The sequence below is a fragment of the Pezoporus occidentalis genome, unplaced genomic scaffold (genome assembly GCF_034315485.1).
Source record: "Pezoporus occidentalis ecotype Australia unplaced genomic scaffold, CSIRO_AGI_Poc_V1 ctg12, whole genome shotgun sequence".
NCBI classification, from domain to species: Eukaryota; Metazoa; Chordata; class Aves; order Psittaciformes; family Psittacidae; genus Pezoporus; species Pezoporus occidentalis.
Window position 1 is genome coordinate 7520512 of NW_026912994.1, and position 288358 is coordinate 7808869.

At 42.0% G+C, this 288358-nt stretch overlaps 2 protein-coding genes, 2 long non-coding RNA genes and 1 other non-coding gene across 8 annotated transcripts; 4 read left to right on the forward strand and 1 right to left on the reverse strand.

Annotated features, from left to right (window-relative positions):
- The first annotated feature begins 8534 nt into the window (after nt 1-8534).
- CLASP1 (cytoplasmic linker associated protein 1) lies at nt 8535-185909 on the forward strand. 4 transcript variants are annotated; one of them, XM_062607121.1, is made up of 44 exons: nt 8535-8739; nt 20739-21213; nt 55358-55436; nt 55683-55786; nt 56270-56361; nt 56449-56524; nt 59268-59365; nt 60540-60607; nt 89392-89544; nt 90507-90580; nt 91336-91428; nt 92760-92905; nt 93656-93791; nt 94474-94544; nt 95489-95548; nt 96290-96367; nt 98816-98983; nt 99744-99793; nt 100953-101123; nt 102735-102758; nt 105555-105647; nt 111924-112031; nt 113568-113594; nt 115354-115521; nt 121402-121509; nt 125308-125370; nt 129173-129276; nt 131734-131757; nt 132671-132915; nt 136466-136529; nt 138117-138280; nt 139193-139271; nt 140216-140359; nt 148477-148572; nt 152402-152545; nt 153780-153886; nt 158858-158974; nt 162643-162793; nt 163810-164056; nt 164801-164994; nt 166634-166762; nt 176888-177094; nt 179818-179934; nt 181707-185909. In XM_062607121.1, the coding sequence occupies exons 2-44, from the start codon at nt 21019-21021 to the stop codon at nt 181791-181793; spliced, it is 4923 nt and encodes a 1640-aa protein (XP_062463105.1). In that variant the 5' UTR covers nt 8535-8739; nt 20739-21018; the 3' UTR covers nt 181794-185909. The 4 variants fall into 4 exon arrangements, with proteins under 4 accessions (XP_062463105.1, XP_062463106.1, XP_062463107.1 ...); XM_062607122.1 differs by lacking the exons at nt 102735-102758; nt 105555-105647; nt 121402-121509; ... (1 more) ...; nt 148477-148572; nt 158858-158974 and having other exon boundaries at nt 8549-8739; nt 164804-164994; XM_062607123.1 differs by lacking the exons at nt 102735-102758; nt 105555-105647; nt 113568-113594; ... (2 more) ...; nt 148477-148572; nt 158858-158974 and having other exon boundaries at nt 8549-8739; nt 164804-164994.
- On the reverse strand, nt 54108-54224 carry LOC134157809 (U4atac minor spliceosomal RNA). The gene has a single exon (XR_009962474.1). It is a non-coding gene; the product is annotated as a U4atac minor spliceosomal RNA (small nuclear RNA).
- A 7057-nt stretch (nt 185910-192966) lies between the features above and the next one.
- Nucleotides 192967-198932, forward strand: LOC134157779 (uncharacterized). The gene is made up of 2 exons (XR_009962458.1): nt 192967-197763; nt 198702-198932. It is a non-coding gene; the product is annotated as an uncharacterized LOC134157779 (long non-coding RNA).
- A 7554-nt stretch (nt 198933-206486) lies between these two features.
- Nucleotides 206487-238524, forward strand: TFCP2L1 (transcription factor CP2 like 1). Its single transcript, XM_062607119.1, has 15 exons — nt 206487-206696; nt 210954-211105; nt 225498-225574; nt 227160-227265; nt 227535-227641; nt 228232-228384; nt 229269-229379; nt 231112-231203; nt 232580-232628; nt 232725-232818; nt 233729-233819; nt 234506-234606; nt 235598-235740; nt 237831-237882; nt 238325-238524. Exons 1-15 carry the CDS (start codon nt 206635-206637, stop codon nt 238360-238362), a joined length of 1428 nt encoding a protein of 475 aa, XP_062463103.1. The 5' UTR covers nt 206487-206634; the 3' UTR covers nt 238363-238524.
- A 44877-nt stretch (nt 238525-283401) lies between these two features.
- LOC134157781 (uncharacterized) lies at nt 283402-287940 on the forward strand. Its single transcript, XR_009962459.1, has 3 exons — nt 283402-283477; nt 283552-283668; nt 287094-287940. It is a non-coding gene; the product is annotated as an uncharacterized LOC134157781 (long non-coding RNA).
- Nucleotides 287941-288358: the final 418 nt, after the last annotated feature.

Below are 288358 nucleotides of genomic sequence, written 5' to 3' on the forward strand. Positions count from 1 at the left end.
TTGGGTAGTAACTGACATGCAGCTTTGAAAAAACTTTTTTACTTTGACTTCATACAGCAGCAGGAGAGAAACAAAATGCATCTGCCCAGGGTGGGCAGTTTTCCTTCAAAATCCCTATTCCTAACTTTGTGTTGTGCCAATACAGATGGCTTTTCGGTCCAGATAAACTGGAACGTGGCTGCACTTCTGCCTGCGGCTGTATCTCCCGGGTGCAGCCTGACAGCAGGGGGCAGCACACTTCAGTTGTATGGAGAAACGCAGGACAAGGTCTCCTGGAAAATGACCTCCTGGATTTATACAGAAACTTGTCTAGTCCAGGCAGTGTGGAGTGACTGGCTGCACTGGTGTGACTAATGCATCTCTGAAGTGATTTAAGAGTATGAGAGAAACCTGAATATGTATCTTAATCAAATCTGCCTGTTTCTTTGGTGCTGCTACAAATATTCCTTTCAAGGCTGTTGAGTTAAAGCTGCTCTTAACAAAACCTGATTTATCTAGAGTAACTTACCTAGTGCAGTTCCAGGTTTGCTGAAACTTAAGCAGCTCCATTCCCATACTTTCCATTCCAGTCCTTTGTCTTGCATTTTGAACCTGGAGTTGCTTTCTTCCTACTCTGCTTCTGTCACTGCGTTACTCTGTCCACTGTTCTGCCCCTGCCTGGGAGCCTGTGTCTGCTTGCAGCTTTCTTCTGTGTTTGTGGCTACTTTTCATGCTGCTGGCTGTGCCTGGGCTATATTGTCCAGCTGCAAGAGCTGCCAGGGAGTTCCCTTCTATGGGTCCCTTGTAAAGGTTTGTGCCTTTACGCTGGCACCCTGCTTGCTGTTTGCTCTCCATATTCACATGGCAGTGCAAGACCTTGATGGGTCTTCCTTTAATTGAGATCAGCTTAGATGGCAAAGCAAGGAAGCACAATTCTGTGTTGCTTGAGTAAAGCACAGTAATATGCAGGCTACAGCAAGGAACTCTCAGCAGAAGGGAAGCTGTTCTTGGAGACAATTTCTGTTTTTAGGCTGCCTGTGTTATTAATATACTGCTTGTCCTGGGAGCTGTACATAAGCAGAAATTCAGACACCTGATACTTGCCAAACATACTTTCCGTAGCAAGTGGGCAGACGTGCTGTGTCATGAGTTCTTAGTCCTTGCACTGATTTTTATTTCTCAGCTCTCCAGTTGTTTTTTTCATTCATATGGGACAAACCCAAATCTCCTGGCCACTGTTTTTGGGGCAGGCTATGAGGTGTTTTTACTGGGACGCTAGGAGTGCTGGGGCTTTGATTTCAAGGCATGACTTGCGTTTCTGTAATAAGTGACTGGAACTGGTTCACTGCACACCTATGTATGTAGGACTGTTTTCGAGCTTCAGGCATGCCTAGGTGCCAGCACAGTGTGTTAATCTACACTCATTTATTCTGTTTTCTCTCTTTTGCAGAGAGAGCTTGCAATGGGAGCTGGGCTAAGGAGTGTACAGCATTTCCCAGCACATGAAGCACTGGCAGTAAAACAGGCAGGGGGAAGCAGAATTGGCTGCAAAATAGAGGGGGAAAAGGAATGATGAAGCAAATGCTCATCTCTAGAGAAAGACATCAGTGAATTTGCCAGTGTTTGACTGCTCAAAATTAAAGATGCAGTTGGATTGGGGTTTTTATTTGTTTTGCCTGTTAGATATGCTGTGGATGCCCAGGCTGCACAGTGCATCTGGAGTGTGCTGCAAACCATGGCACAAGTGCTAGTGCTTGCTCATGAGCCCTGAGTGGAGGAGAGTAGGCTGGGCAAGTGACACATGCTCTTGCCAGTAACAGGCCTGTTTGCTTGCATACCTGGCTTTTAAAATAGCTGCAGCCGTGAGGAGTGAGGCTAAAACTTGTTTGCAATTAGCTCATGGCTCAAGAGAGGATTTGTACATGGCTCTGAGGGGTGGCATCTTCTCCTCTCATAGTAAAGCACCAGTGAGGCTGGGGAGAGCTCTAGCAAACTCCTTCCTTCTGAATGCTGGAGTGCTGGGTGCTCACTTTGTGTGTGTTATGTAGCCAGCCAGGGTAGGGCTGCATTGTGTGAGGTGCTATGCACATCCCTGCGCTGGTCAGGGTGTTGCAGGTGGAAGCCAGGCAAGTGGGTAACGAGTATGGCAGATGTGATCTCCATTAGGTATTTTCCAGGAATACTCATGGGTCCTTCTCTTGGACCAGACTCCTTCATTGTCCAAGATGCTGCTCAAAACACATCCTGCTTTCCAGAGTTTACAGTCTGACCCACAGAGTCTTGAAACATGCCTCTCTGGGCAGCAGTAATCTGCACCACCTTGGCCAGAGATATGCAGGGGACCACCCCAGAACTGAGGCAGTAGGGAATGACATTCAGTGTGTCACCCTGCTGCCTGACACCACTAATCCAGGCACATCCCTCCCTGCCCAAGGCCAGCAGCTGTGAGAGCAAGCCAGGGAAATGGTTAACTGCATGAATGAGAATTGCTAAAGGGAAACATTTTCTCATGCAGGGTGCAGCAAGGCCTCTCATCACTTCTCCTACCCAGCTTTAATTAAGCATATTGTAAGGACAGAGATTCTGGCTGCCCTGGGAGGCTTGGACTGGTTACATACCTAAGTGTCTGTGGCCAGTGACTGTGTGTATCTCCTGTGCTGGGAAAGGATAAGCTACAGAGAAGCTCCTACGTTCTTGACTCTGATCAGGGATGCAAATGCTGGTTTATAATTGTCTTCAAATGTGGTGTTGAAGAGAAGAGACGGGATTCTGAGGACGAATGCTACAGTGCTGTGAGACAAGTGAGGTGGGTGTCTGCAGTGAACCGTGGGCACTGGGGTCCTCTCATTTCTGTGGCTAGGTGTTTGACCCTGCACTTGACCCATCACGTGGAGTCTAGGCCCTGGCACGGATCTGAAACTTGTTTAAAAGGGAAGAGAACAACAAGCAAAACTGTTTTTTAGGACAGTGATCCTGGAAAGCCCAGGGTTTTTTTCTGTTTTTCCAGTGCTGACCAAGATGAGAGCTTGGTGAGCAGGCACAGACCTGGAAATTGGGCTTCTTGCTCTGCAGTGCCACTGTGCACTGCTGCACTGTGCACGGTCCACAGCTCCACTGCTGCCAGTTTCCCGCAAGTGCTTGCACAAACCCCCAGGTTGCATGTATTTTGTTTTCTTTAAAACAAGCAGGGAAGTAGAGTTAATTCTGTCATGGTGGCTTCGCAAGGCTCGAAGTGTTGCTCCATTTTGAGAGTGCAGGCAGTACCTTGCTTGCTGGATGTACTCAGAGTCTCTGAATCCAGCATGCCTGACAGAAGGCAGTGATGTGCTGGGGAGCGAGCAGGGGTCTGTGCCAGCCATGCAGCAGCAGCACAGCTGCTTTGTCACCTGCAGCATTTTTAGTTTTGTTGGTGTGAGAGCTGGAGAAGATCCATTGTGACTTTAAGGTGCCGGGCTGCCTTTGCAGGTCTGCCTGTTGGAAGGGCTGTGTTCATCTGCCTGGAAGCCATAGGCAGAGGAAATGTAAGACAAATCCATCTGGCTTTTCCCTCAGGTATCCCATACAAAGTGGTTTATTAGCTGGGCAATGTTTAAAGTGTGTTCTATTGAATTGTATCCTGAAAACCAAGCCCCAGGGCTGGAGCTGCTGAGACTGCCAGAGCTTTCTGACCGGGCTGGCAGGAGCTATTCAAGTGTAAAGCATGACTTTCAGAGGCAGTATGGATTCTCCCGTGGCAAACCTTTCTGTTGGCATATTGTCAATGCAGCCCCATCAGATGAATCATAGCCAAAGATTTTTCTCCTGAGAACTACTAGCTCAGTCTTTTTTTCCCCATCAGTTCATAATTTTACAAGATGAAATACTGCTGTGTTAACACATAGTATAGGTTCTATTAGTCGGTTGTTAAGAATCATTTGGAGCTGGTGATTTGGACAGTTGGGTTTGAGTGGGCTGCGGTATATGTTTGCTGTCTTGCCATACAATGTTATCCCTTCAGTGCATTTTGTAAGAGCTTCCATTAATTTCCGTAGAAGTCTGCATTTGGGGTGAAGGGTGACCTAATCTTTAAAAGCATCTTAATCCACTTAGACACCCTTGCGAAGCTCAGCATTTTTTCCTTGTCAGGAGCAGACTGCGTTCCTAACCTTGATGTGTCACTTTCCAGTTGGCTTAATATTTGGGTGATAATAAAAAGGAAATGTTTTTGAAAGATTAAAAGAATTCATGCTGCTAAGGTATGTGCATGTGTGATGTGCAAATATAAAAAAAGATATGAGCATAATTTTAAGTGTTTGGGTGGTAGAAAAATGATAAAATAGTACCCTCAAGTGACTGTAGAGAACAAGCACAGGAAGAGGTAAATCCATTTGAAAGGGTGTAAATGGAGAATTATGAGGGAAGAGGAAATGGGGCTGAAATGTTGCTTAATGTAAACTTAAGTGCAAGACAAAAATAGGACTCCTGTTAGTTTGACCTGAAAATGTCTCTTCACAGGGGCCTGAGGGCAGCCAGGGAAAATGTGGTCTCTGATGTCAGTACAAGACCTAGTGTCTGTGCCTTGTTAAGATTAGAGATCTAGGCTTGGCTCAGGAAGGGTGGAAAGCTGTTGCCAGCAGCCTGTGTTTGTTTTTTTTGGGGGGGGGGGGGGGGGTGTTCAGCTCAAACTCTGGTCATGAAACAAAGTACACCACAATTAACACTAATTGGTACCTTCCTTGACGTTTTGGCTGGGTAGGGTGAACTCCCTGGAGGCAGTCACTCCAGGCCAGAGGAGGAGGCCCATGGGGATGTTGCATGGCTCACAGGACCTTCGTGACAATGGGAAATCTTGAACCCAGTTCACACTGCATGAGGACTACCTGCTTTGTATGTGGTGTTTCTCCCTGGGTGGCCAAATTTCTGCAAGGAGTGAACGCATGCAGACATGCCCATGTGCACACGCTGAGCCTTGAAGCCATTTGCTCACTGCCCTTCAATCAAAACCACCTGCTCTCGCATTTTGTTTTCTGTTTGGTGACTGAAGCGAAGCTTCATGTGCCTTCACATGAGAGCTAAGTGGGTCAGCAGGCTGCTTTGTTTGCCTAGCTCTCATGTGGAAAAAGCCCACCGCAAAATTCTGAGGCTTGGCAGGAAAGTGCCAATTAAAGATAGCAGTGCAGGAGCATATTGTCTGAGTTGAGAGTGCTTGAATCTAGGCCTGTGACAACTGTCATGTGCAAAGGAAAGAACGAAGAATTATCAAGTTCAAAGTTGAGCTGAAGTAGCTAGTGCTTTCCCTGTTTCAAGTATTTGTTCTTGCACAGGATGGACAAAGAGATTGTTCCCTGTTTCACAGGTAGGGTTAGTAAGGGGTAGAGGAGGTGAGTCCATGCCAGAGTGGGATCGATGGCTCTCAGAAGCTGGGTACTTGGGCTTCACCCATGCTGTGAACAGCCCATGCTGTTTGTCTTTGTGCCAGCAGCAGTCCAGCCTTCTCCTTAGCACTGCACAAGTCTGTTCAGGTGATGTGTGCAGGAGATCTAAGTGCCAGGAGATGCCAAAGGGAGCGACATCGAGTTGAGAGTTCTTCTCCGCCTTAGCCACACAAGTAGTCATAAAGGAAACACACCTTTCTAAATCTGCATGGTGGTGTGCTCAATTAACTTTAGGGAAGCAATTCAGGGACAGCCAGGCTATGATGCTGCTATCCCCTGCTGTCATGGGCAGCTACATCATCATCCTGTCATTCATATATGAATGCATTTCTCCTTGGTGCATTTGGCCCTCAGATTCCCAAGCAGATGTTGTGCAAAAGGGCCCTGAGGAAGGGAGAAGAGCAGGTCACTCAGGTAGGGTTGGTATTTTTGCTGAAAGAGAGCCTCTCTTCCTCCCAGTCCATCCTTTTGCTTTCCAGTAGTTTTGTTTTATTCATCTGTTTTTCTGAAAGACCAGGGTTGCTAAATGAAAGCAATCCTTTATTTAAAAAGGATTGCATCCTTTATTTAAATGCATCCCTTTATTTAAAAAAAAAAAAGCTTTCTGGCTTTACTTTGGCCTTTCTTGGAGCTTTTTGTGCCCTCACTGATACCTGTAAGCTGATCCCGTTTCCTCTTGCAAATGGACTGTGCTTTGTTTTGCACATGTATTGGTACACACCTCCAGACCTTTTCAACAAGCAGAGAACAGTGTGCTTTGCAGGTGGACTGATTAGAGAGATATGTGCTGCTTCACCAGGAACAGTATCCTCTCAGGAGATGGATGTTCCTATCTTTCTGCTGCACTAGTCTGTCTGTGTTGGAGATTGATGGGTGAGGCAGGTAAGTAAATGGAGATCTTTCAGAAGTGAGAGCGCAGTAAGAAGCACCTTTATTTAGGTACGTTATTTATAAGGGTATTGCCAAATGTTTGCTGTTATACCACTGGAGGTGAAGTCCTTGTCCAGCAGCCATGTGTGATGGTAGCAGCTCCTCTAGCAGTTACTGCTCTTTTCTTCATTTAGAGAGTCTTTTCTGCACCCTAAGACTTGGTTACAGGTAGCACAGTCATTACCTAACTATGACTTCAGAGAAGCTGGAATACCCATGCAGACTGCATTCCATACGGCAACTTTGATCTGGTTGCCCTTGGGGTACCTTGACCTGCCTTCAGTGGTGGGCTTCCACTGAGAACTGTCACAGGCAATGTATGCAGAGGTCTGCCATAGATGGTGTTAGAATTAATGCAGATTGATGTCCCTGTGAAAGCTGATGGACTTCACAGTATTACCAAGAGCCTCCTCTGAAATGTTGTGAGACTCTTAAAAATAAAATACCCATGAAAAGGCAGTGTTTTGTTAAAGAAAGCAGGATGAAGTAAGTGTGCAATATAGTGGGTGATACAGAGCAATACTATATGCACTAGCATTTAAGAAACCTAAAGGGCAAGGATCAGAAGAGTGCCTTCACTGCCTACTTTTAAGTACTTAAAACCAAAGACCACTGTATCTCTCAGTATTTCTGTATGAAGCTTTAGACTTCCAGTGACCCTCAAATCACCAGAAGTAAGAATCTGTGTAAAAAAACCCGCAATTATATCGGAAGGCAGTATTGAGAGATTTCCAAGGGCCTCTTTTTTGTAACACTGAAAAGAATGAATTCACGACAAATGTGTAATGCACAGTTACTGGCTTCTTACTAAAGCTAAATAATATCGCTTCTCCTAATTCAACTATTTGTTCCATTTTTATCTCTTTTTTTTTTTTCTCAAAACGGAATATGATGGTATTTTAGGTAGCACAGAGAGAACTATCTGGACTATCTGAGCAAACTTTTCCTGTAGTCCTGATGGATTCAGCTGAAGTGGGATAACTAGTTCTTTATTAATGCACTGATGATCCTACCTAGTCATCAGCTGCCGTTGAGAGACTGCAAAACAAGAGAGGGGTGAATGACTGGACTCCTGGTTGCAGAACTGCACAGCTTGGGAGGGAGAGCACTCCGCACAGGGGCTGTCCCTCCTTTTAGCTCACAGGGAAAAGAGTGTGGGGATGGGAAAACCAGATCCGGTGAAGCTGAGCTGTTGTGTCTCTGCTGTGGGCAGTACTTAGGCATTTAGGGGCCTCAAGAGGCCTCTGGGGCAAGAACCATGATAACTTCTAAAGCTGTTTTGTAATTGCCTGCTGTCAGTTTACACAGGTCTGCCATCCTTTTAAGCACTCATATCCCCAGCTTTCTCTTAACATCTGTGCAGCCTGTTCCACATTCTAGGTTCAACCTATGTGGATTCCTTCATGCAAAGGAGCAATTAGGTATTGCTCTGAAACTTGATGGTGGAAAAGAAATCAGCAAATTCAGTATTCTTTGGAGGAGGTTTGCCAAAGCCATTCCTATGCCAAAACCATGAGTCATGAAGAAGGGCATTATTATTTTGAGAAGGTATGACTGAAAATGAGCCAATTCTTTGCACATTCAGTCTTGCATATGAACAGTTTTGATGGCTTAGGCTATATACTTGTTGCAAACTGCAATGGTACACCACCTTATGAAGGTCAATGGCTTCCTGCAGCACAGAGGATGGATGTGGCTGGGGGTGTCTGAGGTGAAATGAAGGTTCCCTACAACCAACACAAGAAGCAGTCACAAGCCTAGGGAAGAAGATGGTCAACCAGGCCTTAGTAAAGAGCCTGTGCACAGGGAATTTGTTTTCTATTTTCACCTCAGTCACAGAGTTAGGAGCGCTACAACTATTCCACGTAGGAGAAAGATGCTTTTAAATGCTGCTTTTTAATCAAGTCTGCACGAAACAGTTTCCCTCAATAGGAAATCGTAAAAAGCAGGGGCTGCGCACTGACATGCAGCTCCAGGCTTCCTTCTACACGGCAACACTTGGCCCCAAAGGTCTCCCTGCCCCAGCCTCAGGAATTGCTCTCACAGCATTCAAGCTTCTCACACACTGCCCACAAGTGCTGTGCTTCCTGGAGCCTTCCGCTGAGGCTAATCCGGCAGGACTGGGGTTCGAGCCTCTCCTTGCCCTCTGTCCCTGCAGAAGCGTTAATCTCCCTTCCCTCAGGGAACCGCCGCCGGCCCCGTCAGCCCAACGGCTCCCGCCGAGCCGCCACCAGCGTCGCCTTGGCAACCGAGCCCGCCCGTAACGGCCGCGGAGGGCGTGCCGCGAAGGTACCGCCCCAGTGCATGCGCAGTGCGCCCGCTGACCTCACCGCCGCCGAGCTGTGGGGGCTTCCACCACCTACCATAGAGACCCGCGGGAGGCGCGTCCTCTCTAGCCTTCGGCTCACTCTCTATGGTCCTTTCGGAGGGGGGGGCCGGTGGGCGCATGCGTGTTGCGGGCCCAGGAGGCTGCTAGAGGCGCACGCCCCGCCGCCTCCCCGCGCCGCTACCGGCAGGTAACTCCTGGGGTCGCCCGGCGGTGTGGCTTGTTGGATGGGAGGGGGACATCCGGCAGCGTAACGGCAGCGGGAGGAGCCGGGGGGTGCGGGGTTGCCGGGGCCTAACGGCTGTTGTGGTGGCGCCCCTCGGTCTCTCGTCCCTTGGGGGCGGCCTGCCCTGGTTGCCTCCGGGTCAGCAGCGGAGCGGGCCTCTCGGCGGGTAGGGCTAGGGGCCGCCGAGCAGCAGCAGAGGCGGGGGAGCAATAGCACTGCGGGGCCAGCCCTGCGGTGGTGCTCGGCCCGCAGGGCAGAGGCCTCCGGCAAGGGTCTCCGCTAGCACAAACCATTGCTTAGGGAAGGGAGGCGGAGTGCAGCCGCCTTGCGCTCACTCGGCAGTGGGGGATTGTGGTAACGCCTGGAGGCTGCTGTATTTTTAAAACCATCTTGTGATTTGGGTGGATTCAGCTCTTGTATTTGGCTCTTTTGTGCACGTGTCGTGCTTTTCTTCTTTTATTTCTATCAAAATTTTGAATGCAAGTGAGATGAGGACTCGGAGTTTATGCCTGTACGGAGAGGTGGATTCATCATTGAACAGATACAGCGAAAATGCTTCAGAAAAGTGCTCAGTCTGAGTAAATAGAATGTAGTTACTTGTCATTGTGTTCATACGGACTTGTCTGGGCTATGATGAAGGTGTTTTCAATGCATATCTTCAGATATCTGTGAGGAAGGGAAAAGCTGCTTCCTTCCCCACCCCCTTGTAAGCCTGTTGAGAAAGGAGTGGTAAGCTGAGGCAGGGTGACAAGCTCAAAAGTGTATGAGGATCCTGTGATGGAGTAGAGCAGAGGTTTCCCAGATGTGAGGGTTGTTCTGACCAGTAGGTTTCCCTGTCTCTTGCAGATTTACTTTGTAAGTCAACGTTTAGCAAAGAAGCATGTGCTGAACCACTGTTGGTAGGGCAGAGAAGTGATCTCCATCCCAATGCTTGTGCAAGCATCTCAGACAAATCCGTTGGAGTCCATTTTGCTGCTGAGTAGTGCAGACCATTTCTCTGCATCTTTTGAGCAGTTGCATCTCTTTTGCGTGCTCCTCTTGATGCTGCCTAGGTGCTGTTGAAGACAAACCAAAGTATTGTCACTTGATACCTGATGACACAAATCAACTGTTTAGTTCAGTAGTTCTCAAATAAGATCTTGCAGGGGTATTGGAAGTGCAAGTGTGGGATCCTGTGTGGGATTCTGAACTGGATTTCAGTTTTGCAGCGGAATATATCTGAGAAGTTTCAACAGTGGCAAGCTTTTGTTAGAGCAAAGGACTACACCAAATGCAGGGTGGAACCACAGTACTACCGTATTTAGGGTTTTCCTTGTCATGGCAGCATAGCTCTCTGTGCGGAACAAGGCTTTATGCTGCAGTCCTAGGTTTGGCAAAGTTCAGTTTTTGCTTGTTTTCTCTGTTGAACCCTGTCAGCGTGACTGAAGCCTGGAAGTTGTGAGAAGGACAAGGTAATGACTAACTGTGTCACTATGGGTGATCCTCTCTCTATTTCATATTCACGTTTTCTACATTAAAAAAAAAATGCTGCCAGTGTAAGTGGATTTTTTTTTCACATTGATGCCAGCAACATTCTTGTGAAGTCCTTGAAATTGATTAGACAGCTTCAGAAGTTTGTTTAAAGAAGAAAAATGCTATGATGTTAAGCACTTTGGCCTTGCTTCGCTTGTCTGATAATGTACAGTGCTAAAAGTGAAACAGCAGCATGCTTGTGAGATGGAGATGTTTCTCTAGTTCATGTGACAATCCCTAGAGGGGCAGTTGCAGAGAGAGCCAGTGATCGAATGAGCTAGTTCTCCAGTCATCTTTCAAGTTCTGTAGGAATCTTAAATCTGAGATACAGCTTAAGTGTTAGGAAAAACCAGATATTTAAACAGAAAAATACTCAAACTGAGATGATTTATCTGTGTCTCATGTATGTTGGTCAGTCCTTCCCTAGCTATTGGGCAATTTGGTCATGGCTGTTGGTTGAGCTGACAGCAAAATTGGCCAGTTCTGTAGTGATTTACAACATGAGGAGCTGGATCTTGCCCTCAACAACCTCTGTGTTAGGGGCAGGTAATGCTGTGTTATGAGAAGTGTGAAAGACATTGGACATAATGGATCTATTCAGATGGATAAAGTGTTGACCTCCCTATTTCAACATACAAGCAGATTTTTGTGAGAATAATGTGGCTTTGAAGCTTGTGGACTGCCATTACAGGTCCCTTTCTGGCCTTGGATGACTTTGCATTGGGCTCATGTGTCACCCTGAGTCTCTCATTATCTCAGGCCTTGCCTAGATTAGGGCTGGAAATCTGGTTGGTGTGGCTCTGGAGGGGCTTGCTGATGTTGACTTTGCTGGAAGTTGTAATTGAAGCTTTCTCCTGGATTCTGACAGCACCAGCGCACCTTCCAACAGCGCTTGCCAGTGCATGTAAAATAATGCTGGCAAGTATAGAAAGGTCTCTCAGCTGAGTGAACAAAATAGAGTGATTTTATCCATTAACTTCTTCAGACTGTGACTTTAGTAAATTGTAAGCAGTCTAACTGTGAGGAAAGGGGTTTGCTTCCTTCCTTGATAAAGGGTTAATGTTTGTGGCAGTCCTTTGCAGAGCAGTCTTAGTTTTACCCCGCTGTTTAATGATATACACTTCATGCTGCTCTTTGCTCAGATTCTTAATTTTCATCAACCTGTGCAGCGTTGAAGTTTGTATTGGGTGTTTCTTGGAGCTCATTCAGCCCTTTGGGTATTTTCTACTGGACCAACTTGTTATCGGTCCTCAAAGTTGTTTGAAAGCCTGATGTGAGCTAGCTAAGAGCTTTGCACAGCAGCATACCAAAGAGCTAAACACGCAAGTTCCTTGGCATTCTGCACTGCACTAGTGTCTGGCTCTATCATAAATGTGAGTGATCACTTTCTCCTCTTGGCAGCACTAGCATTCTTGCATGCACACAAAAAAACCCAACTCGCACACAAAAAAACCCAACTCACCCCCAAAAAAACCCTAAACAACCAAAATCCAAACAACCTGGATGGTGTCGTTATAGGAGGGCAACAAATGGATTTTGTGGTCTGAGAGGCTGCAGGTGTTCCCCAGGAGATTTGGTCTCAATTCATGCTTGCTGTTTGAGTTCATCTGGTTTCCTGTTCTGTTGCTTAATCAAATCTGTGCATGTTTTGCTCTGCAAGAAGGGGAATGCCCATTCTGCATCCAGAAGCAGTTTGCCAAGTAGGAACAGCAACGTTAATTGTTAGGAAAGCATCATCATCATTATTGTATTGGAAGCGAGTGTGCAGATTTAAAAATCTCTAATTTGCTTCTCCCGCCAGCAAAAATAACAGGCTGAACAGTCTAAACAGGCCAGTCCCTGGTGTAGCATTTCCATGTTCCAGGTTTAAGCTGACACCCTCTCTTTAGACTTTGCTTGTGGATGCTTTAGATTCCCAGATAACTCAGAAAGTCAAGCTGAGCCAACGGTGATCTGCTGAGGCAAAGAGCTGATCAAAATTAAGTCAGATTCCGACTTATGTTTCAGAGAGATGCTGAGCAGGAGAAAAGAATCCCAGGTATGTCGCTCTGCCTGTAACATTACAGGTGATTTCTTAGCCCAGCAGTCTCTTAACTTTCAGTAGAGTTCAGCCCAATTCATTGTATTGTCAAACAAGCCCCCTTTCTGCTCTTTGTTGTCCAGTGCTTTCTCCACCACCGTTTTACAAGTCTCAAGTGTAGTGGTGGCTTTCTGCAATCTCTTGCTGCCTGTGTGGGGGCTTTTTTTGTTTGTTTTTGGCCATCTACTTATGTGCTGTTGCAAATGCCAAGGTGAATGGAGTCTGCTTATGCCTGAGCATAGAGGATAGCCCTCCTTCACCCACTGGAGCTGAACTAGTCCTAGGTGGGGGTTTCTGCTGGCACCAGTAAACAGTTGCATTCCTTGGCTAACAGTTTACATGTGTGCTGACAGTCCTGGAGAACAGGGGTAAAAGATCCTCATTTCATCATGCAGACAAGTTTGTGTTAAGAGTCATGAGGGAAGAGATGGACATTAGTTGGGAAGCCTGAAGAGAGACCAAGAAAATACCTCTTCCAAACCTATTGACTTGCAAACTGCTGCTGTTGCATCCCATAGCTAGTTTGTTACAGGCTCCTACCAGAGTTCCTGTCTGGTTCAGTTTCGGGCATCCGATTGGTTTTCAGATCAGCACCTTGACATGACTTGCCAGAAGTGTGTATGTCATTGTCTTAGAATTGGAGATGGTTTTGTCTGTGGTTATAGTATCTGCTAGCCTGCCCGAGGTCATTCTGTGAGTGAACTTACCTGAGGTGTAGACTGTATGGAGTGTTTTTTCCCATTCTTTACTTCTACACCATGCTCATTTTGTTAAGATTGTCAAAAATGGACATGTATGTTTTGAGAAAACAATGTAGCATGCAGAGGGAGGAGATCTTGCTGAAAGACAATTAGTTGGATACTCAGTATCCCTTGAGGGCTGGTACCTGAGGTATGATCTTGTGGATTATTTTTTTTTATTCCGGTCTGTCATTTTACTACCAGCGCTTGTCTCTTAAGTACTTCCTTCCAGGGTAGTTCTGGCTTGGACTTGCACACAAAAACTTAGCTACTTTCTCTGTGTCATTAGCCAGTTATACATCAGTAGGGGATAACAAGGTCCTGGAAGATTGGTTGAGTAAAGAATTTATATTAAACCCTCTGATCTCTTTAAAACTAGATTATCCTGATCTTGTGGTGGTATGGGGTTTTTTTCTTTCCCCAGGATGTTACCTTGCCTTCATTTCCCACTGCCACTGGAGACTTGCTTTGCAGTGGCTCTGGGAAAGGAACTGAATTTCTACCCTAGTCTTTGTTATAAATTAGAAGTTGTTGTTATTCTCACACCTTTTTTGACTGATGAAGGTTAAGAGGTGCTTACCATCTTCAGGAATGGCTAAGTTAGTGATCTTGGCCTAAGGGACTTCATCTATTGCAATACAAATAGAGATGACAAGATTCAGATGTGTGCTGTGAAGCCATTCATCCTGCTATCAATCTGGCAAGTGATGGGCCTCCCTGCTCTAATTCTCAGTAGTGTTCTACTTCCAAACCTCGCTAAGCATTACCCACATGAAGCTGCAGGTTAAAGTCTCTTCCTTTTCTTCCCACATTTTTCTGGATGATCCAGTGTTGCTGCTGAATTGTGCAGGAGAGTGGTTAGGATGTGACAATGGAGAGTTGTCCTGAACTCATAGGTGCAGTATGAAGGGGGCTGGACAACATCTCCATTCTTCTGGGATGGATCACCACAGCCTCCTGGGGAACCCTGTGCATCCTTGTCTCTGACAAATTGCAGAGTTGGAAGCCGGAGCGAGCCAGTGCTGTAAGGATTTGTTGGCCAGGGCCCCACAGGTGTCAGAGATGGAGTCTCTGCAGGCTCTAAGGTAAGGTTAGATCTCTAGAATGGGGGAAAGTGGGGATACAAACAAACACACAACTTAGGTACTATTTGTGGAATAAATCGTCTTGAGGATAGTTTTCTCTACCTCACCCCAGTCCAGTAGGCCTTAATAAATTACCCATATAGTGTGACAACTTGAAACCATAAACTGAGATGCCTACAAAGGGGATTCACAGAGTAGCTTCTAAGATGATAGGATTTTGAGCTGTCTCAGAGCTCAAACAGTTAAAAAGAAAAGAGACCTTGAAAGATCATTCTAGACTTGTCCTTGGTTTCAAACACTGTTAAAGCCAAACTAGTTTCAGAGAGGGGTTGTATTAGGAAAACAAAGGATGTTGAAGCTCATCTCATTTTCTGACCTGCTCTTGAAGGGTTACTACCTCTCTGCAAAGTGGTTCCATTAGAGTAGGGGTTGGGTTCACATTGAGGTGACCTGCAAGTTGTCTTAATTTGCTGCTGCTTTGTTACTGTGGAGATTTTTTGAAGACGGATGCTTTGCTAAAGTCAGTAGCTCTGTATGAGGGACTCAGTTACCGAGGCAGCAGTGTAAAACATTAGTGGAGCATAAGAATTCCTGTTATTTGAAGTTTATCTCTCATCTTACCCAGGGTAGAATATTGCAACGTTTACAGCTAGCGCCTGTCCTAAAAGGATTGTGTGTGGGCTAGAAGGCCTTAGTTAGCTTAAGTCCTGGAAATCTTTCAGCCGTCTTCATCCTAGAAGTCTGCCTCAGTTTTCCTGATGGGAGTGAAGTTGTGCCCTGGTGTAGGTTGGTTATATTTTAAACATCAGCTCCTTAATAGTTGATAAGTTAATAATCCAAGCAAGTCTGAAGAACAGCTAATATTTAGCAGAGTCCTAGCAAGCCTTCAGCCAGATGTAGTTCTCCTGTGGGGGAGCTGCCATCAGCAGTAGGGATTTCTATGAGCTCCTCCTTAGTGTGGCTGGTGCTGTGGGAGAAGGAAGAAACTCTCTGTTTAAGACCTAGCAACACTTCCAGCAAGGAAGCTGCATCTGCATGGGCAGTGGTTTGCTTATCAGCAAGGCTGTAGTGATGTGGTGGCTACTCTTAAAGACATTTAAAGTTGCTCTGTAGGGGATGTGGAAGGAGTCTGCATGAAGTGAAGTCATAGTTGCTTAGTATGCTGAGGTAAGCATGGTGCTCTCCCACCAATTAGAAAAGCATGAGTTGTCAGTCTGGAAATTTGAGATACCATCTTTGGATTAGGGGATGCTGAACTACAAGGCAACACTTAATTATTGATTTAAAATAATCGCAGTGATTGTGCAATATTCCCAGGTGCTAAAGAAACATTATTGCCTGCTTATGGAGACAGGTGAACTAAATGGAGAGCCCATCTGTCAGATTTTGGATGGGTTTTTCTTGCAAACTGCCTTGCCTCCTCAAAAAGGTTGCTTTCTCCTTCAAGTAGGACATGATGTTTTGCTTGCTACCTCATTCTCGTGGCGGGGGTGTGTGCGTGTTTGAACAACCAAGAATGCTTTGAGCTTGGAGACTCAGTACAGCTGCTTTATGCACTGCTACTTGCACATCTAGGGAAAAGTAGGCTTGATTGAGTGCTTAAGTAAGTGTCATACTTTGTAAAGGCCTGATACAGAAATCCCTTCTGGGCAGGGAAAAGCTGTACCAGTTGAAGCAAAAATAGATGAGAAGGAGTGGACAGAGGGCTGAGAGTTACCACCCTTCATGCAGAGTTGTAGTTTGACACTGCCTTGTGGATGAGATCTCCGGTCTTACAAGGATGTGTTTTCTAGGTGCTGTTCTAATTGCTCTGAGCTTCCTGGCCAAGGGGGCTTGGCTGGTGAGCTCAGTAGTTAAGTATTTACACTGCCCACCTTCCAGTAGTGGTGAACTACTGCAGGCTTGATCCCTGATAGTTTTTATTCTTGAAAAATTGCTCCATTTGGCTAGGGTGGAGATCTGAAGGAGGAGAGGAGCTGTGGAAAGTCAAGGTTCAAGGAAAAGTCTGTCTAATGTACCTTAAGGTACAAATTTTAAAGTGAATTTGTATGCAGTTAGGTTGTGAGACCTGTGGAGCAAGAGGCTTGTTGGTACAAATGTGTTATTTCTTCAACTGCTGGGCTACAGCTAACCATGTACAGAAAAAAAACCACCCCAAACCCAAAAGACACCAAAGTAGTGTTGTAGTGTTTACTGGTTAAGCTTACTGGCTGGAATTAGGTAAAGATAGCTTCAGGAAGATGACTAAAAAGGCCCGTTTGTTGAGTGGCACTGCCTCTTGCTTACAGCGATCATGAGTGGCAGTAATATTTTGACTGTCTGTTAAGCTTGTGTCTGGAGTTAGTTGTGTTAAAGCAGTTGACTGGGGAGGTTGTGGGTTGCACTGGTTTGTTGATAAATGAAGATGGCAGTGAAATGTGACAAAGATAACTCAACCCTATGACTAGAGCAGAAGAGAGTGGGGTGTAATTTTGGTAGTCGAATAGCCATGTTGGAAGACCTTCCAAATACAGACAAGTGCCCAGGAGAGTAGTATTGCATTCTTTCCATGCTTCAGGTTTCTTTCCTCGCTGCAAGAGGAGGAAGATTTAAAATTTCCTATAAGGTTATCCTGAGGTAAAGTCTTACTTGAGAATTGTAAATAATGCAGTTTGACTTAGTCTTGGGTCACTGAGGTTCTAAGCACAGAAAAAAAAAAAATCATTGCCGTATGTACTCAGTTTAATGTTGCCACAGCATCTCAGGTAACTAGTATTTCCTTATTACTATTTAGATTGACTTATTCTACTTGCTGAGCCAGTTGCTTTGCTTGAATGGTACCAGCTTTCTGTAGTGTTATGGTGGTAGTATCTGGGCTGAGTAACTTTGGGCTGTTCATTCTTTGTCTGCTTTCTCCTTTAAATTCTTCATTTTGAGCTCCAAGCTGGCATTAAACTTAAACCTCTCTGTGGCTTTCTGCTGGACAGCTCTTGATGGAAAACATGGGTGTTACTGGCAAAGGCTTTGTCTAACTGCATAGTTTTAATGGTTTATTAGTGGAAAAAGGAACTTTCTTTTTGTAGTGTCAGAGTTGGGGTGGTGGGGAGAATAGATTTTTCTCTTGGCTTATCTTGTCTACATGTTGATGTTATGTCAGATGTAGCCTGCCTGTCTCCCTGAGTGCATGCCATAAGCCTAGTAGGAGGATTGGAGAAACCCCGTTTTGGAGGCTGTCCTTGCAATCCTTATCAAAACTTGGAGAAGCTCCAAACTAGCTCCAAACCTGTGCCATTGAGTTGTTAGTTTTGACTTCTACATGACTGTGCTTCTGTGGGAAGAGGTTATACTCAAAATCTCCATCCTAAATTGTTTGTATCTTTTAACATTTGCTGCCCCAAAACTATGGCATTTAAATTCTGCAGGAACAGAAGTGGACTACTGGGGCTGAGACTGTGGCTTTGTGTTTTCCAAAGCTTGTTAAAGATGTGGGGAGCACCTGTGCAGTTGATCTCAAACTTGATGGGATGTAGCAGCCATATGCTTCATTGCCTGGGAGGTTCATTTTTTTTGTCAGCTTGGGTCTTGGTTTTCTCAGGTGGTGTTTTTTCCGATTCCTCCTGTGAGGAAGAGAGGGAGTTGTCAGACTTCCTAAAGTGTGGAAAAGCTTTTATTTTATTTTTTTTTTAGCTAAAAATGTGCAAGTTAACCACCTGTTAGCTGGTAGATGCAAGCCAGCTTGACCCTTTCCTCTTAGCTTGCTATTACTGTTTTCCCCAGGATGCAAAGATATTTCTGGCTCTTCTCCCCATGTGTGTTTGGTGCCATAATGTGTAGTGGATCTTCTTTAGACTATGACGTGAATCTGTTCTTCTACAATGCACCATAATTTTTATCCTATACCTATGTATGTTTTAAAAATAAGGAACTTAGGGAGAAATCTGTTTAAATTAGTTTGCTTAAAAGATTTTCTGTGCTTGTAGGCAGAGGCTTAAACTCTTAAATGAAAACCACATAGAAGGATTTGAAACTTTGAGTGTTCCTTTCTCATGGCAATATGGCCAATTAATGATTTCTTGAATGTGTTGGGACTTGCCTGTGCACTAAGTTAATGAAAAAAGGCAATTCTGTGGTAGCGAACAGTCAGTCACACCCTCATGTAATCTGAATTTTCAAGTTTAAGCAAGTTCTGCATTTCCATTTTGAAAGCAATTAGGGGACTTCACCATGTTCTATCCAGTTCAACAGAAGAGTCTGCTTTTGAACATGGGTGCAGCTTCTGGAGTCCGGAAGCAAACCATGCAGCTAACTTGAAAGGTTCCAGCTAGAACATGGGAGCTGCTAAGTATCATTTACCTGCCCCTTCCCCAGTAGCTCCCTGCTAGTGAGGGAGTCGGTGCCATGCAGCCCTACTGTGTGAGAACTCTTCTGTTAGATGCTTGGAAGACTCCTCCTGTGTGTAATACTGCCTCATATAATGAGTGGCTGCAGCAAGGAGCAAGACCAGTGTATGATAGAGGGCAGGAGCCGATATTCAAAGGTATGGACAGCAAGGCTCAGGAGAGCTGCTGCACTTTTACAACTGCTTGAAAGTGGTCCTGGAGTGTGGTTGACAATTTTAGAATTTAGTCAGATCACTCTTGAAGTGACTTGAATCAAAATGATGAGAGTTTGGTATGTTCTTTAGACAGTTCAGGTCGGGGTAGTTGTCACAAGCAGTAAGCTATCACTGCACTAAAAAGCCCTAGGTACTGTGTGTGCACTTGCAGCTAATGCTTTCTTGCTGCTCTGGGGGTGAGGTTTTGCTGTTGAGGAGGGAGTTTAGTCTACAGGCACAAACAATCCCTTCTGGGTGTTGGTAAGATTTGCTGGGCAGTTGACTGAGGTGAGTCCCTGGATGTACAGAACCAGTTTTGATTGCTGTCAGCCAGCAGGGATTTGAACTGGTTGCCTGGAACAGAGGGATACTCTTTGGTGACTCCTTCTGCCTTATGAATAAGCAGTGCAAGCAGCTGTGACTTGTCTGGAAGCACTTGTAGGGTAAAGGAAGCTTAAGACCACAGGCTTTTCAGCTGCATCTCGATGCTGTGCTTGGTGGTGGTAAGATGTTGCAGTTTTGAAGTCTGGCCAAGGAGGATGGAGGTGAGATTGATCTGAAATAATCTGCTGTGCAAGGTGTTCTTTCTTTTCCAGGCTTAGGGTTCTGGTGTGCATCTCATCTGCTATCAGACTGGCTTTGTTTTAAGACCTTTGTGAAGGCCTTATTTGCTCAAACAGAAGGTATTTAGATTTGCTGCCCCAGTCCTTCCAGTTAGTGAACTTGTGCCTCCAGCTTCCTTCCAGTTGTTTGTTGAACCAGGTGTCTGCTCCACAGCCTTTTCCCTTGCTCTGAGCTTGACCTGCTTTCCTTGTGCTGGTGGGAAAAATAGGGCACACTTCTAGCTTTGGGTATTATTGGACAGGAAACAAAGACACTGGATTTTTATTACCCCCTCCTAAAAGAGCTCACCTGTGATGAGGAAGTGCTTCAGGAAGCAGTATCATGATGCTGGGAGCCCTGGTCTGTGGGAGGGTGGAGGGCAGGCCTGGGGTCTGTTCTCTTGATACCTGGGGAGATTGGTTTGGCTGCAGATGGGCTCCTAATGAAGCCCTTGGACAAGATTTTTTTTTCTGTGCTTGAACATAACAAAGCCTCAGACACACAGCCTGTAGGTTGGTTTTATTTTTGTGTGGGTTTTTTGTTTTGTTTTTTATTTGTTTTGTTTTTTTTTCCCCTGTTTATCATGAAAGCCAACAGGTTGTTTTGGAGATGATGCTGTGCCTGAGTGGCAGCCAAGTTTGACCTGGCCTAGGTTCTCTGCACACCATGGGCACTATTATTTGAGCTGCATGTAGACTATACCAGTGCTGTTTCCTGGACGTGTGTGTGGTTGGGATATAACAATTCAGTCTGGAAACAACTTGAGCTGTTAGTTTTTGAAAACTGCTCATTTTACATTCCCGTAGCCTAGTGTTAGTGCTGTATCTTGCTGGCCAGCTGATGGCATTGATTGCTGAAGGCCAACAATCAAAACAGGATCCAGACCTCTTCCTGCTTTCACTGCTTAAAGTAGATGCATTTTCCTGGTGACCTGCTTCAGGATTTTGTCTCCACCATTGTGGGTAGATAGTGATGGTGGTAGTTGCAATAATATTGGTTAATAATCAGCTGTTACTGAAGCCCCAGATTTGTGGTCTGTCACTAAAGCTTCTAGGGAACTGATGGGTAACTGTTGTTGTAAAGAATAGACAGAGATTTTTGTCCTGACCTACCTTGTCTGAATCCTAAAAATAGAACAATGCTGCTCGTATGCAGCTTGTCACAGCTTCACAGCTGTATATGAATAACCTATTTTGTGACATGCTTTCGATCTTTTTTTTGCTCCAGTCTTAATTTAACCTATAATACTGTTCTTCTTCGTTTCTTTCAGAATGGACTGCTGAATTTGGAATTATTGCAGACTCAACAGTACAGCACAGCTCATTGTTTCGTCTATTACTAGTTATTTAAATTGGACTTTTAATATCCTGCCAGCTGCTGTTCACACACACATGGTGCATTGTTGCCATTCTCAGAATTGCATCTTTGAAACCCAGACCCTCAGTAACCTTCATCGAACAAAGAGGCGACCTCCTGCGTACATTCATAGAGGGATTTTTCGAACCTGCTGCCCTCTAGCTTTCTTGCTGGTGCTGTATTTGTGAGACACCATGGAGCCCACTATGGAGTACTGCTTAGCACAGGTGCTGCAGAAAGATGTTGGAAAGAGACTTCAGGTTGGCCAGGAATTGATAGATTACTTCTCAGATAAACAGAAGTCAGCTGATCTTGAACATGATCAGACTATGCTGGATAAAATGGTTGATGGACTGGCCACTTCTTGGGTCAATTCCAGCAATTATAAGGTAAGACTTGTCAAATGGAATGTTGTTGCAGTCAGAGCAGTGTAAAGTGCTGCCTGATCTAAGTGGAAGTTGCAGGGTAGACTTCCTAATATACTGTTCTTTAAGCTAATAATTATGCTGACTCAACCATTCTTGGCCCATTTCTTGGTAATTGATAGCCAATATGATATTGAGGACTCAAGGCAGTAAGAATTAAGTAAATGGGGTTTTAATAAGTGGGTTTACATGTGGTGGTTTTACGTTGGTATTCTGGTTTCTTTGTGTATCTTACTAGCTGATGGCATGCTTTGATTATCCCATAGTTAGCAATGTTGATGATTTCCTGCCTTATTAAGGAATTTAGTAAAACTGCAAAAAGCATTTATAAACAGCAGTATTTTTCACTGTCATTAAATCCTGCTGGGTTTAAAAGTGCTCTGGACTTCAACATCCTCAGATTAATTTAAACTCTTAACAGGAATTTTGATTGAGAGGTAGTTGTGAGTTTGCATTGTATTGGTCAGTGTGTTCTGCACAGCTGTATTTTCTCGTCATTTCTGTCAACAGACAGCTGTGGTAGAAGCTATTTGGCACATGGGAACAACAAAAACCCACAGAAAAAACCCCAGCAAACCGCCAAAGCCAATACAGTCTCAATAGAGGATCCATGTTCTTATTCCTCCTTTTCTTGCAGACTGGCACTCTTGCAAACTTCCATGATTCTCTGTGGAATGGTAACCCAAGCACAGCAAATTTGAAATTGTTAGGAAATGTGGTGTTTGCATGTATTTTATGATGTGGATTGCAGAGCTATGCAGCACTTTGTAATTTCAGTATCACACTTAGTTTGCAGAATTTCTTTCTGGATAACTTGTCTCTCTTCCTACCCTCTTTCCCAGTCTTTTACACACTTAGTATTCACTGTGGTATTCACTTCAGTAACAAACTGATGGCACTTCTGTACTGCAGTGGCTGTTCCAGAGCTCATGCTGCTGAGCTGGCTGTTCATTAATGTGAATGTTCTATAGATAGCGTTTGCTGTGTTTAATAGGTTCTGGTAAGCATAATGGAGACACAGCTTGGATGTCTGGAGGGTGTTTTCTCAGTGAATGAGTGTAATGGAGGATGTGAAATATTTGAGTAGGGCAAGCTGATTATCTGGAGGTTAGTGATGTGGTGAGGTCTGCTTACAGTATCTAGCCAAGGCTTAGTGCATCATCATATGCCAATCTCTTGCTTTTGTGTTAGTGCCTGCATCTGCATTATTGTTGGCTTTCTTATGGGATAGGGATTCCGGAGCTCAGCTCTGTCTGGTGTGAGGGAGAACAGGGTAGCTTGTGTTACCTGATCCAGTTCATGGATTAATTTAACAGCTTTGAGAGTGAAAGGCTGAGCATCACTGCCCTAGTATAGCCATTTGGAGAGCTAAACTACAGTTTTTTGGTCACAGTTGAAAAAGCCATTATATTTGCAGTCTGTTTCTCTGCTCACCTCGCTCCATTTGAGAAAGTGTCAGCCTAAAACAAAGCTTGAGATCATCTGCACAATGTGAAATTTCCTAACTCTACAGTCATAAAGTGTATGCTCTTGGAATTAGACTGGATTTAGATAAGAGACCCATTATCTTGGAACAGCATCAAGTTGATTCATGGCTCCTGCCTGTCTAGGGCTCTTCTAACTAAGCACTTATGCTTATATGTTATCACTGAAGAAGCATCAGCGAGAACCGAGGAGCAGTGATCTCTTGAGGCAATCCAGTTTAGTGTCTTATTAAAAGGAGCCTCAACTGATGATGAAATGACTCTGTCTTTACAGGGAGGGTTCAGGCTGTCTCCCTTACTGGCATACAAGTGTGAGCTATGTAAGTTGTGACCATCACTGACATTTTTAGGCTTTGGTGTTTTTTTTGTACAGTATTTCTTATTTTAACCTGACACTATTTTATGAAGTCTTTGACTTCATCCCTGGGAATGCAGGCTATTTTCTCTTTCAGCTGAAGAAACAAAAAAGCAATGATGGAGGGGGAAAGAAGTGCTTCTCTTTCCTTGTTGCTGTCCAAATCTGCAAAAACATAGTGTGTGAAACAGTGACACCTGATGTACTTCTCATAGCACTAGGCACTCCAAAACTCCTCTAAGAAGTGGTCTTGAGACCTGGTCGCTGATCTCTGCTTTGTAACAGGCAGCTGACTTAGGTGAAGAAGGCACGGAATGTTTTTCAAGTCAAGGAAGCATAAAGGTTGCTGTATGGAGCAAGGAACTGAGGTCCAGCGCAAGGCCATCTGCGTATCTGTGCTTGCAAGGACCAGGCTTGAACTGCACCCAATGGGCAGTGGTCTGGCCTGTGATTTCCCAGCAGTACTTGTAGGTGGGTGGAAGACAGAAGAATGCTGCAGAGAGAAAATTAATTTTCTGAGAGCTCTTGCTCCTCTCTGGAGCTCAGTTACTTGCCACATACAGCCTGTGTTTGCATGGGTACTAGGGGTTGTGGGATATACTAGCAAGGTTGGGCTGGGGAAGATATTGCAGGTTGCTGCAGACCAAATCCTGCCTCTTCCATTTCTTCATGTGCTTTGTTTGGTCTGTGCTGTTTCAGGATGGTGGTTCTGCTTGACTCCATTTCTTCCTCTGCTAAGCTTTGGCTTGCACTGAGCTGTCTCTTGAGACATGAAGCAAAACAATACAGCAATGTTAGGGGCTTCAGCATGTCCTCATGCTTGACAATCCTATAGCAAAGGGTCAGAGCTGAAATAGTCAGTAGTACTTAGTGAACAATCTCACTTTGAGGTGCTTGTGGCATTATTTTGAAATGTTAAGTATGCAGGATCTCCTGACTCATTGGTGATCAGTGCATCTTTTTAGGATGTGCCATTCATTAATTTTTCATTTTGAGGTATAGTATAAAGGAGTATGTCCAGGATCTCAAAGTAGTTTTCTACTAGCCTGGTGTTCCTAGAGGTGAACTGAGGATGTTTGGTAGTGGCCTCCTCTTGCCTGCTTCTCCACATCAAGTGAGTATTGTACTGTTGCACCCATCTAGCAGTGGGGATATGAGATATCTTGCACCTTTCTTTTCCCTGTGGTGTGGCCTGTGCTATTGGAGTTGAGGTTTTCACTGGAAATAACTGTTGGTATTGCTGGTTTGCTTTTGACTAGCAACACCCAAGGGTGAACTCAGAGATTTGGTAGTGACAGCCTTTGAGCAGGTCAGGGTCCATCAAATTGAAGAGATGTCCTACTTAAGACTTTCTTATAAATACCACAGTGATAGGAGAGACCAGTTTGAAGTGAAACCGAGTGGAATAAAACTTTTGGTGTGCTTTCCTGCACTTGGGCAAGTAGTGATTATTTTTGGTGCTGCACTATTCTCGCTCCACAGGCTGTGCTTGCCAAGGAGAATAGCTCACCCTTGTGTGGGATGATCCCTTTGCCCCAGTGCAGCTTGGTCTGTGTGAGGTGCTGTGCCCAGCAGCTTGCAGGACTGGGCTTTGCCTATCAAAGGGGAGTTAGGGATTGCAGTGGTTAACAGACCCAGGTGGCTGAGGATGCTTCCGCTTGTGAAGGCCTGGCTGAGCAAGTGATGCTGTGCTGGCAGACCCAGTCTGTCAGGGTGAGAGCTGTGCATGCAGGGTTGTGTCATGTGTACAGGACTTCAGATCAGACTTGTTTAGCTCATAGCTGATCTTGTTACTTAGAGGTTGCACTCTTTAAAATGCATTGTGAGGTATTGTGGAGAAATCTGTGTGGTGAAATATTGCAGGGAAATTTTATTTTCCCTGAGAGAACTCCTAATAGCGTTAGAGACAGCAGCCTTGCATTCTGAACTGTTTCTGAATATCAAGCATTACAAGAGCATGCTTGACTGAGCTGAAGAGAAGTAGAACTTACATGCATAAATTAGCTGGCTTTTTTAAACTGTGTATTGAATAATTTTTTTTGGCTTTGCTAATTGAGGGGTAGAACAGATGGTGCAGGCTTAGTTTAAAGTGACATCCATTAGAGTTACTTAAGCTGATGAATAGCTGTTCACTATAAGCACACATTTGTTCTCTATTCCATGTTTATTTTGGTTTAAATTTGGTAGATGAAAACCTGATTTAAGAAATAATTATGATGCATGGGTATGGGTTGATATGGTAATTGGGTAAGTGTGTTTCGACTATTTAATGCACCAGAGGGGGAAAAAAAAACCAAACAAAAAGACTTCATCTGAGGAAGAAGAGACTAACAAAAGGTTTCCAAGTAGCGTCCATTAGCTGGTGAGTTTTAGGATGCAGAGAATACGTGAGGATCAGTAATATGTACATTTAGCAGTTTCATCCCTGAAAACCTCTTTACCATGAAGCTGTAATTGCTAATAAAATTGAATTAAATTAGTTTTGATGCGCAGAAGATCTGAGAAATGAACTATGGAGGAAGAGTGATCTTGAGATCTGGACTTGAGTAGAGCCTATTGTTTGTATATGCCCTTATTGCAAACACCTTGGTAGAAACTGCTTCTGACAACTCCTTTTGTGGGAAGAGAAGCTATCTTAGGAAAGGCTAAAATCTCACTGGGTTTGAAACTGCATTTGCAGAGCATTCTCTGCCATTGATTTTCAGGCTTCTCTGCTGGCATGCTCCTTATTAATAGGTGGGTTTTCCTGCCTTCAGCTTAAGAAAGATCTGAGTTTTGGCTTCAGATATCCAGTTTCCTATAGACATTGATGTTAATTCCAAGTTCAGCTGATCTGTTGTTTTTTTTTCTCTGGCTGGTAGCTGAGCCTGCCTTTCCAATACTTAGTGCTCTGTGTGGTAGTTTGATCAGATTATGGTGCAGCTCTTATCTATTTGGTATCAGCAGTATGGGGAGTGTTACAGAAGATGCAAGGCAGAATAAGAGATTTGTAGCAGTTGGGCTAGATCAAACTTAGTACCAGCTTCAGTCCTTCATATTCAGGATAGGGAAAAAAAAAAGAATAAACTGCTGTAGCAAGTCAGCATTTAGAGTTTTCTTGTGGCTTTTTATTAACTCGTAGAAGGTAATAATGACTTCTTGTAGCAGGAAGGGTTGTCCTTTTCTGCCTGTGGTGGGTAGAAGTGTAGTGGAGTAGTAATATTTTCTAGTTGTTTTATATGCAATGTGGATGTGCTACTGGTTGTGTAAAGCAAACAAAGTTTGTAAGCCTGAGTGTACCGGACAACAGTATCTTTCAGTTGTTTACCAAGGTATTACAAAGTCAAATTTAAATAGTGAGAACCTACAGGATTCCAAGGGAGTGTGAAGAGCTGAGACCCCATGTTGAAATAAATAGGACAGAAGTTTGTTTCCTTAGTGGCACGCATGAAATCTTGTTTAACTTTGGTATCCTGTTTAGTGGCTGGTAGCGGATGGTGAAAGACAAGCAAAAAATGGGATATGTAATAAATGTATCTCTTGCATATCCTTCTGGCTTGTAGGGATTTGATGAGCCCCTGATTTCACTTTCTGACCCAATTTATATTACATCCCTTTAAGATTTTAGTGCTGTGCCTGGTTCAGGTTAGAAGTGTCATTTATGGATGATTACTATTATTATATTTTTTTTAAGAGCTATTTTGTCTTGTGTGCTTGATAGTGTGGCTGCCTCAGCATTGGCAAGGCCAAGCAGGCTTTTGTCTGAGGCTGAGAGTCTGGTCAGCACACAAGAGACTGAACCATTGTGGTTACTAAATTGGGAGGATAAAGCTATTTCTTTAATGCTGGTGTAGTGTTTCGGTTGCTGCACTACAGTGCTTGTCACTGAGGTTTATTTGGAGGTCTAGCACAGTTCACTAGCTCTTGGGAAACCTTGGGTTTATTGCTTGACTGCAGGCTGAAGGTTACAGCTGATGCACTGGTGGAAAAGGCAGATTATTTGGGATTTAATCCTGTGGGGATAAGGGTGTACTAATGCTATTGTACAGTGCCTTCTTGGGTCCTTCTGTGGCATGTGGTGTTCAGTTCTAGTTGCCTAACAGGAAGGAATTCAAGCTGGAACAGGTGCAGGGAAGGGCTAGTGTGGTGCTTAGGGGGTTGGAGAGCCTGCCTAAACAGAGGGAGACGAAAAGTTTGGCTTGTCTAGTTTACAGTATAAAGGCTGAGAAGGAATATGACTGCTGTCTATAAATACATCAGAGGGTTGCACGTCGGGGAGGGAGGAAAAATTATTACATTTAAAGGGCAAGGTTAGCACAAGAACAAATGGGTATAAACTGGCTGTGAGTAAATTTAGGCTGGATGTGAGATGAAAGTTGCCTGCAGCAAGAATATGGGAAAACTCTTGGAAAGGAATAGGTTTTAGGATAGATCTTGTGATGATTTTGTATATATGCACTATAGAACAATAGGACTATGCGCAGTGATAGGGAAAGTTCATTTCAGTCCTTTGTATGGTATAATCGGTAAGATACTGTGTCTGAAACTGCTCTTAACACTTTGAATAAACCCAAATATTTTAAAAGGTGTACTGGTTTTGATTCTCAGAAATCCTAAAGTGACTTACAGAGACTTTTCATGCTGTGCCTAAGGATCATGTGCTTATTTCCTCTGGAAGAGAATTAGCAGTCACTCATATGCTTGTGGGATCCAGCTCCCTTGTGTTTAGTAGGTGAGTAGTGGAGAATCCTTTTTTTTCCCTGATGTTGTGACTTCCACCTGAGGATCGTTGCTGAACTGGAGGTTAGTTGCAGTGGTTTACAGGCATCTTGATTTTTTGCTAGTCTCTAAATCACTTTCAACAAACAGGAGTCCTGTTGTCCTCTTGATGCCAGGACATACTAATCAGCCCCTGGGGTCCCCTCACCAACATAAGCCCATTAGCTTCTGAGCTCAAAGTGTGCACACTCTTTTATGTCATCTTTGTGGGATATTCCTTGAAGATTTTGAAAGCTTTTCTTATCTCACCTTTTGAACTTCAGTGTAAGAAATCACCCAGTGATGATCTCTCTGGCAGTGGGGTCTAGTTGCATCTGACTTTGGTTTTAATTAAGTCATTTTGTAAGCAGAGAAGTTTTATGAAGCCTCTTTAACTTTTTCTATGTAGATTTGCTGGTGCATAATGCTATGGTTTTCTTCATGCTGAAGTCTGTCTTTCAATGGAACCTCTTTTGCTTGATTACTGTATTTGTAAGAGTGTAATATCTTTGGGATTTCTATTTTTCTACTATGTTAGTTGGAGTTTGATAAAACTGGTTGAAGAATGCAGAAGGTGAGAGAATATATGAATGATAGACGAACAATTTAATGATCTCTTCAAAATATGGCTGAAAAATAGCTGATATATAATAAAGGGCCCAAGCCAACCTCTTCCCCGCCCCCTTCCAATTTTATTTTTTTGTTTAAATCTTCCAGTGTGTTCTTAGCATTAAGTACACCTATGTTAGCTTTCAGAGGACCAGCCCTCTAGACTGGGCAGTCCGATGCAGGGATGCTTTTTGTTTCAGATAGGTGAGTCTCTCAGCCCTCCTTTTGCAGCAGTTGCAAAAGGTGAGATTTCCTGTGTAGGATCAGCTCATTGGATCACAGGGTAATTCAGGTTGGGCTTATCTAGTACCATCCACCATATCATTGTTTACAGTCAGGGCTTTAAAACTTGATTCTCATTCATTTTCAAACAAACTTTATTAGCACATAAGTGATAAGTGTCCCAGTGTCAGAAGTGCCTATGTAAATCAACTCCTCTATAAATGCTTTTGGGATGCCAGTGATGACGAGCCACTCAAGACACCAGTGACAGTCTAGTGGAGGCTCATTCAGATTTGTCCTGTTGTTTGGCTCAGGGCTCCAAGTTTCTGATGGCTGGACTAGGCTATGTGTAAGTTTGTGTAAAGTTACCTCATGTATTTTTGTCCCATGTGTTGTCTGCTGTGTGGCCATATCATTAAATTCAGGAGGGAAGGCGTGGAGCGCAGTGAAGAGACATGTAGTCTCTGATTTTTCTCCAAGTGAATGTTACCTCCCACAAGTAGCTCATTACTTCTTTTCATAGATCATATCTTTTTTTTAACTAGGTACAACCTGCTATGTTCCTCATTTGGTATTGCTCTTGTGCCAGATATGAAACTTTAAAACAAAGCAACATTTGAGTATTCAAGAATCAGAGCAAAGAGTCCCAGTTATCGGAGTGTGAAAAGCAAGATAATTTTTTACACGGTGGCTGGGAGTTTAGCCAGAGGAAAGAATGTGTGGGATTGGGCCCTGTATTAAGTGTGAGAAAGAAGATGCTTATGCCTAGTGATGCTTCTTCATCTCCAGAAGGAGTTTTCTGGAGAGAAGCTTGTGGAAACAATGAAAAAATAGGTAGTATAGCCCCATCCTGCCAAGCCCTTCTTGTGGCTGGCTCTGCTCATATGGGTAGGAGGTGTGTACAAGTGTTTTTCTTTCATCTACCTGGCTAAAACTTCTCTTCCTGGCCTGCATGGGTGGCTTTCCTGGTAGTCTACTGTCCACTTCTTACCTCTGTCCTTTTAGGTCTTTGAAAGCTGTTTTATGTTGCTGGACTATGAATAAATTATATGAATAAGTAGGCTTGTGAAATACTCTACCAGCTGCAGTCCCCATCAAGACCTGAGCTTTCTTTTTGCCTTCAAAGAGTTCTGCTTCTTTCTTTGTGTTTCTCAGGTCTCATTCTCTCTGAGCAGTTTCATCTGTTTTCTTCTGGAATTTCCTGTTCTAGTAAGGTGGCTGGCAATTATGAAAAGCTTTTCGCAAGCAGGAGGACATGTGCAGAGAAAAGTGCAGTGGTTCTTGTTTGTGAAGATGCAACTAGAGGTGGTGTGATGGGAACTGGCACTACAGATGAAGGGAAAGTCAGGAGCTGACAGCTCAGGCCAAATGACAGTGCTTTGAAGGTGAAGAAATGAAAACTTTGATGGGCAGAACTGCTAGAGAGGGATGGGGATCTGAAAAGAAAGATCATCCTAGCCAATGTACTAGGGTAAACCAGTTTCCTCTACAGCAGTAGTGGTATAATTGGGTCAGAATGGGAAGATGGATAGGGGGAAGATACGTAATAGCACAAAGGTGAGCTACAGAGACCCACATGAGAACTTTCAGTTGTTTAGGACAAATGGGAAAGGCTGGATTTTAGGTCTGCATAAATACTGCAAGGTTAGAGACTTAATAAGTTTGGAAAGTATCCTTCAAGTTCCTAGGCAGAGCATTAGGTACTAACATGGTGTTTTCTTAGCTGTTCACCCTACAGTGTGCTATCACTGAGAAATCTGGGGCTGATGATAATTGATGGCTATCTTAGAAGCATCTTTCAAAGAGTTTTCTGGTGGCTATTTTTAGGAGGCAGTAGTGCATGGGAATTGTAGCAGAAGTGTGCTGTAGCTGGTTGAACGCTTAACAGCAAGAGTTGGTCACTTTTCTAGGTGGCAGCTCTGTTACAAAATGAAGTCATGTGGAAGGTGGTGTGAGGGTGGTTTTTTAACTTTTTGTTTGTCTGTGGAAAGCAGGTTTCATGATATAGTAGTGAAGTGATCTAAGTCATGCGGGTCTTGTGAGTTTTCCTAGTCCTTGCTAATAGAAAGGAGGGAAATGGGATGAAGGGAAGATTGATTTGCGAAAGAGACAAGGTCAATTGCTGGAATATGTACTAGATACTTTGTGTGGGTACTCCAGACTTTCATGTGTTAGGTGTTTTCTGGTTTTAACTAGAATTCAGATTTGTCGCAGTTGTTTAGCAGGAGTGTGGTTTATGATGGTCTCAAGATCGTTGGTCCAACATCAATATAATTCTGTTGGACTAGGCATGAAGGAGTGGCTGAGATGGTCCTGCTGGTTTCATGCTGCCAGCCAAAGCGGCTCATTTGGTGCATCTGCAGGCCTCAGACACTGCTGAGCAAAGGCTGCATTTTGAATGTACAAGATGTTTATGGGGAAAGCGTGGGGAGCTTTGTAAGTGGCTGTATCTCGGAGAACTAGCTGTGCAGATGGGGTAATGCTGGTGGTTCAAAAGGCCTGGATAAAGCCTGCTGGGGAATCTGAGCAGGTGTGCAGGCGCCAGGAGCTTGGAGAAGAGAGCTGCTGATGTGAGGAAAGATGGGGCTGTGTGGAATGACGAGAGTGGGATAGACTCCACTTTCCCTGTCAGAGGTATCCAGTGGTGACTGTCATGTGGCAATCAGAGAGGAACAGAGCAGGAGGACAGGTTCTGGTGTGCCTTTTTAAATTGGGGTGAGGTAAGCACAAAGAGAAGAGGCTGAGGGCAGGGGGTTGATGAGATGGTGTTCATCAGCGTGGGAGGTGAGCCAGGAAAAACTTCTGGGAGGCCAAGGAGATGACTTGAGCCTTTTTATCTTCTTATGCTTACTTCATGGCTATCAGCAGTTGTAGGTGCCTGGCATCTTCAAGCTGGGAGGGTGGAAATGAAATACATTGTTGGGGGTTGCTTTCTGGGGATGAGGAAGGCACTTTTGATAACTGAGAGCAGCAGTTCTGATAAGTGAATATACGCCAGAAAACAGCTCTGCAGCCAAGCTTGGCTGAGCAGCAACTAAAACAAAAATGCTCTAAAAGCTGCCTTTTTAGTCAGGAAAGGTGTGGTAGGGTTGGGACAATGGGAAATGTGGTACTTAATTAACAGCCAGATCCTGCTGCCATTAAAGTCAGACAAACTGACATTGACCTGTCTGCTGCAAAGTCCATGTGCACGCTGTTTGTACATTCCAGAAGCTTGAAAACTATTGCATGTAAGTCCTGGGGTGAGAGGATACTTTACTGGCAGATGGCAAAAATACTGTGGTGAATGCAAGGTTTGTATCTGTAACAAAAAAAAAAAAGTTGATCACAATTCTTTTATCTGATCTTCCTTTATTTGAAGATCTTAAATCAGATACAGCCCTAACACTGTTCCAGAAGAAATGCTTTATTCATAGAAAATAATTTGTTTCAGTGCAGGAGGATCTGGTCAGGATTTCATGAACTGTATTATATAGGATATCAGATTAACTGTCTTAATGAGCTCTTTCTGCATTAAGGGGAAAATTAGCTGTTATTGGTGCAAATAATGTAGGGTAAAGAGAACATGGTCTTTGCTGGCTGTGTTCTTGAAAATAATGTAGCTTGATGATAGATAATGCTGTTTCAAATAAACTTTTTCTTCGCTTGTTCTTGCTGTTTCTTTTGCCCTTCCCAGGCTAGTGGTGTGAGAAGCATGTTCCTTCTGCTTCTAGACAGTGCTTGTTTTGACATTCTGTATTGTGCTTTTGGTTGTTTTGGAGGAAATTTAGAGTCTCATTTGACTTGAATAGAATCATTATAGGTATAAATGTCTCTGAGGAGGGCAGCTGTGTAACCAACATGACAACCTGGATTGAGGTTTGGAATTAAGGCTTCAGTCACAAAGGGATGTCCTTGTGCAGAACATTATTTTCTTGGGTCAGTGCTGGGAGATCAGTCAGGGGATTGTGTTACGGTTTTTGAAAGTTTTACTGTTCTGTGGCAACTAGAAGAGCTGAGAATGAGATGTTAGGAAGAGGCCATCAGCAGGTACTTAGTTGTCCATGGACCTGCTGTAGGGTCCAGATTCTTTGAAGTGAGGGTTGAGGCTTGGCAGGGAGGTTGATAGGGATTGAGCTACGTAAAGCTGGGAAGGGTTCTTTGCCACAGGATAATCTCTCCCCGACAGGTTCAGTGTTTGTGGATGACACACTTAAGCTGCATATGAATATTGTTTTCATCTCTGTGCTTGTCTGTTTTGAATCTCTGCTGTTCAGTGCTCATTTTGGGAACAGTTGCATACCTGTGAGATGGATCTTATATTTTTTACTTTTATCTGGCATCAAAAGATTAAAATGAAACTTGAAAAGAAGCATATGCTCTTCATTTGACTTGCACAGCTAGCTTTTTTTTTCTTAATGCAGTGAGCTACAGTTTTCTGCTGAAAGCAGGTTTATCCACATGCACCAGGAGTCTGCTAGGGCAGAGTTAGGGGAGACAAAATGTTCTGTTCTACTGGAGCTATAGGTCTCCTATTTTTTATGTTCTTTTGTTAGAAATGAGCAGTAAGTGGTATGTCAGCGCTATGGACAGTTGAGCCTCCCACATTAGTGTTTATGTAGTTTTCTAGGCCTGGTGGATCTTTATCTGTGGTTGTGGCCCATGCCTTGTGTAGTGTTTGCTTTCATTAGGGGATTTATTTGTCTAGAATATTTGGGTTGGAAATTTACTGGGCTCCTTTAATGCAGATAATGCTATTTGATGCCCAGTATCTAAAGCTTTCACTAGAACTGATGTGTATAATACTTCCTGAAGTCTTGCTTATTAGGAGGAGCCCCCTCCTTCTCCCCTGATCTTGCAAGATCTGATTTAGAAATAGTGCATATTTTTCCCTACATGTACTATAAATAGTTGGTTTGGGGATTCACTGATGTTCTGATTGGCATAGTTAATGATCTGCATATCTTGAAAGTCTTTGATGTTAAATCAAAAGAAAATAAACTGATTTTGGAAGGATAAAATTAATGTAAATTATTCAATTCTGTAGTGCTTTTCATCCAAAAGTATCTGGAATCACTTTTCAGACCAATAAAATGGCTAAACCCATCATAAACCCATCAAGCATGCTGCTGTTACCTGCGTGAACAATAAACTTGGCACAAATGTGTTGCTGTCTGTCAAGGGAGTTAGATTGTTTTAAATATTGATGCTCTGTTCTTTAGTCAGCAGGCATTAAGGCAGAGGTTGTATTTAGTTTGTAGTTCACAGATAAAGGAGTAAGGCAGTCTTACAGGGAAAATTTGGCAATGGGCTAGTGAACTTTAGTTGTCTCTGTACTTTGAGCTAGTCCCTGGACTGCCAATGAGTCTGGAAGCTCAGCTCACAGCATATTGAACAGAGCTTCCAAAAGAGGAGTGGGAGAGTGGCTTTTCTCCCTGCCAACTCTGGCTGTGCTGAGGGTAGGCCCTGCTGAACTGCATCCTGCTGAGCTGCATCCCTGTTTCGGTTGTGCTGGTCCTGGTGGGCATGTGGAGCCGCGGGAACTTGGTTCCTGGCTGATGGTTTTACTCCCTTTACAAACTGGAGCTTGTTCTGATCCTTGCTGGTAGCTGAAGCAGTCCTTTGCACTCAGATACAGTGTTGTCCAAACTGTGTTAACAGGTCTCTTCTTTAACTAAAACCAACAAACCACCCAAAAAAGCAGAACAAAACCGAAGACAACCACCAAACAAGGCTAGACAGGAGGTAAGATGATGCCTCTCTCCTGCTTCCTTTGACTTGAGTTTATAAGTTTTTGTTACCACTCAGTATTTCTAGAGCTCCCGAAATCAGATCTTGTGGCACTTGGCTAGAAAGTTGTGCAGGGCACTTGCAGCATACCCTGCCTCCCTTATGCCCTCTGGAGAGGAAACTGCTGAAGGTATAAGAGGATTTGCCACAACAGTCTTACTGTCTCCTGATTCATGTGGAGAAGCTCTTCTTTCTTCTCCCCTACTTGCTTCACCAGCAGTTGCATAGGGTAGCTTGGCTACTGGGCCACATTGTTGCTCTGCCTGTAGTCTCTGCCCACCACAGTTCTGGTAGCCTGAAGCTTTCACTTACCAGGCTGATTTGGAGCTTCCTTGGCCAGGTGGGATGTGGCAGCACAGAAGCCTGGTGTACAGTACTGTCACCCCTCTGTGGAGGGAGAAGTACAGAACCAGTGTTAATAAAGCACTTGTACCAGACATGGTGGGAGGGAGCCCTCCTCTGTCTGTGTGACTGAAGCAGGCTGGCAGGCAAGGTGACTAGTGGAGAGGAAATCCCTGCTTATTTTTCACACTCTTCATTTTCTGCCTTATGTTTCTATGAAGCTGTAAGTGACTCCCAAAAGAATGAGGGCTGCTCTACACATTCCTTTTGAGAAGGATTCCCGTGTGGAAGAGAGGCTGGGTTGGTGGCTTGCTAGCCTTGCCCCTTTAGGTATAGGAACATGATTAAACTTCTGCAGGTGGATTTTGTGTGTGTCTGGAGATTACAAGTTAGAAACCATCTGTCTGGGTTGCTGAAGTGTGAGCAACTGAGTGGGAACTGGCTCTCTGCTGGTGTAAGGGTTTGTTGGAAAAGCAGATGCCCTTTCAGGGATGAGCTCCAGGGGAAAAGGTGTTTTCTGTCTTGCCCTGTATATGCAGGTGCTCTAGCTAATGCCACATGCAGATGCTTCTCCAGGTTAATGATGCTTTGTTCCCCCAGGTCTCAAGGAGGATGTTTAAAGAAGAGAGAAGTGTATTGGCAGGATTCAGTTGCTGGACCTGGTTTGTTTGCCCAGTTCCTAAAATCAACACAATGAATTCACTCAGGAGCCATAGGAAGGACTTAGTTGTTGCTGAGCTGGCAGCCCTAGCAGCCTTTGATTGCAGTTATGCCTCCAGTATTTTAGGTTCTTGGGAAATAAGTAGAGGGCAGAGTCTTGCCGTTTCCTCCTTCCCAAACATGTTGCATAGTCCAAGTTTGAGAGAAGAAAACTTCTCTTGCAAATCCCTATTAGCCAGCTATTACTGCTCCCAGTGTGGCCTGTGAAGGAACCATGTGGATTTTCTTTCATGTGAATAAGAAGAGAGCGATAGTAAGGAGTGGTTAATTGATTAATACTGGAGAGCCTGCCATTGACTCTCAGCTTGCAGCAAACCCCTCTCCCTCCTTTGGTTGCTGAGGCTATAAAGCAGGTGATAACAAAATCCAGGTGTGTAAACCACAGGTCTGCACCACAACCAAGCATTTCAGTGTAGGCAGTCAGAATAGCAGTCCAGTATATTTGCCGAGTGGCTCATGAGATGAAGTTGTAGATACCTTGCGGGCATGAGCAGACTTTTTTTTTTCTATTTTCATTTATTTTTTTATTATAAATATACATATTATATATTTTAATATAAAACATAACTGTTTTGTTATTATAATTAATTTTATCTTTTATATTATTTATTTTATTATTGTTTGCTTTTTATTATTTATTTTTATTTATTATATATTATAATAATAATAAAAGCATGTCCTGCTTATGGTATTTGCAGGAAAAAAGGTGATGTAGTACTTGCCTGTAGGGGGTTGTGATCTGTGTTGAAACATGCAAGAGGAGAGACTGTTCCAGCAGCAATGCGGAGCGGTCCACTTGGAAGTTTCTTGCACATTTTGTTCATCTGTGTTCAGGGGAAAGTTCTGAAGAAAATCTGTTGGAATGTTCAGGCACTGCATGTGATTTCTTAGGAAGCCTTAACTGTGAGCTAGACTGCACTTTTTCCCCCAATGGTTTTAAGATGAATAGGCATTGTAACAATGTGATATTAGTGTGTGTGTGTGTGTGTGTATATATATATGCTGAAGTGTATGACTAGTGTATTACTAGTGTGGTAATTAACATCTTTTGGTGCTCTCTGCCTTTATGGTATTCAGACTATCCATACAAGAAGAAACTCCCAGTGGTAAGTTCTGAAATCAGGTTTCTCTTTCCAGGTGGCTTGGGCAGTTTACTATCCTCACTTGTATGAGGAGCAGTGAGTCTGGTTGAAGGTCTGAGAGCACAGGTTGTGGACAGCTTGAGTCAGCAGAGATACAAGGCTCCTACGTCATGCGGGAGCTGGGTTGTTGCGGACTTGGCAGCTGGCAGCTCTGCCACTGAGTGCCTCCAAGTGTATAATGTCTTTTCCATCTCCTGAGTCTCGTTGAGGATACTGGTTGTGTAAGTCCGCTGTGGTGATTTGAAATTAGAGGCTGATGTCAAAATCTCTAGCTGGGGAGAATGTCTTAAGATCACTGTGTTTCTTGCTCTCTTCAGAGCCAGCAGCTAAAGATGATGTGAGGTCAATGCTAGAAAACATTCACATCTTAGGGTTTCATGTGGCGGTGGATTCTAACTACATAGAGGCAAGACACTTCCCATATTGTAAAATTGGGGAAATAGTGCAAATTCCTTTTTTGACACACTTTCATACAATTCCGTTTAAACTTATCCCAAATGAGCTAAAGCACTACAAGCCTAAAATGAACATTACATTGATTTGAGTGGCCTGGAGACTTTTTTTACAGGGTTTAGCTCACTTAGTGTTGCATAAGTGGGTTCAATTTAATTGCAAAAGGGCTGGTTTGTGTGTTATTTTGGCTTTAGTGGCAGGTCTTGCTGTGGCAAACCAGCACAACTGAGTCACAGTGAGATGGAAACCAGGACAGAGCATACTGAATATGTTAACATTGATTCCCTGTAGTGTGGTGCCCAGCATGCGTGGTCTGCGAAGTCAGATGTATGGGTGATTAGAAAGCTGTTCTGAATGGCCAAAAGCTTATTAAGACTATTGTTTGCTATTGAATAATGAATGTCACAAGTATGCAGAGTTTTATTGGGTCTTGGAGCAGCTCAGCATGATAGAATCCGAGTGCCTCCTTACATCCTTCTTGCAGCAAGGAGGAAGCTCTTACATGTCCTCTGTGAACGAGTGCTTCTCTTGTTTGTACTTTTCAAGTCTGGACCCAAAAGTTTTGTCAAGAAGAAAAAATTATTTGTGTTTAAGGCTGGTGTCATTGGTGTAGAGCTAGTTAAGGAACCTGCAGGGAAAGAAAGGATGGATATGGTTTGGATTTCAGACGCAGAAGGGAGCGTCTAAAGGTTCATTTTAGCATTTATATAATTCGTGGTTGTACATGAATTGTGAGTTTAGCCAGTGTTAAAAGGTTTTGTTAATCAGGGCGTCAACCTTACCCTGGGAGTGACTTGTATTTGCTGGTGTAATTTATGTCTACAGTGGATTGCTAGTAAGAGTCCATTGTCACTTTGCCTTCTGTTGTTCATAAAGGATGTTTACCAACTAGTATCATAACTTACTTTGCTGATACTGTATTTCTAGTGGAAAGGAGGAAATTTTGAGGCTTTATAAGTACCATAATGTAAGGGACTTCAGGAAGTAGTCAAACCCAGTTTCTTGTTCACAGGACACAACAAAAGGTACCCAGATGTGTTGTCAGACATTTACCAACCTATGCTTAAAATACATCCTTTGAAGACTTTACAGCCTTCTGAATTAGTCTGTTTGGTACCCCCATGCTCTTCATGCTTAATTTCCTTTCTAGCTAATCTACGAGGATTTATCTTTATCCCTTCTCCTGGAGGATATGGGAAAAGTTGATCACCACCCTCATTCAGGTCTGTGCTAGCAAAATCTCCAATGTAGTTTCCACTACAACTGTTTACCTGTCTGCCAGATGAGGCTGGTGCTTTGTGCTTTGTTCGGCAGTGTATTGGCAAAGCTTTTTGCCAAGGCTTCCTATAATTGCTACATCTGGTGTGGTTCCGCATTAAGGGCACACTGCTCTTTTCATCCCAGGAAGGTGACAAGTAATTGAAGGGTAAAGAAGAACAAAACCTCACTGACCTGTAGATAGATCTGCTGAAAGGCAGAGGCATTGTTTATGCCTCCCTTTGGCTGAGGGATCATGTACCCTTGGAGGTGTAACATCCTCATTATTTAACAAAGTTCTCGTAAAGGAATCTTAAGCCATTTTACATTATCTGCTCTGATTTCCAGCTCCACTTCTGAAGCTGTGTCATTAACAAGGAGGAGGTGGGGGGAGATGTGGGATGAAGCTTTGAAGGCATTGTCGTGGGCAGAGGTACTTTTTGTAATCTCTAGAAAGGCACAGCATGTGGCAGGGAAAAGAGCGCACTGGCAGATGGGGTGAGTGCAGCTACTGTCATACCAAGGAGACAGTGTTGTGAAGCTTTCATGCTGTGGCAGACAAGTGGGTCACAATGTTGATTTATCACCCTGGGTAGGAACTTCTGCTGTGATCAAGAATGTGATGATATGAATTAAAGGCATTTCTGGAGAAGGGACCAATAGGAAATGGTAGATTTGATCTGTGCGCACAGAGCGTTTTGCCCTTGGAGACAGAGGGTTCAAGTCAGTTTCTTCTTGGTGAACAATGTGTGAACAGCCTGGAAAGCAATGGTGGGGAAGAGAAATGGTCTTGGAGGCTTGTTCTCTTGGCTGCAGCAGAAGTGTTCTGGACAAGTCAGCTGAGGTGTCGTTTCCTTTGGTGGCCCCTGTGCTTGTGAAATGTTGTAGTCATTCAAGATTCATGTCAGAAGTGACTAGTGTTAAAGGGGCATTGGTTTTGTGCTGTGTCTGTTCAGCAGTTATAGTCTTTCCTAACCATGCCTTGTTGGAGCTACCTTTTTGGTATTCCTCATTAGCTTTGCAGCCTGAGGAAGAGTGCACCTTGCATGTGCACTGAGGCATGTGCACTTCATGCTGAAACATTGGGAGAGGCCACATGAATACAGTGAGAGCTTTAAAGGAGCAAGTGATGGCTTTTGGGCCTGCCTCGAAAGAAGTTCCTGAACTGCAATTACTTGAGCAGAAAACTGTTTTGACTTGTGCTCATCTGCTTTATCTTGGTGGGGAAGGAGAGCTACAACATATCTGTCAGCTCCCTCCTGAGCATGGTACATGCTTGGGTTGCTTTTTGCTTAGCCGGGTTATGGAGACACCCGTGTCCAAGGAGTAAGGCCTGTGTTGGTTTGAAATTAAAATTCTCCAGCCATGGTCTGTCAGTTAAATGCCACCAGGCTTTTCTGTGGGACCTTTATCACATAAACCTGCTTTTCCTTAGACTTAACTAAAACACAGAAATCTGAAGGTGTGGGGGAAACTGTTATGGTAGGACTCCAGTGGGAGGTACAAGTATTGGAGCCACTGGACTGACCTTCAGGCTTTTACTGGGTGGGCACAGTGGTGAAATCAGCTCACTCAAGACTATTTAGGCAGGACATGTTTTGTAGCAAAAATGAGTCAGTGGTTATGTTGTAACAGTTTCTTTCTATCAAGTTTGTGTCATCTAGGTCATCCCATAGGGTTCCATTAAGATCTCTTCTGATGATGCTGTTTGACCCCTCCTATGCTTAGACCAGTTTGCCCACCTCTTGGCTCAGACTGTGGGAGCTCTGGGTATAGGTGGTTCAGACCCGCACCTCCCATGTGCGGGATGAAGACCTGACCAGAGGCTTGGGAGGTCTGTCTTGTGGTGTCCAGGGTCAACTGAGAGGGCACTGTTTTCTCTCTGTAAAGTCAGAAACAAAAGTTCTGCAACTCCTTGCAGAGACAGTGTAGGCTGGAAGGGTGCCATTTGCCTGTGTGCTGCTTTACACAGGTGGAAGGAATGATGAAATCAGTGCTGGTGTGGATTAGTGCTATAACCCTTCTCAAAGCCTCCTAAGAAGGGATTTTGGACTAAGTTCTGAGGAGCAGGGAGCGAGATTGCTTTCTATGGGTATTTTGCCTGGGACTTTCTGTTTCTTGCTGGGGACAAATGATAAAAGGGAGGTGTTGATGCAGCCATATCCTAACTTGTAGTCCTGATTATCTAGTGATCAAGGAGAATTTTGTGGAAAATTAATGCAACTGAATTCATCTGTCTTGCAAAATAAGGTTCCCGCTATCTTCGATTATTTAATGAGTCACTTAAACCATCAAAGCATATGTAAGGTTAGCAAATAATTGAGCAACTTTTAAAGAGCATATACTCTACCTAGTAGATTGAAATGGCTCGGAAGCTAGAAATCTGTTTCTGGAATTATTTTTCCCCTACCTAATACAATTTAGGTGATCTTAAATGTCTGAATTACGTCATCCAAAGGTAATCATTGTGCAGTGACTGCTCATTTGCCTGCTCTGTTTCTGGAGAGATTGTGACAGCTGGCTTTGCATTCTGTGTTTTTGCTGGCCTGGTGAGTGAGAATCTAGCCCATAGCAGCAAATCTGAATTCCTTACCCTGGTTGATTTTAAAAAACAAGATACATTAAAAAAAAAAACCCACAAAACAAAACCCCACAAAAACCACAGTGTAGGGCCTGCACATCTCTTGCTTTTTCTTTCTTTAAAGAGTTAATGAAGAATCTGTGTTTTGCTTCCATGTTGCTTTAAGTTTGTGGCATCTTGATGTATGAATTTGAAGACAAGGAGCAGAATGTGTATGTGTACTCTCAAAAAATTTCAAGTCCTTTGAAGGAGGGAGGAGAAATATCTTTAAATGGTGATGTGAGCATATGAATAGCTTTTTTTTTCCTGCATGTACAGGCTGAACTTTGCTTGTAACTGGATTGCATGCTGGCACAATCCCAGCACTGCAGGCAGATGTATATGAAGCAGCCAAATAATACTTCTTTCCAACTACAGACAGCGCTGCTAGACCTCAGTGTGACAAGTTTATGATAGTAATAATGCTCTGTAGTTCCAGATGAACATATGAAAAGTCTTGAAAAAGACTAGTTTATTTTACCTGTCCTGCTAGGGTGCAGGAAAGTGCTATTAACCTACAGGAGAAAAAAGAGGAAGGGCAAGAAGAGATGTAACTATAGCTGCATCCCTTTCCTAATTGGTGGTATTCATTTTGTGAAACATTTAGCAGCTGTTCTGCTTGTCTGTTCTTACAAAGGCCATACTGAATAAAAAGCAGCCACTTGATCTCTAACCTGCACAACAGGTGATGTTATCCTTGGGCATCACCATATCTTAACTCCTTTCTTTAAATGATGTTTTCTAGTCTGATAGTTACTATCTGTGAAACTAAATCTCCAGTTCTTCTGAAGTAGTCTATGTGCCATAGACAGCAAGAGACATGCCAGCAGCAGTCTCTCTTTCCTGGACAAAGTTGTTATTGACACAGACTGCTAGAGAGAGGAATAGTAATTGGAGCCTACCACTGTGTGCGCCTTTGAACTTTTTACTTTTATCAGATGATGTCAAGTTAAACAAAACCTCCTAGATAAAGAAATCAAAGCCCAATGCCATTTCTTTCTGAGAAGAGTGCCAGTTCCTGCTATAGCTGCCAATATTGAAACTTAAAATTTGTGCTGATCTTGCTGCCTAATCCATGTCATGGATCCTTCATACCTGCATGAGACCCTGTGGAAGTCCAAGATTGTCATGGGTCAGAGCATGTAGCTGGAGTCTTTGGGGACTACAGATTGTTGCCCGATTTATACTACTGTACCTAGAGAAGGATTAAAAACATAAAATCAGTTTTGCTGTTAAAGTCCTCCAGCAAGCTCATTAAATCAACTAAAGAATTGACAGGCCTGCTTCAAACTAGGATGCGTAGAACTGTTTTGGAATTTAATGAATGAACTCAATGACAGCTCAAGACCTATTATATTAAGAATCAAGTAAACCAAAATGCTTTGTGGAGATGTAACCAATCTGATCTAATTTCGAGCATTCAGGTGGACTTGGTGTTGAACTAGCTGGCCTTTGGAGACTTCTTCTAACCCTGTTTTACTGATAAGCCGTATTCTTATGCTAAAGATTAAAGAGCTGTTGTGTCATTTAACTTGTGTGGAATGTGCAGTAGGGCTAGATGGGATGGGAGGAAACAGTCTGGCGTCCTTTTCATGTCGAATTAATGATGGCACACTGTCATGTCCAGCTTTTTGTCTTGTCTTGTTTAAGAATTCACAACAGGTTTTGGTTCTGGGAGTTCCCCTTCTGTGTAAAAGATGTTGCTTTATTTAAGACAAAAACTAGTACTAATGAACCACTTCAGTTTGAAATAGGTGCCTTAAAGTCAAGGCACAACTTTTGAAGTTACAGGAGCAGGAAAGCTTGCTTAATTTCCAGCCTATATGAATAAAAAGAAGAGATGGTGTTGAGTGAAGAGGTTTCAAAGATGTGAAGGGGACATTTTTAGAGGCCTCTGGGTGCCGCATATTTCAGTTTAAGCTGGCACTTAATGTGCGCTTTAGAGAACTCCACCAAGCCTCCCTCCCTTACAGTGTAGTCTCTTGGAGACAAAAATAATACCTGCCTGTGGTAACAAGGGACACATGAGTCTCTTGAGTTTCTTCCTTGGCAAATTATAACTATTTCTATGTTTCTTTAACAAAACCTGTTAATTTTAAGGAGAAGGAACAATTTTCTGCAATGTTGGGATGAAAAAAACCCCTCCCTCACCCTAAAGCATGGCACATCATCTTTTACTGAGCTATATTCTTTTTTTAATAAAAGTATGCTGTGCTATTAACTGCTTGCATAAATGCATAGTATATTCTGTTCAGCAGAAAGCTAGGAGGCTGTTCTTGTTAGCAAGTGTGCAGTGAGAACAGACATCTGGAAAAATACAGAATTACAAACCAAGGCATCTGATCTTCTAAAATCACAGTCAAAACGTTGATTTAAACAGTTGATTCAGCTTGCCCTCTGTGCTGAAAATAATGATGGGAGTTGTAAAGGGAAGAAAAATGTAAGCAAAAACATTATGAAAGGTGAGTAGAGCCTGTCTAGGAGGTACCTGCTTCATCTGGCTGCACTTTCCCAGGGTGTCAGCTGTTTGTACCTTGTGCTGAATAGAGTGGCTTCTTGCATTACATGTATAGCTTCTGTACCTCTGATGTATTTCAGCTTCTTAAGAGTTCTGTTTGAGGATAACTAATCCAAGAGTTAATCATTTAGTTGAACATGTAATTAATTCCTTTCTTGTATTAATCCACAAGAATTTGTGGAATCCTCTAATGTGAGGGATGCTTGTTTTGTGTAGCTGTGGCACTACAGCATTGATAGGAGCTATTTGCCTGACTTACTTAAATGTGTTTCTAGAGCTGGAAATAGAAGCCATACTGGATGTGGTTTGTCCCTATAATTTTCCAATTGGTTTTCCACTTGTGCTGTCAGCTGCTCAGATGGCTTGTTTCCTTCCCTTAAGAAAATGCTGACTCCTTCAAGCCATACAAGATGACAGATTCGCTTCTCTTCCCTTGAGGTGTTTCTGGATTGGTTTTGTTGCTTTCTTGTTTTTTTGCTCTTTGTTTTTTTTTTTTTTTTTTTTTTCCCTGTCAAGTGTCTCACCAGTTTCACAGCTCTGGAGACTGGAATTCTTCAGCCACAGGAGCAGACATGGCTTAGGTACTAATTGAGCTGACTCTTACCAGTGTCAGCCCACCCTTGTACCTCAAGCTGGATCTTGAATCACCTATTGCTAGGTTGTTCATCTAGGTCTACCTATGGCTGGGCTTCCACAGGTACCAATTGCATGAGGGTTTTTGTCACAGTGGGTTTCCAAGAGGACTACAATAGCCAGTATAACGCATTCCAGGCAGATCTTGTTGAACAGCTGTCTTGTGATGATCAGTCATCCATTTCAGACCTGGCATATCAGGCAAGTAGGGTGATGTGAAGTGTTGTGTATGGAATTGGGTTTTCCAGGCAGCTAATTAAAAAAGCCGCAAATCCACAGCTGAACTGCAGCACAAGTGCTTAACGCTTGGTGCGTGTCATGTTCTACTTCAGAGCACTTCTGCAGACATCCGCAACCTCTAAATGTCAAGGCAAGAAACCTACCCTTGCTTGTGTGTGGATGGATACCCTGGGTACTTGTGAGTAGGTAGCTTGCCTCAGATTGCAAAACCTTTTTGTGTGTCTGACCGCATGCCATGCATCAGTGTGGCCCAAGGGTGTGGCCTAATTTAGATTCATTGTGCTTCACTATGCTGTCATATAACTGAGTATCTGTTGGAAACAACTAAAAAGGCGTCTGTTTTCATTCTGAGGGAGGAAAACAGATGTTTTATTGTCTTGTGAGAGCTTTGTAGAGTGATGTTCAGCTGTTGCTCCAGATCTCAGCGATGACAGCCAGAAGGGTAAGGAACAGACATATAGGTCACATAGAATTGAGGAGAGGAACATATTTAGTAAGAAGAATTCTTATCTCCTGTGTGTTAAGTGGCTTGTGGGGTTTAGTTCTGGAGTGTGTGGAAAGCATTACCCTCAAGTTAGCATTAGCTTTTAAATGGGCAGGGACAGAGTCTCTTTTCTATGTTGATTATTTTTTCCTAGGCCAGACAGATCAAATTCTTGGAAGATAGCTACGTGCTCTATTAAAGATGATGCCCAAGTTGATCAAGAACTGTGCGAAGAGCTGAGTGTTAAGAGAGCCATAGTTGCGAGAGGCTTTCATGGGCTACACACTGGCTGGAGCACAGAGCTGGTTGGATCTGCTGTGCCAGAAGCTGTGTACAGAGAGCTGTGGGGTGCTAGGCCTAGGCCAGTTGTGGCACTTCTCAGTCAAATGCCCTTGTCCCCTTGCAGGATGACAGTTGCTCATGCAGAGAGTGACAGCTGACCAGTCTGCCATGGGCACTAGTGCCTATCTGCTGATCTGAGGTCTGATTCTATCTGCAAGGCACACTTGGGAGAGCTGGTCAAGACTGGGACTGTCCCATTCCATGTTCTAGTGGCACTTCGTTTTCTGGGATCCTGGTTTCAGCTGGAGTTGCTGGTGTAGCACTCATAATAAACCTGTGGAAGCCTTCTTCTTAAGTTGTTTGACATGCATTGAAAAACAGCATTTAACTGAACTTTGGGAGAACTAAGAGGAGTGAAAAAAGAAGAAACTGATATATTCAACAGCTTAAACCAGCAGCTGTCTTCACTGACCTGTCTTGACAGTACTGAACAGGAAGTTATGAGAAGCGTCACATTTAATGTTTGGGCTGTGCTAGACCTTGTGGCTGCTGTAGTTTTTGGGTTAGGTCTAGCTCAGCTGCACCCCTTATTGGTGTAGGAAAGACTGAGACTTATTTTAACCTGTGCCTTTAAGGGTCATCCTCTAGGCTTTCCTGAATGTGTCAGAAAGGTGTTTGAAATGCAGTCTCCTTTCCAAGGCTTCTATGTCCTGTGAAGGATATACTGCTGAAGATTTCCCTTAAGGGTAGTGCTTGCTAATACCACATGGGTCACTGCAGCTTCACCAGCCCTAAGGGGATGGGAGCAGGTGTAGGTCCAGCAGAGAAGGGCGGCATCTATTGAGAGATCCTCTATTCTTGGAAATGATGTTGCTTGGTCCCAGAGGCTGGTATCTGCTTCTTGGCACATTTAGCTCTTTCCTTCATATATCAGGGTCCTGCTTGGTTCTGAAATCTCTTGAAACCTTAAATTTTTGTTTTGTCACACAGGGTTTTGAAAAAATATCCTCCTGTGATGCTAGTCACTGGAAGAGCTGTCCTTGAATTCTGAACAGCACTTGTTGGGCCTGTCATGCTTAAAACTTGTCTGAAGATCTGCAGCACGTGCTGCAGGAATACACTTCTTTTTTTGTTTTGGTGTTTTCTTAATAGACAGCTTTGCTTGATTCTCTTGTTCCTGAGCTGCTGTGCTTGCTGCTGGGACAGCCAGCTGTGCTAGCCTCATGCTGTAAGTTGTGTCTGTCTGCCCTGAGAGGTGATTTTTCTCTGGCTGCAAATTTTTATTGCCTTATGGTTGCAGGTGAGAACAAAAGCCTCTTGCTTTCACTTTGTGGTTAACCCTAGTCTGACTTTCATCTTCCAGCTGCCCTTTCCAGCACAGTACTTGGTGCTGTTTTTTCTGAATTGGCAAAACATTTGAGTTTTTCTCTTCAGAGCTATAAAACCAGTTGGTCATTTACTTGGTTGTTAGAGCACTACAGTACTAGCAGCACTTTGCAGCAGTTCTTAGCAATGGAAAGTGAAGAAAGAGCTCTTCAGGAAGAAACTGAGGGGGAATTCCAGGTATGGATTTTGTAATTATTGAAGCTGGAATTTAGGCAGGATTGTAAAAGCCACTGCCTGTAAGTTGAGACTGTTAGAAGATTTCCATGTGGCTAGTTGGTCAGAGATAAAACTTTTAGTCTCCTCTGTATGAAAACATGTCAGTGGGGTAAAGCAGTAGCTTTGTAAGAACAGGATTCTTGCTGAAGTGATGCATTCCTCTGTGGAGGAAGCATTCCCTCCTGCCAGCTATGGCCCCCTTCTCTACCTAGCACCCATCTCTTCATTTATTTGGGCTATTGAATTTCTTCATGCAGCTTACAAAGGCAACTTGAGCCTTTCTTCTTTTCTCAGTTCTTCATTGTTACGGGTTGTCTGGAAACTTTTCATGGGTATAGGAGTGCATGTTGGATGCTGAGCAGGCAGCTTGACTGTGCAGGGCTGGAAGCTGCTGCAAAAGCTTCAGATCTTAGGGTGTTTCCAGAGTTTTGTGAAGGCTGTGGCTACTGAAAATGCTGTTGCACTCTTTAATTGTATGTGTTCTTGTCTTCCCAAACAAGGAAATAAAAAAAGATTCATTAGCTGTCATCTAGCAAGAGATGCCAGCATGTAGTAACTACCCTCTACCCTACTCATCTTCATTTGACTTCTCACTGCAGTGGCTGCTTGGCTTCCCTGAGAGATCCCAGCTTTTTTGCATGTTATCAGCAGCTGGTGAGTCTTGTCTGTGTCTGCACCTATTTGGAGCCCCCCTCATGAGGCTGTCATCGCTGCTTTGCAGGATTGCTGTTCCTCATAAAAGCTCATATTGAATGGTGTAATCTGGAAGTGCAGATGCTCAGAAGCGTGGGATCTAGTGGTCAAGGTGGGTAGCTGGATAGTTGAGCACCCTCAAAATTTTCACTACTCTTGAGACCTAAGGGAGCAGAGAGGACTGCTGGTGATAATCTGCTAGGTTGTGTTTGCCTTGTTTTTTCCAGATGCTGTCTAAACCCTCAGAAACACCTCTGTTTCAATTTTAAAATGTGCTGAGCGCTTTCTATTCCTGTAGGTGTTAGTGATGGAGTCAGGGTCAGTGCTTCTGTGCTAGGAGCTTTGAGGTGCTCCAGCTAACAAGTTTCTGCCTTAAGGCAGATTACTAGTGTGATTTCTTGCTTTCTTTGTGCACTGTAGTAGACTTTTGCCTCTAATGGAGGAAGAAGATGCCTTCATTAGGTAAACCAGTCTGGTCTGTTAATAAGGCACATTGCTATACTAGCAACTTACTAGTTGCCATAATAAAGGTGTTCAGTTTTCTCATGAAAAACAAAGGGTGTTGCAATGGCTTTTTTCCTTTCCCTCACATACTCTTCTTGTGTTTCACATCTTACAGGCTCATTGTAAGATGCTTCATTTTGGCTTGAGCTTGGGGGATGCAGCTTGTCACCAAAGCTACAAGCTCGTTCAAGGTTGTGGTGGGCCTGATCCCCAGCTGATGCATGCAGGCATGATCTCATTGCTGCTCACAGCTCCAGCCATTTTTCCTTATTGGCAGAGGACCTGGCTCTAAGTGCTCAGCTGGGGGCAATGGAAAGGTACAGAATAGTGGCAGTGTTTGTGACTAAGATACTTAACTGCTTTGTGGTGAGAAACCAAAAGCAATAGCAGTTGGGAGTGCAGGTGTTTTTGTTTTGATGTCGTTTCACATGAAGGCAGTAAGCATTTAGTACTGCCATGTAGATATCCATACCTGTAGGGTGCTGCAAAAACAGGACTACCTTTCTGAAACCATATTTGCTGCTGCTGGATTTCAGCACTGTTTGGGTAATTGTGACAGGAAACTGTGGTTTAAATATGGACTCTACCTTCAACTGCAGAGTCTCCTGATGTGTTACCATGACACATGACACAACTGAGCATGGACTGCAGTTTGTGTCAGTAGTGATTTACCTGCTCTGCTGTCTCAAGCTTTGATTTGCTCAGGATAGAAAAGCCACCTGTGCTCCACAGCAGTGACTCTGCAACTTTTGATTCCTTCTGTGTCCTTTGGACAGAGCCTAGTGGTCTTGTGATTGTTATATGTAGCCACTCAAGGACCAGTCCAGAATCCTTGCAAAAGAGGATGGGTTTGTTGTTGTTTGGAACTCACTTCCTCAGTTCCACTGAGGGGAGGTGGGAAAGGGAGCAATATGCCCGGAGCTGACTTGCTCCAGCTTTTTCACCTAGGACATGCTTGCCAGCTCTCCTGGAAGCAGTTGTCCACATTTCAGAATGATCACGTTCTTTTAAGCGTTCCTTTGTTCTTCTCTGGAATTTGAAGTGACAGCTTCTTGCTCTGTGGTGCATTTCCTTGAGTTGCTTTGAATTTGCATGTATTCTCCCAGTTCTAGCTCTCACATCAGGAGAAAAGATACCCTTGTGTCCTAACAGTAGTTGTAAAGATATATCTCTTTAGTGATAATTCCTGACAACTTTTTCTTAATGCCTCCCAATATTGCCTTGCTCCTTCTGGGATTTATTTCACTCTATTTCAGCTATGTGTTGTTTATAGTGTTTTGCTCACCTGTTCCCAGGTCTGTAACCGAAGGAGAACTTTCAATAACCAGGTGTTTGGGTCATTTTACTAGTGCTAGTGCTTCCATCGGGTGTTTTGGTTCAGCTTTTCACATCAGACCACCAGTAAGGCCTGGTAGGCTGTCACATGGGCTTTACTGTCCTTTGTCACTGTCTCACAGTGCTGCAGCGTTGTAGGGTAGGTGAGTTGGCGTCAAATACACTGGACCCTGGAGTTTTGGGTGAGCAGTGGTCCTTTATTCATAGGTGCTGCTTCTTGATATTTACAAGCAGTGGTTTAAAAGTGCTGAGATGTGCTCTGAGCTCTGTGTTACGTTGGAGCAGTGTGGGGGATTAAGGGCATGGGCTGATCACGCTTCTCCTAGCCTCAGAAGACCTGTGAGAAGTTGTGTTACTTCTTGTGTTATACAAGTGAGACGTTTGCCAGAGACTCAGATGGTTGGGATTGTAGTGTGGCAACTCTGCAATAGTACGGGTGGCTGTCATCATAGTAAGGAAGGGGGGAGACTTGGCTGACCTGTATCTGTCAGTACAGAGTGGCGTTGGCACAGAGGTGCAGAGAAGATAAACTTGCAGGATGATGTTGCACAGAGGACCGAGGGGAAACCACAAGAATTGAGAACCTGGGTGGAAGTTCACAGGGCAGTCAGTTCCCCCTGGATTTTCCTTTGAGATGGTGGCAGAGCAGAGACAGCATGAGCAACCTGGGCTTTGCTGCCTCTAGAGAAGGCTGTTGTCATGGGCCACCTTCATGGGCTGGTGTACAGAAGGGGATGGATTCACAGTGGGGAAGGAAAGAGCAAGGTATCTCTGGATGTACTACCAGGAGAAAAGGTCTTCAAGCATGAGGTAGGAGAGGCCAGGAAAAGGGACATAGGGATGAAAGTTTTTGTGTGGTTTAAATCCTGTCAGGTGTGTAAGTGTGCTGCTAGTCTAATTTGCTGAACAGTTGCATGATGTACTGTAAGGAGCCTCTCAGTGCTGATACTCTCCAGTGTACAGGATCTGGCCTTCCTGCCAGGAAAGGACAAGAGTGCCAAGACATGTTCCTGAGCCACTATGTTCTCAGCCATAGATCCTGTCTGTGTTTGATCCAATACTCCTGTGTGTAATTGCCTGATCTGGGCAGAATAACTCTGAGCTGTATAGGAGGACAGGAAAACCCTGTAAAAGGTTTCTGCAGCTCTTTTCCTCATTCTTCTAAATCTAAACCAGATGTCTGGTGTCTCATCAGTATCTTAAAACAGAAGAAAAGTTGCTGTAAGATTGCTTTGCTCAGAAATTTAAATTCCCACATTAGTTAAATTTTCTAAATTTCAGAGACTTAGAAATCTGTCTCTGTAGATGATGAGAGGGCATTTTTCCTCCAGGAAGCCACTCTTAAGAGACTGCGGTCCATGGGAAAACTTGCATATCCAAACCAAGCCGCATGGTTGAGGCATTGTTGTATTGAATGACAAATGAACAGCCCAGCATCCCAAACTGGTTGTGGATTTTGAAGGTGGTGTCTGTGACAGTGTATGGTATCTCATGGATCTGAAGAATGAGCCCAGGAATAACTATTTCAAACCTTCCCCTTGTTCAGCTCTTTGACCACAGCTTGTAGCCATACCAGTAAAACCAGCTGTGCTAGTGTTGCTGTCTTCCTGTTCACTAGTGTTGGGTTTGCAAATTGCGTTGTACAGCTCAGACACACATATGAGTTATACTGGGATCGCTGGGCTGGGGTGATGTGCTCATGTTGCCAGTATCGATGTAATCTTGCCTTGGAACATGAAATGTTAACTGCTGCAATGGCAGAAGGAGATGGACTCCTCCAGTGTGGTTATGCTGATGTACAGATGGAATACAGCAGATGGAATACTCTGCCAGCTGTGCTGACCCAAAACATGCCCCTGACTTCAAAACTAAATTTGTAAATGTCAGTTAACTTTGGCTTTTGTTTGGTCTTGGGTGTCCAGTTGTGGTGGATGTTTGAGGTTCTGAGGAATTAGAAATGCTCCCTGTCTGACTGGTCAGCTCTAGTCATCAGGCAGTGGTGGGGCATTAATCCTTGCCTTGGGCTTCATGGTGTGTAATCTGATGGGTTCTCCTTTTTCACAAATATAGTAAGTTATTTAAAGTATGCAAGTGTTTATCCATGTCTTTGTTTATGAATCCAAAAGATTATCTAAGCAAGTGTTCAAAAATATCTGGTTGGATTATCTTTTTTTTTCTCATTGAGAATGAGAAGCCTGTCATCCACCTCTCCCCCTTCCTCCCAGAAACCCCTGACAGACTCCAAAGTGAAATAGCCAAGCTGTGTGTCACCAGTGTTGGAGATGAGAAAATTGAGCACGTAAGCAAGTGGAGTAAAACTATATTTCTGGCATTCCCCTTCAGGTCCCAGCTGCCAGGTGTGGAAGCCAGCAGCCAGGGATGTGCTGCTCAGCCCATCGCTGATTCCCTGCAAGAGATGTGGGATATAGGTACAACAACCACCACTTCTCTGCCTCATGTGGCATGGTGCAGAGAGTGCAGTCACCTCTTCCCCACTGCAGGCTGGAGCAGCCATGCTGGTGCAGGCTGTCCAGGGAGCTTGAGGCTGTGGTTCACTCTGGGCACCTTGTACTGGATCAGCTGGTGTGAGATCCTGCAGCTGTCTTCTCACCCTTCTATGGGAGTGCATTTAGGTGTGTCTTGTTTTACACTGTGTTGGATGTGTTTGTCTGCTGTGCTGGGTGAGCATTTAGTGTTAGAGCAGATGATGGTAGGCTATCTGCTCTCTGATACGTGGTGCTGCCTGCAGGCCTTTCAACACCACCCAGGTATTAAAAAGGATGGATGCTTTGAGTTCTTTGAAATAAGTTTTTGATGACCTCTTAACCTTTCCCAGTATAGAAAATAATTATGTTGCATCTTGGGAAGTAACAGCCGCCTTTACTGTGAATAATGGTGCTTTGAGACCTGGTAGTTGGAGGGAGGTAGGAGGTGGTCATGCTGACAGTACTGAAAGTACTCTGAGACATTACAAAGTAGCAGCAGATGCCAATTGAGCTGAATCTGGATGGCGCAAATTGCTCTATTGGCTGTCTTGGGAAACCTCAGGAGTCAAATAAGCTAAGCAGCAGAGCTGCAGACCTGGAACCCTCATGCTGTTGTTTTTCTGCAGTGGGTTTGGGAGGACTGAGGTCTCAATTTCTTGAGCCTGTATAAAGTGGGGGGCTGAAAGCAGCAACTGCTAACCTGGTATTTTCTCAGCTGAGGGCTGGAGGCCTCTGTGCTACTAGAGATACTGGTGAGTTGTAGTCCTGCCTTGACTGGAGCAAGACCTGTGCTGATGTAAAGGCTTGGAATAGCTCCATAGTTACTGGCACTGCAGTGTTGCCTGAGATTTTGGATGCAGAGCTGCCCTTCCTGTGTCTTAGTGTGGAGCAGTGCCTGTGGTTGGCTTCCTGGGGAGGGCTGTGCTGTGAGATCACAGCAGTGGGTGGCTGCTCACAGGGCCCATCGCTGCTCTGGCCCTGTGTGACAGCATCCCTACTCCTGAGGTTCCTCCTGGTCATTGGTGTGTGGTAGTTCAGGCAGAGCTTGAGGAACTGCCTCAATGATAAACTGAGGTGGGCTCTGCAGTGCAGTGAGTCCAATGCAACAAGGGCTGGAATTCAATTGCCAGTCATGCCCTGGGTTTTCTGTTATCTAATGGATCTGTTGGATCTGTCAGTCCAGACAGGTTTTCAACCTCCAGCAGTTAGAGGCAGGTGGGCACACTGGGGTTGATAATGAATCCATTATGGTAGGGAATAATACCTGGTCAACCCCAGTGGTTGCTTCCTCAGTAGCTGTCCAAGCACACTATAGTCACTGTGTTAATTAGCTCTCCATTTCTATGAGCACAAAAGCCGTAAGTCTTGGGAGGCTTAGCTCATGCTCCCGGTCTGATCCTGCAGGGATAGCTGGCTATGTTTACACTGTGCTTGTGTTTCCTTCATGTTTCACCGATGAGTTCCCCTTGCTCTTTCTGGTTTGCAGGCAGTTTGGAGAAGAGATACCCTTCTCCAGGGATCAGATTTATCCCCGGGGCACACGTCCAGAATTGCAAGCAGCAGACTTAAGTCTTTGTGCAGGGTGCTGGTGTGGTGGGACCCTGGTCTGACAGCCATGAGTAATGACTGGCATTCTGAGTCCCAGTGGCTTTCCTTAGAAGCATCTCTCGGCTGATGAGAGGCATTCCCTTGCCTGGGCTGTGCTGCCATACCCTAGCCGGTAGGAGCTGAGCGGGTAGTGACTGGGCTTTAGGCACCTGATGAGCATTCGATAAGGGTAGACTAAATCTGTTTGTGCAAGGTGAACGTGGAAATGTGACATAGCTTATAACAGCATGAGGAAAACTCTCCCCTGGCATATACAGGTAGATTCTAGATTTTGATAGCATTCTACTAATGATGCTGAATTACAAAAAAAAGGAAAAAAATCACATGGTTGAAGGATCTGTCTGATGGGAGAAAACTGTGGGATCTGTGTGTAGAGGGTGAAGGGATATGTTAGGGGCTCGTGTTTGAGAAGTTTCTTTTCAGTGCACTGGAGTAGGCTGTTCCTTTTGCACTGTTCAGAGCTCCCTTGCTGAATTTGGAGCGAATCTCTGAGGCGACCTGAAGCTTGGGTTAGAGATGCACGGGGGGCAGCAGCCATGTAGCTCCAGCCGGGGGGAGAAAAGCTTGGGGGGGGGGGGGGGGGGCGAAGGAGGAGAAAGAAAAGCACAGGGAACACCGCCGCTTGCAGCCGAGCCCTACTGCGTGGGTAGAGCGCAGCTGAGGCAAACCACCAACCCGCGCCACGAGAGACCGCGACTCGCTGCAGCGAGAGCCGTAGAAGCGGCGGTTGTAGTGAACGCGCCGGGCACAAGCCGCGGTGCGAGGTTCCAAAAATTGCGCCACGCACGGGGCGGGCGCTATTGTGTTGCTCAAGGCGTTAGCAGTGCTGCCCTCGCCATCCGCTCATTGGGCAGCCACGCAACCCCCAGATAAGGACGGTTAAGCGGCAGCCCCGGCGCGCCTCCCTGCAGAGGAAAGCTGACCGCGCCCCAGGTCAGGGCGAGGGGCGGCGCGCCGCCAGACTCGCTCCCCCGCCGCCCGGCCCTGGGCAGCGATCCTCTCGTTGTGGCACGGAGAGCGGCGCTGCCAACGCGCCTCCGGCCCCGGTGAAAGCCGTTTTGTCGGCTGTGGGGCGCTACCCAGAGTGCTCAGCGCCACCCGGGTGATATTTGCATAAGGGGCTGGCCAGCCATGCCGGGCTGAGGCGAAGCGCGTCCCCTGCCGGCTGCCCGGCAGTGCCGGGCGTATGAATGGAAGGTACAGGACCCGCAGGGAGCGGGGCTGCGCTGTGCAGCCCTGGCAGCGCTGCCGCAGGAGTCTGGGCGGCCGTTGCATTTCTGTGGATTACAAACTTCTGTGCTTCACTCTAAAGACTTATAGATGGCTCATACCAGAACTATCGCAGTCTGCAGGGTCTTGCCAAGTATTTAGTATATAGGTGACACAGTACATTTAGTATGCGATGTATTTTTTTTTTTCTGTAGCTATTAAATTGTGCTGATCAGAGTGTTTTTTTCTGATCTGCAACCTGTCCTGACGCTTTTTTCACACAAGGTGCTTTTTCCTTGGCTTCAGTTGGGTCATGAAAGTGTTAGGTTTAATTTCTGCAAGTCAGTAATTAACCAGCTGTTAGTGCACATCATTTTCTAATTATAATTACAATAAGTACAATAGTTACAATTAGCTAGAAATGTTGGCTACAGCAAGTATTGAAATCGTTATGCATATTTTATGTGTCTGTTGCGCATATGTATGAATTTAGCATTGAGTGGCAATTACAGTTGTTGGCTTTGTCAAGTTCTTGGTGGTGAATTTTGGCTAGTATATGTCACAGGGAACAATGATTTGGGGACTTTTCTGTTTGCAAGACACTTGTTTGTCTGTCAGAAGCCATGAAAAGAAGAGCTGTGTGTACCTGTACAATGCTGGTATCTGAGCAGTGCTGGTAGCATGGATGGGAAGGGGCCCTACTCCCAGGGGAGCATGTGCCAGCACTCCCGTCTCTTGGGTGTGTTGACTGAGGCCAGGGGCAAAGTGCTGTACGCTATAACACCACCTGTCCTGTGCTTGCAGGTGGTTCTTCTGGGGATTGACATAATTTCTGCATTAGTATCCCGCTTGCAAGATCGCTTCAAGGCCCAAATTGGCACAGGTAAGGGCTCTGTGTGTGCATGGGGAGGGGGGATGTCACCATTGCTCTTTTGGGATCTGCTGTGGCTGCTGTATACAAAAGTGGCTTTCTCTCCACAAGAGCACTTGGGAGGCTCTTGGTGGTTTCAGGCTCTGCTGAAGGGTGGGAGGGCTGGTCTCTCCATCCAGGTGGAGAGAGAGCAGAGGGGCTGTGCCACTGTGAGTTTTCTTTGGAGGGATTTGGATGTTCATGTTTTTCTTTCCTCAGTGCTGCCAAGTTTACTTGATAGGCTGGGAGACTCTAAAGACTCAGTGAGGGAGCAGGATCAGACCTTGCTGCTGAAAATCATGGAACAAGCTGCTAACCCTCAGGTATGCTTGATAGCCTTTTGCAGTGAGTGAGTGACTGGCTGCTTAAAACGGAGAACTTTTCTGTCAGAGGGTTTCCTCCTGTGGCTCTGTCTGAAGTGGCTTCATCTCCCTACACCTTGTTTTGAGATATTTGCATCTCTTGGGAATGCTGTTGCATGTCAGGATACACATGGGAATGTCAGTGGATTTCCCAAGGATGAGATGAGTGGATGTCAGAGTAGTAGTTCTGGGTCTTTGGAAGGTACTTGCTTTCAGTAACTAAAAGTACTGTTTTAACTAGTGGGGAATTACGGTGAAGTCAGCACAGAACAGAGAATGACAGATCTAAAACTGTCTTCCAAGTTCTTGTCCTGTTCTGCTTGGATGGGTGTAAAGCTTATGTTTAAGCTCCAGAGGTGTCATGGTATATATCTGCTGGAAGAAAGAATCTGTCTTTCCCGCCTCCTTCCCTTCCTGTCTCACCTCATTTTGGGTCTTCCACAGTACGTGTGGGACAGGATGCTAGGAGGATTCAAACACAAGAATTTCCGGACAAGAGAAGGGATTTGCCTCTGCCTTATTGCAACGCTCAATGCGTAAGTCGGAACTTCCTGCAAACCTGTATTATGTACGCAAGCCTGGTCTGTGATTCACACCAGTGCTCTCTTGTTCTTTATTCCCAGATCTGGAGCTCAGAGTTTAACACTGAGTAAGATAGTGCCACATATATGTAACTTACTTGGAGATCCAAACAGCCAGGTAAGCCTTTGGTGTGAGTCATATCTAAAGGTTGTGCTGATTGCCTTGTTGGTAAGCAGAGCTCTGTGTTCTGCCTGGTAAATTAGCTAATTGTGCTGCTGGTGGTGAGCTCTGAACAATGCTGTTCATGAAGAGCCCTTTTTGAAGAGCCCTTTCTGAAGTGAAGTGTTGCCTAAACCAGCACAGAGTTCAAAAGAACAACATGAATCTGTACATGATATAAACAGAGCAGGAAACCTTTGTGGGAAGGGAACTGCTGTGATTTACAGTCTGAATGCAGGTGAGGCTGCAGGAAACCCTCTGGGCTTAGTGCAGCATCCTTCATCTTCAGAGATGAACCAGTCTGGGCAGGGAGGGCAGATAAGACCAGTTGGACAGCCTGGCTAGGTGTACTGCCAGAAGTTGTACAGGAAGATTCTGAATAAGGGGTGGAAGGAAAGCAAGATTTACTGGAATCCTAAATCAGCAATGCAAGCTAAAGGAAAATACATGTTGGAAGGTGTCTGTCACTTCTGTATGCTTTTTGTCCTGCCCTGGACAGGACCTGACCTGAAACTAGATTCAAGTGTTAGTGAGAAGGTGGGGAAAAGGAGGGAAAGCAGGGTATAAACTTGTCGTACAGTGTATATTAGCAGGTTTTTTTTCCTGTTACCTTCCCAGCATGGGTGACATGTGATCCAGGTCTGGTGTGTTTAGCTGGAAAGAAGCATGGGGTGGCCAACTGGAGAATGGGTTTGCATTGTTCAGGGAGTTAGCTGTAGTCCCATGGCTGTTGGGGCCTCCCTTTGATGAAGAGGAGGACTGAATGTGAAGCAGCCTTCCTTTGCTGGTTGTGCCAATGCAGGAGGATAAACCTGTTACCACAAGAAGTTTCTGAGAAACTTTGATGTTCAGGGTCTTTTGTAGTTTTGAGTTGTGACTGAGCAAGCTCTTATTCTTCAAGGTGGTGGGGGGGTACTTGTGGCACAGACACACACCTTGGTCCTGCCGTTGGTGAGCTAGTAAATGAATCAGAAAGTTGGTGAGGGCACTGACACGTTTTGCTTCTGCGGTGCCTCTTCTATGTGCCTGACATAGCTCATTATCCCAGTATCCAGCTGCAGGGGGAAATGGGGCTGATCTCTTGGACCTTCTCCTGGGTTTGGTTCCTCATCCCCAGAAAACCCATGCCTGAACTGATCAGACAAATGGCTGTCAAAGTGTCTCCTGGTTGAGCAGCACCTGTCCTGGGCTCCCCTAGGGCTGCTTCTGTGCTGCTGGTGCCTTCTGTGGCTGGGGAACCTGGTGCTAGGTCAATGCTGCCCTCTCTTGGTGAGAAATGATGGAAAACCACATATCCGGGTGAAACGCAGTTTTCCCTTTTGTTGTGGACATGGAAGCTGTTCTGTTGCTGCTCTTTTCAGAAAGAGTAGTTGTTTTCTACTAGCATCTGGTATGACAACAGTATTTAAACTATGATTGGTTAATGCTCAATTTTATTTTTTGAGTGAAACTTTGTTATTGCTGTTGTCGACTAAACCCAGTGTGATAGTAGTGGCTCCCTGCCTTACCCAGTGTGGGGTTTACCCAGTCCTGAAACTGTACCTCTGATTAACTTTATACACAGTCCTTCCAGATCATGCAGCCATGCCTCTGCTGCTGATGTGTGGGCATGGGCCCCAGGGCAGGGGGACTCACTTCAGGTGTGTGAGATGTCACTCACACACTGTTACTTCTCCCTGATTGTTGGAGGCAGAGCAAGGCTGGGTTAGGGTCTGTATACCCAGAAACTGGGGGACATCAGAGAGTCTTTATTGAGTTGTGCCCAGAAGTCCTGCCTGGTTGCATATGGGGCTGGTGGGCAAAAAGAAGAGAGGCAAGACTATCAAGTTAAGGGCTGGTATGAGTGAAGGCAGGGGTTTGGGAACTGGCAGTGACCTGCTGAATGGCAAGGCTGTGGAGCACAGCGGGGTGAGATGAGCGCAAGTCAAGGGTTTTGTTTTTTTTTGTCTAGGAAACAGGGCACCTATGTGTATATCTACCTGCCCTTTGACTCTTGCCTGTAGGCGATTCTAGCTTTTGCCCACGAAATATCCTGTGTCTAGTCCTGATGTGTGCTGGTGCTTTGGTAATGCCAGGCCATCTTCTAAGAAGCAGAAATGCATGGCTTTGTAGGTATTTCTGTAGGCAAAGCAGATACCTTCTCTGCCTGATGGAGAAAGCGGGTTCAGTCTGAAAGGTGACACTTTAATCACATTGTGGCTCTTCTGTTGGGTGATGTGCTCAGCGATTTCTTGCAAATCAGTTTAGAAAACATGCAAAATTCATGGTGATTGATTACGCCTCCCTTCGTATTTTGTTAACACAGAAACATACATTTATAAAGTGGCATTAAAAATTGGTTTCTTTTATAACATACTAGCAATATAAGGTCTATTTGTATGTGTGTCCTTGCTTTTTTGATCTAGTAAATACATCTGTTGAATACGACGTGTGGAGTATTGGCAGAGGCAGGCGAGCTCCCTGTGTGTATCCCTGTGTATGAAACTTTTCATCTTATGTCTTGACTGCCATTTCATTTAAATTAGACCTCTTGATACTGCTAATATCTGAAATGCAGGGATGGAAGCTCCTTCCTGAACACTGTGCTAATGGCTATATTGGCAACTGTTGTTGAGAAATATGCAAATTTCTTCCTCCAAGGTAGGACAAGGATTTATCTAAATTACGGAGATGGTTGATTTCTCTCATGTCTCGCATTCAGGTTCGAGATGCAGCAATAAACAGCCTTGTGGAAATATACAGACATGTTGGTGAACGTGTAAGGGCTGATCTCAGTAAAAAAGGATTACCCCAGTCTCGGTAAGCTGTAATATCCTTATGTCTTCACTATTTTGGGGCTGCTTTTTATTCCCTTCCTTCTTTTAAAAGGCTTCAGGAGCTGCATGACTGAACCTTTTCCTGGGATCAGGGTTGTTTTGTATGTGTTTTTTTTATATCATACACTCAGGTTTCCCTTAATGTAGGTCCTTACCTTTGGCCACGGATGCCACAGCATCTTTGGAAAACCAGTAACATAACAGATGTGTAGTTAACTGATTTAAGATTTAATGTGATGATTTTTTCTGGATGTTCTGCGTGTGTAGAGGGGACTCTTCAGAGTAGCCTGCATTTATGTAATTTAGAAGACGGAAAACCAATACAGTCAATATCATCAGTTCCAAGGCTTTATTAAAAATCAAAACAAACCAAAACCCAAAAAACCTGTCTCTTCAAAACCCCCAACAGACCGCACCAAACAAAAAAAACACCCTAATTCCCCCACCCCAAAACCCAAGCCCTGTTCCTCTGTGTCTGCCACTTCAGGTGCAGTAAGAAGTTGCTCCGTGTTTTGCAAAAACCTCCAGTGCACAGGGTGGAGTGTGGTTAGACCTGAGGATGGAGAAGATGGCAGTGTGTCAATGCACAGAGGGAGGAGGCAAGAGGTTATTTCAGAGGCGGGGTGTACGCGAGGGTAGCCAGTACTGTTGCCTTTGTTCTCCAGTGAAAATACCTGCTGCCACAATGTGGCTGAAAGCAATAAATTCTCTGGGAAGGATTAATGAGATGTGATAAGGATCTTCTGCTCCACCAGGCCTGTGACACAAATGAGAGAAGCATCAGGGCCAAAGATAAATGTTGGGTGAAGTTGTTTTTTTAGGAGTGGGTTTTGTGGTATTTCTGCAAATATTTAAGATAGGTGAAGTAATAATGAACTGGAAATACATCTAGAATTAGACATGTTATGTCTTCAGTATTATAGTATTTCCATTTGTATCTTACACCTCTGTAGATTCAGTTGTTTCTCAGTTTCTCTTATCTGCTGTTGCATGCTGTGATACTTTTATTTTTCAAGTAACTTTCTTCTACAGTGACATTTTGGACAGTGCTCCCAATGACCTGAGTTAAGCAAAATTTGTCCTATAGCATCTTAAATGAAGAGATTCCTAAAGATTAAATTCATCTTTCATTGTGTATTTCTTTACCTTTCCAACAGGTTGAATGTAATTTTTACAAAATTCGATGAGGTCCAAAAATCTGGAAACATGATCCAGAGTTCAAGTGGTGAGTAGGAGTATTCGCATTTTCTTGTTTTAAGCAGTTTTCAGTTGGTGAGGCGTTCAAATGGATGTGGGCACGGAACAATCATTCTGTTAAGGGAGAAAAGTATGGGTGATCAGAAATATATACATAGGTTTTGCAACACATAAAATTGATGTTCAGTTAACCTGCTCTGTCTTCATAGTAGTATTGGAAGGAGAATGCTCCTTGTCTGAGGCTAGTAGCTTGCTGATTTAAAAAACAAGTGTTTATTACTGCTTTTCTTAAAGATAAGCTTATGAGCTAGAAAGTATTTTTAATTAAGTATCACTCATTTTTTAGTAATAGAGTTTTGAGAGAACTCTTGGTGAGGGAATTAATTTTTCTGCCAACAGCTGGGTAGAGCAGAGATGAAGAACATGGGTTCAGTGCTGTGGGTTCCTATCAAGCCCCCACACTCCGCAAGGCCAAGAGCAGGAGAGGCGATGTCCCCAGTCTTTCCCACCATGCACTCAGAAACCAAGAGAACAGAGGTGTCTCTGCTCTTTCAAATGAGAAAAAATACCTTTTTCACTTCTAGGCACCATTCTTCTTGCCAAATCAATTTTTAAAATACAGTGAACTTTATTCTTGCAGGACCTAATAAAATTGACTTATTTGAAAAGTCTGAAGTTGTATTTTGGATTATTCAGAAATGTGGTGTGGTATTCTCTTGTATGTTTGGGAAGACGAAGACTTAGTGCAGGTTCCTCTGTGGTGGAATGGGTTAAAATTATGCTTTTGCATAATGTATTGGTACATGAGGCTTACAGTGGCAAAAAGGTGCAGTTGAGAAACAAATGTCCTTGTACTTTTTTTTTTTTAAGGGGTGGGGGGGATAAATATTTAATCCCTTAGCAAACATCTTAAGACTTATAACCTCCAGGTGTTCGTTCTGAAATCCTAACTCTAACTGAAACAAGCTTAGTGCTGATCCAGCTTCTCTGCTTTCTATTTGGCTAGGCTAAGGTAGAACTTTTGCTTTGGTAGTAGTGGAACAGAATGGGCTTTCAAAACTAGGAAGTTAATTTGATGCATCACTCCGCTATGTAGATTGTGTGGTCTGGATTTTGAGGAGGCAGACATGTACTCTCTGGTGAGAAGTATTGCTACATGGCCTTTTTTAACCATAGTCGCTTTGGTGGGATGATGACTGTGGGTGGGATTTCTGTTGGGTTTATTCTTTTGGCGGAGAGGGAAGGATTTTTGGAGCTTAATGTACCTCTAGCCAAATTTAAGCTAAGTTTACGGAGGGTTTTTTCCTAGCCTGAATGAAAGTGATCTTGGTAGAAAATGATGTATGTCACAGTGGATTAGAAGAGTATTTAGTCTGAAATATGTGGGGTACATGTAAGAATACACATGAAGAGGAAGAAACTAGAGTTAGTTTATTTTGCGGTGTAAGTTTTAGCTATGCAATCATTTTAGCATTCACACATCCCTGAACAGTACCAGAAACATCACTTGTGAATCCTTGGTTTTTGAGAAGTGGCTCTGGTCTCCAGTCTGAACATTCTAGTGCATGGTGTGATGTAATTCAAGGCTGCTGGCACCATGAAAAACATCAAAAGAAGCAAGATGGGACAATTGGGATGACTTGTTCTGGGTAGGCAATTCTTACTACCATCTCTTTCCAGGAAAGCAAGCCATCTGTTTTAAAATTGCCAAAGAAGGATTCCATAGAAACTTTAAAAAAAAATTTTTAAATACATGCAAGGAAAGCATCTATGCACATTAGATCTTCTAGTTTTATTAGAATTATTTTTTCTTGTAATACCCCTTCCTCTGTCACTGTTTTGGTGAATTTGAAGACTTAATGTTCTTGCAGGTACAATGCCTGAGACCTTACACACACTATCTCATGTCCTTGACTCCATCAACAGGCTTTTTATGCTTCTTGACACAAGTACTCCTGTGTTCCCCAGTCTGCTTAGTATGATCTGCTGATGTTTCACTGTCCTTGCTTGCACTGTGTCTGGATGCAGTCCTTAGAGTGTGTGTGTGTTAGCATTTCTCCTCTGTTGAATATCCTGTGTGGACACAGACCAAAAGTAGCCTGGGGGAAAGGGAGTTGGGGGGAAGTGGAGGAGTATTAAAGGGTCAAAGAGAGCAAGGTGTGGAAAGGTTAGGGTATCCCATTGTTCTGCCAGAAACATTTAATCTTCCCTAACAATAAAAAAAAAAAAGTGTAGTTGCATGAGTTATTTTTAAAGTAGCTCTGATTTGTGAAGCTAATGAGAACATAATTTATTAATATCACTTTTTGTGTGTGTGAGGGGAGGGTTCAGTTCCTTGTAGTCCTATAGGCTGGTTTGTTGCTTCTTCCTTGCCTGCCAAGCACAGCACAAATAACAGCATACATGCTCACCGTATCTACTGTGTCGACAGCTCTGTGCAACTTTCAGCTTATCTTTTTGAGGTTGTGTAAGCCAGTGGAGGACGCTTATCTTCACTCATAGTCACAAGTTTATTATGGCCTAAAAGCAAGCCAAATTTGTCAGGTTATTTGTGTCCCTGACACTTCCTGGAGCTTTTGAACAAAGGTGGCACTTTCAGCTGTTGTCAGAGTCATCAGGAAAGATGATGGTAAATATTGCTCATCCAGATGATCTGCCTTTCTTGGGAAACAGCTGTCTCAGTTTTATTAATCCTCTGGGTCTGGCAGAGTCCAGCATTGATTATGGGGGCGTCTGTCTCTGACTGTACTGCTGCCCCTTTTAAATTATAACACTACTGGCCAAACATAGCACTTCAACCTTACGTGTAACCTAATGTATAACCTTTGTGTTACACTGCCTGGATCAGGTGACTTCAGGCCATGTGGTGCAGTTGTGCCTTGTCTTAAAAAGCTCGCGTTTGTACCTCTCTGTAGCTGCCATGTACTAAGTCCACCTCTGTGCAGGCTGCGTGAGGGTCCCAGAGGTTTTGGGAGGCAGACTGACAAATGTTTATGCAGACTTCAGTCTGTAAGCCCTTGTCAGTATAAAATGGTGCTGTGGAAGGAGGAGAGTTAGTTCGCTTGCATTGGGTTTTCTGTCCTGGGCTGCTGCCTGTACCAGCAGCAGAACAGACCTGGCTGAAAAGTAACATGCTTCACCCTTTGGGGAAGGGCTTCTTGTTGCTCAGAGCTAATGCATGCCTCTGAAATAAAGGTTAACTGAAGTTATATCATGACTTCCCAGCACACTAGCAAAGATCAACTCTAACTCTTTTTAAATGTGATCTTATGGGTGAATATGGTGAATCTCTACTTCTCTGGTGGGTAGCTCAGGTGGGTAACTAAGAGCAAGCTGTTGGCTGAAGTGTCACTTGGAACCTAGTGCTGGCCCAGGAACACTGGAATTGTGCTGTTTACAACAAGACTTGAAAGTGGTTGTCGGACCTGATTTACTGCAGAACATAGCTGAACTCGGCAGGTGGGAAAGTAACTGGCTTCTTAAATGGTGAAATGTGGCAAAAGAACTGGTCAAAGACGAATGATGACTAAAACTGGTCTCTTAGCACCGAGGCTGCTGTTTGGGATAACAGTTTCCTCTACCAGCTCACTGAGGATTCAAGTAAAAGTAAGCAATTGCAGCAGCATTATTTGGGTATCAGGAGTAATTCGGAGATCAGCGAGTATGCTGCAAGTTGTTCATCATTTCTTAACTAATGGTTTGCAAGTCACAAACAAATGGAAATCTTAGTCTGCTAGAAAAGGTGTTTCAAATAACAGGGCATTTTCTGATCCCATAAATCCAATGGATCAACGCTAAGCAGAATGTGATTTTTAAGTCTATGAAAATAATGAATGTGGTTTATATTAACTTTCTGTACCATGGTCCTTTAGTGCTGCTTTGAGTTTATCTTGAATTGCTTGATTTTTTTATTTTTTTTTTTGGCTAGGCTTTGTTTTTATCAGTCAGTAATGCAGGAATCAAATACGTAGTTGGGTGTGGGGGAGGTTTGCAGAGTAGTCTGAGGTGTTTCATTAAGTTGTAGGGAGGTTTTGACACGCCTGAACTATGCTGCTTGTTGCTAGGCTACCACCAGCCTTACAGCTAGAATTGAAGTTAAAATCCGTGTTGGATTTCTCGATGATTCTCAGTGCATCTCTGTTTTGTTATTTGTCATATAATTAGCTTCTTGAAGCAAAAATTATAGTTTTTACTCCTTTGGGCTTTCAGCAAGCTAATTATTTTTGTGTAACTGCTTTTGCTAATTATGCAGATGCCTTATTCTGGGACAAATATATTTTCATCATGCCAGAGCCAATAATTGCCAGCTAGTCAGCTGCTGTATTTGTGTGGCATTGTGCAATGATCCTTAGTTGGATGTGATACAGGGAGAGGCTATTTGACATAAACAGAGACTACAAGAAATTCATGCTGTATGGGTTTCCTTGGTGTTATGTCTGGAAGACCTGACCATAAAGTGTACAGTTTTTTCATGTATCTGAACTGTCTTGATCGGACCTGGATTTCAGAACAGATTAAGAATGAAGTAAGCAAACTACTGAGAGATACAGGCTGATAGGAAATCATGACTCAGACCAAAGCTATTAGTAATCAAAGTATTTCAGTGTTGTGGGTACTTTTTTATGCTCATGATCATTGCAGTATCATAATATGACATTCCTTGATGTAAACCCCCATTTTTTACATAAGTCACAATTTGGGGGAAATGATTCTACATTGGTGCGTGCAGGATTACTGTGGTGGTGAGCCAGTATGGTGGTACCTGTGAGTAGAGAGGGGATTGAACTTCCTCGTCTATGTTGAATTTTGACTTTACTTGGGAGAGCAAGATTTAGGGATAGTGGAGGTGGCAGTGGTCTTGGGCTGCAATGAAATCAAAGCAGATCTTAAAGCCAGAAGTCTGGAGCTGAGATCTCCCTCACAGATACTTGCACTGAGTAAGGCGAGGAGAGGATGCAATTTCAGTAGTTGCCTATGTAAGTTCTAAGAGTAAGCAAGTTAATCAAAACAATGCTAAAATAGCAGGTGTGATAATTCTAGTTACTGAAAACCTATGAAGGAGCAGTGTTATTCTCGAGTAGAACTACTTCTGTATTTGAAATATTATTTGAGGTAAATGTGCTATTTGCTGTATGAATTCTCTTTATGAAGTTGAAAACTTGAGGCAATTAGATGGAAACCAGAACTATTCTGGATTCCTGTGTTTTGCTGGTAATAAAGCTGAGTCACTGAACACTATTTTGATATTTATTATAAGGAGGACAAATCACCCACATTTTCGAAGCAATTCCATGCATCTGTGGGTGTGGTATTGCTTGTTTGTCAACACGCATCCAAGCAGCAGAATTACAGACTGGAAGGAGGGGTGGCTGTCTGTGTTAAGACAGATTGATTTAGAAGCAGCGGACATAACTCCTTGTGCAATTCAATTTCTGTTATGGCTTGTTCTGTATGAATACTCTTTTAGAGTGGAAATAAAAAATTAAATGGAAAATTAATTTCATTGACTCAGTGTTCCTATGGCATGAAAAAAAGCAAGGAAATACTTTCACTTGCACAGGGGCAGAGAGAGCAGTAATGGCCGAGTGATATTTGAATGAGTGCTATTAGCTCATAGCACAGCCTTGTGGAAGGTATAAATGGACAAGATGAGCTCTGTGCCCTTTGTATTACACAACTTTGTAAATTAAATAAGCACGTTATTGCCTCCTGGGTTTTAGACTCTCAAATTCAGAAGGGAGGGATGCGAGCAAGTGGGCATAGGAGGATGCATGGGGCTCAGCTGAAAGCAGGCTTTTATTTTGGAGGAGAGGTGGCAATCGCTGCCTGCTAGGTCACACTGAGTGAGGGTGGAGAGTTTGCTGGTGGCAAAGTTGCTGAGAGATGTACTGTAGGGCTGCTCCTGGAGCACAGAGCTGTTCCCCAGCATCTCACTGGCACTGCAGATAATGACTACAGGGAAAGGTAGGTGCTAATGAATGTGCCACGGGGGGATGGATGGGTTTATTTGTTAGTGTCTGAATATGTGCCTGTCAAATTTTCTTTTTAATGGTGTGAAGAGATTGAAACAATCTTGCAGTAATAGTGGAACTTTAAAAAATAGCTGTAAGCATCTGTAGCCTGGCGTCATCGAACCCAGTTTAAGCTTTCATAAAATATGATAAATGATCTCTTTGGCAGGGCAAAGAAAAAGGATGTGCGTATATATACGGGAACAGAACAGGTTGTGAGAGGTGAAGGACAGGTATTTTCAGATGCCCTTCCTGGTCTGTGATGTTTTTGAGTGATCCCTGAGGCTTTCATTTCTTAACTGTTCCCTTTTGCAGCATCAACTGGGAAGATTATTTAAATTGGTTATAAGTACTTTTGAATTAGTATTGAATCATAGTTCCAAGAATGTGCCAAATGGAGACATTGCTGGCTTTTCTGCATTTTTTTGTTTCAACTGCATTTCTGTAACGCATATGGTATCTGCAGAAGTCGGAGGGGGCTGGAGGGGACTAGGTGAAATAGAAAGGCAGAGGAACTCCGTGTCTATTTACCTGTGGAGAGCTAATTTACAGCATGAATGCATGTATTGCATTTATTTTTGGTACATCAGAAGCCTGTGCTTTTCTTCTTAGCATTTGGAGGAAGTAATTTCTGTTAGGCATCTTTGCAAAAGCCATATCTTTTTTCTTCCCTCTCTTCTCTCTGTTCAGTGTACCTGTTGTCCTGTTGAAATCCTTATTACACTGTGGATGTAGCAGACTAAATTTAGGAAGTGTGAGATTTTTGGTATGAGTTGTACAGACTTTGGTTTTGTATTTTTTTTTTTTTTTTTTTATCTTGTCTGTCTCAAAGTGCAAGTTAATTTGCAGCTTTTTTTTTTTTTGGTAATGGAATAGACAGTGGAAATTACCTGGGCAAATTGGATGCTGTGGAGCTGATACAATGTGCCATGTTTATGGGCAGTTCTTCATTTTAGGGGCTTGGGTCCTTTTGGAATATTATGGTTTCACAAGGGCATTTATTACACATAATTTCAGACCAGGCAGGGGATGTGTGTGTGGTATTACTTGTGAACAGCAAGTAAATGCCTCCCAACTCCAGGAGCAAACCACCAAAATCTATCTAGGTTGGTTCTCCTTTTCATCGTGTACTGCATCACCTGTCAATGGACAGTGTCACCTTCTACAGCTGAGATAGCCTTTCACTCTGCCTGCTCCTTTCCCAGTCAAAAGAGTAGTTCTTAAATTATTTTTCCAGAGTTGGAATTGTATTGGATAATTAATGCACTTAACTGCTTTTTAAAGAAAACAAGCACATATTTGTTGTTAATGAAGCATGATGATTTCATCATGCTGTGAACTTCTCAGCTTTGAAAGATTGGCTGGTGGAATGAAGAGCCTGGAGCCATAGTCCAGCTAGTCTTATCTGCTGGGAAATGTCTGACCTCCAGGTCACCATTGGTTGTCTGAATTGTGGTACTAGCAAATGTCAGAAGAAAAGTGTGTACGTTGTTAGTGCTATTGCGTCTTCTGGATTGAATCTGAAGTATCTTGATCCAAAGATTCCCTTGCAATGAAGCAGTATACCAGAGTTACTTTGGTTATTTGTGTATCATCACTTCCCTAACCCCTGATGGTTTTTTATGAACACAGAAATGCTGTTTTGGCAAAGCTTTAGTGTAACCAAGCGAACCACTCTTACCGCTGCATTTCATGATATTTCCAACAGACATGCATGAAATGTAGGCTAGAGGAGTGGCAGCTAAATGGTGAGATGGTGCTGTTTAGTGTGGACCTCATGAGCAAAAGATCAACATGCACAATTCCATTAACACTACTGGAGGTTAAATGCATAAATAGCCTGTATTTCTGGAGATAAGCGTCTTTATGCAGGGCCTGTTCTCTTCCTCTTTGGTAAAAGTACCGTGTGAATCTGAGGGACCTCAATGGTTATCTTAGAGAACATGTTGCAAGGATGAATCTGGAGTGCAGTGTCCATAAAAAAAAATTTGGAATGAATCAGAAAAGATCCTACACCCTTCCCATGCAGACTGCAGTAATGTCTGGTAAAGCTGTGGAGGTGATCACATTTCAGTAATGCATAGTAGCGTTGCTATTTCTCTATTGTAGTTTTGTCCTCCAGTTTCTTGTGTGTCTTTTGGTGTCAGGTTGTTTTCACCTGTAGAATAAAGCCTCAGAGCTGTAGTGGTGGTTGTCTTTATCTCGACCAGTTTCCTCGTATCTTCTGTGCTTCTTTGCCCAGCTGGCTCTCCATTGTAGATCTTCTGTTAGAAAGACTTCAGGGGTCAAGGCTGGAGCAATCTTAACTCCGACAACTTCACAGGAAAGGACTAACTCTAAATCTCATGGTTTTGATGTTAGCTTTGTCATTCATTATACACAGCATCTTCCAGGGGCAGATTTGTCAGTAAGATGGTCATATGCATGTATATGCACCACGTATCAATCATTCTGAATGCAGCAGTGATTTTTAAGTCAGTTGTTTTAATTCAGTTCTCTGAGAGACAGGAGTACAAATTACTCAAATATCCTAAAGGAAGGCTTGCACTCTAAGGACAGCCTGTTGTATATAAAGTATTCCATGCTTATATATTCTGCAGATTTGTGAAGCTTATTTGACATTTGTTCATGTATGTCACACACTCAGGCTTCAGCACTTGTGGAAGCCCAGTGAAGTATGTCAGCACAAGTGAAGGTGTCACATGCTTTCTGCTGCTGTGGAAAGAATTACAAAAGTGTGCTTGACATAAGAGACTTTGCCTGAGGCTTGCAAATAGCTCAGGCTCCACAAAAAGTGGTGAAGGGGTGGCGGGCAACTTCCTTCTCCCTTTTTGTATGTTGGCTGGGTGCTGGGTTCTTGAGACTAGTCTCCTGATACCTCTTCTAAGTGAATGCTCTGGCCTATTTCTATATAGAATCACTGTCCCAGTTAGAATTAAATTGCTGTCTTTAATCAGCAGCCTCAGCAAAGGCTCAAGACTGCTGGGGGGGGGGGGGGGGGGGGGGGAAATTAAATTTCTTGCACCTCTTGTGGAGCACTTTGAACTGCTGTGCTGCTGCTCATTTATTCAATGAGATCTGTTTTCAGGTTGAGCATGTAACAAGTGGACTGAGTTTAGCTGCTGTAATTAGCAGCCTCTGAGGACAGCAGTCCCTCTAAGGGAATGGGTGAACTACAAGATAAGCTTCTATGGGCAATAAAAGTACATGAAATGTGTTTCTCCTGCTGGTGACAAAGAGCATCCCTGCCCTTGCAGAACAGGGTGTGTATAGTGTTAACCACAGTAGCTGCAGCTTCTATAAGCCTGAGATTTTATTCAGGTATCTAGACTGAAGAGCACCTGGGTGGTTTCTAGAGAACCTAAGAGCAAATGCTTGCAGGCTTGAAGGCCTTCTCAAACATAGTCACTTTTCATATTGAAATCATTGTCCTTAGGCTGGATGAGATTAGGCTACCAAGTCCACTTATGAGAAAGACATACTAATACAGATGGTGTATGCAGTTTTAACATACAATGATAGAACAATAACTGCAGTTACAGCCATATGAGTTGAGGGCATGAAAAGGACCTTTCTTCTAAACACAGGAGTGGATAAATGCTGATTTGTTACTCCATTGGGAAGTACAGTTAATGCATTGTCTGTACTTTCCCTCATCTGGCATTACATTGCCCTCCTCCTTCATTATGTTTGGCTGAAGTATTTTGTTGGTATCTCAAATATAGTGATGTGAAATAGAACAAAACCAAGCTATACTAAATGCATCCTATTTTTGTAGTATTAACAGAGCAAACACTGTATGACTGGGTTTCCTCTGCCTGCTGAAGGAATTAATTCTGCCCTGCTGCTCTGTCAAAGGAATCCTTTTGTTGCATTGTGCAAAGCAGTCTGAGTCTCTTTCTTGTTTATTCCCCTGAAGCCCAAAACTGCAGACAGCCCTTGAATAATCCTGGCTTGGTCTACACCCTATGTGTAGCCTGCATGGAGCTCACTGCAGCCAAATCTTCACAAAGAAAACTGCGAATGGCCGCTTTTTTGCAATTGGCCTTGAGACAAGCCAGGTGAATTTTAGTACAAACAATGAATGCACTATAGAAGAAGAGGTAAATACCTTCATTCACTTTACAGTGTCACTTTTCTCAAGAATGGCAAAATCTGTAGCAACTATACCTCCAGACCTGCTCCTTTTCCTGTGGCAGACCTGTCCTGCCTTCCTGCAGAGCTTGTCAGGGCACTACAGAAGTCCTTTAGATGCTTGACATGGAAGTTTCTGGTACTAGATGCAAATACTAATGTCCAGTGAATATGAAGCATATCTGGACTTCAGTCATTGGAGACCAGGATGCATTGTGGCTTGATCAGAGAGTAGGAAACATAGGAAAAGAGTAGATAGGAAAGATAGGAAAGAGAAAGATAGGGAAAGATAGGAAAGCGTAGGAAAGCAGAGGTAGGAAAGATAAATTGACGACTTTTTTTTTTTTTTTAAATTCCAAATCTGCTCCCTTTGTTGGACTCTTTTTCTAATGATTTCACAGGAAATGAACAGGACCCTTTGTTAACTGCTGGCTGACTATGTTTTAATAGCCTTGTATGGCTGTTGTAGTTATGACTGCTCCTAGTCTTTCAGAGGGAAGAGGGAAATAAAAGGCTTATATATGAAACAGTATTGGTACTGCTTCTTGCAGTGTTTTCTGTACGCAATTGTGCTGCTTCCACCCAATGTAATGGGACTGTTCCCTTTGGGTGGGGGGTGGCTAGAAGAAAGGTGCGTACATCTTTAAGAAATCATACATGTCTTCCACGTACGTATCTCCTGAGTAATGGGACTCCTGTATAGTGGAGCTCCTAATGAGAGCTGACATTTCTAATTAGGCCTGCTTTGTGAAGAATAGGTCTAACTTTGTTCTCGATCATTTATATTTTTCCCACTGATGCCCCTAGCTCTTACTTCGGAGCAGGAGGGAGCCGGGGCAGTCCTGGAGCCAGCCATGGAGGGACAAGGATGGGCATGCTTCTTTGCTGCTGCAGCTCTGCCAGTGCACTTCAGCTTTGATATACACTCCTGCTGTTTGAGCTCTCTTCTGAGCAGGAGCTGAATCTGCAGAGACTTCTAATCACATAGAGCTTCTGTGATGTGGAGAGACAGTCGCGCTCCTTTTCACTGGAGACTTAAATAAGATCTGATCCCAAGCTTCCACAGGCAAAATGTTTATGCACCAGCACACTGAAACTTATTCTCCTCCCCATCCCCCTTAAGAAGCTACATATTTGTCTCAGTGTTTTCCTCGGATGTGTGTGTGTGAGATATGCTGGATCTTGGCTTACTCCAGTGGACTTTCTTCAAGGATCCAAGTCTGGGCTGGGTCTTGTGTATGCCTATTGTGATCCTTGCTTACTACTCCCCTCCATGTTGTTCCTTGAAGCCTATATATTATCATGGGCTCGAAAACAGTCTTGTCCCTGTTTTTGTCCAAACTATTTCTCATTTACAGCAGGATAGTATAAGCAGCTTTGTGTACTCTGTTGCCTGAGAGACGTGGTAGGGTACTGGAGCACTAGAGGTTTTGTAACGCAGGTGAACTGTGTGAGGTACTGTGGAGTCACTTGAGATAAACATGAAGCCTTTATTTTGTCTAGCTAGTCAACATTAAAAGTAGGATTAAAAGCTTAGTATTTTGGTTGCAACTCTTTTTTTGGTAAAGATGATTGCTTGACAGCTGTGGGGAGCAATGTCTTTTGTATAAACCAGGCAGGACGCTCCATCAGCTACAGCGGGACATTCCCTTCTGGGCCTCCAGTATGCTTGTGAGGAAACGGTTTGGTCCTTTCCACCGGCTTCCTCCCAGTAAGGCTGGATCACAGAGCTGTCCAAGCCAGTACAATTTATGTGCCTTACAAAATAAAATGCTCTATACTGCCAGTTTGAGCAATGTTTGATTGTGCTCTGCAACCTTGACCAGTGATGACCCTACTAGCTGTTTTTGGAAGCAGGTGATTCCTGCTGTCATGTGACATGGAACCGATTTCTATAAAACAACATACAGTACAAACACCAGTAGAAGCCTGTGATGAGTAGTCTTTTAATTTTTGGGGTAGAGTCTTGACTATTCTGTACCTGTGATGTATAAACTGCTAATTCTAGAAAACCTCAGAATTGGAAATAAGACCTTTTGCAGCAAAAGATTTTCAGTTTGTTTTATGTGAGTTCAAGTAGTTAATGTACTACAGGGACTGACGGGGTGACCGTATGCTCTCTTCTTCCGTGAACTGGCAGTTTTTTCACTTTGAGGATGACAAGTGAAACACTGGAACAGGTTGCCCAGAGGATCTCCATCCATGGAGACTTTTAAAGCGTGTCTGGATGAGGCCCTGAGCAATACAGCTTTGTTAGCCCTGCTTTCCGAAAGAGGTTGGATCACTTGATGACCAGACCTACCTTCCAAACTAAATTATTCTGTGATTTTGTTTTTTTCCTGTGATAGGAGACAGTAGTTAGCTAAGATCTCCAAATTAACAAAATGTTTTTTGTGTATTTCTTTGTTTTCCCTTATGACTTCTATAGCTGTACATGTTAGTAAACTAAAGACAAAGATTGTCATTTGGGATGGTGCATTTGTCTGTCACTGAACACGTCATCAAAAGTGATAACAGGGCTAAAGGCAGAAGAAAATGTGACCTCAGATAGCAACACAACCTGGTGTTGGCATGATACAGCTGCAAGCCACAACAGAAGCACCTCTGTTAGTGGCAGCGTGTACACCCTCTGCTGATTTGATGTTATGCTAGAATCTGAGAATACTTTATTCTAGTTTTATTGGTCTGTCATAAGTGTGACTGTCAAGTTACATAAGGGCATAGTTAGTGAAGAATGAATATGCAGATTGTTCTGATTTTAATAGTAAGACTTAAAGCTTGATATTTAAATGTGGATATATTCTAATTGTTTCTCCGAGGAGCAGCTTGCTACAAATCAGTAGGTGAGACTATTTTGTTCCATTTCATCTTCATGCCGTTCTTCAAAATAGTCTTTTTAGAAGCCTTCTGAGACTTTGCATGTAATGGTAAGCTTTATTTTGCTGGCTGAGCTCTGTGTTCCAGTTTCCCATATAGAAAAAGTTAATGTTTCCTTTAGCTTATGATGCTTGAATGTTTATGGTGGGTTTTGGTTTTTTTTTTGTGTTTTTTTTTTGTGGCATAGTAAAGGTTTTGACCTCTTTCGTCATGGTATTTGCAAAAGAAAGCTAAGTAAGCTTGTTTAAATGTAATCTAGGTGACTAAGACCCACCCCATCCAAAAAATCTACCCATGTTCCAGGCAGTAATAATCAATGGTTCTTTCTGTCAGTGGGAGGGGGTTTCCAGATGCTAGCAGGAATTAGTAGGGTTCTGGTTGTAATGTTTAAAAAACAAACACAGAACTACTACAAAACAAAGAGGGAATGGAAGTTTTATGGCCCATCTCCTCTGTTCTGCTTTCCAGTCAAGGCTTCATCAATTCAGTCTGCAGGTTGTGAAGTGGGTGGATTAGTAAAGACCCATGAAACTTTGCATGGGAAAGAAGGCAAGGCAAACAGTTCAAAATGACACAAACTGGGGGATTGACTTCTTATGAATGCCAGTATGTAAAAGTGGCATTGAAACTCATATTTCCCAGTAAAAATAACTGATCTTACTTGCTTTCAATCTCTGGAGCAAAGCTGAAAGAAAATCTGTAGTTGTCTGTCATGTGCTGTGCTTCATGTGTGCCAGTTCCTCTGCTAATTCTTCTTTAAGTGAAGGCAAGCACAGATGGTTGTTGAAGAGAATGAGATGATTTGGCAGCATGCTGATGTGTTTGCAGGAGTGAGACTTGGACAGGCTTGAAGCTGCTTTGTTGTCATTGCTTTTAGTTCAAAATTTTTATTTAGAAAGTTGAAATTCTTCAGTCTTGTCCCTTTTTTTAGTTTATGGTAGGATTCATTTATGGAGGCTTTTTTTCATTCGAGTAAGGTGCTTGTTTGCATTTCAGTCATTTATTGTTAAGAATCCATCCTTCTTGTGAAGTGTGGAGTATAAACAAGAATGGGACATGCATGGAGAAGTTTAAATGTAGGACATGCCTTAATTCCATAAAAGACTTAACAATTCCTCTCTCCATGATGACATGAGATAAAGGTTTCCTCATGCCTTCATAGACCTGTTCCTTTAAACTAAATAATGTCAAGAGGGGGCCCTCACCAGAGGGGCACTGTGAGTGTAATTTCATCTTTTTAGCTCAGCTGAGTTAGCTTAGCTGGGCTGTAAGACCCCAGGTGCTGGTTAATATGCAGGTTAATGGTCAAATCTTGCTTCCTCGGCCTGCTTGTGGCTCTTAAGCATGGATTCAGTATTTGGCAACATCTAGGGAACTGGTGGGCTGTGCACAGTATGTGGTGAACCAGGATGCTGGTCACTGATTGCTTCAGGCTGCTGCAACATTACAAGCAGTAAATACCCCTTGTATAACTGAGACATTCAGTTCCAGTCTGGACAAAATAATTATTGCTACTGGAAATAAAGCACCCTGTATGGAGGCGGTTCAGCTGACTCAAGTGACCTAAGTTGGTTGATTTGTGATGAACCAGGCTGATCCTGCTCTTGTGTTCTGGGAGGTCCCAAAACTTTTTCTCTGAATGGGCTGATGGCTGGTAAAGAGGTGGCCAAATATGAAGGATAATTATCTTTAGACAGAAATATTTTACTTCTGGGGTACCTGCAAGTATACGAGACTTCAGTGCTCATGCTTGTGAAAGGAACCAAGCAGTCCAGCAAGAACCCTCAGGCTGTAACTGGTACTTACCTTCTTCAGAAATCCCAAAGGTTTATCTACACAGTGAGCTTTGAATTTGGGTTTAGGGGTTTGATAAGACATTATTTTCCTACAAATTTTATTCCTGTTTCTCCTGGGTTTTGACTGCTTCTGTATGCAGGGTGCTGCTAACTGGTGTTGCTGGGTGTGGGGATCTGCATAGGTGATGCTGCAAAAAATTGGCACTTGAAAAATTTTTCCTGTGTTGGGTAAACTCTGTTTCAGGCAAGTAGAAAAATCCATGTAAGTTTTAAAGTTTATGAGCTTAAACTTTAGGGTGAATTGTATATTCTAGAACTGAAATAAAATAGGAACCGTTCATCTTAACATGTATGATTTTCTTTACTGTTTGACGCAGTGTTTAACAAAGCAGAAGTACAGTGGTGTAACGGAGTCTGTGGTTCTCTCTGGAAACTTGTGCTTGCAGCATGAAAAGAGGCAGCTTGTTTGTTTCTAGGAGCTGTCATTATATTACTATGCTTTACAACTTGCAATTTAGGAATAAAGTGTAAATGTCGTGTATGAAAGGAAGTAGCAGTCTATAGGGTAGACAGACCAGTGCAAGGGGGAAGAAGCTGCTTTCTAATTTGTCCATTTAAATTATCAATACAGTGATATTTCAGGGTCACAGATGTATAAAATGGCTGTGCCAGCCAGACTTGCCATAGGCAGAGGAGAGACTTTGAGTTGTTTAGAAAATGATTCCTTATGTTAAGGGAGTGTTGTTTTCTTTTTATTTTTGATTTGTTGACTCCTTTCAAGTTGTGCATAGAGGCAAGTGTGCCAGTGTGAAACCAGACATCTTTATAGACGGAAATTAGTTGTGGCTAACCTGTGAGAGTGGGATGGAAGTTTTCTTTGCATTTGCATCGATTTGAGATTCGTTGTGGTTGTTCAGATCTGTGGTGCTTAGTTTCATAAATGACAACATTTGCTGTTGATGTTGCCTGAGTTAATGATTTCTGTGTCTCTTCTGAATGAGGAAGGGTGGTAGGACAGCAGCAGTGCTCATCACCTTGTCTGAATCTTGTTCTACATCAGCTACTCTTAAGTTGGCAGAACGACCTGTTAGAAGATGTGACTGCTAAGGAAAGATTTTGATTTTTTCCCGATCCCAGGAGTGTGAAAATGGCTAAGGCAGGCTTTCTCTGCAATTTCTGCATGGCAACCTCTTTGTATTTTGATGTCTCCAATTACATTTAGGTCGGTATTTGTTTTGTGAAGTCTGTGGTGGCTATATCCAGAGTAAGACGTTTAACTGGGTTGTGATTGATGTTTGTATTCTTTGTGGTAAATGTGAATGATTCTGCTTGGCTTAACTGTCTTTAGGGCTAAGTTAAATTATATTACCTTGCATTTGCTGTAGCGTAAAAGCAGCATGGGGGCTGTTACTGTGACTCAGCTGGTGTCTTAGAACTTGTTAAGCAGCAGTAATTTGATCGAGAGTCTGAGTCCTGAGGCAAATTCATTTTTTACTTGACAGACTTTGCCCTTGAACCCGAGGAGATCTTTTGCCTGCCTGTAAATGTTTATTCACAGCTTCACCACCTATTACCAAGTTCTGAACTTCGATTTAAACCAAGTGAATAAGCTTAAAATTAGCCTACCCTTAGCCCTTTTGTTTAGCTCTTTTTGCAGGTAAGGTGGTCTTGGGGTTAGAGTCAAGAGGTGTAGGAGATATATTAGAGGGACTGCTAGAATTCAGAACAGATGAGTAGAGATTTTACTGGTCTGTCACACTGCACTTTTCCACTTCTGATTTCCTCAGTGATCCTGGCTGATCTTTTGAGTAAGTAGCTTTATGTGAGGAGACTGATTTATTTAATCATTCTTTCATGGATGTAACAGCTGTGGAAGGCTTTTACTGTGCACACAATATATGGGAGGAAGACAAGATGGTTACTGAAAAATGACCAGTCATGGCATCAGAGTCAGTAGCTGAGTCCCATTAGGGACCAGCTTTTAGTCATGGCAGAAAATTTTGAATGGCTGGGTGGCAGCCTTAGTTTTACCCATGTGCAGACCTGAAGATGGTTGGAAAAGGATGCTGAGCCGCAGGGAGAAAGTGAATAGCACCACTGATGAAAGCCAAATAAGAATGGGTTAGGCAGGATTATTTTAAACAGACTTACTAGAACACAAGTACTTACATTCCTTTAACTGTCCTTTCTCTTTTAAGAGAAAGGGAGAAATACCTTTGTGCTTTTATTTATATTGTAAGCTCATAGGGAAAGATGTATTTTTTTTTTCTTTGTAGCACATTAGAGTCCCTGCTTTGCTTGTTCAGGGTTTAACATTGCCTCTGATACATATGAATGTCATATTTAGTAATCTAAAGTCATTAATGACAAAAGGAGTGAAAGTTTCAGCAGTGTCTTGACTCTGCCTTTGTATCCCTCCTCCCTGAACATGGCTGCTGTATTTGCTGTAACTAGTAATGGTGTTTGTTTATGAAGAAGGAATGTGGATGAAGTTGCTCAGATCTGTTGTTTTGAAGGAGTTGTGTATGTAGGGTGGAAACAAGCTTTGGGAAAACAGAAGTCGTGCTGACTGTTAATATTTTATAAGCTGTGGCACATTTTGGGCTTTGGAGCCTTTGAGCATTTTGGAGCCTTGAGGCAATGGTTTGCCTAAAATGCAGCTTTTCAGTAGGCAAAGAAGGTCCGAGAGGTGTGTCTCAGGAATTGGAGCTTTTCGTTTGTAGATCTGGAATTCAGACTGTGCTTTTATTTGAAGCCATATTAAATATGAACTAGATTCTTTTAGATTGTTATCCAGCCACATGGAAATCATACACTGTACCAAAGTGTCAGTTGAGCAGGCTTAGCGTATTAAACCCTCTCCATTCTAATTTGAAACTGCATTGAAGGGAAGCTGAGATACTAGTATCTACAAATAATTGGGTCAAGTCCTGTATGCTCCTGCATTCACCTCCATTCTCAATGTAGAGAGGTGGAGGCAGAATTTAGCCTAGTGTGATAGTGATTAAATAAAGGAAATCTTATACTCTGATACATCTTCTGGCATCTGCCCTGATTCTGAATTTTCTGCGTGACCTGGAGTCAGCCACTTCATGCGTATTTTGCCTGTTTCCTCTGTGTCAACAAAAGAGCCCCAAACTAATCTATCTCGGTCATACACAAAGAAAGCTGTGCATAGTGTTATTTGAAGTAATCGTTACTGAAAACCCATTTTAAAAGTTAGCGAGCAAGCATTTTTTTCACTAAAACATCTCTTGCTGCTCTGAGGTTGTGTCGTTAGAGTCAAAACTTTCCATAAGCTGTTACCTACTTCTGTTTTTCTGTTACCTACTTCTGGGGTGGGTTGGTTTGGTTTTTGTTTTGTTTTGTTGTTTTTTTTTTTTTGTTTCTTTTTCCTTGTGTTTTTTATTTATTTGAAGCAAAAGCAAACAGTTTCAAAGTGACCACTGAAGTCACTGATCTTGAGTGTGATTTCAGTGCTTCTTCTACAGTGAGCTTGGGAAATGTAAAATGCTAGCTCTTCAGTTACTGGGATTTTATCCCTATTGTCTCAAAAGAGAATAAACAAAGTGTTTTTGATTATCGGCAAATCATTGCTTCTTTCTGCTCATATCTACCAAAATGAGTGTGATGTGGGAATAGATATTTCTCACCAACTCTAATGGGTTGCTGATCTAAGCTCTGGTTATAGTTGACTATGCTTACATAGACATTATGAAAGCTGGCACTGTCTGCTGACTTTGTCATTGGCGTAATGTTGCAGAATTATGGTTTGTAAGATCCTGTGTGCACTCAGCTTATCAAAGCTAGGCTCTGCTTGCTCACATAGAGTTGAATTGAGGAGGTGGTGGGGCAGACTCCTCTGAGTGCTTGTTTACTTAGGAGTGGGCAGAAACTTTAGCTTTTTTAGTACATCAAGAGAGTGCAAATGCACCCAGTCACTACTGCAAAAATACTGCAGAGCAAAAGTCAGCATCAAGTATCCCTTTTCCTTGCTAACAGCTGCAGTGGTTGCTCTGGAGAGCATAGATCCAACTCTTTAACCTTGTAGCAGTTGTCCCAGGAGTTCCTGAAATTATTGCCTGGCATGTTTTCTGTCAGAAGTGTCTCAAACCACTTTCTGGTAACCATATGTAGAGCGTGGCCGTGGTCATAAAATTGAACTTTGAATTATTTTTAAATAAACATAATTTGTCTGTACACTTTGCTTGTATGTGTGCCTTCACTGTCTGTAGCAATATGCATCTTTTTGAAGATGAAGCATTTATTTATGGTGCAAATTCCTGGTCGTCGTACTGTTCATACTTGTGGTAGTAGCTTATAATCTTTCTCAAGATGCACGTAGGCTGTGGAGTCACTGCCCATTGCTCCCTAGTTTCCCTTTCATGATTGTTCTTTTGTCTCAGCCACCTGCAGTTTTAGACACTGTTATCTCATGGTTATTGCCCCATGGAATGTTTCACAGTATTTCAAATAGTTATCTAATTAAAGTAAATTAAGCATCAGGCCAGGCATTCTGGGTGGGAGTCATTGATGCGTAGTGTATGTAACACCAGACAGTTTTTGCAGCGGTAGTACCTGTGTTCTTGTATTTGCTTTTAACCAGGCAGTTGAACGCCTTTGGACAGAAGCCCTGGCTCCTATTTTCTGTGGCTGTATAGGAGACATAGGCTGACACCCTTGTTTTTTCCTTCAGTATTCAGGAATAACTGCATATGTTGTGTTTCTTGGCTTGGAGGGGGATGCTTGGGTTACTGAATCTGGATTCAGTTTAGGATTTCAAAGCGTCTCATAGGAGGGTTATCCTCTGGCAAACGCAAAACACTGGGCAACATGTTGCCCCTATTATGATTGTAAATACACCTAAATGAAGGTTTCAGACAGGCCTGGTGCTACAGCTTCCCTAGATCCCTCCAAACACATCTTACTAGCTTAACTTCACCGACCCAGCTTCCCCGAGATCTGTCCTGAAAGGAAACAAGGCTGCAGTTTGGCATTTTTATCTCCTTGTAGGTACTTACAGGGAGCTTTCTGATGCAGGAGTTATCTGCAGTAGCAGGCTTTGCACTGGGAAGGATGTTTTGTGGTGTCTGGAAGTGGGATCTCCTGTAGCATTTCTGCCCTGTAAATGAGCTGTGTGCAACTTGAAGCAGTAAATGCTTTTGGTTGTTTTGTAACAATGCTTTCTCCTAAAAATGTCAGGATGCTCTTTCCTTCCTCATACAGCTCTGCATGCTAGCTGTCCATGCGTTATACCTTGGTGTATTTACATGAGTAGGAAATGAGCTGCCCTTCAGGATGCAGTAAGTGATAGCAATATAGAATGCAATTTCCTGTTGCTGACAGCAGTGTGTGTTAGGGCAGTCAGCATCTAAGTGAGCTACACTTGTGATAATTACCTGAGTAGGCAGAGGGATTTGTCCAGGGAATGCCAGCTGGGAGTGTAGGCTGGAGAAGTCTCTTCCTATGATGTCATGGCAACAGATGGTGCTAATAGCTGGAAACCTAAACCTGGTCTGTGGGGCTGGAGGTACCTGTTCCATCTGCACACAGCGCTCCTGTCTTTTGCGTGTAAAAAGCATCCGTCCATTTAAGGGCTGCAGATTCCTAATGTGCCTGTTAATTCACTTTATATGGGAGATGTGCAGTCCAGAAAAGACAAAACTTCACCTATCAATTCTGCAGGTATCTTGCTTCTTCATGCGGGTTTTGGCAAATAAACCCCAAGACGCTGCCAGCAGGTGTCTCCCTGGGAGCTCAGTTTAGCACTGTCTTGAGTAGCACGTTCCCTGTAGCATTGCTGGGTACCAGCCCTGTGAAATACAGGGAACTCAATTTCAGGTGTGGTTGTGAGCTTCAAGCAACCTGTCAAGGATAGCTGAATTAAAACATCTTTTTCTAATACATTGTGATGTGATTTTTATTTTTTTCCCTGGGGCATTTTGCAGATGCCGTTTTTTGATAGTGCATAAACCAGTTTTGAAGCTAATATTTGGAAGATAAGAAAATATTTTGGACACTACTTGCTACCTTAGTAGAATGGAGAAAAAAATGAGGCAGAAAAAAGCTGTGTATTTAGGAATGGAGCTGAATCCAGATTCTGCCAATGCCCCGAAATCTTCACACCCGTTTTGCCATTTGAATTTCTGACAGGGCAGGGCTCATTGCAAATGCAGAGGGTCCAGGCTGCTGCCGTAAGTTTTCCAGCGAGTGCAGAGATCTGGCTAGAACTGTGGAGGTAAGGACAGGGAGGGAAAAGGTTCATTACTTGCTCTTCATCCTGATGCATTCCTGCCACGTGTGTGTGTGGAGAGGGTGCCTGAGGGAGCTCCTCGTGCTTCTGCAGAATTGAGTTTTGCTGTCTTGTGAGCAAAGGCAGAAGAATTAGCTTTCTTCTGTATAACTATTTGCCTCAGTAATTAAACTTTAGTAAGGCTAAGGAGAGACATTGGCACTGTGCAGTACACAGGATTAATATTAAAATGGAAACCAGTGTGCTTTACCTGCTGTTCAGGAATGAAGGAATTTCTTGCAGCTATACCAGTCCTGCAATAAGGCCGCTAATTCTGTAGTTCTGGGAAAGAGTATTTTCTGACTCTAAAAGATCCCGCTGGTCCACCCTGTATAAATAGCCTTTCTCATTGATAGGTGTATCTCTAGGGCTCGGGGTATATGACCCACTTTGTGTTTTTATCTGTGAAGATTATGATAATGAGAGCACTGTGAGGAGGGAATAGTGTCTGTGCTTGGGGCTGCTGCTGGCATGCTTCACACAGTGCAATTCAAAGGGTGTTTTCAGGGGCCCAGAACAAAAGAGGGACAGCACCCCCAGCCAGCAGGGAAAGCTGTGGCACTGAAACACAGAAATAACACCCTGTTGTAGAGTGTTTAATAAACTCTGAAATAGTTGGTGTGTTTGTGGAAGGCTGCATTGGGAGATAATTGCATGGATAGCCTGGCTATGAATGGAGAGCAGGTGCCCTGCAAGGCCTAATAACGAACCTCTGGGTGACTGGACGGTAAGTGTGGGGTAGGGAAAAGGTGGTTTTGCTCTTTAAATTGCAACCTTAAGTATGTGGGCTTTTTCTGAGGTGTGCATTGTGGATTTCCTGATGATCTTGAGGTCTGGGGAAAGCTGTATGGCTGGCTGGAAAGGGCACTGTGGGAATATTGTGTTTCCAAGGATGACCTTGAGGACAAAAGATCCTTATCTCTTACTTATTTATTTCCCCCCGCATGTCTGTGTCTATCTCATTTTTTACTTATTTTTTTAATCAGGATGAGGTTAAGGCTCTGTCTGTGCAGTTCCTAGTACGTAGGGGTTGATTCTTGTTTAGGTGCCTATATGAGCTGTTCTAAAGTAATTAATGAAACTAAGAAATCCTGGATACTTTTATGGTTGGATACTTTTATGGATTTATCTCAGCTTTTGGTGCTTTTGTGAATTCTTTTTGCTTTTTGAGCTGTAGCTCTGCAAGTTGGTGTCATAGCAATAGGAGACAATGAAATAACTATTTCATTTCACAAAGCTTGTAGGAATGTGAAGCCTTTGTATTGCCTCTTTTCTAAATCTACTTAAAGCTAATGGAAACTTTCATATTGCTAGAAACTGTCTGAACAACAGCTTCACTAACTGAAAATTTTCCGTTTCCAGGTGTGTCAATTTCATGAATAGAAGTTTCTGAAAAGCAATTTGCTCAGTTCCAAATAGTACTAATGCATGTACATGCATGCTGTGGCTTGTTAATATGATGGCATTAATATTGCCAACCTTATAGTTTTAAAATCATGTTTTGAAGCAAACAGGCTAATAAATATTGAATCCTTTTTGTCTCTTGTTTACAAGTCTTTAAGGTTCTTGTTCTCAAGCTTTCCCAAAGTCATTGTGGATCAATTTTAATTGGAGCCACCTGATTCCAGGGTTGAAAATTATAATACCCCTCAGAAAAGTAACTTCAATCAGTCAGTAGTTGTATGATTCCAGATTAGTCTTCTACAGAAAGATTTTGTCTGACTTACTAGGCCGGTCCTTGGGAGCAGATTTTGAATGTTGCTAAGGCCATTGCTTATTCTCTCAGGTGAAAGTTGGAATTTACTTTCTGTATATAAATTGTGTCTGCCTAGTTTGGTGTTAGTTCTGATCAGGTCTGGGTGTACCTCCATTTCCTCAGTTAACTTTATCATACTGCAATTGGTTTAATAAATACAGGATTCCTCACTAACAGAAACATGCTTTGTTTATTTATTGCTACTGTTGGTTTTCTGCTTACAGAGGGCTGGCAGGCAGCAGTACTCTGAAATTGCTGTAGCTTCATTAGCTCATAGACAGAATGAGGCAGCAGCCAGGATGAAGTAAAGGAAGGAAAATTGAAACATTTTGGATTAAAGAAAAGCATGTGGATATTGAAAAGATTATTAAAGGAAACATTTGCCCAGTTACCTGGGGTGATATTCTTGGCTTGGGTCTCTTAAGTACCACCTTACCTGTGGCTGATGGCAGCTGTATTGCTTATTGTATTTATTATGGTCATAAGTATATTGCCTAGATTTACACAGTAGAAACCTTACTCAGAACTCCTATGCACAATTACACGTGTTCTGGTTCAAACAGGGCTATATATGTGAGACAGGAGGAAAAAGCTGAGGTAATGGTGGTATACATATCCTTGCAGCCACAATCATTGCTGTGGTTGGCTCAGTCTGGTGAGCTCTTGCTGGGATCCCTACTGTGGTCAGGTTTTTGGGGATCCACTTCAAAGCCGGTTTTGAGGAATGATGATGTAGTTCATCAAATAGTGCCTGGAGGCAGCAGGAGGTGTGGGCCGGGACTGGTGGCTGTGTCAGTCTGGGAGAACTGGACCTTAAGGTGGCACTGGGGGGCTGACCAGGGTCACTGAGCCCAAGTAGATGGCATTTTAAAGGCTCAAAACACTGTGCCTGGTGTAGAGGGTGGGAGAGGAGAGGCTGCAGATGGGGCCAGGTGGGAGCAGCTGGGAAACTGTGGGAGATGATTGAGCAAGAAACCCTAATGACATGCTGTGTACTACTTCTTGTGGCTGTGACTCCTTTGGTTTTAAACATGTAATCCTGCAGAGGAGTATATATATGCCCCTTTAGTGGGTTCATAACCTTATTTTCCTGGAGAAACCTACACAATACCTGTTAGGTAGGCAGCCTTGCAGCTAAGCCGTGCGTGGGTTAGGTGTGTGCTAATGGAAAGAAACACATAACCTCAGCTGAAGCGGACTTGCTTGGAGGCTGCTGGGACACCCACAGAGAGGAGTGAACTGTGCCTTGTCTCCTTGGGACAGCTGGAGAGGGGGATGCCAGATGCTGGCCCTGGGGAAAGGCATAAGGTGAATTGTCATGGGGGTGTCTGTCTCCAGAACATTGATCAATGCATATGGAGTCATGCCTGGCATAAAGGACTAAGCAGTAATGTACCCTGTTTACTTTGGCATTGGTGGGTTTGCCAGTGTGTGTTCTCGGCTTTTACAGCAGCTCTCGGATCTTCAGGGAGTTTGGCTTTGACCACCTAGTAGGGGTTAAGCATGGGGCTTCAACAGGGTGAAATGTATGTTAGCTTTAGCAGTTGTGTGTCTACTCCTGGTGCAGGGCACCATGTGGTCGGTGGGAAGGCATGTTCCTCTGATGCCATCCACCTTTTACACCCAAAAGGGAGATACTCCTGAAAGAGATGTAGCTGATACTTGCAAGTATTCATCTTGCATACTTCGGCTGCACTGACACTTAGAGGTGGGACATGTGGACGCAGCAGGACCAGAGCAAGTTTAGTACCTTACAGAGTTGGACCTGAAGACCGTAGTGCAGGGCATCTTCATTAGGGACAAGCAGGATCATAACTTTTTTTTCCCAGTCTGTAGTCACTACTGACTATTTGTTTTCTCTAAAGCTTACAGACAAATAGCTAAAAGATACGAATCTGACGTCAATTTTTTTTAAAAGCCAGAAAGCATCTCCTTTCATTGGACAGGAAATACGAGATCCGGTTACTTTGCTTTAAAAGGTCCCAGGCTGACAGTTCAGGCAGGGGAAATGCTGGCCCATGTTCACTGTGGTTCCTGAACAGCAGTATGGTCTCTTTTCCCTGTTTTACACCTTGCCCAGACCTGAAGGGGTTACGTTTTAAAATGAATAATGACTAAATTTATTCGTCATGGACAAATGATGACAGCTGTTGAGATGCTCCTGTTATCGCTTCCCAGGGGTAAAGTCAGGCTGGTTCCTAGTGCAAGCCAGCTCAGCCAGGCAGACTGAGCTCGTCTTCATCCGGGATTATTTGTCCCAGGTTCCTTTCACTAGTGGGAAATTACTTCCTAGAAGTGAATTGAAGTTTCCTGGGCTGACATGGGTGTTGATGAGAATCCTGCAGAGCTACTGTTGGAGAGAGAGGGCTGAAGCCATAGCTGTTTAAATCCACGTGTGAAGGCAGCATGCTTAATGAATACGAGGGGCAGAGATTGATTATGTTCTGGACTGAAAGCTGCAGCGCTCTGTGAAGCACTGTTACATCTGGGCACGCTATGGAAAATATGAAGGAATGTTGAGGAAGCTTATTTGCAGAAGGATATGTACTTGTAAGCAATTTTATTTTCTTCTAAAATAATGTAAAGAAATTGAGAAATGTAAAGCAAATAGTGTTCTCTGTTTCTCTGAGACAGCAGAGCAGTGAGCAGACAAAGGCCTCTTTTATAAGGGCATGTCTCTGACAGAGAGTACGGTATAGCCCTTATAAATGAGCACTGGGGGGGGGATGTCTTGGGATGGGAGAACATCTGGTAATTTAATGTTAGAACGTGGCACTGATTTTGCATCACTGCACCTCTGATGAAGTTGAGAGTTACACCCATGATGAATTTACCACCTCGTGATTTGCAGAAAAAATATGATCCTAGTTCAAATTATTATCGTGAACAGGAGACAATGAATGGGGAGAAAAAAAGTCTTTTTAATGATAATGTGTAGTAGCTTGCTTTTCTCTTATTTTCTGTACTCCCATGTTCAGGTTTCTTTCTGTTCTTTGTTTCTCTTTCTGTCCTGCACACGTGCTGCTGGAAGACTTGGTGTGCAGTTCTGAATGTGGCGCTGTCATTCTGCACTGCTCAGATGAGAAAATGCTGCTTGGTTATTGAAGGGGTATTCTGATTTGATAAATATGTAATGCTTAGTTTGTGGACTTAATGAACAGGAACATGTGATTGTAATTCAAACATACACAGAACTGTGGGCTGGCTGGGTTTTTTTTGAGTGGTGTTTGGTGGGTTTTTTTTCTCATTCTAATGCTTAAAAAAGCTTGTTTTAAATGAAAAGTTTAATTAGTAAAATGCTACAGAGGTGTGATCCTTTTAATACCTGTTTTTATAATTTTTAAAATCTATGAAATAGCAAACCACACCCTCTTCTTTCAGAGGGGTGAGGCTTTAAAAATGCAAATACCAAGAGGAAGCAAATTGACTAAGACTAGATAGCTTGAAAAGCAGCTGATGGAGACTTTAATTACCAGATGAAAGTAGTTTTGAAGTAGAAAAGCATCTTTGTTTTGAATATGATTGACCTTCTCTTGACTGGTAAAATATATATATGTGACAATCATTTGCTTAGTATCTGTATAGGAGCTTTTGAAATAAATGCGGTTGGGGCAAATTTTACCAAGAAGTTTTTGTATTCAAAGTCTGTGCAAGTCTTTCTGCATCACTTCCTAGAGGCTTCAAAGGTTGTATGTTTTAAAGTTTATATTGATCTGCCATGACCTTCTATGCAATTCTCGCCAAATAATATTTTGAAGTAATTGTTGTTTGAACTAAACTCTATCTTTGAGGGGATCAACAACAACAAAAAGCAAACAAATCAGTCTTACTTGTAAAGAACTGGCAGTGGTAGGAGTTGCGGGGTAACATACCTCCTAGCCTTGCAGACAGTCAGTCCTGTGATTATTGCAAAAAATGAAGGGGAGAAGGGGAGGAAAAAACTAAGGTAATTCAGAATTTAATTTGTTTTTAAGCTCCAGTTCGTGGCCTTGTTGTATATTTTTCTATTAGGTGAGAAACAATATTAATAAATCACACTAGAAAACGGTAATAAATCTTGAGTTGCTGCATTAACACAGAATATAATCAAGCAACTTGTAAAGAATCTGGTCAGGCTAAACAGCCTCCTGCAGTGAATTTTCATTTAATTGAATTACAAATGTATTTCCCAATCCTTTAATCATTCTCATGAACTCTTTTCGAATTATTTTTGAATTACATGTGTCAGAACAGGACCAGCGTCAGTAGGGAGGTTGCATGTTCTCCGTGGCTGACCTAGGTCTACTACAGCACTGTGTTAAAGAGAGCCCACTCCTAATTGTGGCTTATGTTCTCAGCTGTGTGACCTTAAATTCTTTGATGTTAAAGTTCATATGTTCACTTTTGTCCTGTTCACTTTTGAACAGTCCCAAATCACCTGTTATTATAATATCCCTTTCCTTGTGATGTTACTTTTATCTTTTTTTCCTAGCCCTTTCCCATATTCTAAGATTTCCTGAACATTAAAATTAAGGGGAGAGAGATCCTTGTCCTCCTTTCTTAAAGTGTTGTATGCTGCTGTCTACACACCATTTCTGTGCTGTGATTGGATTGTTGGCATTATGTGCAGGGGTGCACATTAGAAATGTGGTGTTCAGGTTTTTAGATGTTGTGATGGTTTTCCTGTGTCCAGCTGCTAATAAGCCAATACCACTTTAGGCAAGGAAAACTCCTTAAGACTATTGGGCTGAGGGCAACACAGGCTTTGCTTGCTGTTCTTTTGCCTTCCCTAGGATATGTCTATACTGTTACCAGTTTATTTCTTCCTTTTGGAAAACTTGACCTGTATTGAAAATCATTAATTAGTGTCTAACTAGGAGCCTTTATTTGTTACTAGATGTTCCCAGGTGCTGCTTTCCTGAATAGGGATGGGTTAAAGCACCTGGTTTGAGTTTTTACCAAGAGAAATTTTGCAAAGGAAATGTTCCTGAACTGGTGGAGAGTGGGTGCATACGTTGGACTGTTGGGGAGGGATGGACATGAAGCAGGTCTCAAATCTTGAATGAACATTAGTGTGGAGAAGCTAAGTGATGGGGACTGAGGTGGCTTTCTGGCCTCAATAAATGCGCACCATCTATACCATCTGTCCAAACACATTGTCACCTTTCAACCTAGGGCTGGTTTCTAAAGTGGATTAGCTAATCTGTGTAAAACTGCAATATAAGCACTCCTTTGGAATTGATGTGACCTTCACTAAGAATCAAAGTGACTGTAATTCATTTTAAGATAATTTACGTTCATGTTTAGAGCTAGAGGCCACAGTTCACTTTGGATGTACACAGAAGGTTCAGTAAGTTTTAATACACCTTGTATTTGTTTTTATGAATTTGAGGTAACTTTATTTACGTGTAAAGAATCTCTGATGATCATTTAAAAGAATAGAGTGGATTTATAGCTCTGGATATGTTCTGTGATAAATGGTCTGTAGTTTATCAAAAGCATGGGTGTTGCCATGCATTTTTTGTGGGTTATCCTGTATTTTCAGTATGGTGCAGGCTGTTATCAGGGTGTGACAGGGCAGCCTGTGCTGTCTGATTCCTCCAAACATTGATCTTGGATTTTGGCTTTGATCATGGTCTTGGTTTTGCTACAGCCCATGGCAAAATAGCTCTCAGACATAAACATCAGAGATACAGACTGTACACACCCCAAGTATTATCTGCGGCTTGCATCTTTCTGCTGTGGATTTGAATTTTATTCTTTTTATCTAATGTACTCATTAAAAAAGCTTATACAGTGGCTTCAGTAGCAAGGATTGGGTTCAGTGGCCTGGGGTCATTTATGAATAACCATTTCTAGTGTCAGAGCAGATCTGAACATGCAGCGGGTTTGCTGTTGCATGGGCATGTTTTTTGGGATGCCTCTTTGCTTCATCAAATTTACAGCTGAGTGTGCGTTTTTTGGCAGATAAAATTTTCGATGATGAAGACTCCATGGATGGGAACAGACCTTCCTCAGCTAGCTCCTCTACATCTTCAAAGGCCCCTGCAAACTCACGCAGAGTTGGGATGGGGACTACCCGCAGACTTGGGTCTGCAGCTCTGGGCTCCAAGTCCTCAAGTAAGCTGATAGCATATATAAATTGACCTGTATATGAAGTATTTATAGTGCTCATGCTTGAGCTTATGCAGGGACTTCCAGACTGGCCCCCAGGATCCAGTAACAAATTCTTCTCTGTGAAATCATCATGTATGTTGTCTGCATGCTATGGTTGAATTTTGGTAAGATGAATCTCCAAGCAGTCTCCACATCCCTATAATGTGCTTTTCATTCCTGTAAAGTTGGACCTGTGCAGTAGGGCACTGAGGGCTATGAGTAAATCACGTTGATGTTGCCGTGTGTAGATTTTTGCCTTTGTAGCTGCACTCTTCAGCTGAACTGAGGCTGTTTATGATTGCATGCTAAACTTCAGCCCATGCAATCTAAAATTAGTCTTTCTAGTCTAATCTAAAATTGGCTTTCTTCTAAGACCTTTGGGCATTGCTCATAATGAAGGTGCAGAAAGAAAACTGAGCGGTAATTCTGAATGTCAGCAATAATTCCATATGTGTTTATAATTCTACATGTGACCTAGAGAAATGGGGAAAGTTCTCTGTATCAGGTAGTCTCCAATCTGATTAATATTCCAGAGACTGTTTATCTTCCTTATCATTTGTCTGTTTGTGCACCTGTCAGATCTGCACCTTCATCTATTATAGATAAGATTAAATTCTTTAAAATAAAATCTTCTGTATAATTAAAGTAAATATTCCCTTTTATCTTTCATGCTGTGTCCCCTGTTGAGTGACTACTGTAATGACTTCCCTAATGTGCCCTCTGTGCCTAGGACTTGAAGGATGCTGTGATTGTCTAGTGTGTGCCTGGCATTGAATTTCCCTGTCTCTGCTTTCATTACATCTGCAGCACTCTGAGGCCTGCATGGATAATGAACTTTCTCGTTAATAAGTGCCTTGATAGCTGATGGTTTCTTAATTGATTCTATTGTTAAAAAGATAGAAAAAGCATTTTCATTTGTATGTCAGCAGCCAAAGAGGGAGCAGGTGCTGTGGATGAAGAAGACTTTATTAAAGCATTTGAAGATGTCCCAACAGTTCAGGTAAGTAGAATTACATGTTAAAACACACAGTACTAAAAAGCTGAAGATATATACAGGTTCTAGTCTTAATCATTGACAAATTGTGCTTCATTGTGATGTTGGCAAATCTTCTTTAAGGGGAAGGCAAGTTAGAAGTTGGAGGGAGGTAAGCTTTAAATGGTGGTATCTGCCAGTAGTTTGTGTGAAACCCTCAGAAGTGGGAATGGGAGTGGAAAGGTTGTGATAAGAGGTATGACAGAAGTACATATGGGGCTGGAAGTGGGTGTGTGCTGCACAGTGCAGGCTGGTCAAACAAAAACTTAAGTCAACAGAAGCCTCTCTACGTTTCATCTGTACCATCTGGGAACTGAAGGCAATAAAGGTGACCTGTGTTTCCAGGATTGCTGCTGTTGTGAGCGTGACAACTGAAGGCAATGGATTTAGCAGAGCCATGTCACGTATCTCCTCTCTTTCACCAGAACTTTATTTATGGGGGACAGCTGAACAGCACATGTATCCACTCGTGATCTTCTGTAGGTCTTTACTAACACAGCCACTAGTAGCTGCAGGAATGCTGTTTAAAATTGTGGAAATATGGTGAAATAATAAAATACGATCCTTTAATCATCTTGTCATTTAGTAATTTTTGATTGCAAGGTTAGCACATGATACTTAAGCAGGGAGGCACAAAAGGCCTAAGAACGTAGTTGTGAAGTGATCTGATTTTTTTGGAGTGAATCTTGCATTATGGTGCTACTCTGTATTTAAATTTGCAGATTTATTCCAGCCGTGATCTTGAGGAATCCATAAACAAAATAAGAGAGATACTATCAGATGATAAGCATGACTGGGAACAGAGAGTTTCTGCAGTAAGTAGTGAACTTCATGTGTGAACTCTATTAATATAAGATTTTTCTGCACTGAGCTTAATTCTGTGAAGAGGGTACTGGGAAAACCAGAGTATGTCTAGAACATAGTTTAAGTGGTGAACATCTGTTAATGTTACCCCACGCTTGGGGTAAATGTTTCCTTATGAGACTGGATTTAAACCTTATATATATGAAGGAAAATGCTGTTTTGGTATATGAGAATCTGTTGAGATAGGATCAGGTTGAAGTGGAAGTCAGACAGCAAATCCAAATGTAGAACTATAAATTTGCTATGTCAGAATGTCAGAAGTTATATTTAGACTATCTTTAAACTTCCTGATGAGGCAGAAAATCACTTTGCTTATAGAGAGATAATTTATACTTTTGCAAAAGAAGGTGTAAAATAATTCAGAAAGAATTTACACACTTAAGTTTTGAATAAATAAATATGACTGTGGGAAATGTGGAAGTGGAAAATCAGATCTGTTGTATGCATGCCAAGACTGTGTTTTATTTACTGAGGTGAGCTCTGTTGTCATGATATATATAGATGCGTGATCTTGTCTACACCAAAAACTTTCATCACTGGTGTAACAACTTTGACATGTCTGTCAAATTCTGTATTACGGATCTGAGTGGCAAATTGTGCTGATTCAGCTTACTTCAGGTTGTTTTATTTTGTCTTTTTTTTTTTTTTTGTTCTTTGTAACAGTGAGCTTAAATGGAGGCACTGTACAGATGCATCAACATACATGAGGGCCTGTGAAGGTGTCCAGAAGAATGTGTATAGGATGATATGGTGGTCCCTGTAATATTACTAGAAAATTTCCCATTTTGATGGGGTCAGGGTTCCACTTCTAATACAATCAGATAATAAATTTAATGAAGTCAGTGAGCATCTTCTAGATATGTCAGTATTACTCAAATCTGAATATGAACCATGCCCTTTAAGTCTAGTAATCTTTTTAATACAATAGTCAACTGTAAGAGGACCTAAGCTTTAGAAGCTGCTGTAAATAGTTGGTTTCTAAGGGAAGTAGAGGAGAACCTTTAAGATATATTTTGGCTTAAAAAGTAATGGTTGGGTTATTAACTATCAGTTTGAGCAGCTATATACGACAGTTATGGATTTCTGTAATAGCTGGTTGTTTACATTATCATACTTTGTACCTTAACCTATGAGTTGAATATAAGATCTGAAATAATAGAATTGCTTGGACTTTAAAAACAATTGTACAAGGATCCTGGAAACCAAGTATCAGCCCTGAACATAACTGATCTTGTATTTATTGCTCATTAAAAGTCACTGCTTTCTTTTATGGTGCTAACAGTTGAAAAAGATACGCTCCTTACTTTTGGCTGGAGCTGCAGAATATGATAACTTCTTCCAACACTTAAGACTTCTGGACGGAGCATTTAAATTATCTGCTAAAGACCTGCGGTCTCAAGTAGTACGAGAGGCTTGTATCACGTTGGGGTGAGTTTACTTTCTAAATACACTTGAACTGTGATGTATCAAAAAGGAACAGGCACTGGTTAAAACACATTTAGGATGTAACGTGGGGAGCTAGTCTACATGGTTATAGGTAGAACATGCTTTTGCTACAGCTGTTTAATACCGCATCCATGTAGGCCACTAATTGTAGTTCTGTCAAACTTTGTTCCTGAGTTTTAAATGATGCTGAGTTGAAGCATGCTGAAAGAATGAGCAAGCCAGGCGTTCATGCACTGAGTAGGGAAGGACTGAACAATAAGGTTGAAAATGCCTGTTTTGTTCTGTCTTGGGCTGAGCTGCTTAGGTTTGATAGTTTATCCTTTGTGAAATGCTTCAAGAAGAAGGGTGCCACAGTGTTTTTTACAGTTTTTTTTTTTAAATTTATGTATCCTTAAGCAAAATAGGCAGATTCAGAGGAACTGTAATATAAACAAGTTGAGAAAAATACATTCTTTCAGCATGATCCCATTTGATAATAAACTTTTAGCCGTGCTAGTTACATTATTTTATGCTGAACTTACTGTTTCTCAGAGTTCAGATGGGTATAGTATAGACATTTGAAGGGAAAGTGAAGAAACTTTTTTTTCAGACGTGGTGTGTTCTCCCCTTCAGAGTTGGAGAGGAGATGACCGTTATGAAGACTGAGATGTCAGATGTGCTTATGTCAGATTTCTGTAGAACTCACTTAATCCTCAGCATGACTTACCAGCATGACTTCATTCTGTTTTTCAGACATTTATCATCAGTTTTGGGAAACAAGTTTGACCATGGGGCAGAAGCCATCATGCCAACAATTTTTAATCTAATTCCGAATAGTGCCAAAGTCATGGCCACTTCTGGTGTTGTAGCAGTTAGATTAATCATTCGAGTAAGTATACATCAAAAAAGAACAATGTTATTTCCAAATACTGTGGAGTTTGAGGAAATATGAATGTTGATGCAATAAAAATTAGAATAAGTGCCTAATCTACTTATCTGCTTGTGCTGGGTTTGGCTGTCTCAGATGTCATGCAGCTTTGTGTAGATGATGATAGTTAAACCCTGCCATAATAGTATGAAGAATATTTCTTTGCAGAGTATGATATTTGCATCCCCCTAAGAGCTGAGCAAACTTTTTTCTTTGAATGGGCTTTAAACCTGCCTTGCAGGACACACTCATCCTCTTAATTATGCTCTAAAACTCCTCACAGACACTGCATGTTTCCTGAAACCATTAGGTCACAGAAGTAACTTCTGTTTAATGATTCATTGGGGAAGCTGTAGATAGCCTGATAGCTTTCAAGTTGTCACCACTGACAGTTTAGATCCTACTGTGTGACTTCAGCTCCTTGATTCACTGCAGCCTGTCATCATACAAAAAAATAAAATATTGAAGGTATTTGACAAATAATCAAAATATCTTCCTGTATCTTAAGTGTTCCTTTACTTAGCAGTTCCTTTTTTAAGAATTGAACAGTATCTGCATGCTGGGTCAGGTCACTGAAAGAGATAGATTTTTGTTCCATGGAACTGTTGTGTAAAGTTTTTTCCCTGGTTGCTTTTTGTTCTAGCATACACACATCCCTCGATTAATACCCATCATAACCAGTAATTGTACCTCCAAGTCTGTTGCAGTTAGAAGGTAAGCCTTAAGTTTGAATTTACTTTTGTTTTACTGGTAAATAGGTTCACATGTACTTTCTGGTAACATTTATGTATTTGTTTTTATTCATGAAAAGGGTTGATATGCACACCTGAAGCATACATCTCGCTCTCCCCCATGAATTGGGATCAAATTCAAAGTCAGCTGTCTTGTATAAGTCTCAGTACTGCAGAGAAGTCATTTTTCCACAGATATTTTTATTTTTTTAATTTAAACTGAACTTTGTCATTATAACGTTGTATTATTTTGGCTTTTTTATAGACATGTCCCTGTTCTCTATTACTAGCAGTTACAGTTAAATGTTTTCTTTGAGCCAGTCAGTAGAAGTAGTGTTCTGTGATGGCATCATCTGAATTTGAACTGGATGTGTTAATGGTCTCCTCTGCACTTAAAATCTGAGTGTATTTCAGTCCACTCCCTCACTGTGAGACTCTTGCCCAGTCCATGTAGATTAGCTAGTTCTCTTCCACTTAGCCAAAAAATGCTTTGTGATTGCTGAATTTGGTCACAAACCTTGAAGAAATAACAGTGGACTTCTGCTTTTGTTTCCTGAAATGAGGAAGGGAGATTAAATATGAAAAGATCTGTCTCCACATGAAGCTAAATGTGAAGTTTCTGTGTGAAGTCTTAACAGGGACGAAGCATAGAAAGCATGAATATTTTGGGCCTGTATCCCATTTAATGAAAAAAGAGGTTTTCTGGATTGTGTTCTATGAATCCCTCTATCCAGAGTTGAGCTGACTCCAGTTACTATTTCAGACTCTATTGGTGGCATTTGATGTTTGTTATCAGGGTCATTACCAAATTCTAATGTCCTAAAAAACTTCGTAACAAAAAACAGCTGTTGTTCAAAGGCAGGCATGGCAGTCAGTGTGTCTCTGTTAACTCTGAGAGCTCAGCATTTCTTCTCTTTCTTCTCTCAGGCGCTGTTTTGAATTTTTAGATTTGCTGTTGCAGGAGTGGCAAACACACTCCCTAGAAAGGTAAGCTCTGAAAACAAATGGGTTAATGATTTCTTGCATATGTCTGGGGGTTAATTCTGGAGAAAGGATAATCTAGGAGGTGAGATTATATCAGGTAGGTTTTGTAGAGATTTTTTGCCACAAAAAAGCATGTACATATGTGCACACACAGTATTTGTTCTGGCAGTCAGAGTTCAATGAGTCTATCTCCTATGCCAGCTTTGTAAAACCTGGCTGAGTGAATCTCTCAACTCAACAGATTATTTTTTTTATGTGTGTGGTTTTTTTGTTTGTTTGTTTGGTTTGTTTTGGTTTTTTTTTTTGTTGTTTTTTTTTTCGCCTTTCACCCTAAAGTGAGATGATGAAGTGAAGGCTACAGCACATCTGTTGGGAGGTTCTGAGGCTCCTACAGTACTTCAGACTAATGAAAAATTAAAGTAATTGGGGGAAAAGAGACTGGGACACAATTTCCTTAGCCCTAGAATGCACAAGACTATTGAATGTTTAAAAGAGTGGTTTTGCACCCAGGCAGTTTCTGTGGCTAACTAAAGACTGACCTCTGAAGAATGCTGCTTGAGTTTTCCTAGTCAGCAGTGTGGGTGAGAGAAAACTGGTTTGTAAGACCAAGTAAATAAACAAAGGCTCCAAAGGAAATGGGTAGATGTGATGAACTGCTGTTCACAACCAAGGCAAAATCAAATTACTCATTTGTTTATATGGTGCATCTTTTTGTACTGCTGGATAATGTTTTCCTTATTTCAGACACATATCAGTGTTAGCTGAAACAATAAAGAAGGGAATTCATGATGCAGACTCTGAAGCCAGGATAGAGGCAAGAAAGTAAGTGGATGCTGTTGTTGGTGTCTTGTCTTCCTCCCCTTCTTTGCCCCTGTTGTGTTGTCAGTGTTATTGCATGTTGGAGATTGAAGTCCAGACAAGTTAGATTCTCTCCTGGCAGTTGATGCCAACTTTGCCTTGGCTTCAGTGGGAGTGTGTACTTCAATGAGACTGCGTACTTCAGCAGGAGTTGTCATATGAGGTTGATCACATGGAGCTGTGTTATATATGTATTGCATCTTCTAATAATGTTTCACTGGTTTCACTTTGTTCTTGTAATGTTTTATTGCCATTTTATGTCTGAGCGTGTAACTAAGAGTCTAGAATAGAGAACTTGTAACCTTATCTGTCTTTTTGACATTTGAGCTGCTTGCAGTTAACTGAGATTGCTCCTGTTTAGTACAAAAATATTATTATTTCTGATATTTTTTCTCTTTTTGACCTGTGTGCAAGACCTAGGATGAAGTGATGCTTGGCACAAGTATAAACTGGAAGAGGAGTGGTTGGAGAGTAGCCCTGCAAAAAGGAATCTGGGGGTGCTGGTTGACAGTCCAGTGCTGATTGCAGTGTGCCCTGGCAATCAAGAGGGCAAACTGCATCCTTGGGTATATTAAACACAGCATAACCAGCCAGTCAAGAGACGCAATTATCCATCTGTATTCAGCATTGGTGTGGCTTTATCTTTAATACTATGTGCAGTTCTGGGCCCCACAATTGAAGAAGGATGTGGAAGTCCTTGAATTGTGTCCAGAGGAGGGCAACAAGGCTGGTGAAAAGGCTGGAAGCAGTGTCCTGTGAGGAGCAGCTAAGGACTTTTGGCTTCTCTAGTTTGGAGAAAAGGAGGCTCTCTACAGCTTCCTGAGGATGAAAGGTGGAAGAGGGAGGTGCTGATCTTGACTCTAGTATCCAGTGGTAGGATGAGAGGGAATAGTTCAAAGCTGTGCCGGGGAGCTTTTACACTGGATATTTTGAAGCATTTCTTTAACAAGCTTAAACCCTGGAGCAAGCTTCATGGAGAGGCGGTTGATGCCCCAGGCCTGTCAGTGTGTAAGAGCCATTTGGATGCCCTTAACAGCATGCTTTAACTTTTGGTCAGTCCTGAGTTGGTCAGGCAGCTGAACTAGATGATTGTTCTAGGTCACTTCCAGCTGAAATATTCTATTCTATTGTTATTTGCTACTCTTGAAATTAGAGCCCTTGTCCTAGTACATTCCTAACTGGTATCTTAAATTAAGGAAATATTTTATTACACTGCAATAATAATATCTCTTAAATTTCCATTATGTGATTGCGCTTATATTAGTATGCTGATATACTAGGATCATGCTCTCCTGGACAGAAAGCTACAGAAATTTTTTTTCTTAAGAAAGAGAATGCTGTGAAACATTAAATCAATGAACAAGAGATTTTATCAATCTAAACGCTGTATTATAAGCAGAGGTGTTTCACAGCAGGACTGTTTAAAACCCTTTTGAAAGATAATGTGTCCATCACTGAAAAATACAGTAGGCACTGAGACTTCACAGCAGGTGACTAGTTAAGCTGAACAGACCACTAGGGGAATGGCATGAGACTTCAGAAAACTTGCTTATTTCTCTCTTCACATGTTTCTTAATTAGCAGTGTGGGTGATTGTAAGACAGAAATTTGTTGCCTTCTAGTGATATCAGAATGCATGTGATTCGTGAGGCACTGAGGACAATTCTTGATTCATTTAACAGTCTTACTCTTAAACTGCCCATTAATTGCCCCCTGAAAAGTGCTGAGAGTCTTCGTCTCCTTTATGATGAGAATGAATGGTGTTTAACCATGAGCCAGGAGTTTTGGACCAGAGAAGAATTCTTCCCTCATTTTAAAATGCTCTTTTATTTTCAGCATGACACTGATTGGAAGTCTATAGGAACATCTCTTTCCTTTTCCTTGTTGTTTTTTCCCAAAAAGGCACTCAATAGCCTCAACTCAGTACAGATTTGTCTCTGCAAAATTGTGGGAGAGCTGTTTGTTAAACTTAAGGAAGCAAACAACACCCACTGGTGTTTTCCTGAATCAGGCCCATGTATGTGTGTTCCACTTTTGGCATGTTTTTGAAGTAGCTATTGAGCATCCATCCCAAACTAGTATTAGTCTAGTAGGTCTACCATCTCACATGTATGATAGCCGAAGGGATGAGAGTTGCTTCTGTAATAAAGGTTTATTGGGTACTTGTGTTTTTACAACACACCTAATGGTGCATTCCTCTCTTCCTGTTTTCATGTGGTTTGTCTTCTGTGTGCCTGTTAGAATGGGTCAAAGAAAGTGATACTAAGTGTGTCGTAGGGGCGGTAGATGGTTAAAATGACTAGTATAAGGAGCCAATAATGGCAGTAGTGAAAAGGGTTCTGACTCTGCCCGTGTTCTGCTGCCCCCTAAAACATGACAGGGAAATACTCACTGTATTGTGCCTTGTTTCCAGGTGTTATTGGGGTTTCCACAGTCACTTCAGCCGAGAGGCAGAGCATTTGTATCACACCTTGGAGTCTTCCTACCAGAAGGCTCTGCAGTCACATTTGAAGAACTCTGACAGCATCGTGTCCTTGCCACAGTCAGATCGCTCTTCCTCCAGCTCCCAGGAGAGTCTCAAGTAAGTCTTTTGGTGTTATTACCTCTGAATTTAAACAACTATGGATAGCTCCATTGAATTGGAGGGAGCTATCACATTGCTATGTCTCATCTGGTTATCATTTGGCCTCAACACTTGTTACTCCAGATTTTTATTTTTTTTTTCTTTTAGCTAACATTGCATTAAAATCAAAAGCCAGCAAAACCTATTATTGGCTTAAAAAAATAATAAATCAGTATATTGATTCTGTAAATAATTCCAGGTGCACTTAAAACAATGCTTGGATTAAAAATTTGTGTTTAGCATCAATCCTTGAGGTGTAAATCTGCCTCTTTCCACATAAGAGAGAGAGAAAAAAAATAAGACTTAAACTAAACTAGAGTTGTAACTGCAATTCTGTGTAATGCTTCTATTGAATGTATGTATTTTAGCTCGCCTTAGAGATACAGTCAACTTGGGACTCCAATGTCTGCAATTTAAGTATAAGACCTATATGAAAAACATCTATCACTTATTGATGTAACTTTTAAAATATACAGACAGTGTTCTTAAAATCTTCTCTTAGTCAAATAATGTGCATACTAATTCTGTTCTTAGTGCTTTTGTAAATAATTTCATGGTGGTATCATATTTACTCTTAAACAATAAATTTTGTTAGTCTATTCCAGTATATAAATAACTTCCTATCAGCTCAGTGTGTTTACTGAGTAAATAAATAACACAGTTACTGATGACTGTGAAATACTGGTTTTGTTTTAATAAATATTTATTTATCTTCTAGCCGTCCTTTGTCTGCCAAAAGAAGTCCTACTGGAAGTACTACATCCAGAGGTGAGAACAGGAGCTGAAAACCATGTTCAGTGTTGCTGATGAAATGTGATGAATTAGAATGAGAATTTCAGACACTATGATGTGCAAAGAGCAACTTTGATCACTGCTTACTTCTCAAAATGGCAACTAAGTATGTGAAATTTTTAATTAATTTTGGGTTGTACACCACATTCTGTGCATCAGCTGCTGATATAATGCTTTTGAAAGTTAGGATAACCGTTTTTGCTTGCACCTGAAAGGAAGGCTAAAAAGCCTTGGAAACTGCAGCCAAGATACGTTTAGCTGTGCAATAAACCACCGCTGATGCTAAAACATACATAGTCTAATAATCTGTTCAGCTTTTCAATGTACTGTCATTTATTCTCTGTGCTTTCAGCGTTTTCTGGAGGCATCATCTGCACACAAGTCCTACAGTGTTAAATTCAGTCTTTTCGCTAATCTGTTCTTATTGTTGGATGGAATATTTCTGTGCAGCTTTCCTGTTCTAAGTAAATACATACAATAAGTAATAAATTTTAATACAAAATATAATAGACAAAACTTTCTTGGTAAAAGATAACCTGCCTTCTACACCAGACTAAGATCGGGTTCTGGCTGGCTTGTGTATGCAGTACACTCTGAGACCTTTGATTCAAGGAGTTATTGTTGTGTTACCTACTTGATTGTGCATACAAATGCATGTTTGCTTACAGCTGAATAATCAAGCTTCATGCTTAAGAAGGTAAGCATCTGCAAATGATGGGAACAGCAGTCCTCAGGAGAAGATGAGGTGTTGGAAAGGAAATTAGTAGGACCTGGACTGAAGGACTTGCAGGTCTGTTTTGGCCAGCAACTCCCAAGCTGGTGATGGGTACTGTCACTGAACTTTCACATCTAGGTTCTGTTAGAAATTTCTTTATTACTGGCCTGGCAGCCTTTTTGATCTCAGCATTTAGGCTAGTGGCTGATAAAGTTCTTAGAGGTAGCATCAGGTTAGCATTGAAATATCTTTGCAGGCAGTGTGGGGAGGCCTACATTGCCCTGATAAAGCATTCTTAGGTATTTCAGTACCAGCAGGGAACATTAAAAATGGTACATTAAACTGCTTGCCAGGCTCTTTGAAGCACACAGATAAAAAAATTAATCTTCTTTATTCTGGATCTCCCACTCCCATCTGCAGCATCTACAGTAAGTACAAAATCTGTGTCAACACCAGGATCTCTGCAGCGATCCCGCAGTGACGTCGATGTGAATGCAGCAGCTAGTGCCAAGTCAAAAGTGACGTCTTCTGGATCATCCACCCCCTTCAGTTCTGCTGCAGCCTTGCCCCCAGGCTCATACGCATCACTAGGTAAATCTACGTGTTCTACTCTTGCAGTTAGCTTTCTTTGCTAGTAGAAAGTGCCTCATAGTTTTATTTGAATATTGAACTCTTAACTAGAAGAACGTATCCCTGAGATAGTTACCAGCTCTGTAGGATCAGTGTGTGATCTCTTGCCCTTTGGGATTAAGGAAAAAATTTGCAACAGAACTGACTTGAAGCAACTTCTTAGGTTTTGAATTGTATAATAGTCTGTGTCTCATCCTTCCTTCCTTCTCATTTCTTCTGGGGAAAAGCAGATCTTACTATGATTCTGAGACGTTGAGGACTGCTCAGTTCCTTTTGACATGTCCCTCTGTCTCTTTTCCTTATCTTCCTTCCCTCCTTTCCTGAACCTGGTTTTCTATTAACTGTTTTATCTTTTGAATAGTACATCTTAGTTGAGTTTGACTGCTTTCTATTTTACAAAAGAGAGATGTAAAAACAAAGAAGAAGTCATCTGCCTTCTAATTTCATTATGCAGGGTATCTGTTTCTTATGCTGACTCTTTCTGGCCTATAGCCACATGTCACATTATTCTGTCAGAGCATTGCATATCACTTTCAGGTGCCTCAGGGTTTCTTACAACAAATTTTGCGTTTGATCTTTCTCTCTTTGAGATGCCATTGAAGGAAGCATGGAGGAGGAAATGCAAGGCGGTGATAGACACCATACTTGCAGAGCTTCAACTTGGTTATGATCAGCTCAACAGAGCTGTTTTCATTGATTTACTTTTACAAGAGGGAGAAAAATCAGAAATCGGTGATCTTGATTTAAGCTGTGTAGATTGTCTTCACTGAGTTGAGAAGTGTCTTCTCCTTAATGTAGGGCATTTGATCTTTAGTCTGATAAAATATGCTTGATGAATTACATAGGGGTGGTTTCTATAGATTCCTTTTGTGGACAGGTTTCTTTCATATCTAAAATGTTTTACCTTGGCTTAAATATGTTGGTTGCATTTGGTTCAGCAGTTGAATTCTTATTCTGACTTAAATTATTCATTCTTGGTTCAAGATTTAGATACATTGCAGTAAAAATGTAATACAGAACATGAAGTTGATCAATAATAGCATGCTTTTGAGCTTACAGATGCAACTTTTTCAGTCAGTGCTGTGTACTGGCTCCAGTGGCAAAACTGCTTTTGAACAATCTTACGAAGAAGAATGGAAAAGGGTGGGAAGTATATACTAATGTTGGCTTGGTCCTTGAAGCTGGGGACTGAATACAGCATTAGTCTTGGTCTTAAAAGAGACTGTAGGAGAAAAGCAGCATTATTTTTAACTGAAGCAAATATGGTACTTCTGAGGAGCCTGCTTTCTCTTTGAGCTAGTAGGGACGCTTTTCACTTGTGTGTACCCATGAGAGAAGTGGAGAGGCAAACAACGAAAATGAAGTTTGGCAAAGACTAATTACTGCAGGAGGGAAAACCTGGAAGCATCTTCTTCAGAAACATCAAGCTGCTCAAACTTCTCTCATTTCTTTGTGTTATCTTTTTTTTTTTCATATTTCTGTAGCTAATACATAGTGCCCACTTCTGTTGATGTTACTAATTTTCCTTATTAACCCTTTCCTTGTTTTTTTTTTTTCTAAATTTGCCTAAAGATGGTACTACCACTAAAACTGAGGGTAAGCAGTCTCTCTGTGTAACTGAGGTGTGTCCAAAGTTGTACCACCCTACCTGGTCTCTGTTCTCAAAGTGTTATCTGGTTCTCATCCATGTTCACTGGTGACCTGCATGAAGTGTTGCATGGTTGTCCTGCTCATTTTGATGCCATGGGGTATTCTTCACTTTCTCTTTGAGCTCCTCCCTGGTAACAGGCACCAGTCTGCTTTTGTGACTTGGCTTTTGATAACAAAGTTGTATGTGGGTTTTTGTATTTAAAGGACTGCTTTTGGTTGAAGGTGACCTGTGCACAGATTAAAAAAGAAAACAAAACACACAAAAAAACAACCAACCCAACCCAGGGCTTGTGTTTTCTTGCTCCGTGATGTGTAAAGGGTTGCTGTGTTTTTCCATCCAAAGCTCAGGTCACAACTGCCAAATGCTTTCGGGAAGAGACTGGGCAGTGAGAAAATTGAATGACATGATCACATGGCAGAAAAATGAGGACAGTAAACAATGATCTCTAAGGAGGGAATATTTAGTCAACCTCTTTAAACGTGAGCTCTTTTTGTTGTCAGCTGAGTGAGATGGCTTACATCTAAGACAGTTAGAGGAAAGGCTTTTTTTTTTTCCAAGAACGCGGAGCCTGCTAGTTTGCGTGGGCTCCCAGTCTGTTTTTCTGGCTCATTTGTCAAAGCTTGTTCTTTATTTCTTATTTCTCAAGTGAAAAAGATCACTGGGAAATCAGTTTTTCTGAGGTAGGCAGGAGTTGAAAACAAGACTGTCTCCTAGATAGAATGAACCTCCCCATACTTCCAAACCCATTTTTTTCCTGATGCAAGTCTCTTTTCAAGGGATCTATTACTGTCTTGTGGGACTATGCTTGTATCCTTGATGGCTGCTTGTATTTGGATGTGGTGAGCTGAGAAGGGCCACTGTGTGCTTTTGTGATATGTGTTTTTTCATTACTATTATTGAGGCGTTGATTTATTATCTAGAGGGTAAGGTCTCTACCATTTTTGGAACTGATACATAGTGTTGAGAGATGCACTGGCTTTGCATCATGGACAAGTGTTTGTGTTTTGTGATGTCAGTGATAAGGAATATGAAGTTGGCCTAAACACCTGTATTTCTAAATCAGTAGTTTATTAGATGAAAGTTCCAAATTGTTGCAATACTGAGCTTTTTTTTATTCATTGCTGACCCTTCTTTATTTTCTTCCTTTCTTCCCAGTTCTCAAACCTTTCTATTTTTGACCTAACTTTGAAATGTTAATCTGTTGAAATTTAATTGACGTTTAATGTTAATTTATGAAATACCTTATGCATTTCGATCCTCTCCTAGGATAATAATATCTGTGGAGGCTTCTTAAAACAGTTGTCCTCTGGGATACATTTATTTTTAGTAAATGCTTCATTGTCATAATGCAGAAAGGTGAGAATTTTTATTTGATTTGGGGGTTTGTTTTGTTTTTTCAGTTCAGCTACATTGGAAGCAGATTAGATTTGGTAAAAATCTGTAAAAATCTACTTGGACTTCATAAAGGCTTTTGACATTGTCTGTTTCTCATAAAGTCTTCATAGGCAAGCTCAGGAAGTGCAGGCTGGATGAGTAGATGGCAAGACGAGTCTTAGTAGATGGCAGCCCAGGTCTTAGGGTTATGATCAGTGGCACAGAGTCTAGTGGGAGACTGTAGCTAGTGGTGTCCCCTGAGGGTCAGTACTGGGTCCAGTATTAGAATCATAGAATAGTTTGGGTTGGACAGGACCTTAAGATCATCTAGTTCCAAACCCCCTGCCATGGGTTTTGTTTAACTTATTCTTGGATTAAGGGATAGAGAGTACCCTCAGCAAGTTTGCTGACGCTACAAAACTGGGAGGAGCAGATGGTACCCCAGAGTGCTGCCCTGTCATTCAGAAGGATCTAGACAGGCTGGAGAGATGGGCAGAGAGGAACCTGTTGAAATTCAACAGACAAGTGCAGGGTTCTGCACCTGTGGAGGAGTCACCCCTTGCATCAGTACAGGCTGAGGGCTGATCTGCTGGAAGGTAGCTCTGCATAGAGGGACCTGGGGATCCTGGGTGTCTGGTGGACAGCAAGTTGTCCATGAGCTAGCAGTGTGCCCCCGTGGCCAAGAAGGCCAATAGGCTGCATTAGGAAGAGTGTGGCCAGCAAGTCAAGGAGTCTCTACTCAGCCTTGGTGAGGCCTCACCTGGAATACTGTGTCCAGTTCCAGGCTCCCCAGTACAATGGAGACATGGAGCTCATAAAACAAGTCAGGGAAGGGCTACTAGAATGACTCGGGGTCTGGTGCATCTCTCTTAGGAGCAAATGCTGAGGGAGCTGGGCCTGTTTGGCAAAGAGAAGGCTCAGGGGGAATCTGATCAATGTATGTAAGTATCTGAAAGGTAGGTGTCAAGAGGATGGGACCAGGCTCCTCTTGGTGGTGCCAGGTGATAGGGTAGGAGGAAACAGGCATAAACTAAAGCACAGGAAGTTCTGCCTGAACATGAGGAAGAACTTTACTGTGAGGGTGACTGAGAATTGGAATAGATTGTCCACAGAAGTTGTGGAGTCTCCTGCTCTGGAGATATTCAGGAGCCATTTGGACACAATCCGGAATAATGTGCTCAAGGAGACCCTGCTTGAACAGGGAGGTTGGACTAGATGACCTCCAGTGGTCCCTTCCAGCCTCAACTATTCTGTGAACTGAAACACAAGTCACTTGAAGGCAAAGATTGTGAGACGAATTTTCAGAAATGGAATTCTCCATCCCCTTAGTGTGAAGTACCAGATCTCATCTCTTCTTTTTCCTGTAGGATTTTCTATTTTTTGGAAGACTGAAGATCAGGGAGAGTTACAACAACATGGCACACCACAGCTAGAGCATGTGAAGGATGAGTTTAATCACTGGATGAAACTCTTCATCTTTGTTTTCCTTTGAGACAGTTGTGGGAAAAACAGCTTTTGTTCAAGATTCAGTGTGTCCTACAGATGAGAGCTGAGAAAGGTCTTCTGCCAAGTGTCTCATCTTGCAGAGTTTGTCAGTTACAAGGAAGGCAAAACTTCTTTCTTGATATAAATGTAAAAAATAAGAGGGCAGGGGAAGAGAAAAAACATCCCCTTGCTCTGGAAATACCTGCGTGAGCAAGAGACGCTGTTGGAACATAAACCAGAAAACCAGAAATTCCATCCACATTTGTGTCCCTGTATTTTTATTTTTATGTTTTTTCAGGTCACCAGTAAGTCATTTGAGAGCAAATCCCTGTGGGTTTTTGTCTGGTTCAGCCTGATGTTAAATCTGCAGTCTGGTTCCCATCATGGCTTTTTGTAGCTACAGTGTAAAAGTTCTGCACCTTCCCCTCATCCGGGAGCCAGCATTGTGTGAACTTGGCAGTTCCCATCTGCTTTGCCCTCAGTTCTCCTCAGTGTTTTGTTTTTGAGCCAGGCTTCTACAACCAGGAGCAAAGTAGAGTGGGTTATGCCAGTGGCCAGAATTCAAGAGCTGAGTATCAGTCCTTTGATTTTTAAGCAGCGTCATCCCAATTGACATAATGCTGTTGAAATGAGTTTCCTTCTGTGAATCTGTATATCTCTTAAATCTGTGTGGGTCTTCTGCTGTCTCTCTGCTGTGAGGCTGTATCTTCATATAATGCACCATTATGTCTTGATTGTCCAGATGTATGGGAATCCCTTGAACTTCATTAAGAGCTTTGCAGGTAGAAAGCTTGTAAGTTCCAAATCTTCATAGTCTAGTCAAGACTTCACAGCTAGTACTATGCAGGTAGCAGCTGTGCTATGTTTTTTATGCCTGATTAAAAGGAAACCTTAGAAAAGCTTCTGCTTGTTTTATCATGAAATGGCTTTTCAAGGAATATTTTTGAAAGGTGCATAATGCTGATTTTCATTACATAATAATGGTCCAGAGCCTTTCTGTTATCTGGTTACCTTTTCTCAAAGTGGGTATAAAGACAAGCCTTTCCTAAGAGGGAAATGCTGGTCTGTCATGAAACTGGCAAGTTTAAACCAAAATCAGCAGTTTTCAGAGTCAGTGGCACAATTTTTTTTGATCATTTTTATTATTTATCAGAAAGGAAATAAAATCTGGTTTATTATAGTTTTCAGATAACTTCAGCTCAAAAAGATGATCTGCTCAGTTGGGCATCTTGAGCACCTTACCAAAGGCTTGGGAGTAACACAGATTGTAAGAAATTCCTGTTTTCTTTTCTGCCTTAAAGCTCTCCCTTGCCCTTAAGGGGCAAGGCTGGATTCAAAGGTATGACTGAATGTTGTACCTCAAATGGAAACGCTCAAGTAGAGGGCTTCTTTGTTCCCTTGGTCCATCCTTTTGAAAGTACTGACTTGATTTGCCTGTGCATGTTGGTGTAAGGCAAGGTGGTGGCACTGTTCCCTCATCCCTCTGCTTTGGAGGGAGTTCTCATGCAAAACCCAGAAACGGCATACCCTGATGGTTTCCAGTGAGGGTTGACTGCTTCTCAGAGGAAATTATGGTGCAGAGTCAGGTGTTATGCTAGTATGATGTTGGACACATGCTAAATAAGCATAGAAACTACTCCAGTACTGGAATAGTTTCTATTTATTCTTAAAGCATGTTTTTCATTGATGTGTGTGTATGTGTGTGTGTGTGTGTGTGTCAGATGTCCATGTGTCATTTAGCAGTGACACAGCTGGGGGGGGTCCTAGAGACTCTTAACAATGTTTTTCTCTAAGTGGGGGAAATAATCCAGTGCTGAGTAACCTAAATGCGTTAACCTGGTCCATAGTGAGACCATTACTGTCCCAGTGGTTATATATATAACTTGTATGGTTATATATATCACTGTTTACCGCATGGAATGAGTTATACTGAGTTGTGGAGCTGTTATATACAATTTTTAGACTATATGAAAACAATTTTCTTCAGTGTGATATACAGGCTGTGTCTCATAAAGCCAATGTCTGTTCTGGGCACTGGGGATGAAGACACTGCAGTACCCACCCAGGGTTGCTCAGAACAGTGCTGCCAGATGAAGCCTCTTGTAACATGGAAACATTAACATACCACTCTTCCTTCACTTTTTCCTTTTTTTTTAAAAAAGAAGACCAAAACAACCTTCCTAGGCTTAGGCAGATGTTAGACATTTCAAGGTTGACTCTGATCCATTGATTGTTGTGAAAATGTAAATTAAAGTAACTTTAAAAAATAAAACCAAAACCTCCTAAACCCACCCTCCACAAATGGTTTCTTAACACGAAGCATGGAGCCTTTCAAGATATTCCATGTACCAACAGTGATGTGTCACATGTTGAATTTAGATCAGTGGCTTTTTTTATGGAAATACTTTTGTGTTTTTTGGGGACAGTTGGGACGGTCTTTGTCTGTTCTTTTGCTGCTGTTGTCAGGATGCAGTAATCCTTTTAAAAGCAGCAGAAAAATAATGGTTATGAAATATGAATTGTTACATGTGCAGTTTGAGCTAGATATAGAAATAAACCCACTTGAAAGCAAAGAAGTTTTGATGTTTCCTTGATTTTAACAACAACAGAAACTCTCAGTAATTTATTTGGTATGTTATTTCCAATCCTGATTGCAACTAGTTTTTCTGTCTGAGGTAAAATGATAAAGACACACAAGTAGTCCTGTGTGCAAATAACTCTTGGATGTGAATGCAGTCTTGTTTGCAGGTGAAATTCTTCAGGGAATATACTAGAGACACTTTATTATATAGATGAACTTCTATATATACATGCTGTACTTGGCATAATATATATTAAAATACTGATATTTTTCAAGCCAGACAAATCCTGATTCGTCTTGCATTATGATAAAGCAAATAGGTTTTGGATATCATACTAATCTGAAAGTTGTGTATGTGAAGCTAAGTTTACGTGTAGAATCATAGAATAGTTAGGGTTGGAAGGGACCTTAAGATCATCTAGTTCCAACCCCCCTTATATAGGCAGGGACACCTCACACTAAACCATGCCACCTAAGACTCTGTCCAACCTGGCCTTGAACACTGCCAGGGATGGAGCATTCACAGCTTCCTTGGGCAGCCCATTTCAGTGCCTCACCACTAGTAACACCCGAGATTGCTCTAAAGATTTTCTATCTCATACAGATTTGCCTAAAGCAATTTTGAATTCCAGCTGGATATTTTTTTTGTTTTACAGCTAGAAACTCTTATTTGGGTGGGGAAAGCTCGGCATCTTAACTTTTTTTTTGCTTGAAGAGTAGGTTCAAGTGACTTACTTTGAACTATTTGTTTGCTGCAAGTAAGATTAATTACCTGTATGAAGAAATAAATAGCTTATAAAGTTCAGAAAATAAAACTTTGGAAAATGCATTAACAATTCATGCTTCAAGGAATCCATACAACTGATGGTACTTTTTTGCTTGTAACTGTGTTAAAACTTTGACCTTGAATTTGTACTTTATCCCATAGACTAAAAAATAAAGTACTCTTGGGGTGAGCTGTTCCTGTGCAATTGCAGGATTTGTACAATTATGTCATTCTTGCATCATGAATTTCTGGTTTCTGCTGTTCCTGTTACTTGCGTGATGCATGTCCAGTGCAGTGTGAGTTCAAACCCTTGTCAGCCTTTTTCGAAGGATGAGAAAACCAGTATCAGTGTTGGGACTCTGTTTGTCCTGTGCAAGAGCAACTTTTTGTCTCGTACTGTTCTCTCTTAACACCTATTAGGCCCAAATCAGTGTGTGAATCTACCAGTCCAAAAGAAAGCAGAATTTTGTTCCTGGGTATTCATTTATTCGGAAGCTGCTGAAGTTGGTAGGGGTCTGTCCGCTAACTCTCAGGGGTTTTGAAATAAGGCTGAGCTCTCTGTTTCTAATCCTGCTGATATTCATGTTAATTAAGTTTGACCCTTTAGTTCAGTGTTCTTTCTTAAAGTCCCCTGAATTGATATTAGAAGTTAATCTTGGCTTCTGTTCATATTTCTTTGGGCTTTGTATTTTCTAGGGTGAAGGAGTCACTTATTGCATATTGTTCCGGTTGTAGATGCAGAAAAACGAGAAAGTTTTGAGGATCTTGTGGCCTGTGCAGGGGAGGAGGAGACATTATCAGCCCCTTCTCACCCATTCTTGGCCCGTACTCTTGTCTTCTAATACTGTCAGTTACTGTGTGTAATGTTAAATTTCAGCTTGATTTACCACTGGGACTTTCTGCAATGCCAAGGCTTCCTGTTGACATTCTGGAGGGATGTAAGTTAATTCCATTACTGGTTCCTAAGACTGGTCAGGTTTAACTTCCTAACTTACTGTTTTGTACTCCTGCCACCAGAGATACCCTCTTGGTGTGGGAAACAAAAGGAAGCCTCGAGGCTTCTGACAAGAGCATGAGGTCCTTCTGCCTCCTTCCCTATGTATGCCTGCTTTGAACCCTATGGTAGGGCTTGCGGTATAAGACTTGCGGCAAGACGCCCAGTGCCTCCAGTCATCTGTGTATAGCTGTACATGTGCCAGACCTGAGAGGGAAGGGAATGAGCCAGCAGAGAGCCCTAGAGTTATGTCTGGTTATCTGTCAGGCAGACTGTAAGAGGCAAGTAATGTCATAGAGCAGAGGAGATCTACAGCCTTACTGGTGGTAAGACCATCTTAGCAGCCAGTTTCATGACTGTTATTCCTGTGTGGACATGCTCAGAGCTTGTTTAGTTGAGCCAGCCATTAAAAAATGGTTTGTCTGTGTTTTCCCAGTTTGACATTAATGATTTCTGCCATACCTTGTTTGCAAACATTGTTTGAATGTGGATATCTGCATCTTACATACTGAGTTACTTTAAAATTAGATGCTGATGGAGAGGTTTGAAGTCTGCTAGGCTTTTTTCCCTGCAAACAAGTTTAAGCTTTCTTCTCAAAGTTAAACATCTCTTTGTCACTTTGTGTCTTATCAAAAACTTGCAGACCATGTTATGAATATTTTGAGAGCTCGGAGAAGAACAGAGCTCTTAATCTGTTCAGCCTGGGCTGCTTGCCATTGTCTTGTCCTGCATGTGTACCTTATGTGAAATAATTATTTTTTGGGGGGTTGGGGGGAGTATATATCTTCGTATTTCTCTGTATGCTTATGGTAGAGACAGAGGGCAGGAGATGAATATCTGTAACCAGTGGGCGCAGTTGTCTAGACTCTTCTCTTACCTGTTGTGTTTTTTTTCCTTTTATTATTGTGCCTGAAACTTGAAGTCATTCTCTGAATGCAGGATAGCACTGGCATGAGTCCTGAGAAACAGCTTCAGATTTGGCTGAGAACTAAGCTGTTGAAAAGTACTGGAGGCTTTCTTTGTGTTGCTCTTAATTATCATTTCTTTCCCATTAACTAGAGACAGATAATAGAAGCTTAGCACTGGATAGAACATTTTGTAGGAAACAGCCCTGCCCCAGGAAGGGGATGAACTGATGACCCTGTAAGCTTTTCTAGCTCAAATTTCTGTGGCTTTTTTTATGAGGAAAGGACAGAAAAAGGACCAAGAACACTTTGAGGCTTTATATCCGTTCTCTGCTTAAATAAAGAGGAGACACACAGAATCATTTTTCCACAATGTTGATTGTGTTAAATGGGACTCTCTGTTACACGTAAAGTTACACTGATCTTGGGATAAATACGAGGGATCTGTAAACAGCAGGGAGAATTCAGTGAGCCTGAAATAAAAGCGTAGTCAGCCTGCACTGACAGACTCTCACGGGAGCACATGTCAGCCTGTGCATGTAGAGCAGGATACAGAGCATCAAACTGCTAATTGGAAATGCCAGCAATGGAATTTGTGGGGGCATCTGTCACACCTGTCTCTGCAAGAGTGATCACCTTGCGAGAAAGTAATAATTTGATATAGGAAGCAGCATTTAGGAGGCTGAAATTTTTGTTGCCGATCCTTTGTAAAGAAGCTACTATAGAACAGAAGCAAAGGGTATAGAGAGGTAATGTTTTTTAATTAAACTGGCTGATAGCATTACAGAAAGCAAAGAAGTCTTTGGAGTCATGGACCATAACTCTTTCCACGCCCTCCCTTGTGTCTCAGCCAGTCTAATAAAAGATGTCACCTCTCCCTGTAAAATTCTTTTGTACTCTTGTTAATTGTGTGTATAGCAACCCTGCAAGCATAGGGCAGCACATTAGACACAGCTGCTGCCTTTGGATGAAACCTGTTAACCCTTTGTCTTTGCATTCCTCCAGGTCGGATTCGTACAAGGAGACAGAGCTCTGGCAGTGCCACAAGCGTCACCTCAATGCCTGCTGATACCCGAGGCCGCAGCCGGGCTAAAGTAGTTTCCCAGTCCCAGCGTAAGGAGTGTTTTATTTCTGGGGGAGCAGAACAAATAATTATTAATATATTGAATTATAGTAGCATCAGCTGTTGATGGGGCTCAATTCTGCTAATGACATTTGAACATGTGACAAAATGAATCCCTACTCAGTTTGTGCTCTTGCTGACAAATAGGGCCCCAAATAGTGCTTAGTTGCTGCCTTTTTTTTTTTTTTTTCCATGTGTTTTACCACCAGAATTTCATGTTGCTGTGATGCGTAGGATTAAACTTGCACTGGGTCCCACTGAGACACCCTCTGTGTCTGACTGCTGTCCTGGGTTCTTGCCCTGCCGAGCTTCTCCTGCTTATGTGACTGTATTGCTGTACGTGTAACATGTGAGCTGTCTAAAGTTAATGGGATTTGGCATCAATTTGAAATAGGACATCACCTATTATGAGTAGATACAGGAGAGGTCGTTCTGCTCTCTGATGCACATGACATCTGTGCTCTCTGGCTTCCTGGCAGAGGCTTGGTTTTCCCTTAGGGGCCATACATAGGGTGCTGCTGCTTATTTGCCATGTGTATCTAAGAAGAAGTTTGTCACTTGAGATTTAAAAGGAATTGGGGAGAGGGAGAAAGCCACTCATGTTTTGAGGACCTTCAAGCTTGTGGGTAAGAGGAGATGAGGTTTGTAGAAAGACCTATTTGTTCTGAGGACTTGTCTTGCTTTGTACCCTTATTTAAAAGCCCTTTTCTGTTCATTCTCTCATTGCTTTGCTCTGTCATGCTGGAGGGATGGTAAAGCAGTTTATAGCCTTGTGTTAGGCTGGGAGAGCTGAAGAAGGAAGTAGTGTATTCAGGATGGGGCCAAATGGAAATCTTTACATTGAAGTCATAAAGGAATTGTGGCTTTGGTATACTCATAAAGGAATTTAGGCTTTGGAACCTAAAACTGATCTAAAGCCAGAAATGACCTTTTTTCCTGAAATTAGCTTGGTGAAAAGTGATCAAACCAAATGAGACAAGTCTCAGAAGTATTTAAAGAATAGTTGAGTATCCAAAGGTTTCGAAGACTATGGGCTTAATTGCTCTTACAGAATGACTTCTGAAGATTTAGGATGGTCATATCTGAACCAGCTGCCTTAGTCTTGCTTGCTGAATCCTCTTTCCAGCCTAGCCGAATGAGATGTGATCTCTATCCTTAAGCTAGACATTGCTTGAAATAATTTATGAATTCAAATATGCTACGGACACAGGACCAAATTCTCCTTGCCCACACAGTGGATAACCCTGTTGCAATTCTGCAGACTGGGCAGGTGTGTAAATTAGAGCAGAACTTGGGTCTCGGTGTGTTGGTTAACATTTAGCTAAGAAAAGTTGATCAACCTTGGGAAATTCTTAGTTGCATCTGCACATTAACTCACTGAATTCTGCAGAGGCTTTAGGAGTGACATGTTTGTAAATAAATCTGTCTGTATTGTGTGTAGCATAAATGGCATGCTGAACACTGTATTGTCTTGCTGTCTTTTAATCCACTTTTTGCCTGTCCTTTGGTCTGCCCTCATAATCAAGGATCCAGATCAGCTAATCCTGCTGGTGGTAAGAAACATTTTCCCTTTCTTGCTTTCTCACTTTATTTCCTTCACATTTTTTAACTGCTAAGCTTTTAGCTTGTTTCCCTCACTCTCTCCTAACAATGAGACTTAAAAAGCACTTTCTTAAAGTGATAAATCCAAATGCGTATGGCAAGTGATTTTTGCTTTCTTTTAGTAATCAAACATGGCAAGCATACATTTAGCATATTGAAGCTGGCTCACTGCTGCAGCTGAAACCCTAGGTACTGTGTTTTCTTCCAGATACTTCAGTGCAACCCTGCTGACCTTCTGGTACAAACCTGTTGAGTGAGATTGCTCAGCATAACTGAGAAGAGTTTTGGCTTTAGGTTGTGGATGCTTTGTGTGAGACTGGCATCTGTCACAAATATTCTCACTCTAGGGGAGGGATATGGGAGCAAAGCCCGCACCACATACAGTACTGAAATATGTGATTTGATTGACCTAGAATGGCTTTGGCCAAGAAATTAGAAGGGGCAAGTAAGTAAAAATAATGCATATGTTATGGTGTTGTCCATGAGATCAGTAGAATTGCATATCTTCTTAAATTAAGACAGAAGAACAATATTTAACTCTTGCTGGGTGTAATAGTATCTGGAACTGAAATTTTTTTAACATGTGTAGATACTTTTTATGAAAAACCCAACATGAATATTGGGTCAGAATGTAAATGTTCAAATGTTTTTTCCCAAAAGTGTTCTTGCAACCTTTTCAAATACACTTCTTCTGGCTGTTTTAGCAAGCAAATCAAATATCAGGAATAGTAGTATCAGCAGCAAATTTTCAGTGATGTGTATATACATCAAGAAGAAAAGAGATTCTTGAATCTATTACTTGCAGTTCTTTATGACTAACTTTAAGCTGCCGTTACTTCCTTTTTTAACAACTTGTCAAATGAAAATCCACAGGTAAAAAAAAAAAAAAAGAGTACTCTTCAGCTCATTGAGTTAGACAGCAAGACTGTTTCAGATAGAAATACTTACTGCATCTGGAATGTAAAAACATAAATAAAAATCTTAGTAGATTGTCTTGCAGACAGTGTGGCTTAGAAGAAATGTGAACTTGCTGTGGACTGTTCAAACAGACAAGGAAAAATAAAACAGACCAACTACTCAACTTGCTAAACATTTTCTCCAGCTGAAAAATAACTAAATAGCTTAGGTTTGACCAGTCAGACCTGAGTAAGCCAGCATCTCCACAAATGTGATGTGCTCATGTGGTTTACCCCTTATTGTGCTGTTCTGCTTCTGTTGTAAGAAAGTAATGCCACCACTGCAGTGTAGCATGAAGGTGCCTGAGCTACACTGCAGCAAATTATTACCTGTGCTAGAAGCCAGCATGCTGCAGTACAGCTCTCCACATGGGCTAATTTGTGTTGCTTCCCAAGGAGGTGAAGCAGACTGTGAATTCCATGTTGCAAGGCTGTTTCTGGCAGCTCCGCAAGCTTGCCCAAAGTCAGCTGGGGTATTCATACATTGCAGTGTCTGCTTTGGTCTTGAACCCACATGGGCATCATGGTTCATATAGGCAGGGTTGCTGATGCTAGTGTTTATTGTCCATGAGCTTTCCTCAGTCTTCTTTGAAAGCCCATGGGGAGCACTCACATTAGTTCTCTGAGTGATTTGGATCAAATTCTTAGAGCCGATTGTGTTCCAATTTTGCTGTCATGATATTTAATCTTGAGGGAGTTTTTTATGGTTTTTGTTTGGTTGTTGTTTTTTAACTTATTTGTGGTTCTCTTCTAGCTGGTAGCCGGTCCAGTTCCCCGGGTAAGCTCTTAGGAAGCGCCTATGGTGGCCTGAGTGGTGGAACATCCAGAGTCCAGCCAGTGCCATCATCTTCAGAGAAGCGCAGCAAGATCCCTCGGAGCCAGGGATGCAGTCGAGAGACGAGTCCCAGCAGAATAGGACTAGGTAAGAATAGCCACTGCAGTGGCGTACTGGCAGGCGTTCTTGAAGGAGGAACTTTCCTCTTGACTAGGAAACTGTTTATGTGTTACTGTTATTCTTCTGAGTTTTTCAGCTGGCAAGTTAATGTCATTGTGGTTTGTAGGAGAGTAATTTTAATTTTCCAGGTTGAGCTGTAGTTTCAAAGTAAGCCTAAAGATGTCATAAGATGTCTTCTGTTTGAAGCTCAACATGAGTGATGTTATTAGATCAGGCAGTAAAAACAGTTGTCATGAATAACCATTGCAGCAAAAATACCTCATTTGACATCAACAGCTTAGTCTTAAAATGAATTAAGCAGTCTTTACAGTCAGTTGGAATGAAGGGCAAAAAGCACCTTCTTGGATTATTTTAGAAATTTTGCAGCTTAAATTCCTTGCTTCTGTCATCCTTAATATTTGGAGCCACTGTTAGATGGCATTTTAGACTTATGCTTTAATTGCTCTGCTCCCAATATTCTTGTTTCAGTGACTGTTATGTAAATATTCTATAATAGTTTTTATTTTCAAATTTATCAGCAGACTCTTTTTAAGTCAGGTGAGTAAGTAAGCATCATTATATATAAACTTTTGTGTATCTGAATGAGGTGAAAAGGTGTTCAGTGTGCTGTCTGAAGAATAAGTAAATACTGGTTTCATTTTTAAATGGAGTTTGAAGCTGATGTAGAAAAACAACACTTTAATACTGTTACTAAATTATTTTATAACTCCAAAGAATTCACTAGTAGGTTGAAATTGATTGAAATTATAGCCCTACTGTTGGGGGCTATAAATTTTTAACTATTAAATTTTTAACTGTTGCCTTGGAAGTTGTATTTTACATTTAAGCTACCTTTCTATTTAGAATATGTTTTCAGTAGAGAAGTATCTTATTAATACTCCGAGTACATTGAAATGAATTTAAAGCACCTGAGTGCGTATGTGGTTATGATTCATTGAAATAGTTGCATGTTCATTGTGATTTATTTTTTCCAAATTCAGTGTTCTTCTCATTTCTGATCTATTTTATTGGCCTCTGTATTAACACATCGTGCTTTTCTGTTCATTGCCTTTAAAATGTAAAGTGCCTCCCAGATATTAGAGGTAATTGTCCTGCTATCACGCTGCAGAAGAGAATTGATTTTTTTTTTTTTAGGGGGAAACAAAAAATGATGCATAGTACCATCACACATGCTTAAACTGATCATCACATTATGTAGTCTGATTTGGATCAGTCTTGAGCATATAAAGGGAAATTGCTATGTGTAAAATCCTCACTCTTGGGTTGCCTGCTTTCAGGTATATTATGGGAGCCTTGTATTCTTTTGAAAGCGTGATTTGTATCTCACTGCTCTGCTGTGCTCCCTGTGAACAGTCAGTGCCTTGTTCTTTGGGAGCAGGAGAGAGCTTTGAGAGATCAATCAGCTGTGTGTCTTCATGCACCCCCCTCCCTGGGGTTGATGGCCACAGCATGTTCTTTTGGGCAGTTATGGGAACAGGAGAGTCTGACACTTGTGTTGCCTTTACTACTCAGTTGCAGAAATTCTGCCTCTTTTGGATCTTGAAAATGGTAATATTGGCTTGGATGGAGGATAGCTTTTGAGCTGTCGTCTTTATACCATTATTCATTTGTATTTATAGTATAGTAGCTAACAGTATTTTATGCTTCCTTATTGTGTTGCTTCAGTCCCTATCTTTCCTTGGCATATTTTTCATTTTTCCATTTGTTCATTTCATTAAAGAGACTCCCACTCACCTTGGTCTTAAATATACGATAGACTTTTTCAGAGTCTGATGTGCTTGAGTGCAGCCAGTGTTGAACCATTGCACAGATCAGGCAGTTAGAAGTGGGTAATTCCTGGATCCTGCTCATTACTCATCCATTGATACGTAGTTTTTGTAGGGGTGACTGGGAGTTGCAGCTTGACCAATGCTGTGTGTGAAGATTAAGCACACAGAATGTGGGTCCCTGTGTGCAGTTGGGCTTTATACAGGAACCATCTACTGGAGTTTCTCAGGCCCTTCTGAGGCAGTAACAACCTAATAGAGCCTCTGCATGTGGATGCTCTTTAGATTTCCATGATGACCACAGATATCCATGAAATGTGTTCCTTCTGTATTCTGGAAACCTTGAAGTAGTACATTGTTTTCCAAGAGGCAGCACAGTGAGGCGTGTTTAGTATGCTGAGGTCCTGCGTGGTCACCTATGGGGCCCTGTTCTGTGATGCTTTAAGGTTGCCTTTGCTGTCTGCTCAGTGGAGATTTACTGGCAGCAATAATCTCTTGGGGAAGGAAGAGTATAGTCCACTTAATCTCGAGCTTTTTTACTTTGGACCCCTTAAAGGATACCACCTCAAAAAAAGTAATATCCAATTCCCATGGATTGAAAGTTTATCTGCCTGAAGGTTTGTTTTGTTTTTTTTTTTTTTTTGATGCTCAGCAGATTATGTGGCACAGTTGAATCTGAAAGGAGTGAGAGATTTGAAATTGTCATTCTCCAGAGAGTGAACCAGGCACAGCTGGCTCTCAATCTCATGCAGTAGCACTCCTCCTGTTGTGGTTATGCTGTGTGTGTTTATTGGAAAGCTGAAGGGAGTTCTTGACTTACTTCTACTGGGTGTACACCACTGCAGAGCTTTCCTTTGGTTGTTTTAGCAGCTTTTACAGGGTCTTTAAAATGCTTGCATTGATGTAAAGGAAGCATCTGCTGATTTTTTTAGTCTTCACTTAAGAATCATTAAAAATCACACCCTAATGAAATACAGGTTTCTTCCAAGGGGTAGATGGGTAAACAGGGGCACTATTGAGTTCTGCTGCTGGGATTTCCATCTGTTGGGTTCCACTGGTGTAAGGCAGCCTAATAGTGTGTTTTAGTAATGGTGTGAACAGTATCCAATTGCTTTTGATGTTCTGGATGAAATTGGTAAAACTTAGATGTACAGGACACATCTAGAAAGCTGGGATTTTATTGAAAACAAGTCACTCATGTCCTTTTCTAGGCTCTCGGTCCAGAGCTGGCTGTGGGCACACCGCTTTCATCCTGCCTACTCCTTTTAACCAATTTTGCTATTCATTTACTTGATTTCTGTCCAACTTCTGGGAGCTGGGAATTTGGAAATTGAGACTCATGTCTGTCTTTTCCACCTTTGCTGCATGTACTGCAGGCACAGGCTGGGACAGTATGAGATGCTTGTCTAAATGACAATGCTGCTGGCCCTTACTGTTGGCAGTATCTAAAGGAAATACTCTGAGCGGCTGATACCCCAGCTTCCTAACATAACATAACACTAAAAGTGATGCAGGTGCCTGGGAGTCTACAATAGATTTATCATTCAGTACTTTTCAATCCATTCTTTTTTACTTGCTTCTGTGTTTGTAACATGTAAATCTTTAGTTTGACCATTATTCATGAAGTATCTGCTGTTTGGGTTTAGGCGCTCTGCTTGTGCAGTCAGTATTGTGCTTCATCTGTGGTATGCTCTCATGCAGTTAAAGTGCATTTTCTTCACACTTCATGCTGCTGCTGTTAGCTGTTATGGAGGGAGAATGTGCTATGTGCGTTCATTAATTTTATTTTTGTTTTAACCATTTGCATCTCTCCCTGTCTAAAGAGCCATTGCTGGTTTTAGTAGGGTTGTATTATAGACAGATCTTCTTTACTTAAGAGAAATGACTGCTTGTGTAAACCTGATGTGAAGGCTGCCATTATTTACATACAAGCATGAGACCCAAGAATGAGAAGTTTGCTTCTAGAGAGTCCTCAATTTCAAGCAAGTATGTGTGTGGAAGACTTGAGGGTGTTGCTTTCACCTGCAGTTCATCTGTCAGCTTTTTTGCTTGTACTTCCAAGGTGGGATTATTGTACCTATGGACCACAGTTTCATCCAGTTCGTATAAGTGTCGGTCTTATTTATTATAAGACCATCTAACTCAAAAGTTTTAGACATCACAGCGATCTAATCACCTTAGTCAATAGCTCATCTTGTATTGTCTGTCATCAAAGGTCAACCATCAGAACCATTAATTCATCTGAGATATGAGCTGGGTTTGCAAAACTGGGAGGGATTTGACAAACCAAGAATCTGGCAGTAGTCTGTATTTAAATTTTAAAGGCTAAATATGAAAGTTTCTATTTTGTTCTGTACTGTTTTACTTGAAAGGATAGTAATAGAGCTGGTATATATTATCCCATGGAAGAACTGTAGTGGAACTTCATTAGCTTGAGTCTAGGCATCTAGCTTCTGTGTACAAACCAACAGAGATTTGGATCCTGCTTCCCAGGAAGGTGGTTGAATCACTGTCACTGGGGTGTTCAAAAACTGTGATGAGGCCCTCAGTGACATGGTTTAGTGGTAGCCTTGGCAGTCCTGGGGTAATGGTTGGGCTTGATGATCTTAAAGGTCTTTTCCAACCTGGTTGATTCTATGATTCTGTAAGAATATGTATATTCTGAAGCATGCAAATGACACTTTCTTTTATAAATACAAGGGTGCTATTAAAGTATTAGCAGGCTTGTTTAAATGTGCCTCTGCTACATTGTCATCAAAATTGGTAGATTACATTTTACTCTCTGAATGAGAAAATTCCTTAAAGGCTTTTTCTGAACAGTTTAAATATGCTACTGCCTTTTCAAAACAGCGAAGGAAATCCCGCTTTAGTCATTAAATTCTTCAAGGTAAACTCATGACAGTTAAGTGCTATTCTTTTACCTAAGAAAACATAGTATTCTTGACCAGACATAAAGCTCATTAAATAACTTTTTGCAAACATCTTTCATACCAGAAAGATACAGAACTTGCAGAGGAATAATCCAGATCTAAGTATCTAAAATGGTCATGTAAGAAAATAGTAAAATTCAAATCCTTGATGTTAAGCAACCTTCTGACAGCCTAGCTCTGCTTTTCCTATTTGCTAGAAAGTAAAACTTCAGCTAGAGTAAGTGTGATTACTTTTTATTATGAAAGCAGTTTAATCTTTTACCACTTTGTTTTTTGGCCAAAGAGTGTGCACGTGATGAGTTCCCGTGACACGGCTGGTAGGCAGGAGCCGTATTAGGCTGTGGGAAATTGAACACTTGACAGCTGCTAGACCAAAGAGTTTTGTTGATGTATGTTTTTGTCAGAGTAAAGAATATAATTTAGAGCCACCCTTAAGTGCACACATCTCAATCTGTGTGCATATAAAACCATAAATACAAGGTTTTAGAAATGTTTGAGGAGTAGAAGTTAGTTTTTGTAAAAGATCTGAAGCTGCTGCTGTCTTAAAATTCAAACACCTTTTAACCTGTCTTTCAGGTATTCAGGTTCTAACTCTTTTTTTTCCCAGTATCTTTCATTGGAGAAAAATATCTTTGCAAGTCTGTGCAATACACCTTCTTTCTTTAGGGTATTTATTCATGGCAAAACTTCCCTTATGAAAGGCAAATCTATGTAAAAAGAGCATATTAGTCTTGAAAGACTGCTTTTGAAAATTTTGACTTGCTGGTTTGTTCCAGAGTCTGTTTCTCTTATAATTACAGAAAAAATACTCCAGAAGGGTTTCTTTTAGCCTCACCTGTTTTGCATGTTTTGTAAAAGTAGAGCTCCCCATAGTGATTCAGAATTCCTGCTCTACTTGAATAACAGAACTTGGATTGCTTAAGAAAAAAGCAGACTGTCAACCAGACATTTAATGCTGCTGCAATTTCACATCACAAACACAGCTCAGCATGTTAAGGTAGTTGGTTTGTAAAGAGCCTGAGTGGGCTGCTGCAAATTATAATTACTAATGTGATAATTACCGTAACTAACAGAAATGTAACTTGACTTTGAGCTTTCTGTCCTCATTAAACTTGTTCACCTTCTCTGAAACTCTCCATGCTGCATGCTAGCACGGAGCAGTCGTATCCCCCGACCCAGCATGAGTCAGGGGTGCAGTCGTGATACCAGCCGTGAGAGCAGTCGAGATACAAGCCCTGCTCGGGGCTTTCCTCCACTTGGTGAGTACATGTAGGCATTGGAGCTTTAAGGGTCAATATTTATTTCCTTTTTCCCTTGTTGTGATTACCCCTTCAAGACACTGCCAGGTGGAATGAGCTTGTTCCCTGTCCTCTGTTGGATTTCTGACACAGTCGCTGTTTCCAACCCTGCTTCCCTTCTGTTTTCTTCTGCATGCTTCAATTCTGGTTCTTGGCTTTTCACTGTTAGCAGGAAAATAGTTTAGTTTGAACTTCTGTAAGTTTTAGTTTTATTAAAACAGGTCATATGGGGCTGCTGTGCTTAACTTGACAACACTGATGGAAATCTACAGGAGAGCAAGCCTCTGTTTTCTAGGTCACAGTGAAGCAGTCTATAGTGTTGTAGCCTGTTGTTGGGTGACTGATTATTCATGATCTGATTTTCTCACAGCTGGTACAGTAACAGTATATCATTTCTATACTAAATCCTCCAATAGAGATAGCTCTTTTTTTTTTGTAGTTGTTTCACACAGTGTTGTCAATCATCAGTTAAAAAGTTGCACGCACCATTTTGTAGGAAACTTTTTCAAGCAGCCTAAAATCCTGGAAAGGCTGAGGTTTTAAAGGAGAATAATTGATATGCAGTTTAAGTGTACAGTACAAATAGAAAATCTCATTATGCTTACCACATGCAGAAGTTTTTCTGCACAGTGCTGAAAGCAGAAGGATAGTTAATGTTTCTGATCAAATACCATATCATATATTCAACCAAATACATTACTTGTTGTATGAACAAGTCATCATGTCATCTCAGACATGAAATACAGTTGATCTCCAGGCACTCCTCATTTATGTAGTAATTTCACAGCTGTGCATGTGGTATTAAAAATGTGAAAGAAGCTCCTACAGATTTCATTAAGGCTGAAGAGTGGTATTACAGGATCTGTTTTACACATAGTAACAAAATACAGGTATTGTGTAAATGGAGCATAGAATTTTTGGGCTTAATTCTGCAACTTTATCCAATTAGGGAAAAAAATGATGAAAAATATAGACAGATGGGCAAATTTTTTCTGTTTGCTTCTCATATTTAATATATTGTACTTTAAATAATCCTTTAAACTTATGTAGATATTATCATTTTTGATTTGGCTATCAAATGCAGAGGCTGGTTGCCTTCATCCATATGAAATCATTGGTCAAAATCCTGTTGGTGTAAATGGTGTAGAGTGGATTCTTCAAGTTAATATTAAGAGGCTTTTGGTTTCAAAACTTCATTCTTTTGAGCTATTAAATAATCTGTTTGTATTATTTGTCATATCTCAATTTTGGGTGGAAAATGGGAGGAGTTCATCTTGAAATAGGTGAACTTTTTTAATTGATTAAATGAAGCTGATTTGATACCAGAACCATAAATGGATAGTAGATGCACAATTGCATCTCGTTTTTATAGTTCACTTCCTAGCTTCAAGATTGGATGAAGCTTTTTTCTCCAGCCAATGTGTATAATCAGGGTTAATTCATCAGTGTTCTATGTCATTGTGCTGTTTTGTTCATTTTATTGAAAATACATTACTTGAAATACTATCTTGAGCCCTTGTTCTGAAAAATACCAGAATCACAGTTAGTGAATTTTGAATGCCACCATCTTTACTGAGTCTGACTCATACACTGACTGTATGATTTCAGTTACAGATGTGTGTTACACTGTTCCTAACAAACATTATTTTGGCTCACTATATTTAATTGTCTGAAGATTAATACATTTCTAGAAATACATTGTTATTAAGTCATTAAGGTAACAGGGGGAAGTAGTATCAATGCAATAGTAACCCAATATGGTTGTTATCATATTGTCTTTTTTTTCATTGAAATGCTTTAAGCTCAAATATGTTCATGAACTTTTTAATTATGTAGTGTGTACTTCATCTGAAGGAAATTTATATTGTTAATTTAAGCCAAAACTGTATTACTCTATTATAGTATTTCTAGAACTCAGTTAATCTTACATTAATTCTAAGATAATATAATCCTACTATGCATGGTCTATTTTTGTGCATAAAGTTTAACTTCTATATTAGGGAATTATACCTAAGCTAACTATGTGTAAACAACAGGATTCTTGCACTTAACAGTATCATGGTCAGTGTCAACACTGATATCCTGACCTTGCTTTATTCTGGGGCTGCTGTGCAGGTATGCATGTCTGTGCACCAAGTTTCTGGCTTCATCAGTTAGGAAACACCAGTGAAAAGTCACTCTACACATGGCCTCCTTGCAGAGATGTGATTTTTTTTTTTTTTTTTCTTGTTTTGTTTTTGTTGTTCCTGTTTCTTCATGGGCCTTGATCTTACAGTGACGTCCACAGGGGCACAGCGGATGGCTTGAGAGAAAGCAATTGCGAGCTCAGAATCTTAATTGTGAGGTTCAGTCCATGATCCTGCACTGATCCTGCAAATCTTTCATGAGTTATTTATGGTGTCGGTGAATTGTTCTCTTGAATAAATGCATGTGTTCTCCATGGTTAAAGACCACATTGCATATTCTGTACAGCTTCTAGTCAAGCTCTCACAACTGGGAAAAAATGAAATTGTATTTTTCTCACTTTGCTGATTCCTGTTTTATAATGTTAGCATCTGTGTTTATGAATGCTTTGCCTTGAACAGAAGACTTATTTCTTTTTTTCTGCTGCACACATATATGCATAATTGACAAAGCCTGTTTGTATTAGAAGATGATTCTGCTTTATTTTTTTCAGTTTCTTGACAATACTAGGTGTTAAAGTAGTAAGGCCCTGAGGGGTGATGAATTGCTCAAATGGGCAATCAGTTGCTTGGGTCAGTTGCTTTGAGCTAGGTGAGCATGTCATTGCTAGACACAGGGAAAGCCTCTTTAGAAAAACTAGATTTCTGTAATTTGGAAATGACTGAACCAGTTTTCCATTTGCTTTCATGAAAGACTCACCTTTTTGCTGATTCCATGAACTGAAAACCTCTCCAAAGGCAATTTGTGATTTATGTGCTGCTGACAACTGGGAATTGAAGTGGGAACTGTGTTTGGCTTCAGCTCTTCTGCTACTGTATGTGTTCTGTTGCTGTTAACAATTTGTATACATGTGGTGTAATTCTAGGTAGGTGTACAGTCTTGCAATTCAGATTATCTGTGCATGTACATACTTAGATTCAAGAAACATGTATGCAAAGTTTGTTAAAAGCAAGAGACTTTTGGTAGTAGCAACAGCTATGATACGTGTGTACATGTGTTTACTTGGAAAGGAAACCCAACCCAAGGACCTATAGGCAGTGGTTGGCTGACCTCCCTGTATGACTCTTTCTACTTATGTGGTTATTCATTCTCTTTGTTAACATTGCTTTTTTATGTATAGGCTAGAATGTTGTGGAAAAATATCTGCAAGCACAATTCTTATGCATTCATCATGGCTTCACTTCAGGGTTTAGATTAAGACACATCTAAATCCTGCTCTGTAATTATGTGCTCCATGTTCTCACGATAGCTGTCTTCCAGATCTGTGGTTCTGGAATGTGACTGATGTGCACTGGGGTTTTTTTGCTGAACTGCACTGGGTTTGGGACTGTTACAGATGAGTTTTGTCATGCATTGTGTTTACAGTCAGGGGGGATAAGGGAGAAGCTACAGATGGAGGTGTTGCTGTGGGGCTTGCACCGTATCTGTTATGCATTCATATACAGCATCATTTCCCTGTCACTATGAAATACCTTTACCGGTAGCGGTCTCGCATCCCCTTTGGATTGTGGCATTTTCTGTCTCGGGTTAAATGTGTGTTAATCCTGTGGGTGTTGCCATTCCTTCTACTTGCAGCTTCTCGACGTCATTCCAGGTCCACTAGTGCTCTCTCCACTGCTGATTCTGTTGGGCAGTCAGGTGAACAAGCGCTAACTGCATGAATCCGCTTCTTATACGTAGTCTTGTTTTACACCATCTTAACATTTGCCATCACGTGCATCAGCTAGCACTTGGCATGTGCTTCTCATCGCTGTGGGGCTTTCTGTTCCGTTTTTGTTCAACGTGGCTTTTTGGTTTGAATTTCAGTTATTGGATGTTCTTAATTTTATGTACTTGAGGAACATTGTGAACAGCGTTTAAACAAAGGGTGATCCAGGGCTTTCTCAATTTTCCCGTAAATTGGATCAGTTGTGCAGCATGGGGTAAATCCTGACTGATGCAGAGAACTTCCAATTTCTATTTCCTCTTTAGCAGTGGTGCAGTTCCCAATGCCTAGGACCGAATCGCAGTGGGTTTCATCCCATTTATTACTAAATATTCTGGACTCCTGTCTCTGTTAATGAAAGTATTTGTGGGATCCTCTCACACAAGAACAACAGGAATTAAGCACCTCATGAGCTTTCAAAATGAACTTTGGAGCATACACAAGTTGATCCATCCTTCATATAAATCTGAAGGCCCTGTCCAAAGCATACTGAAGTTGTTGAAAACATTATTCCTGTAATTTCACTGGGCTTTGGCATCAGGAGACAAATGCTTACATATAATGAGAAAAATCTGCAGATTCCAGTTGCTTTTTCCCCCTTCCTGTGCTGGAGTCACAGTTACAGAGAACCTGTAACTCCCTTTTGAATCAGGATATTTCACTGAAAGTCTTAGAAATGAATGAGGGCTGCTAGCTTTGGGACAATAAGATGTAATTGTGGGGAGAAAGATGATGTAGAAGATGAGGGCTTCAGTGTTTTCTTGGAGGCTGAAATTGTATAAAGATTTAGTGATACTGGAAGTTATTAATACCCTTCAGGTACGGAGTGAAAAATACTGTTTCTCATAAGTCTAGTTAAATGGCTGTCACTTAACTAGAACTCTCAAAACATTTCCCGTATCAAGTTGCTCAGCAGAAATGATGCGAGCTGATTTGACTGGCATTTTTCAAAGTAACAAGCCAAATTTGTATTTAACAAAAATAACTGAAAACTTTTCAAATACCTCAAACTGTAATACAGATTTAAGCTTTGTTTGCGTTCAACTTCCTGTGATAATCATTTAATGCTTGACTTCTGTGCTTTGGTGCAAAGCATAGTCAAATTCTATATGCTTGCCTGTGTCAAAATCTCCCTAGAAATGGCAAAATCGGGCCAAAAATGGTGATTGCAAATTTTCATCAAGTTTATAACAAGTGCCATGAATCTAGCTGGGGAGACATGTGGCCATGTATATTCTGGGAATTTGGCCAGAGTATATTCTATTTATTTCTTGTCCTGTAACATTGAGCAAGAAAAGAGCCAAATGTGTTCCAAGCCCCGTGTAGGAATATGCTGAGGTCTGTCCTAAGGTCTAAATTCTGCACACAGGTATGGCAGCAGTGTCTTGGGCAGAAGCCCTGAGTGACTTGGGTGTTATGAATTAAAAGTCACTGAAAGAAGTATTTCAGAAAATTACCGATAGCCATGGAGACAGATAAAAGCCAGCGTGCCAAACTTACCTTTTTTGTTAAAAAAAGCTCAAATTTGTTTCTTCATGCTGGGTGTTTAATTGATTTACAACTGAATTACTTTGTCATTCTGTTCTTCATTTAAAAAAACCCAAACAATCTCCCCTTTTCTAATGTAATACTAAATTTACGTGAAAACAAATGACAATTTTTTTTTTGATGTTATTTCAAAAGTTAAATCCAAAATCTGATTGGAGTAAACTTGAGTAATGTCATTGAGTAGAGTTTAAATATGAAACTGAGTCCAGAACTTAACATTTACAGCCCTTGTACTGTACCAAATATCTTTTACAATTGGGAAAAAAACTTGCCTTCTGTACATCTCTGTAGTAGTGACTTTAGTTTCAATCAGACCTAATGCACTATCGTCTTCTTTGCTGCTATTTGAAGTGTGCTCACCTTTCCATTTTAAGGATGAAGTACTGTTTAAGCTAAATATTTGAAATGATTCTTCAACCCAAGTGCATTAAAAAAGGGGATAGTAATAACACATAAAACTTTTATTTCTTTGTGAAATGTCATGATTTGATTACTTTTTGGCAGTAGTTCTAAGATTGTTCTTGTTTTGTTTTTTGTTTTCTTTGTAATGTGTTTTGTAGAAGGTGTGCTTTTGTTGTAAATCAGAAATGTCTTGTCTGGGTACGTAACTCTGAGAAACAGTAAATTTTGATAGATAACACTTCTCTCTGAATTAAATACTAATCTTCAGGGTTGTTTTTCCTCAATACTTCAGATTTAAAAAAATATCCCCTTGGGAGTTTAATCTCTGAAACATTTGGGTAAGGCTTTGGAATTAGGACAGTAGACTGGCAAACTTCATTCTCCGATTTAAATTATGCATATCAGTGTGAACTAACTCCTTAAAATCTGTTTAAGCGCAGTAGGTTTATAAAGAAGAAAGCAAAGTTCCGTGATAAGCACAGTGTTTTTCCTGAAAAATACAGTAAGATGCTGCAGATCATGTTTGACCTCAGTCCATATTGCAGTTAGGCATTTTGATAAGCAGTGGTTTTCCTTAATTAAATTAAATATAGATGAACTAATAAAAGACCTCTGTGACTTGATCCCTCTATCTTGCTGCTTGATGTTTGCCTCCAATGTGGATCAGCTGAAGGTCTGTTAAATGGGTTCATGCAGCTTGATTTGCACAACACTGAATTTGCTGGCAATACTATTAGTGGCATGTGTGGGTGCAGGGGCCAGAGGCGTAAGGTGTGTCCCAGAAGGGATGTTCCTAGTCCTTCTTGAGAAAAGACAGGCCCATGTGGAAACAAAATCTTGGAATGCCAAAACCAATTTCTCTTTGCTTATAATCCAGAGCCCTTCTAGGAGGACTGTTCTGTCAGAGCCTGGCCTGTGGTCCTCAGGTCACAGATTCTGTCATATTCCTGCTAGCATGCCTTTCCAAATTTGGCCTTTGCCCAAAGAAACTGATTTCAGTAACTTTGCAAATGATAAACTAATTATTATGAAGAGTGTAAATGACATTTTAGACTCAGTCCTCTTGCTTCAGATGCCACTGAGTGCTTTGCCATCAAATTTCAAGAGAGAAAGATTGATATTGTTTGATCAAAAAAAATCTATTTTGATTATCATAGAGCTTTTAAATGGCATTTAAAATGCTTATCAAGAACAACATAAAAATTGGAGGCACTTCACAAGCATATAATAAACCTTATTTTTATACCATGGTGCCTAGGGGGATATTCTACTGATTAATCAAGCCTTGAGAAATAAGATAGGCAATCTGGTGCTACTAATCTTACATCCTTGCCTGAGAAAAAGCTGCAGGGTAGATGAATGCTCAGGTATTAACATGTTCTGACACTGGCCACAATTCTGTCTCTCTAAAGTTAATGAGAAGCTTTCTCTTGATTCCCGAGTGTGCCAGATTGGGACTGGTGTGTCTGCCTCTGACTTTAAAATAAAACTTGGAAACAACTTCTGTGTTAAAAAAGAAAGAGAGTAGACATTCTGCTTCCCAGCATAAAAAAATAAACCAAAGAAGCTGCCCTGAGGATCCAAAATTATCTCTGGGGCCCAGCAAACAATAGTTGATTTCTTACTCTAATGGCAAGCTTTCTAGAGCTGTGGATAAAAGTGTGTTTAATGGAAAAGCACTGCAAGTTCCCAGAGCCTGTGGGGAAAGCTGCTCGGCACCTGATTAGGATTCCAAGTGAATGTGAATTCATTTAACAACCCTTTTCAATGTTGTCTTTTGTGCAGACCGGTTTGGACTCGGACAGCCAGGCAGGATGCCTGCTTCTGTGAATGCCCTGCGAGTCCTGAGCACAAGCACAGATCTGGAGGCTGCTGTGGCCGATGCACTGGTAAGAGGAAAAATACAAAATGCTTCCAACACCGGAAAGTGGCTTAAAGTTACCTGTACGTATGTTCTCCTCTTTCTAAATAGCTTTGTTCTGATTGTGCCGGTGTCTGATGCTGTAGAGTTAGTTATCTTTTGCTGTTTTGCCTTTAGGTATATTGGCAGCAATGTTTGTTTCCTTATTTCATGTTAATTCTCCACAGTTGTTGTCAAACTGTGGCTTGGTGCTAGAGCTGCAGGATGGGTTGAATCAGCTGTTAGTCTTTCACTTGGCTGTTAAATGATGTATGTGGCACTGTGGGGGTGCTCAGCACCTGCGGGATCAGGGATTTCCATCAGTCCTGTTACCTATATGAAGACTATGTCAGAAAAAGTGTTCTCTATTAGTGTTGATTCCTTATCTGGTTTAGAAATAACTAAGAATTTCACAAGTTCCTGCCCTGTGTTATTTGCACCTGTGTAGATACTTGAATCAGCTTGTAACTTGGCTTGCCTGTAATCAGTACCATCTCATGCAGTTAAATTGAAGTAATTTGTCAAGTTTGCTGCTAGTACTTTTAAACATTCAGTACATTTCCAAGTAAATTCATTGTAATTTAAAAAAAAATTACTGTCCTGTACAATCTTACTATATTATAACATCTCTCAGCTAGAACCCAGAAAGTGTTTTCTGCTCTTCAGAAGACAAGTGTTAAGCCTGTGGATCTACCTTCAGTATTTGGGGTAGAGAGGATGTGTATAGGCAGGAGCAATTATTGTACAGCATTAGCTGGGTACCAGTATACCTTGGGTCTTCTCCAGCTCAAGACCTGATGGGAGGACTTCCAAATGTGTCTTGAGACAGATATCTCAGATCTCTATGGAGAATGAACCACATCCCCAGAGTTTGTGATAGGTGTCCTTTCTCCATTTCCTAGTTCACTTTCCCTAAGGATGGCGAACATTTTCCTTTTTATATTCGATTATCACCCAGCTCATGTCACCCCCATTTCTAGACAATTATTAGAGTACTCTTAGACAAACATCACTTTTTTCCAAAATCTGCCATTCAAAAGAAAAGGATATGTGACTAATATATAGGTAGGACAGTATATGATAGATGACAGTGTTGCATTTAGTGGGCTGAATCATTAGTGGGCATTTTCATTACCAGACGTAACAGCATGTGAACAAATTTCTGCTCTCGGCACCTCGAATTTGCCACCGGAGCAGTTCAAGGCATAATTATAGATGATGGCTTGCCTGTGTAAATTAAATCAGGCTATGTCCCTGAATGTGAGCAGCTGCTCAGTACAGGTTTCTTGGAGGAGGGGGTCACAGTGTTTCAATTCACTGCTGATCACTCATCTCTCTTTAGTGTAACTTAATATTCAAGTAGACTTACTGTTCCCTTTTAAATATTCCACTCTTTTAAACAAAAAAGACATTATACTGGAATGTTAAAATCTGAAAGGGTTGAACACTTCAAAGGGAAATCCTTAAGTCTAGCTGGATACTAAGCTGCTGACTTGGTTGATCAATCTGAATTCGTATGGCTTTAGGGGATGCAACATGATCTTATTGTTCCTTTCTTTCCCTAATTTGCTCTTCTCACAACAGGCAATTTACAAATGCTCCTTAGGCTTCTTTTGAGAGAGTGAAGTGATGCCAGCTCTTACCCAGCAGTCTTGTTTTCAGAGAAGCATTATTTTCTCTGTAGTAAGAAATGAAAATAACTTCTCCAGAGATGGCTTCAGCCAAATATTCAGTTTAAGTAGAACACAGTGGGTCATTTTGTGACCTCTACTCTCCATGTACAGTTCCCATTGGATCCAGTCTGTCTCGAGAGCTGGACTTGGGGTAAACCTGCAGTGTCTGTACTGAGAATCAGTGCTTGGATCTGTCAGAAGAGCTCAAAGGGTGATGGAAACTCTGCTATTAAATAAGGCCTTTAAGCCAGGGATGACAGTCAGTGTGTCTTGAAAGAAGCTGAGCTTCAAAAAAAAAATGTGGTGTAAGAACTGTGGGTTGAGAGAGAACTTGATCAAGTGAAGCTGATTAAATGTGGTGCACTGTAGATAGTGGTTTCCTGACATCAGAATTTCTTTCCAAGACTCTAAAAATCAAATGCTACTGATAATATATGGGGATATAAATCATTATGAAAAACTTTGGTATCTCACAGAGCAGCATTTCTAAAAGGTAAGCAGAGAGTTGCTGTATATAGATCTACATCAAAAACCCTATTAACATATAATCTCACTTCCAGGCTCCCTAATGGAAATTGTAGGCTATAAGGGTAAAGCAACAGTTTGGAGATAAACGCAGGCGTTATTATACCCACTTTTATTTTGCATATACTGTATTTTAATTTGCTAAGACACATTTGCTATACGTTTTTGTTGCAAAACCAAACCCTACATAAGCTTCTGACATAATTCTCTATGCTTTTTCCCACCCTTCAATATTTTCCTGCCTACAGCTGTTAGGAGACTCCAGGAGCAAGGTACTAGTGCTTTCTTGACTTTTTATTTCTACTTTCCAACTTTACCCACCCTGTTGCTAACACCCATGATACTGCATTTGTGTTAATTTCCACACTTCAAACCTGCAGTCCTAGTGGAAGCAAAATTCTGCTGGCTTCACAAGTCCAAGAGCTGCAGGACTTCATGCTGGAAGGAATTCTTGTAGCAAACACTTTCAGATAAACGAGAGTCTATATTCTATATATATCAGTCCTGTTCTGTTAAGGTTCATATAAGATTTTGTTATGTAGTATAGCACACAATTTGTTTTGCTACTATAATATTTTAATATCTCTTCTATAAGAATCGAGGTTGTCAAAGATGGTACCTAAGGGAATCAGGTCCTCTAATGCCATGCTATGGAAATGAGTGTGATTTGAGTACTCAACTCCCATAGCAGCCTCTGGAAAATTCCTAGCCCAGACTAACAGAGAAATTGTCATCTCCTGTATCCCAGTGCATTTCTAGAGCCACTTTATTATCAATATCAAAGTGACTGTGCATGTCAGCACAGATTATTTCATCTGTTCATTTTTTTCTTGAAGTAGAGTTTGTATCGTCATAGAATCTGTAACAGTGGAACTGACTGTTATTGACAATAAAACAACATATGATTACCAGTAGCTAATTTCGCTAGGCATAAATATCTAGCTTTCATGCTGGGGAAGTCAAGCCCTGCTCCCCTTAGTCACTTGAATAGTCTCATTGAAATCAGTGGGATCTGTCTTGCTCTACTGTGAAAGGTAAGCAGGCAGTGCTTGGTGATGTCTGTAAAACACATCACTGTAGCAGTAGTGAATAGTCTTTGTTTTAGTGATTATGGATAGAATGTATTTCTTTTGGCACTGATGTAACTATATATAACTTCCTAAGTCTGAATTTCCCTGTTTCCAGAAAAAAACAGTGAGAAGAAGATATGAACCCTATGGGATGTACTCCGATGATGATGCTAACAGTGATGCATCAAGTGCTTGCTCAGAGCGCTCCTATGGTTCCAGAAATGGGGGCATTCCACACTACCTGCGGCAGACTGAAGATGTGGCTGAGGTTCTGAACCACTGTGCCAGCTCCAACTGGTCTGAAAGGAAAGAGGGGCTCATAGGTCTTCAGAACTTACTGAAAAGTCAGCGGACACTGAGGTGACCTTGATTTTGTAATTCAGCCATTCATGAAAGATGGCTATAGTCAGATGTCAGTAATATGTACCTGCCTTATGGAGACAGATAGTATCTTTCACAGCTATGAAGGCTTTGTCACCACAATTTGGGACTTTTGGAAAAAGTTCTGCTATGTCATCAGTGTAATTTGTGTTAAATTTGTAGCAGTAATGTAGAAAGGACTCAGTTAAGCATGCTGTCTTCTCTTAGCCTTCCTCTGTTTCGTGAAGGCTTCCAGTGGTAGGTGCTTGTTGCAGCACAGTGACATTTCCCACAATGATGGTATTGTAAAAGCAGTACCACCCTTTGAATGCATTTACATTAGTCTGAACCTTCAGTTTTTCTCCCAGCAATTCAGTTGGCAAAGCGAACACTCACTGCATTTACTCTAAAATGTGTGTGTGTTTCAAAGCTGAGATCAGACAATGCTTATGGTGCGTATACTTTGACTCCTTATGAAGTCTGTCAGATGTAATTACAGATATTACTTATAACTCTTGAAAGATCTTAGATATTTGAGGCTTCCATAAATGGTGTAGTTTGTAGAGAGAAATTTCTTAGGGCAGTGAAATAGGTGTACTCTTAAAATTTGCTTGTGGTAGGAGAGAGACCTTTTTCCTTTGTTGAAAGACACATAAACCCTTCCAACACCTTTGGCATGTCACACACTACAGCAGATCTTAGAACTACCCAGTAGTTATATGGAAACTTTGTATGGCCACAGCTGGATCTCAGGCCATAGGTTTTTGCCCTTAGTTTATGGTGAAAGTGTTTGGAAACAAGTTGATTATCTTTTGACTCCTTTGAAGATAACATTCACAAGAGCTCTGACACTTTATTTTCCTGTTATGAATATGATGTACTTAGATTATGACCAAGTTTATAAGTGGTGGTTGTATGGTTTATAGATACCTACTTGGATTTACACAATTCTTTCCATTTTAAAAGGCCTTTACACTGGCTGAAAATACTTGATGGCTCATGTTAACAGGCTGAAGGAAATGTATGGAGAGCAGGCATGGAAAGGTTATTCTTTTGCTATCATAAAAATATTCTAGAACTTTACATGACGTGGTATAGTCCTTAAGTGGGAAGTGCTACAGGTTTTTAATATGGGTAGTTAGACTCCCTACATCAGAGAAGCTTTTTAATGTTGTCTATTTATGAGTCTTTTAAAAAAGACGCTTCCTTCATGTGTGCTGCCTCTTTTTTTTTCTCCCCCCACCCCCCCTTTCTTTGTTTTGAACTGTCTGGAGAAAGCTGGCACCTCATATGGTTGGGTGAGACTTTGATTTTGCCACAAAGGTGTGTGAGAATTTATAACAAAGGGTTTGAGTGCTGCTTTTCCAAGAGAGGAAATGCTGAGAAGTATGGGTGATGGGCTGTTTATCCAGATCTGTAGCTCTTAGCAGAAATGCTGGTAGAATTGTTTTCAACCCTGCTGGCTGCACTGTTTAAACTATACTGCTGTCACTAGTCCCTCAAGCTTGCAAGTTTTCTTAGCTTTGATTCTGAATAGTTTATAAACCTGTCACAGAAACTACACCTCTGCAGGGTTATTTTTTAATTTGAAACTGGTTTTAGTTCTCTAGATTATATTTCATTTTGGTTTGCCTTTGGTCTGCTTCCTCCTTGGTTCAGGGTTGATCTGGTGCCTGTTCTAATGATTAGATTTTATCATCCTGTTTGTTCCCACGGGCGTCTTGCAGATCATCATCAAGGTCATTAGTCCAAGGGGCAAGTCTGTCTTCTAAATAAACCTGATATCTTCTGTTGTGGTATAACGAGTTTTATAAAAGGCAGAGATGTGGCTAGGTTTCCTTTAGTGCTCTGAACTGAAAGATGGTTGATCTTACATTACCTGGGATTTGCATATCCAGAAAGATGTGCATGCAGAGTGGTGTGGCGCTTACCTACCCTTTTTGATTCTTATAGTTTCATGTGGCCTAGTTCTCTTTAAGTGCTCCCCATAAGGTCTTCTAAATAAAACAAGGCCAACAAGTCCCTTAAGGAAATGTTTTTCCACTGCTTGTTTCTGTTTAGTACTTGCATTGTTACCTTGGGTCCTTCAGCTTTTAAAGAGAGACACACTTAAACTTGCTCAATCATGTAACCTGTGCCCAGAAGGAAAATTCGTTAGTATAATAACTAAGGGTTTGTTCAGAGAGCTGCAGTCTGCAATTCAAGGGAGCACTGTTGTAATTTTGGGACTGTGCAGTCTCACCCTGAATGAAGTTGACGGCTTGCTGTGACGTTGTTACAGAGACTTTCCTTTACATCAAGCCATTTGGTTTGTCCCCTTTTAAAATTTGGTTGGCCTTTAATGCATAAGTTTTTTTTTTAAAAATGTCTTGTATTACTTATAAACAAGTTAAGGTAAAAGAAGCTGTAGACTAATCGCATATTCTGGTCTGTTATTTGAAGCTTATTTTGAGAGAGGGAGAGATATGTTGGTGGACTGTAGAATTAATGTCTTTCTGGAAAGAGAGTACCTGTAGTTAAGACCTGAATGGTTGTTTTCTGAGTAATCCACGTGCATTTCAATAGCTGCTCTGGTTTCATAGTAATGGTAGAAAATATCTAATTGCATACATAGTAAGCAGGAAACATTACCTACCTGAGTTTGGGTGCACAGTAAACAAACAAAATTTCTGCATTCTTTGGCAGTTTGCCTTGCAGGAAAACTAAGACTTGTATTTTCAATACATTGTAAATAAGGGCTTTGGAATCAAACAGTTCTGCATTTGACTCAAACTCAGTATCTTATGAAAGGGACTCATACATCATTCTTCTTGCCCGTGGCATAAAAAGAGTGTTACTGACACCGAATAATCTTACTAATAGGAACCTGGATTGTGCTTTGATTTAATTATCTTCTGACCTACTGGGTTTCCCACTTGTTAATCTGTTTTGTATTTCTGTATATTTGTCTACTTCATGTGCCTGCTGTCAGACTTCGGAGTCAGTTCTGATATTTGTTAATATTGCGATATTTGTTAATATCGCTTCAGTAAAATCGACTAAATTTTCAGTCGATTTTACTGAAGCGACTGAAAATTTAGACCAAAATATTTATGATTAGTATATACCCAAACAGCATGAAAGTTCTGATTTTACTTGAAAATTTGAATTCCTTGACACAAGAGACTTGAGAAACCTTGGCTGCAAAAGATCCATGTTTCAGTGAGTCACTGACCTTAAAGAAAGGCAGAAAATAAATACTTCCCAAATGCGCGCATTTCAAGTTGTATTTTGCAATCCAGAACATGGGAATAGGTTAAAGTAGGAGAAAATACAAGTGTCTGGCTTATGATTAAAAAAAAAATTAAATGTATTAGATTTCTTAATATAAGACTGGTTATCCCAGCAGTTAAACTGGAATGCCAGTTAAGGCTTTGCCTAGATACAGTTTTTGAAAGTGTGACTTAAGTATCATTAAATAAAGAAGGTTAGATCTTTCAACTGTTAGTATTTATCATTTTTTTTCTGCAACTGAAGCTTTATCATTAATACTGTGTTCTATTTATTTCAGCCGAGTTGAGTTGAAAAGACTATGTGAAATATTTACTCGCATGTTTGCTGACCCTCACAGCAAGGTATGATCACAAAGATTTGGCTTTTTCTCTTACGTTACTGTGTGTGCACATTTGACACTGTTCCAAGATGAGTGGTCCATATTTCTGTAACTGTGATCTGCTGGGGAAGTGGATGTTTATAAGTCTCCTTAATTTTTATGTTTTACAACGAGGGGATGTGTCTCAGTCTCTCATGTTGCTAGGAACTGGTTACTGCTTGCTTCCTGAGGAGCAGCTCTCCCATGTCAGCTCCCGGGGTGAGAAGTTCAGTTTTACCTGTAGTTCTCTAGAGAGTGTCTTGGTAATACACACCAAGATTGAGGTCTGTGAAGGTAATAACTGGAGTTCAGCATCACGATCACTGGGGTTTGTATATTGTGTACGCCTGGGAGCAGTATGGGGTCTCACCAAGATGCTGTTCTGGATCTTGTAATTAAAGTCCTTAATATAGCTATTTTGCCTTCTTTATAGAACTGACCTTTGAAGTTAAAGGCCAGTGCATAAACATACAAACATCTCTTAAAAAGCAGCAGGGTAGGGAATGGGGATGTTGGACCCACAGACACATTCAGACCCAGTGGCCTTCTGTCAGCAGATAAGTGGGAGCAGGGAGAGGGGAAAAGAGAGTTTCATGCCCTGTCCCGAGGAGGTTTGCTGGTTGAAGGCAACCAGTAGTGGCTGAGTAAAAACATCTGCTGTTAGGTTAAATACAGTTTGAGAAAGCATAAGTTGTACAAATATTTGTATTTCAGACTACTTGGTAAACCAGTTTAAATAACCAGTTGATGGTGGAAATGCCACGGACAGGCACCAGTTGCCTGTCACAGGAAGGTCTTGCTCCAACTGTGAATTTTTGGCCATAGTCCCGATCAGCTGTCCCACAGGCCTTGCTGAGTGTGGCAGTTCCTACCTTGTAAGGCCTTAATGTTTTGGTTCTCAAAGGTTCAGTTTGTGTTGTGGAAAGGGTGAAGGTGTGGATCTTTGCAAAATAGTTCCAATTCCTGTGTAACGTGGGGGTTTATTACACACTGGACTCAAAGTTATGTCCTTTGCGGTGATCTGTCACCTGCATTGCTTCTGTAGAATTATTGCTACAAACATATTAGTTGTGGTGTTAAACATACGCAGATTTTTACATATAAGCATATATAAATCTTACTTTCATGACTGAGCCTGGATCTAATACAAGGTATATAATGTTTTAAGTAACTCTGAGAAGGGATTCAAGAACATGTAAAATTCCAGTGAATGCATCCTTTATCTGTTTGCAAACTGCATCTGGACAACTAGCCTTGATCACTGTGTGTGCTAACGAGTGGTTTGTTTTGTTGCATGGCCTGCTTTGCCGTGGAATTCACAACAGAGAGTAAGTGTATTCTACCCCCTTCCTTCATTTGTTTCATGTGGTATTTTAATACGACACGTTTTAGACGTGTCTTGTCTTATTTTTACTTTTTTTTTTCATTTTTTTCCCCCAGCCATATAGTCACTAAAATCATTCATTCATGGAACTGTCTATAACAAAATCATCCTGAAACCCAGCCCTCCCCTTGATTATTTTTATTTAAAGCACTGTGTTCCTTTTTGTGACACCTGTTTTGTTTATAGGTCTTTAGCATGTTTCTGGAAACCCTGGTTGATTTCATCATCATTCATAAAGATGACTTGCAGGATTGGCTTTTTGTTCTCCTGACACAGTTGCTAAAGAAAATGGGAGCAGATTTGCTGGGGTCTGTGCAGGCGAAAGTTCAAAAAGCTCTGGATGTCACCAGGTAGAGTATTAGATGGCAAATACTATGGAGGTTTTTGCAGGATTACAGAAGGGCATCTGAACATTTTAGAAACACAGTAGTGCTGTATGTTTTGAGGGCTTAATCTTGATGAATACCAAAATAAAGGAGACCAAAGTTAGGTACAGTATTTCAGGCATTGAATTAGAAAGGCCTGTCCCTTTTCTAAATAGGTAACTGTAAAGCATAACATTTAAAACTGATATTGCTAATTTGTGGTTTGTTTTGATGTGCATGTGCTTAGATATCAGTTTTGGTTTTGATTGATGGAGGAGAATATTTGCACTATTCATATTTACCAGAAAGTTCAGAGCATCTTTCATACTGTTCAAACAGCAAGGGTAATGTCAGGATAAGACCTTGAATGCTGCTTCAATGTGCACACCAGTTCTGTAGTCAGTGTCCTTTCTAAGGATGTCCAGCACAGGACACTGTTACAATAAAGTTCAGCTAATCCTGGAAACAGGATAATTTAAAAAAAAAAAAAAAAGTAATCCAGGGGAAAATATGATAGAGTAGGGAAATAGAGGAGAGCAATCAAAACTAGGTATGAATTCTGAGGACAGGATAAACACCAGGCTGCTACTAGAGATAAGGGAACAAAGCACAGCCTGAAATGAAGATGGAATGGACAGATGTGCCAAAAGCTGGGTAAGTGTACAGAGGGTAGATAAAGTAATGGTGTATGAAGGTATTTATTTAGCAGTCTTCTCCGGTATTCAGTCAGTAATCAGCTAATCCTTAGACTTGGAGTTTCTCCGGTTGATAGAAAGTTAAAGAGAAAATTATTAAAGGTGTTGAAATCTGTTGTGCAAACTTTAACGTATAGAGTTAATTTAGTCCTGAAAATTTATGTTGCATTACATTTTTGCCTTTTTTTTTTTTCTTTGACAGGGATTCTTTTCCATTTGATCAACAATTTAACATTTTGATGAGGTTTATTGTAGATCAGACCCAAACACCAAACCTGAAGGTCAGTATCAAAAAAGCCTTTTCAATAAAGCATCAAGAAGGTTGTCTAAGCTTGCCATGTCAGGCATATCATAAAGCATAGAATTCATGTTATGATGACTAATTGTAAGTACCTGCATGATGCAGAAGTTATATTGGTACTTAACTCCTTCTCCATTTTAATAAATCTAAGTATCTTTAAAATAGGACCGTGTAAGAGCTGGGCTTTCAGCACACTGAGACGTATTTAAGTTTGGATACAGAAGATTCCTCTTCACCCTGGTCTTGGTGGGAATAAAACCTGGCTGTGCAGGACAGAAGGACCAGGTTGTCTGAATGGCTGGACCCTAGGCACACCTTCACAAGTGCTTGATGCACAGATCAGACATAACACTTGCAGGGTTTGGAGGAAAAAAACATCAGAGCTTTCTGTTACTGAATCCTCCCAAAGGGATATTGTTTTGCAGACTGTTTTTCAGGAGATTGCTGTGTCAAGACTATAGGAAGACTATAAACTCTAGAAATCACACGCATTTATCTTCCAAGGACAGGAATGTACAGGATACCAAATGACTCCTGTTCTTTAATCTTCGAAATTTTGGATCTTCTGGGACTCTGTCATGTATTTGGTTAATACCAGAAGCTATGGTTTGGCATCTGGAACAGTAATCACTGGTGAAACCAGCATGGTAGGGTACTGATTTGTTTACACAAATACACAAGTAGACATACGTATTTCAAGCCAGTTCTTGTATACTGTTCCAGGCTCTTACTACACAAAATTTATCCTGTGTAGAAAATTGCTTTTAATTTTTAAGCACACGACACAAAGACATGTCACAGGGCTATTTTGATTTTTTTCCTCGTGACATAAGTCTTGTCAATCTGTAGTAGTATCTGTTTATTGTGGGATAAATCCATCTCTGCCAGCTTCTGAGCCTAACCATGTCCCTTTTCACTTCTCAGGTGAAAGTTGCTATCCTGAAGTATATTGAGTCCTTGGCAAGACAGATGGATCCAACAGACTTTGTGAACTCTAGTGAGACAAGACTTGCTGTATCTAGAATTATAACTTGGACAACAGAACCAAAGAGCTCAGACGTGAGAAAGGTAAGCCAGGGTGATGAAGTATTAACAGTAATTACTGTTGTTCAAAAAAAAAGTAAGAAAAAGAAAAGGAAAATAACACAACAGAAAATGGTCATAAAGGTCATGAAAAATTCAGTTACTAGATTCTGTTCTTAAGAAATTGATTTTACATGCCTTACTGTCCAGGACAAATTGCTGATTCATTAAAACACATTTCTGAAGCATGACTTCGTATATTTTTTTCTAGTAGGTACTTAATTGTGTGACTTTACTAATACTGTGCAAAAAGAGGTACAGTTTGAAAATGTACTTTTTCTTGAGCAGTCTGGAAATTTCTCAAGGTTTTCGTTTATTTAGGTGAAGGCTCTGTGCTTTGTAGACTGAATGAAATCTAGCACAACTTCTGTGTTATATTGTTGAAAGAAAGTAAACAAATCAGTAAGCTGCCAGGGACTCTCAGCTTTTTTCTTTTAAGAGCTGTATGTTTATCTCAGCCTGGAAAAAACTGACACATTTAGGTCAGGCCTGGGTTTATACAGTTACGTTGTTCTTTATCTTGCTGTAGATGCAAGTGTCAGGCAAGCTAAAATGGGCCAGGTGGTGATACTCATCTTTCCCAAGAGAAAAGTGAGACTTAAGTTCTATGTACCTGGCATCTGTAACACAATTTAAAACCACCTTCTCTTCTCAGTCCAGATGTAGAAATAAATTCTGGTAAGAGTTAAAGACTTGGAGATGTACTTGGATTAAAAAAGAAACAAACACCACCACCACAAAAAAAAAAACAACAACAAAACAACAAAAAACCCACCCAAAATAACCTAAACAAACATTTAAGCATTTCAGAATGTAAAAATTGTCTGCATTTTTTCACTCTACATGCACTTAAAATGTTGAATTAATGGTAGAATGACAGATTATGACTTCGGAAATAAGAAATCTGTTTTTAGTGATTATTTGATTTCTGATGAAAAGATCATTAGGGATCAAAGGTGCTGGAACTGCAGCATTGCCTGATAGCTGACACGAAGTTTCAAAGAAGCTTTTTGGGTTCATGCTGCTTTCTCACATACAGCTGATTGATTCTAGAGAAAAATGTCTCATGCTCTTCTATGAAGATTTTCTGCAGGGATTATTCACACCAATGTGACTGAAATTTGCTTCTGCAAGATAGTCAGCCTCAGAAAAAGAAAGGTTATTTTAAATCTTGGACTTAGATCTGGAATATGCCTTTCCATTTTGATGCCTCCATGAATAAAGCCAGAAAGAATTAAACAGTCAAAGAAGCCGCTTCTCTATTACAGCTCAAGTAAACCTCAAGCAGTATACTGTGCTCATGGTCTGCGAGAGGGAGTTGTAATTAATTTAAGTAGAATTATGCATTGAAAAGCAAAATCACTGCCTATTGCTCAGTGAAGAAATCTTCCACCATTAGGGGTCATCATTGCTGCATACAAAATTGAGTGCCGAGTATCTGCAGAGCTGAAAAAATCGGCTGTTCACTGTGGGATGTGAGGAGCGCGTGTTCGCAGCAGGGTGTCCATCCTTCTATCTCTTTCAAAGACTTGCAGAACTCTGGCAAAACTTCCACCAAACTCTACCTGAGCTGAGCAGTACCCAAGCAAGTGCCTTGGGCTGACAAGAGATTACTGAATCTAAATTCTACTTATTGAACCTGCATGTGACTTGGATTTGCCACTGATGCCCATAGCTTTCAAATAAATTATTACAGTTAAGCCAACTTAGGCTACTGAGAGTGAATGCCCAGGTTATCCTTATTTTATCACGCCACTGCTGTACTATGATTTTGTTAAGAACATAGTACAAACCACAGGCTTTAGAAGAAACACTGTAGAAAAGGATTTATAAGCAATCATTGGCCATTATCTCTGCCAGGACTTTAGTTAACAGACTAGTAAGTTCTTTATGTAGTAGGAAACTGGATTATCAAGGGCCAACTGAGGCAGGTGAAATCTTCTGAAGAATGCAGTTGAAAGATTGGCCTCCTTTCTTGGAGACTGTATGTAACTTGGAATAAAGTACCTTTTTTAATAGTAAGGTGTTTCATTTAAGCATCAAAAGATTCTGCCCTCATGGATGGTGTTATGGCAGTGTTCAAGATCTGTGGTTTTTCTAAGAGCAAAGCAGACCATGCATTGTAAATGTTGTCACAGCCTAAAAATGGAGATGGCAGTTGGGGTTACAGGGGAGAGGAAGAAGAATCAGTTCGGTCTTCACATGATGAAAATACTGCAACAGGCATGTAAAAAGTGTAAAATAAAGTAATTTTTCAGTAGAATTTGGATCTGAGACCACCAGTGCAATCAACTCAGCTCCTGAAAGCTGACAAGAGCACATTTTAATTTTGGTACTGAGGAATCATTACAGGTGTAGTCTGGCCCATATATACTTCTCCAGATGGCATGGTGCAACAGTGATGCTGGTACTCAGCTACTTGTAGAGGAAGGGACTCTTTCCCCCAAGAAATGTAGCCCTGCAGCTAATGTGGTTCTCACCCAGGTTTGAGTTACTGAATGCTATCTTTAATGTAGCATTCAGTAACTCATTTAATGTAAGTAGCATCTGTGTGTGTGATGGTCATGCTGTTCTGTCTGTATTTTACCTTTGAGGAGATGCAGGTAAATCAAGCTTTCTCATGCTGATGGAGAAGTATGTAAACAACCTTTGTCAGTGGGGAAAGCATGTGGCTGCTGCATAGCAATTAGTCAGTCTGATCTTATGGTAGCAATCAAAGGATCTGTTCAAGAAATGGGTTATATTTTCAGTCAGTACCAAAATTATCTTATTATTAGTGATCATCTGTCCAATACTACTATTCACTGTGTGTGACGGTGATGAAGGGCCCAGACCCATAGTGTTAAGAAACTTGAGAGAAATAGAACAAAAAGTGGCATTTAGTCCCAGAACTTTTTTCAAGCTGAATGATACAGCTTTATTAATAAAACTTGCATATACTTTTGATGAGTACTTAAGCACACTTAACATGACACCTAGCTTGATCATAGTTTATAGCTACTGAAGTCAGAAAGAAACTTAGTCAAAGGAAATGCCGTTGTGCGTAAAACAGTTTATGTTCTTCTATAGAATGACATCTGTAACTGAACATAAGCTCCCTTATCACAAAAACATGACGTACTTTGAGGAACACGCAGTTGATATTACAGAGTGTCACTGACAAAATGTGATTCCCTCTCAAGGCAGAAACCATTTAAGCTTCTCATAGTAGCCGTTAACTATGTACAGTCAAAATTATTGTCAAGCTTTATGTTTAAAATAGCTGATCTGCAGGGTGTTGTGGGTAAATATTTGTCTTGTTTTAAAGATTGTTAATACTTATTGGGTGTTTACCTCGCATGCAAATGAAGATTTACTTCCTGCAAGCAGTGCTAGAAGAGAGGTGAAAGACATTTGTCCTGCATACTGAACAAAAGCCATTGAGTAGGCACAGCACTGCATGGTGACCTGGGTGGGACACGGTGCCAGTGCAAGGAGAGCACCTGGTATAAATATAGTAATTTCCACATACATGGATGGCTCGATGCTTTTTGCCCAAGCAGAACATATCAATGGGGAGGGCACAAATCAGGTTTTCAGATAACTGAGTTCTAATTTTGAGTGCAGTAGCATCTAACCTTGTGCAGTGTACTCAGATTTCCTCTGCCTTGGTTTATTTCTCTCTGTAACAGGGTATTCATTCTAATTTTTCCCTGGAAAATGGTTGATTTGATGAAATCATTTTACAAAAGCCAGTTAATTACTGAAAAGTAATTCAGTGGCAATGCAAATACTGTAATGACTGGTCTGAGGACAATAGGCCAGTAACTTCACCATGCTATCACTAATATTGCCAACAAAATTATTGTGCAATCCTTACGTAGGTAAAGTGCTTATTGAATTTGGATGACAGACTTGGGCTCTGTGTGGGAAAATACTTTGATCTTGGAAAAGAGCCATCAGCTTGAGAATGGAAATTAGAATGAGGCTTCTGATTTGGCTCTGGTCAAAGCCTCCTGTCCAAGGCTCAGGTGAATGGAAACTTTTATTAAACATGAGTACTCAGCATTTGAGGGGTTGGAATCATCTGTTGAGGGCACACAGGATCTTAACATTTAGGATCAGCTTGTACAAGCTGAAGGGGAACAAGGCCTCCTGAGCTGAAGAGCCAGTGACATTGCCTGTTATCCTGTTAATCAGCCAAGCCCTGATCTTAACGGTAAATAACAAGACCTGTATTGCCTGATTGTCATCTGGACTGCTAATCTCAGGGAAGAAGAAATTTCTCCTTCGTGCCAGATATCCTCACTGTCTTCTCTGTCAATGAAATATTCTTGCAGTATTCTCTTACAAACCACATTATGGGCAGCCTTGTGTCATGTGTACATTATGTTCTGCCTTACACTTGTGTAGCTGGGAAAACTTTTTCTTTCAACTGTCCCACTCATTACTGAATTTGGTCAAGCTGCCCTTGAGTACAGACAGTGGATGGGACTTGATAGGAAACTGGAACCATTGCAGTGAATCAAAAAGCCCAGGAGAATGCTTATGTTGCTGTCATTTGCATGAAGTTCCCCTCAGAATTCCTAGGGCTATGGCCCTTTCTGGATTGCCACCACTGGTTTGTAGGTGAAGTCTAGTGGTATCCAAATCAAAAAAGTTTGGGATCAGATATTTTCCTAAAACTGATTGAGAAATTCATTCTGAATTACACCAGAAGATGAGGAAGAAAGAGATGAGAAAGCTGCAGATTAACAATTCTTCATGTGCTCAAACAGCCAACTAAGATGTATTTGCTACTTTAACTAGTAGTCCTAGATGACATTTATTGAAAAATATTGATGATGTCACTTTTATAAGGAAATTGGATCTATCAATAAAGCCCAGAGCAAATTTGGGTAAAATATTGCTGTGATGTCTGTAGGAAGGAGCAGTGATAGACAGGAAAGCAAACACTTCAGAGGAAATGAAATTGGGCTCCTTTGCAGTGTGATGCCATGAGACCTCTCAAATCTCTCCTGGAGTTTTAATTTCCTGTCTAGCATCAGGCTGATTTGAGCAACTCTGGGACAGATGCTTTGCTGTAAAAGCACTCCCAAAGATTCTTAGTGAGCTGAATGGCATTGTTCATCTTCACTGGTGTTGGACAATAAACACTGTTGGTCACAGCCTGCTACAGCATCAGTGGCAAAGAGGATGTTTGCAGAAATGCTTTTGAATGTCAAATTGTTTTAATCCCTCCCAGCTGCAGGCCTTTGCCTTTCTGGTTCAGAGGTTTCTGTAGCACTCTTGAAATATTCCTACAGCAGATTTGTGTCTCATAGACTCCATGAAGAGCTAAGCTACCAGAGAACCAGGCCTTAGGTTTTCAGTTTCAGGTTTACGGAATCTTAAATAACACTATGTCTTCTATGACCTTGTATGAGGTCAGCCTTTTAGCCAAAGAATATTCCTAAATAAGTCAAACTCAGACTAAATGCACAGAGGGACTCCTTTAAACATAGTTTTAGGAAAAATAATGTAACAGATCAGAAATGGCATCTAGTGGACTTCACTGTTCACTTGATGTAATTCTGTTAGAACAAAAAGGATCTCTGTGTCCTAGCTGTGTTTCCAAAACAGTAGCCATCATTTTGTTTGTTTTGAATTTGATGCTACAGAGCTATGAGAGCCCAAATGTTTTTAGTGTATGCAGTGTGAGGAAATGGCTTTTACCCAATGTTAGCATGCAGAAAATCATCATGGTGCTAGGCTAGATTTCCTTAAAATGAATCTTTGCTCTACACATCCTTTGCATTGAAAGCAGTTTGTAATATAAGCACATTTTCTTGGTTTACTTGAAATGGTAAAAGCTAGTGCAATATAATATAAGAAATTGCACCACAGAACGTGTATAGTCATATTATGTGACTGTCTAGTATGTTTGTGTGTATGTGCCATTTATATGCACACACCCCTACAGAGGCGATGTATCTATTGAGATTAGAGGTAATACTTACATAATGCATTATGGAGCCATCCAGTAGATAGACTGTATGCTGTTTTCTCTGGACTATGATGGATAAGTCTGCCGTACTTACTCTAACATTTTGAAAGTCCAGGTTAAAGTGCATGTTTACATTACAAACAATCTTACTTCAGTACCTTTTCTTCCTTCTTAGCTTATACGTTGGAACCTCACCCTTAGGATTCAGACTTACATTATGCTAGGGTTATAATAGAAGTTTCTCAGTTGTTAATGAAATGCAACCTTTTTTCTAGTACTTAAACCTGGTTTTGCAACAAACACTGTTTTGTAAGAAGCAAAGTTACTTAGTCTTCATCAGCTTGACTTTGGGGTAACATCTGGCTCTCCAGAACGTTTTTGCAGTGATTTTTGTGCCCAGGTCACAAAATAACAGCATGCATAACGAATCATAATCCATTATAGAACAGTGATCTGATGTGTGGTGAATCAGTGCTGAATATTTTTTGCTGGCACTTGTTTGAGATGCCTTTGACCCATGTAATGCAACCACTCATGACTTGTAAAAACCTTTCATGATATATTAAGTGTGTGCTGTATAAAACACAATAGCAATGTGGATTTAATCTGTATATGAATTCTGTATCTAAATCTGTTAAACAAATTCTTCCTTTTCAGGATGTGGATGAAAACAGCATATTCTGATAGAAGTCTTTGGGGAAAACTGTGTGTTTAAAAACTGCTCAAGCTAACACGCTTGGATTACGTATGAACTGATGAAGCCATTATGCTTCATATTACTGTATCAGTATTTGGATGTCCATACTTATCTGATTCTAGACCTGAAAAGGGAACAAGCAGGAGGTTTGGTGTGGTAGATAGTTTGTTGTCTTAGTTATGTTAGCCAGCTAACATTTAATTGTCTGCTGGAAAGTACATTTAAAAAATACTTGTTTAGAGCCTGTGGACACTCTCAGTAGCTGTGAATTAACTCGCTTAACATCAGCTACACTCATTGGAGAATTAAAGCATTGCCCTATGCCAGTGTGTGCTAATACAAGCTGCCTAATGTGTCAGTGATGCCTCTTGATCTCAGTGGATCTATATTTGATTTGCAGTTTAGTATAATTCTAGGTGACATGAGAGAGCGAGCTTCTCTGTTCCAGTGTGCCTGAAGTTGTTACACGTTTGCCTTAGACTGGACAGTGAAATGAATGATGCATACTGAATAAGATTATAGCAGCCTCCCAGTACGTAAAGGGGGCCTACAAGAAAGCTGTAGAGGTACATTTTACAAGAGCATGTAGGGATAGGACAAAGGGGAATGGTTTTAAACTGGAAGAGGGGTGGATTTAGGTTAGTTATTAGGAAGAAGTTCTTTGCCATGAAGGTGGTGAGACACTGGCACAGGTTGCCCAGAGAAGCTGTGGCTGCCCCATCCCTGGCAGTGTTCAAGGACAGGTTGAATGGCGCTTTGAGCAACCTGGTCTAGTGAAAGGTGTCCCTGCCCACGTCAGGGGCCTTGAAACTAGGTGATCTTCAAGGTCCCTTCCAACCCAAACTATTCTAGGATTCTATGAAAAGTGAGTAGATCCTAGCGTGGATCTTCCCCAGACTGATCACGTGATAAAAGGCATTTGTTGACAGTATTGGTCTATCAGACTGATGCCCGAACTGGAGTCAGGAGCTTGCAAGTTCTTAACTGCTTATTCTTCTGAACTTAGATGTGTGCAAGGATAGGTGCAGGTAGATGCAAGCACCTGTTCCCCTACTCTCCTCCTGGCTGGCCAGATGCAAGTGCCATCTCAGTCCAGCACTGCCTAGGCTTTGCACTTTAACAGAAGTTTTCAAGTGGTTATGGAGGCTATCAGGAGATTGCCAAAGCAAAGCTTTGATATGAGAACCAAGGGATGACCTAGAAGCCTAAGAGTTGTGGTTGAATTTAATTTTGAGCCAGTGCTGCCCTCTGCTGAAAGGAATCCTCTTTTGGTTTGGTTAAATTTGGTTAAATCAAGTATTTATGCTTTTTGTCACTTGAAATTAAGCAAAGAACTGAGTTATAACTCTTCTCCAAAAATATAGCATGTGTACTGTTTAGATGATTTAGTTGAAATCTGTGCTTTCTCTAAATACCAACTTTGCTGTTTGTCAAACCCAGACCATGCATAGTTGGGTGGGTGAGGATTTGCCAGCTAGGACAACTACAGCTTCCTCAGGGCCCGGTGAAGGAAACTTGGAAGAGAAATGTAAACAGGTAGACTAAAAACCATGTGCACTAATCACACTAATCGTGTTTGCAGTCTCAATTCAATTGTCTAGTGTAAAGAGACCTTGACTGGGAGCCTGAAAAAAGCGTGTCTGTCTGTGAAGTTAATGTTTGCTTTGGTGTGCTTTTCTGTTAATTCTCTTGTAGTCCCTCATAAGCAACCAGGGTATGAGATCCTCTTGTTTTATGGGACTACCAGTGTTGTGGAGTCCATTGCCAATGTTTGAGTAACTTGAAAACTGCTTTCACATAGCTCAGGCAACTTAGCTGCTTTTTCTGCTTGGTCTGTTGGAGCAGCAGCAGCAGCAATCATAGGGCACTTGTATTAAGCTTAGGTCACTGATCGCATTTCCTTTCTAAAATCAGTGGATTTTTCCAGTTAGCCTTGATCTTTTTGTTTAATGAGCCCAAACAATTTCAAAGAGACTTTACAAAAATTCCGCCAAGTTGCAGAGGTTACAGTATTTGATAAATCTGTCCAATGCCCACTGTCTAGGTAAAGCCCAAACCCAAAAGTTGCCAAAGTATTTGTGTCCCTTTAACAACTGGGACTGTTAGGTCAATGCAATTCATGCTGTCCAAGTGTGAAGCTTCGGGCACTGCCACCAGCTTGTGGAACCTGATCCCTCACTGCATTGTTATAAAGAAAATAATAAAGTTACATAAGTGATCCTTTGCAAATGATTCAACAACCTGACATGAAGCCAGACCCCCTCACTAGCATAGTCAGGCTCTGAAGTCACTAGAGTTTATCTAGCTTAAGCCAGCAGAGAACTGCTTCGTTAAGATTAGATAATCTATAGTGTCTACGTTATATGTCACTGTAAAGAGATGGATTAGGGTTCCACACTAATGGTACAGGGACACAAAGACAAAGGAAAATTCAGCTTTTACTCCTTCTTCAACTTTATATCATCAAGCATGAGTGTTGCATGGAGAATGTTTGTACATTGTGTTCAGAAGTAAATTTTTTTTTCCTTGTTTTAAATTTATCTACTCCAGTAATCTAGTGAAACAAGAGCCAAGATTTTCAGAAATGGCCAGTGATCTGCAAATATGCAAATGTCCTCTGGTTTGTCACAAGCTGAAAATCCGCAGATTTAAAATGCTTAGAAACATTATCTGTAAAAGATGTCCTTTGATTAGATAAATGTGTACGAGGTAAATGGAACTTAGAGGATTATCAAGAGTGTCCCTATCTAACTGTTAAGATGGGTGTAGAAATGCTGCTTCTGATGCTCTTCATTGCTGAAATAAAACTAACTATATTAAAACTGGAATTATTGCAAGAGTGAAACTAGGAGCATGTTGTAGGTGTGATTTCAAGGTATCATGTACCTTCCGCCTTTTGAAGTCAGTAACTGTTCTTGATTTTATAGTATCAGGGCCCAAGACCTTTGTGTGTTAAATCCTAAGTAGGAGCTTTCATGTAATGGCTTTTGCCTCGACTATGTTCTTTTTAAATAGGCCTCAGTCATCCAACTGCACCTCTAGGTTTATTTTAGGCAAAAGACATTATTTCATTCTATTTCCTTAGAAGGTCTTCAAGAAGGACCTTATTTCTAACCCATCAGTGGGAGATACATGGCACAAAGGCCTATGAAACTCTTTCCCGCCTCACTGTACCTTGGGCAGCTTCTGACTTACCAGGCATTTTAATCTCAGAGCAGTCTCTCAACCCTGGAAATCTTGTTGATCAACCTTCCTGTTTTATTTTGGTTTTTAGCTCAATTAATGAGATCTTTTTGCTCTGACACAGAAGATCTGCATGTCCACTTCCTAACCATCCAGGATACGCATGCCATTCACGAACAGGAATGCACTTTGGCATGACTTTGCGTTCAGTTCAACATGCTGATTGTTGTTCTGAGATCTTGTTTGCAGTAATATTTTTATTACAGAAGATACTATGCTGGTGAAAACTTTAAAGTTCTTGGATCAAAATGGACAGAAATACACAGGATATATGGATACCAGGCAGGCTTCATGGCAGAGTTGTCCAAAACTTCAGGTCAGAGGAGGGTAGAGTATGAGTTAAGAAAGCCAAGGGGAAAATTGTCTTCCCACTTCTTTCATGCTTACATCTTTAGTGTGAAGTGAATAATGACATACCATGTTTCTGTTCAAGTCAGTGAGAGTTTTGACAGGAGGCAACGTGATCCATCTGGAATGAGGAGTCTAAGGACCTGTTATTTGCTGTAGTCCTTGGAAGCCCATTGAGTGTTGTGTGCCTCAGTTCTTTGTTGGCCATATGAAAAGGATGTTATTTACCAAACTTTCATAGATGGAAAATGTTTTCATATACAAAGCCATGTTACTGCAAGTTGGGGCTGATAGTGAAGGAACAGTGTAGCTTGAATTGCAATTTACACACTGAAACAATGAGGTACTTTGATTCCTCTTCACTGTGAAAGGATTTTTGTGTACCTGAGTTCATCGTCTGCTGAAAGATTCCACTTCCCAGGGAACTACAGATACACTTAATTATTGCAACTTTGCAAACACAAAATTCCTTCTTTGAATCGATGAGAACAGTGACTGTACAGTTATTGCCACAGCAGTGAATTATATTTTTATCCTCTTCTTTTTCATTTTTAGGAAGTTTTAGAAAGTTTTCATAGAGGTCAGACACAAGTGTCTGCTTCTCTTAAGCCTGTATGTAAGCTGTTCCAAAATAAGAGCACTTATAGCTTTGCTTCTTACTTTGTGATTTAAGCCACTCTTTGGTATCCAGGTATGTATTCTGGAGGTTGATGTGTCAATGGCTGCACCCCTGTTGGAGAAGGTGGTGCTGCAGACCATCAGAGGTCATTTATCATTGCTTCATTTTTATTGTTCTTTTAATCAATGTGTATATTTTTATATATTTTCAAGGCAGAGGCAGGGGAAAATAAACAGAATTGGTGCAATCCACATGCATATTGTGTGCTGCTGGGGAAGCCTAGTTGGGGACATGTAATATTGATTACTCTTGCAGATCTGCATGCTGATGTATTCTCCTTCCATTCCAATTTTATTCCATTGTCTTAGTTCAGCATATGCAGAGCTGTATGTTTGCTAATAGAGTTAGTGGAGATCCTGTTATGGCAGCTGTTCTATCCAGGTGAATAGGGCAAACCCTGTCCAGTGAATTTAATGGTAACATTCTCAATTATTTCAGTGGTACCCTGGTTTTACTTACTAAATTTGGGAATTCTGGTGGGGTTTAGCCTGTCCATGGATGAGAGAATGATGATTCTCACCATCGCAGTAGATCTTCCACTTCCTATGGAGTCTTGTGTTGCTGAAACAGCCTCAATGATAAGACTTGCGATGAGAAGTGAGAAAACAGGAGGGATTGTCTGTCTGATGAAACAAACTCATCAGATCCTTAGGAGAAGTAGTGATTGGGTGTGAAGAAACTAGGCCCATTCACACTTAAAATAGAAAGCATGTGAATGATAGATTGCAGTCCTAGATTCTTCATACTTCTGGGTTTGTTTTCTGTAAATGTTTTCAGTGGCTTGTTCAATTGAAATATATGCTGGACAGGACAATGGTAAGATTTTCTCACTAGCTGTGAATAGCTGTACAATTCACATCTGAGCAGTTAAGGATATAAATGCAAAAGTATATTGTAAGGTCTAAGAACTAAAAAGTAAACTATAGCAGTTAGCAATTCATTATGACACAACAAGGAACATGTCAAAAATTGGTCTAGTATGGGAGTAATCTGTTTGGGTGATACACACATTGTTTACCATAAGGATCGCTACGAACAGAGTGCATAGTCTTTTCAAAGAATAAAAACTGATGGTCTTTTCCTTTTTCTTTTCAGGCAGCACAAATAGTCCTGATTTCTCTCTTTGAATTGAACACTCCTGAGTTTACCATGTTACTTGGTGCCTTGCCAAAAACATTCCAGGATGGTGCTACCAAGCTCCTGCACAACCACCTCAAGAACTCGAGTAACACCAGTGTGGTGAGAGGCCCTTGTCCTTGCAAACAGCAGAGCCCCAAAGACAGCAGCTCGTTGATAAGCTGTTTCAGATGCTCAGTAACATGAATTATCTGTAACTTTCTTAAAACAGAGGCGTCTATTTGATGTTGCTTTTATGGGAACCATTAAAACAAAACATTCAGTTGTTTTTAAATTTAATATAGCCATAAGCAGTAAAGACTGGGAGGTGGGAATTATAAAATTTGTGCTTTTGAAAATCCTGCCAGTAACAATCTTTTGGCTTAAACCAGAAATCCTGATACCGTGGATTTTCTGGGCCTACCACTACTATTGAAATCTATTATATTGTCTTCTTGGAAGCTCACAGGATCTACAAGGTCTCCTCAGTCCACACCTAGAGGGGAGACCTACAAGATCTGCTCAGTGTAAACCTATTACACTATGCTTCGGTTTTACATGAAGCCCTTGCATATTTTTATTTCTCTGAAGCAATATGTTAGTAGAGGATTTAAGCATGTTTCTAAACCTCTTTTCCCCCCAGAACAGCAAGCATTAGGGCATTTTTGGCCTTTTCTATGTGGAAATCTTGTGAAACTTCCTGAAATTTGAACCCTCCTGTCTTTGCGCTTCTATAGGGACAAGTAGACCCTTTGTCTACGCTGGAACTGCAACATTAGGCTTCCAGGCAAATGAACTGGGTTCTCTAGTACCTTTGACTTTGTGTGAACAGAGTCATAATTGGGAGCAATTTCAACTCATTTTGGTGTGGTACAAATGGTTGTGGAGGCCAGTTGAAAAATAATAAGTTAGATTGCTTGCTTATGCTCTTAACAAGCACAATCAGAATGCTTTAGACAATGCTTAAAATAGCTGCATAATTAAATTGCTAAATTGCCAGGATAATGGTTTCAAGTTGAAGCCTGGCAAATAGTATCTGAGAAGCTGGGTAGCCTGCTGGATTGATAAGCCATTTATCTGGTAATATTTGCAGGCTGTGTGTGTTGCATAGTTAAAATTGCATGTACTGCGGACTGTAGGAAAGTGCACATGCATTCTCTATCCTCAGAACAGTACCTTCAAGAACATACTAATGACTACATGAACAACGGGTACAGATTTTTAGGTCAAGAGCCAGAACCAAAACTGCGCTAAGTTTGTCTAGCACAAACAAAGGCAATATTTGGACCTGCTGTTGTGTGCTCCTGCCTGTGCATTGCAACATGTTGCTAATCCCTGTCTTCTGCCTCTGTGCCAGGGTTCCCCCAGCAATACCCTTGGTCGGACCCCTTCCCGGCACTCCAGCAGCAGAACCAGCCCCTTAACTTCACCTACCAACTGTTCCCATGGTGGGCTGTCTCCAAGGTAATGTGGCAGGGTAATTAAACCACTTAAAAAATATTACAGGATTTCAACACCGAGTGTGCATTTGCAGAATATGACTCACTTTGAAAGCAAAAACAAGACCAAAAGTTTACAGTAGATTTCTCCAAAGAAACAGGGTTGGAACATTATAATATGTGGTTGGTGATAGACTTCAGTGTTCCAGTCCTCATGTCATCTGTGTAATCTTAATGTCTTTTCTTATAGTACTAATTTTCTTTCATAACTAGGCCTTCTCCAGAACTACATTTGTGGGTTCAATAAAGGTAATATGAAATGGCAGTATTAGAAATGAGGTCTTGTTGGGGTTGCAAATAACATGAAGTATATGATGACTTTCATGTCAAGGGTTTCAGATTGTCTGTATTTTAGGCGTGCCCTTGTGCTCAGTAATTCATCTGACTGTAGTGCAGTGCTTGTGCTGTTGAGAGAAGTGCTGAATTTCCAGTTCCCCTTTTATGCTTTGTGAGGGTGCAGAACAAGCAGAGGTGGTGAGTGTGTTTTAATGCTGAGTACCTCTCAAATCATTCTCCTGGCTGCTTACCAGAAGAATAGTGGCCTGATCCTTCAGGCAGCGGGTCTATTACAACCAGGTGTTTTGCTGAAGATGCAGGTGCTACCCTAGAATATATTGGTGCACTACAAAACATTTTATTTTGCAAACATGGACATTTGCATATGGGAAATGTTCACGTTTCACCCCATAAAAACTTGGAGCACTTGAGATGGGAATTTAAACAGTGTGCTCTGGCACTACAGAAATATTGGAGGAAGTGTTACGTTATTATTTAGAGAAGCTTTGATTTATGCTGGGAAAACTTGAGAGCTGCTGCTGTTCTCTGCCTGTCCTCTCCATGGGAGGTTGTCTCCCTTTATCATGGAAGAAATGGAAATATGTTGGGTGAGGACTGCAGTTTGTAGTCCACTGTAGTAATTTACACTGAAATTTAACCCTGTCATGATGTGCTAACCCATGTCTGGAGGGATACTTAGACATGTGAGTTCCCATGTGTCATGAAAAATATAGGCTTTTAGCCTTTCATAAGGAGTTAAACTAATTCCAGCAGCATATGAGGAACACATGGGGTTTCCTGAGAAAATTCTAGATATCTAAATACATCTTTGTGACCCCTAAATCTGCTGTAATCCAAAACTAGAGTGGGTGGTTGCAAGCCAAGGTCAAGTTGCCTATTACGAGGGTTTTTTTAACAAAGTTTTCATTAAGAAATTAAGTGGTAGAGTTTCAGGGGAATGGTTCCATCTATGTTGCTTCCTTTTTGACTAGTCTGAGCATTGTTGCCCTGCTGATTTGTCATGGGAAATCATAAACTGAGATATATCTCCCTGTGGTTACGTTGTGGCTTTGTTGGCCACGTTTGCATGTGGCACTTATTTTATAAATTCATGACCTTTTACCATGCTTTTTGGGGTTTTCCATTGGGACATGACAGTGTGTTGCCACTTCACTCACCGCTTTTCAATTTGTCTTTGCATTCTTTTCACCTCTTGATGTCAGGATGCATGTATCAAATTATTGATTGAAGTTTTCAGCCAACACTTAATACTATGTTGCTGTTGTTTTCCAGCATTTTGGGTTTAGGAACTGGAGGGGGTTTTCCTACGTGATGTTCTCAAGGAATAGTTAGAGAGGGCATGTAATTCCAGAGCATTCTGCCATTAAGTTGTCAAGACCAAAACTGCCATTGATACGGTGGGCCAGGAATTTCTTTTAGGAAACAGTCATTCATTCCTTCAATTTTCTGTGGAACTCTTGGAGATAGTGATCCAGAAATGTAGGTGTCATTTCAAGAAGGTTGTCTTTCTTCCTTGCTGGATTTAGTTATTCAAGGATGGTGAGTCAAAGATAATCTTCAATGATAGGTGAAGGTGGGAACTGCTGTAAAAGCCCTTTAAAATGAACAGGGGAGAAGTTCTACCTTATTTTTTGTGAGTGACCTCTGAGCAGCAGCATTAGCTGCTAATTTTTACTGTTTGTAGAAAAGTTGGTGGCAAGTACTGCAATCAGTGGCAGTGGCTTCTGATGCTCTGCTGGACTGCATCCTTCTTGAAAGTATCTTGTGTAGCAGTTTGAGCATATTTCTGACTCGGAGAACAAAGGAATTTAGCTCTGTTTCTGAAGAGTACATGTGGCCATCCTTCTTTTAAACAAAAAGCTTCAGAAGATATGCTAACAGATTGCAGGAAGTAGGGTACACTGCAGTACCCTACCTGCAGGAAGTAGAGTAGACTGCCATACTGTTGCAGTTGTTAGTATAGATGCTTGTGTGTCATGTTTTCATTACAGATGCTTGTCGTTTGCTGTTCATCAGTGATGTAAAATGTCACTTTTCTCTCTACAAACCTGGAAAATGAGCACACTCAAGTCAGTCTGATAGCAGTATAAAAGAATCAAGATTCCCAAAGTTTCTCTGTGTAGCCCTTCTCCGAAGCAAGGCTTGGCTTTACATTTTTGTGGGACCCATTGTCAGTGGGTTGTACTAAGACTGTGTATGCCCATTGTTTCCTAGGGTGCTCCATGTACAGGCCCTGCTTACCTTGTCCATGCCTATGTCTTTTACAGCAGCCTGAATGCAGCCAGTTAAGAGATTATCTCCAGTTCTTAATGCCAGTTTTGAAGATTATACTTTTCTTTACCTTTTTTTCTTGATGCATAGATTGAAGTACTCTCATCTAGAGACATATATGTCTTTGGGGCTGGGATACATGCAGAAAGAATAGTTTGGCATGTGTCCAAATATAAACATGCTACTAAGCATAGCTGCTCTCCCATATAACTAATGATTTGTGGACAATATCTTCAGTCAGCAAGGCTTTGTTGATACAGACTTTCTATAGTACATGTGTGTGCCATAGCCCTTGGGTTACATTACTTCTTCCATAATATTGCCATCACAACTGAATTCCAGATGACTGATTTTTTTTTTGTGTGTGTGTGTGTACTTATGTGTTCATGGGTAGATTTTGAATGTTTTGCTTGAACTGGACTTTATGGATGCAAACAGCTAATTTGTCTATCCATATGATAACATCTGCTTAAGTATCCTCTCGTGTTAGTGTCTTCAGAAGGGTAACGTGCTTTCAGGGCCTTGGGCAGAGTCCTTCCTGCTTTCATTTGCTCCATCCAGTTCTGCTTCATGATCACTAGAACATATCCACTTCATCTGTGAGTTACTTTTGCATTTGTACCTGCTTTTTTTTTTGTCTTGACAGTTTTAATTTTTGGGGAAGAGGAATTATGGAGGAAAGAAGTGTTTTCTGAAGATGAAAAGCAGGGAGGGCACCTGTGAAGACTGAAAATAATAGGAAAAAACCCCAAACTTCTAACGGAGAAGAATGTTTCCTGAGCAATGCTCAGATGAATTGCTTGTGTTAGACAGAGAAAATCTGAGATTTAGTGAATGATTTAGTATGACAAAAAGGAAAATACTGGGTTGTGAAGTTCTCCAGTGTAAGAATACCGTTCTGAATAGCAAATGAACTTCTGTAAACTCAAATGTTACATTCAGGTTGTGAATTTTCACCTAGGATTCTATAGGAATATTTGAAGGAACAACAATTTAATATATTTGCTCTACTGTTTCTGCCTTTATCAGTAGCCCAGAAACCTGTGCTCAGATCAAATTATTAGAAAAACAAACCCCAAAAAGTAAGTTCAGTCCTTCAAAGATCTCTAGAGGAAATGCCACAAAATAAGGGGTAATGATTTTATCTGGCTGTGTAAGTTTGTGCTTGTTTTTTTTCCCTGATAATAGAAAATACCACAAAAAATAAAATTTCAGTATTAAGTTGAGCAAGGCATGGAAAAAGAATTAAAAATAGCCACTCACTTTATACAGTGAGAACAAGCCTGCTTTGTTTGGTGGCCCATGTGCAGGTAGGTGTTTCTCACCTGTGAACTGTGAGACTTCTGATCAGCAGCGCGGGTGTCTGGTGTATTTCTGTAATAGTTGCATGTAATAGCTATGTTTTTTGATTGCTGGTTAACAAGTAAATTTCTTGACACCACTCTTAAGAGGAATTTTTTTCAACTGGCTTTGCTGCTGTTTGCAATTCTTGACTCGATTGCTGCTTCCGATCTTCAATATCTGTCACTTTCGTATATACAAATGTGACTTTCCAAGATAGTGTTATTAAACTTAATAGAAACAAAGCACTGTCCTGAATACTCTACCAGCACAAGCATCTATATTCTCATTTAGAAGATGATTTTGAAAATCTGTGAAGCAAACAGGGAATGGGACAAATGTAATTGGCATGGGTATGGAGTGCCTTGACCCAAAAGTGCAGGATCAAACAGTAACCAGAAGGAGCTTGTGGAATTTTGAGAGATCTGAAATGACTTAGAGGCTGGTTTCATCCAGTCTCTCCAGGTTTTTCTGCTGAGACCTGGACCAAGTCACTAGTTTACAAGATAAGTTTCCACTCTAGACTGATTTCCACTTGCTGCATATTTGGGGTCAGTTGAATCTGGTAAAATAGGATCAGATCTTAAGCCCTGCGAAGATATGCTTGTTGTGTAGGGCCTGATTGCAGGAGCCAAACTTTACAAGGTACCCAACTTTACTTTCTTTCAGGGAAATCCTGTTGCTCACAAGTACCTGGGATGTGTGGTCAGGGATTGCTTACTTAGAATATGTTGGGTTGTTTATGGAAGCTGTATCCATTTATAAAATTTACATTTAGTAGAAGCAGGGACTATTTTAGTGCGAACTGTATCATTACATTAGGAATAAAAATGGAAATGAATAACAATGGCCAAAACAATGACTTGTGAGGTTCAGTGGAGTATTCTTGTTTAATTTTGTTTCTATTAATTTTTCTCTCTCTCCAAGGCAGCATGACAGCACTAAGCCACTCAGATTATAGTTTCTTTTTTTTTTTCTCCCTCTCCTCTCTGTTTTTTCTCTTTCATTTCTCCTCTGATCGTGGCAGTCGGTTCTGGGGTTGGAGTGCAGATGGGCTGTCGAAGCACCCCCCTCCCCTTTCTCAGCCTAACTCCATCCCCACTGCTCCTTCCCACAAGACTTTCAGACGCTCTTACTCTCCCAGGTAACAAGCTACCTGTTAAACCAACTTGTCTGAGGTGTCACAGTATTATTTACCTTTCACACTGTGGGATTTGTTCATATATGGGAAATGATTTGCAGAGCCTTTGGTTGGAAAAGGAGAAGAGGTAATGATAGCTTTCAGACAGCAGAGGTGACAGGCAGCCACTTGCTAGCTGCTCAGGGAAGATATGGCATGCAGGTGGGGGGGGGGGGGGGGGGGAAGGGTTTTTTTTCCAGACTTCCTCCCTGCCAGGTTGCTGGAAGGGTGTATGTTTCACAGTTGGCTTCCAATGCAGAACACAGTTACTGGGCACTTTCAGCAGGCACTGGTTGCATTATGATAGCACGGGCAGGGTCTTTAAACTTGGGTACGTTGTGCAAGCAGCACACAAGTACTTTCTAACAGGCAAATACAGCTTAGTAGTGATTTCACATTTGCGGCAGTGAATACCTGTAGGGCAGTGAGGATGAAGCTTGCACAGTGTGATTGTACGTGGAAGATTTAGGATTGAAACGAAAATTGTCCTTACCACAAGATTTAGGTTATCAGTCCCTAATTTTGGCATCTCTTTTTCTTCCTGTGCTATCATATTTTCTTCAAGTCTACATACAGATCTTTAGTCAGTATGGTGGACTAAACCTGTATACTGATTTTAATAAAAGAAAAAAAAAAAAACACCTTCTAGATACAAATATAATTTCTCAGACCTTTGTGTAAAATTCCTTGATTTTTTTTTTAAGTTTATACACTGACAACAGGTTTATTTGTCAGGAGAAATTACATCTACAGAAAGCCTATTACCTGAGGAAGGACTACATAGTCTTTCCTTGAAGCAAGAAGTTCCTAATGAAAAACTATTGAAAGAAAAGCAAACAAATTGTTCTTTGAGGGCTCAAAATCTGGGAATCTGTGACGTCTGAGAGAGAAGATAGAATCCCATAGTCCATACCTCTGTAAATACCTGCAGAATTAAAACCTTTAATCAATGTTCTGACTCTTCTAGGACATGAAAATATCTGTGGAAGAGATGCATGTTGATTTTTGGAGTTAAAGTAGTTGAGAATTTTTTTCCTCCTTCCATTATTTGACACCAAGGTTTAGAATAATTTGACATTTCAGCCCAGAGCCTGAAAGTGCAAGGAGGTGAATTACTGTGTACTGCTTGAGGATACTAAACTGTTGCTTACTTACACATATTTTGAATTGGAAACTGAATAATAGTTTATGGAAATAAAATGTATGTTATGTCAGACTGGAAAACTGCCAAATTATATCTTGATAAAGTTGTAGAGAGCTGCATTGCTTTAGTGCAGCAGGAGATGGAAAATAATGTTGTGACATCCCTAAACATTGCTCATCTCTACTTCTTATTCATCCTGTGACTTTCCGCTAGTTTCTGCATGGGTCATAATTAGTTTTGTTTCTGTGCCCCCTTTTTTCTTTTCCTTTCTGAAAGGTGGGTGTAGTTCCATTTTTATCCCCCCCCCCCATTGTGTTGTCTGTGAACTATTCCAGTGCACATACTGTCAATAGACATGTGTGTTCACATACAGAGATTTTGTTCATCTAGAACACAGCCATAATGTGATCTCCTGCACAGGCTTACTCTTGACATATGAAATCACTGGATACTTTAGATTTTTATTAAAGTGTGGTTTTGTGCTTTGAAAAATGCATCGGATCAGTGGCTCTTTGTTGAGAAATTGCCTTAGTCCTGTAGCATTGCAGAGTCTGTACTTTGATCTGTTCTTTGGTAGCAGTTTAGGGCAAAATTCATCCCTGATGAAAGAAGTGATGATCGTAGTAGATTTAGTGTCAGTATATCTGTAATTATTTCTTGTTGTTTTTTTTTTCCATGAATTTCATTGTCATCTCTTAGTATGGGTACGCAGGTACAGTCACATGTATACCTTCTCAGATGGCAGTTTAATTGCTCACTTAAATACTGTACGAAGAATGCCTTAAGATCTATGAATTAAACATGCTTGAGCTCAAAATTAATGTTTTTGAGATCATAGGAAACAAAGGTTTTCCTATCCCTGCCTGAGACTTATAAAGAATTTAAAAACTGCCTTCACTTTTGTCTGAAAAGTTATCACAGTGCATTAGTGTCATTCAGCTGTCTGAAAAGCCCCAAATACTTTGAGTTCTGTAGGTTTATAAACAGCTTTTGTTTCCAGATCTTTGTCTTTAAGTGGTTTCTCTTTCTTCCTGGCTTGACAGACACTGTTTAAAGTTGGGGAGTTGTTCTTTGGTCTCTTTGCCAGAATACATGGTGCTGATGCTTGTATGAGTGTAGTGCGAGCATATTGCTTGGGAGCCAGGGATTATGGCTATTTTCAGTGTGTTAATCCCAAAGGAATCAGGCAGCACCCATCTTTCCCTCTGTCTGAAGTGCCTGAGTTTCTTCCAGAAAAAAAAAAACAAAAAGCAGTGGTTCTAGGTATTTAGCATCCTACTTTTAGTTCTGTTGAAAATAATAGCTGTGTACCCTGGACTCGGAAGGGATTTTCCCTTTTTTATGTTTTTCCTTGCCCACCTCACAGGGAATCTTTCTTTTGTGGAAAACAAAACACAGCCCTTTGTTCAACCATCCTCCTCTCTAAGCCCATCCTGTCATCTTTCCCAAACTGTTAAGAAATAGTAACTCACCCCTGTAGGGAGCCACTTCTTGCCATTTATTGACAAATAACTTGATGTAAATATTTCAAATTCTTTTGGTTTATTTGCTTCTGGCTCTGTTAAGATCCAAGACTCCACCAGAGAAATTGGTCTCAGTTGACTGGGTCTCTTTGTTCATTCTCTCTCGGAAAACTGATTGTCATGCAAACTTAACTTCTAGACAGAGCAGAACCCTGCCAATAATGCCTTTTCATTTTGTTTGAGCTTGTAGGACATCCTCTTCTTAGACAGATCTTTTAATATCATCTGCCCTTGCATACAAGGCTTTTTTTCATGGAACTTAAGTTTGGATAACTCCTCAAGGGATCCCAAAACTTGTGTGGCTTTATGCTGCTGAGAAATTTATGAGGAACAGACAGACTGCAAGAAAGTATCAGATTTGAGTTAAAAGAATTCCCAAACTTAGGCTCAATACTAAAATGCATTGTTTATCAGGCATTATGCAAGTGGTTTTGGTTTTACTGCTCTATAAATGAAAATGGGGCATGTTAGACTAAGTTTTACATCAAGATACATTTTCCTTTTAATTTGAATCTGTCACATTTGAATCCATTGATAGACTGTATTTGATGTATTATGAAACTTAAATTTCATTAATTTCATTTCCACCAGTTGTCACAGCCCTTTAAGTTTTCATAGTAAATGATTTTATTTTCCTTTTTAAATAACATCATTACTGTGCTGGGGAGAGCTTTGGCATTTTTTATTTACAGAAGCTAACACTTCACTGCTGTTGAATGTAACTGTGACTTCCCCTCACAGTGACGTAACACCACTGATTTCAGTTAAGTTTCTCCTAGATTTAGTCCCATTTGAGGGGAGACTCAGACCCCAAAGTCTGCTTTGATTCCATCCATGTTTTGTTACAAGTCACTGTTACAAAGGGTACACCAAATCATCCGTCTCCAACTTAGCAGTGTTTTTCTTAACAGTCAAAAGCAGATTCCAATTTCATCTGTAACATTTCACATACGTTTGGTCTTTAGTATGCTGGATTATGACACGGAGAACCTAAATTCTGATGAAATCTACAGCTCTCTTCGTGGAGTCACAGAAGCAATAGAAAAATTTAGTTTCCGTAGTCAAGAGGACCTGAATGAGCCAATCAAACGTGATGGAAAGAAAGACTGTGACATTGTAAGTATTGGATTGATTACCATCCCCAGATAGGTGAAATTTTAAAATACTGTGTTCAAACCTGGCTTTGGATTGTTAGTGTATAAAATCCAGTTATTCCTGCTGTATTCTTACAAGTATCTTTGGCTTGCTAACTTCTACCTAAATTATAGGGGCCCACTAATGTGGTCACTTGCTCCCTTTGAACTGTAGCCTTCTGTGAAAAGTGCTTTCTGGTGTTCTGTGGGAGCCTCATACAAAGAGCTGGTGTTCCTCAAGCTCAGATGAGAGTGTATGTAGTCAGGTCTGTGATAGGAAATGTTAGGTCTTAAAATTAATGGGTGCTTTCCCTCACAACCTTATTTCTTCATATATAGGAAGGAACTATAACCACTCAGTGCACAACTCATACATTATACTACATGAATGGTTATGGAATTATTTACTGTGTGAGGGGCCATTTATTTCATTAAATACGTGGACTTCAACATTTCCAAATATCTTAAACGATGATCCTTACGGGTCCTTTCCAGCTTGAGATATCCAGTGACTCTATGACAGTTTTGCTTCCTGGACAAGCAAGTTTATGTTAGTAGATTAAGTTAGCCTTCAAAGCTAAAAATTCTTGGTCCAAGATTCTTCTTCTAGACCCTTCTATTGTTCATTCTGTGTGAACTTGCTAAGCATCATTCAGCCTCCTCTGTCTCTGGTTTGTGAAGTTTCATGAGGAGGATGTTGCTTTTGCTTCCTTTCCCTCTCTTATCAAATTGATTTTGTTCCAGAGGTTATTACCTTTGCCAGCTTGTGCGGTTTTAGCAATATTAACTTAGATTTAGGAATGTTAGTATGGCTTTTTGCCCTATGATCATGATATATTTTTGGAACACTTGTACTTATGTAAGGGAAAGAGGTGGTAATCTAAGTTTTACTCAAGTATTATGTTTAAACAATTCTATGCCTCTTCAAGGTGGGTGAAATCCAAAAGAAAAATACAGGGTTTGAGCAATCTCATGTTTTTTCTCTGTTTGATCCCCCAGGTGTCTCGAGATGGTGGCCTTGCTGTGCCTACCAGTGATGTCCGTGGAAGCAGTGACATTGTGGAAGGTGGAAGGATGGCTCTAGATAACAAAACTTCCCTACTTAACACCCAGCCTCCCCGCGCCTTTTCAGGGCCACGTGCTCGAGAATATAACCCCTATCCTTATGCTGACACAATTAACACCTATGATAAGACTGCCCTGAAGGAAGCAGTGTTCGATGATGACATGGATCAGCTTCGGGATGGTTTGTATCAGCGTGTACCATAAAACTGCAGGCAGTTTTACTGCAGTTTTACTCTGTTTCTGGTCTTTTTTATTTATGGGTAGTGCTCTCAGGTACATGTCTGCACATGGATATGTTGTGTATTACTTCATATCTTAGTCCAGGCTTGGTACGAAATACATTTTGTTCTCATGTGCCAGCAGAACCTCATGTGTGGCTATTTCGAAAATGTTATACTGCAGTTTTGATTTTTGTTTGCCTAGAGTTTTCCCCAAGCTAGTCCCTTAAGCATCTAAATGCATCTATAGGGACACTATTTTGGGGACCTTCCACTCTTTGACATCTCACTCAATAGCTTGTTACTGAGCATTTAACTTCATTTAAGTGATGTTACACCTTAGCTTTATTCTTTTGCACCGGTGAGTCACTGTACTTTGATCTAAAGGTCATACATGTGATCACTGGCTTTGGGTGTGTGTGTCTGGAAAAAACTGCGACAGTCCTTGTAGAAGTAATTATTGGAACTTGATGAAATTCAGTTGTCATCTCTTCCTGGTTCGTTAGAAGCCATGAGCTGTGTTATGAAATTAGGTGAAATTGTGGACTATTTGGATTCTCTTGCCTGCTTGACTGGGGCCTCCTGGAATTAGATGCATTTTGGGGGAGCCCTTGTTATGTGCACTTTGTTCTGTAGAGGGTTAGTAATCTTGGCATCTTTGATCTTTTTCCCTATTTCCCCAAGTGATTTGTTGCCATTTGTCCTAGAAGTGCCCATTGACCATTCAGATTTGGTGGCCGATCTTCTGAAAGAGCTCTCCAACCACAACGAACGAGTGGAGGAGCGGAAAGGAGCTCTCCTGGAACTGCTGAAGATCACAAGGGAAGATAATCTTGGAGTTTGGGAGGAACATTTCAAAACCATTCTGCTCTTGCTGCTGGAAACTCTGGGAGACAAAGATGTGAGATGCAGATTTTTGTCTTAATTCTCCTGGTATTGCTTCACCTAGGGTGTTAGTTTCTCCACACTAGTTTAAATGAAACCTGCTGCATTTGTATAGCACCTCATCAGTGATGCTGCACTACTCATTTTTTTTTTTTCTTTTGAAGGTTGATAACTCTGCTTTCATTTTCAGTATGTTCAATGATGAGTTTTAAGCTACTCTGATGTGTCCCAATTTTCCCCTCTCCCTTCTGAGTGCTAGTAACAAACAATTAGGAAATTGAACTAGAATCAGAAAATAAGTTATCTTCTAATCTAGTACAAAACCTATGAAGATTCAGAAGCTGTCCCCTTCCAACTTACAACAAAGTTACAAGCTCTTAACTATATCATGCCCATTCCCCCAAAAAAAGAAGAATAAAGGCAGCTTTGAATAGATTATTCTTTTTTTCTCTGTGTGGTTAAAAGATCCAGGCTATCAGATCTCTTGGGATGAGTGTCTGTCTCTTGCAAAAATGTCATCAAGAATAAACAGCTATTATGGGGCATCTTTTTTTGAAGTATTAAAAAAAAAAGCTGTGTTATTATCACAGCTTTGTATTTGGTAGTTGATCAAAGTGGTAATTTACAGGCTAGCCACTTGGGGCTATTTGTTCAGATTGCAGCACAATGATATTTGGTAAGTATCAGCACGCTGCTGCGCCTTCACATCGGAGCCACGCTTCATCTGAATGTTACAGTATTTAGGCTTCAGAACACTTTTTTTGTTTCATCTGATTCAAAATCCATTGTCTTTCTTATGCTTCTTGTAAAGCATATGGTGCACATGCTTAGAAATTTTAATTCTGAAGCAGTGTAGGTGGCTGATATTTTCTCATTGTTCATAGTATAAGCATGAGCTACTCTAGTCCTACATGTTTAATCATAGCCTCATCACAAGCGTATCAAAAGATCTGGTGGCTTTAAGTACGTATGTGTTGTGCTACTGCGTGAATTTTGCGACATGCTTTAAAGGCCAAGTATAGAGTAAAATAAGTATTATTCTGTTGAAATGATAGAATCTATTTGGAGTGGCCACAGGCCAGAAACTCAATGTAACAGTTATGAAATGGAAGCAGGTGTTATAAATCCCTTCTACTAATGATCTTTTGATATAAAGGATTAACACGTAGTTCAGTGTTGACTACAATGACTTAACTGTTCTTGAGAGTTATTTTCATAAGAGTTACAGGAAGAGAGTAGATTTTACTGTGTTAATAACATGAGAAGTAACTTTGGAACCCAGGTTGATATCTGCAAGGCTAAGCACAAGAGGAAGGGCAAAACAAACACTACCTGAACTGCTTTGTAGATTCATGTGATACAAATACACTGCTTTGGGTACAAATTTGTATTTCATTGCCAAAAGATTATGGAATTTAACAAAGTAGACTAATTCTGTGACAACAGTCATTTTATGTGAATTTTTGGGCAAAAGCAAACAAGGAGACCAATTCTGGATTTTAGTTATATTGATTACACTGTTCACTCTGCTGGAGCTGGTGCAATATAAGTGCGATATAAGATTTCGGGCGCCATAGGGACCCATAGAAGTTACTTCAAGCTATAAATTTGAGAACTGGCTTTTTCTAACACAGATTTGATTCCTCATTACACAGCATTCAATAAGAGCCCTGGCACTGCGAGTCCTGAGAGAGATCTTACGAAACCAGCCAGCAAGGTTTAAGAACTATGCAGAGTTGACTATCATGAAAACACTGGAAGCACATAAAGATTCCCACAAGGAGGTGAGTGAGCGCCTTTCAGTGTTGCTACTGGAAAAACAGTATGGACCTGTGGAAGAAATGTAGGACTTGTGAGACTTAATAGGCAAACATGTTGACCTATCTTTTGACATAAGTTTCCCAAGTACAAAGAGACAGGGATTTTACATGCTAAAGCAGGGAGGAAACGAGTTACGACTGACATTGCTTTTTAAGTGGACTTGGAGCTATCTGGAATTTTAAGCATCTGTTTATCAGCTTTCCAGGATTTCCTTGGTCATTCTGGGAGAGGCTGAGACCCTGTAGTAGAAAACTGCATGTTTAATAATTTTGCAAAGCACACTGGAGTCGCTGTGTCTGTATGGGTAAGGATAAGCAATGTACTGGAGAACACAAAGCCCATGTCCAAGCAGATCCATCTATGAAAAATGAATGATGAAATTGGGCCTTTCTGGAGAATTGGGAACTGGTGAGCAACAGGAGAAAATGGACAGAGGCCATACTGCTGAAAAGAAGCTGGGGCAGAGAAAGAAGCAAAGGGCAGGGTGAATTGCATTTTCTTTTTGTGAGAGAACTTGAACTGAAGGTATTCTTCTGGAATTAAACAAAAATCAAGGGACGTGATGATAACATTTGAAGTAGATTGAATTACATTTAAAGTCAGTCTTTGTAGATTGACTTCCAAGCTGAATCTTTTATTCTGCCTTGTGCATGTTGCAAGTTTGAACTAAACCTTGGAAAATGCCATGTGAATTTTTCTGTCTGTGATGGCTTTGTTACCAAAGTCCTTGGTTTGAAATCTAAGACACTTATTCTTCTCTGCAACAGGCTTGTCCTGAACTAGCAATTTCAGGCATCTCTGAAGAGCTTTGGCCATGAAAAAGATCATTGTATAGATCAGACTGCTTCAGAGCATTGTGTAACTAGCACAAGGTTACGTTAGGTGTGCATAGCAGAAACTGAACTGTTTAAAAATTAAAATAACAAAACAAAAAACACCCTCAGGGAAAGAAAGAGGCTGGATTTCTCTAAAATGCAAAAGTAGAAAATGGTTAATCCTTTAGTGAATGAGGACTCCTGTACTCTGCCTACCTTCCTTTCCTTGATTTTAAAGCCTTAGCACTCCTGTCATTTTCAGTTCAGAGTAATAAGAACCAGTTGTAAATTGATTTCCTGATAAAGCAATCAGACAAAACATTATGTTCTGAAGGAGTGCCTTTTACTGGCAAGTTTTCCTGGTTGCATACTTCAGTTCACCTTGACTCAGTGCTCTTTGCATTTTATTTTTTTTTTTGAGAGTCCTCCAAAACTGCCATTTCTAATAGGATCTTTCCAGATTCTCTGGCATTGTTTTAATGCCCCTCATAATTCAGTGTCCTCATGGGACCAGTGTTTTTGTAGAAATCGAGAACAGTGTTGAAAACATGACACTTTATGCCTCTCTACTCCCCATACTGTGTTCTTCATGCCTGTGGTACAGAAAAGTTCTTCAGGATTTGCTTGAGGTGCTTCTTGAGGAAAAGCATAGAAGAAAAGTCTGCTAAAGAGAAAACAGAGCTTAAGCCAAGAATGAAGAGATATGAGTTTTGGCACTTATTTATAGAATAATAATGTAGTTGTATTAGTATCAGCAAGTAGATGCTGTGCTGTGCACAGCATGGCTTTGATTTAAAATAGTTTTGTGTAGCATCTTTGCAATTAAAAAAAGAACATACATGCAGCTGCTGCAGTGAGAGCTTTGGGTGGCAGCTGTCATAGCAGGACACTGCAGGTGTATTCCCATTTTACTATCTGTTGCTAAGCAATTGGTGTGCACAGCTGTATCAAATGTGTTGGTGGTGGATTTTTCATTCTGTACATGTGGGTTTTGTGAGCCTTGTGTAAATGGGGCTCTCAGAACCATGATGCATCTGGCTGTCAGTAGTTTGAGACTATCAGCTTTAATGAAATTAAGAAAGGTTTCCCAACCTGCTCTTGGGTATCTACGTGAGCTAGGCTAAAGATACACCTAGGGATATGCTCTAGGTATTCTTCCTGTAGCTGGGGTTTGCCGATTCAGTTATATGTGTGAAAAATTGAGAGTCTGTCTGAGCATGGCTCAGTTGGTCAAACTCATAGCCCGGGGCCAGAAGGTCACAAATTCCCATGCCATGGTGACCCTCCAGCTTGCTCTCACTGCTGACTTTGCACCACTACTCTCTTCAGGAGGGGGTGGAGAAGCTGCCCTGTTTGACTTGATCCTACTGAGCAGTAGGAGCTTAAGAGACAATTCACCAGTTTGCAATTAAAGGCCACTTTGAAAGAATAGCTGCAGAAGAAACAGAGAACCAGGAAAATGTGAGTGGTCTGTCCTGTAGTTACCTTTTTTACTAAATCAAGGCAATGTTAAAGGTAATGGTGCACCAGCTACATAAATGAAGGCTTTCTCTGGACTGTAAAACTTATTTCAAGGTAAGCTGCTAAATAATTTGGTTAAGAAAGTGTTAATCCTTGTGCCAGTGATGCCCTAATAAGATGTCACTCTAGGACTTTCTATGTTTCTGAGCTGCTGCTTTTAGTAGAAAGACAGGAGTGATCCTGTTGTATGGTTTGAGATGAAGATTTTGCTCACATTTGTGTAACCCACAGAGAATCAATCTGAAGTGACCAAGCAAAGAGAGTTTGCAGAAGAGCACATTACAGAGCTGTTAATTTTGGGTACTGAGTCCTGGAAGTCACTATACCAAGAGGCAGTGCTTTGGAAATGAAGAAGTTTCATCTTCTACCCAAATTTGAGTATTGCTGCTGTTCAGCATGGCCAGGAGGGATCAAATAACAAATTATAACCAACGCATTCACCAACCAGCAAATACCACCCCTTCCTCCAACTGAGTGCTGGTATCTTTAACTAGATATCTAGTTAAAGATATCTACATATTTTTATTTTGTTTGAAATAAAAAAGGTCTGTGATTTTATTCCAGATTTTATAATTGGAAGTATGAAAGCAGTATTAGCATAGATGGGTATTTTGGGATGCCTGAATAATTGGCTGGTTTTACAAGTCCAAGCAGAAGTCTTCAGACAGTTGGATCTTTGTCATGAACTCTTCTGCCTTCTGTTGCTGAAGGCAAGGTCTAGGATCAGCAGAGCAGCATGGCTATGAGAACCACTTCTTTTCCCAGGGACATTGAAGCAGAAAACTTGGTACGTAGAGTTGAATGCTGAGTTGTGCCTTGTGAGCACAAATACAGGAGACTGGGAAAGCACAGACCTCAGTGGGGTTCAAAATTAATGTAACCCTAGGCTACAGGCTAGTAGACTCTGGGCTGGGATTCATGTTTAGTTTGCTTTTTTTTTTTGACTTCAGCCTGGTTTTATACTGTTTATAGTGTACCAGCCTGTTCTGTGCTGTTGATTTAATGGGGTGATGTGAAGAGTCAAGCCTGCTTCAGTCATAACTGTAAATATTTATGGGGGTTGATATGTAAATGCTTTTCACTTATTTTTGGAGCATTAGAACATAATTGAAGTTGTGGATGGTATTAAATCTTGTTGATTTTTATCACTCTTTGTTTGGAGTTATTTGGAAGAGAACCATCTTTCTGTTGCCAATTAGTTAATATTAACTCATTTGTTCCAGTGTACTTACCCATAAGTAAGGAGAGATTCTGCCTTCGGACCCCATACCGTTGATGTGACATTGCTTCAGATTCATACCAGCAAAATGAGAAGTTCTTATAATTGAGTATTTTAAAACAGAAGTAGTTCATTAGCTTGGGAAATTGTTAGTGAAAATCATAGGATAGCCAATTCCCTGCTTCTGTCTCTGCCACTCTGATTTTCTCAGCCACTAAGAGAATGTGTAAGGAAGGGATTTTGGGCTTTGTCTTAGATACCTAATTTTGGTCTTTTATTATCCAGAAGGTCCATAAGCATAATTGGGATGTACCATTCTCTGTTGTAATCCTCTAAAAGAGGGTAAAAAAGAAGAAATCGCAGCTATCCAGTAGCTGTAGATAATTAGCTTGCTGAGGTGCTTTTAGACTGGCCTCTGATATTTAGAAGATGATTTGTAACTGATGATGGAATGTATATAGGTCTCTGCAAAATGTAGTTTACTAAAGAAGGAAAGCACTAAATGATCACAGTCTTTAAGGTTAACTGCTACATAGTCTCTGCTGGAAGCTGCCAAGCACTGTATCAGCTGATATTTCATAGTATATGTTTATGTGCTTTTTCTAATTTCCAACACATTTCAAATATTTAGTGCCCAGGAGAAGCAGTCTAATCTACTTCATCTCCTCGGAATCCCTTATAAAAATCACATTGGTTTTTTTATCTGCTTAGCACTCCCCACTGCTGAGTCTACTTCCTGCTTTGAAATCAAATTCTTAATTGTTTGTTCCTGTCTGGATCAGGCCGTAAAGCCTTCAGGGGTGGGAGTTTGCCTGGCCTAGGTATTGGTAAATCTCCATCCCCTCCAGCTTGGATTATGCAGGCTTTAAGTAACCACCTCTAGATGGCAAAAAATTGGCTCAAAAACACAGCTGCATGCATGTAAGCCTGAAAGAAAAACCTTGTCCTTCTGCTTAAAAAACTTCTCTGGTGCTCTGCTATTTTCACAGTGGCATACAAAGCCTCTGAGTTTTCAGTGGGCTTTTACCTATGCTGCCTCATCATCTCTGACTTTCTGCAGAGATGGTGCAGCTAGCAATCACGGCAAAGCATACTCCAGATTATGGTCCTACATGCAGCTGTCATTCAGGTGTACAGGTGCTCTGCTGAGATCCCAGTGTGTTACACTGATGCCCTATGTAGCTTATGAACCTGGCATGTTTTGCCTTAGGTGATTCAGGACCTACATTTTTCTTTCCTTATTTGCCAGTAGTTTGTGTCACTTCAAAGCAGAAATAAAGCCATCAAAACCATTCAGAAAGCTGGTGTATATTGACCAAGAGCAGATTACCATAAGAAGCTGCTTGCTGCAGCCGGCAGGCAGCAAAGCAACATCTCTAACACACTGAGAGTAATAGCTGAGCAGAAGAAGTTCTATGGAAGAGTTGAAGTCTTGGTTCTTGCTGTCTTAAGCCAGCAGTATCCCGTGGCTGCAGTGTACTGTGAACCAGGTAAACCAGTAAGAATTGTCATCCAAAGTTTGTAAAAAAAAAAAAAAAAAAAAAAAAATTTGTACATTGATGATACCAGTGTGCTTTTCTGTTTTAAGAAAGGGATTTGCGACAGATGGCTGTCTTGCTCACACTGTTCCTAATACTGTGCATCATCATATCCTCTCTTATTGAAATCTGAAAGCATTTCATGTGCATATTCCTGGGACTGCCGAACCTGTTACTTTGAAGCTTACTCCTTTATAGCATTAAGGAAGATGCTGTTAGAGGTGAACAGCCTGTCTGTGTGTTACATCTCTGGCTTCATGCAGGTGAATATGGTTTCTTCCCTAAAGCAAGGGGAAATACAATAATTTCTCTCTTTCGGGAGACTTACTGGAGATGTCTTAATGCACCACAGGTGTCTTTCAAGGAACCACTAGCAAACACAGTTTATGTTATGCCAGCAGAAGTCAGGCTGAATCTAGTCTCTAGCATGTAGAGTGTAAGGTAAGCATTTAGAAAAGAGAAAAACCTGCTTCTTTAAGGCAAAATGCTATCTTTTAGATCTGCATTCCTGGGCTACCTGCCCTGTCTTGAATGATATCTAACTATCCAGTTCAAGCTTTAAGCTTTTACTGGGAGGTAAAATCATGTTTGTGACATACCTTACACACAGCTTAGTGTCTGTGTTTATAAAACACTGCAGGCTCTCTCTGGTCTTGAACGTCTTGTTTCCTGGCCACACTTTGGATCCTGCTGCTTCCAGCTGTCATCATCATTGGCTCTGCTAGTTTTCTTTCGTAGTTCTGAGGTCATTGAGAATAATTATATTGGGTTGGACAAAAAGTTTGCTTCAATTGATACCCTACCTAACTTACTAGCAAGAAGCAAGCATATCATGATGCTTCCCTCTGGATATTCTCCCTCCTTCCAGCTATCTGAAGCTTACAGCCTTCCCATACTAATGTTTTTTTCTGTCTGTTTTGGCCTTTGTTTTTTCTTCAGTGAACTTGTCTATTTTTTTAATCCTCTTGTGACAATGAGCTCCCTGGTCTGAGTATGTAGGGAGCAACACCCTTTTATTTTCTCTAATTTAAAGGATGGGTTTCTTGTGGTGTGTACGAGCCATTCCTGTCGCTTTCCAGTGTGTATTTGTTAATCTTGCTTCTAAAGTTGGGAGGAAGACCTGGTGCTTGATGCTGTTTGCTCATTTTTCCCCAGTCCTTTTAACATTGTTTCACTCTGCTGGTCAGGTTAAAGCCCTGATTAAATATTGTATGGTATGTATAATTTGTGAGATACAAGTGTTGTGCTTCACAGCTTTACAAACTGCTATAATTGTGTGTTCTTGTTGCCATATGACCTGGCAGTTTGTGTCTTTTGATAATGCACTTCCCTCTGTGTGGGAATGCTGCTGATTTCTCTGGCATTACCAGGTGAGTGGGACTTCTGAGTGCGCTCTGTAAGTATTCAGAGACATTCTTTCATTCATGGGATGCAGAGTCGGTCTCGGTGGCTCAGTGCTTGCATTCCAGAATTAGTGGCATTTGGCTTTCTGTGCCAGCAGGGATGGGCTTGTCTTTTCAGCTCATTCTTAACTGGTGTTGCCATACCCCTTCCTACACTATGTCCCTTGTCAGCCCTTTCCAAGGGAGCCAGGAGCTGGTTACCTGCAGAGGCTCTGATTCAAGCAAGCATGTAAGCACATGCTTGAATCCCATTGATGTCAGTGACACTTCAGCATGTTATTAAACATACACTTAAGGGTTTTGCTGAAGTGTGTCTTAGATGCAGGCGCTGCCTGCCAGATGTGCTCTTGGAAGGCTTGGAAGCCTCCCTGGTGCTGTCACATTTACAAGCTAGTATCAGCAGGCAGCTTACTGGACACGTGTAATACAGCCTTCTGTATTCGGGGGCAAGGCATTTCAGGGGAGAAGTGGTGTGAAATAACCCAAACGCTGAGTAAATGTGGCCAGGTTCTTGCTGGAAATGGGTAGCTTTGCTGAAAGGAGGACTTGCAGGGACATCAATAAATTCTGCACCTTCACAACTTTTCTTTCTGACCTTATGATGTGCAAAATATGTGTGATCTTTGTTGCTGTTTGGACCCTCACTTTTTTTTGTGAAAAATCACAGCTGTATTCTAACCCTTGTGCTTGGGATCTGTTAATAAGCTTTAAAAAAAAGGTTTTGTCTCCTGCACTTGCTTCATACCTGCAAATTAACAAGTATGGTAAACTGTATGCAAACAGGATGTGGAGCTGAAACCCAGATAGAAATATTCGTTGACAGTTTTACCTACTCCTGTACTGTTTAGAGTTTACAATAGTCTATCTGAGATCAGAATCTGGCTGTAGGTGCATACTAAAATATTGTTGCTTTCGTATCAAGTAGGATACCAGTAGAATTTAAAGTTTAAAAAAATATAAAAGTGCAAGCTTTTATTTCTGAAGGTGTCTGAAAACGTTTACTGCAGTATTTGGAGTTGTTGCACAGCAAAAATCCCCAAAGGCCTGTGTTCACATAGCTGGGTTTTTTTAGCTAGTGATTTTCTTGTGTATGTTGTTAAACTGATTACAGGATATCTGGGCTCTCTGTAAGTCCACCGCATTGTTTGTGGAAAGTTTGATGGTAGCAGTGTTTCAGCACTGGGAAAGCAGACATCAAAAGCTGCAGTGCCAAGAAGTGAATTCCTTTAAAGGAGAGACCTCCTGCGAGCTCCTGACTTCATCCACTCCAGCAATTCAATGCTGTGGTACCAAAGCATGGCATTAGGTTTCCCTTAAATACCTGGGTGTTTCCCAATGAAATCACATAGTGTTTGCTTCTAAGCTAGCTTACATGGAAAACTTTTAACCTTCATGCTTCTCATGTGTGAAATTGAAAAGGAATTAGCAAAAAAATATCTGGAAGAGAAAACTTGCTGGAGCTGGGAAAAGAAACATTCCTCTCTGCTTGGTTAATTCATTCACAGATCTTTCAGGATGATTTTTTTTTTTTTTTTTTAAATACCACATTGTGGATCGCCATTCTTTTTGGTGTATGTTTTAATAATATAATTAAATGCTGAGAAAGGCCTGAAGTAGATGGAACAGTTTGACAACTTTTCTTCTGTAAATAGGGCACTGATAAAGAAGCAGTCATGGTCTCAGGTCTGCTTTACCATCCTGCCTGTACTTTGCCTACATGCAGTTTTTGTAGCATGTGAAGTACCTGAGATCTTGTTCACTGTTGAGTTTGCTTTAGAGGATGCCAACAGCTAAGTGAATCAAGTTTTATTACTTCTTGTGTGTACAAGTATCTTGTGGAGATCCCTGTTTCAGGGACGTAGCTCTCAGTCAGTGGAGGATGATTGGTAGTGATGTGGCTGTGATACTAAGACTGTAGGTAAAGCAGGCTTTGTAGATCGAGATGATCTCTTCTGGTCTGTAAGTTATTGCTACCTTAAAAATCAGTTAAACGTTTCTGGAAAATGTTTTTAGTCCAGGCAGGGAGACATTCTTGTCTCAGTAAAGGCTGAGATAAACCTCCAGATACTCCACAGTAGTTACTTAAAAATAATGGAAGCTTGCCTTCATTTGAGGCTTTGCTAGAGCCACATCTGTCCATGTGTTGCTTCAGTCAAATAAAAATTCCTGAGTCTGATAACCATGACATGGTGTTGGAAGAGGGGAAGGAGGAGAATCTGCTATGGCTTCAGTCTAAGTGATAGGAGACGTGTGGTTTGATTTGTTTGCTTGTTTTGCTGTTTTCCTAGTGCGTGTTTCAAAGTATTGACTTCAGACAACCCCAGGTAGTTCAGCTTAGGTGAGTTAGAGAAGTTGTGCTGGCATCTGATCTTCCTGCACAATTGGAAAAAAGGGACTGCCTTGAAAGGCTTATTAATGCTCCTGGGCTCAAAGACTGCCTGGGGCTAACAGGGAGATCCTAAGCATGAGGATTTGTGAATGCATCTTTCTTCTTAGAGTTGAGGTGTTGGATGTAATTCTGTCCACTGGAGCATTTCTGTCCCCTCAAGATTTATGCTTCCTTAAAAATAAGCCCTGAGAAGTGAGGGGTGAGAAGAGATTCAGCAAAACCATCCTCCATCTTTTGTACTGAAACAAGAACATGGGGAGCAAAAAGTATGTGATTTGTGTCCAGGAAGAGTGCAGCCAAGGGGGAAGCTTTATTTTGTTGCCTGGCAGTTAGCACAGACACTTTGAGAAAGAAAACCTGACTTCCTATCCTGTTGTTTTTGTTTTTTTTTTTTATCATGGGAGGAGAGACCAGGATTGGGTCTTGCCTCTTCAGCAGCTGTCCTGCCCACTGCGGAAGAGTGTGAAAGTTGTGAATTTGCCTTCTCTCAGAGTAAGAATAGAATTAGATTTAGGATCTCCCTTGTTTTGTATGACTGCCATACAGTGTGGGCCAGTTGCAGAAAGTGCATGCTACCACTGTTCCACTTATGCTTCCTGTTTTATAGTGATCCCAGTGCTGCCTTAATGGGTTAAATGTGCTGAGAGCACAGCTTCCTAGTCAAGGACAGCCTAAGGCCTAACTGTGTCTGTAGCCTGGTTTTGATTACAGCATTTGCTTAGCTGCAAAAGGTCAGGACACATTTGTGTAGACATGGGTCTCTCAGATTGGACACCAGGCACTCAGCAGGTGAGATCCATACTAAAAGGTGCAATGGTGTTATTCATTATAACATTTAAGAGATAAATTTTATATTGTCTGAACTGGTAGGTTTATGTTCTTTTCACAGTGGCTGGAGAGATGTCATCCTCTCACTTTTCCTATGGTGTGAATGCTTGTCTATCTTGGGTGGCGGATTACTCTTTCAAAGTAGGCCCAACTTTGATACAGTTACATTAGACAGGATGGACTTCCTAACACTGGCTGGAATAAAGATGTCACTGGAGGTGAAGGATGTGAGTTGTCAGTCACCTCTCAATAGAGCCTCCTGCGGATATGTTAATGACCATCTCTATGCATTTCCTGGCAGTCATTCCTAGCACACTTAATAGGTTGTGAAGTGGGACCTCATTAATGTAAGGTTTGGCTCTGCTTTCATTCTAGGTCGTCAGAGCTGCTGAAGAAGCTGCTTCCACCCTGGCAAGTTCCATCCACCCTGAGCAATGCATCAAGGTGCTTTGCCCCATCATTCAGACTGCAGATTATCCAATTAATTTAGCTGCCATCAAAATGCAGACGAAAGTAATTGAGAGGATTTCAAAGGAATCGTTGCATCAGCTCCTTCCTGATATCATTCCTGGGTTATTACAGGTACGGTATCCCGTGTCACAAATGCTCCTGAGCACAAACCACCACTGAGTAATTTGTGAGGTCTGTGACCTCAGAGAGAATGGATGGGCCCTTTGGGGCTAGATTTTGTTAAATTAAAGTTTTAATCCCTTTAATTTTTTATATTTGAGTTTTTAATGTTAAGAAAAAGAAGATTCAGTTTCTTCTGTTTATGTTCCACAATTAGAAGCCTTGGCCTGACTCCTAAATAAGCCAGCAGTAGCCACATAATAAATTTGAGTGTAGGAGTCAGCCACATCTTATGTTGTCTCACTACATCCCAAGCAATATATCTTGTAGTCTCCTTTATTTCTGCTGAGCTGTTCTGTGTTCTGATCGTACTTTGCTCTTGAATTTGAATCCCAGCAGGCAGGCTGGTCCTTTCTTCTTTCCAAAATCAGGACTGAACTGCTTGCTGACTTCATTCAGCCTCTTTCATAAGCCTCTCAGGCTGGGTGGGGAGCTGTGTTTTTGCCAGCATTAAGGCTTGGTCTTACAAAGCAAATTTAGCTTTCAGCATTGGCTGTAGGAATGTTGTCTTCTGTTCCTCTGCACAAGAAGCCAGCAGTGCCAGTGGCTGGGATGAGGCTGCAAGCAAGAAGGAAATAAGGGGAGGCAACAGTGAGAGATGAGAGACAATGTGTATGTGTTTACTGGAGAGAGATTGTGGCAGGAACAGATCAGTCATTGTGAAAGGGGAGACATGTTTGGGTGGGTAAGACTTCAGTAAAGAACTGGGGCAAAGAAGCCCTCCTCGCTGTGAGCATAAAAAGTTAGGACAAGAGCGAAGTCAGATATTCCCCTTCTGCATCCTAGGGTTCGTCTCAACTTTGTGGTGTCAGCTCTTGCAATTCTTTTCTTAAATTTCAGCTTCTGGGAAGCAGACAATTCTGTATTGATCTAAGCTTTTGTTGTGAAAAGATTTTAGCCGTAATTGTTGGAGACAACAGTCTGAACAGTGGAACTTCAGTGCACTAGAAAAGTTTGGGAGCAGCAAGCCTTTAAAAATGCAGTTATATTTGTGTATTAAATTGCTTCCATGTCTTAAAATGGATCTTGTTTCAGAGCATAGATACTTCCTCACCTTAGAAATTCATAGTGATAGAAGGATTCTACTCCTCATATTTGGGAAGTATTTTGGGATCCTAGCTGAAGGACTGTGTACGTTGGGAACCACCAGTGTGCTTCTTTACCATGCCAAGGCTACTGGTAGAGTGGTGAAGAGGCAGGCATCAGACAGCACCAATATGAGCACAAGCATGCAGCTCAGCATCTTGGAGTGGGATCTTCCTGATTCCAGTGAACTGCTGGGGATCTCCATGCAGGAACAGGACTTAGCTGGGGGTGTCATGGTGCTTGCCCTGGTCCCAGTGCAGAGCTCTGGCTCTCTCAGAGCCCATGGAATAGTAGTAGGCTGTGAGGCAGTCTCCCGTGTGCTGCATCTTAATACCCTCAGGCTGGAGACAGCTTTGAGCCTGTATAATATCCTGAGTGAATGCTCTAACTGTTGGGCTGTATTATTAAATTCTGGGAAAAGAAGCACTGCCTTGCAAGCAAGTTGGCAAATGGAGAGGTGGGGTGATGGTCCCATTGGTGCATACAGGGCAGGCTCTACAAACCCAGGTCCCACCAAGATGCAGGCCTCAGCACCGCACAGGTGTCCCTGCCCTCATGGGAGTAATTTGGGATGGATACATAAACAAAATTCCAGGCCCACAGGGAAACTTAAGGTCAAGCAGAGGCATCTGATCATCTCAGGAAGCCTTTGGGTTGGGATCCATCAGATTGTGTCCTGCATCTCAGCTCTCCTTCCAGCAGTGGGTTGTGTCTTAGTGGGTGTTCCTCTGCTGTAAGCCTGGGCTCAGCTTTTTTTCCGCTGCTGTCCTCAATAGCTTGGTGTTTCTCTCAGCTCATCTAGATCGCATGCTTTCCTAGCTCAGAGCTCATTGGGATTGCAGACTGTCATTTCACACTGTATTTTGGCCCTGCAGCTATAAGCCTCAGCTGTGCTGCGTTCCTCCTCCTGGCTTTCCCAGCAGAGGTCACCCTGCATCTGGAGGAGCCAGTGTCCCTTAGGCTGAAATGATGTCTTCATTTCTCATGGCGTGGCTGCTTACTGATGAATCACTGCCTGAGTACAGGACTGATGTCACCAACTGCTAAGTGGCCTGGTGGCTAGCTTGAGTTCTCCTGGAGTTGCTAGAGATCTGGTACACCTACAGGGGTCTCTCAACATGTTATTGTCTGGTATTACCTGATAAGTAATCAGAAAGCTTCAGGTTACAGTGGCAGTTCAGTGTGAAGCACAGTGTTTAAGGCTTTTCTGAAGGCAAGCTGGGAGCACAAGCACTCCCCTCCAAGAAGTCCTGACCATCTAGGATAGTGTATGGTTATCTGAACTGGACACAGGAGTGTGTATGTTTGATGGAGTCCTAAGCACGTGTTGGGGAAACTGTTGTTGCTCAATGCTGCAACATTAATTTTTACATGATAGTAATAATCTGTATTATCAGGAACAAATAGGATGTGATTGTATTCTCTCTTTGAGTATTCAGGTTGCAAACTCTTACATTAAGCAGAGCTTTTTCTGTTGCTCTGTTAGGTCAGGCACATTTACAGAGGGTACATCAGCTCTTTAGCATACTGCTCTGAAAGGATGTTGGTGAGTGCTGTTTGACTTCTGACCTTTTTTCCTTGTTTCACAGGGTTATGATAATACAGAGAGCAGTGTCCGTAAAGCTAGTGTATTTTGCCTAGTGGCAATTTATTCAGTAATTGGAGAAGAACTGAAACCTCATCTCGCACAACTCACAGGAAGCAAGGTAGGAGAGTAAACGCATCTCTGGGCTCTTGATTATAGTTAGCTGAATGGCTTGCGCTACTAGCAGCGAGACCAGTGGCATCACAGTAGTTCTGGGTCAAGCTCCTTGTACTATGTTAAATCGTATCTCACCCTACCAAACACTACTAGAACAGCACAGCACCTGCTCAGCAGCGTGAGCATTTGCAATCCCACTAAGAAAATTTTGATGGGGTACAGGTATGGGTTTCATGATGCATTTGATCCTGTGTAACTGCAAGCTGCCACTGAGAGGTCCTTCCCACTTACAGCCATGTTTAACTTGCCCCTTCGGTGCTGCATCCAGGGGTGTCTCTGCAGTGAGTTGGTTCAGCTGGCTGCTCTGGCTGAAAATCAGTTCTGCAATCCAAATTAATTAGCTTTCAGCCTGTTCTGTGGCTGTGTGGGTAACCCAGTGCAAAGAGTGGTGGGAATGCATGGCGGGGATGGGTGGGAGAGCAGGTTCTCTCAGCAGCAGGTTGTGGTTTGGCTGGTAGAAATGCAGGTAACACCTCATTTAATAGCATGGCAGTATCCCTTCTGGGACACCAGTAAGTTTAAGTGGCCCTTCAGAGGACTTTGTGCCCTAGAGTCAGGTTAACAGCAAAACTGAAGCTCTGATCTGATGCTGCAGGTGATAACCAACTCCTTAGTTCAGCTCTGGCCTTCAGACAAGAGCTGGCATTTCATGTAGAAGCAGGCAGTGTCTGGTTTTCAGAGCTGTTCAGGAAGCCATCACAAGATTTCTTCTCCTGTTTGAAGTCATCATAACCAAGATTTCTATGCAATTTTACAAACAATTCCGCATTTTTGTTTCGGAAATAGATCTCTGCATGTGAATAGGTATGCTTAGTTTAGAGGGCTTTGTTATGTTATTTTGAAACAATAATTTCTTTCATGGATAGTGGCACAGGAAGTGTGGCATAGGCCAAACCAACATGAGACTTGGATTTTATTTCTGAATTGAGTTGCCTTGTCCTTAAAAAAATTACTTGTGCCTCCAAATTGCTCTGGAAACAGATAGCTATGAGTGCTGAGGTTTACCTCATTATATTTGGGCAGTCGGGAAATCCCTCTATAAAATGTTGTAGAGACTTTATTATCCCAGTATCCTAGGTGCCACGGACTTACTCCACCACATAACTAACTATAAACATGTGAGTAATTCTTCTGGGTTTATGCAGACTGCCTGTGTGTTTACAGTTAAATGTGTGCGTGAGTCATTGCAGGATCTGGAGCTAAGGTGGTAAGGCAGAAAAAGAAAACAAGCCCATGCAGAGGAGGTATATAGTCATAACAGCTGCAGTGTCACTAGATGTACCAAGTTAGTGAAGATATTTAAATGTCATTGAAAATGACCATTTTATAAAGCATGGAAAGTTCAGGGTGCTTCCTAGAAGGGACCATGGCTCTTGGATCACTGTGTGCCTGCAGCCCTACTGACCTCTGTGGGATTCCTGCCCACCCAGAGCAGGCTGCAGGATTGAAGTCTGTGAACTGATGGCTGCTAAGTGAAATGCAATAGGATTTTCTGAATCCCGTGAAATCTCTAACTTCAGTGGGACTAGGCATAACCTCCTGCCTCTGTCTGTCCTGAAATACACTGAGCTTTGCTTCTGATTTTCTCCAGAGAGCCCAGCGTCAGTGCACTCAAAACTCAGTTCACCACAGAATCTGAGTTTTAGGATTTGCGGTTGACTTTTGTCCACCTGTTTTTCCTGGCATCTTCTCCTCATGTTTGTTTGTTTCTTTCAGATGAAGCTACTAAACTTGTACATAAAGAGGGCCCAGACCACCAACAGCAACAGCAGTTCCTCTTCAGATGTTTCAACGCACAGTTAATGGAGATATGTGGACATATGTGTAGACTTAGAAGCAATCAACGGTGCCTCTCAGAGACCTTTCTGCTACTCTTCACTGGCGTGCTTCATCAGCTCAAGGAGGCCATGCAGATATTTATTGCAATCAGTATTTTAGTTCCTTAAAAGCTTTTATGTAGAATCTTACTGGTATTGAATGTAAAGGAAGCAAGGTCTGTGTTGCAGTCTTCATTAAAAGTGAACAACAGAAAGCCATACTTAAACATATTTGTATAGCCTGCTGAAATCTCAGAAATATGTTTAGGTTAGCATTCCAAAACTGAGTTCAGAAACCTGGATATGCATAAAAGTCAAACAAATCTTGTTGGTTTAGTTCATACCCAGTTTTAGTTTCTGTGTGCTAGTTACCTGTTCTCTCCCATCAGCTGCTCTGGCTAGGTTCTCTTCTTCTTACAAGTCTTGTGGTCCTGTTCTGTACTCCCTGCTGCATCTTACCTAATGTGCAGAGCTGTCTGCAGGGAGATCTTTGCAGATGTGGTTGTGATTCCAGCCTTGGATGCTTTAATACTGGGAGATATCAAGTGCATAATGAAAAAGTAGGTTCTTTTTAAACATCTGAGATTTTGTACATAGTTCTTCTGACTGACCTTTGATAGGCTAATTTCTCTTTAACTGCTCTCCAGCCAGCTGTGCTATGCAGAACAGCTGGGCTCTTGCTCCTTTCATTGACTGTGTAAATATTTCTCCCCTCCTAACCCATTTGGCTCTTTCATATGCTCAAAAGACTCTCCAGGTTACTTGTCACTCCACAAAGGGAACCTGAGACCCAGTTCTGGGACTGATGGCCTGCGAACGGGACACTGGAGTTGGGTGGGTGAGTGTTGGATTAGGTACTGAGGGTGCCCATGGGTGGGCAGTGGGGCTCGCAGGGCTGTGTCTCAGTGCTGCCTTGTGAGGCTAGCTGCATTTTTGAAGTATATAGTGTTGAAGGGCTGATCTGCTGCTCTGACCTGACCCACTGGCAGTGGGTGGTGAACGGCTTTATCCCCACAACTCCTTTATGCTTTGGGCAAAATGTTCACCATAGAGGTCAGAAAGAGTGTCTGAAACGGAACAAAAAGACCCCGTGGAAGCACCTGCTGAGCCATCTGGGACAATGCTGGTTGCCTGCCACATCTCTCCTCCTGTGCCTGAAAAGCCTGCAGTGCTGTTAGCTGCCTTTAGAAACTTCCTTCTTCCTGGCCAGCACCACGCACAGCCCTGCTGGGTGCTCTGTATTTTGGAGGGGTGTGGAGAGCCCTTGCTGGGCACTACTGTCAACAGGGTGCTCTGGATAAGGGTACCACAGCGCAAATCCTTTTGCAGCCTCATGACACAGACCAGGTCAGAGCCAAACCAGCAGCACCAAATACCCCACAGCACAAGATTTCCCAAAGGGAACATTCTCCATTTGGAAATGGTGAGCTCCCATGCCTCTGCCTGTAACCAGGGGAAGCAGGAGGAGGATGCTAGTGCTGTGTTTGGCCCTGAGCTGGATCCTGGCTGATGGGCATGCCCACCCCAAACATACAGTGGATTGGAACTGGCTTTTTGCCGGCAGTGCCAGCAGTGCAAGAGGATGGTGGACCTGCAGCTTATAGCTGCAGCTGTGCTGATGGATGTGTGCTCCCTGGCTATTCTCAGTGCCTTGGTCTCTCTCCAGCCCTTCCATTTCTGCTTTGGGGAGCTGAAGGGATGCCTTGGTAGTGTACTGAGAACGTGAAAGTCTACTGCAGCAGGGAGTGCAGTGAGGAGGGTAAAGCCACATTGTTCTCCCTTCCTGTCAGTTCATCCCTGTGTGTCTAACCCCTGGCCTCAAGGAGCTGGGAGGTGATGCTTGGTGCCAGCTCCCTTCCCAGTCCTTGGCTCAGGAAGGACTGGGGGCTGGTGGGAACTGTGCAAGATTGGGCTGCTAAGCTTGTTGGTCCTTTTCCCTGCTGATGTGAGAACAGAGGAGGTGACCTGCTCCCACGTTTGTTAGGATATGTCCAGGCTTTTGCAGGCTGCAGGGTTAGTTCCCTCAGCTTTCCCCAAGCGTAATGCCATAGCAGGAGAAAGGTGAGATCTTGGTGGGTGGGATTCCCCCAGGGTCTTTCCCACAGGCTCAGAAAAGCCATCCTCATCAGAGGGAGGATCGGCTGCTCCATGGTTGGTGTCTCCCTTTCCGTGGACCATTTCTTTTCAACATCTTTCAGTATGCTTATTAGAATATTATTCTTTTTAATTTTTGAATGATTCAGATTATTGTCGTTTAACACAAATTTATTTTCCCTTTTGAGGAAATACTCAGCTGACTTGTTGGCAGCAGTTAGCTGTCTTGTGTGAATTTTTAGTGGTGGGTTTGGTTTTTTTTTTTTGTTGTTTGGTTTGGTTTTGATTTTATTTTTATTTTTTTTTTAATTTGTACTTTGACTGCTTAGTATTTATGCCTCTCCTTCTCCTCATCTCAGTTCAGCGTCTTCTGTTCCAGATCTGTGGTTCAGGAGGTCAGCATAGCTGACCAGATGGAGATTAGTCCCTCCCAGCTGTAATGGAGCTTGGTCCATCACCGTTTGCTGTTTCTTTATTATTGTTTTTAATAGCACACTATAGTAAATCTCCAGGAATTGAATTCCTTCTCAAATGTTTTTATATATTTTATCAAATCCTGTTAGTATGCACTGAGAGCGAACACACTGTATCGTCCCTGAAATGATGCTGGTGCATGTGCTGACACTGTGGTAGGAGTTAACAGCTCATCCTTGACAAGATACATGCAACTGGCTGCTGCTCCAGTGACCTGTGTTTTCCAATACTACTGGCACACTCGGGACTGCAAATGGTAGAACCAGGCCTTACTTTCTAAATCAGATTCGGTTCTGTTTGTCAATGGATGCTCTTTAATGTGCTACTTAATTTTGTTACGTGAGTCAGTCAAGGATTGTTCATCCTTTGAGTACTCTAGAAGTATGTTATACCTGTATACAGTAGAGAGCATTCTCCTTAGGTATTTATAAATCATTGCGTATAATGTACATAGTAAGGTTGTTTAGTATGTTGAACATGACCCGATTAATTTTTTTGTGTTTCCTTTGAAGTACTCAAAGGGCTAGCTCTGAATGTCACCTCTCTGATCTCCAGTGTTCTGACTTCAACAAGATGTACAATCATTTTGTTTTCTCTTCAGCAAGCATAAAGGTCTCTCTGGCTACAAATCACAGTGTCCATGCACGCTTGCAGAGAAAGATCTGCATGCTGGCAGTGCCTCACCGCACCGGTGAAGCTTGTGTTCATGTTCTCCTGGCAGTAGGCATCTACTGCAGCTGACTTTTGTTTTCCTTGCTGCCCATTATGCAGGGCTTCAATTTTTCGTATCTTAAAAAAAAAGAAAAAAAAAAGAAAAGAAAAAAAATAGTGAATTTTCTTTGCCCACCATGCTCTAGAAGTCTGAATGGGAGCAAACTCTCAGCAGACAGTGGCTCCTGGCTGCAAGGTTGCCGAAATCTCGGATGTGGATGTTTTTTCTGCCATTGGCTGCACCAGTGCTCCGTGGGCATGGGCAGATACCAGATCCATCCGCCCCACAGGTCTACGTACTGTAGTTCTCATGTAGTGCAGAAATACCGAGGCATGTGGCTTTCTTAAGGTACACTATGTGTGCTTGCCTGGATTACAATACAATATGAGACTGTCTTTTTTTATTGCTTATTACTAGCTTACCAATAACCTGTATAAGTAATGTAACTCGCATCTTTGTCATCAAAAACTTTTCTCCCCACCCCTTTATTTATCAAGCATAATATTACATATTAAGGGACAGAAAAAATAGACCTTTGTAGAATGCAGCAGGACATTGCTAACAATGTTTTAAATGGGAAGTAAAAACCTGCTCTGAAAAACGCCAGCCACGAGAAATGACTTTGTTGGCACCGTGTTCATGCGCATGTATTTTTTTCTATTTTTTCCGCTTTTGTCATGTTACATCCATATCTGTATTTATATCTTATTTGTTTCACTTTTGAGTGTATCATGGCAATTGTACAGATGGTTTTTGTTAACATTTACGTGATAGAATTTGCTAAGAAAAAAAAAAATAAAACCTTTTGAGTTTGCCCTAGAAGGAGTTGGGTTTCTTTTGTGGGGGAGAAATTAGTAGTAAAGTAGTAAAGGTTCATTATCCAACACAGCTCCTTACCCCAACAGCCTTTGCTTGTAAAGGATCTGCTCTTATTCCTGCCCTGGCAGCTGTGTTTTTCTGTCTTGGAGGTGGTTTGGTGGGCTGTTTCCTACAGGCACCAGTCTGTGAGTGGCAGTGAGGCCAGGAGGCAGCTGATCTTTTGGGGTGCTGGTCTTTTGCTGTCAGTTTTTAAAGGCTTTTTGAAAATCAGGATTTGAGAGGATTCTTGGGAGCATTTATGGCCTTTGGAAGAAGGGGCAAGCAACTCAGGAGGACTACAAAGATGCTGTAGGGAGAAAATTAGAAGGGCCAAAGCCTGACCAGAATTTAATCTGTCTACTGCTGTAAAAGGTAATTAAAAATGTTTCTATAAATACATTAGCAATAAAAGATGGGTTAAGGAGAATCTCCTATTGGATGTGGAGGGAAACATAGTGCCAAAGCATGAGAAAAAGGATGAAGTACTTGATTCTTTCTTTACCTCAATTTTCTATAAAAAGACCACTTGTGGTTAGGGTACCCAGCGCCACAAGCTGGAAGACAGGGACAGGGAGCAGAATGAAGCTCCCATGGTCCAAGGAGAAATGGTCAGCAACCTGGTACACCACTTAGACACACACAGGTCTACGGGGCTGGATGGGTTTGATCCAAAGGTAGTGAGGGAGCTGGTGGAAGTGCTCACTGAGACACTTTCAATCATTTATCAGCAGTTCTGGCTAACTGGGGAGGTCCCAGTTGACTGGAAGTTACCGAATGTGATGCTCGTCTACAAGAAGGGCTGGAAGGAGGATGTGGGGAACTACAGGCCTGTCAGTCTGACCTTAGTGCAAGGAAAGGTTATGGAGCAGATCATCCTGAGTGCCATCATACATGTACAGGACAACCAGGCTGTCAAGCCCAGTCAGCATTGGTTTAGGAAAAGCAGGTCCTGATTGACCTGATCACCTTGTATGACAAGGTGACCTCCTTACTGGATGAGGGAAAGGCTGCGGATATTGTCTACCTCTAGACTTCAGTAAAGCCTTTGAAACCATTTCCCACCACGTTCTCCTGGAGAGACTGGCTGGTTGTGGCTTGGGCAAATGTTTTCTTGGTTGTGTTCAGATTTGTGCCCCTCGCTACAAGAAAGACATTGAGATGCTGGAGTGTGTTCAAAGAAGGGCAACAAAGCTGGTTAAAGGTCTACAGCACAAGGCTTATGAGGAGTGGCTGAGGGAACCGGAGAAAATGAGGCTCAGGGGAGACCTCACTCTACAACAACCTGAAACCGGGTTGGGGGCTGGTCTCTTCTCCCAAATAACGAGTGATAGGGCAAGAGGAAATGGCCTCAAGTTGAACCAAGGGGAGGTTTAGATTGGCTATTAGGAAAAACATCTTCACCAGAAGGGTTGCCAAGCATTGGAGCAGGCTGCCCAGGTAGTGGCTGAGTCACCGTCCCTGGAGGTATTTAAAAGACACGTAGATGTGGTGCTTAGGAGTGTGGGTTAGTAGTGGACTTGGCAGTGCCAGATTAATAGCTGGACTCGATCTTAATGGTCTTTTCCAACCTAAACAATTCTATAATTTTATAGATTTTGGTGTGTCCTTCAGGGCTGCAGCTGCAGTGTGTTGACAAGGGAGTGTTTGTTTATTGAACCACCTTAAAGTATCTGTCCCTTGTAGCTCCTTTGTCATGAAATCCCTTGTTGTCCTAAGCCACATGATTGCTTCACACATGGAGAATGGGGAATGGCTGTAATTGCTGGCTGAGACAGTCTTGCCAGGCTCTCCCTATGATGGAATACTGGACTTGCTGCCAGCAATTAAAGGTAGCAGATTCCTGGCAAGTATGAAGGCCTGCTCTAAGCACTTGCAGCCCATTCTCAATTAATTTATCAGTCCTGGAGGGTCTGGACTGCTGGCAGTTTCTTTACAGGCCAACACTTTGCAATCCCCCTCGTTATTTTGCGACCCCTTTTCTCCCATGAGGGATGCACCAAGGAGCTCAGTGCATGTCAGCACAGTTGCATTCCTGCACCAGATCCCTTGTCTTCCTTTTGGCTCCAGTTAAAAAACAAGATGTTTTGGCTTAAGACCCCTGAGAAAGTGCAGCTCAGCTGATCAGTGGTAACTTGTGAAGTTAAATAATTCCACTGCTTCTGATTGTGCAACCCTCATTTACCCTCCCTGAGCAAATCTCACACACTCCTCTCTTCATCAACCCAACACATTTTTCCTACTTTGCCCTTTCATAGACATCCATGAAAGGGCCCTCACCAGTGAGTGAGTCTCAGCCCTGGAAGGAGCCTGCTAGGAGGAGACTTAGATCAGAAATGCAAGTAATACTGATCTTGAGGAGGCAATGACAGACCATAAATCTCCATCCTCTACTGTGGTAGGGAAAAAACACTCCGCAAGGCTTTGGGGAAGCTGCTGGGGCAACATGGGCATGGAAGTCAACCTGAGCATCAGGTGGGGAGGGAGGGGTGGTTCTGTGTTTAGGACTAGAAAACAACCATTGCTTGTTGCAATCACCAGTCACAGATCCATTGGCAGATAATATGGGGTTATAACTGATATATGTGTGTAAAATGGGCTGGAGAAGGTTGTTTCAATATCAGGGTCAGCAGCACACAGCTCTTCCCTGCCAGGGCAGCATGCATGCGTGCATGGAAAGATGATTACACCACTGCAGTTGCTGTGCTCTCCTGGACCACTGCAGCTGCAGCACAGGAGATGCTTACATGTTTCAGGTTCTCCCTGGAGATCTGACTGCAGCCAAAGGCTTGGGAAATACTGGCCCGTTAAACCCAAGGCCTTTATGCAACATTGCTCTGCTTTCCATGTTGCTTTCTCATAACTTGGCAGGTACTGAAACACTGCCACTGCTTTCCAAAAAAGGGCTATTTCTATCTAAACTCGAGTGCCAGCCAGGAGCCAGCAACCCTCCTTGCTGCCCAGCACAGGGGTCAGCAGGAATGAGTCCACTGTCCATTGAGTCAGGCACAATACATGGAGACAATGGTCACAAGGGCTTCAGCTCTCCGAGGGACCTGGGGCTGAGGCTGGAGGGCTCAGCAGGAAACAGACACTTGGGTGCAATGAACAGGCAAGAGCTCGCCTGGGAGTGAAGGAGACGGGGAGCAGGCGGCGGAGGGGAAAGGCAGTGTAAACCAGACCGAGCTAATACAGGGCCGGGGGGATTACAGGGTGCCAGGGAAGCTGCTCGCAAACACGTCAGGTACAGAGCAGCACTCCAGAGCTGAGGGGTAATGAGTAATTAATGAGGAGAGGGATGAAATTCATAATGACTTAAAAATGGTCGGGATAATGAAGTCCTTCTCTTTAAATCCACCTTTAACAAGAAAGCTAAGGGAAAGGATTTAGATCAATTAAGAAGTAAAGAAAAGCAATCTTGTAAAAATAGCTATTGACACAAGTAAGTGAGAGAACAGCTGGAAAGTCTCTCCATGGTTGAAGCAGCAAATGGCTGAGGCCTATGGCTGAAGGGATTTAGGGGGGAAGGTTTGGTTATTAAATGATGGAGAGTTGCAAGGAAACCTGCCTGGACCCAGCTTCATGTTTGTGCTGCTGTCGCCATGCAGGAAGAAGGGGAGCCACACAGCCTTGGGGAGCTACTCAGCCTCGGGAGCTGCAGGAGGTGAAATGGAGTGAATGGACTGAAGACATACACCTCACTGTCTGCCTGCTGGTGCAGGAGTTGTGTTGCTGGTGACACAGGACAGCCTGTGAGTGTCCAGCACACAGCAGCTTCTCTCACAGCAATCTCCATTATGGGCAGCAGTTGCTGGCCAGGTACTGAACCCCAGCTCTCAGCTAAGCAGCTATGGCACCTTTTACAGAATCATGGAATCACCCAATTTCTGTATTTAATGACTGTATGGCAAGAGTAGTCAAAGGAGAGCTTCAGGAAGGTGGCACAAGTATGCTCCTGGACATAAAGATGTGCTGATTGCCTCTTGCTGGGACTCATCCCACACTCCACTCAGCTCCTGGTTCCAGATGTTGGATGTACGGGGCTCTTGCAGTGTGAACTCTACGGGTTTTGGTGCTTGCATGACTTCTCCTTAGAAACACTAGAAGTTTTAGCAAATCACTGTGAATTCAACAGGCAGGGAGCTGGTGATGATGTCTGGCTGATCTCCTGCTGACTTGCTCTGGGGTGATCATGGTGTGGAGCAGTAGGGTGCAGAGGCCGCAGTCCACTTCTATGGGATACAGCTGCCCTCTGTGAGCATCAGCAGCCACTCATGGCCAGTGGATATGCAGTGGTCCTCAAAGTGATGGCCCCCATTACCTTCAAGTGTGCTGAAGCTCAGGTGTCACAAAAGAGGCTGGAAACACTGGAGTTGGCACTAAAATATGTTCATCTCCTCCCTGTTAGGGGAAATATTTTTGGCTTGCTCTGGCTGCCATGCAGCAGGACACTGGGAAATTCTCTTCCTTACCTAGATGACCCAACTCCTTTAGACCCATAACCCCATCCCCCTCTCCACTGAATAACACCCATAAGGTCCATTGTGCCTGGACCTGCCTCCTGCCCCCTCCATGGGTGTCCCCAGCACAGGGTCTTTCCTGCTTCCCCTGTGCCAAAATGCTTCCCTCACAGCACAGGCTGGGGCTGGCTCAGCATCTCTGGGCAGGTTGGTGCTCGGGGCTGAAAGGGTTAAAGAGCTGTCCCTGTCACAGGGGCAAGTTTCTCCACTGCCGGTCTATAAATAGGAGCTGGGTTTCTAATCTGCTTGCCACTTCTTTCCACTCCCGGCCAGTTTCATCCTGCTTTTTCCTGCAAGGAGGTACCTGCACCGTGACTGCAGCCCTGCAGATACTGCTGGGAGAGGGAGGAGAGCGGCCAAGTCCTGCCCGGTGAAACACAGTGCCTGTCAGTCCTTCTGTAACCCACCCTGATTAAAAACAAACGCAAACAAACAGGAAAAGAGAGGGGAGAGAAGCGTGGCCCAGTAGAGCTGACCCAGGTAAGCAGAGAGCCTCAGCTGCTTTTGCACCCCACTGACCCTGGAGAAGCAGTGCCAGCCCTGCTCAGCTTGGTTCCTGGGCAGGCTCAGACTGCGCTGTGCTTGTCTGAGCCCTCATGGGCACCCCAGAGCTGAGGCTGAAGGTTTGGCCACCCTTTTCCTCGTTCAGCTGTGCCCTTTCAGCGCCGTCATGGATGCTCCTGGGAGCCTCTTCATGTGTTTCTGGACAGCTTTTGCTCAGACACAGTAAAGAAAAAGTAAATATAACATTCTCATTTATCATTCATTGTGAAAAGTACAGAGCAATCCATCCCCAAAATGCCATGTGTGAATGACAGGCTGCCCTGCTTGGAGGACATGGACTTAGAATTGTAGCATCATTCAGATTGAAAAGTACCTTAAGAACATCTAGTTCCAACCCCCCTGCCACGGGACATCTCACACTAGACCAGGTTGCTTAAGGCCCTGTCCAGCCTGGCCTCTCCTTCATGCACGGTTTAGCCTCGCAGCTGCCCATTCCCATTGGCATATAAACTGCAAGAGCAATGTCTGTGCTTCCTTTTCTTGTCCAGCTGATTTCCCACAGCCAGCGAGCATCTGTCTGCTCCTGCAGGCTTGGAGGGAAGCATCACCCCACAGCTGGGATGGCAGGAGCTGTGCTGAAGGGTTGTTTGACCCTGCCCAGAACACTGAGCCACGGAGCAAGCTGTTCGACCACAGCTGGACCCAGGGCAGTGCCTGGCTTCACTGACGCTGGGATTTTGGCATTCTCCAAGACCACTTCCAAAACCTTTATCGTCTACAGCAGTGGGGAGCTACTTTGCTCTGGGAGCATCTCTCCACCCGGTTGCGTATTGAGGCTGCTGCTGCAGCAAGTTCAGGATTCAGCCTCTGCCCCCAGCTTTAGCTGTGGGGAAGACCATCTCCTCCCAGGATTTTCCTTCTGGTCTAGTGGAAGATGCTCCTGCCCATAGCAGGGGAGTTGGAACTGGATGATCTTTAAGGTTCCTGACAACTCAAACTACTCTATGATTCTATGATTTTGGTAGATGGTGCCAACCGGTTCTGACAAGAGTCCCTGGCCATCACTGTGCAGGGTGAATATCGGTTTCACAATTTAGGGACGTTTGCAAGACTTCTGCTTTCTGCTGGTTGTTCACGAGTTCCCACCACTTCTTCTTGCAGCTCCCTGGTTTATACCTGGCTACAGATGTTCCCCACTAAATGACCATGGTGGGATCTGTCTCTGGAAGTTTAATAACAGCTTGAGAAGTGCCTGGATGTTGTTCTTTCCACTGAACTTCACATGCCAGTGAACTGAAGCTGTGGAACTGAACATCAGCTGGGAATTGACAGCCAGGTGTTATATCCTTCCCTTCCTGCTGAAAGGAACCTGGGTCCTACTGCTGGCTGATCCTGGGTGTTCAACAAGAGGCGAGGGATCCAGGTTTTCCTTTGAGACCAACCCATGCTAGCGGGAGGTGGGGACAGGACAGCCCTTTTCCTTTCAAGTTAGTGGCTGAATTCCAGAGGTGAGCCAATGCTCAGAGCAAGTGGGAGCACTGGAAAGGGATCCCCAGAAGCTCAATCCCTAATAGCTCTGCAAGCAGAGGAGAGTGCTTTGGCTCTCCAGGCAGTCCTTTGAGCATGGTCAGGGTCACTGTGGTGAAGGGATGAAAATTTCAGAGCAATAGGTTTAGAAAAGCAAAGTCCCCGAGTCTGGTTCTCACTATGCAGTGCAGGAGCCAGATTCCCCTCTCAACTGCACTGGGACATTGCTGCAGATTGGAGCACTCCCTTGAGAGCAGTGCTGCTGGGATGTGGGGATATTCTCCCAGTAGCATTTTGCCCTGCAATTGTTACTGGCATGTGGCTTCTCACTCCATTTCCTTTGGTATTCGGCAATCACCATGTTTTGGGCAAGCACTAAACATTAACTTAGCTTTGTACTTAACAACTCAGTGGTGTGTTTGGAGCCCCGCTACAGGAAGGGGACACACTCAGTGTCCTTCCCCTGGCCCTGTCAAAGGTTTAGGGCAGCCAAAGCAAGAGAGTTTCACTGAGTTCACACCAGCATTCACTGAGCACACAGCTCTGCTTGGCTGAAGGCATATCCAGGTATCCAACAAGTGTTGTTTTCATCCACCTAAAGTCTTTGATTGCCTTGATTAACACAACTAAGAAGACCTTGCTGATTTGAAAGCAGAGTGAAAAACCTTCTCAGCAGAAATCAAAGCCCTGGAGCGGTCTGGAATGTACAGGAATGGCATTAACAACTAATCCCCACTAATCCAAGATGACATCCTTATCACATGAGAGCATAAAATGTAATTAGAGTTATATAGTGTTATCTCCAGAGTACTAAGCAAATATTAACCAATCCATCTTCCCAGTGCTCCTCTGGGGACAGCCCAGCAGTTCAGTTACCCTGGCTGTGCAGGTGGGGAAACCAAAGACATGGGATGGTGCACTAGCAGGGTCCCCTTCTGGAGAAGACCATGCCCACCTTGCATCCAAAAACCCGAAATAAGAAAAGCATTTCTGACTGCTGGGAAGTCTTTTGAAGACACAGAGCACATCTTCCTTCAAGGCCCCTGTTGTCTAAGGGATGGCAAGTGACCACTGTTGCCCTGCATTTCCAGGATCTCTCAACAGCTATTATATATCTGCAGGGAGGTAAAATGCATTGTCAGACAGGGGCTTCCTCCACTGCTAGAACACATTTAAGTGATATCCAACCATCTCTTCACCTCTGTTTGTATCAGGGTTTTTTTTTTAATGTCCCAGATTTGCCCCATCTCATGGATGCCGCAGAAGGTGCCTTTGCCCGGGGGAGCTTTTTTGTCTTACCTTTGGCTCTCCAAGGGAGATTGGCCCTGAGATGGATAGTGCAACTGATGGTCCCCACCTGTGTGAAGCAATGCCCTTGGGACTGAAGTCAGCATGCAGGCTTTACAGCCTGAATTGAGGTCTCCACCATCCTTGTAGCCAAGGACACCTAGAGATGGGCAGGGAGGTCTCCCTGCATGATGCCTTTCACCAGGCTGTGTGTTTTGTTGTTTAACAAAATACAGAGCCTGATCCACTTACAGCAGTTGGATCATTTTCAGCAGTGGGGGATGTGGTCCTCTTATCAACGCCTGTTAGCACTGGCTGCCCTTGACCAAGAGCTGCTTTTGAGCAGAGGAAGACACAAACAGCCACTGAATTTCTCAAGGCTTTAGGATAAGATTGTATTTCTTGGGCTGGCAATGCCCTCTGCTTTAAAAAAAAAGTATTTGAGAGTGAAGTATAAATTCCTGGGCTCTATCAGCCTCTAAAATCAAAGACACCAACCAAAAGGGTACTGGCATTTGAAGGACAGAACGTTTCATGGGCTTTTTGGTGGTCACACTGTAGTGGCACTGTCTTGACTGGAGGACATTACCCTTGAAGATCTGTCACAACATACATTTACCAGAGGGCTTGAGAAGAGCTGCAGAGTACAGGGTGAGAAGGGACAGCTGCAGTGTCCCCTGGGTACTCCCTAGCTCTGTGCCACCTCTCCCTGCTGCAAGCTGTTCCATACCCTGCAGGATCCACTCAGTGAACATTTTATTTTCCCCTGGGACACTGGGAGTGAACGAAATGAAGCGGTGAACATTAGGACTGGTGCGTTTGTTTGCTTTATTAATCAAATTCCAGATTTTTCTGGGATAGTAAAGAAGAGGCCACCTGCAGAAAACTCCGGCAAACTTTTCCAGGCACAAGGAGGGAAGGAATGCCGTTGAGGAAGAGAAATGTTGAAGTGGTTCGTGGAAAGCTGTTTTGTCACCGGTTCTTTGGAGTTAAGACTATGTTACACCCTCACTGGCAGTCATACCTCACTGGGTTGAGGGCAAGATCTGTTCCCAGCCCACCCTAGGCTTCCTTCTCCCCTGCTCCCCCGCTGCGCTGGCACCATCAGTTGCATGGCCCCACTGGGACTCAGATCCACAGACTGATCCGCTGGGAAACAAACTGGAGACCAGAAAAAGGCTTTTTGTAACTTACGGAGACAGAGCAGTCCCCAGAAGGAGCTGCTCACCTCCGGCGCTGCTGGTGCGGACAAGGGGAGAGGTGTGGCATGTCCTGCAGTGGTGGACAGAGGTGCAGGGGGAGGCAGCGCTGCTACCTGGGTGGGACCGTATCACCCCAGAACCTGCTGTGGGACACCTCAGTTTATAAGAGGTCTTTTTTCGGCCTGCTGAGGAGCTGCTCCTAACTGTGTCTAGGATGGCCACTAAAACCCTACACTTAAGAGGTTGCCTTCTATGCCTCCTGGTTGTGAGGCAGTTTAAATCCACAAATGCCCCAGATATTATCATATTAGCATACTGCAGAGTAGGGAGCAATTTTTACCCTCTTAGGCAGCTTACCTGACACTGCTTTTCTAGCTTTATAATGCTGCCAGTAAACTGCCGTACATGTCTGACTTGGCCAGTGTGTCCTCTACAAACCATTGAACATGTTCCCTTTCCTTGCCCAAGGGGCCCTGGCTCCAGAGTTGCTGGGTCTCTGCCTCTGCTTCTGGAGCTCAGGCTGCCCAGGTTAAACTATGCATTGAAAAATTCCATAACCACTTCCAGCCTCAATGAATAGCTTATTCAAGGCCACTGGAAGGCTCTTGCGTTATCTAGTTCAATGGTTTTCAACTTGTTTGTTTCCTGTTTTTATTTCCAGTAGAGATGGGAATCCCCAAAAAGTCACATGTACAGCCAGCCGACCAGCTTGGTGCAGTCACTTTCCACAGGTGATGCAGGAGCACCCTGGGCCCTTGCAGGGTCTTCCTTGTGAGCCAGGAGATTTGACATCTCTCACGTGTCTTTATCAGTATGTATCACTCTGGCAATCTTTGTATTTTCTCTATAGGTAATCAGATTGTAAATTTTTCTATATGCTCCTAGAGGAAGCTGTGGTGGTGAAATTACTAGTATTTAAGATTGAGAAGTCTGGTTAAGAAGTTACCTTTACTAAAAGCACATTCTTTTGACTAAAAGGTGACAGTCTGTGATTGTTCACAACTCCCTGCTGCTGAGCTAGGGTAACAGCTGGCGTGCCACCCTGATGGCCTCCACCAAGAGCCATCTCTCCATATCATCATATTATTTACTGTTTGATACCTTAGGTTTGTGCAGCTAGCAAGCTACTTAAGGAGTCCATCACATCCCTTTTGTAAATATTATCACAATATGGGTTTTCTTCTGGAATTCCCCATGGATTCCAAGTCACACTGAACACCGGCACCAGTGGTACAGACCATTCTTCAATGCAGTTTATGCTTGAAATTGTTGGATTAAAAATGTGTAATTTTACTCACTGCTAAAGTTAGAAAAGTCCAAAAAGGAAATCTGCAGGAAGAAGAACTCAAGGATTATTTCTGCTACGCATTTGAAGAAATAAAGCACAGATGATGTGTATAATGGCAAAATCAAAATGCGAAGAGCTCCAACTAAACAGAGGCTATTGAAAAGCAGCTATGAAGATTAGACATAAATCTGACTGCTTGACACCACCAAGCAGATTATGTCACTTTGAGTTTATTCTATTGATTCATAGTAAAACTAATGGTGCTGTCTCACGTAATAGTCTCAGTGATTGCTACTGCTTGCACCCGGTGTTACGAGCTGGACATTGCTGGATAGGGTCAGCTTCCCTTCCACTGTTACTACTTCCCTTCTGTTTGTGTTACAAGAAGTCCCTTCCCAAGAGATGTTTATAAACTATGATCAAGTTTCTTAACCTTGTTTTGATAAATGAAAGCAGATGTTTGGCAGGATTCATCTGATTCATCTCAGTGTTTATAGACAGCAGGATCTCACTGGCATGGTCCAGGGAGTCTAGGACACTGCATCCTACCCCACACAGATGTTTACATTAGGTCAAATAAGGAAGGCTGACCTACACTTGTAAGCAATTAAAACTACATCACCTTACACTATTTCACACTAGTATTTGTATTTTTTTTTCAGATCTTTAACCCATCTATATTAACCTGTCTTGAAGAATTTCTTTTACAATGGGCAACCTAGACCCATAGCACACAATTTTTGATTGAACTATTCTGTGACAATATAGTTATTTAGTCGATGCCTTATAAACAGACATGCCAGGAGCAGTTTATTCTTTTTCCTCGTCAGGGGCAGCCAGGAACAAGTCCGCGTTGTATTTCAGCGTCAGAGGAACCCATGTCTGGGATGAACCAGCAAAAATGTTTTATGGTCAGAGCAACGCTGCATTTATATGAAAATATGCAGAGGTTTGGTAACATTTCGTGTCATCCTGGCTCTAGAGATGGGAATAAAGAAGGTTGTAAAGAAAATGGGTTTTGTGTTAGACTTTTTAATCTCAATTGAGTGCTGAGGTGGTTGATAGGTTTGAAAAAGCCAGTGGGGTGCCTGTCTTAAACATAATTAATTCTGTCATTTCTTCCTTGAGCTGAAACTAAATGTTGGTTAATTGGCACTGATTGATTAAAGCAGAACAAGGGAAAATTTCCTCTGAAAGTCTGAGGCTTGTCTTTACTATGAAATGTGGGAGTGCTTCTAGCCTGAGACAAAATTCTGCTGAAGACAACAGTTTCTGCTTGGTACAGTGAGCTCCAGTTGTATCTTCAGTGTCTCTTATTCCTCTGGTCCAACAGCTGTTCTGCAAGCAAGCCTAACGGAGACAAGAGATAGGTTGGTTTTGCCATGATATAGCTAGCAGTTTTGAATATTATGCATCTGAACTGCCACTGACCTTCCCTAACTACATCACGGGAAAAGTTAAAGCAATGGTCCCCAGGAGGGTTTTGCAGTGAGGTTAGTTGTTTCACTATGAAAACAAACTGACAAGCCTTGTTTTGGAAGTGAGGATGTAGCAGTTCCGTGCTTTGGTCACTTGGATTGGCTTATCTGAGGATATTCATTACGGTTCATGCCCTCAGACTGCCATCCCATCCCACTCCGGGAAGTCTTTATGAACACCACACGGTACCTCAGTGGTCAGGCGATTTTTTGTATTAAAGAGGCTTGAAATTGGTGCTGATTTGTCTTAAAAACTCTGGAAACAACACACTCTTAAACCACTGCAAGTGCAGCTGCCCTGGGTTGTGTGGTAATGAGCTAAAATTGTCACGTTTCTGTTATCTCACTAAGGTTATTGTAAAGACAAATCAATGTACCCCACTGCTGCTGTGGAAAAATAAAGGGTCTGATCCTTCTTCCACATACATGGCTTTTACATTTTTGCAACTCCACCAATTTTTGTCAAACAATTCTTAAGTTTATCCCTGTATGCATAGGAAGAAATGAAGTTGCAGACTTCAGTATAGCATATCCCACCCTGAAAGAAATAGCCTCTCCCTGGGTCTAACCCTATGGCTGTTAAGGAGAGCTGGACTATATATACCAGGACTCATGGCCCCGGGATTTATTCACAGATCTGTCACTGTCTTGATGATAGGAATTTAGTTTGCCCTTCCATTTCTTCACCTGTAAGGTAAGACTAATTGCTCGTTACCTAATGGTGCTAGGATATTTGCACATGTAAAATGTATCCACACTGTGTACCATTGTATGTAGTTAATATAAATGTATTAACTTGCCCCACAGGACTTGCGGAGATGAGAGATGACATCTTGTACAAGCAGGAAATCTGGGATATTCTGAGGGAAGAAAGGAATACTGAGGAAATAAATGCATTTGTAACTAGCAGTAGAGATGAGTCTTTACTCACCTCATATTACCTTATATTGCAGGGTACTCAGAAGGCTGCATTTATTGGACTTAGGAACTGCTGTGCAAACACAATAAAAGAAGAGTCTTAAATTTGGTTTATAAAAATCAAGGGAATAACATGTTAGTAGGATAATTGTACAAATTACTGTCGTTGCAAAATTGCTTTTATGTATGAATATTCGAGTTGGCAACAATTACAGCCAGACTATATGTAGCTAATAAAAGAAAACCACACTCCCTTTTCCAGTTTATCTTCTTCTTTGTTATGAATTTGTTGTGTGAATCATCTAACTACAGCATTTCTATAAGAAAATCCTCATTTGATGGAAGAGCACTTTGAAGTAAAGACCAACTATCGAAGTAATAATGCTTATTGTTTTCTCATATTTTGAGTTTTCACAAGGCATAGCATTTGTGAAGGACTAGTGGTCTTGTGAGCTGTAAATTGTGATTCTGTTAAGGTACAAAGAGTTTTTTCTGCCTGAAAGTCATTTTGGGCACGTGAAGGGTCTTAAAATGTTTTCTTTTCAAGGAACTTAAGCTGCCTCTGAAGTGTTTAAGGGGAGATGAAAGGCTGTGTAATGCACTTCTTCATGCTTCCTGCTGTCCTACAACAGACAAATGCCCTGGGGTGGAGCATTTCAGATGTTTCTACATGCTCAACTGTTATATGTCTAGTTATTATCCTGGAATCATTTCACATCTGAGGAATTTACGTTGGAGAGGGTGTGTCTGCTTGTCACAGTTGCTTTGCCAGGTCCAAACTGTAATAATGCCTTTTCTCCAGAGTTGTAAATAACCCATTTTCAGATGGTATTTGCTTAGAAGTATCAATAGGGTGTGAGAGCATATGCAATACAGCAGCAAGTGGACCTTTTACCATGAGTCACTTCAAAAGCCGGGAAGCTGCGGGCATCCCACATGTGCTCAGGCATTACCTGCGTAGTAAGACCTGGACATTGCCTTGAGAAGGAATGGGACTGTGGGGCATGTACACTAAAACCTGTATCAGGACTATTGTATCCCTTGCAGCTGGATTTCACAGACTTGTTGACATGTTGGTGGGAAGGGATCTCTGGATGTCTCTAATTTAACCTCCACCTCAAAACAGGGCTGGAGCCTACACTGGATTGAGTGAACCATGGCTTTGTCTGCAGGAGTCTTGGATACCTCCAAGAATGGAAATGCCAGAGCCTGCCTGGTAACCTGTTCCAGTCCTTTAGTGAAGGAGTTTTTCCTAGTATTTAATCTAACCCCCAGGTCACAGCTTGTGGACACTGCCTTGATCACTGCTGCTCCTGAGAAGGGTTTGGCTCCATCATCTCTTTAAATGCCTATGCACAGCCTGTGGGCTGCTATTAGGTTCTGTCATGACTTCATCATCATCAGACTCTGCAAGCCTGATGTCTTCAAGCTGTCCTCACAGGAGAAGTGCTCTAGGCCCTGAGTGTTTTAGCAGTTCACCTGTGGGATCCCATTCAGCTTCTCCACCTCCCTCTTGAACAGGAGGCTCAAACAGGTGCAGTCTCACCCGCACCAAGCAGAAATGATGATAACTTTCGTTGATCTTCTGCGTTACGAGGACTGGCTTGCCTCACGTGTGGTGAGAGGGAACTGTTGTCTTCTATTTAAGATGGCTTTCAAGATAACCTATGGGTTCTTCTCAGTAGGGCTGCTCTTCAACCAGTTGGTTCCCAACCTGAACTGGTGCATGGAGTTATTCCAGCTCGGTGCAGCACTTTGAAGGACTCTGTTAAACTTAATTTCTGTTTGCTTGAAGTTTCCCAAGGTCCTGCTGGATCTAAGCACTGGGGATCATCATGACAACCACCCCACCCAGCTTGGTCTTGTCTGCAAAACTGCAGAGGGTGCCTTCTGCCTCTTGTTCAGGCTTTTAGGACTCCCCTTCCACGAGGAGAGAGGACACAGTCTTGGATCTATGGACTAGACATCTTCTGGCACTTTTTCTTCTGGTTTCACACACCCTCCTCTAGCAAAGCTGTTTTAGGCAGTCCCTGCTGCAGCCTGGCCCCCCGCCACTCCTTCCCTCCTTTCCACTCCCTGGTTGCGCTGACACCAGTGTTTGGGGCAGGGTGGCAGACCAGACTGGTGGGTGGATGTGGGACACATGCAGCCATCACAGATATTTTTGTCCTGGCTATGATTTTTTAGCTGTGAAGCAAAGCTTTATCAGGCAGCTGTGAGCAGAGCTGTTCAGCTTTCAGCTGTGGGGGAGGATAGTGTGCCTCTGCCTGCCAGGTGATCACGGTCCCCCTTGCTCTGCCAGCCTGGTGTGTGTGAGGATGGGATGTGTTTCTGCTGCACCATCCAGGACAGGAGCTGCTAGAGCAGGCAGCACACACTGTGACCCGAGGCAGATGGACCAAGATGTACGCAGGGCACAGCTGTTTGCAGAGTCAGTGTCTGCTGCTGGCCAGAAAGTACACGATTTCTTTTTTGGTTGTTGTTCTTTGGGGTGGGATTTTAAGTCATGTGCTGTCAGCTCCGGAGGCCTCTCTTGCAGCAATGTAAACACAGCTACTGTGTGTCCCGGTAATTGCAGCCTGTAGCTCACAATGAGACAGCCAATGCCAATAGATGTATAATGAGCATTTAAAAAGCACTTAGTGTGTCATCTAATCATCGATCTTCCTCATTGCGTAAATATTTTTTTGTTTCCACAACAAAATGACTTTAAAAGAAATGTTCACAGGAAGAAAAAAATAATTTTGATGCGGCTGATAAAATCAGGATAGTCAAAATGATTCATGTGACATTGGGGAAAGCTCGCAAACGAGACTTAATTTCTGTGGCAAAAAGACCTCGTGGATTCATCACTGCTTGGCTGTGCCTGGAAATTCAGGGCAGCTGGAAACTTGATGGTGACCTCTGATAAGCAAAAAAAATGGTGAGGGTTTTAATGAATGACTTGAATAAGAAAATAAATAAGCCACTCTGTGCAGTATTCTTCCTGATATTTGTTTTGCTGTTAAGTTCATTTAATGTAGTTCTCATTGTGTTGTGATGATTGTGTTGTCAGCACATCACCACGCATGAACACTGCTGCCAGTTTGGCTGTCAGGAAAGGGGATACATTGCCTGAGACACACAAGGCAGAACAGGCAGGTGACTGCAATAGGAAGGAATTTAGAAGCCTTTGGTGAGGAAACGTCAGAGATCATAAAGAGAGAAAGGGTCTCCCTGAGCATCTTTGTTCTCCTCTGTCAAACTGGCCACAGGACCTAAATGAGTTCCTTTCTTCACCATTTTTTCTCTTTCAGGAGAAAAATCTAGTCTTGGTTTACATCTAGAAAATGGGTTGGGGAAAGGAGGCTCTAACCACAAATTTGGGGAAAGTTGCCCTCATCATTATTACTTTCCTTGCTAAATTGCTCAGTCTGTTCCTAGCCTTGGTTTATTAATTTGCAGTTTTTATTCCCTGGCTTTTGTATCTTTGCCGAGAGGTTTAGGAACATTAAAAATGAAATGTTGATTTCCCATGTGAGTATTTATAGACTTTGAGGCACATGTTAATCTTCTTCTGGGTAAAACCAGACTAAGCTCCATGTTTGTTTCACTATAAGGCACATTTTCAAGGCCTTAGTCATTCTGTTTTTCCAGTTCCGTGTCCTCCTTCTTGGTTGTAACACCAAGACTACGTTCATGCTCTTAATAGTAGTTGTTGCCCAGAACTGCTGGCCACCAGCTATGCCCTGAAGTGCTGTTCAGCAGAGGGCAAAGGGAACCCATCTAGGCTGGTTTCCATCTGAAAACTGGACCTGCACAGAATGGATAAGGAGACTGCGGTGGTCACTGGTCACCAGGCGAGCCTGCACTTGCCACTGGAAGCTGTCCCAAACCCTGTCAAAGGCAGATGAACGATTTTCCAGCTTTTAGAACAAAAAAGGCCTTATAAAAGCTTTCTTTCTTCATTCACAACATTGCAGAGGATGCCAGCCTTGGGGTTTTAGCCCTTTCTAGTTACTGGTGCCTTCAGTGTTTTCCAGGGAAGGTAGCGCAAATTAACCAGTCACAGTACAGCCACCTTCCTTGGTTATCTTGCAGAGGCTACTTAAATATAGTTTCCACAAGAATCCCCAAGTCAGAAGCTGGAAGCTGCAAGCTAAAATACACTGAGGCAACACAAAAGGCCCCATGATGATATTTTTTTCTTAGAGCATATTCAGTGCTTGTGTGAGATCATCCCTGTAAGTCTTCCGAAGTCTCTGCAGCTCATTTCAGATCCCTGCAGTTCATCCAGACAGGCTGTAACTCTATGGCCCATGCACTAGGAGAGAATTGGAGTAATCCCTGAATAACCTTGACTAATGCCATAATTTTTGAAAGGCAGCATTTGGAAGCTCTTCAATACAGTATAATGTTCAACCTTGATCCTTTATTTTGGGTTTCATGAACACAAAATTGCTCACCTGACGTAGAAGATCCTGATGGACTTTTCAGAAGTTATTCAGATGCTTGTGATGAAATTCATAAAGGTATAGAGATGCTTTGTTTCCTTTGAATTTGGTGGGAGTTAAATGCTTAAACTACTTTCACCAATCTCAGCTTTTACTTAGCCATCTCTGCATTGTTATAATGCTCCCATGTTCACATCCCTTTAGCCCATTGGCCAATGGAAACACCTTTTTTCCAGAGGAAAAAGGGAACAGAATATGTATCTGTATCTCAGTCATTTCAATGCAAAGTCTACTTGATTGGTGAGAATCTCTTCTAAACCTCATGACCCTTCAGCAAAGAAAGCAGATGAAGGGCATATAGGTTTTCCACTCAGTGCTTAGCTAAAGGGATTGTAATGACCAGTGAAACTGCAGAATGATTTTGGGGCAATAACTTCTTCAACTGAAAGTGCAGATATTGATGCTTAATTTTTTTGTGTGGTTTAATTTTTTTTATCGGTTGGGTTTTGGTTGGTTTTTGTTTGGCTGGGTTTTTAATCAAAAGGACTTACATACTTAAAACATTGTTTCTCTTTATGCCAGCTTGAACTCACTGGCACAGTACTTCTGTGCCCAGGCACAAACGTCCGCAGGAAAAAATACCTGTTTTTAAAATACTTTTCACACAAAAAGTATCCCAAGATCCCTTTGTAGCATTACCTCGAGTAGAAAAATCCAACAAGCAAAATATTCAATCCCTTTTAGTCGTGAGTTAAGAACTTTACTGTGGACAACAGAAAAACAGCGATGAAGAGCTATCAGCACAGCAGAGGGAATCAAATGGCTTTTGTCTGGGAGAGAGCAGGTGAGCAAAGGGAGGCTTGGATGAAACAGCTGCAGTGGGAAGACTTCTTCACTGAAGGGCTGTGTTAGAGAAGGAGGAAGAACAGACAATGGGTGATCAGTGGAGCCCCAGAGAGGAGCGAAAGAGGCCTTGGTCTGTGTGGTGTGGTTGATTTTGAAGACCAGGAAAGGGTATCTGATGCTGTGATGCAAACTTCCATGTTGGGGGAAGAACAGAAGTTAGACCAGAAGAGGGCTGAGATTTCTTTCAGAACACATAGACAACAAAGAAAGATATCTTTCTTTTCAGCAACAGGTCAGAGAGAAAACAAATGGGATTAAAGTCATTTTCACTTCAACATACTTACTTTCTAGAAAGATAGTAAAATATTGATGTGCCAGACTTGATGGGATCCTTTGTTTCGTATGGCGTGGTCATTTACTCTTACATCAAACTTCGTCTTTCTCCAGTTGGTGCAGCAAACTACACAAACTGTAGTTTTGTAGTTCCACCAATGTGGAAGGATATTTACTGTTTAGAGAAGTCCTTGGACGCCTCAGCAAACTTTGTCTTGTTTCTCTGTCCGAGAGCTATATTTAGACTTTGCTCAATCAAGGTCTGAGCAGCTGCTGCTCAGATGTTGTGTGAGCACAGCTAAATATTTTTGAGAGCATAAAAAAGCAGTAAGATAACTGCAGCCATTTTGTTTTGAAAGAGCCAAGTGTTTGGCTAGCTGTGTAGTCACAGAGGAAAGAGAAACTACCTTAAAGGCACATTTATTCGTGCTATTTCTCAGTCTGAAACTAACAAAGACAAGCAGATCTAAATAATGTGTCTTAAAAACCCATAGCACCTCTATGAAGCTACTTAGCTGCCCTTGAAATTACCTTGTTCTTCACCTCATGACAGATCAGCACAGGAACTGCCAGTGCCTACAGTTGTATTGCATCTGACTCTCTCAGGCTCAACCTAATGATGACCTATATGTGCTATGACAATATCAATACTCTGTAATTATTGCAGGATAATAAAAATTTCATCTGTCAGTGAAATGCTGCTATCTTGGCTGTAAAATATGGCAGCACACAATAATCTATGCCAACAGTTACCCTGAGTAAACTGCCTTTATTCCCTGAAATTTGACCAGGAAGCTTGTGGGTGGGAAGCCTTCTCCTGCAAAACTGACTGGAACATTTTTAATGAGTAATCAAGGGTGTTTCCATTCCTGCTGGTGGACAGACAAGAGGACATGACCAAATGGGGAACCCCCTCTACCAATTTGTTCCCCATCCCTGAAGTATAAAACATAAGAAGGATTGATGGGACAGGAAGATTTCCTGAGAGCTGGGGGTGGGAAAATGATGGCTATCAATAGCCTTGTGGAGAGGATCAGGATCTGCAATTTGAAGAGGTAAAGAAACAGATTTCTCTTACTGAGTAGGGCGGGTGAGTTAGGAAAGACGTAAGGGCTTTGGAGGGTTAGTGGTGAGGTTTAGTCTCTGACGCTGTCTTCTTGTTCCTGCATGTCCTCCAGCAAATTACTTTGCATCTCACTCTCCTACATGAAAATATCCCCTGACATGCTGAGAAAACTGGGGCTGCTCGGCCTGGAGAAGTCTGCGTGGAGACCTCATAGCAGCCTTCCAGTGTCTGAAAGAGGCCTACAAGGATGCTGGAGAGGGAATCTTCATTAGGGACTGTAGTAAAATGACAAGTGGTGATGTGTTAAAACTTAAACAGGGGAAATTTAGATTGGATAAAAGGAGGAAGTTCTTTGCTGTAAGGGTGGTGAGGCACTGGAATGGGTTGCCCAAGGAAGTTGTGAATGCTCCATCCCTGGTGGTGTTCAAGGCCAGGCTGGACAGGGTCTTGAGCAACCTGGTCTAGTGGAAGGTGTCCCTGCCCATGGTAAGGAGGTTGGAACTAGATGATCTTAAGGTCTTTGCTAACCCACATCAATGAATGATTCTGTGATTCTGTGATGACATAAAGTTCATATTAACATGAAGCACAGGTGGTGTAAGAGACACACAGCATGGAGCTAACACAATCAACTGTCCTTCACTTAAAAAAACCCAGAGACTTTAAAGGAACCTGAGCAGTGCTTTTACGGTTGGCCTCAGATGTCAGCTGGAGTTCCCAGGGCACCCCGCCTGTTCGACGCGAACAGGTTCGCTTTTAAAAAGCATGGACAATTTGGAGGACAGATCGCAACTCCCATCGGAGCGGGGCTCCCATCGGAGCTGGGGTTTCCCCATGCCCCCGGGCCCCGCTGACGCCTCGCTGCCCGCAGCGGGGGTGCACGCTGCCTACCGCAGGGCTTCCCGCCGATCTAGCTGCCACACCGTCCCGTCAAGCACCGTTCCCGGGCCGCACCACCTCCCGCCGCCTCCGCCCACCCCTCCGCCCCGGGCCACCCCTACCCGCCCCGACCCGCTCGTGCGCGCGGACCAAGCGTGCCGGTAGGGCGGGACGGGGCGGAAGAGGGGAGGGCTCGACCTGCTCTGGCGCCCCGGCCCGGCCAACCCGCGGCTGCCGGGTCTGAGCCATAAAAGCGCAGGGAGCTGCTGGGACCGTGGCTCCAGCTGGCCGCAGCCGTGCTTGGGGTGCTTCGGGTGGGCAGCCCGGCTGGCTCCCTTCTGCCGCCCGGCCACAGCGACCGCGCCGGCACTGGGCCCCCCTTCTCACCCCGCCTCGCCCGCCGCCCCCAAGATGCTGTTTTGGCACACGCAGCCGGAACACTACAACCAGCACTCGACCGGCAGCTACCTGCGGTGAGTTCCCGCCGGCGCCGGGCTGCGTGAACCCCCGAGCGGTTAAGGGGATTAAGGCGGGCACGGGGGTTAAGGGGAGGGTGTCTGCTGGCTCCGAGGCATCCTGCTCGTCGGGCTGCCCGGGCGGTACCCGTTGGCGGTACCCGGCGTCCAGCGGAGCAGCCGCATCGCCCGGGGTGAGCGTTCCTGACTCGTTCTGAGAAGTGCGGGCGCTCTTTTATTTTTTCCCCTTCTTTTTATGTTAGTTATTTTTTTCTTTCTTGCACCTCGTTAGACAACTCTCTGCAGCTTTGCTTTTCTGCTTTTGCCGGCTTCCTTCTGCGCAAGGGCTTAGGTGGTGCAGCTCGCAGGGAGAAGGTGCGCTAGTTGCAAAGTGCTGTCAAAAGCCTGTGGAGAGTGTCTGTTGGCCAGCTAAGAGAACATCCAGTTTTCTGAGGATGGGATTTCTTTCTCTTCTTTTTGGGACGATGGGTAAAAAGCTCAAAATTTCACTTTCTGAGCTTGTCTAAACCAGCTTTTTCCTGCCTCCACACATTTGTGTTTAATTAAATGTGCCTAATTCAAGCACAGGGGCTGCTGAACAATAGTCGTTGTAACGTGTAACACAAGCCTGTATTTCCTCCCTCCAAAAGATGTCAAAGCGGGCAACTTTGGGAGCTTCCTTTCTGCTGGATGCTTATGTTTTTTTTTCTGAGAACATGTAAAGCTGAGCTCTCAGCTGGTGTGTGAATTTGCTGAATTGCAGCAGTGGAGGACTAAAGGCTAAAGAACCTTCCTTTCAAAGTGTACCCCGAAATAACTGCTGTTGAGAGAACGTTGAGTTTGTCGGCAGAGCACTTGGAACACAGATAATGCTTCAGTTTCAAGGAGACACACAATCCTAACTATTAGCTATCAGTGTATTTGAAAAAGATTTATTTATTTTACTAAATAATAATAATGCCATGAGATTCTTGCTTTTTGGCAGCTTCTCCACTTCTTTGTACAAGGTTTTTCACCTCCTCGCTCTATCCCAGTGTCTGTCTTAACAGCATGTATGTGGCAAAAGTCTTGTTCTCTCTTGCTTTGGATTTGCAAATCTGACTAGTTTGGGACAGTGGGAAGAGTAGTAGCAGAGGAGCATCAGCATTGGTAGTTGTGTGCACTGTGTCTGCATTAGAGAGCATTTATGGTGCTCAGACTGCTTGATTAACTCCATGGATTTGTAGTACGATTGCTACAGGATCAAGTCTGTGTCAGGCTTGAACCCACAACTCAAATTCCTTTGAATTGGCCAGAAAACGTTAGATTATTTTTGCCTGTTTGGTGCTAGCTGGAGGCAATAGAGGAGACCTGCTCTGGCAGGAAGGCTGCTAGTATGAAGGTAACCTGTTGATGTTTTAGGAACAAACTTCAGCTTTAGTGAGTACCTGCCTCTGTGACAGTGGTGGTTTTGATCTGGGAGTGGAAGCTCTAAAACCAGTTCTATGGCAGGAATGGCCTCAGGTGTTTCAGGGAAGGTCAGTTGAATAAAACCTTTGGGTTTTGTAATTCTGGCTACTTTACTCTCCATGGGAATGTGTGAAGGCATGCATTTCTCGAGGGGTGTTTTTCTTCTGAGCTTTACCTTTCTGAAGATTTTCCATACCTGTAATGACTTTGCACAGGAAGCTGAAACAGTACAAACCTTGAAGTAGCTGTAGGAAAAGTTTGTATCAATTATACCTTGTAGACATCAGAGGTGTTGTGCATATCTAGACATCCATGTAAATTCTGCCACACCTCAGTGGTATTTGTAGTTATAGCAAGACATTACTACAGAAAAGTCCTTGTAAATATTCATTTGTTTTTGTGGAAACCCAGTATGTATTTTGCTCTCAGTTCTGCCAGCTGACTGAACTCTTAAATAACTTTCTCCTTTCCATGTAAGTGGGCTAACAGTTGGCTAAGACCAAAGCTGTAAAGCTTTAGCATAAAGATGAAACTTGGGAGAGTCTTAACGGTGTTTCATCCCCTTGCCCCCTATCCCCCTTTTTTAAGGATAGGAGCTGTTGTAAAAGCCTGCTTTTTCAAAAACTTGATTTGCAACTCTGGACTGAAGAGAGTTGAACAAATATTTTGATGGCTTGTATAACTACAGCTTTCGCATTCTTCTGAGCCTTGATCTGTTGCTCACATCCTTCTAAGATCTGAGTGCTTTTAATAAGGTGAAATGTTTTAGAAGGGTTTGATCCAAGGCTGTGAATACCACTGGCCATTAGTTCATTAGTTCAGGAATAAAAATTAACTCGTGTGGCTTAGTCAGTGCTTTAATATGGTGAAACTTTCTGGAAACCAAATCATGGATTCCTCCATGCTTACAGTCCTTGGCAATAGCGCAGCTGTTCCAGCAAGTGTAAGGGTGTTAAGAGTATTGAGTGAAATATGATATTTGGTACTTGGATTTAGACTTCACCTTGCCTAAATCTCATAACTGCTTCAGCTGAATAGGTGTACAAATATCTCAACCTTAACTGTTAAACCTGAGCCAGATTGTGTGCTGGTTTCTGCAGATCTGCAGAAGCTTTCAGGCTTCAGTGATTTTGACCTGTTCTCATCTGGAAAGCAGCACTCATTCTGATAGCACTGTGCAGACAAGTGTGTTAAGAGCAAATGTTGGCATCTGGGGTGAGTGGCTGTCCTCTGGAGAGGTATTGGATCCTGCATGTGTGTAGAGCAATGCGATCTGTTTCAGAGATCTGTTGTAGGCATTTCTGTCACTTCATTACTGTAGTAAATCATCACCACTAAGGAGAAAAAACCCTCTCTGTGGCTGCAGTTAGTCAAGATCTGTGATTAGGTCAGTATTGCCAGTAAGCAAATGGGGCTGGATGCTTTTGAGTTGGTGATAATACAGAAGGGTTGTAAGAGAAAATGCAGAGATGAGTGTTTCTTTTCTCCTGTCTGTATCTGAAATGGCGCAGTTTGCTCTCTGCTTTTATTTTGCCATAAATAGGAGTACCTGTGTTTGAATCAGGCACTTCAGCAGTTTGCTGTAAACTGCTGCACCTTTTCACTCATGACCTGGGTAGCCTTCAAGGTTGTGGGTGCTACGAATGAACACAGGGTGGATCATTAACTGAACAGGCTAGGGGAAAATTCTAAATGTTCTTTCCATAGGGAGCATGTCCGTACATGCCAGCATGGTCCTGAAGCTTTTTGTGTATGGGTTTACTGAAAGGAGCAGAACTGGAGCCTCTGTAATGGGAGTCTCAAGTCTTCACACATCTAGAGGAAATGGAGGAGGCAAAAAAGAGTTGCTTCTTATTTTGAACTGTCTCTGTGCTCAGCATAATCCTCCTAATTTGGAAGGGTATTAATGTCCTAAGTAGGTGGACACAATGACCAGAAATGTGGACATGGGAAAGGCTAATGTGGTCTTTCAGTATCAGACATGCTGAGATAAGGATGCTTATTCCTAGCATCTCATTTTGTACTAATCATTCTGTTGTGCTCTCAGCCTTGCTAATACGTGTTCTGCTTGGGGATTAGTGTGGATTGAGATCAGTCTGACGCTGAATCAAAAGGCAGGTCAGCATGAACATCTTATAAAGGAGTGAGAACATGGACTGTGTTCAGGTCCTAGTGAAGCTGCTCCTGAGCACCTGTGTGCATGCGCATTTATGAAGGTAGCCCGATGCTAACTTAAGAGCTATATGAGATCTTGGGACCAGGTTTATTAGAGTGCAAAGAGATGTTATGAGTCAATTAACCCAGCAGTTCATGTCATCATTTACCTGAATGTCTCCTTTCTACATCAGAGCTGTGTCTGCTTCTCATATTGGCTGCTACTTGTAGGCATTTTATTAATCTGACACTTAGCTGTCATGATAAAGAGCCCTTTATTTTCCTGAAGGTGTTTCATCTGGGAACCCAAGAACTCTTAAACAAATGTAATTCCACAAGGATGAATAATCTATTTTTGATACATTTTTTCCTCATCAGGAAGACTGCTTTATTGAAAAATAGATCCAATTTATGTTTAGCAAACATAAATTAATTCTCAGAAATATTCTATTTTGCTAATGCTGTGTTCTTTTGTGTCCAGTGCTGACACCCAAGAGGCAGAAGTTTCCTTATTACATTATACAGGCTGAATTCTTTCTTGCTTAGCTATCATAAGTTGCTGTTTCTCCAGAGGCCATTTCTGTTATCTCAGAGCATGAGAATCAAGCACAGGTTGAGGCTAGGATTCTATCAAGTTTCTCTGAGTGAATGTGTGTGAATTCTGTGTTGCAGAGATGTCCTTGCACTGCCGATCTTCAAGCAGGAAGAACCTCAGCTGTCTCCTGAGAATGATGCCAAATTGCCACCCTTTCAGTATGTCCTCTGCACAGCCACATCACCTGCTGTGAAACTGCATGAAGAAACCCTGACCTATCTCAACCAAGGTGGGGTTTGCACTACACTGAAGGAGGGTATATTTGCCGGGAACAGTTAATGAGACAGATTTAATCTCATACTTGTGCCTTACCTGGGGGGTAGTGGGATGGGGAAAAAGAGGGATAGAGATTGGGAGGGGGTTGGAGGAAAGGAGGAATATTTAATTTTTCACATTTATATACTGTTGTAAAATAATCAAGTACCAGTGTTTTAACCATTTACTTAGAGCAGCATTATACCATGCACAGTTCCCTGTACTGTGCTTGATCTCTGACAACCTAAGCTGCAGCCTCCTACCTTGATCTCAAAAGGTCGATTTAATTAAGCATATTGGCAAACTTTGGGTTGGGGAGGGCTCTTAACATTGCAAGTCCCCAGGCGCTGCTGGAGGGCATTGTCAGAGCATGAGTTAGCAGGTATCCAAGTGCTCCTTGGTGATCTGGGCAGGGTATGACATTGCTCCCACTGGCTGGGTGATGTGGCAGTGCTCAGTTCCTAACTTGTCAAGTTGCTTGGGTTCAGTGCAGCAAAGTCCTTTATAACTGACCTCATAGGATAATTTTTACTCCTGGATAAACAAGCACTATGTGTTTCCCTTGGCTTCCCCCTCTACCTTTGGCAGAATTTGTGCAGATACATCTGTGGTTGGTATTTGACTGTCATTTTGCAGCGCCTCCTGTGTGTGCATCCTGGGAGAAATACGACCTCTCCAGGCACAGATTATACTAAACCCTAACTACACTTATTTTCTACCAGGTTGTTGCTAGGCTAATGCCTTTGTTTACAAGCTGAAGGCTGTCAGCCCTGCTACTGAGACCCTTTCGTGCTTCAGGGCACTGTCCCAGCTCTTTAAGCTTTTTGTGCACTGAGCATGAGGCTTGCTTTGGTGCTTCTCTGACTAGGTTTTCTGTGAATGCTTGTGCAAAGCAGAGCCATGACCTCCTTTGGACTCTGACCTCAGGTGTGTCTGGCTGCTGGATCTGTGTTGCTAGCTGGTAGGAGGCATGGAGCCCCCATGGAAAGATGGCCAACTGCTACAGGCTCTGCTCAAGGAGCCAGATGTTTCCTGTTGCTTAAGCTGGCACTGCGCTGGCTCTCAGCATCAAAAGATGCTAGAGATGACTGTGTTCTCCCCGTTAATCCGTCCAAATAGCAGACTCCAGGAGGTGATACAGAGCACATCAAGGGTGAAATGGAAATGAAGTTTTTTGTCAAACACAGATCTGTCCTGTTTCAGAGTAAAAGATTTTCTGTTGTGAAAAGCAGTTGATGGCCAAACATTTTAGCATACATGAGGCAGTGCCTAGTTTCTGGTTGTTTTTTGTTTTTTTTTAACTTATTTTGGGGGGCAAAAGTTAGACCACTCTTCACACAATACAGTGAGTTAAAAAAAAAACAAACAAAAAAACCCCAAACAAATGAACAGAAACTCCAACTACAAAAGTTGTGACTAGAGTAATCTACACTTTCCTGTGCAAAGTAAGACTGTTGCTGCCTTTGCAGATAGACTGTGTTGTGTTAGGCCTTCTCCAGCTTCAACTGGACACAGTACTGACCTATTTCCTTGCCAGACCACCAGCTGTTGGGTATCTTCTGCATTTGTCTTTCATCCCTCAAGGGGGAAGGTGGGATGTGTCCTTGCAGAATACACCCTGGAGAGCATGAAGCTGGACAGGCCTGAAGGAACAAAGAAGGGATGAGTCTGGCAGGAGCTGTGCAGTGGGGCAGAGTTGGGAAGGTAGTGGGGGGAAGATGTGGGCACTCTGTAGTGCTGTTGGCTTGCCACAGTGGATGGAAACAGCACTTCTTCCTAGGGTCTTTAGAGTGATCAGTGGTAAAAGGTGGTGAACTTCTGACAGTTGAATAGCTTGCTACTTTCTGTTCCTCTTGGCAAGAGCTTTGCATCTGCCTGCCATCTTCACAGGAGCATCCTTACCTCATTTAACATCCCAAGAAATATGTCTTCCTCCTTACACTAAAATGCTCTGGATTTCTTGGGGGGAAAAAAAAACAACCCCAAACCTCCTGAAATTCAAGGCTGTCTGTATATAGATGGATGCTGTTTGGATTTTTTTGGGGGGGTTATTTGTTTTGGTTTTGTTTCCCCCCCGCCTTGAACTCTTGCCATGTACCTAATTTAAAAGCCATTTTGCTCCACGCAAGCAGGTTGCTTCAGAGTCCACACCATTGGCTGCACTTTTGCTCCCAGCACTGACCCTTTCAGGTAGCAAGGGTAGGCCTTGACTGTAAATTTGTCTGACAGGTAGTCTACTGTGATACTAAGTCCCTTAAACCAAAATCCCTCTCCTGTGCTAGTTAGGAAAAAGGGGCTGGAGTCTACTCCCATGTGGATATGCTGTGGGAAACTTGTTGGGTTCATTAAGGGTGACTGCAGATATGGGGAGAACAGCATGCTGGACATGCCTTTCAACCAGCTGTGGACAGAGCTGGGGAGTCTAATTTCTGTTGGTGGGATTTCAGTGCAGACAGTGTGTGGGGTTAAAAATATATGAGGATTGGTCTTGCAATTCCAGGACAAAGAATCCATTTGAGTTGACAGGTAATCTCCCATTTCACTTAAAAGTTCCTGTTTAGGAACTTCTACATAAAAGGGTATCTGGTCTTTTTCATGACATTTATGTTAAAAGCAATTCATTGACCTCATGCATTGACCTTCTGGAATAAAAAATTGTGTCTCTTCAAAAGCAAAAATTAAAGTGCCTGAGTCAAACTTTCTTCTTTCAGCAACACTTGTCTATGGGGACCTCTTTTGATTCTTGAGCGACAGTTTTCCAGCAGGTACCTGTTGCGTAGGTATTTTCCCAATCCTTCTCCAAAACCAGAGGAGGGTGCTGCACCTCTTTACTTTGACCTGCTCAACACATGCCCTGGAATCCCACCCAAGTGCTGTCACACTGATCTCTATTGTTCTGCCTGGGCTAGAGGTCCATGTAAGTTAAAGGCCCTGTCAGAAAATCAATCCCACTAACTGAATTGGATTGTATGAGCCTGGGGGAGGTATGTGAAGGGGACTGGAGCCAATACTACCAGCAGAAGAGCTGACCGACTCCAGAGCTCTGTGACCCAGCTGTAGTACCATAGCCATCTCATGGAGCAGTTTAGCCCATTCCCTTCACCTTATGCTGACTGCAAGCAAAGGGACAGCTCTTGCACCTTACCCTCTTTCTGCTCTTATCATGGTCTGGCCAAACATTGTTACATAAAACTTCTCTTCTTCCTTGTATGCTTGAGTTTTGTGATGGATTACTTTAGCAAATGGGTAACTTCATTAATGGATGTCCCTCCACCCTGTCTGCTCTGATAGAGAGCATCAGTCACAGCTGGCTCCTAGTAAGGCACATACAAATGCAGAGTGGCTGTCTCAGCTTCAACAAAGCAGTTCACATCCCATGTGGTTATTTATCCAAATTATGAGGACTGGGTTTGGGGTTTGCTGTTTGCTGTGTGACTGGTGCCACCACTTGCTGTCCAGATGTTCCTTCCTGACTTGAGCTCTTCACCACTTGGTAACTGACCATTTGTCACCATGAAGCGCTCTGCTCCCTGCCCTGAAATGCTCCACAGGTGACTGGTTCAGTGGTGGCTGGTGAGTGGACCAGCTCAGGAGATGGTCCATGTGCACAACTAGATGGAAAAAAGGTCAGGTCTGACAGGGCTATGGAGAAGGGAAAGCTGAAAGAACTGGGTAGGCAAGTTTAAGGCCAAGTAGCATAGAAGAACTGGAGGAGACAGTCAGATGATGTCGAAAAGGGTTTCATATGGGCTAGGAAGAAGGGCTGTCCCGTGGTTGTGTTTGTGTACAAATGTGGGAGGGCTTCAGGCTTGTGGAGTGTAATGACTTCTCACGAGCCTTGCTTTTCGCTGGATAGACCCAGAGAGATGGTCAGTGGCATTGAGGAGGAAGAGGCCTTCGGCCTGGGCCCTCCACAAAGGTCAAGGAGGAAGCTGAGAAGACTCCTGAGCTGGAAACCAGAGTTTTCAGCAAGAGCAGGGGGAACATTTCTGAGGGAGCACAGAGGAGTGAGCTTAGCTATTGTGTTAAGTTGACTTGGGGACATTCAGCAGTAGCAGGCTCCTCAGCTTGTCTGCTCCAGTTTGAAACCATGAGTGCTTGCTGGCTGCAGCTCTAGAACCAGCCTGTAAATGAAGTAACTAGAGTCAAATCCGTAGCTTGGCTTCCAAAGGTTGACTCATTACACTTGTCTTTCCTGATCTCTTCTCTGCCATGCATTCCCATGTTCCTTGGGAAACTTGGAGCTGGAGTCCTGCTAGCCCAAATTCAACATGATCTTAGTTTGCTAATCCTTAGAGCAGTTCCTACATTAAGTGATTTTTACTGGATCTCAGCAGGATTATTCATATGATGGGACAATGTATAGACCTATTAGTATGGTGTCCTAGCGTCACTCTGCTTTCAGTGCACAGAACTGGTAAAGGTCCTGTCCTTGCATTAGGAGCTGCTGCTGGCATTGCTGCTCTGGTCAGGGATCACGTCTGTCAACAGCTACACTGTCCAGAAGTCTGCTGCACAGACATCGCCTAACGTTTTTGGAGCTAGCCTGCCTTTTAGCGCTATTTCAGTGTCTCCTGTGGATAGGGATTTTCAGACAAACAATCAACCAGCAACCATATTACAAACCACTGCTTTAGCAAGAGGGCTTGATGCAGTTGCATATTCCATGGTGTGCAGTCATATGGGGTGTGGTTTGACCATGGCTGGTTGAAACTAGTTTCAAATGTGGACAGAAATGGGAGTACTGAAGGTGGTTCCAGAAATTGCACCAGGAGGAATGCGGAGGAAAAAAGCACTGTACAGTAGATCTGCATGCTAATAAATGTGGGAAAATAAAATTATCCCTTTAAAAAACAAATCAAAAAGCCAAAACCCACAAAAACCTGAAAGTCATTGCCCAAGGGAATTGGCTAGTCCACCACATGTGGACTGTGAGCTATTCAACCCATGATTGTGTTTCATGACCAGCGTTGGGTTGGCTCAGAGTCTCGGATCTAAATTACTCAAAGGGTGGTTAAGGTTGATAGCAAGGGGTCACTGAGGGCAGGCTGTATGACAAATCCAGCCCTGTCCCACAGTGGTACTTTGGAGTCACTGGCTGCCACCTGCCTGTACAATTTTCCCGGGCTCTGTTCAGCTCTCCAGATGTGTGGTTCTTGGCCATGTGAGGATTTTAGTATACAGCTGGTTAAGGTTAGGCAGGCTGGCCATCTCTACTTTACAGTGTCTTCCAGGAGTCATCTTTATTGCCAGTCCTAGACAGTCCAGAAAACAAACAAGCCAAAACCCCACACCATGAGAGAAAACCACTGACATCTGAGAAGATCTGCAATATTGGGAGCATTGTTGTAGAGGTACATAAGCAACAGATGCCTCATGAAGCTAAAGATGGACTTAATTTTAGTCTGGGTCGTACTTAAATGAAAGCCCAAGATTTCAGCCCTCAGATGCAAATGCATGCATCCAGGTTTGAGGCATATGTGCATAAACAGGTACACTTTAAACTGTTATGTTGAAAATCTGCTGGGTTTTGTCCTGCCTCAGCTCACTGCAGACCTGTTCTGATTTCTGCTCCAAAGAAAGGTGGAGAAAGCACTGGGCAGTGAGCAGGTGAAGAGGACACCTTGAAGGTGATTGCTGATTGCTTGGGTAGGGGATGAAATTGCTTACAACAGAAGGCAAAAGAAGAACCTTTGCCTCTTTTAAAAAGTCTAAAGTTCAAATTCGGTTGTCTAATCTTCTGCAGCCAGAGAACCCAGTTTTAAACACTGAGATTTACAGTAAATAGAAAAAGCTGGTTTGTATTGACGTTAAGTCCTACGTAATTGAGTTTTTATGGGGTCACAACTGTCTGAATGTTTGTAGTTTTCCTGGAACAATTCTTTATTTGCCTAAATGAAGTGTAGAGAAGGCTGAGTGACCAACTCTGCTTGGGTGTGCTTCTGGTTTAATTATAGCTCTATTTGTGGGATATTTTTGCTTTGTCCCATGCTAAGAGCTGCCTCTTTTCCTAACAATCACTGCCATTACTGACCAGGCCCTGGGTATTTCCAGGAGCTATGCTGCTGGTGGCCTCTCCTGTGTGAGCATGCACTCCACCCTCGCATGGGATCACCGGCACAACAGTGACTTTATGTCACTGACACTGTGAATATGAGGTAGATGCCCACCTATGCATCCTTGATTCCCTCATCATTGTAGGGTTCTGTACTGCTCCTTGACCCCTTTCCACTCTCTTCCTGAGTTTGGATGGCTTAAAAAATGTCTAATGAAGCTGGTTTGTCTTTCCCGTTTCTGAGACTAGTTACTCCATGGGTTTGGTTCTTGTGTTGCACCTCTTCATGTCTGGAGAAGGAATTTGTCTCCTGCCTGACTTTTAAGACAGCTCTGAGTAGGTTCTGGTGTCTCAGCTGAAGCCATTAATTGTGCTGGCAGCAATTTCCCCATATGTTTGGCAGCTCTGTCTTCACTTGGCAGCCCAGGGTAAACAATGCTGTCTTCAAACCGCACCATCCCTAAGCCCACTATGAATCTTGCTTCAGATGACAGGGCACCTCTGCATAAGTAGAGCATCTGACTTCTGTTGTCCCTAGGAAACTAGAATATCGGTTGTCTTTTAACCAAGTTTTCTTTTCTTTCTATAATCCTTTCTTCTGTTGCTAACATCTGGATGAAATTCAAATGGGATTGTGAACTTGCTGGACTGTAGCCTGTGCACAACTCCTACTGGAACCCTAGACTGATTTTGTTCTCCCACTTCCATAAATCTTCAGTAACTGTGAAGGAAGGAAGTGCTCAGAAGTTCCTCTGGGTGTAGTGAGAAGTAAGAGAATATCTGTAAAATTCTTTCCTTATGTTCCATGTTACTTTTTAACTTTCTGCCATTATCCATATCTATTTTGAGATTTCTATTAATATGATAGTGACATTTTGCCTGTGATTTTACAGTATTTTATGTTTGTATCAATGTACCTATCAATCTGAGAAGACATGGAAATTTTCCAGTTAGCTTACTCTAATTTGAGGTGTCCTAAAAAATCACGTTTTAGGTGGTAATAGGCAGCTTGAGGAGTACTGTAGTTTTGACATGTTTAGCTGTTTTTATAGGAGTAATACACATTTTGGGGGGAGTAATGTACCCTTTTTCTCGAAAGGATGGGGAAAAAAAAAACCACACCTTATTTTTTCCCCTTTGCTTCCTACCAAGCATTTATTATGTCTTCCTGAAACTAGTCAGCAAGTGTCTGGACAGTAAGATTCTTCTTGTCCTAGCTTGATGCCACATTTGTGACTGGTGTTGAAGGTGCAGTCTGCCTTGAGATGATTGCCAGTCACACCTTCTCCCCTGCTACATGGGTAGGTTCTGAGTGAGACTTGTTTTCTCTCACTTTCTTACTGTAGAAGTGTTGTGAAGGAAGTGACTTACCTGAGGGCATCTGAGGGAGGCTGCTGCAGGGGGTTAGGAGTCATACTCAGCTCTTCTGCATCCCTCTTCAGCACCCTCACCCAGGACCATTCTTCATAGTTATCTGAAACTCAAGTAAATATTAGACACAAAGCTACTCTTACAGAGCTATAAAACCTGTTGTCCAAATTGACTTAGAACAGGTTGAAACCAGAAAAAGCCTGTATTTTTTACTTACACAGAGGGGGCTGAGGTTTTCTGAGCTGGACAGATGTGACTAAGATAGTCCTGGGTGTTTCAAGTGCATGCTAGAGAAGTGGAAATACAGGAAGAAATTATTTTCACAGGGCATATATTTTTTTTTCAGCTTTCCATCGTTATTTCTTCACCAATTAATTTATATTAAAAATCACAGTTTATACCATGTCTTAGATTAGGTGGGGCCCAACAAAATGGGTGAGGTCTATGCAAGAGAAGCCCAAGTGCACATAATGAACTCTAGCAGCTGGGAGTGTTTCTTTGTCTACCAACTGGTTTTGTGTCCTTGATTCAAAGTTAGACTACAGTATTGGAGGAATTAAACGTACCTCCCTCTCTTTTGAGTGGAAACTGCTGCAAATGAGTGTTTCTTTTAGTGCCTGTTAGCTATGAAGTGTCACCACTGTAAAAAAGACCATCTTCAAAAGTCTGGGAAGAGTAGGGCTCAGCCAAATGTTCGTATAGTAAATGAGCATTGAATTTTTCCTCTAGCAAACTTGACTCTGAGGCATGTGTTTGGCTTTCCCACAAGAAAGGGGTAGGGAAAGAGCAAGGAGGGAGCTGGGAAACCCTCTCGAGCTGGGGGCAGATTGTAAAAGGAGGAAAAACATATGAAGAGACATGATGACAATGAGACACTGTGGTGTGGTAGTAGAGTTAGTAGTTGTTCTGTTGTGTTCTTGTAGTCTTTGCTACCCTGGTGGTAATGACAAGTAGGGCAGGTATCCTCAGTGCTGAAGTCAGATGGGTACAGAAACACAGTGGAGCTACGGTAGCTTTGCTGCAAAGGGAAACAGCCAGGAGGCAGGTGAAGGGTGAGACTGAATACTAAAGCAAGGCATGTGTAAATTGCAGTTCTTATTGCCACAGTGTAAGTTTGGAAGAAGACCATACAAAAGAGGAGCATTGGTCATGACTGGGCATGGACTGGACTGGTCATGGCTGATATGGATATGGTCTGGACACTGAATACCAGAAACTGGGAAGGTATGGCCAGAAAAGGGCTGGCTGTATTCAGTCTTCTCTATCTCTGGGTGCTTATAACTCAGTGCTGCGTTCAAGATGAGGTGTGAGGCAAAATGGGGCCTAAAGTGTTAGGATGACTCTTGTGTTCCTTTGCATTTCCTCTCCCACTGTTGGTCCTCCTTTGCAGGATTTCCATGTTCCTAGCATAGAGGAAGCTTTCAGGGTGGCCTTTTGTGTAGCTGGTGAATTCATAATATCCACTGGATAAATATCTCCTAAAGCGTCTTGTCAAATGAGGCTGCAGTAAGCAACTGCAGAACATCCACTGCCATTTGTGATCTGGAGACGGAGGATTCTGTCCTTCTTTCACACATGGGCCACTTCAGCAAGTCTTATATTAAGTTTTATTTTTGCTTTCGGCTGGCAAAAAGGTGTGGGAAATCAAGCATGCAAGTTCAGATGCCAGCTCCATCTCTCTTGCCTGTTTACCCTGGGGGTTCCTTAATCTTTCTTGTGAGAAAAATATCTGTGTGTGCCTGACACTCTGAGGAGTTGCATTTGGCTGTCTCAAAGGTGATCCTCCTGACTGCTGAATGTGCTTCGGTCTGGGAGGATAAATGCTTTCTTATTTTCCTCCCCCTCCTTCTGTGTGCTGCATTTGACTGTCAGCATTCCTTTGCCTTTATCTGTGCGCTATTTAGGATGTCCATATAAAGTTGCTAAATGGAATTTTTATTGGCCAGCTTGGCTTAATAATCAAACAGTTTCCAGGCTGGTTCTGTCTAGTGCTGTGTGGATCCATTCTGAGAAAGAGAACTCCCAGTCATTTTTTTTTAATCTTTCCACAGACTTTTGTTGGGGATATTGCTTAGTCTAAGGTTAGGGTTTAATTAATTGCTGAAAAGGGAAGCAGACTACTTGGCTAGATTAAGTAAGGCCTGATTCATACTGGTCTGGGACATCAGCATCTTAGTTGGAAATTAGCGTATTGTATCGTTGTATCATGCAGAAAACCACAAAATACGTAGTGCAAGTGGCCTTTGAAACATAATGCCAAAACAATAAAGAAAGCAAGCAAGATATTGTGGCTGTCGAGCAAATAATCTTTGAACAAAACGCAACTTTGAGCTTGAAATAATGATAATCTTTTATAATCAGAAATGGCCTAAAATTCCTGATGGCTGACTAAATCCCAGGAATGGAAATCAGTTAAGCTATTATGGCTTGTACCTTTTGAGTGGGTGAAAGTGTTCCTGTGTTAAACCAAATTATTTTTCATCTATAGCAAATTGTTGACTTTCAGTTCTTTTGTCCCAGCCTGCATTTAATGTGTGTTAGTTACCAAAGATGATAAAAGCTGAAAAAGCAAGCAGTCTATAAATCCTCTTTAAGATAGATGCGATTGCTTTATGAATCACCAAGCAGGAACTCTCTGAACCTGGGTGGTTACTACTTTGTTGGACACTACTCTTGTTCGTAAAGCAGAGTTGCTCAAACTGTAGCCTAGGAGGAGATTGCATAAATTTGCTGTTGCTCAGGGAATGTCTGTTCAAAACACAAATTACAGTGTATCATCACCCACCCAGGTTTTTATTGGTGCCCCTGAAGCTTTCAGTGAAGCTGGGAGACAAACTGCATCTCAGGAATTTACTGTGGTTTTCTAAGTATTTATTATCATTTTGTTCTCTGTCTGAGGTAGGGAAAAGGAGTTTTAGCAAGCTCCGTGCGAAGGGAGCACCAGGTCAGGCAGGCAGGCAGGCGACTGCTTTGGCCTCGCCTATCCTGGGGTTTAGCTTGCAGAATATCCTCTTACTTTAGCTAGTGATAGACATGCTTTAGGTACCTCTGTGTGCATGTGCCCAATATTACAACGTGACCAGAGACCAGGCTGGTCACCAACTGTATTGCCTGTGGTGATGCAGCTATAGCCAGTGTTGAGAGCATGGAAGGAAGAGGATTTCTGCAAATTGCTGGTTGTTAGCACCGGGTGTAAAACTAGCATGCAGCTATGTGGAACGTCCTCCTGGTAAAGGGAGACCCTCCAAAACTGCAGCTGCTGCTCTCCATTGCCATAGGTGTTTTCGTCAGGTTCTTCCTTCCGTCTGAGCCCAGTGGATGTTAAACCCTTCTCAGCTGAGAACCGGATACTGACTTTGTCAAAGACCGTTCAATCAAATCATTGCAGTCTCAGCATCTCTGAGATTACTCTGCCATGTCTTCAGCTTTACCACAAAGGATTGGCTTGGAAAGATGTAGTCTAATCTATATTAATCTGTATTTCTATCTGAGACAGGTGGAAAAACTCTACATAGGAGAACTCCTTATATTTCAGTTGTATGTTTTGGGGCTTAGCTGTTTGCAGTCTGTCTTGGGAACTGGGTGTATGGTTTGATTTAGTCACGTTGCAGCCACATTTATTTACAGCTTCAGATACCTGATTAAGAATACTCTGCTATTGGTTTAGATTTAGCAGAATATGGTCTGGCCGTGCCTGCTAGTATTGGTGAGTCAGTGATGCAGGATTGATCTGCGTACCAGAGCTTGAGTGTCTTCTTTGCCCTCTGACGCCAGGGGGAGTTCAGCTTTCTTCAAGTTAGGTCGCTATTACACAGTTTATTTTACAGATCCGAGTACTAATTATTCTTTAGAGCTTTCTTTCCCTGCAGTTGTTGTAGTTGCAGGGCTGAGAGTGTAATTCACTATTTCAGGACTTTTGCTGGTAGTGGTGGTGGAAAATGTAGAGTAAAGAAGGTTTGGAAGGTATTCTTCAAGGAAAAATATCCCCAATCCAAGCAGTTTGGTGCTACAAAGGTGCAAGTACCTGAACATTGTCCATGCTATGCGAATGAATTATGGGTACCATTAGCCACAAAGAAGTGGATTTTCTGAAATAATTTTTAGGGAGAATGAATTTTTCAAAATCAATACCAAAACGTTTATATATAAAAGAATTGTGAGGAATTGGGACCAAATTCTCACTGGCGGAGTTCCACAGAGAGAGAAATAAGCTGCATGTTTTCTGAAGCTTGGCTTGTTTTGATAACAATTCTATGTAGTAACTAGAGTTAAACATTCAGAGGTGAAGGGGAAAGCAGTTAGCATAAAATATCATGAGTTTTTTCATGGCCTAAACCGAGTTCCAGGGCTTACATCAGATGACCCATATATCTTTCATCAAAGCATTTTATTTCCTCTTTGGCTTTCCATTTAATATTAACTCTGTCTCCACTACAGGTTGTTTTTTTTATTTTTACCAGTTGGCAGAATCTGTTTCTAACTCTGTCCAAGCTAACTCACTCCCATCGGATGTGCAATGCCTGCTGTTTGCCAGGCTGCTTTATTATTATTCCTGTCCCATTCAAGTGGTTGGAAGATGCATGCTGCAGAATTTTTGAGTGCTTGATGCTAGTTTGAAAGGAATATGGCCAATGTTTTTATATTCATTATTTTCTTTTGTCTCGTTGGAACTACAAATAAGGCTGACCAAAGAGTAGGAGTGTATCAATGCAAAAAAGGTGTTCCAAAACCCTGCTTATTTCTGAGATGCTTGTTGAATGGCTGGCAGTGCTTCTGCTTCTACCGTTGCCTTCCTTTATAGCACATCTCATGCCATTTAATTTCTCTGTGTTACACCATGTGAGTAGTCATACATGTGTTTTACAGTCTCTTGGATGCTCATTGTCTCAAATCCTAAACTAACTTTCTGTAATGATTAATTAGCTTTGTATTTGTGTGAGAATGAACTGGAAGTGCAAGAGGTGCTTGTCTGTGTACCTTTGTTTGAGGTAATGAACTGTATTGCTTTATAGCTGGTGAAATCTATTCCCACTGAGCCATTGAGTAGCCAAGTACTTCATACAATATAGGTACACAGGTACAAGGTATGCACAGGTACATAGTACAACAGACGTGCCACTCGGGGACATGGTTTAGTGGTGGATTTGGCAGTGCTAGGTTAACGGTGGGATTTGGTGATCTTAAGGGTCTTTTCCAAGCTAAACAATTTTATGATTCTATGAGAGAAAACCATTTTTGTGAATTGGAGCTTGATCTTTTTTATGCTAATGCGACAGTGTTGATTATGTGAGCAGATATGTAAATCTCTTTAAAAATTGCCAAGAGAAAAATATTAGTGTGTATCAGAGGGAACATTAGAAAGTCTCTTGAATTAAAGCACGTAAGACCTCAATTTTGGGACTGTCAATTACAAAATGCACTTTTGCTGTCCAGTAATCTTCAAAGGAAGGTCACTGTTGTCATCTTGGTTTACTTATGCTCAAAGAGGTGGGTTAAAATCTATGCATGTTTCCCGTGCTTAATTTGTCACTTCATATGGTTTGTTCTCCCCTCTCCCTGTCCCCTAAGCCACTTGTTGGATTCATGGGTCATTTCCTGTTTGCAGAACTCCTATTGACATCAGTAGGAGTGTTGTGCAAACATTTGGGGCTTCAGTATGGCCTCTCCTCTCTTTATTTGCCCCCCCCCCCCCCCCCCCCGCCAGCTGAATAAGCACAATTATTCCTGGGATCCAGTGATATGGTCCATACTCATGCAGGCAAACGGAAGAGCTGGGATTCCCAGAAGGGAATCTGCCTGAAACGTGGTGCCCTTCTGACATATCTGCTGTCATAAATCTTCTATTTCTAGATCTCAACCCAGTAATGTGGCATTTTTTTGTCTCTGCTGGTAGCAACTGCTTAGAGGGAGATACAGCTGCTTTGCAGTTTTCTGCAGGGCCAGTTCTGCGGAGATACTGGTTGAGCTAGAAAACCCGAACTGATTTCCTTCTTAGGGCCTGCCTTATCCTACCTTGTGTATTTTTCAGTAAATGGGAAGATAGCAAGGTGAACAAGAAAAACTAGCTATAAGGTATACATATACTCCATTAATCCTAATAATCCTGTCCTGCCTCTGTGCTGGCTGTAAGTTTGTTGTAAAGAGTTGGTCCTGTACAATGAGGTTTTGTACTGTCGTAGCCATTTGTGCATGAGGTATCGAGACATCAGTCTCGTTTGCCTGCTGTCAGCCTTGGAGGGAGATGTTATTTCATAAATTAGTAGATGAATTCTACTGAACAGTCTAAATTTTCCTATGCTGAGAGTGGTGGTGGGTGCTGGAATATGAATTCCCTTCCCGGAATTGGTCCCTGCACATGCTGTAATACCCCTTGCTGCTTCCACACGTGTGTCTGAAAAGGTATTTGTGCTCTGGGCAGCCATGGTCTAGGTCTTATGGGACAAATCTTGTGTTTCTGGTTCACTGGAACACCCTACAGGCCTGACTGTTCTCCAAAGAAGGCAAGACTTTGCCCAAGTTGTTATCCTCTGCAGAATAGTGCCTAGACCTGTTGTGCCACCAGCTAGCTCTTCACACAACCATTGCTTCAGCAGAAAGGACGAACAAAGGCAGTGCTGTTACAGTGTTGTGACACAGGGGGACAACTGTCTCAAACACCTTGATGACTTTCTGAAGGATGACCAGGAAACTGTAGCAGCCCTGGGAGACAGACTAAGATCAATGCCCTAACTGAGAGCTTTTAGATGCCAAAAGACAAACCTTTCCCTCAGATTGCTGCTGTGCTTTAGTGCCTACTTGATTACTGGGTCAAATGCATTATGTTACCAAATATAAGCTTTCCCTGATCAAACGTATGTTTTATCAGCCACATAAATGCCAGCATGACTCTCTCATTGCTACAACGTATTAAACACCTTGGAAATGTTTCCTTAAACTCTAGGTCAGTCTTATGAAATCCGTCTACTTGAGAATAGGAAATTGGGAGAGTTTCAAGATTTAAACACAAAATATGTAAAGGTAAGGAGAAATATAGATTTCTTTTCTTCCTGCTATTACATACAACCTGTAATGAAGAGCCTGACCTTGCTCACACTGAGACAATGGAAAATACTTTGCCATTGTTTTTAATGGGAGCAGGGCTGATAGAGTTGTTGAGTGCTAGTTTCACGGGATTATGCAGCTTGGCTTTACAGGGCTTCAGGGGAACCTTTATTCTGTTTGTGACCAGGGCCTCAGAGTTTCACTGTGAATACTGGGTTTGGGGGAATCCCAAAGTTCAGAGGCGAACATGGTCAAAACTGCTGAGAGGCAGACTTGTCTCCCTTGGTAACCTCAGAAACATGCCTGGGCTGTTACAAGTCAAACGGAGGACCCTGATGTTTACATGGTTCTGAGATGCAGATTTTGCATAGCTTCAGTTTATTTTGTTTATGGGCATAATTATGAACATACAGAACTTGATCATTTGGTTTGGGGGATTTTTTTTGTTGTTGTTTTCCCCCCTCCCAAAACAGTTCAAATTCAAAAGCTTTGGTCTGGATCTTGGTTCTGGATCAACGTTCAAGCCTTCCTCTCCCCAATTCTTGGCTGTTCTGCCTCAGGATTTCTTTTGGGACTAGTTGCAAAATTTGGATTCCAATCTGGATTTCAAATGTTGTCCAAGTTTAGGTAGTTTCCTGTTTGTCTTTGGCCTAGGTCAGGAAGCATGTGGATCGGGATTCCAGTTTTGCAGGTGTTCCCACCGTGGCTTGCTTGCTTCTTGGAGCGAGGGTTTGATTTGGGCATTTCTCAGGTTCATTGGCAAAAATTCCTTATTCATTTTATACAGAAGCCCCTAGGAGGAGCATGGACTTGAGAAAGTGGAACATAACGGGTCATTAACTCATGCAAGTGTAGCACTCTGAATATACAAAAGGATATATTAGTTAGGAGTACTTTGGACTTGTCTGCCCTCGGGATTGCCCTTATTCCAGCCTTTTTGCTCCAGTTATTGACATGGCTGCACCATTGCAGACCAGAGATGAAAATTCTCCTGTTACAGAAGTTTTCCTATTCTACACTTTAACTGGGGCAAATCCAATGACTGGCTGTTAATGGCTGGAATGAAGTTTAATTCCCACTGACAAGGTGTCTGGGCATGTCAGCTCCACTGGTGCAGGGACAGGTGAGCTGGCTTTCACATGTGCTAATCAGAGTGGGATATACTGGGGTTGGGGAATGGTATAGACGCATTAAATATTATCCCCTTGTGAGCTATTTTGGGTTTAGAGGCAGTATAGTGATGTCTATGTGGCATGGCACCTAAGATTAGGTGGACATTGCTATTACACTTCCAGACCAAATCCCAGAAAGCTGTACAGGGCTGCGCTATGCAGTGTAGACATGCCCTGTGAAGGGGAAAGGGTGTTGCTGTCTCACTCAGGGGTCCCTTAGGAATCTGAAAAACATGGTGATGGGTCTCTTAGGTGGACCCTCTACTCTCCTCATGACTAAGGATGAGAAACATAACAGATCAGCTTTTGCTTTCTACTCTGGAAAACCAGTCATCTCAAGAGAAGGGCCTCTGGATCACATTGTTCAGCTTGCTGTCTTTTCTCAACAGAGCATAATTCGTGTAGTTTTCCATGATCGACGCCTGCAGTACACAGAGCATCAGCAGCTTGAGGGCTGGAGGTGGAGTCGGCCTGGGGACCGCATCCTTGATATAGGTGAGACTATTTAATTATGGTTCCTGTGCAGCATTTGGAAGCGAGAGGCTGAATGACATATGCAGTATTTGTATGTGTGTTTAGGTTTTTATATCCTATTCTCGTAGGAATCCTGTATGCCTTTGGGTGGGAAGGAGATCTAGCATTATAGGTCCCAGATAGGTGTATCATTGGTGGCTTGCCTTTTCACATGCATCTTTTAGTTGTGTGGAAATGCTTTCTCTTCTTCAATTTAATATTTTTAAAATTTTAGGGGTTTTATTCTACAGATATTCCACTGTCAGTTGGTATCTTGGATCCGAGGGCCAGTCCAACCCAGTTGAATACTGTTGAATTTCTGTGGGATCCATCAAAGAGAGCTTCAGCATTCATCCAGGTAAGAGAGAACTGATATTTCTGTGGTAAATACAGTGGTGAGATACCTTACAAAGACCTGGAGAGTTAAGGTAACCAGGAAACGAAGAAGAAAGATGCTAATGATAATATACAAACAGTTGTGTATAATTAATTTGTAGGCTGCGTGCTAAACCAACTTGGTAGCAACTTGCTAGCTTTGGAGTACTACTTACTACAGCTAGGATTTTAGGATTTTTTTTCTTTTTTAACGAATGATGTTGCTTTATATACATGAACTTTGTCTAGAGGAAATTGTCCATAACCTGTTAGTTTTGCTTGCTTTCTTCCTTTGTGAGTGTTTCTCATCCCAAATGCCAACTGTCTGATTTTAATCTGTGTGTGGGATTCTCTTAAGTTAAAGGATGCTTTTCCTGATGCTCTGTTTCTTTCTGAGCTGCTTGTTCTTCTAATTGTTTTGTCCTGAGGAGCAGAAATGAAAACATCAGAACTCTTCAGCCTCTCTTAGCTTCTCAGAAGGAGCCAATACCTTATGTTCAGGCAGAATCTGAAATTCAGGTTTGCACAGGTTCTGACTGTCCCCAGAGATGAGCACAGCTTTTGTTTTGCCAGGTACATTGCATCAGCACAGAATTTACTCCACGGAAACATGGAGGAGAGAAAGGTGTGCCCTTCCGGGTGCAAATCGACACATTTAAACAAAATGAAAATGGTGAATACACAGAACACTTGCATTCTGCAAGCTGCCAGATCAAAGTGTTCAAGGTATGAGGTCTTTGTCGTCAACTAGGTTAAGACACAGGAGCATGCATAGTTTTTAAATTGTGTAGGATTGATGCAAATAGTGGAGTAAAAGAACAGACTTTTATCTGGGCATGCTTCAGATCTTAAAGAGGGCTCTTGCGCACAAAGTGATATAAACACAGAACTACACAGCCATTCTAGTTAAATTCAGATGACCCAAGTGCTGCACCCAGACTTATGCTAGTCCGTTATGCCTTGAACACTATACAAATACCGAGATGCTTAGGGTATCCTCTGTGTTTTGGTGTTTTGAGGCAGTGATGACATTATGGCATCTCCAGATTTCTTTGTTCAATCCTCCATGAACAGTGAGATTTTGGAGACCTTAAATACCCTTTTTTTTTGTTACAGCAGAGTTCCTCTCCATGCTGACTAGGGGAGAGAAAGATTCAGGGAGAAAGCATCTCTGAAGATCCTAATCTGGGCATGGCACATGTGTAGACACTTAACAAAAAACTTTTCTTAGGCCTGTTTTCTCAAAGGATCTTCTGCTCCAGTTTTGCTCCTGTGAGCAGTGTCTTACATGTTCCTGGAGAGATGGTACAAATACCAGTTGAGGTGCATAACTCGTGGAGCTCATGGTCTGAAATGAGTAATACCAAATCTCAGGACTGTGGTCAGCTTATTTGGCCCAATAGACATTAATGGGGGGTGTTACAGAAACAGTGGAGATGCTTCGTTATATTTTTTTGTCTAGGAAATGCAGATCTGATCTTAGTCTGTATTTAGAGTCCCCACAAATCTTAAGGACACTTTTGTGAATGTATTAGAGAAGAAATCTGTTGGTCTCTGTCTCCAAACTTGTAATACTTGGCATAAGGGAAAGCTTGTGCTTGTGCTTATAGCCTAAAGGAGCAGACAGAAAACAGAAGACTGACAGGGAAAAAATGGAGAAGAAGACCACCCAAGAGAAAGAGAAGTATCAGCCTTCCTATGAGACAACTATTCTCACAGAGGTAAAGCATTTTAGACATCATACTATTTCTGCATGTTGGGAGATAGATTTGAGAGGAAATACAGTCTAACTGAGCCCTGGAGATTGTCTTGTGGAGACATGTATGCCTAGACCTGATTGAAATTGAGAGCAGAGTGAGGTTACAAAATGTCTCTCACTGTTGAAGTTTATAAAAGATGCCAAAGTTTCTTATGTTTTAGGGTGCAAACCAGCCCTTACCAGCCCAGCTTTAAAAGGAATATTTATCTTGTGCTGTGCTCCCAGGCACTTGTCATGGTGCTTAAATGCCAGTTGTATGAGGCATTTTCTTCAGGCTGTCTGGCAAAAGCTTGTGGTGGAGATGGGGCACTTGAATAGATGAATAGGGTGTCTGATTAAATTATTAGTTTGTTTTTCTGTGAATGTGCCTGTGAAGCTACTGTTACGTACAAGATCTCAGAAGATTCTGGCTTGTACTCTAGGCATATCTTGGATGTCTTATATTCTGATGGATTTGGGGTGGAGATGTGTGTGTTTTTACTCCTGCCTGCCATTACTAAGATTCAAAGATGTATATATAAGCTTACCCCAGGCTGCAGAATTACTAAGCAACAGGACTCAAGAGAGTGGTTTGAAAGTGCTGTTCCTTCAACCTGTGCGGATGTGTTGTTGTTTGATTTAGTTCTTCTGTTTTTTGAAGTGGCTTGCTGAACTTCTAAAAAACAGAGGTTTTCTTAATTTAAATAAACTTCCTGTTTGTGAGCTCTGGTTCTTCCCGCTCAGTTTTCCTCACATTGCAAGGAGCAGCCAGCATGTTTTCTAATTCAACATGGTGGTTGTTAGCAAGGCTCTTGTGTACACAGACCTAATTCTACTGAGTTGGCAGATCCCAAACTCTCCCTGTGAGCTCTGATGCACTTTGACATATTGCATGAGGAAATGTGGGTTGCTAAAGAGTTAAATATTTGCTAGTGCTCATGAGATGATAAAATATTTGCTAGATGATAAAACTCCAAAGCTACATTTGTTGTCTTTTTATCATTGCAAACAAGGATACTACAGAGCATTTTCTTGAGCTCTTGATGGTGGGGTGTTCCACAGGGCTAAATTTCTCCTGCTGATTACAGTGGCTTAAATTCAGAACAGAGTCACCAATTCTAGCTGGGTTGCTCTGGTTTTACAGTACTGTAATGGAATATGGAGTTTGACCTATATTTGTGAAGGCTTTTAGCAGTTTTATGTCTGTCTCTCTCAAATTTTCTCCATATAATACCCATTTTTAACTTGAGCTGTTCAGCTAATAGCCAGAGGTTTTAGCAGACTGGTTTGAATTCTGCTCTTTCACTGGTACTAACCTGAAGCACTGCCTCTGGAGCATATTTGTCACTCTTCCCTGGATTTAATTAGGGATGTATAATTGAGACCAGGGGTATTTCTGTATCATTGCTGCCTTCCGTCTGCACTGACTTACTGGCGTTGCCCTGACTTACAGCTGTGCACATTTTGGCCCAGTGTTATTTGGGGACAGGCTTTGTGAAATGAGGGAAATGTGGAATGCACAACTGGAATCAATCTGGCCCCTGACAGCCCTCTTGGAGAGCAGTGTAGAAAATCCATGGCCTGTCTCCTTCTCTCAGCAGGAGCGATGAGCTGAAGTTAGTGGCGTGGCAACAGCATGAATGTGGTGTTAGAGGAGAATCGAATCCTTTATTTCCATCCTTACGAAAGTATCCCCACTACTTTTCTTCCAACAGTGCTCTCCCTGGCCAGATGTGCCTTATCAAATGAACAATGCTCCATCTCCAAGTTACAACAGTTCTCCCAACAGCTTCAACCTTGGAGATGGGTATGTAACAAATAAATGCTTTTATATTTCTTGTTGATATCGTAGTGTTGCATGGATGTTGTTTGTGTGCCCATGCATTTCATACCCTGGAAGAATAGGTCAAGGGCCACTCTTCTTAGGAAGGGGAAAATATTTACCACTAAGCATTTTAAGACCTTCCATCCAGGAATTCCCTGTAATGCACAGTACTGTTTCTATGTCCACTGCTTATGTGGTGGCTGGGAGGTGAGCTTCAGAGGGTCACCAGGACAATTCCTGCTATAAATTTCCTTTCTTATTCTTCTGTTCTTCAGAGAACACACAATGCCCTGTACCAGCATTTCCCACTGTTTTCTGACAATAGTGTTAAAGTGTTTCAGCCTTCCTTTCTGTCTTGAGGTAGTTTGGAGTGCTGGATTCCCAGTTGAATGGGAATAAAGGAACCCTGTCTGTGGCAAAACAGCCTGAGTTTTGAGAAGGCATTCTAGAACATATTACTAAAAGGAGGCATATTTAATTCATTAATGTAGCAATCATAAAGAAACAGTTTTAGTGGTCCTGAAGTACCCAACATGATAGCTGATGACAGAAATAAACGGCAGGGTCCCTTGGTACTTCTGAGTCCTCCCTGTGACATACTTGTCCCTAGGAATTTGGCATGGGCCTTTCTTTTCCTCCTCTAGGACTTTGCAGCCTTGTTGCCTTCCTGCACAGTTTATTTATTAATCAGTGTTGTATCATGAATTTTCAGTGAGCAACATCAACCTATGCATAAAGACAAACACTGAAATGAGAAATATTGGTGTTAGTAGAAGGATCTGTTAAGCATTTTCTTCCACTGCTAGATGATTAATTCTTTGGGATTTGATCAGTTGAAGTTCTGTCTATGTCTTAGGAGGGTTTAATAGAAACATGGTTTTATGTAATATAGTTAAATTGCAATTTCCTATGTTTAAGATAACACCAGGGTTGAGTTATAAGGTCCTTTATTAATTTTTTGTGATGAATCACTATTAGACAGTGGATTTAGCTAAGGGATTTCTGGCTTGTAGAAATTTTGAGTTCAGCCACTCTGTAGGTCACAACTTTCATGCTTAGGTGGTGTCACATTAGTAAGCCATCAGTATGGAAAAGTTTGAATGAGGTCAGTAAACTGGGTAGGACCCCAGCTGACCAACGAAAGGCATGAGCTGGGGTTTGGGTTTTTTTTCATTATTTTTTCTTTTTGTCCAGACTTTGGACACATTTTTAAAAATCTGATAGAGGAAAAAGCCAAGTTGCTGTGTAACTTGTGACGGTTGAGTCAAATGGAAGAGGGGGAAAAGGATGGACACTGCTATGTGAAATTTAAAATAATGTGTTTTTTTTCTCTTCCAACTTTGCATAATTTTTTTTAGCAACAGTTCTCCAACCCACCAAGTGGAGCTCCTGCCTCCCAGCAATGATGTAAGTACTTGAGATCATGTTAATGTGGTGCTTTTCTTTTTTAGGACACTGGTGAACAGTTCATTTCAAGACCTTCTTATTCTTTTTGCAATGTAGCATCTCCTTCCTTCTGCTTCTATTCAAGATGCCCAGCAGTGGCTTCATCGTAATAGGTTCTCTCCATTCTGTAGACTCTTCTCAAGTTTTTCGGGTGAGTTTAAACAGTCAATCATTTTGTCTTTATTCTCTTTTGTAAGGGCAGCTCAGGCTTCGCATCAAGAGCATCTGCTGCTGGCCACTGTTCGTGGGATCACTGGTCTGATCCAGTGTGGTTGTTCTTTTGTTCTTAGATTTGTTAGCATTTGTCACAACAGTTTGTAGAAATATAGAATAAGTAAAGATGAAAGAGAATAATTTGAGATGGAAGGGACTTTTTAAGTTCATTAAGTGTTAGCCTGCTTGAAGTAAGTCCAGGGTCTTGTACAGTTGCATTTGGGTATCTCCCAGGTTGGAAATTTCACAATCTCTCCAAGCAGCCTCTTCAAATACTTGACTACTGTCACAGTGAAGAAGTGTTTCCCATGTTCTGTCTGCTGCCTCTCATTCTGTCCCTGTGCACCTTTCAGAAGCGTCTGGCTCCATCTTCACTGTACCCTCCCATTAGATAGTTATACACAGCAGTAAAATGGTGGAAGGGGGAATTTTTAAAGATGTTGAAACCTTGAGGAGCCTCTCTCTGACTTGCAGCAGGGGGGTTGGAACTAAATGATCTTAAGGTCCTTTCCAACCCTAACTATTCTACACTTCTATGATTAAATAACCTTGTGAATATGGCAGGCAGAGAAAACTGGGCATTTAATGGCCAGTGTTAAACATCTAGCTTGTCTCTGACTTGGCTAGAGTATCTTTCAGTGCAGGGCTGCTCTTCTAGCAGCTTCTATCACTCTGCACAATGATTGATTTGCATTGTACACCTCTCTGAATCTGCTACTCTCTAAGGAGATCTCTCTGATTTAGCTTTGTGAATTCTCTCCTCCTGGCCTTTTCCTGCTGCCCATACACACAATTTGGAAGCTAAGATTTGCTTAACTTCTGAAAAAAAATCAATTTGAAATATGTAGGTGCTGACTTACTGAAGATGTCCAAAGAAGATTTTGTTCAAATCTGTGGGCCTGCTGATGGAATTCGGCTCTTTAATGCAATCAAAGGAAGGTTTGTACTTCTTCCTTCCTTTTTTTTTTTTTTTGTTATGGCAGCATCCTCTGGTAATTTCAGTCTTAACTAGAAGTTAATCCTGGAGCTGTAGCATTTAGACTTCCTTTTAATACTTCAGAGAGGTCATCTGAGAGGATGGAGATCACAATGGTATTCAAACCCAAGCACAGCTCAGACATGTTGCTGAAATGAAGCAGCATAATGTGGATCTCCAGTGCTGGATCTGATATGCTACCACCTCATAGCTTCCCTCCACTTTATATGAAACACAGCCTACAATACGCTGTGTTGCATCTCCATCACAGGTAACAATCAATGAACAAACCAACCTCTGGAGTCTCAAATGACTCCTAAACTTACTTTTATTGCAATAACATCTTAAATTTTACAGCTGGGCAGGATTCAAATCAGTAAAGGCAGGTATGATGAGCTGCTTGGCAAGTGCTGTAAACTTTTTATTCTTACTTGATCCTGATGAGATTTAGGTGCTCTGCTCTGTCCCACCACCTCCCAGTGGGCTCTGGCTAGACCCCCTAAGACATGTAGTCCCCAGCATTCAGACTACCTCTTAGCTGGTTATTTATGCACAGATTGAATGATTCCATCTCTCATTGCTTAATAGCTGACTGGAACAATTTTAGATCTACTAAATAACTTACTGCTGTTTTTTTAATAACCCATAGAAATGTAAGGCCAAAAATGACAATTTATGTCTGTCAAGAACCAGAGCAAAACAGGTCCCATCTCCACCAAAAACGAGAAAATGGAGATAGCAGTCTTTGTGGTAAGTTTTTATGTATAGACTTTGTTAAAACACTTAACCTGGTGAGAATGTTGCTTTCTACCTGAGCTTCTGTGTGGGACAGCTTGCTGTTTAAAGAGGTCCTGTTTATCTCAGCTCTGCCACTCCAGTTAGTTTCAGGGCTACAGATTCCAACTGGTACCATCTTGTTACAGGAACAGACCAAATTTATAAGCTATCTGCAGAATGCTCTAGCAAAATCTCTGTTGAGTTCTTAATAGGGACCATAGCATTAAAAACTAACCCCCCATCCACAATTTGCTTAAGATTATGGCTTGTTTGAAAATATTCTGGGAAATGGAAGGTCTTAAAGTGAGGCTCTAATTCTTGAAAGTTCAAAGCTTTTGGAGACTCACTGACCTTAACTGTCCCTCATGATGCGGTGTATGATCAAATGAGAACAGAGATTGTCCTTAGTTCTTGCACATAGTATAAACTAGGCACAGCTTTTCTACTTCGTTGTTTCTACCATTTGCGTTGGATTTAAAACTTAATGCTGTCATCTACAGTTATGTGATACATTGTAGTCTTTAGTTTGTGCCTATGGGATCAGTAGGATAGCATCTAATGAAATACTACTTTTTTATAACATAATATCATTTGTTTTACTATTTAATTGGATCTACTTTAAAATGTCAAAACAAATAAAAGTAGGTTATAAAAAAAATTAACATTTTTGTGAGAGGGTTTATTTGGTGCCCCATGATACATGTTGTCATTAGTGCCTGTGTTTTCCTCTGGGCAAAAGTAACGTGCTTTATTTTTCCATGGCATCCAAATACTGGGTATTTTTTTACAAATCATCAAGCTTGATATTTGGGGGCTGCTTTAAAGGTAATAAACTTATGTATCCACTGTCAGGATTTGAACCTTGGTCTTAAACCCATTTGGTTGTTGATATGGAGCATCTTGGTGTTATCTGTAGTTGCTATTCTATAATTATAACTCTGTAATTACTTTCAACTTGTTGCAGTATATCATGCAATCTTCTTGGAAGAACTGACCACGCTGGAATTAATAGAGAAGATTGCAAACTTGTACAGCATTTCTCCACAGCAGATAAATCGAATCTATCGGCAGGGACCCACAGGGATCCATGTATTAGTGAGCAATGAGGTAAGGAGTTAATGTAAACTGTCAGAACTGTAACAGTTGTCTGACTTCTTGAAGTTAGAATGGCCTTTTAAATTAGGGAATGAATCTTCAAGGAAGCTTAGCAGTTACTAATCCTGACAAGTTAAGGCAAATACTTAAATCATTCATGCATATCATTGATTTTGGTGTGTTTTTAAGATCATTGCTTTGTAAAAGAGTGTTTGCATTTTTTGTTGTGGTTGGGTTTTTTTTGCTTGTTGTTTTGGTTTTTTTTTAGCAAAACAGAACAAAATAATTCATTTCTTCTTCATGTTGACTACTGAAACAAATTTGGAGCAAGAATCTAAAATAAGAACCTTTAAAATTAAATAGGATATTTAATTTCAATTTAATTTTCTTCTTCCCTCAAAAAGGCAGGTTTGAAAATCTGTAGGGCAGTTAGTCTTCCGTCTTGGCCAGTGATTACAGCCACTGGGTCAGAGTCAGTGCTATGTAAGTGCACACTATAGTTTAATGGACCTCTGCTAGCTGTTTGTGTCCCATTACATGATGGCTTAATTTAGTCCAATCCATTAACTTGCAGGTTAATAGTGAGTTGCCCTTCTTCCTTTTTCCTCCCTACTAAATTACTTACTCATTCATGCACCAGAATCACTTAAGAAGCTTCATGTATAAGAAACATTGTTAAAACAAATGAAGCAGAGCGCAGGTCTCAACTGGAGCCTAAATCGAAGGCTGTAATGCTTATTCCTAAAGTCTCCTTGCTGTTTCAGCCTGATTAAATCTGAAACCCTGATGCTTTATGGATGTAAAGTGCTTGGAGGCAACTCTTGGTAGGGGAATTGCCTGAACCAGTCTGGGTATAAGGCTTTAAGTATTTAAGTCAATTATTAACAATGTATATTGCTTTTTTAATATTTTTTTCTTGTTCTAGTACTATAGTGCAAAAAATGAGGCACTCTATGAATGTACTTCATGCATCATTAGGCACAGACTGGCCAGTGAAGTTCGATTTGCAAGAGCAGGGGGTGAATGTTAAACCCAAAGAGAATAGAGAGGTTAGTCTAAGTTGAAAAGGATATTTGGTGTGAGAACTTACACTGGAAAGTGCTTTACTTGAATGGTATTCAATAGTTAGAAAAGGGCTTTTGCTTAAAGCTGGATTTTCTGAGCTTATCAGAGAGGTTCTGGTCACCTCCCCTCCAAAGTTAGGTGTCCAACATCTGCTTCAACTGTCTGAGACACCCCTGAAGGTAATTTATGTCCTCTGTTCCACACAACTACTCTAAGGTGAGAGAGTGCATTGACTAAAGATGAAGCTTCAATGAGCATTTCAGTTTGGATCTGAAGTTAGCTGAATCTTTTAACTTACCTTTTTAGTTAGGGGCCTCACTAGAACCTGCACGTGTTCTGAAAATCTAATTTTATCATGACTAACTCAAATCACTTTAGATACTTATCTTGCTTCCCATGATCTGCCTTGACTCTCCTAGCAGTTTCATTAAGATTCCTGTGCCTCAACAAAATACAAACAGGTAAATGATTCCTGCAAGCACATTTTGACTAATATCTAGTAAAAATATCCAGGTGGATGCTGCTGAGATGGCTTTTCAGTAGCAATTTGCCTTTATTCAACAAGGAGTCCATTTCTCAGTGTTGACCACCTCTGAGTAGTATTTCAGATGCTAATGTAAGCTCAGCTGAGCTTCATTGTTCAGCTATATGTGTATTTTAGGAGATGGACTGTCTTCATCCAGCCTAAACTAGTATAGCTTCACTGAAGGCAATTAAGAGCATGGTCCTAAATAGACTAACCAAGTGGTATAAGAACTTAAAGGATCAAGAGCTGCAAAGAGGGTGGTAAAATGCTGAACAAGCTAGATCAGTTCCAGGCAAGCACTTTAATATGTGCTTCTCTTAAACACATTAGCAGCTGCAAGGATCTTAATCAGTCATGTACTTTAGTAATCTTATGGGCAGGGTTACTCAGGACTCTCTAGGACTGGACACCAAATGTTGTTTGATACCTCTCCTCTGAAGTCTATACTGGCACTGAAGGAAACTTGAATGTAATTGCTCTTATGTTGGCTTTTTTTGCTTCTGCCCTTCAGATGGTGCAAAACTTCCAAGATGAATCTTGTTTTGTTATCAGCACATTAAAAGGTATGTATTGCTGTTGCTTTTACACGTGGCTCTAAAGATAATTTCTCCTTTCGATTGCACTAAATGTTATTACAAACTTGGTGCTGTTACCTTGAAAAGATAAGTAGTCTAATTTAGTGTAAGGAAAGGTGTTGCATCAGTTTACACTATGATATACTGATGAATCTATGTTTTCTTCAGTTACACTTATAAAACTTTCATAAATCCATTGATAACACTGACATAAAAGGGCAGAAAGCCCTCAAGTAAAATGGTAAAAGGTGACTGTTAGTATGCTGTATTTTTTAATGTAAATGCTTTGACCTAGATGTTCAATATTGATTTTCATGAGTGCGTTGTAGAACAAGGTTACAAACTATTGCAAACTACCTAAGAAGAAATCTGGAGCTCTGTGCTGTTTTCAGAAAGCAATGAAAAAATGCTTTGCATTTCTTTGTTACAGCTGAAAGCAATGATGGCTACCACATCATTTTAAAATGACCGTGCTGCACAGAAAGACTTTAACAGCCTAAAATTTAGTGCCTCACTGAGATTTCTACAACCTAGACTGGAAACATGAAGAACCTTCTGGATAAAATGCTCCTGTGAACTAAGAATTACCAAACAGCCTAAGGAAAAACCTACTATTACAGATACACATTTCTGGTGGTGTGTGGTTTACTTTTTTGTTTGGTGGGGGGTTTTTTTAATTTTTTTTTAATAAGCTGGAGCTGAAAACATCCTCAAAACTTGTACATTTTTCTTCCGCCTTCCCTTCCTCTTCAGTCTTAAAAATTGTTGAGGTTTCTGCTTATTACTTAGGAACATCTGCCTTGTACTAAAGGGAAATGAAAGATAAACAAAACCCAATTTATAGACCCCTCGTGGTTGGGTGAATTGATTTATTTTCTCTTCTGAGCGCTCTCTTGCCTTCAACACACACCCTGTTGCTGATTGACACAGGCTCCCTGGGGCTTCTCTTTTACTCTTTGAGGTGGAAGGTCTGGGGCTACATCCAAAGCCAGATTGGGCAATGCAGAGGATGGATTTGGTGTCCAGTCCTTACCCAGAATGTCAACCCTGAGAGCCCGCTCTTAGCTATTCTTCACCTGTGGATGTGATCAAAGTTCAGAGACCTTGGTCCCCCCGACAGAGTTTCTGTTACACTCATCCAGCAGAACAATTCCGCAGGGTTCAAGGGATGGCAGCCAACCTGTGGCAAGTAGTTCAGTACCATATGATATCTTTAGCTTTAGAATAGTCTCTCTCAATGGAGTATATGAAGGTTTTCTGAGGAAATGTTTTGAATGTTGGAAGTTATAGAGTTCATGGCACATTCATGCTATGGATTTATCCTACTCTAAAAAGTGCTGATTAATTGCTATCTTTACTGTAACTGGGAAATAGGTTTTATAATCTTAATGATTTTTTTCCTTCTGCTACTCACTAAAGTAAGTAAAACTGAGTTTTGACTGAGTCCAGGTAGCAGATTATCTTAGTTGCTGCTTGTATTTCTGCTGTTTCACTCTTGACTCCCATTTCCAATATCTGCAACTATGGTCAACTCCACCCTTCCTTGGACGTTTGGGATTCCATCCAAGCTCCACTAAGCTGAAAAAGTGGCTTCCACTGATGTCAGAGGCAAACTGGATCACACCCTTCTTGCATAGATGGAGTCATTTTACTTTTGGTAGCTAATTAATAAGGCTGTTTCCCAAACTGTGTGTCCATATAGCATTGAATTTTTGATACTTGAACGTTAAATTTTATCCTGAATTGAGATGGAAAGCTGAAATACCAAGAAGTTTCCTGGAACAGAAATTTTTCAAAAAATGAGAAATTGTCAGCTGGAAAATGCCTTTTGAAATGGAAACATTTAATTAAAACCATTTGGCCCTTAAAGCAGCATCAGTTAGAGCTACTGTTGCAGACCTCAGAAATTACCATTCAAGTGCCTTGTGCGTTGTGTTTCCCTTGGGGTCCAGCTCTTTGGCTGGGTTACAGATCCCATGATGCTCTTACCAAGGGTTAGTAAAAGGGGGAATGCGTCATGAAGGCTGGAGGGGTGCCCAGGAGCCCAGCCTTCTGGGAAAGAAGGGGACATGAAGCTCATGAATTACAGCTCCCAGCTGACACTGGAGGAATTCGGACAAACACGGACTGATATTTTTCTGACAAAAATGATGTGTTTCAAGCTTTCCCAACAGAAATAAACAGCAAACTATTGAGAAAAGCAACCTTTCTTTTTCATTAAAAGCACCGAGTTTTGCGCAAAAAAAAACCCCACCCATCCCCACTGATTTTTTATTATTTTTTTACACCAAAAATAATACTGGAATAGAAAAATCATGTTACAATGGGAAAACCTTTGGCCAACTCAGCTAATTGAATAACAGGGCCTACTTAGGCACGATCTTGCTTGGCTGTTCTGGATGCTCCTTGAATTGTAGTGTTTCTCCAAAAAAGATGCCTAGGCTTTGGGCCATGGCAGTTCCGTCCCCCTGAAGTGAAGAAGCTTGGGCTTCTTGGTTGAGGACCAGGTTGCATAGGGGAGGAGGTTGTGGTAAGTGGTCTCCTGACAGAGAAAGCAGATCAGACAGTGAGGCTGGGGAGAGCTTTGAGGGAAGAAATGCCTTTGTGGAGGATGGGAAATGCCATCTTTTTGAGAGGACTGTGATGCCACGTCAATGTCAACCCTTTCTAGGTCCCTGTGTCACCTCTGTAGCTTTGCAGCCTGCTCTTTACTGCCATGTGGAGGGGTGAGCTCCTGGGCCTGGGCACTGAAGCATCCAAGTTGTGGCAACACAGTTCCAGGTGTCTTCCAAAACAGGGAATAAATTCCAGCTGGTTTTGTGAGTAGTTGGGACCAACATGCCCCTGTGTACCGGGAGCTTTTGATTTATTTTGTGGAAAATGCTTTGGAATACGTATGTTGGCTGTGCTTTTTCAATTCCTGTTTTGTAATGCTGGTCTAATACATGGCATGGCTGTTGTTGGAAGCAACTGAGGGAGGTAAATCTAACCTGATAAGAAAGGCTTAAAAAAGACCTTGGAGTTGCCAGGAGTGTAGCCTGTACTGCATGCACTTATATGTGCTAGCCCTGTAATTTAGGGAATGCAGCAATACCGACACATAGCAGTGTGAAGAAGGAATAGAGGTAGCCTTGCTCCCAGAGGTAGGGACGAAGTACTATTTGCCTATTAAAAAAAAAATAATTTGTTCTTGATTATTTAAAAAAATCTTGCCCGGAAGGAATTATATGCGTAAGTCCCCATAGTGTTACAGTCGCATTTGCTTGATTAATTTTGAACAAAAAAACCTCTCCAATATGGCCTTTTTATAGTTAGATTTTTTTAAGATAAAATAATTTTATACTGATATAAGTGTGAATTTGACAATATATATTGTTCTCTCTATGCTGTAAGAAGGTGTAACAGAGTAAACGATTCCATAGATTATAAATATTGTCCTATGTGGGCTCTACTGTTTTATCTATATTAGCTCATTTGTAAAGCTGTATAACTTCAATGTGTGTGTAAGACCTGTGCTTACTTGACAGAGTAGCTCTAGTCCTTTTTGAACTTCTGTAGTCCCAGCAGAAATTTAGATGATAGTGGTCAAGTAAGATACGTGTCCCTGAAGACACAGCACAGCTAGTTTGGTGTCTAGGAGAATGTTGATTTATTTCAACTTAGAATCATGGCACATCTTGAGTCAGAAAGGACCCATAAGGATCATTGCATCCAACTCCATGCTCCTTGCAGGACTACCTAAAACTAAACAATATGACTAAGAGCGTTGTACAGATGCTCCTTGAATTTTGATAGGCTGACCACTTCCCTGGGGAGCCTGCTCCAGTGATCAACCACCATCTTGGTGAAGAACCTTTTCCTAATGTCCAATCTGAACTTGTCCTGATGCAGCTTCTTTCCATTCCCTCAAGTCCTATCACTGGTCACCAGAGAGAGGAGATCAGCACCTTCCCCTCTGGTTCCCCCACTGAGGAAAGTGTAGGCTGAGATTCCTCTCTAGGAGTTAGGGGAACATGTTTCACCCTTTGCCCTTGTTGCATGTTGCTGCGTAACCAGTGGGCAAATTGGCTATGAACCATCATGACTGAGCTGTTAGAGCAAGTGGTCAGAGCAACACTGGTGTAAAATTGGACTGCCAATGAACCTTCCACTCTGGCTCCCAGAAACATAAAAACAAACCCTTGCCCTCTTGGAGTTGGTGAGTTTGTCCGTGCAGGATCCAAGCAAAACCTTCAGATTTTATTTTAGTGGCTTATGTGAAGAGTGAGAGAGAGACTTGTCTCACCTGTGTAAGTGCAGGTAATCTTCGACTTTGTCCATGGTTACAGAGAGTCTGCCATCCCTGGAGAGACTCATTTGCCCTATTTGAGGATGTGACAGCCTCCAGAAGGCATCTTTTCTCTCCTTGAGACTGGAGGAAGCACAAATTATTAGTCTGTGCTAGATGTATAAATTCTAGATAAGCTAAAGATAAGGGAGATGAATATCTCCCCCTCATCTAAATATCCAAAAGGGTTTTGCATTTACTTTGCTCTTACGTGCCTGTTACATTTATTCTTGCTTTTCTTGTTGTTGTTGCTCCTATTTCTTTTTATTTTGAAAGTAACACTTGCTCAAAGTGGTTTAAATAAGACTTTTTTTCTGCTCCATGTGTGAATTTCATACAACAGACCTGTATAAAGTTGGGGTTTAGGATTATAATGAATAGCATGGTGTCTCAAACTGTCCAGCTCTGAGGCTGTCTGTATGATGACAGCCACTGTGCGTAGAAGTGGGCTTGCTAGGGATTAAAAGGAAGAACCATTAACATGATTAAAACCAATTCTGACTTCAGCCAGTACCACAAAGTATAAACCTGAGTTTTTATCAGATCTATACTGGCTGGTTGAAATAATTTCATAAATTATAGAATCACATACTCACAGAGTGGTTTCGATTGGAAGGGGCCTTAAAGCTCATCTTATTCCAACTCCCCTTCCATGGGCAGGGACACCTCTCACTAGACCAAGTTGCTCAAGGCTGCATCCAGCCTGTCCTTGAACACTTCCAGGGATGGGGCATCCACGACTTTTCTGGGCAACCTGTTCCAGTGTGTCTCAACCCTCACAGTGAAGAATTTTTTCCTAATGTCTAATCTAAATTTTCCCCTGTGTCATCTTAAAGCCATTCCCCCTTGTTCTGTCACTACGTGTCCTTGTAAAACGCTCCTCTCCAGCTTTCTTGTAGGCCCCCTTTAGGTATTGGAATACTGCTGTAAGGTCTTTTCTGAGACTTCTTTTCTCCAGGCTGAACAACCATACCTGTGGCATTTCCTCTGACAACTGAGTAAACTGGTGTAAGTCAGTTAGTATGACTCTGGTGATGGTCTGAGAACTCATAGAAACGCCCATGATACACAACTACAGGCCAGGGAAGGGGCAAATAATCTGCCTGAGGTGGCAGGACTGGTGTTACTAAAATGAAAGCTGCTGTTCTTTCAGCTGGCCCTGCTTGGTAGATTGGCTAAAACTGAAATACTAATTCAATCTGGAAAGTATGGGAGTTCTCATTGTTTTGGTGTGAAATTTAAAGGGCTGAAGTTTCAAGACTTGGAGGTGGTAAAAGGATTTTTGCAGTTGAGAAGTCCTGAATGGGACTCTCCTTATAATGTAACATATACATATTTATGCATATATATATATATACACACATACATACTGTACTGTATCAACACATATATCTGCTGAGTACTTGTGGTCTTCAGCTTTAACTGGTACTCTGCTTTGTTTAATTGCAGTTCAATGTAAAAGACTCTGGTTGATCAAGCTTTGAAACCCAGTGATTCCTTGGGTACATACCTAAAAGTCCATAATGACTTTAGGTGATTTGGACATGGTACACTTGAAGTGATGCAAATTTGATGAGTTTCTGCAATATAAATCCCAGCCCTTGGTGAAGACAGGCATATTCCTGCACTAACACTGCAGTTCTATATTGCAGCTTCTGAAAATTAGTTAAAGAAATAGATTGCCCAACGCTTTGTAAACTAGTAAGAGCTACTCCCTAAGCAGAACAACCATACGATGACTTTCCTAGCTCGATGTTGTATTGCTTAAGCATTGGCTGTAATTCTAACAATCATCTGGTGGATGACTGGGGCAGGTGTTCTTTTGTCTGTGACTGGTTTTGGTTTCGACTGTTTTCAAAGAAATGCTTATATTCAGGCTGTAGCTTCTCTTTCTCCTCCAGTCATGAAGTGGTTTAATTTTATGCTTCTAGTAGAAATATTTTCCTGAGATTATAACCTGTTTGACAGCACAGGGTACTCAAAATGGGGAGTGTTTGACCTTCATCATCGCTACTGTGGGTGAATATAAGAAGTCAGATTGGAAGTGTGTCTTAAAGTCCTTGTCTCTCTTTAACAAATGGGTTAAGCTGGTGCCTAATTTTTTGTGCTTTTCTGATTTGTACCTTTTGTTTTGTTTTGGGTTTTTTGGTGGTTTTTTTTGCCATTTCCTCAAATTTTTCTGTTCCCCGGGGCGGGGGGGGGGGGGGATGCATTGATGGGCAGCTGGTGTGTCCAACTCTTTTAAGTAGCCTGCTGTTGTCCCCAGTTTTCTTGGGGTGAATGTTTATCTTTCAAAGGGCTAGGGGAGTTACATCTCTTCACTGACAATGCAGCCATTTGAGACAGGTGATGCTGACCACGAAGTTGGCATGATGGGCAAGGGCAAGCGGAGGTGGTTTGGTTGGAGGTTGAGGCGTACCAGTTGTGAGTAAATACTGCCACACTCTTTGTCTTTTCGTTTGTTGGGTTTGGGGTTTTTTTTTGTACATGAATAAAGAAAAAAGCATATTTTGCACTGGCTCTTGTACTGTTGTGCAGAAGAAATCTGTATCTAGAATCTGTGCTCCAGTCAAAATGCAAATAAACCTGTTTGTAAGAAGCATGGGTTTCGTCTCTGCTTTGCTTGGCATGGATGGGTGCAGAAGAGCCTTGACATTGGCTGATGCTGTGAGGTGCTGGGCACCCTCCTACAATCAGTAGGAGTTTGTAAAGTGCTGGTGGGGGAACATCTGCTGTAGCCAAATGTCCTGCAGCTTTTTCTTTGTGTTGGGACTGACTTCATTTCTCTGCAGCACAATGCAGTGACCAGTTCATATTTAATCCAGTTCAAGGCATGAGGAGAAATGCCTAATTCTTGCAGAAGCCATTACAATGGGCATACGCTTCAGGGAGAGCACAAACTGTCAAATGATAGCTGGCTTTGGTCTTGCAGTGATCAGAGGACACAGGAGTTTCAGAGGCTGGTCCTCTGTGACATCAGAGATGAGCAAAAAAGTCCGTTCTGGTAGCAATGCTCTGTCCCATTTAGCAGCTGTTAGACACACACTGCAGAAGAGGCAGTGAGGTTTGTACATGAAGCATTCACAATGGTTTGGCTGGAAGAACTTCAGTATCCTCTAAGGTTTAAGCCATAGATCTAATAACACACATGTTCAGGAGATTGATAGATGTTTGGTGTCATTTTCCAGTTGGAGGAAATGGGGCCCAGTTTGCAAATAGTATTTTCCAGCAGCCAAACTTCCCATTAAGGCAAAGGAGTGAGAATGCATGTACTACCATGTAAAGGTGCTGCTTAATTTAATTTAAATTGACCTCAGGAGCAATTTCAGCTCCTTTCTTTTGCTGAAGAAGTGTTTGAATCACAAAACGAAAATGCAGCATGTGTTTCTGTATTTATCAGTTCCTATACAAAGTATTAGGGCACAGATATCTAGAGGGAGGTGGATGAGAACTGATTATTTTTCCCTGCTGGTGACTCAGGCATCCCTAATTTCTGTTAGCTTAAATTTTCTCTGGAAGTAGAAGTCCAGCTATCTGAAGCCTGGTATTCTTGAAGTGTTCAGCTGCTCTGTGCATGATTAGGCAGTATCATGTCTTACAGGGCTGTTGAGATTTAATACAGGATCTTCAGCTTCAGAATAGGTTCAAATCCACTTGCAGGCAGCAGCCAGGGGAGCTGGGTAGGTCATGCCATGATGATAGGATGTTAGCTGGCACTCAAGAGTCTAAGGCTGGCATTGGCAGTCCTCAAGACTTGATGGAGTGCGTGAGGCCACCATGGCTGTATGGCTCTATGATGGCTGCCAGTTGCAGGGGCCATCCCTGGGGCTTTCAGGATGTGAGAACCTGGACATTGAGCTTGTCTCAAGCACCTCGTATGTTCCATAGTGTGAACCAGAGACAGGAAACTGGGCATGTCTCAGGCACCATTTGCATTTGACCATGGGAGGCCTTGAGCATAAATGAAGAAAATAACAAGGATATTGTCTTTTGATACTATGTAGATAGGTTTGTTTTGACCCTTTTGTTTGAAGCTGATAAGCCTCCACAGGAATGTGAAAGGATGAGTCACGGATGAGTTGACTCAGGATGGAGCCCAAAAGCAGACACCAGGGTGTAAGGGACAATGACCACCTGGAGGTTTGTCCACCTAGAGGACCCTTGGGGAACCCCAGCTTTGGAACTATGCATGTGCTCACTCAACTATGCCCGTCATTGTCATAGTCACACCTCTCTACACCTTGTATGTGAATTATGGATGACACCCCAAAAGAACATGGACATAAAAGCTCAGGTCAGAAGGAGAGCTCCCACCACCAGTGACACCCTGGGTGAAGAAGATCAGTGAGACGTCACTGCATTCACAGGTGATGGTACTTCTCTCTCTCTCTTTCTCTTTTTCTCTCCTCTCTTTTTTATTGAATATTGACTTGATCTAAGTAAAAGTGCGTGGGATGGAACTTACTGATCCAGTTAAAGTAATCATTACTGAGTTGTATCTAACCATATGCCTTGTATTAATAAATCATAAAACTGGTTGGTTTGTGTTGTTTCACCTTAATTGAGTACAAGGGTATCATGAACTTGGTCTTTGGTCCCAAGGGAAGGGAGGTTATTGTAAATGACTCCTTTCAGGTCACAAGACAGGAGGATGGAGGCGTATCCCTCCCTGAGCCCCCAGGGTGTGGGGTGCCACATAAGCATGGGTGTTTCCCACCAAGCTCCATGCAAAATGATCGCTCTTCTGTAAGCCTGATCCATGTGCCATCAGGGGTTGGTAAATGCAAAAAAGAAATACCAATGAGGTTTTTACCTAAACCTGCTTGATAAAGGGGGTTCAAAGACAAGGAAAGGGGTAATGCACAATAATTTCTATGGGAAACAGAGCAATGGAGAAGCTTATAAGGAAAAGAGCCCCTAAGGAGCATACCCAGAAGTCAGCAGCAGGTGTAATTAAGACTGGGCAGGAGCTGAAAAGAGGTTTTCATGAGTGAGGAGGCCCAAGACTTAAGACTGGAGCTGCTTAGCCAAAGTGTTGGCCTAATCTCATCCAAATCCTCAACAGCAAGCAAATATTTTAAAATTAATTTTCTAATTTACAAAACAATGCTGTCTTTCAGTTAAAAGGATTAGTTACAGCTACGGAGCAGGCAGGGAAATAATATCCCTCATATTCTTTCTGCAAAGAAGCTAAATGCTTCCAGGCTTACCTTGGTAGGAAGGATTTGATGCTGCAATAATTTATTTACTTTTTAATATATTACAGCAGAGGCTGGTTGTCCTGATCGGACTTTGGGAATTAAGATCTCCATGATATCGCCTGTATAGTTTAACCTGTGGTAGTAAAATCAGGAAAAAACTGAGTAAAAAAATGAACGCATGACTTTATGCGGGAAGAAAAATGTGGCTGAGGCTGCGTGGCTGGAGCAGCCCAGGAAAGGAAAGCTCAGAACAAAAGCATGGGGGCCACTTAGGTTAAGCCAAGTGCGTGCTTCGGCACAGCTGTCCTGAGGACAAAGAACATTGTCCCAGGCAAAATTATTCCAGAAACGCCCACAGTTTCCCTTTTCCTACAGATTTACCTCATTTCATGCAGTGCCTATGAGGCCACAACTTCTGTTTCTTGATCATCCATAGTTATTTACTGTCACATGCGTGGCCTGAAAGAAATGAAGTCCAAGTGAGAGCACTGAGATAGATTTGATGATCATTAAAGTAATTAGTGGGGAAAAAAAGTGGAGAGGCATTTGACTTTGCTTTTCCAAAAGCTTTGGCTCCCTTCTGGCTCTGCCAGTCCCTGCTGATGGCTTTGCAGCATCCCTACCATGTCTGCAGAAGGTGAGTGCCTACTCCCAAGCACATACACATGCAGTCATGTTGCTGCTTTAAATGCATGTCCACGTCTATGGTGGTGCCTCCCCGCACTCCTCTCCTGGACCCCTCTGCTTCCCCAGGAATTCCCGTTAGGCCCCAGCCTTTGCACAGGTGCAAGGAGTTGGATGGCTGGGCACTCCCTGGTTGCCTACCAAAGGTAAGGAGTGGCACACAGAGATGAGAAAGGTTGGGTACTCCCTGATTGTACCAGGAGCTCTTTTAGAATGATCAGTCATTCCTTGACAAACTGGAACATAACTGTTGTGCAACTGGTGAAACCAAAATACAATGAAGGCCAAGATGAAAATTCACCGATGACTAAAGCCAGTCATCTTATGACCCTATAAACAGTGGTCCCAAGAGAGATCCTTTGAGCTCTCCTGGACAGCAGCAGGCTGTGACCAGGATCTCAGAGCCCATAAACAATCAGGTTTATGAAATAGGGGGATCGTATACCTGGGCTGTTACTTCTGGTCTCTGACACTCTATTGAGGAGTCCTGAGAAAGCTGATGTGAGTGTTGTATTACACTTTAACTTTTCACTGTACCCAAGGGAAATTTTTAATATAAGTATATGTATACATATACGTATATGTGGTTTTTTATATATTCCTTAGTGTGTTGTGTTAGTTTAGATATTTAATTGTAAGTGGGTGTATATTAGTTTAATAATCAAGTATTATTATTTGCTTTAAAAATGCAAACTGCTGCTCTCTGACATTTAAATAATGATAAATAATCCTTTCGATAAATACCATTGACCAGGTGTGAGACTAGGACTAGATCCAGCCGCAGCTAGGCTCTATGAGGAGTTTAGAAAGCAGGTAGGGTCTAGTCTGAACCTCATGACTCAATGGGTGCGTGTCCCTTATTCCTTTGTATTTTCAGTTTCCATACACATTATTTCAGTCCAATTCTGTCTAAATCACTTTCAAATCTTGTATAAATCATTGCCAATTCTGACACAATCTCTTGGTATGTAATGTAGTGGACCTTGTCATTGAACTCCATTGAATCACACATTTATAAATTTATATTAAAATTAATTTTGCTATATCTCTGATTCCCTTACCAACCCTAACCACTCAGTTTCATGACAGTTGCTCAGAAATGCAACCTAGTGACAGCCTGCTCAGGAGGACACCTCTCTCCATAGTCATTTAAACAAAGTGGGTCCACAAATTTTGTAATGAAGTCTGGGAGAAAGGTTTTCCACTATCAACGTTCACCACTTGACTTGGATGCCTGGATAAAGGAAGCCTGAGCTCCCAGTTAAGCTCTTCTTAACAGTTTCTGGAGGACACTGTGTGTCTCCACGAATGATATTGTGTGTTTGTGATACTTGGTTTAAGTGATGGCTGAAACTGGGTGGTGGGGTTGTCCATTGAAGTCTCATCTTTGGGCACCTTTTTAAGGAATAGTGGCTCTTTGTATTTAAAGTAGGTTACTTATGGTTGGGTTTCTGGTTTGTCATCAGAAAATTTATTTCACTGCTATGTAGTTCAGATTAGAATCAGAAAAGATGTTAATTGTTTGTATCCTGCTTTTTTTACTCATATCTTCCCCCAAGTAACTAATGACTGCATGTAGTATTCCAGGGTTGTCTGGGGAGGGGATTAAGCCAGCTGCTGGTGTAAGGATGTCCTCAATCATGTGAAGTCATGACAGAGCAGCTGTTCTGCTTCATTGTGGTAGCCACTGTGTCCCAAAATAATCAGGGTGTTTTCTATCAACACCACTCATGTCATTCTTGGAGGTTAATTGTCTAACTTTATCTTAAAGACTGTCTGTGATGAAGAGAAGGGACAAGCAGCGTGAAGCCCACCCATGTTGCTGCAGCAGCAAGAACAGGGCTGAGGTGTTTTATTCCTGTTTCTTGTGCTCCTGCTTGGAATGGAACTGAATCCCATCAAAAGAAATGGTCTTCAGCTGATCTGCCAAGCAAACCTGCCACCATTGTGTGTCTGCCACAATGGTGTCTAAGGCAAGGAAGCAACTTAGCTTCCACTTTATATTCAGCGTGAATCACTTTTAACACCATGAGGAAAAAGTGGCATCACACTCTTGACTCCCTTTGAAACTCAGCTGGCTGGTGGCAAATGGCTTACAGGCAATTTGTGAAAAAAGAAGCATCCACCCTCCGATGTTATTTCTGAGGTAGTGTCATGCCCTTTGTGCAGCTCAGAAACCACAGAGAGCTGTTTGGCACGAGTGTCTAGAGCTGGATGTGATGTGCAGTGGCCCTGGCCAAGTGATGGTGACTCACTATGTGGGGGGGGGGGGGGAGTGGACCACCATGATGATATGAATAGCTGAGTGTGTACGCACAGTGAAAAGGGTCCTGCTGTTTTGTGTGAGTGACGCAATTTTGTACTCAGTTTTGGGTTGTCTTTATTTTGCACTTTTCAGTTCTCTGTTGAACAGTTGAATTTTCCATCTAATTGTGGTGATGTTTACAGTCACCTACTGGCCAGCTACACAAGCAAAGCAATTGAGAAAATGAGCCTTTTGATTCTTGGAGACTCCCACTGTAAAACAATAAACCAATTTTTCCTCTCTCCTGAACGTGACCAAGTGGCATTAATCTGTCACCTTTCAGGTTCTCAACCTACAGGTGATGTCCCTCTTGGTCTCTTTCAGTGAAGAGGTCCTTAAAAATTATAATTAAGTGGAAAGCCCCAGAGCCCAAGTGCTGCAAAGAGCAGGACCAGGAGCCTGAACTAAGAACCTGAGCCAAAGAGATGTACATGTTTGTCAAGGCCTGGTGGCTGTGGAGAAGAACTAACCTAACAGCCCAGGTCCACTGGATCCTGCAGGAGAGGAAGGGTCCATCAGCTGTATGGAAGGAACATCACAGGCCCTTCTAAACTTACTTTTAAAATTAAATCCCCATGATATTAAGCACTGTGGAACTCAGGAAACCCTAAATCATCTGACTCCTAATAAAGTCCTGAACAGTTGTGTCCAATCCTGGTTGAACGAATATGGAAGTATGTGTGGAGGTGATTTCAGGTAGAATAAGTAATAAACATAGAATATGTACATTAAAAAAAAGAAATTAAATATTATGTAGCACCCACTAAGCACTGGAAGGGCAGTAAGTACTTAAACATCCTGTGCATCACTCAGTTAATAATTGACCTAAAAAGAGACATCTGCTGTGACGGTAAGTGAATTGTCTGTAGTGTCTGCTTAGGCCTTATTACTAAGTGTAAGAGAATTTTTAACTTGATTCTTTCTGTAAAGATTTATAACCCAAGGCAGGATAAGTCATTAGGTAAAAAATTAACACGCCATCTTAGAAGTACAAGACACTAAACCCCATCCTGGCAGAGTGCTGAATGCCCGGAGTCTCCAAGTCGTACCCTAAGGATCCTTTCTCAGCTCTTTTACCTGTCACCTTCAGCAAGGTGCCAGGTGGGTTAAGGGCAAGGAAGCCTTTTATTATTAAGTGTTGGGGAAGAAAATGATGGCCTTTAATTAGGAATGACAGTTTTTTACCTACACATTTGACTTTTCTGGGAGGTCTTGAAAGGAAGACATCCAGGTCTAGAAATCCTCTTTCTATCAAAACTGAGAGAATATTCCTGGGAGATGCAAACAAGGCAGCAGGTGTTCCTGGGAGATTTAAGTTCTCAGGTTGATCCATGTTGAGGTCAACCTTACTATCACAAAGACACGAAGTCCTTCATTGCACTTGGTCAAGTGACCTGGCTTTATAAATCCAGTCACTTCCATTCCTGAGTGGTTGCAGGCAAGACAGTGTTGGGGTAGGAGAAGGGGACCTATCCCATGTGAGTGGCTGAAGAGGCTGAACTTGTATGTTCTTAACCACTGGTGTGTACTGCACTTCTTGCTGGGCTTTATTATATTTCTTACAGACCTGTCCCAGGTCTCATAGTCTGAAAAATCCCTATTGTTTTTCTCTTTCCCCAACTTTAACAGTATTTTCCCCACCTCTCTGTCTTTCTCCTTAATTTCATTGGGTTCTGACAGTGCCTATTCCATGCCAAGGTTTTGCCATTATGGCAATGGATGTTACTTCCTTAGGAATGAAACCAATGGTATGGCTTTGTGATGAGAACCTCTAGTGATCCTGATGGTCTTTTTCTAATGAGTGGTTCTCCAGCTGCTCTTTCTGCCTTGTTCTTTAAGGGTCTGTTTGACTTGAGATTTTCCATACCTACTCAGGTAAATGAGACAACTCCTGAGCAATTCAGAGCAAAATTCATCTTGCCTAAGTTTTCTATGGGATAAAAATGGGCACACAAGCAAGTAGCTCTCAGACCCAAACCATAAAGCCGAAGAAGTCTTTACGGTATCACAGTAGCCAACAGTACTGTCTGCTACTGTAAATCCTGCTGATTCTCCCCTGATGCTGTTCACCTGGGTGTTTAAACTATTACAAGCCCAGTGCTGGTTGTGTAGTGCTTGGCATTGGTGGGAGTTGCAGTAGGATGCAATTAAAATGATTACAGGCTGGTGATGTTGCACTCAATGGGATAATTACTCTTTAAAACTGGTGCTGTGGATGAAACTTGCTGTCAGCCTTAATATCAGTTTTTGCTGTCTTGCCAGAATGAGTGATTGATGTCAACTTGTGATTGTGACAAAGGCTATGAACTCATAGGCTCATAAAATAATTTAGGGTGGAAGGAATCTTCAGAAGTCATCTGGCCCAGACCCTACTCAAAGTAGGACCAGTCCAAAGTGTGCTTGGTGTTGTGTAGGGTCAACCAGGGGAAGCCCATGGCCAGTGCTACCCAGGAAATCTGACCAGAAATCATAATGCCCCATTCTTGCTTCAGATAATCTATGAATACGCTCCCTAAGACAAGCTTTTGTCTTTCCAGCATTTGGTGGGAGGAAAGTAAAATAACACAGGCATGCCAAGCCATAATTATCTTTCAGTTCACCCCTTAAGAATGACTATTTAAAAATTAAATTGGGATATATTTGTTTAATAGTTTTTCCCAGGAATTAGAAAGAATATAACTTGTGGGGATATATTTGCCAGTTAACCTTATAACTTGTCACAATGGAGCTGAACACATATTAATTGCAACTAAAAATCTAAAGTTTTACTTGCCAACAGCATTGCTTCACAGTGACAAGTGAGATTGGCACTGTGAGAGGTCTAGTGGTGTTTAAACTGAGGCAAAACTGCAATGGATGAGCTGCTCCATATTGTGGGGTTGCTCTCTTGCTCTACATGTGCTGTGCTGCAAAGCAGTGTACTCTGCCTTTTAAGCAGCTGAGGGTACCTGTCCTGCAAATGCATTAAATCTCCAAACTATGATCTTGTGCAATTGGCTGTGTGTGCTACAGACTCCCAGCTCTGCTTGCTTGCTCTGATGTTCTGTATAGTCTAGATACGAGAAGGTGCATTAAGTCAGCTATGGTGAAAGAACAGTCATCATCTTTTCTGTGCTTTTTAATTTGAATGGAGAGGCTACAGCAGAAATTTCTACCATGGAACCAAGATAAGTCTTACTAGCTGTGTTTGGCTCATAAACTATAAGCATGAAAAGCTTTACATAGTGTCTTCATGTCTCTTTCCTTTGAAGGAGAGCGTGAACGTCTTTCTTTTGAAAGGATTTTTAAAAAGTCCTTTCTTTCAAAAATCTTTCTTTCAAAAAAATTGTTTTGACAATTTCCTTTATCATAATGAGTTGTGGCCATGGCCTCCACACTGAACAGCCCTGTCCTAAGTGCAGCACCATCATAATGGACATGGAGCATACCCTAGGAAGGCCTCACCTTTGAAAGATCTCAAATGTGGAGAACGGCATAATCTGATGATATTAAATGTTACATGTTTTGTGGTTGGGTTTTTTCCCATTTCAAATCTTACCTGAAACATTTACTGCAAGTAGTCCCTCCCAACATTACTTTAAAATTCCCTCAAACAGTCTGCCTGTGTCTGATACGGCTTTTAAAAAAGACAAGACTACTTTCTGTGCCACAGCAAGTATCTTCCCCCCACCCTCCACCCAGTAATCTATATTTAGGGTGAAAATACCACCTCAAAACCGTGATTCAACAAATGGTAGATTTCTGGTTTGCTATTCAAAAATACTCCTGCTTCATCTCCAAAATGGATGTTCTGACACAATTTTACAGATTTCTTTTTTACTTTTTTTTCCCCTTGGCAAAGCCTTAATTCATTCCCTTAATCTATTGTTCACCTCAGTACATGAAGGGCAGCAGAGCAGAGTAGAATACCAGTCACCTAAGGTACATTTTTGTTTGTTAAGTTATTTAGCTTGTACGCTTTGTTCTCACTGTTTTGAGTATGCAAACTGTCTTCTTTAAAAAGGTACCTCACCTAGTGGGCTGGCCCAAGCACCTCCTGGCATTTTTTCAGTTGTTGTGCACGCTGCAAGTCCTGTCCTAGGAAGGATGTAGTTTTGGACAGCATGGTTGTGGTGTCCCTTGTGCCTTCAGCTAAGAAAGAGTGCAAAAAGTCAAAAGAGCATCACTCATTTTACTACTGGAACTTTGGGCAAACTGGCTTGTCTAGCTGCTCTTGTCCCTTGGATCCCCGCATGCCCCTCATGGCTAAATAGCTAAATAGCTTCTTAGCTGCTCTACTGACAGACTGCAGTGCAATCTCTGCTGGTTCTTAAGAGCCTGGGGAGGCTGGGAAGTGCTTTTCCCCTCATTCAGTGAAGGGAAACTAAATAAAAGAGGTTTAGACTTGGTCACTCACCACCATATCATTTGGTGCCTGGATACTGTTGTGGATTTGGGAGAAATAACTTACTTACAGGCTGACGACTGTGGCACAGTAAAGATTTGGTCCATAGTCCCTTGAGTCCTAGCAATGGGCCACTCTTCAGGGTAGGTCTGTCTACCAAGGTCCATTACAATAGTCACAAGTCTTGACTCCTCCTGCTTTAAATACACAACAGAAATCAGTAGCATAAGAGATGGGTATGATGGCATGAGAGGACTTTTTAAAACCCAGTGTTGGATCAAGTTTTTAAGTATTTCCCTTTGAGGAAGAATGAGACAAGTGTGCAGGTCTGCCCTTGTATAACCTGAACTTTGCTGTAGCTGTACCTGGTATTGGCAGGGCATTTACAAGACCCATGGAAGAAGGCATTATGCTGGGTCTATCTGAATGCCTCCTGGCTATGGTTGAAGCATTCTGGGGAACAGCTCAGTTGAGATCTGTAGGGTTAGAAGAACTTAATTAGAGTAAGTTTAAGCCCGCCTTTAACTAGTTTGTGACATGTTTTATTTCTGTATATATTTTTAATGGAGTGCTTTTTAAGAGTGCTTAGGAAGACACGGTGTCTAGTGTGTGTGTGATGTTTTCAAGGGTGGATTTTCTCAGTGTGTGAGAGGCGGCCATGCTTGGTGAAGGTGCTCTAGTTCTTGCAAAAGTTGCTGGAGAAATGGCAAAAATTACACTTTGCAATATTTATAATATTTGGATGGACTTTGGGGGAGTGAAGATTCTTTTGTGTTTTCGTTCTTTGTTTTTTCTTTCTGAAAAAGGAAATTCTGTAGTGTCAAAATACTTTGCTCTGTCAGAATCCTGAAATAATATCCAAATTAGTAAACATCACATCTGTTATAGAACTGGTCAGGGAGTGCATCCCACTCCACAGAACAACATATTCTCACTTTATATACTTGAGCAAGGACTCTTTGGTGGCATTGTGTAGCACTTGGTACACAGTAATATGTGTCTTTTAAGGGCTGCCTAAGTGTTCTGATGTTCTTGAGCAGATGCGACTAGTTCATGAGTTAATAAAATATTTTTCCCAAGTAACTATCAGGTGGTTATTGGATTGGTTTTGAATAAAAGCTGTAAAATTGGGTGAGGTGTATGTCCTGCAGCTGGAAAACTTGGATGTTTCTCTCAGCTTCCTGGGGGGGTCACTGAAATAACACTTTGAGATGCTACTGAAGAGAAACTCCCGCTGCAAGAAATAGTGGGTGAATTATTCAGGAGTACTCATGCTCATAGCAATTCTGCCTTTAAATCTTCTGATCTTTGTGTTTGCTCCTTTTCCACCTAATTTGGCACAGCTCTGTTGCCAGTTGGTTGCTGATAATACAATGCAAGGGTTGATAAGCACTTGCCAGCATTCAGAAACTTTCCATTCCCACACTTTTACTAGCCCTGGCCATTTTTCAAGGCTGGCATTTGAAGCTGTTTGAATCATAGAAGAACAATGACAAGTGAGGGAGAAAGTGTTACTACTGATATTTATCCGAAAGCCTCCTTTGGTGCAATTATCAACTGGGGAGATAAAGTGTGGTGGAAAGAGAGTATATTTAGATGATGGTCATGCATGGAGGTCAGTGCCTTCTAAGAGAAGTCATGTAAGTGCCAGATCAGCAGAAAGTAGTTATAGTGTGTTACACCATACAGACGGGGCCCTCCATGCTGGAGAATGTGGGCAGGGGCATCCTTGGAACAAAGGGCAGGGTGCATGACTGCACCAGTTCCCACTGTCACTGGAGATTTAGGGCTCAGATGTGGGACTCCCTGCCCTGTGTGGGCAGGAGCAATATTTCATCTTGCTGCATGGGTGAGGTAGGAGTCATGGGCAATTGGAGCACCTGCTGGTGATATCTCCAGCCTGTTCCTTCAAGCCAGTCTCCTTCAGAAACTCTGTGAGCTTTGCAATTAACTAGTAAGGGTAGCTTACAAAAAACACAAGCTTATAGAAAAATAGAACAAAGGTCTATTGAGGGAATAGGCAGTAGCCTGGATCCAGAGCTGCTTGTGGCTTCCTGCTGCAAATATGGTGCTTCACACTGTGAGGAAGTGCAGTCCCAGCTCCTTACCTCTTGCACTTACTTTAAAAAGCAATGTGAGAAGCATTATTGCTTGCTATGAATTATTATTTAATTACCCTGAGGAGCTTTCCCTGTTTTCATGCTGCCACTAAGTACAGCTCCTTAAAAAAACAACAAATCCACACTTTTTCTTTTGTTTTCCCTTGAGAGAAAGCTGGAGAATAGTTGAAGCCCTCAGTGTGTCTCGATGACTTCATGAGAGCCCTTGAAGCATCATGCTATGTAAAACTTTATGATTGCTCAAACCAGGAAAAATCACACAAAAAGCTCTCATTTTTATCTGCAACAACAGACACTGTCACTGGTTTTTAAGAATAAATTGTTTTTTTTGCAAAACAGCTTGATGTGGGTTTTTCTTTTAACCAAAATCAATGTGTTAAAGAATTCAAGATGTGTCATTGTTCACAGAGCTCAGTCTTAACATCTTTTACCTGCAATGACACATAAATGACAGCACCATTAATTTATTTCTGCTTCTTATGAGTGACTTCTTCTGTAAGATTTGAATCAAAACTGCTTTTTCAAAATGAGTTATGACTGCATGAAGTTCTAGCAAGACAGCATGACCGCCAAGGAGACTCTGTGCATGTGTTGGTTTGATCACCACAGGTAGCCCTGCTGTGGCAAAACTACTTTCATATGGGAGTTGGCAGCACACAAATATAAACTAGGAGATGTGGTGACTTGGCAAAAATGGGGAAAAAAAAAGGTACATACATCAAATCCTTCCACTGCAGTGGTTGGTTTTTTGGATGTATTAGCTGGAAAAAAAACCCAAACCCAGAGTGCCTGTCATCCTGCAAGACAGCATGGGCTGTCATTTTTATTTAATCCTGATTTCTGCATTCCCACTTGCTGTCTGTTTTGTGCAGCAAAATGGAAAGCTACCAGCCTGCTGCTTCCTCTGGGAGAGGTGGCAGATGTGTGGGAAGATAGACTCCTTTCATTGCTTTGAACCAGTATGGTGTAAGTTTTCCTTAGTGTGCTGACTATTTCTGATGAATGAATTCTCACTGGCTTTTTTAATCCCAGATGCTGACTGTGGGGGCAGAAAGTCCGTTCTCATGAATTCTAAACAAAATAAGGGCAGTGATAGCGAAACTAGATTTTCAGAAGAAGAAACTGCTAATCACACCAGATTTGGGGAATTGCCTTTCAAAGCTAAAAAATTTACCCTGACCTTTTTTTAACATGAGTATTTCTTGTTGAACATAGAGAATATTTTCCTGGAGGAGTAATGAATAAGAATTGATTAGGAACCAGTGATTGCTTGAAAAGCTTGCTGTATCAAGCTTTCAGGTAAAAACAAAAAAAAAAGAGCAGATTGAGTTATCATATGCTGGCAAACTTAAAATTGAAAGCAAGACCAGCCAATTCTGTAACTTTTGGCTATGAAAGTGATGCAGGCACATGCTGCAATTTGGGATGTTCTTTACCTTCACATATCTAAAGCTATTCATATATACTGTGACTATTGTTAGACCATGCATTTTAATTCACAATAGGTCATAGCTAGAATTTCATTCATCCCACTTGACCTAAAGCAACAGGATTCCCTGAAAGAATGGGAAGGTTTGTAGGTAGAGGGTAGGATAGAAGTGCTCTGGGTAAAGTTTGCAGGTATAGGTAGAGACCACACCTTTTATTAAACTTGTTGTTATAGTTGGAAAAAGTAGATGGGTTTTCAGGCACAAAAGAAAACTTTCAAAAATACTATCTTCTCCTTACAGACATTGTTTTGCCTGTGCCCTTAGTCCATCACAACCACTGCTGTTTTTATCAAAACATTCATTCTTTTAGTTGTCTTCAAGAGTTACTCAAAACACTTCTTGTGTTTCCCTTAATTTGCAACTCAAAATACAAACAAAGTCAACTTCGGCTTGTGTTCAGCAATAATCCTGATAAGACTTCTCAGGAACGTAAGCTGAACAAGTTAAAAGTCATTTCATTGACGCAGTTCAGTGGTATACGAAAATATATCAAGATGTCATTTATGACATTCTTGTTTTCTTACTTTGACTCACTCCAAAGACATAAATAATGGTAATGGATTATTCATAGTGTTTCAAGACAAAAATGTTCTAATCGTATGTTTTAGGTTTCTTTCAGCATTTGTGGTTTTTCACTGCAAGGGCTGGAAATAATTAAACTTACCAGACTCCAAAAGAAATGCATATTGAAAGGGAAAATCTGGAGATAGAACTTCAAATATCTTGTATAAAAGAGAGTGAGGAATGAATAAATAACATATTGAGAAGAACTAACCTGGGAAACACTGGCTAGGGGCCCTGATTTTCTGTAGCTGATGACTATTTGCAAGTCTCTGATAAACACTGGGTAACTGTGGATATGTCTACTAATGTGAATAGTTTCTGGGAGCAATATCTGTTTGCAGAAACACCAGGTAGAACCTTCCTGACTGGTCAATGGGACTGTGTATTAGGCCATGTCCATTTGTTCCTCTTTTCAGGTCTCTGCCCTATCAATTGAGTACAGTTTGGTTCCTTACAGCTGCAGGCATAGTTTTCACTGCATGGTATACATGCTCAACAGCGTGTAAATATTATACTCAGGTCTCAACAAAACTTGTAGGTGTAAAGAGCCCCTACATGAAAGGCTGCTCAAACGTGAACATAGTTTCTGTAAATTTTACTCATTAGAAAATGTAATCCAAGGTCTATGTAGTGAATGACTCCAAAGCTGGGGCATTAGAAATCTAATTTGAAACCATCTCTAATAAAGATACTAAGCATCTGAAGAGATGGCTTTAAAATACCTTTATGGATAGTAATGGAGAAGCTAAGCATGACATTATAGTTGTCTTGAAATGCAATGAACTGTGAATGCAGTTAATGCCATTTGGGAATGCAATTGTACATGAATTGTTCTCCTGATGGTGGGGGAAGAAAACCATGGTATATACACACTATATAGCTTCTGAATGGCTTCCAAACAATATTAGAAGATGATTGTCTGTACAGCTGAGTCTTCTCTACCTGCTTGTCAAACCTCTCCATAACTATGTAGCCAAGACTATTACTTACTTACTTTTTCTTAAACCTGCTTTCTCCAGGGTTTTCCAGCACCTTCTGAGCTTGGATGAAAAACTCTACAGCATTGCTCCAAAAACTCTGTACTGGAAACATTTAGACATCTCCAAGGCAGAAATATAATTCCTGTAATAAACCAGGCTTTTAAGAAACCAGAGAGGTTTCTACTTGACATCTGAAGGCCCTCTAAGAAAGCTCAAGAGAAGGTATTTTTCACTTGGTCTAATTTCTGGGTGTATGCTTAGTGATATGCCTTTACGATTTGAGAGCTATTGAAATGGATTCTCAGAGTTGGGGTGGTATTTGAGTGGTGGATGAAAAGATAATATAACGTCATGAGAATGTTGGGGATTTTTTTAATAAATTATATAGTAAACAAGGCAGTGGCTTACATGCTCTGAGCAGTGACTTTTTTTAGTAACTATCAGGCATTTTTAATATATTTTCCATACACAGATTCCTTCCGTTATGAGCCTTGACATGACAAAAACCTGACATTAATATAAATTGATCTTTTTATTTCACAACATCAAGCTCTTGAAGAAGAGGACATAGTGGTGACATTCAGAATGTACCATTTCATCTTGGCAGGGGTGGGCAATTCACTTCCCAAAAATTCAATCCAGATTTATAACAAAACAAACATTTTATTGAAATGAATAGGAGGCAGGGGCTGGCCAAGATGAGTAATATGCTTGTAACAACCCTCAAGCTTCTTCTCTGACTGACTAGATCCATCCAGAGAAAGCTTCTTCAACACCATCATCAACACACAGAAAAGCTTTTGTAACAGCAGAAATACCTCTCATGCCAAGTGTAAAAAGGCTAGTGGATGAGAGTGTTGACAAAAACAAGGCAACCTGGAATTTTGTCTGGTCTCAAATATTGGAGAAGCTGCTTTTTTTCTTCTTGTTGTTGTTTGGTTTTGTGCGTGTTTTTTTGTGGTTGTTGTTGTTGTTTGTTTCTTTTTCCACAAAAAAACAAACAACAAAAAAACCCATGCTAATGTGTTGTTTTAGTTCCTCTAATGGGGAATACTGGGGAAGACCCCGTTTCTTTCATTAGACCCAAACTTCCTCCAGCAGAACTGGCTCCTTTCCTTTGCGCTACTGCAGTGAAAGCAGTGATAGCAAAGCTGAGTAGGAAGAAGATGTGGAGGCTGATAGGTGCTTTGGGACCTTGTTGCAGGATTTGGTTACTACATTTCTTCTTTCTTATTCATTGTTTTCTTTTTTATATCCCTCCCGAGCCTATGTCAGACTTTCTTAGACTGCAAATGCCAAGGGCTAGCTTGCTCTCATTAAATTAAAACTCCTAAGCATTACTGCCTAGCAGCAATCCACTTCAAGAATGAGTCTGAGCCTTGGCCTTGATATATCCTAGCCCCTTATGGAAAGGTTTTTTGAACTGCAGTGCTTGGGAGGCAGGAACTTGTATGCATGGACAATGGTGTGAGCAGGACTTATGGCTCACACTGTGTGCAGGACAGTTGGATGGATGGGAGATGTGGGGAGGCTGCATGTGAGCCAGGGAGGAAGCTGCCTGGGATGGGTTGTGAGCAGGGAGGCTCTGGGAGGGGACAACACAGGATATTCCCTGCACCCAAATTGAAAAATACTTTAGCCCACCTTGAGAGCCTGAGGGAGCTGCCTGGTGCTACTTACTGCCTTGGATGCAGCAGCACACCTTATTGCTAGTGTTATCAAGAACCATACAAGATGTTAGGACTGCTCGTGATCTTGGTTACACTGTTCTACCACAACCTTTGCTGAAATATAGAAGTAGAATTAAGCCCTGCCTTTGCTCGTAATTACACTGGGCTGTAGTTTGTGCTCCTATACCTTTGATGACTGAATGTGATATCTGCGAATTCTCATATTTAAGTAAACCTGTCCTTTGACTTCTCTCCTGGGTTCACATCTGCACCTACTGTATGCCACAGAACCTTTCCATTCTGCATCATCCTGTAGGTTTTTTGTGGTCTGAGCTGCTTGAAAAGTAGCAGAGGTGCAAAAAACCAACCAATCCACTGCAGAGCAGTGGTGCAGTGCTACCCTTGTCCACTTGCCTCTTTTGGGTGCTCAGTGGTTGCAGTATGGTTTCCACCAGTGAGGTCTTGTAGGACTGACCGTTTGTATCTGACTGTGGTCTGATGTCCTCGATGCTCATGTGGTTGTCTGGTGAGATGTTTGGGGAACAGCATCTTCCTCCTTGTGCTTCTGCTGAAATATTACATTTCTGAAATGAAATGTGTTCTTTGCATGTCAAATGGCACGGGACATTTTCACGGCTCTCCTGGCAGCCTGCAGGCTTGGCATATTGTGTACTGAAGAGCTGCCAAGGGCAAGCATTTAGGAAAAAAAATCCCTCATAGGCAACTGCCAAAGTTTGGTGCCAGATTAATCAGAACTCCCCATTGTCTCTCTGAGACAAATGTTCTGATTAAATCTATTGTTGTTGGGCTTGATGGGACAAAGTGTTACTGAGTTACATCATAGCTATAATGTGGAAACTGGAACACAGCACAATTTATGATGGAATGTTCCCTGGTATTGTTCAGAAATATCACCACAGAAGAAGTTTGTGGGAATTATTATCTGAAATCTGCTAGTCTAACAGTGGCTTGAGCCCAGCTCCAGGATGCCTAACTAGGCTCTGCTTCATAGCTTAAATAAACTACTTAACCTCCCTGCCTCTGCTTCATCCTTTATTAGCAGTGGTGTTAAAGCTCTTGTCTGCCTTCCTACAAGCATTTACTTGTGATTCCAGTTGGCTCTGGTTTATGCATCAGTGCTGGTATTGTAGACTTTTTGCCATGTGCATCAAACTGGCAGTTCTCTTTTTCTGTTGAAGCTGGTCATCATGTTCTCATCACTGCAGCATCTCAGATTACTTGGAGTGATTCTGGGTGCTGCCTGCTCCCCTTGTGGGGCACATGGCTTCTTAAGGCTGTTATGCTCCAGACCACCTGTTGTCTGCCAGGGCTTGGAGCCATGAGATGGTTGGGGGTGGATAGGGCTGCTCCATAGCCCTGGCCTTGCCACATTGTTGGGGCTAAAATGGAGGGCAGAGCCTGGCATCCACCACTTCCATACACCGCAGTTCAGAGTTATGCAAAGAGAACTGCTTAAGGACTGCCAGGTCCTACACATGGAAAAGAAGCAACTAAAAGCATGGGTTGTGTAAGAGGTAACGGTGATGAAGCCTCAAAGAAGCTATTGCATGATGCGGAAAAGGTGCGAATCAGACTGTCTCGTCTAAGCAACCTTATGTGACTCTTAATCAAAGACATATATCTCCATGAGAAACATGAACTGCATAGGATTACATCCAGATTTCATGGCACCAGTCCATCTCCACCCAGACTGAATCTTGCCTGGTTCCGGGGAGTCCTTAGCTAAAGGGGCTTACAGATGTGACAAAGCTCACCAGATAACTTGAGCAACCTTATGGTCATCAGTATCAAGCAGAACACTGACCTTCGGAAAAGGTCAGCTGTCTCTTTCTTAGTTATGGGATCATGTAGTAAAACAACAAGGCTTGTACTGAGTGCTTTCTGACATTTGGTAACTATACACAAAGAAAATCTCTCATCTACTTCAGTTGCAAGGGAGGAACTTCTGTTCATTCTTCATCTGATTTTATGGCAATTTGAATTTTAAATTCTTATTGTCATAAATAACGACTTACACATGAGGTTCCACAAAGGAAACTAAAAAAATTTGCTTGAGAGGCATTGACCTGTTGCTCCATGGGTTATATGTATAGCTGTATCTGAAATCCAGTTCTGCAGTCGGAAAGCTCAGTTTTCATGTCTGTAAAGTGCCCTTGTTTTAGGGGACAGGAGGCTTAGGAAAGCAATCAACAAAACTTATGCTGGTCTTATATGAAGTTTGGGTGGGATTTAGCTGGTCAGGCTTATTGTGATAGTGAATCACAATGTCTCATCTTATTTCTGTAATTGTTTGAGATTCTCTAGGCTCCCAAACTCTGAGAAAAATTTTTACACTGTGCTAAAAATGCTCAGCCTTTGGAGGACCTCCCTGACCTGGATGAGTCACCTGCACAGATGCCTTTCTCCCTCTTGTTGTTTGGGGTACAGTAAAAAGGCATGCATCTTAAAGGTGCACTGGTTGCTGTATATGCTCAAACTCTGTTTAATTCTTTTTAGCACTGAGTTTGATTACAAGCAGTCATGGTAGTGCTCAACTCTTCTGTATGGAGTTTTGTTTTGGGAAGCACACATGTGCACAGTACTTGGGTTTATTATAATTTGCTATCTTGAAGGCCTCTGAACAATTTCCTCATTTACAAGGTCTTATATCCATGAAGAGATTTATGATCAGGCATGACCTATTCTGGGATAGGGGCTCCAGTTCAAAGATGCACAAATTAATCACGCAAAAGTACACATTTTGTACTTACATGAAAGCCTTGATGTTCTTGGGGAAAGACTTTGTTTGTTTGTTTTGTTGGGTTTGTTTTGTTTTGGGGTTTTCTTTGTTTGTTTTTTTTCAAGGCTTTTCCACTATAAATGGCCAACATAAATTTACAGGACTCCAGAGCTTAGAAGACGGTAGAGAAGAACGTTTTCTTCATGATGCTGTGCCTTTTCTCATATTCCCTTGTGTTGAAGTCAGATGAGTCCAGGGAGCTGAGTGCACCCTGAGCTTTAGCAACATGTATGAGCAAGCCATCTTCAGTATGGTTCTCGGTGACCATTCAAATGCTGGCTCACTGGGTCTGACTGGTGGAAAGGAGATCCTTGACCTCAGTTTCGCATTTCTAAACAAAGGAGAAGAATGGGCAGCACCAGTAGCTTTACTTGTGCTGGGTAGTAGCAGAACAATTTCATTGCCTTTTTCTCTCCTCCTTTTGTCTATGCCTTAATCTTTATTTTTCCTGGTTTTTGTTTTGCCTGGGTTCGGGGGATGTGTGTGAGAATCCTAAGCTTGAAGAAATTGCAACCTGTGGCATCAGCAGGCAGCTTTCATGTTGTAATCTCCTGGATTGTGTTGTCATAACTTCACTGGTATTTTGGCCATAAACAAACCACTCTCACTTTAAGACACAAAGACCATGCTGCATGTTAATTTTGTCTGGCAGTATGTGCTTAGAAAACAAAACATTTTTCTTTGTCACATGTGTTTAAAGGAGAAGTTAATTAGAAAGGAATGTTAACATATGGCATTAGCCACCAGTTGCAACGTAACAGCAAAGCTAAATTTGGTAATAGCAAAAGAGCATAAGCCATGTACCTAGACCAGCAGAAAAAAAAACAAAGAAGTAAAAAATCATTAGTGTTACCAAAAATTTTTATTTATCAGTGATACTGAAACAAGTGAGAACAGTTCAGCTGACAGCTTGAAGATTGACACCAGGACCAGAAGTGTGGACAGAAACTCAACAAAATAAAACAAAGTGATAGGACTACTTCAAAAAGACAGATGACTGCGTGGATTGGTTGAGTCATCAACTGATGAAGTTAGCTTGAATGCCAGCTGGTGAAACTATACCACTGGCTTCCATGAGCTATGACAACTTAAGTCTTCTGACAGATAGATCCCTTTGGAGGGCTTAGAAAAGGTTTTTGCTCAGATCTGTTATATCATCTGAATGCCAACCTGGTGCACCATGTACAGCAGAAGATGTAAACCTTCTGCCGCAGAATGTTAAATCTATTAGGGTAATAAATTGTCTTGGTATATGCTAAGTAAAAGTTACCATGCCACTTCTGGGTTTGTAGGTTGACTGCAGGCACTGACAAACACAGGGAAAATGCATAGTGTTGTAGGGTGTATCCTTGGACAATGCAAAAGAGCTACAAAGAAGGAAACTGCTGAAAAAGCATGTAGTGCTGCAAAAAACTGAATGCAAGACAATATGAACTAGGAATGTGTGTTCCCATCCCAGAAAGGGATGAATAAAATAGCCTTAAACTGTTTTAGGAATAGCAGCTCAATATAGACATAAGGGCACCACAAAAAAATAGCAATGTGTTAGCTGAAGAGGTTCCAAAGATGGAAATTATCAGCCCAGAAACCCTGCTTCTTCCAGAGAGCAGTGAAATTAAAGGAGGTTATAAAGGTATAAGGAATGGGGAAAGGAAAGTCTAGCAGTAAAGCTGATCATAGACCTGACCACTGAAACTAAGTATTGTAGAAATGTATAACCAGGCAAAAAAATGATCTGGGTTGTTAGTGTCATCAGTGAAGATCAAGGAGGGGAAGTAGTTCAACAGACAGGAGTGAAGCCTTCCTGAGGGGGAAATAAAGGAATAATAGATTGATGCGTGCAAAGGGAATAAGATGCCTTCTAACATTAAGGAAGACATTAGTGGTTGATGGGAGGAATGAAATGGTAGACTCATGCCTTCAGAGAGCAATACATACCATTTTTTGACTCGAGAATACAGGCACGGCTTTTGGTTGGATAACAGTACCTGCTGGGATGTGACAGTGTAATGCTGTTACAAAGCATGATGATCTAACCGGATATTTTTCTCAAGATCCAGGCCTGCCAAATATCCATAACTCCTATTTCATTTTTTTTAATGACATTATTTACTATACTCTGCCTTTTCTAGAAGATATTTATCAGGCAGACTGTCAGTGGTCAGAACAAATCATTCTTTGAGGGTGAAATTGTGGTATTTTGGACATAGTCATATGATAACTTTAGCTAAGTTGAATGGAGCTCAGGCATCACTTTGGGCAGATGCCATTGAAATAAACTATTTATTCACTGATGCAGTTCCTTATGGAGCTCTGCCTTCCAGAAAAATGTTGTTTCTATTGCCTGAGAAACTGAAATGCTTAAAATAGGCAGTGACTCCGAAACAGCATAGGACCAAAAGTAGCTTTACTATGACTGCCAGACCCAGTCCCTGATCCTGCTGTGTTCCAAGGTCTGGCAGAGGCAAGATCTTGACATGTACAGTGTTGGTTTCCATGTGAAGAAGACCTGGATGTGCTGGACTGCAGGGAGCTAAGGCATTACCTAGTAAAGAAAAATGAGAGCTGGTAGATCAAACAGCACCAAAGCCTTGTCTTGGGCTCTGGCTCACTCTGGGGTGAATTGTCTTCATCCACTGATACGCAGAAGGAGCCTATGTGACCAGCTTACACTGGTGATTAATTTGTATTTGTTGGAGATGGAACTAGTTGAGCCCAATCCTCCCTATGTGTATCCCTCTCTTTTCTGGAAGGTGGAGAATTGCCCTGATCATCTTCTCTCAAGGTTGCCCCATACAAAGGCTGTGGGTGTCTATACCTAGTTGTGTTCATTGCATGGATGGGTCAGTGTGATGTTGATGAAGTGGTAACATTTCTGCAGCCTCATTTCAGACAGGATTCTTGTTTAGCTCAGTGTTACCTGTTTCTTAATGTTTACAAACCCTGACTTCCTCTGATCTTGGTTTCTGCTATTCCACCCTTTTTTATTTTCAGGTTTTATGTTACACAAAATGCTTGCAGGTTTTAATGGGACTACTGTGTATCTTAACAAGGCTAAGCATTCATTAATCAAATTTCAAAATCCTTTTAGGAATTATTTTATTGTTTTTAAAATGTTTTTAAGTGGCTTGTTGGATTACTGGCAGTGAGGCCAAGCAGCCATTTGTATGAACACCCTAGGGTGTTAAAAACCCAACATGTGGGCTTTAAACCCGCTTATGTGACCACCATCCCTGCGTCAGATAAACCATATCCAGCAAAAATACACCTGACATGCGTTGTTGCTTTGGCTGTGTCACCAAAAAAAAATAGGTGAATTCTCATTCAAGTTAAAAAACTGCACATCCATCGTCCTAGGCAGGAATCTTTTGATATTCCATCAGCATGAGGCATTTGCTCATGCTGCAAACTTGACCAATGTCCTCCATGTTACTGCTCATTTAAGGCCAACAAAAACAGTTTGTGACTTTCTCTTTAATTTCTAATTCTCAAACAACCTTTCGACATTCTTTCACCAATGTATTATTGAGCACCTGATAGGTCCTTTTCAACAAAATCTTGCTTGTTACTGAAACCTCCACCTTGAACTGATGGGAAAATGCTATCCTGACCAACTGTGCTTTAATTAGTGTCTAATTCTCAGCAGTAACTGGCAATTATGATCACTATTATTTCTGAGATCAGACAGTTTTTTTCTCGATGGAACTCTCACATGAATAGTCTCTGTGGTCTCTGCTCCTCTCTGCTTTTTTCAAACCCTTTCTTTAGTCCCTCACTTTATTTCACATTTGTCTTCAATTTGAAGAGTGCATAATCTCTATAGTTCTTCACTGGGGGCAATATTTGGCAATATACATCAATAGGGGATTGTATAGTACATGAGGATGCAATAGCTTTTACCCCTAAGCCAAAGCTGCTTTCTCTGATTAAGCACGTTGGCACTGCTGCTATTAGTGTGAATATGCAAGCCGTTTGTCTCTGCTTTTGCTGCTGCTTCAAGTGAACTGAATCAGTGCCTCATATTTGGGTGTCTGCAGCATCTTAGTTTTAGGTTCCTGCAGGCCTGGCGCTTCGTGAAATATCTCCAACTCTTTCTCAGGATTTGCCTACTTGGGCTGCTGGACACTTCTGCAAAATAGATTTCAGTTTCCTTTCTGGGTATACAATTTTCCTGCATCACTTGTCACCTTCAGGACTCCTCATATTCCTCTTTATCTGGTGCAGGGGGCATGCTGTGAAGATGATATCGTGCAGATTATCCTGGTTGCAATCAAACCATGTTCCATCCCACATTAATTTCCCTTTCAAGGGTTTACCTTGAAATTATCATGATGTTTTGATTTCTTTCTGCAAGCTTTGCTTTGGCCATATATATTCTCTGCAAAACTTTCCATATCCTGCAAACTCTTATGGCTTTTCTTTAAATCAAGCTAGAATCAAAAGAAACTCCATATAAACATTATTATAGTGGCTTCTGGTGAAGCACATCAAATGCTGAGCATGAGCCAAGCATCCATCTATAGCAGGTAAGGGCACACCTGAGTGAGCCATACCCACATTCATCCTCATCTGGGAAGCAGAGGCTGAGAAACCTCTGAGGTAGCTACATAGGTGTCAGGGCACATCCTGGAACAGTGCCTCTGCTGAACAGAAGATCTTTGTACTGTGTGCCTCCTCCATGCTCTGGTACTTGGGAAGAGAAAGCACTTATAGGTTCTCAACACCTAGAGGCTTTAGTGGCTCTTTTGTTTCTCAGGCTTCCCTCCCCCCCCAGCGCATGCACATGGATGGTTTGTGGACAGAACAAAAGGTATTTTTAGGAGCCAGCTGTACCCACAATGACCCAAGATGCTCTCTGTTTGCCCAGGAATAGCATTTTCCATTAGCCTCCTCTGCCTGTGGTTGTTAACTTTACTTGGGCCAGAAGATGGTTATTGCCTCAGAAATAGAAGTGTTCTCCAGGAAAACCTCTGTTAGATGCGATGGTTTTTTGGCAAGGTTTAACACGCAGGTACAGAGCGTGCTCCCCAGCTGTAGCGTCTCCTGAGCAGCAGAGCCATCCCAGGTAACTGCTGTGCCACTGGTGGGAACCACAGATGCCTCCTTGTTCTGTGCTGCAGCCCAGCACACAGGCAGCTTCAGTTCTCAGAGTGTTTGGGCAACAAGTGTGGGCTGCCTGTGCAGGCAGAGGCTGGCAGGGCTGTAGACGGCACCTCAGCCTCCAGCCCCACACCTCAGACCGCTGTCTGTGCACATCCCTGCTAGCCGGTGAGGTTACACCCTGACACAGGTCCTGCTGGTTGTCCTCTCTGTCTCCAACAGAAATAACCTTACCCCTCTCAGAATGCTTCCCAGCGATCTGTGCCCAGAAATATTAGTCTCAAGACAGAGGCTGTTCAGGTTGCATGCTAATACGTGGTTTCTGTGATGTTGGGCAATTCAAAAACATCTTAACGAAGCGATATACCAAAATATATTATCTGTGAAAAGTACCCTATCTAATATATCTACTTTATGTAATGTATCTAAAGTTTAATTCAAGAGACAGCTGGCCGTGGCTTGTTGTGACTTCTCCTCTATATTTTGTTACACTGCGGTAGGACCCTTTGCTTCTAAAAATGGCTGGTGGTATCATCATCACCGGCTGTGCAGCGGTGCAGGCACCAGCCTCTGGACAAATGAAGCAGCTATTTGCAGAAGGCAGGAGGTCTTTGTGGTAGTGGGGCAGGACCCAGAAAACAGACTACTCCTGAGGAAAGTGTATTCCTGTGCTTCATTAACTAGGGTAGAGTTAGGTTTACCTTCTTTTTTTCTGGGAGATAAATGCTGACCATCCACACCTCCTGTCTGTTTTTATGCTCAGGTAGTGTGGAACAATTTCTCTGCAGTGCTGTTTCATGTGTCTAGTGACTTCCAACCAAGGAAAATGAGCTAAAACCAGAAGAGAAGCATTGAAGCACATCCAGGACAACCAGAATAACAACAGGGCTGTACTGCACAAGGAAGGTGAAGGAATATGGCTTGTTTGTACATTGTTGCTGTATTAAACAACATAAACTGCCAGAAGATGTGAGCAGATAAAACTGTCTGTCCCCTTATTTGCATTCTGAAAGAGACTTTCCTATGGCTGCCAGAAATAGTAGGGGGCTGGTCTGAATGATCTAGTGGGTCCCTGGTTTCTAACTTAGTGATGTCCTTGTAAACGTGCATGCATGTAAGGTTCTCCTTTGGAAAAAATCCTGGTAGCACTAATATGATTTCTGCCAGGCTTTGGACTAGTCTGTGGAGATTACGGTTTGATGGACATGTCTGGCGTGACATTTCAGCACATCACTGCTTCTGTACTCCCTGCTGCTGCATGATGCAACCATCCCTATCAGGTGGCTAAGAGAAGGCACTGCTGTGACCATCCAAACTAGCATGCTGTCACTTCCGTGTCTTCCTTGTCTTCTCTGCTGTGTGGCTAATTGTCTGAAGCTGTCTAAAGTGACAAGTGACAGAGGATTTTTGCATGGCCATCTTGAGATACACCATTGAGCATTGCCATTCTTCTCATACTGGTATTTTAGAGTAGCAACATATAAATCCACATGTTCCCTGTAGAAAAGTCCCTGTGAGTTAGCAGTAGGAGGGTTCACGTGCACATAAGTGCAACACGAAGGGGAGCTGCGTCACCGCTCTGCCCGTGCCCCACATACCTGTCCCACCTTGACTGGCAGCTGCCTTCATTTTCAGCTTTGTAAGAGGCAGTTGATGCCATGGTGAACTTAGGACACATTTACAGCCACTCATACTTTTATAATACGGGTTATCTGAGGTGCAGTTTGTATGTGTGAAAGTACAGTAAACCCAGACTGATGGCAATCAATGTTATTGGCAAATAGAATCTACTTATTGTCAGTGTTGGGAGTAGCGTACAATTAAAAGGATTTCCATAGCCACCCAGAGTGGTGTTTCAAGGATCATTTCCCTTTAGCTTCGCTTGCACGACTGATCTCTGATAGAAAGGACATAAATTTCAACCTGTTTGAACTGGCTGTAGCCAGTTTTCCATAAAACACTTTGCTGTTTTGAAACCAAGGAATGCTCTTTAGAAAGGATGGTAAGAAGGGAATGGCATACATTCAAACCATGGCTTAAGAAATTCTGGGTGTGTTTTTGCATAATGAACATTATGCATGTATATGTGTGTGTGCACTTGTATAGGTAGTACTTTCATTTACATAGCTCTCAAAATCTTGACTTGTTTTTCAGAAGTCAAATGTCTACAGAAATACAGTATTTTAATGCTGGCTGGTAGTTTGTTCAGTATGACACCCATTTTTGCTCTTTCAGTGACAAGATGGAAATTATTCACACAGACATATGGTAATTAGAAGTTTATTGCTGTAATTCTTGTGTTTTATTTTTAGAGTCAGGATATGAAGTATGCAGATGCTGACGCTGTCTGGAAAATATTGTCTTCTTTCCTTTATCACAGTGCCTGTTGTGCAGTGGGCTGCCACTCACTTTTGGAAAACTTCAGAGTACCTATACTTGAAAAGCAATATACAATCTTTATCAAAGCATTGAGTTTCTTTATGAAGCACAGATTCACTCTGTCCTAGTTTTAAATTCTTAAGACCCATGAACAGAATCTCAGATGCACAACATTTAAAGAGATTCTAAGTTGTTCTTCTGAGAAACTATGACTAATAATTGGCTATAGAGCTGACCAGTTGTGTTTTCAGACAGCTCCATGATCTGTACACACATATCCACATTCATACAGGCTCCTCCTTACATGGGCTATATAGGATAACATCAGTTCCCCAAGCAAAGGTGGTCTGCAGTTTGAGTTCTCAACATTGCCCCATCATTTATGTGTGCTGACAACAATTATTACACTTAGAGACAATTACAAACCTATCCAAAGGCTGGTGTTTCTGCAGTTTATAAAATACTGATGAACTCCCTTGTTCCTTGCCTGTAATATAATTCCATCGCCTTGTTTGGATTAGTGTGTTGTCAGTCTGGTTGTTGCTCCTGCTCATCTTTAATTTCTAATCTAGCTACAAATTGTGAGTTATTTGATTTTGTTCTTATGGTAGACTCATGGAAAAACTGCAATGCATTTAGGATCATATACTGTGTGTCTGAGAGTGAAAAAACATGCCTGGTTTGGAAATGTGCTTTTTATGAACTCCTCAGTGATGATATCAAGTGTAAACTTGAAATCCCTGCCAGAGCAGTCTGAGAAATACAAATTTTATGAGATACTTAAGGAACTTGCAGAGATTTTTGAGGGTAGAACCAACAGCCATTTCAAATATATTTGTCTGTGACCTAGAAAAGATTGTTCTTGGGGTTTTGTGATCTAATGTGGCTTGTGCTATAGACATCCACAATGATTTTAATAACCCATTCATTACCAGTAGTCCAATTCTACAGGGCACTTTGATTAAATTACACAAACAAGATACTACCATGTATAAAACAGCTGCACAACTTGTATTTTTACTTCAGTTAAAATGTAACCAAAACATAACCTCTTGTACATGGCTGGATGAGAGACTGAATCACGTGCAGCAAGACAGACATAGTGGCACTACCATAAAGTTAAGTGGTTGTTAAAGGATTTAAGATACGGCCCTCAAAGACTGAAAAAGATACTTCTTCTAAATGTGGGGATATTAATCTCTGTAATTCTAGTAATTATATTTTATTACGCTATATTATATTGTATTTCACTATGTTCCTTGTAGCGCTCTTTTCATCATAGCTAAAGCAACTGGTGTGCATTTGAAGTGTAGTTTTAAAGCACCAGTAGTGCTTTTTGAAGTTGGCTGCATTTCAGTGGTGGTAAAGTGTCAAGTAAAAACTTCAGTAGGTTTGTGGCTTTTAGTTCTCATTCATTTGTCTGTTCAGCTAGATTATGCTGCTCCCATCAGGTATTGGCAAAGTTGATACTGGCATAGTACCTTCACCTCTGGAGCTTTTTTAAAGAAATAAAAAAAATGAATGATGTACAGAAAAGTGCCCCAAAAAGAGCACTGGGATTTTAGAAGCCTCTTTTTACAGTAAGAGATGTAAGAAACTCCCTCTGTCTTTTTTACCTTGCAGGAGGGCAGGCTGACTTTATCACCCTAAGTACTAGCAGAAGCAGGAGCAGCATGCCATTTCTTCTGGGAAGAGTAATAACATGAAGGGTTTGCAGCCAGCTGAAGAGAGATACTGGAACTTAAAAGTAAAGCATAACATTTAATGGGGAGATGATTAACCAAATTACTATGGGATGTGGTTGATTATCTGCTTCTTGGAACTACTGAATGGGGTCCTTGCTGAAAGGTATTTTTTAGTCATACCAATGTACTATTTTAAGCAGAAAAGGCCATTTCAAGAAATACAAGGAGAACTGGCAAGCAAGATGGTTCCTTTTGGCTTTAACTTCTCTGAATTATCAGGGTATTAGTGTTTTTTTCAGCCATGCTGTTTATGAAGTTCAATATACCTTCTTCAGTATTCAGTCCTGGGAAGAGACCCAAGCATGTACTAGGCATGTGCTTGAAGATTAATGCTTGATGTTTAAGTCTTTCAGCTATACTCAGCAGGTCGTATGCCGTTATAGTCTTCATAATATCTGAGCATTTATCTCAGGTCCCTTTGATACTTTCTGGGGAGAGAGGTGTTTTGCTTTGTTTTCCCCTCTTTTGGAGAGGAATACCTTGCAGTGAAGATGGGGGTATGTGGTGGAGAAACCCACCCTGAACTTTCTAGAAGACATCAGTCCAGTGCAAATACGGGGCTGAATATTTGTCAAAAGCTGAGCCTTTGGGTAATAGTGTTACAGATGTACAGAGTTTTGTAGTCCATCTCTTGGCAAACACATTCATTAGTCCTCCATTTGGTAAAAAATCCACATCTGTGCTTGTAGGAAAAAAAGACAAGAGAAACCCTTTTGCTTAGTACTCAGAACATGGGAAAGAGACAAGAACTTGTGAAAAGTACTTTGGAAATATTTGGATGGATGGTGTATGAGTGTTAGTTAGTGATAATGTACAATTATACATATTTACAAAGTCCTGAGCTCACAAGAATGTAAACAAAATCCAAAATTTTGATAGTTCTCAGGTATTCCTGAGATGAAGAGGTAACTTTGTTATATACAAATGGCGCATGCTGCTCACCTTCCCAGATGTGCCAAGCAAGACTGGCTGACGTTGAACTTGAGGTGAGGAAGTGAAAGAGATCGGTTCTGAGGAGGAATGTAGGGAGCATGTGCTTCCAGCACTCTCGTTAGACATTAACACCTACCAGCCCTGCAAGGTTTGCACAGACTTCATCCCTGTGAATACACAAGGAAATAGATGAGGTGTGTAGTACTGCAGGCTGGCTCTGCCCTTTGCAAGTGGCTAATAGCTGGAGGTCCCAGCATGGACATCTGTGCTGCCATTAAATGTAGTGCTCACCTGAGTTTTAAAGGCAGGCAGTGAATGCAAAATTGATGAATCTGCAAAGAATGGATTTTTCCCAAGATGCTACTTCTGTGCTCTGATTTTGAAAACCCTTCAATAGATACTTGGCTAGGAGAAAGAGTTTCACTGCAAGGAGGAGTTGATGTGAAGGCTAGAAATTATTTCAATGGATCAGGCTTAGAAAATCAGAAAACTAAATTATTTATGAGCAGTATTTTGAGACTCATTGTTACCAAAGGTGTGAATAGTTAATTTCTATTGGTAGGTAAAACCCATAGAAAGGGGGCAGGCATGCCCAGAACATTGAGAATGCCATTGCTGTGCATGCAGGCCACAAACTTAGATTAATATATCCATATTGCTGGAAAGGTAGTAAAAGCACAGGGCTGGGAAACAAAGGGAGGAACATGCACACCCTTAATAATATCTGTGTCTGAACACAGTGCTGTTTTGTGCCCCCAATTCCTCCCACCCTCCCAATAATTGCTGCATGCATACAGAACTTCTCTCTCCCCATTACAAGGTTTAGGGAACCCCAGCTCTTCTATGGTCTCCAATAGATGCATCTCTTAACCCCTGGCCAAGTTCTCATGTAACCTTGGGCATCCAGCCCATGAACTTGTAGAGCAGGGCTTCCTTGTAAAACTCACATCAGCTTTCTTTCTGTCAATTTGGGATTTATGTACGATGCCCCCATGGCTACAAGGACTTTGTGCCCTCAGCTGACTGCAGCACAAGTCGGTGAGGAGCACAAATATCAGAAAAATGTGGCAATATTCTCTAGCTCTTGCTCCCTTTGCACTGAGTCTGGTCTCCTCTCTTGATGCTCTGTCTCTCTGAGCCCAGGTTCCCATGACCATTTCTGGTTCTTATCGTGGGGTGAAAAACCTTCCCTCAGCAGAAAGGTCCTCCCTTGACCATCTTCCTTCATCTCAGTTGTTTGTTCCCAGATGAGTTATTGATTTGGTGCTGGTAGCCTTGAGCGTTGTTTCCAAACAGCAGAGGCAGAAGCCACTTGGAAAAGCAATGATGAAACCAGACTGATAATTGCTGTTAGTTATGAAGCATTTCTGCAGTCTCAACCAAGCAGGGGCTGGTGGGTGGCCAAGGCACGTCTGAGGGACAGAAATGGTCTCAAGACTGAGAAGTTTGCTCATTTAAAGGTGAGTCAGGCATCTGTGTGGCACAGATAGATTATTTGCAACAAATGTCAGTCCATAGACTTGTGTTTTCTTCAGCACGAGAGAAATGGGAGTTTCTAAGCTCACGGGTTGAAGCCTGCCTGAAAATGGTCCTTAACCATTCCTAGTGGGCCACCTCTCTCTCTCCCTCTGCCTCGGCTGTGAGTCTGCTTTTCAGCAGCCTCTACAAACATCCCCCTCACAACATTTATTAGAGGAACAAACTGTTAATACTGCAAATGACCTGGTTCACCTCCAGATGCCTTCATGCAGGCTGTAGCAGGGAATTTCAGGTTGGTTTGTGGTTGGGTTTTTGTGGTGTTGTTTTGTTTTTTTTTGGGGGGGGTGGGGGTGAGGTGTGTGGTTTATTTTTTTTGGGGGGGGTGTTTTGTTGTTTTTTGTGGGTTTTTTGTGTTTTTTTTTGTTTTGGTGGGTTTTTTTGTTTTTTTGTTTTTGCGTTTTTTTGTTGTTGTTGTTGTTGTTTTTTGTTTTGTTTTAGTAATTAGTTTGGCAATGGAGGATTTTCTTTGCAGGACATATCATTAAATAGCCCAAACCCAGTGTTGGCCGTTACACATGTGCCTTCATGCCCCCTGTTGGATCCAGTCGAAGGTGTGTCATGAAGCACATTATTCCCACAGATGAGTCAATTCACTAACCCATTTTTGAGCAGCAGCATTATGTCTCCCTGTTCCTGGTCACCCTGAAGTGCTGGGTGGATGGTATCTATGGCTGGGTGATGTCTCTGGTGCCAAAATATCTCTGACCCAATGACCAGCCAAACAGATTTTTGACTCCAACAACAGTGTGCAAGAATCCACCTTGCCAGCGTGCACAGACTGCCTGGAAGGTGTTGCATTAGAGTCTCCTCCTAATGAGCTGTGGGATCAGGGATTCACGCATTAGGCTAATCCTGCCAGGAATTTGACTTGAAAGCTTACTCCATTTCCAAGTATAGGATATGCCTATGCAAACGAACAGTTGGGTGTCTGAACTTCTATTTGACTGTATTCATCTAGATATTTAATGGCCCTTGCTCCTGCAGGGCTCCTCAAAGTCCAGTGTAATGTCAGATGTACCAAATGCTGCTTAAAAAAAGAAAAGGCTCATCAATCTTGATGGATTTTTGTATGGCACTTGTAAGTTAGGCCAGGAGACTCAGCTCTTTTACGAGCATACTGTGTGCTTTTAAACACATATATAAGGACATTGAGGCATGAGGTTTGCATTTCCTTTGCACTGACCCATGCTTGCAAGCGAACCAGTTGTATAAAGCACAGAGTGATGCTGTATTTTCCTGCTCACCATGATGGTAGGACTTCAACACCCTGCTGAGGTTGGCTGTGCCGCAAACCTCTGAAACGTGGGGCTGAGACTGCTAATGGGGGGACCAGCCTCCTGCTGTGGAAAGACAGCCCATCTCCTGCCGAGTCATGCTGTGGTGGCTGCAACACCCAGACTCCATCCTCTCCTTGCTGTTGGACTGTTTTGCCGTTCGTGCCCATCAGTGTACCGCAGCCATCAACGTAGATGTTCCAGGTGAAGTTGTGCAACTGTTCCTGCTTAATCATTAACTGGGACATTCTGGCTGTTAAATTTTTTTACGTATTTCTGGATTTTGTGAGAGGAGGCACTCGTTGGACAGGGTGGGGTGAAATGCACGCAGAGATCTGGCGTTCAGGCATACACTGCAGATTAATCCTTGCCTTATGCTTGCAATGCAAGCTGACCTGTGTATGTGAAGCTGAGCATTGCAAGTCTAGACAGAATTGAAAGCAGGGTTTCCAGTGACCAAGTGAGCAAAACTGGCTATTACTCATAAGAAGCTCTGGCTTTGCTCTCTGAAGCTCCTGGCTGGGAGCTGCTCCATATTTGGTGTTGCATGCGGCAGTGTGCTGGGTTGGCATGAAGAGCCTGCCTTTGCAATGAGCAAAGCAAAGCAAAAGCAACAGACCCCCAGCCAGAGTCGGGACTTGGGTATCTCCATTTAGAGAATCAGGTTGCCACAGCAAGAACCAAACCCCCTTCACAGTGTGAGGATCCCTGGAGAAACACTATAGCTAAGGCAGTGTGGAGAAGTGTAGAGTCATAGAGCTAGAGATGCAGATGGGGCTTTCTCCTTCCAGCACATGGTTTTGTGGCTCATATTCTTCAGAGCTGAGTGTTTTTGTCCCAGCTTGTTCCTGTTGGGGAGATGATGTTTGCTTCTGCCATCATCCCTCACCCAGGGCCACATCTTGCTATTCAGCTGGGGCACATCTTGGTTTGGGTTGGAATTTCAGCCACACAGATTAATTTCAGATTTGCAGATTTGCAGCACTGAAACCATGTGGCTTGATCATCAGAGAAGCAGTCTGAGTCCCAGCTCCTTTTGCATGGGGTCTACTATGTCCCCCTAAGTGCCCCTCTGTGACTCACTGTCACCCTTTGCAGTGGGTATTTTGGAAAGTGTGAGTGACAGCAACTACAAAACACAGCTTTTCAGCCTGCATTTTCATCTCTAGCTTGCATGGTCCTGCAAAGCATGTGAGACTTGCTCCTTCTCCCTAACATGAAGATACAAGTGGAGGTGAGAGCTCTCCCTGGGCAGAGTCAGGAAGGGGAATCTATGTTCCCATCTCTTCTGTCCTGTGCTATTACCCCTGGGACCAGGAACAGTGCAGCAAGGTTAAAGCAACTTACGTTGCACCCAAAATACACTGAGCAAAGAAAAATTCAGCCTAACAATCTCATGCTCCACACAGAATTATCTGGGCTGTTTCTGCTGTTGGTTACAGCCATGCCACACCATGGCTTCCCAATGAAGTCACTGAGCCCAGCTGGGTGTAGCTGAGGGTGGTGCTCATATTGTCTGGGCTAAATGTCAGCAAGGAACAGCAGCAGTCAAACAAGAAGGATTTCTAAGCATTTCCCTTCTCCTGGTCACACTGAGCCATCATTCTTGGATAGCTGAGGCAAAAGGACAAGAGCAAAGTTATTTCAGATGGAAAGTACCTAAATGTTTTGTTCTTTGTGCATAGAAACGAACAGAAATGAGCTCTGGGTCTCATAAACATCAACACCCAGTTTTCTGTGTATACAAGCCAGCTGCTAGGAAAGCTTGATGAGTTTTAACTCTGCTTTGAGTTTAGGGGATAAACAGGATCCAATGCTCAGCCCACAGGATTCCTGTCCATGCTCCAGAAGATGTCCAGGCAGATTTTGGGCATTACCTGTGCCTGGCTGCTGGAGATGGACTCCATTACCACGCTAGACCCACTGGACCTTGTGGGCACCCCTCGGCACTTTGGAGCAAAGTTGGCTTTCTCGGCTGGGCACAGATACCTGCCTCCTCTGGTCACCATCACTTTACTGAGTTACTGTTTTCTTCCACCTTGGCAGCAGTTGTGATTCTGCCCTCCTTCACATTACACAAAATCAGCTGGGGTAACTCAGAGCTGTCGCTGAAACTGTTTAATCCAAGTGAGTGGTCACAGGGCTCTTTGACAGATTGACAGTAATGTTTGCCTGGAAGTGTCAATCACTCCTCTGTGAAGGGATCACCTCTCTGTTTAATCTGGTGAAAATGGTGTGCCCTGAGCTGGCTGGTCTTGTACTGGAGCAGGTTTGGGAGTGTGTATGTGCTCCAGGTAAACTCTGGCAGCCCTAGCACTGAGCTAGAGAGTAAGTAGAAGCAGACAGAGAGTGAATGTCTATAGCAAACCCAACAGGGATTGTTGGTCTTGGACTTGAGAGGTTAGGTTAACTTATGTGTAGGTTAGCAACTTCTGTTCAATGCCTTAATCAGCCTGTAGTTATTGAGCAAATGTCATTTAAACCCACGTCTTGAATATAATCTTAAATCTGAATCCTATGGAGAACTGGGGCTCAGTGCACTTCTTGCAACTGTTGTGTCAGGCTTCCCACACCACAGGTGCACAAAACTGCTTGTGTTGGGTGTCCAAGGTTTCTCAGGTACTGCTGAGACTGCTAGTGACTAGTGTAGGTGACAGGAGAATTTTGAGAAGTCATAGTCCTAAACCTTCTCAAAAACTGTGACCCTGAACTTGGGCAAGGTGTGAAATTCCAAAACTTTCTTTCCTCTAACACAAGCTTCTCAAGGTCATGTGTAAGGCACTGACTCTCTGATGGTGGTGTAGAGCGCCCTGCCCCATGCTCTAAGGGGAACTGCTGTTAGATGAAGGTAGGTAAGAGCAGGTCTCTAAGCAGTTAAAGATTTTTTAAAGTAAAGATATTTACATTGAATGTTTTGCTAACATTGGTCTTTCAGGAAAACAGTTGTAAAACTTGCTGCAGGGCTGCTTCTGCAACCGTGTGCCAGACAGCAACTGAAGCCTTGTGTCCAGGAGAGGGTTTGGGAGCTGCTGTCTAGGAAACTATTCTGCATCAGGCAAAAGCTTGATTTTCTGTAATTACTGTTCTGTTTTATTGTGAAACCCGTTCTTAAATATTGCCCCTAACTAGACATGATTTAAATTACATTCCTTCTTGCTGCTATTTTCATGGTGCTCAGTTAAGACTTGATTTCTCAATTCTTGACTGCAAATTTGATAGAAGAACCAATATATACAAGTCAGTAGGGAAGGGAAATTTCTATTTTGGTCTTAACTTGTCCTACCAGTAAGCACAGATACAGTCATGTTTTTAGCAAAGTATGTGAAAATGGACTTAGTTTGTTTCTTTCATATGGAATATAAATCTCCTGGTGTACATGTATTTATAAATCGAAAGTATATCAGCAGTGGAAAAGGAAAGGGACAACTTTTACTGTCTTTGTGGACTGGCATGGTTACAGACATAAAAGTTGAACATGTAGGGAAAACTGCAAAGCTACAATTTCCCAGGCTACAAGACAGTGTTGGTGAGATTTCTTAATCTTGCAGTTGTTATACCTATTGGAAGCCTGGCTGCAACACATCTACAGCAAAGCCAACCTCTGCAGGACACCACTATCTGCAGTGCATGCATCACTTGGAGCTCTTCTGCAGATCTCTCCTGCTCCCTTCTGGCGAAGCCTTGAAATCCAAACCAGAGAAGATTTTCTCCATATATCAGTTAGATATCAGAATTGTTCTCAGAAACTCTATGGTCAACACAATCCTTCCTGCACAGTGGTATAGGAAATGAAGGATGGGATGAGTGTGCCCCGTCAATAAATAAATGAAAACATTCATGGATTCCATTTCTCTTTTCAGAGGGGAGCAGAGCTTCATGGTAGCCTGTATCTTCAAGAGACTTTTGAGGTCCTCAAAGGGTATTTGCCAAAGGGTCACAGTTATTGCAGTGCTACAAGAAACTTACTGATTTATTTTCTCCTGCTTGTGTCTTGTTTTTCATGCCACTTCGTTTGCCTGGTTACTCCATTCCTAATGTTTAAACTCAGGGACAACACTGACCCAACAGCCCAGACAGTACGGTTATAGAAGTGTCCTATTTTTCAACAGCACAGCTGAATTTAGTATGGAGACAGGTTATGTCTCAAAAGGGTCAAGAACTTTTGAAATGGCAAAATAGTGCCCATCATACTTCAGTACCTGGGTACCTGTCTGCAAGTCAGTGTACTTATTCTGAACCAAAATTAAATATACTGTTGAATTAAATGAAAAAGCATTTATAATCAGGACTGAACTGTGTACCTTAACCTGTTTCATATACTATTCAGCTACTCTGAATAGTTGAAAGAGACCAGTGGGGATCTGTATAGGATTATTGTTCCTTTTGGACAGGAAATTTAAACAGAGACACAACATTAAGTTCATGTAGGGTCCTATGAGAAGCCAAGGCCACATAGGGAGATCCAGGTCCTCTCTAAAATCATGACCCTGTTACGCAGGGAATCCTCTAATTGTTTGATAAGGGGGCTGTACCACATTCAGATTCAGCATCTTTTCTGTGGCCAACACTACTGTCTCCACCAGTGACTGGACCTGGAAGGGTGGCTGGTTGAGCGAGCTGTAGGTTCTGCTCTGGGGAGACACTGAGCTAATCCTACGTGCTTGGCTCTGGCTGCAGTTCCCAGAGTGAAAACAATCAGCTTTATTTGTAATTGGAAGTTCTAACGTGCACAGTTGACAACCCTAAACAAAAGACAGTTAAAAAGAAGCCCAATGTTTATTACCTAACATTTTTTTAAAACTTGTCATGTTTAACCTAAACATACAGCTTTTAGGGGGTGTGACTCCTGTCTTCAACCATTGAAATTTGACAGCAGCAGGTAAGTTAGCAAGTTGCAATACAGGAAGCCTTTCCTAGAATCTCCCTCCACTGATCTTGATGCATAGTTGGGACCTGAGATAGGTGTATTTTGCAAGAACCTACCTATGCTATGGACCAGCAATAGTTAGATATGTTCACATCCAGTGGAGCTGGGCTGACAAATATTCCTTTATAAAAAGTAAGATGGTAAAAAAGCCTTTTGTTTGGGTGGGTTATACCAGTCAGGCTAAGCTGTCCCAGCAAGAGGGCTTTTTTTGTAAGCTAGTAAGATTTTGTAAGATATAGTAACACCAGAGAAACTTTTAGACTAGTCTTTTTTTCCTGAAGACACTTAACGTCTCCAGGAATCTGGAGGCTATGGAATATAAAAGGGTTGGTTATTCATCATCACTGACCATCCACAGTTAAACTTTGCTGGGAGTTAAAATTCCAACCTATTGATTTTTTACCACCTTCCTTGCTACGGCTCAGCTTACATGATTCTTTGGTCTTTTCTGGTATATACTTATACCTATATCAGCATTTTTATTGTGTTCAAATGACTCTTACTTCTCCTTTTCTCATCTTTCTCTTCCTTCTCAGCCTCTTGCTAGCTTTCCTTTTCTCATCTAACCTTCCACAGACTGTGACTACTAAATGTATGGAAGCTGGATTATCATTAGGATGATCTGTTGATTTATGATGTTGGTGTTACAGCCATTTTCACTTTTCCATTATTGCTTCTCTCTACCCAAGTGTAAGGCACTCAGACTTGATTTTCAGGCCTTATTTGCTTTTTTTTCCCCCCTTCAGTACCTATCTGTCTGTCCCTTACTCACCTGTGTCCTATCAAACCTTACAAGCATTACCACAGTGTTCTCCAGCTGTGCTCATAAGGAGTCTGCATCTAGCAGGTATCAATGGCAAGCCTTCAAAGGACACTGCAAGAAGCATAGCACAAAATCAGTAATTTTCTCTCCAAGGCCTATATCTGTAATACATACTGATGTAAAAAACCAATAAGCCAAGGGGAAGTACTGAAGGAGTTCATTCATAGGTATACCTAATACCTGATTCAAATGATGTTGAATTCTATATCTCTGCTTGTATCCTTGCCTAGTTACTCCTTTATTTGCTGTTCATCTTTACAGACTGCAAATTCTCCAAGGCAGAGAATTCACAGTTTTGCATAACACCTACAAATCTTGATGAGGCATGTATGACACAGGTATTTAATAACGACGTTGTTATTCAATAAAAATGAGTGTGCCACTCATGACTCCAGGGCCTTTTTTATCACAGCTCCATGGATTATTTCACAATGAAAACCTTCTTGGAAGCTATGGGAACTGGAGCATCTTGGCCTGGGCTTGACATGTGACACCAAGAATCTGGAAAACCTTGGTGGCTCTATTGAGAGTAAGTTAAGAAATAAACTATGCTTTTGGATTTCTGGGCTTCATGCTGTGAAGCTGGGTTCTTGTGAGACCTGGCTGTCTTATCTCACATGGGATGCCTCAAACCTTAGGAATTCTGCCTGAAGTAGCGCTGCAGTGAGGGCAGTCTTGCATTATAGATCTATGGGCTTTCATGGTCAGTTTTAAGGTTTGTCTTTCTCTCCTACTAGAACTACTAAGATTTGGGCAACTCTAATTTTGAGTACTGTTCACCACTGACTTGAATTTTCTTCCTATTTCTTCTTTGTATTTTCTCAGTTTAGCTAAAAGGCAACTGTTGGAAATATGGGGGGCTTGATCTCACCGAGAAAGGCTGGGCAGATGAGCTGCCAGGAGCATGCAGCTATTAGTGATCCCTTATGGTTAATGAGTCCAGATCCTTGAGGGGGTGCTGAGTCTTGCCGAAGGTCTGGGCAGAGATATCTTACTGTAGAGACTCCTTGCGTGCAGACAGCGCTTGCAACAGATCGTCTTTTCCACGTATTGAAATACGCTGTCAGAAAGAACAAGAAGGGAGTTAACATATGAGGCTTTTTCCATGTTGTTTAGATTCTGACATGTCTCATCCAAAATTTTCATAGAGAGCTTTCTTCTCTATTCCTATGGGCCAGATACTCAGCTGGTGTAAACGCAAATGCCATTGCTGCTGTGTTCTTTGACGCAAAGTTGGGGCTTAGCTCATGGTGGTGTTGTGTCTGGGAATATTTTTATCCTTTAGAGATATTTGCCCCCTCTCCCCCTCTGTCTCCTCAAGGATTCTTTCTTCTCGGCAAACATAACTCCTCTGACTGGAACATATGGGGAAAGTATTTTCTTGCATTCCTTCACCACTCAAAAATGGTAAAATCAATTTGGTTAAAATTAAAACCTTTTGGGTTGAATCTTAGCCTAGAAAACTTCATCTCCCAAAGGAATCCTTAAAGAAAGTTGTGAGCAATTTCTGAAAAAGATGGAGTTGGCTTGGAAAACAATGCTGGGGCAGAAAGCAATTGGAAAAGCCCTTTGACTTTGGTAGCAGTCACACCCATGTCTTCGGGTGTGCATATCTCACTTTGGTTGTCACAAGAAAAGTACTGGTGGCTGTTGACTTCTGTGGCCCTGGACAGTCAGTGTGGTGTTCAGTGACAGTGACCAATACATGCCCTTCTCCACCTTGTTTTTCATTTATGCAGGTCTTTGTGCTTCTGCTTTTGGCTGGAAATGTAAATGACTAAGTATTTGGTACCAGACCTTGCAGACTTAAGAAGGTCAAATAGCTTGGACAAGCTTTACAAGGTTTGGATTGTTTAAGCCAACCCCTTCAGTTTCATGCAAAGTTATATGAAAAGCTAGCATCTTCATGGGTAAAATAGTGAAGGGTAGGCTGGTGAAGGAGCAAGAAGACAAATTTCTTGCAGTAAAAATTAGCTGGTTTTGCTCTAATTAAGTGAATACTGTCCTGATAACTGCTCTTTCTTGAAGGAGAAAAATTGAAATTTCTTCCTTAATTTTCTTGGATGTTGAATTGATCCAGAATAACCTCAACACTTGGACTTGTACCAGTTACAGTAGTGGGTAAATGAATCACTGGTAATTTGATGAATTCAGTGTGGAAAGAGCTAGCATGTGGTTGCAGCCAGGTGAAGAACATTATCTGATTTGGGGTGGATGATTAGGACTTTTTGTCCAGAATGATTCATCCAAGCAGAGATCCCATCCAAGGAATGAGAGTTCTTCACACCAGATGAACTTTCAAGGCCTGTAATATATTTGACATCTGTGTTATACAGATTTCTAGCACTTCATATCTAGGAAATAGGACTGGCAACTTGCATGAAATGTCTGGTTTGTAATAGCATTGTTTTCTTAGTAGCACTGATGTCTTTGTTCCATGTGATGGTACAGATAGTACTGAAGTCTGGTAAAGTTTGATTTCTTACGTGCTTTCAAAGCCTCCACAGCAAACCCATAGTTGTTATGGTTAGAGCAACTCCTTGTAGCATATCCAGCAAGGAATCATGTATAGAGAGCATTGCTTGGAGCTGAAACAAGTACTTTATTGACAGACTTTGCCATGAGTAGAATTCCTATCAGAATATGTAAATAACTTCTGATGTTTAAACATCAGACTTTACCTTTTGCAGATGTTCTTGCACCTTTTAGCACTTGGGGCATATTACATAATGGCCCAGTTTTTTGCCACCACATGCTGTAGCACATATCACAGTGGTAGGTATAATAACATTAGAAGACAACAAGGCAAAAAAAAAACCCAAAAAGCGCTTTCTGGTAAACCCGAGTTGTTCCTGTAAATCCCATTGTTCCACAACACACACATCTGAAGGGCTGATTTTACGGAGATGATCTCTGCAGGGTATGCTTACCCTGTTAGCACCCAATCTCTTGCTTTGCACACTGTATGTCACTCAGTATATTGATGAAAAAGTCACTATCACAAGCACTGGATACTCTGATCTACCTCTTTGCTGATAAAGAAATATTATCCTCTGGTTGAATATCGGTATCTTGTAAACAAAACCTCTTTAGATTAGCTGGGGAATATTTTAATTGCCTGTGTACTGGAAGACAAAGGGAACAGGGCCTGGAGTCTGAAGTCCATCTCTTCAGTTCTGAGAACTGGCCTGTCGGATGTCTTTGAGCTGTCTGCTTGGCAATGTGTGCCTTGAGGCCATCCTCATTTGCTGTACAACCAGCCAGTGACTCATGCCTGAGGCATCATACAGGGCATGCATGTTCTCATCCCCCCAGCACACACAACAGTTTATTGTGCCCCCAGGCAAGGCCAGCTGGGCTTTCTACAGATAGCACAGGCAAGCAAGTGGGAGCCTGTGTTGTTCAAACCTGCTTTTTCAAACCAGGATAGGCAAAAGCTCTCTTTCTCAGCTTTTCCCTTTTGCCGATCAGGAACTGTGACACTGACCTTCTTTATTAGATATTTTGACATATACGGAAGGGCTTTTTTCCATTTGTCAGGAATCTTAACCATGCAGAAAGATCTTTTTGGTTCTTTTGCTGGGCTGACAGCAAAGAAAATACTATCAGGGAGCAAAAGGATGACCTCTGTCTATCTAAAAGCTGGTTATCTTGGTAGGAGATGGATGGATAGGTGTTTTGGGATGAACATGGGGTAGCTGTTGCAGGCAACATAATACACCTAAGAAGTGTGTGTCCATACTCTTCCTGCTTTAGGATCACCCAAAAACATTGATGAGTGGTGCATATGAAGATATACATGTTCATGCAAATTTAAAGATTCACTCTACATTAAAATCTAAATAGGTCATTGCTTCCTTACAGTAGCTGTAGCCTTAGTGTTTCTTGCATCTTTGTTTTCAATCACATTTGTTTCATAATGTGATTGAAATTAATACTGAATTTCTGTTACAGACACTACAAAGCAAGTAGTGCTGCAAGACTGCTATTGGGCCTCAGCAGACTGATAAGGACAAAACCTCCTAACTTCAGGGTGAACACACTACAGAGCATAACAAAGGTGTTTCTGAGGACATAGACCTGAACAGAAGCTGAATACCAACAGGATCAATGAAGAGCTGGTGCTTGTGTTATAGCTGTCGCACGTCCATGTTGGTGGTAAACCTTGGTTGTGCTTATTGATATTAAGTTCTTCTTGTCTTGAGTTCAAAACAATTTCTGTAATTCTGTCAAAATATTCTGGTAGCTTTTTGTAATGAACTATTTTCTGAATTTTGCAATTGCTTCCTTAGTTCAGCTTTTTGAAGGTTGACACTTTTGATTCTGGGGGAAGGAAGTGCAGAACCTGGGTTAGCTTTTTATTTACAAGAAAACCAAGAAAATTGTCTCTGTTCATTGTAATTTAGGAATAAGGTGCAAAGAAGGTAGGACGCTTCCAGGGAAGTGGAACTAAGGGGAACTAAAGGTGAGGAAACTGCATTACCAAGGACAGCTGTAGGTGACACAACATCAACTTGAGTTAAAATGGAAGAAGTGACCATGGGCCAGAATGGGACTGGTTTGAGCCAGCGTGTGAACTGCTTCTGAATCTGCTAGTGCTCAGGAAGAGTAAGAGCAGAATTAAGCTGTCAACTCCCTGCAGTGAGTCAGAGTTCTCTTATGTGAGAGTTGATGAATGATTCCTGCTAAGGATCATGAAAAGTGAATGTTGTCCTGAAACGTCCATTGAGGTGAATCTCAGTTGCTCTTGGATCGAACCTTGCCTGGATCCAGTCCATGAACTCGAGCATCTTGTGGAGACGGGAGGAGGTCTCTGTGTGTGCGGGGCATTTGCTGAGTTTGCATAGGTGCAAAGGTGGGGCAAAAGTAAACCACTGCCATCGTCCCCACCTTTACTTAATACAAAATGGCAGGTGCAAGAGATGGATTTGTGGTATGCTTAAGAGGGCAGATGGGCACAGAAGGTGCAGTGGGCTTGTTCCTCAGCTCAGTTTGCATGGCATCTGGATGGCATTATGCTTTCAGAGGAAACCCAAACTGAGCTTTCTGCAGGTGAGGACTTTTCCTTGTACAGGAATATGGGATGTGGGAACATGAGACCATGACTGGATTTCACTGTATGCCCCATCTAAGCTAGATGGATCCATCACAGCTGAGGGATGAGTCATCTGCACATAGGCTTAAAGGGATATTTAGTACCATGTTTGGCTCAGCAGGTC

Coding starts and splice junctions, on each gene's coding strand:
- CLASP1 (XM_062607121.1), top strand. CDS start 21,019: ATGGAGCCCACTATGGAGTACTGCTTAGCACAGGTGCTGCAGAAAGAT. Junction 113,595..115,353: donor ATCAGCTAATCCTGCTGGTG/GTAAGAAACATT, acceptor GTTCTCTTCTAG/CTGGTAGCCGGTCCAGTTCC. Junction 139,272..140,215: donor CCCAAACACCAAACCTGAAG/GTCAGTATCAAA, acceptor TTCACTTCTCAG/GTGAAAGTTGCTATCCTGAA.
- TFCP2L1 (XM_062607119.1), top strand. CDS start 206,635: ATGCTGTTTTGGCACACGCAGCCGGAACACTACAACCAGCACTCGACC. Junction 211,106..225,497: donor CCTGACCTATCTCAACCAAG/GTGGGGTTTGCA, acceptor CTTAAACTCTAG/GTCAGTCTTATGAAATCCGT. Junction 225,575..227,159: donor TAAACACAAAATATGTAAAG/GTAAGGAGAAAT, acceptor TTTTCTCAACAG/AGCATAATTCGTGTAGTTTT.